The sequence below is a fragment of the Panicum virgatum genome, chromosome 3K (assembly GCF_016808335.1).
Source record: "Panicum virgatum strain AP13 chromosome 3K, P.virgatum_v5, whole genome shotgun sequence".
NCBI classification, from domain to species: domain Eukaryota; kingdom Viridiplantae; phylum Streptophyta; class Magnoliopsida; order Poales; family Poaceae; genus Panicum; species Panicum virgatum.
This window is the reverse complement of record NC_053138.1, coordinates 56,236,517-56,506,541: the sequence shown is the minus strand read 5'-3', so window position 1 is coordinate 56,506,541 and position 270,025 is coordinate 56,236,517. Positions and strand designations below refer to the sequence as shown.

Sequence of the window (270,025 nt, the reverse complement as noted above, 5' to 3'; positions counted from 1 at the left end):
TCGTTCTCCTGCGCCGCCGGGACTGCAGCTCGATCGGCGGAGCTCACACCATGGAGCTCCCGCGTTCGGGAGGTCGTGCAAGGAAAACCTCAAGAATGAAAGTATTATTGAACACCGTACCGTACCGATCGGCATGCAGACGAAGAACAAGAGAAGGTGCAGGAGGCAGGACCGGAGGAGGGTGATACGTAAAGCAAGGTGCATGTGAGGCAGGGGCCACTGCACTCACCGGAGGCGGCGGCGCATACCGACGAAATGACTGCAGTTGAAGGGGACGAGTAGCCGCCGCAAGCGCAGCGGCAGCTGCATACCCACACGAGCAACAGCAGCAGCAGCGGGTGCCTGAAGGCCCTGGCCTGGCCGCCTGGGAGGCTGTGATGAGATTGAGAGAGGAGAATGGTAGGTGCAGCATAGTATATAGCAAAGTCTAGTAGGTTGTGTTTAGTTCTTTCAAATTTTCCAAACTTTCCATCACATCGAAATCAAATCGAAATATTAAATATAGCAAATGACGCATGCATGTAACACTAAATGTGGGTAAACAAAACAACTTATTGCACAGTTTGGATGTACATTGCGAAATGAATCTTTTGAGCATAGTTAGCTCATGATAGGACAAATATTTACCACATACAAATAAAAAATACTACAATACTTTTCAGCTTCACTTTTCGCAAACTTTTCACATCTAAACACAACCGTAGTATATGAAAAAATTGCAATATTAGGATTGCAAACACTGACCACTCGTGAATTTGCCACTCCCAGTGAATGACACGGTGGGACCATCTGTGCCTATGAAATGTGGGGTCAATGGCAAAACTGCAAAGGACAATGTTTGCAGTCCCATTTTTGCAAATTTCTCGTAGTGTATAGAAAAAATTGCAATATTAGGACTGCAAACACTGACCACTCGTGAATTTGCCACTCCCAGTGAATGACACGGTGAGACCATCTGTGCCTATGAAATATGGGGTCAATGGCAAAACTGCAAAGGCCAATGTATATATAGCTGAAAGTCGGGTCGGCTGAAACCAATTTCAGCAGTCAGTTCAGTGAACACCTTGTCCGCCTGCGTACGTGCACCAACGGCGGACACAGTCAGATCCTCCATTGACTTTCCAGCCGCGCGCCGCCAGTCACAGTCAGGCAGTTTTTTTTTTGAAAATGCACAGTCAGGCAGTGAACAAATGGATATCATACGCAAGCGGAAACTAGCTAGCTAGACAAATCCAGATCGGGACGCCTCCACGTGGGGCCAAGGAGCACGTCGGACCCACTGCCAGTGGCATGCCCAGGCATGAGCAGGAAATTGGACAGCCTACGATCATACGGGTGCAAATAAATAATACTTAAGTACATCTGCAACCCCATTTAATTTAAAATATTGTGCTACTTCTTCGAAATGAAAAGTAGAGCAATATTTTAAACTAAAAAGCGTTGGAGATGCCCCTTACAATCACCCATTGTCACCCTATGCGTCAATTTTGGCGCCCCGTCGTTTCCATTCTTTCTTCGCCCGCCTGCGTGCACAAACGGCGGACCACCTTGTCCGCGATTTGCTCTGCGAGTCTGCGACGTCTGGTCCACTGGTCCACGGGACCATACAAACGGCCGGCGCTCAACAGGTCGGTCGCTCAAGGTGAATACGCGCTTTTGCACAGTTTTCATTTCTGTTTGCCTTGCTTCGCTCGGTGTCTGTCGTCGTTGTTTTTGTGTGACTGTTAATGCTAATTGCTATAGATCATTACTACCCTGATTCATCTTACGCGTGTTTTTATCATACCTAATCATAGGTCTTTCCGTGTGCCTAATTTTCGGTCGCAACTCGCAAGTTGCTGTTTCGCTAATTTCAGTAATTTGCAACCCGTCACTTTGCATCAACTCTGAATCTCAAGTAAACAAACAAACCGATCCTGTGTTTAATTTCTAGGGTAGGAAGGGAAAATAAAACACGGCCGGTGTTTAACACTACAATTGTTCTTTAGAGCTAAGTATAATATCAATATATAGGGTCCATTGCATGGCTAGACAAAGAAATATTTACTGGTTTTAGTACTACAATATACCAATTTTGATGTGAGCCTGTAGCAATGTACGAGTATTATTAATCTAGTAATATATATAGTAATGGTCAATTTCTGGCCACGGTCGGATCTAACCATTCAACCGCTTTTACTAGTAAACAATGGTGTTTATCTCACTACCGAAAACCCTATTGTTGCCGAGTGCCGACCGCTTTGCCGAGTGCCAAAAGTCGAGCACTCGGCAACCGTGGAATATACCGAGTGTTATCCAGAAAACACTCAGGCAACAATTTGACACTCGGCAAATTTGCCTTTTGCCGAGTGCTGGATCGCAAACACACGGTAAAATTGGCTTTTTGCCGAGTGCCGTGTTTGTAGCACTCGGCAAAGACTGCACGTGCCCGCCATGTGATCCAACGCCGTTACGGAAGTAGTGTTTGCCGAGTGCCTTAACTCAGGCACTCGGCAAATGTACTCCTTTGCCGAGTGTCAGGTTCAAGGCACTCGGCAAACTAAAAAAAAACTTTAGCTCCTACCTTCCAAACTTTTTGTTCTGTTATTATACTAGTCGAGGTACAACATATCGAAATTTGGTATATTTCTGTATAAGTTTCATATATGTTATTAATTTGTTTCATTAAAATGCTATTTTTGGAAAATTCAAATTGGAGCTACAAGTGATTCGAATAATATAGTATAATGAATGAAAAAAATTATATTCATGTTATTTAGTCCAATTTGAGACATTGTCAATCAATTGAAAGGAAAATTTGAACATCTTGATCATGAAATGGGACAGAATGAGATAATGACGAATAGTTTTTAAATTTTACAAAAATCAAAATTAGCCAAAAATCCATAAAATTTGTTATGATATCATGATAACATACAGGGAGTCTATAGAAAAAAATTGAGAAGGTTTTGCAAAAGTTGTCACGTATATCTCTTACGAAATGAAGTATCTCCGAAGAAGTTTCATAGAACTGAGAAGTATTCTTTGAGATTATGATTCAGAGTGACGTTCGAATTGGGGTTTCACTTCATAAACTTTTTTATAGCTAATAGACATGATGGATTGTGTAATGTTAAATTTTGGTAATTTTCTGAATCCATTTGATAATTTCGAGAATTTTTTTCCATCTATAGTATTTTATAGTGATGTAACTTGAATTTAAACTAATAGTGCATGAAATAATGTAATTTTCTTCGTTGAAGCATGTGAATTTTTTTGTATAGGCAATAGACATCATGAACTGGTTCGTGTTAAATTTTGGTTATTTTTCTGATTTGGTAAATATTTTTTCAAATTTTTTGGCAAATGTAGAGAATTAGTTCCTATAATTTGACATTTAGTTATTAGTGATTGAAATAATGGAATATTTTTTATGGACACATGAAATAAGATTTGTTGAGTGCATTTGGTAATTAAATTTCGAATTATATTTAAAGAAATTCATGATTTCAAATTTTGAATCGAAAGTACTTGAATTTAAATTGGAAAACAAAAAATGTTTGCCGAGTGCCACATCTGTGACACTCGGCAAACCCTGAGTATGCCGAGTGTCGCATCACTGGCACTCGGCAAACCCCGCATATGCCGAGTGCCAGATCTGGCACTCGGCATACGCCGCCCCCCCCCCACTTAGGCGCACAACGCACACACGGACACACAACACACACACATAATGCTGACAGTCACTCCACCTCCTCGCCGCCGCGTCGCAGCCCCGCCCCGCCAGCTCCACGCCACCACGCCGCCCCGCCAGTGCGGCGTCGGCCCGCTGCTGCGCCGCCCCATCCCGCCACCGCGGCGTCGCCCCGCCGCCTCCACGCCGGCCCCGCCCGCGCCACGTCCCGCCGCCGGCACGCCATTTCCAGGCCGGATCGACGCCGCCTCGACGCCGACCCCGCCCGCGCCACCTCCACGTACGCCAGCCCGCCCGCGCCACCTCCACGCCGCTCCGACGTCGCGCCACCGCGGGCCCGGCACCTCCACGCCGGAGCGACGCCGCCTCGTGAGCTCGGCTCTGCCCTGCCCGCCCGGCGCCTCCACGCCGCGGCACCTCGACGCCTCCCCCACACGCCCGACGCCTCCACGGTTGCCCTGCCCGCCCGGTGCCTCCACGCCGCGGCACCTCGACGCCGGCCCCGCCCGCCGCGTGAGCTCGGCAAACCCAGCCCGCCATGGCAGCTGCGTGAGCTCGGCTCTGTAGCGTCGCGACGACACACTCCGCTGCCACTGCCGGACACTCCACCGCCGGCTCCCTCCGCCGCCGCTGCCGCTGAGGAACAAGGTAAGTAGAATGAGATAATGCTAGGATTTTGTGGATTTTGCATTAGTGTTGTCAACTTAGAGATCTTCAAATATATATGCTATGTTTATTTTAGTGAGATAATGTACTGCAATGTGATGTAGAAACCGTGGCACTGGTCCTTTCTCTTCGCAGCATGTGATGTAGAAACCTTTTGTTTCACTTGACTAGCTGCTTTGCTCTTGCATGACCTGCTTCTGAACACTCCCCACAGATAGGATTTCCCTTGGAAGGCTACAACACAACAGGATTTCTTAAGTGAACAGCAAAATATTAGCAGTAGATGTCTAGACTATAAATCGCAAGAACTTAACTGCAAGAAAATAAATAACTTTTCAAGTGTAGTAGTTGACAGTAGAAACAATTGCAATGCAACCAAATGCAAATGCAAAATAGGTGCAGTGCCATATTGTATCCATGACATTAGTAAATTACATTGAGATATCAACAATATGGTACTTACTTTGACATTGCTCTGGTAGGAGAACAGAAGGGAAGATCAGCAGCTTGTCAAAGCCAAAAACATATTTCAGAATTATGCTATGATCAGTGACATACTGCACTAGTCGAATGCTTTGTTACTTTCATTACAGGTGGTAATGATCTTGATAATTCCTGCACCTTCTTGCATGCTTGATTTGAGAGATGTGCAGCCAGTGAAATGTACTCTTGGCCGATCTTCATGATTCCACTATTAGTATAAAAAGTGGAAATATTAGTCAAATTAGTATGTATAGTGTGCTTAAGAGAGTATTTACACTTGAGCATGTCCTGCTATTTGACCAATATATGTTATGCTCGTTTACAGTTGTATCGCCGGCCTCCAGCCCTTCGGCGGCCACGAGGCACAGTACCACGAGCCATAGCTTGATCTCGACGAACCGCGAGTCCACACCACGCCCGCCACGCCTACACTGGTGACTCACGGTAAGCACCGCCTCATGTTCGTAGTTCACGTAACCCGGTTAGGCGTCTCCCGTTCGAAAAAGATATGGTTGCAAATATGCAGATATTTGCATATTGATGGCCGTATCTGTTTCGAATTGTCCATATTTTTGGACAGCCCGAGGATGCGTAGATGGGGTTAGTTTATATGGTCCACTCCGATCCGAGGCAGAGTTTTGGCATCATCTCCCTGTTGTTCTTCGGATACACAATCTCTCTTTCAGGACGTGTATCTAGAGAACAGCGGGGAGGTGCTGCCGAAGATTACAACAATGATAGAGAGTTTTTTCAAGAAGAGGGGCTACAAGGGAGTTTCGAGATAGACTTATCCGACGAGATTGGAATGGAAGTCGACAATGAAAGGGAAGTTGACGAGGAAGGTGGAGATGAGGTTCAAAATATTCAGGACTTACAATTACTAGAGCGACTACGTTTAGGCAGAGACAGTGAAGACGACATTCCTCCTTCGGATTCTGCTGGTTATGTTGACATAGCTGATAGTGATGATGAGGACTACGATCCAGCTAATCCCGATTATGATGACTACTTCTAAAATATGTAGGACTCGCAATATTTAATATATATTATGTTAATTTGTAGTTATATTTTCTTTATTTACATTTATTTGCAAGTATTGTTTATCTTGAATAATTCGTCCACTCCTTTTGATTTCATGTAACTAAACAAAGATGCCAGGCGGTCACAAGATGACTTGGCTGAGCTCCTTGTACAGGGGCAGTGGTGGAGGAGGCGGTAGTGGGTCCGACGCACCCAAGGGGTCCGAGAGCCGTAGTGTTCGCAAAGGTGGTGGAGGAGGGGGAGGGAAAGGGAGACGGAGAGGGAGGGGTGGAGGAGGAGGTAGTGGGAGTGGTGGAGGAGGTAAGGTGAGGAGGGGGAGGAAGGAGAGTACCCCTTCTCCTGTAGAGGAGGAGGAGGAGGAGGAGGAGAGGGTGGAGGACCAGGGGAGCGAGGAGGAGGAGGAGCACATGGAGGGGGACGAGGAGGAGGACGAGGAGGGGGCCGAGGAGGGGGCAGCAGGAGATGAGCGGGTGGTGTGGTTGCGTGGACCGTCGCAACTCCCGCGACGTCCGATACCTCTAGCGAGACGCCCGATGATTCGGCCACTAGAGCCTAAGTAAGTATGTTAGTACTTATTTATTATGCATTACATATATTTAAAATTGCAATACTAACTAAAATTTTACCTTAAACACTCTTGCAGGGGGTGGTTTTTTGTGCAGCCTGGTGAGCACAAACGGAAGCCCAATGGTATCTTGGGTCTTTTGTGCCGGCTGCACTTCCCCGGGCTCATGATGCATGCCGGGGTGCTGGAGCCGGCATACACATGGGACCACTACATGGCCAGCCCAGACGCTACTGATCGCGAAGGAAGGAACTTCACCACCAAAGCTAGGCGGGTGGTCGGGGAGTTGTGGGTAAGTCATCCTCACACTAAAATGGTTGAAATATCACATTCTGTTTCAATTTTTGGAATAGTGATTGCAATTATCTTGTGGGTATATATGCAGGATTTCTACAGGTACGAGGAAGGCTATGAGGCCCGGGCGAACGAGCTGGCTCACCAGGCATGCTACAAGCTGGTAAAGGACATGCACTACGAGGCGCGTGTCCAGGCCGTCGTTGTGTACTGCGCCGAGTTCGAGAAGAGGAGTGTCAAGAAACCAGCCGCAAGGGACATCTTTCTCACGCGAAACTAGTACTTAAGGGTAAATAAATACCATCTCTACTCATTTATCTTGTATTTGATATTACAATATGTCATGCACTTCATTACGTTTAGGTGCCTCCGAACTGGTGCGCAAATAAGACCGAGTGCTGGTCTATGATGGTGGACAAGTGGATCAGCGAGGATTGGGCCCGCCAGCATGCCTTATGCCGGGAGCGCCTCTTGATGATGCCGGGTCCGGCACATCATCAAGGGAGCCTTAGCCTCGGCGAGTACAAGAATACTTGGGTAAGTTCACTAATTTCTTCATTCTTTCTAAAGCTATATTTTTAATTCTTACTAATCATCTTGTTGACTTCTTGGCAGTCGGAGTCTCATCCAGACCAGTCTTGCAACGACTTCACGGCGTACGCCATGTATCACATGGGCAGGGCGACGTCGGACGTGGCCTACAACTCGGCGGCTCCACCACAGGCCTACACAAACCCAAGTATCCACGCGCGCATCAATGCGTACATGGAGGTGGGAAGGGCGCTCCACGGGGAGACTTGGGATCCGACCACTGCGCCACTCTCCGGAGAAGCCATCATGAGGGCGGGACAAGGGAGAAGCACGGGCGGTACTTGATCGCCAACAGCTTGGTCGACACGGCGAGTACGCCCAGTCTCTCGCAGCTTAGGGCAAGTACCACCGACTCGACCCCGCCCATACGCCCACGGCCTGAGACTTCAGTGGCCAGCGTGCACCAGAGACAGGTTAGTTTAGATTTAGTTGCCATTGTATGATTAAAATGAAACTTTGCTTCGTATTGTAACATGGAGGTTTAAATCTTCTAGGCCGAGATGGAGGCAAAGTTTGAGGAGGAGAGGAGGTGCCGAATGGAGATCGAGGCCAAGCTGGAGCAGGAGCGGAAGCTGAGGGAGGAGCAGTCAGTTATGTTGCAGAGCATGGTCACCTGGATGCAAGGACTTGGCGCGTCGATGAACAATGCGGTGCCGCCTCCTCCCTTCGCCTTACCAGCTCAGCCTTACTTTCCTGCATGATCTTCTGACACTCCCGTGAGTATGATTTGTTTGTAGATATTAATTATTATATCTTTATTATTTTTACTCAATTTATGTGTTTCTATTTGCAGAACCAGTCGTGGAACGCATCGAACGACCCTCCGGACCAGAACTCGCCGGCGGCCCCGTGGCAAACTTGGCCACCCCCCCCCCCCTCCACCTGACCGTGAGTGATTTGTAGTACCCTACTGGACTTGTGATGTGATGGACATGTAGTACCCTTGTGGACTTGTGATGTGATGTGATGGACTTGTATTCGGACTCTATCTATGTGATGGACTTTCAGACTCGTTTTATGTGATGTGATGGACATTATCTTATGTTATTTGTATCGATGCTATTGTCGCAATTGTCAATTATATATTTGTCATTTATAACTGCCTGTAATGACCCCTGCATTTATATATATATTTGTTGTATTTGTATCGAACAACAGAGAAAAAAGAAACAAAAAAAAAGAAAAATAGGCCACTTTGCCAAGTGCTTAAGCCAATACACTCGGCAAAGTGGCCTTCCGCAGGACAGCACAATAGGACTTCGCCGAGTGCTAAAACCCTGGCACTCGGCAAAGTTTCAAACGTTTGCCGAGTGCCGGGGTGCAGCACTCGGCAAAGTGGTCACGTGGCGCCACCCTGGGCCGGCACTTTGCCGAGTGCCAGACGTCGACACTTGGCAAACGTTTGAAACTTTGCCGAGTGTTCGCCATTAGGCACTCGGCAAAGTGCCGGCCCAGGGTGGCGCCACGTGGCTGCTTTGCCGAGTGCCAAGGCTCTCGGCAAAGTCTTTGCCGAGTGCTCGAAATCCGACACTCGGCAAAGATCCCTTTGCCGTGGGAGACTTTGCCGAGTGGCGTTTGCCGAGTGCAAACTGGCCTTTGCCGAGTGTAACCGGCACTCGACAAAGCCAGTGAATCCGGTAGTGTCTCTACTACTATAAGGATATACAAAACTTTTCGAAACACATTTCACCTAAAAAAATTATGCTGCTACTACTAGAAAACAAGCCAAAGGTTCACCCCAAGTATAGGTACCGATTCATCTACATACTGGTACTTTTGGGATAGATGGAATCTATGGATGAGCCTTAGACAACTGGTACCTAATAAGGTTCTCCATAGGTACCGGGTGGTAACTTTTACATTAGTGCGGATGGTACCACCAACCGATGCCTATGGATGAGCTTTAGGTACCGGTTGGTGTTATCAACCAGTACCTTAGGAGCCTTATGGTACCTTTAGGCTCATCCATGAATTACTTCAAAAGAAAAATATCTCTCTTTCCATTAGAAGTGATATGTAGGTGAGATGGTAAGAAAGATACACGCGAGGCAAGAGATCCTGAGTTTGAATCCCGACCAACCATTTTTGACAAAAAAATACTATCAAAGAGAGCCTTAGGCACCGGTTTTTTTTACCCGGTATCGATGACCATGGCCAAAGATCCCAGTTTCGGGGTACCCCGTACCTTAAACCCTCTTCAACCGGTGCCTAAAGTCCTAAAGTCCTTTTTCTAGTAGTGTGCTATTTTCTGACATGAACCACTTGGACAGGTCAAGTGGGCATGGACGTTTTGTGACTAGGAAAAAGAAGACAACACTTTCTAAAATGTTTCTCATATTTATTTTAGCTCTCCTTTTCTCTCACCTTGGAACTTTGTTTACCAGCTCGCGTACGTGCCGACTCAAACTGCACTGGTAATGTAAGAAAAAAAAAGAAGAAAAACTGCACTGCCGAGGATCAACTGTGATTGCCCTCGTCGTCCCTTTTCCAGCTAATGACGTGCCACGGCCGAGGATCTGGCTGTACCAAAGGACATCATATCGAGGACGAATGATATATGAGAGGGGCATCCGGAAGCAGGCGAGCTCAGTCGTGATGAGCGGGATACATAAACCAGCTCTCGTTCATGGGCACGGCAAGGGGCCATCGGCGAAAATATAGATTGAGAACAATGGAACGTCGATGTAGCCGGCACATGATGGCCTTTGATGATGGTGGCAAAGGCGGCGTCCGCGTCGGCTCTGGAGTCAGCAGCTATAGAAGCACTTCCTCCTTTCCAAATCATAAGTCATTTGACTTTTTAGTCATTAAGTTTGACCAATCATCTTATTCAAAAAATTTGTGCAAACATAATCAAATTTAAATCATTTTTTAAGAACTTATATTGATAAAGTAAGTCACAATAAAGAAGTGATATTCTGCGCAAATTTTTGAATTAGACAACTGGTCAAACTTGAGATGAAAAACGTCAAACGACGTATAATTTGGAACGGAGGGAGTGGAAAAATAGTATTGTAAAGTTTATTATAATCCGAACACAGCAGAGCAAGCACAGAAGTAGTCATTTGTAAATTATTATAGATCGTTTGAGATTTCCAAAGTATGTAGTTTTCTCTATAATCTAGATACACGCTATATCTATATGCGTAGAAAATATATATATATATAGACAAACTAAAATAATCTAGAATTTGAAATGAAGGGAGCAGTAATTTAAAGTTCATCGGAATCTACGGATGTTGCACCAATTAGACATTTTTCCAAGGGTTGACCTTTTCGAGAGGCACTAAGTAGGCCCTTTTCGAAGGCCGTTGAGTGGGCTTTTCAGCGGATTTTTTATTTTTTTTATTTTCGTTTTTTTACAAAAATGTATTTTCGTTTTCAAAATTTTCAGGGACTTCAACGTAAATTTTTCGTGCAAATTTTTGTAAAAAAATCCATGCCACCCTGCAGCGGGGTGACCAGGTCCCGGCCGCCCGGCAGCAGGGCGGCCGGGGTATATTCTTGTAAATTTTGAAAACGAAAATATATTTTTGTAAAAAATGAAAATAAAAAATAAAAAAACCGCAGGCTTTTCAGGTGTCGCTAGGTGGGCCTTTTTCCGAAGGCCATCCTCGCTGCCAAGAAATTGGTGCAGCCCGCAGACGCTGACGCTCTTCCTCCTGCAAAGCGAGGGCGTTGGGCGTGGGCGGCGGGACGCACGGGGCGCGGTTACATGTCACGGAACGCCATAGGATATTCCACAATCGCGTGAAGAGGAGTTCCACGCATGGTGGGTCACTTTTCACGCAAATGCTCGGGGTCGCGCGCGGGTGCGTGCTGACCCGTCGCACGCGGCCCACGGCGCCCCCTTTTGGTCCGCGCAGCCCAATGTGGTTTGCGGGCGCCAGCGGCCCATCTTGTTTTTTTCTTTTTCTTTTTGGAAATTCCAATAATTATTTTTTATTTTTGTTGTAACGGAACATTTTGTTTTAGTGGAACATTTTAACATTTTTAACTGAACAAATCATTTTATTCCAACAGAACTTTTTCTTTTACTAACTAAATATTTTTGTTTTGGCAGAATAATTTTGTTGGAACAATTTGTTCCAGCGGAACAATTTCTTCTGGTCATGGAGGGACAGCCCAGCTCCCCGCGCCTTCCTCAGCCCAACTTCCCTCGTGCTCCCCCCGCCCAGCTCTTGTGCTCCAACGGCCCACCCCTGCCCTTCTGCGACGAGCCGGCTCGGGGTCACGCGGGTGACCCCGAGTAGCCCCCACTTTTCATCCCATTAAATCGAACTGTCTAATTGTTTATAAGGCGTAGAGAAAAGAATATGTGCATACATGCAGAAAAGACAAAATAATGACATTATCTACATGCAAACAGGTTTGAAGAAAAAATCAATAAATTTCAAAGTGAATATCCAAATTAAATTTCGATTGTACCATTGTATTTGTCACGCCAAGATCTTTAAAACAAGACTGCCCTTGACTATATTTAGATAATTTTATTTTTTTAAATATTTTTCTCCAAAAGACGCATCCTACGGGTGATGATTTTGCTTTTTACAGCGCGCGCGATACATAGCGCCGGCGGCGCACGACGTCGACGGGTCCGGCGGCCTGGACTTTCTTTGACGTCATCAGCCTAGTCGCCGGTTACCCGGCACGATGCTCATCGTCCCCGCAGGCGCCGCCGTGCTCGCAGCTGAACCCCACCACCATCCCCTGGGCGGCTGTCTTTTTTTTTAAAAAAAATAATATTCCTTGGACGGCTGTCACGTACACAACTAGACAACTATGCTATCGTAGCGTTCAATATCAGACTCAAGCAGCCAATTGTCTGAGATCCGGATTAAATTCACACCGAACTATTTTTGTTAAATACATTGCCACAAACCAATCAAACCACATCACAGTATGTGAAAATAAAACCACGCCACCCCATCAAAGATAAAGAGGAAAGTGAAGACTCGGAAGTAGTGCAAAAGTATGCTGGTGGTGGTATTTTTAATTACTACACGCTACTGATGACTAAATCGATAAGCACGACTAATCAAACAAGCAGTAGGACGTGCATAGCAGCTGCTCCATGCTATTAGTATTTTAAACCAAACTAAACCATTTCTCCAGTGAAACAAAACCAAAACAGATTGATTGCTAGAAAAAATATTTTTAACCAAATTGAAATAGTACCAATGCAAAATCCAAACTGTTGCAACCAGTTTCCACCCAAACTATTAGCAACTTGATATCAGACGCAAGAAAGCACTTCGTAGCAAAATGTAGGCATGAGCTGCTCATCATGTTGTAGCAAATTTATGAGAGTAACCCTGTACTACGATGTAGCCAAACCAAATTGAGGGATAGCACCATTATTTCGTAATAAAGTTTTTTTTAGGGAGAAGAGAAAGAGAACATAATGAAGGAATAAGTTTTTTGAGAAATGTACAAAGATAAATTCCGTATATATGTTTATAGGAATAAGTGTATGTGCGTTGTGAGTGTTTGAGTTGTATTGTAATTTAAAAACATATCATTTCGGCCGTGGTCCAAGCTGGGCAGTCACATGAGTGAGGCTGGCTGGCAGCCCATGATCTATGGTACCGATGGGCTTGCTTAAAAATTTTAGGCCGGGTATTTGTGGTGGTGGATGATGAGGTGGGTCAGAATCTCAGTCCATGGGATTGATAGGAATTCTTAGATTTCGCCAATCTTATATATTTTTTGAAAGATTTTTTCCTTTCACATATTTCAATGTTTGAAATTCGTGCAATCAATTTCATCCATTGGATCTTCATCCCTTCCACTCAACCCTACCGCCGCCGCCTCCTTCTCCCATGCGCCGCCGCCGCCGCCGCCGCCGACCTTGCGTTGTTAGAGGAAACCATTCAGATATATTGATTTGCGTATAAATATATATATACACACACTATATGTATTTTGTAATAATACAGTACGATCGAGGATTTCAAACTTTTTTCTATTTTACTCGTAGAGCGCTAATTCTAAATGGTTTCAAACCCTTAATTTATTATATGGTCAGCCGAATTTCAATTGACGGACCAAGAAATCATTGCTTCCTTTAGTAATAGTAGAGATAGAGATAGAGACAGAGATAAAAAATGAAAATTTTTGAATTTCTGTATCTGAATTGGGTCCAACGTGATCCACTGTATCTCTCACATTGTACCCGGAAAAAATAAAAAGTTAGAGAATATTTCTACCAAAAAAGCAAATATTTTTCTCACTGGAGGGTCCTCTTATCCGCCCACGCATACCCGGTTGTCGAGTCCCAGCTATCATGCGCGTCTTCTGTTTCTTCTCTTCCCGATCCATAATTCATTGATCCATCTACGACGCCCCTTGCAGCGACCCCAGCCCTCCCCAGCTCACTTCCCCTCCACCAAAGCAGACACCCCGCTCACCCCCTCAAGCCGCTGCCGTTGTTTAATTCTCCCTCCCCTCCGCAGATGCTCGACTCCGATGCTGCAGATTGCAATCGCATACGCGATGAATAGAAATTCTATGCGGACCACCCTCACAAGGCTCGGCTCGACGTTCGTCATGATTGGGCAGGGGCTGTCCAGGTGCCCCATCCTATGCTAGCAAGAGTACCTCTAGGAACTTGCCGAGTTGCATTGCGCAATCGTGTGTATTTGGTGTACTAGCCTATCAACCTGTACTTCCGCCTGGGCTAATTAGAATTAATACAAAAATAAGATTTGTAGTTAATAATTATAATTATCTATCTTGCACTCTCTTTCATCAAATAAATATTCCAACACATACTCTAAAATACATATTTATCATTACCTGGTAGAGTCCAAAGCTCCTGCTCAAAGAGTTCAGGAAGACTTGTTACTGTGCACTTCACCGGAACATGGTCTATGTCATCCAAGACTTGTTTCCAGCAAGCGAGTTACATAAGAAACCGAATCTCTAAGTTCCTATGACTTTCGACTTCTTGAACCAGGTTCGTATTCATATTAATTTGGAGTTTGCTTGCTCCCCTTGAGACATATTTTCACTACAAATAACCGGATTCGCTCACAGAAGAGTTGAAAGAAGAAGCTAAGATTGTAGGAATCTGTATAAATAGACTGTTTGGCTTAGTGTTCTTATAAGACTAAAAAAAGGGGTGGGTTTCTTGCATAAAAAGGAACAGTTCTTCCCAGTGCAGCCACCATAACATAATATTGGAATAGATTTTATTTTGCATAACACCTTCATGTGTGTTTGATATATATTTAATTGAACTATTTGTTTATAAATTGGTATTCTTATCTCTACCATCATACACGAATATATAGTGACCCATACCGTGGGTAGTATATTTATATGAAAAATAATATAAATAATATATTAATAATGATAGAAACAGTAAATTAGAATTTCATATTGGTGCACTTTAATATTTTATTGTAATTATATAATTTTGATTTGGATTTATAGGTTAATTCAAGTTTGATAATTATATAATTGAATAATTTATATGCAAATTAATTGAGTTATTTGCATTATTTTTATAATAGCATATGTTGGTAATTTACGTGAAGATTGGAGGTTACTCTAGATTTTTTTATAATAACATAGGTGGATAATTTAGATATATGTTTAGTGCGAAATTTAGGGTGGCCAAGAGTGAGAGAGGTGAGTGGGACGAATTGCAAGACAGGCATGCTTGCTGCGTATCTTTGTGTGGTTGACCTCTGCTATTGGTTTTCTGGATCCCGTCCGTTGTTTGCTTGCTGCCTTCTCTATGGCCCTGTTTAGTTTCAAAAATATTTTCTATAGTACCTGTCACATCGAATCTTTAGACACATACATACAACATTAAATGCAGTTAAAAAAATAACTAATTATATAGTCTAACTGATTACCACGAGATGAATCTTTTAAGTCTAATTAGTTCATAATTTGACATTATTTGTCAAATAACAACAAAATATGCTACAGTAAAAAATACAAACTTTTTCACCAACTAAACACACCTTATGTTTCCTATGCTCCCGTAGTCACACCTTATGTTTCCTATGCTCCCGTAGTCACATTGATCGGCCTCCTCACTCTCTACTTCCCCAGTTCCCCGTATCCCCGCCAGGGTTTTAATATCCGACCGGTGTTCGGTAACCGCCGGCCTCCGGTACCGGTATACCGGTCCGGTTTGGCCGGTTACCGATCGGAACCGGTGGAATTTAAATTTGAATTCAAATGGCGCAGTTCAACCGGTTCGTACCGGTATACCGGCCGGTTTGACTGGTAACCGGTCGGTTTGACTGGTAACTGGTCAAATTCAATTTTTTTTCTTTTTTGTTTAAAGTCAAATGCCCGCAAAGTATACTAAATAAATGTTTGTATAACATATTTTAGTCTAAATGAACCCTCCAACCCTCTTTTGTACTATTTTTACATTGTATTTGTATACTTTTGTATGCACGTTTTTTTGTTTAACTTCAAATCCCCGCAAACTATACTAAATAAACGAATTTTTGAGAAAATTTGACGCCATTAGATTCGTCGCACCTTGAAGTATTTTTAGGAATTTTTTAAGAATTTTTTATTTTTTGAATTTAAATTTAAATTTTGAATTTGGGTCGGTTTGGTACCGGTCCAAATCGGAACCGGACCGGACCGGTCCGAACCGGTTTAGGTGAACCCTGCTGCGGTGCTAATGGGCGGCGGCTGCTGCTGCTGCCGCTGCTATTTCCTTCGCCTGCAGTGTCCTCTCCACGTGTATAACCGCATCCTATTCTTTTTCTTACTCTATGTTTCAAATTTGCAATATATTTAGAGATACCAAAACGATCTGTAATTTGAAATGGAAGGACACTGAATCCTATAAATATTATAATTTGCATATAAATTATAGAGGCAACAGCGAGAGACGCAACGTGTGGCCGAATTTGGCGGCCCAAAACAATGGGGAATCTAGTGGCGGCCCACCTCATTCCGAGACCGAAACGGGCCTGCCGTCTCTCCCCTCTTTATATCGCTACTACGGGTGGTGCGGTGGGGTCGAGAAATCGAACGCGAGGGAGGTCGAGAGCCAAATCGAGCGCAAGGCGGCGGCGATGGCGAGGGTGCTTCGCGGGGGGACGCTGATCCCAGCCATCTTCCGCCGCATGGCGCAGGAGGGCGTCGCCCAGGGATCGTCTCCGGCCGCCCCCGCTGCGGGCGTGGGTCGTCTGATGCACACGGTTATTCATCCCCTTTCTCTCCTTGACTGGGTGATATGTTGTCTCCATATTCTACATCGGTTAGGATTAGACAAGATTGATTCTGAGAGGGGTAAGGCTGATGGTGTCCGATCCTGAACTGGAGAGACTTCTTGCTATGTTCCCTTCATTTTCGGCTCAGATTAGGGTTACAAGCATGCTAATTGTGGGGAGGGGAGGGGAACACTCTGCCAAATTATACCTGATAAACTACAATGGGAAATCGGGTAGAGAAAGGAAGAAAACTTGCTAGTCATTAACTAGCTAGTGTTGGTGTGGTGCGAGTGCCTTGTTTGCAGATGTCCATATACTTGGATTCTTCTGTTACTCGACCATCCTTGCTAAAATTGAATGATTTGCAGGGCCAGTGGCGTAACCCAGTGACTGCGAGCGCCAAGTTGCCCTTCGGGAGGCAAGTTCTCTCTCAGCAACAGAAGATCGTGAGGATGGAGCAGTGAGTACCTCATGCACAGTGCACTACAATACTTTGTATTTATGTGTATATATGCTAGTATGAGTGGAAATTCATCAGCAAGTTCTTACCTTTTTATTTCTGACTTATACTAGATGCCATCAGCATGTCCAGTTATAATGTTCTGAACAATGTACACTGGTCTAACAAATGTTTTCTCATTTTTGTGTAGGTTCCGCAGCAAGAGGTCGTACACGGATGATGCTGGACCTGAACGGTTGCCGTGGAGTATTTTGGCCGTTCTATGCGCCATAGCAGTGGGTGCTACAATCCCAAATAACAATATCTTGAAGCGTATCAAGGAGAGTAGGCGTGTTGATGGTTAATTTGGATGTGTGTATCTGCAGAAGTCGCTTGGCTTTTCAAGTTAAGCACCGGCTGTTTTTACTTATTTATTTTGTACGTGGCACCCTGGAAAGTTACAGTATTCCAGTAGTGTTCACTATGCTGCCTAATGCTCTAAGGCTGTTCTCTTGCCTTGTCAAGATAAGCGCTGGCCCTTTTTTACTTATTTTGTTCTGAGTGTTCCCAGCAGTGTCACATTGAGATCATGTCTCTTTTTTTTTTATCCTACCATTGGCCATGCAGTATCTCCCTCTAATTTTTGGCTGGTGAGCTTGTTGTCCACTCCTGCCTCGCTCGCTCGCCTCTGGCCGAGTCTGGCAGCAGGCATACCCTTGTCCATGCCCAACAATCACCTCCACTGCAGAGCATCCTTCTTGAATTCATGTGTCATTTGGAATAGCAGTAAAATATCTGATATCTGACCCTTTTTTTTTTTGGTCCAATGTGCAATTCTTTTTTTTTAGGCGTAGCGATGGAACAAAAACCATCAGGTTATTGTAATACCGAAATTTGCTCGTTAGCATTGGAGTGAGAGGTACCTGGCCACATCAGGTTATTGTAATACCGAAATTTTCTCGGTATGAGCAATTTGGATGATATAAAATAACTCAAGGTTTGGATGATAACTTGCTACAGCTAGAACTATGTTTTGAAGTGCACCTTGCAATTTTCAGAAGAGTTTTTTTTTTCCTGTCATGGCGCGACCCTCATCTATTTAAACTTCAAGTCATAAACTTGAGAGTGATATGACTGAATGCTTGAATGTTCTATCAATCATTTAACCATCTCTTTTTTTCTTACATGTGGCAATCTCAGAAACACGGATACGGCAGGGAAGGGGCGTATCTCGTGTCGGATACGTATCCGACACGGATACGCCTGGGATACGGCCGGGATACGTATCCACGGCGTGTCTGCGTATCCCTAAACAGTGATGCTAGAAACTCACGAACGGATACATATCCAACGGCAACGTATCCAACGGCGGGTCCGTCCCTGCTCGCCGGCCGCCAACGACGCGGATCCAGGCTCCAGCCACGCGGATCCAAGCTCCAGCGATCTCGCCGATAGCCGCAGCCCCACAAGCCGCCGACCGCCACGCCCACTGCCTGCGCGCCGCCGCGGCCCTCCGAGCCGGCTGCCCGTGCACCCGACGCTGCTCCCGTCAGCCGCGCCTGCCTTGCGCGCCGGCCGCCGCTGCGCCCGCACCGGCCACGCGCGCCCGCTGCCTGCGCGCCGCCGCGGCCCTGCGAGCCGGCTGCCCGTGCGCCCGCCGCCGCTCCCTTCCTCCGCGCTCTTGCCCGCCCCACGCTGCAGCCTGCAGCAGAGGGGGAAGAGGGTGGAGGGGCCGGTGGTGGAAGATGGGAAGGGATGGGGCGGAGGGGGAAATAGGAAGGGGAGAGTTCGGTGGGGAAGAGAAGTAGAGGAAGAGAGTAGAGGAATGAGAGTGTGAGAGAAGGATAGGACGGATATTTGAGAGCTGCTGCTATGTTTTGAATTTATGGTAACTCTGGACTTGGAGAAAGAGAGCTCGAGAATGGACAATTGGACATCACAATTGGAACCGGTCTTTGCTTTGGTTGGTAATTGCTATTGCAAGGTAATTTACTGCTTTTACAAACTTAATATGTGCTATTATTTATTTATTTAAAAAATAGTAAAACATATCCGTGTATCGTGTTTTTTAGGAAATTGCCGTATCCGCGTATCCGTATCCTTCCGATACCGATACGCGTATCCGTATCCGTGCTACATAGGTGGCAATTACAGCAACACTGTAGTTGTAATCAAGTACCCACGATTAGCTATAACAACAAACATGTAGCTGCTAATCTTAGCAGTGAGTTCTCTGTAAGTTATGGTTGCAATGCTTGTTTAATATTAACAGTATTGGTAAAAATGCAGCCACAGAATTAGAGGGACATAATAATCATGTTATTTGGAATCTTCTTAAGGATTTTTGCAAGCAATAGCATGTTATTTCACAACTAAGCAGAGACTTCATTATCGCATCATCACATGTTCTTTAGTGAGTTATGCATCTGACATGTGATACACTTGGAACAGCTTGACAATATAGCTTAATTGCTTTCATTCTCTTTTCAAATTTCATGAATTAGAATTCAATTGACATTTTGCTATGATGGACAAACTGAGGAGAGAGATAAGCCAAAGGCAGGTCAACGGCCAGCCTACTTCTAGGATTTGGTCTCGGTTCAACCGTCATTCAGAGTCCATAGTTGTTGAAGTTTGGTTCGGTTCTCCTTTCCTAATCTAGGAAATTTTGATTTAATCTAACGTTTTAATGTTTTGCTTTGCTTGCTTGCAGTTGCCCGAGTGCTCCTACCAAAGGTAACTCCTCTTTCTCTCTCTCAACACAGACGCACTCATGGTTTTAGGGCAGATCTGCATTGTTTATCGTAGATCCGTTTCTGGCTGGCCTTGTACTGTTTCGTATCATGACGTCCTATCATGATGTCCTTCTAATCTTGGTGTTAGGGCATTCATTTATACCAGGGATGAAGTGTAGGAGCAATTGACACATAGTTGGAGACTGCACTCTATGAAATTCCTTCCTAGGCTTGTTTATATCTTCAAGTATGAAATAAACAAAAGTACGTTAACTGAACTTAATTAATCTTTAACTGGAGGGGGGGGGGGTTGATATTCTGATTTTTAGCTGCTAACCAATACATGGGCTTCTGCAGAGTACAATGGCTCAATCCAGTATTGGCCAGTACTACTTTATACATGCGATTAAGGTAACATAATTGTGTTGTTGCTTAGTATCTGGTCAGATTAATATAATTATGGTTATTTGATAGCAAGCTACAATATCGGCCTTCTCCTATGGGCGTGGACATGTTATACTTGTTCCAGCCAAGATATTTGCAACAGAAATATGCATGATAACAACCTTTGCAGAAGTTGGAAACAATAGTGTAGGATCTTCAGTAGAAGCAAACGGCATTAAAAATGGTTGCAAAGGAGGGGTCATAGTGTCTACTTTGTTACTGACAGACAGCAGTAAAATAGCTTGAAAAGAGAAAGCATAACCACATTTTTTTTTAGATAAGCAAGGTACTGAAAGCTAAAATAAGAAACCAAGCTGCTCCTATATATCTGGACAATCATCAAGCAGGGAACAATATGGTAGGCTCATGCATATGATTAATTCATATGATACACAGCTCTCCTGAATAGTCTTGAAAAAAGAATAATTCATAGGATTTGCACTTCAAGCTTAATTTTCAATAAATGATTGGTTAGCATGAGGATCAAAAACTTCTATGTTGTTAATTCAGAGTGAATACTACCTTTGGCTTCAGACTCTGACAATGTATGTGGTAGCTTGATGAGGATTAGGAGGCCATCTGATAGGATCGTGGATCCTACCGCGCCTGTGAAGGGCGTAGGAGTAGGAGACTGGTGGCTGGGGCTTGAACCCCCGGCAGCGAGGAGGTGCCGTGGCGCAGCGAGCAGGGGAAGGCGGCAGCGGAAGGGAGAAGTCGCGAAGGAGAAAGAGGCGTGCATGAGGGAAGGCCCCGTGAGGCCAGACAAAGAATTTGCCTTGCTTGGTTAATTCCGAAACTGTTTAGAGGTACTTATCCCTCTCCTAACAAACCTGATCCTATCCTTAAGGAAACAAACCAAAGTATTTAGGGATAATAATCTGGGCAGCAGCCCCATGACCGACGGCTGCGCCTAGCCCCTATCACGACTCCACCTCCGCCGTTGGTATGAGATGCCGGTCATAACACCATCTCCGAATCATAGCTTGGCAATCCTGTTCTTCAAAAACCTAATAGCATTGACCATGCTCATTTTTGCAGTGAGATCTCTGCTGAGAGTTTTATTTCAAGGTGTAGTTTAAGCTTTTATTCTGAATGCAATAAGCATTGTTGTGCAACCCAATGCCAGCAGATAATTCACCAGATAAATATTGGAGTCCAACCTGAAGTATTAGTAAAACCCAGATGTTCAAGCTCTACAAAAATATAAGATAATAAGTTTTATTTAATTTTATTAGCTATGGTTCAATACGATTTCTTCACTCCTGCTATTTCCTCTCTTTTTTCCTTTTGGCCTTGCAAGTTTTCTATGCATGATTCTAACATGCATTGTGTATGTCTTCCTGTTTGAATCTTGCTGCTAACTGTGAACTTTGGAAACGTATGGAGGGAACTTCATAGTGCTCAAAATTCAACTTGTTGGAAATGTGCAAAAAGTAAAACCTGCATCTATTAGCAGTTCTTGGGCATATCTGCCACTACATTTTTCTTTCTGTGATATTTTTCAATTCCTTAACAGTGTCCTCCTGCATTTTTTAGTTTAGTTCAGATGGGTCAGCATTAATGGCGTCATTGAAGAATGGAACAAAGTCATTGCTCGAGTTATGCATGTTGGTATGTGCACCCTGTTTCTGATGATGGTGAAGCCCAGCTGAGATTGTGCGTGTGCTTGGTAGGGTGATGTTTCCTACCATGAAATTCATTCCCTGTCACTATACAATATCTGCGTGTGTTTAGTCTGTTATGATGGTCAATGTTGGCCTCCTATTAGGTGGGTGCACTGTGGCCTGTGGGAGACGTAAGATGAAGATTTTTGGATTATCTGATGGAAATACAGTATCTAGAAAAATGTTCTCATGTTTCAAATTTGCAATATTGGCCTGGTACTGTTTTGGTGAATTTCATTAAAATTTGCACATTGACAATTCCATCAAAATTTTGCATATATGACCCTCCATCTGGGACAGCAAATATGCCACTTGCCACTCTTTTGTGAAAAATTTGATCAAATTTTGTTGCGATAGTAGACAAAATGTTCGCTATCTCAGATGGAAGATCAAAATTTGCACATTGTGAATTTCTGTCACATATATGACGAAATAGTCTACGTTTCACAGCTGTTTTGTCATCATTCGGGAATAATTTGGATAATCAATATAGCGATTCATTTCTTTTTTACGAGATAAGTGGGGGTGAAAAAAAAACAAATTTATATGCTGCTTCTTAATTCGCACCTTGCACCACGATCTTTTCCTCGCCAGGGTTACTGCTGGGACCCTCGTAGTCAATCCCAAAACAAGAACCACCGAGTGCACCCAACTGAGCGAGTGACACATGGGTCCGGATCACGCGAGCCCACGTCTCAGTGAGAAATTTTCTAGGGAGAGAAGTATCAGCGAAAAGTGGCAAGGTTAAAGCCTACTTCTCGCCGCCCCCTACAGGCTACGACTAAACCCTCTCCCAGCACCGAATCGAGGGAGAAATCGAGGCCCACTGAAAGAGAAGGAATCAAGGGAGAAATCAAGAGAGCGAAATCAAGGGAAGACCCGAACAGCGGCGATGGCGAAGGTGCTCCGCGGGGGGCGTTGCGCCTCCTCCAAGCTCCAGCAGATCACGCCGGCGATCTACCGCCGCAGGACGCAGGAGGGCGTCGCCCCACTTCTTGGATCGTCTTCGGCCGCTCCTGCTGCTGGCATGGGTCGTCTGATCCACACGACGGTTCCTACCAAAATTGCATGGGACTAGGGTTAGGTCGTTTCTTGATCAGGATGTAATTATTTGCAATTCATAGCCCAGGTCTTGATCCTCCCCTAAATTAGGGAATTTTACCAGAGTTTTTGCTTTTGCTTCTCGGGGAGGGCTGTTCTGGTTAGTTGATGCTGTCGGTAGAGGTCTGTATGTTCTGAAGTTTTGTAGTATAACTGTCAAAAAATTGCGAAAGTAGTGCGGAATCCACCTTAATATATTACATTTGAAAGTTTGTGAGCAGGAAACAACGGTCTGTCAAAAAATAGTGGTGAAAGTATGGACTAAAGGGCCTCTCTCTCCTACATGTACTCTACAGTATTCATGCTCTAAGGGGATTTCTTGTTTGGGTTGAAGTATCATCATAGCCTGCTGCGTTGCACACTACTGATTCCAAACCTCTACAACTAGTGATTCCAAACCTCTACAATATAACCTGCCATTTGCATTAGAACATACGAACAACATTTTACATGTCCAGTTCCTTTAGTTTTCCCCCTCTAGTTTGATATTTCAGAAATCATGCTGACCAAACAATCCAAACCAGATGACTGATGGTCAACTGTAATTTCAATTTGACTAAAAACACAAATCCAAAAGATTAAACTGCAGTGAGGTTGACTGCATATTTTTCCCTGCAATCTAGAGTTAGCATTGCATAAAGATCGCAATATTTGTATGTGGTAAACATGATGCCCATGGGGAACAAGCACATGTTTCTCAGGTCAGTTTGCTGCATTATTATGCACGTCTTAAATGCCTCCACACCACCTAAAACACCGTATTAGCAAAGGCATACTAGCAGGTCCGCAAGTTTTGTACTACATATAAGCGGAGTGCAACCTTCCTAAAGGATTTCCCGTACTCTGTTGGGACTTGTGCTTCACAGCTTCAGTCCCGTGAAACAAATAAGGGGTTGTTTGGTTCCAGAGACTTTTTTTTAAGTCCCTGGAACTTTTTAGTATTTAAAAGTATTAAATAAATATTAATTATAAAACTAATTGCAGAACCCTGGGGCTAAACTGCGAGACGAATCTAATGAGGTATCTTAATCTATGATTAGTGAATGGTTACTGTAGCATCACTGTAGCAGATTATGAATTAATTAGGCTCATTAGATTCGTCTCGTGAAAAAGCACTCAGCTGTCAAAAAACATTTATAAACAGATTTTATTTAATACTATAAAATAGTAAGATTCTTTTTGATGTGATAGGGACTTTTGAAAAAAGTCCTGCAGCCAAACAACACCTAAGACGGTGCCCAACGCGACATGTCCTGTTTGAAACGATCTGCATGCTTATCGTCTAGTCAACTTGAGGTTGGGCACATGCTGCCTTCGTTGATCAAGTACGTTTGCTAACAAGTGGTATTATTAGTACTGATAAAGCGAACTTTACCATGATCATGAATTTCAACATCCACGTGTTGTATGTCTGGACGGGTGCGCATATGTCACCGGGTTCACCGAATGTTTTTTGTTGGTAGGATATGATGTATCCAGACATGCTCTAGGGGGGAACCTGCAATTCCCCTATTTTAGCATTTCATTCTCTATTTGGCTGTAATTTAGCATTTCATTCTCTATTTGGCTGTAATTTAGCATTTGGTTTTGCAAATAGTCTAGTTAATTTTTTTATTTGTTGACTTGAACTATTTACTTAACTGTACAACTTGCAGAGGGCCATGTGCAATCAAAAGAGGAGTCTTCCTGATTTGGAAAAGTTAAAATCAGACTATGTTCACACTAGAGGAAAGTTCCAGGTACAGTTTTCTTGCTCTTTCCTCAGTTTTCAGATAGCTCAACTGTAACTTTCTGTTTTCTTAACTTGTTAGGCTAAGGTTACCAAATTTTCAATACTGCACCTTTCGGAAAAGCTGGACACTGTACAGAACAGGATGCTTCTGTATCGTCACTATTGGCACTGGCCTGCTTGGCTTGTATTTATAGTAGTTTCTGTAGGGTAGGGGAACAGATCAAATCAAATCGAATCAATTACGACTGCATTAAAATTAAAATGGGTGATTTGCACAGCCAGCCCTCTCCTCTTTTTTTTTAACCGTAAAGGATCCAAATAGAGCTATTTGAGGTTAAAGTGAATTAGCTTCTTTTTAAAAATTAGCCCCTCTAATAGGTGCTTATAGAGATTATTTCTACGTAGACTCCACTAAAAAATTATTTTTCTTCTCACCTCTATGCATGGAAAGTAGAGCCGATAATTGGAATATATGTTTTAATCTTCAAATTAGCTCATAAATACACTGGACTAAATTTTAGAGAGCTAATTTAAAAACTAAACTTTAGTCTTTAAAAACTATAAACTTTAGTGCTTTGGATTAGCCCTCGTCCTGACCGCCTGCATCCCACGGGGTCGGTCCACCGGCTCACGCTCCTCTCTCTGACCGCCACATCATCACACTAATCCAAAGCACAATCCAAATGAAGTACTACTCAAACCAAAGCTCTAAAGCTCATATTATGACTGTGACCAAGGGGATTTGGCGGTGGGAGGTGATCAACCCCGCCTCTTCTACGAGCAGTTCGCTTTGACTTCTTCAAGCTTACCGTTTACTGGCCGACCCGACCATTCGGTTGACTGTTGACTACCGCTTCTTATAGGCTACTGTACATCTTTATTTCAGGCCTAGATTCTTCTTTTCTTGTCCAATTCGGTTGACTGTTGACCCAACAAATTCTCTTTGGTCACAGGACTCACGTTTCCTCTGTCCCCCGGGAGCCGCTGCCCCGCGCCCGGTGCCCTGCGTACGGCCACCAGCAGGGCGCGTCACCGCAGCCGAGGCGCAAGGACGTGAGGTGCAGGGGCGGATCCAAAGGGGGGCTAGGGGATCCTCCCCAACATCAATGGATACCCCCCTAAGCCCCTTTCATTTTTAGAAAGAAATTATGAAGAAGAAGGGAAGAAGAAGAAGAAAAGAAGGGGAGGAACAAAATGAGAAGGGAGATGAGCCCCCTCTAGATGTGTTTGCTAGATCCGTCACTGGGTGCAGGTGCTCGCTCCGACGAACAGCTAGAGGAAGCTCGCGAGCCTAGCCAGCTCCGGCGGGCCCGTGGCCTCGCCGCTGCAGAAGTCGAGCTTGCACGACGCGATCCTGCCGCCACCGCGCAGGGTGAGGATCGAGGGCGCGGGGACGATACCGCGGTACTCGAACGCCTGGAGGCTGGAGCTCCGACGAGTTGGCGGCTAGGGCGGCCAGGCCGCGGCAGCACCGCAGGGCCAGCCTGCGGAGGCACGCACCGGGGGCGTCGAGCTCGGCCAGGTGCTCGCAGGCCTCATGCGTCAGGTCGGCGAGGCGCGGGCAGGCGGAGTCCAGCCGCTGTACGGCGCCGCTCCGGCCGGTGACCCAGGTCAGGTCAGGGGACTCGGTTTCAGCGTGCCGAGGCAGGGGAAAAAGCGTCCCACCAGCTTATGACCCTGTTTGCTTTCCACAAGTCACTTGAATTATATATCAGATGCTTTAAACCTAGTCTGTTTGGTTGCAGGTGACTTATAAATCTCCTCTCCTAGAGCCCCTCCCTCCATCAGCCCCATCCGCCCGCCCCCTCCCCTTCTCTCCCATGGCGGCCTCCTCGAGCTCTGCCCGCACGCATGGCCGGACTCCTCAAGCTCCGACAAGCATGCACGGCCTGTGGCATGGCCGGATATCGGCGGCGCCCCCCTGCGCGTCCTCGCCGCGCCCTCTCGCTGGCGGCGCCTCCCTCCTTGTAGGGTCGAGATGGCGGACTAGAGGGGGGTGAATAGTCCTTTCTAAAACTAATTGCGTCGGCTAACCGAAACTTATGCGGGATTAAAACTATTCGCTTAGCCAAGACTTCACCCCTCTAACTATGACTCTAAGGCACCTCCAAAAAGATCCTACACAAAGCAAATGGAGTGCCAAGCTAGTAAGAGCTCTCCTAACAATTCTAATGCCAAGTCACACAAGCCTAAGCACTAGTACTTCACAAACCGGGGGAGCTCCTACACAATTCTAATGAGCAAAAGCACAAAGCCAAACCTAAGCTCACTAGATGCTCAAGGATAAGGATACACAATCCAAATCCAAGAGCTCAACTTGCTTAGTTACACAATCTAAGCAAGAGCAACTAATTAAGCTACACAAGCTAACTAGTTACACTAGGATCTCTACTTCTAGCTACACAAGCAAGAAGATGATTAGCAAGCTACACAAGCTAACTAATTACTAGAGAGCAACTACACAAGCACAAGATATATATGAAAATAAATACAACGCTTGTGATTTGGAGAAAGCAAACCACCGAGAAGAGTAGACAAGATTGACACGGTGATTTTTATCCCGAGGTTCACTTGGTTGCCACCAAGCTAATCCCCGTTGAGACAAGCTCCAAGGTTGCCGCCGATCCTCTTGCTAGTGGTGACTCTCAAGTCACACTCTCCCACGTGGAGTGCTCACACCGAGCTCTAGCACATGATCCGGCCAGACCACTTGTTGCTCTTCACGTCTCGCTCAACTAGAGTTACTCTTCGCGGCTCCCGCGGGGTGAGCACAATACCCCTCACAATCTCTTCTCCGGAGCACCGCACAATCTTCTTGCGGGCTTCAACGGAGCCTCTTGCCACCAAGCCGTCTAGGAGGTGGCAACCTCCAAGAGTAACAAGCACACCGGCTTGCAACACGATCACCTAGTGCCACTCGATGCAATCTCTCAAAGCAATCGCACTAGAATCGCTCTCTCACTCGATCGGATGATTACTATCAAGTTAGAGTGAGTAGAGGGCTCTCAAGCACTCTCACACATGGACACCAAGTCCCCAAGGTGCTCAGCCACCTCAAATGGCCGGCCACACCCTCTATTTATAGAGGGAGGCCCCAAACTAGCCGTTACACTCAAAACCCGTGAAAACAGAGTTTTCGCGGACTGTCCGCCTCACAAAAACCGGACTGTCCGCCATTCAAACCCAACGGCTAGAACTGCAATGATTATGTGTCAGAGTCGACCGTTAGAGCCCCGGGCGGACTGTCCGCGCCCCTGGGGCGGACTGTCCGCGGTTCAAAACTTCGAACCAACCGATTTGCAAACGTCTCTGACTAAATCTGGAAGTGACCGGCGGACTGTCCGCTCCCCAGGGGCGGACTGTCCGCAGTTCAAAAGGTCAGCACACACAGAAACCGCAGTGTTTCTGTCCCAGAATTTTCAGTAGGAGGCGGACCGTCCGCCCCCAAGGACCGGACGGTCCGCAGTTCATTTTGGACACCCAAGACAGAACTACCAAGTTTCTGCGCTCGTTTCAGCTTTTAAAGGCGGACCGTCCGCCCCCATGGAACGGACGGTCCGCAGTTCATTTTGGACCACCAACAGAGCCAAAAACGGCTCTGTTAGAGCTCATCCGAGATAACGGCGGACCGTCCGCCCCCCTTGAGCAGACCGTCCGCAGGTATATTTCCAGCAGAAATGTACCTCGGTAAAACGGCCATAACTCTTAGCTCCGATGTCCAAATTAGGTGATCTTGGACTCTATGGAAAGCTAATTCAGAGGGCTACATAACCCAACTGAATACTTGATCTAAAACACAATGGATCAAAGCAGTATTCCACTCCAAGAGACCACCTAATTTCCGGAGAAAACCGAAAAACCTTTCTTGCTTCCCAAAGTTGATCAACATCAACTCCAACTCTTTCTCCTTTGCAAATGTGTGTTAGCATTTCACAATCATTTTCAAAGGATTTTTGCTTGATCTCACCACGCCACTCGATCCTAGCAACATCGCAATGTTAGATCGCTCAAGTGGCACTAGATGACCGATATGCAAACAAGTTTGCCCCTCTTGATAGTACGGCCATCTATCCTAAATCCGGTCATGCACTTCTCTACACAACCTTTGACCGGTGAAATGAAATGCCCTACAAGTCATACCTTTGCCTTGCGCATTCCATTTCATCTTCCCAAATGTTGATGCCACACAAGCACCAAACTCCATCAAGCCTTTTGATCATCTTCATGAGTCAACACTTGGCTTGATCTTCCTTGAATGATATGATCCACTCCATATCATTACATGACCTCTTTGGTCCATCGATCTTGACCTTGCTCGCTCTTCACCGTTGACTTGGTCCATCGGCGCCAAATCTTGCCCAAGCTTCACCGCCTCGCGGTCCCTCGCTTCAAAGCCTTGACTTGCCCTTCTCCATTGCAACCGGTCCATCAAGCCAAGCCTTGTCTTGATCTTCTCCACTTTGGTCACATAACTCCATGTCATGTCTCATATGCAATGAGCTCCTCGATCACACTATATGAGCATAGCATCAACCTTTAGCCATTTCTCCTCCATGGCACACGTTGCTCATACTAGTGTCTTTGTGTGGACTAATCTCCTGTGTATCTCAACATAAACACTTATTAGTCCACCTAAGTTGTCACTCAATTACCAAAACCAAACAAGGGCCTTTCACTCCTCCGTGTGGGCCATGGCAGCAGAGGGCGAGGCGGAGTAGGTGCCCCGCCCATGGCAGCGCGGCTCGCCGCAAAACGGGGGCCCTCCTCCTTGCTCCCTCCCTCGGTGGCCATGGCGGCGGGGCGGCAGCGGAGCTCCCCCAACATCCTCTGTTACCGTCCCTCGCCGGATCCGCGCAGCGGCGGTGGCCAGGGCGCACAGGACACCTCGAGCACTCCTCCCTGCGAGGTGGCCATGGCAGCGGCAGCGTGGGCGGCGCGCGGGCGGAGAACGGCGGCGGGCGTGGGAGGCGCGCATCGTGGGCATCACGCGGGCGGAGCGCGGCCGCGGGCGTGGGCGGGGCGCGGCATGGGCGAAGCCCTTTTTGTGCAAATCCATGGGCAGGACGGATCCGACGAGATCTGGGACGGCGGCGGCCGCGAGGGGTGGCGGCCCTCCTCCCTCCCTCCGCCGCCCCGTGCCCCGCCTTCGACCCCTTCCTCCGCCGGCGAGGTGCGGGTGCGAGGCGGCGGCGGCGGCCGGAGCTGCTGCGGGCGCGGCGGCGGCGGGGGATTCGGCACAGAGACAAGGCGCGGGGTGGGAGGAGATAGGGTTGGGCGTAGGCCCCACACGAAAAAGGTGTGGGCCCCACAAGAAAAGGGGGGACTTATAAGTTTTAGGTTGGAGTGGAGCTGCTTAAAACTTATAAGTTGGGGTGGCTTATAAGTTGGTAGTGTTTGGCAAAATAAGTCACTTTTTCACTTTTTGACTTATAAGTAGGTGATTTATTTGGAACCAAACAGGGCCTAAATAGGCTCTAAAAATTGAGCTGCAGAATTTGTCAAGTGGTCAAAAATCGAAAAATGACGAAATAGTGTATATGACAACGACTCGTAAGACATTTTACAGTGAAATTTACAATTTCGATGATATTCCAGCGAAACACAGGCCTTGTTTGGTTGGGTTGGGGCAAAAATTTCCTGCGGAAGAAAATCATGTGTTTAGTTGCTACAGTGCTAAAACTGGACCTAAGAGATGGAGCCATATACAACCAAACATATGAAAAAGTTATGTGCATATAGCAATTATTAACTTTGCAATCATATAGAAAAGTTTGCAACCAAACATGTGGAAAAGTTTGCATGAAATTTTTTTCACCTCCAAACCAAACAAGGCCCCACTTGTCATGAGGGTAAAATTCTAATTTTCTCGGTGGCAGGAGGTGCAGGGCAGAATTGTTTTTTTTTTCACCGGCCGCGGCGTCCGAAATCACCGCTCCGCTCACCGACCGCCGCGGCACCGAGCCCATTCTCCCTCTCCCGCAACCCCGGCCCCGTACTCCCTGCGCCAATGGCTGCAGTGCCCTCGCCCAATCGGCCCACTCCCGCTCGCCTGCCCATCGCACTGCTCGCCGCTCAACTTCACACGCCCCCATCCGCTGCGTACTGCACGGGAACGCGCCACCAGATGTCCCTGCTGCGTGTTCCCCCGAAGCTGCCGGGCCTCCTTGGCGGTGTGCTGACGGCTGGTTCCGTCGAGTGCGGCAGCGGCAGGAAGCCCGCAGAGGGGCTGTTGACGCAAACCTCGGTCAACACACGAACGCACTAGATTGTGCGGTGCGAGAAAGAGCTCGATGCAGTTCTCCTTGCGTGGAGCGGTCAGACCGGTCTAAAGGACCGGTCAAATCGGTCGCCGGTGAGAATCGGCGACGGCCGACGAACGCGAACCCGGGAGGGACCCCATCAGGGTAGGCGCACGTAGGGTTGTTCTAGGATCGTCAGGCCACCCAGAACGCCTTCAAATGTCGCGGAGACGAAGGAAGAACAGCAGATGGGTTGGAAAAGCTAGGGTTTGGAGAAGAGGATAAAAATTAGAATTTGTATTGATTTTGTTCGATTGTGTTCTCTAATCGGCCGTGACCCTTTATATTTATAGGGTGAGGTGGAATTATCCCGCAAGAAATTCTGTTTACAGATCTAAATCTATAAAAATCTCTAGTTGTACTCGGACTCTACCTAGACCGGTCGGCCCATGCCGGACAGGCCATAGTGCCTCGACCGGTCAGATCACTCGGCCAGACCGGTCAGACCGGTTAGTGCCAATTTTGGCTGTCAACATATGCCCCCCTGTTTTTTGGTAAAGCTTGCTTGCCAAAAAACATTTTTCTGAGCCAAAATTGTCTAAGGGCGATGATTAACACTACATCGGCCATGTTTTGCTCAAGTCAATGTTAAAACAACTTGTTTGGACCGCCACACCTTCTTCATTGTCGCTGACGTCTTTGGCACGGCCTCCACTTGTTGTTCCATTGCCTCCTTCTTGCGCATACGTTGCAGCCTTCGCTTCTGAGTATGAGACAAGCCTGAGGGACACCATCTCGGCTGTAAATACTTTGAATCTTGCTCCTTGCTCTTCCCATTCTCTTTGCTGCAATCAACATCTTGCTTGACCGGATTATTGCTAGCAACAATCGGTCTTTGTAATAATGCATGATTTGGATACATAGGAGGATATTGAATATAATATGATTGCATATGTATCCTACTATAATCCATATGTGTATAAAAGTAAGGATACCAGCAATACCATGGAACAATCGGTCCACTAGATGAAGTATAATTACTTTGACTCGATTGCTCTTGATGTCTTGACGACGATCCCGTATCCTAGACTTCGCTTGGTGGCCCCTTCTGTCTCTGAGCACTCCCTTCCTTCTCATATTTGGCTAAGAGTTCCTTAAAACTTGCCCTTGTCTTGACTTCGGAGGAGTTCCCAGATTTACTGGGCGCACCGGTCAGATCGGTCCCACGACCGGTCAGACCGGTCGAACCGGTCAGACCGCTGCTGTGGCCGGTCAAACCGGTCGATTTGTTGTCGGCCTTCTTCTTCTTGTCTTGCCCCCCGAGTATTTTTGCGCCTTGAGGGATCTTCTGTGTCAGTTTCTTTTCAGATCTTTCATCACCAATAACTACATTCTTCCCCTTGGTTGATTCGGCTTGACTCGGCCAAACTAGCACCTTAGGATTACTCAATTCTAACATATGGACCGGGAAAGGAGTCTGATCAATTTTCATATTAGAAATAACAAATCGTCCTTCATTAATGGCCGATTGAATTTGTCTACGCAATACATTGCAATCATTAGTAGCATGTGAGAAAGTATTATGAAATTTGCAATATGCTCGCCGCTTCAATTCTTCAAGCGACGGTAAAGTATGTGACATCTTGACGTATCCAATCCTATATAACTCATCAAATATCCTTTCGCACTTGGATACTTCAAAAGTAAATTTTTCATCTTGCCGATTTTTCTGAATCGGCTTAAGAGCAGAACAAGTAAATGGTTTAGCTTGAGATGGCCAAGCAAACTCAGCAGCATACACATCATTAGATTCATCGTCCGAACAATTTGAATTGCATTCTAAAGTATGCACACTAGAACGATGATGTCTTTGAGACTCTTAAGGCTCTTTGCTTCGGCTTTCTATAGCCAAAGCTCTTTGATGCACCTGAGTAACGGTAAAGAAATCATAGCCCTCTAATCTTTCTTTAATATGAGAGCGCAAGCCATTAAAAGCCAAATCAGCTAAATCCTTTTCTGCAATATTCACACTAAAGCATCGGTTTTTTTATCGTGGAATCGACTTATATAATCATTGACAGATTCATCACGCGATTGTCTAACCAATGTTAAGTGAGACAATTTAAGCTCATCATGCCCACATAAAAAGTGCTCATGAAATTTCTGCTCTAATTGTTCCCATGAGACAATAGAATTAGGTGCCAAAGATGAAAACCATGAGAAAGCGGTTCCAGTTAGAGATAAAGAAAATAAACGCACTTTCAACTCGTTGATCGAACCAGCTTCTTCTAATTGGACAAGATACTGACTAATATGCTCAAAAGTACTCCTAGTATCTTCCCCACTGAATTTAACAAACCCAGGCAGCCTAAAACTAGCAGGGTATGCAACCGAATCAAACGAAGTAGGATACGGCTTTTGGTATGTGCGGGTTTTACTTCTAACATCCACTCCAAAACTTTCTCTAAACAGATTAGCCAAATTATTCTTATAATCAGTAAGCATTTTATCGAAATTACTCGAAGAATTTGGCTGTGTGGATGTAGATACCTCTCGTTGGTTTGGAACAAACTGACCGGTTGGACCGGTCTGACCGGTTGGTACGACCGGTCGGACCGGTTGGGGGGAACCGGTCTGACCGGGCTGATATACCGGTCTGACCGGTCTCTGCCGATTTTGCCAACACTGCACATATCGGTCGAACATCTCGTCGGAGATAGGACCGGGGTGTGGCACTGAATTCCTGGAGATTTCTGGTGTTGTGTACTGAACAATCTCGTTCGTTCGGCTAATGTTGGCCGAACCAGGAATACTCATAATAGGATCAGTGTATGTGGGTGTAACAGTTTGACCACTGAAATAATTTATCGGCACCCATATTGAGGTTGACTCGTAGGAGATGCTGCCGATGGTTGAGGAAAATAAAATTCAGAAATAGAAACAGATGGAGGTTCATCGGCTGATTCTGGCTTCTTACCAGCCGATTCCCTTTCCTTAGAGCTAAGCCAATTAACCCAATAAACATCACGCTCAGCTAACAATTTCTGAATTTGCTCCATAGTAACACCAGAAGGTGGAGCAGTTGCAGCAGGTGTTACCTCAGTAGATGCATTCGAGGAGGTAGAAGCGAAGTCGATCTCTTTGATCTTGGTGACCTTGCCGCATCGACCGACCTTGATGCTCGCAAGCGCCGTTTGTAGATCTTCTTCATCACGCTTCTTCTTGCGCTCCTCCAGCAGCAAACAAACGTCCTCCGGAAGATGCTCATATGAAGGGATGATGTTCTCCTTGTCGATTTCTGTGTTGGAGCCCATCATCTTTTTTGGAGTAGATTAGATCGGTTCTATTAACCAAGATCTTTCATCCCCAGCGGAATCGCCAAAAAGTATGTTGACGCAAACCTCGGTCAACACATGAACGCACTAGATCGTGCGGCGCGAGAAAGAGCTCGATGCAGCTCTCCCTGTGTGGAGCGGTCAAACCGGTCTAAAGGACCGGTCAGACCGGTCGCCGGTGAGAATCGGCGACGGCCGACGAACGCGAACCCTGGAGGGACCCCGTCAGGGTAGGCGCACGTAGGGTTGTTCTAGGATCGGCAGGCCACCCAGAACGCCTTCAAACGTCGCGGAGACGAAGGAAGAACAGCAGATGGGTTGGAAAAGCTAGGGTTTGGAGAAAAGGATAAAAAGTAGAATTTGTATTGATTTTGTTCGATTGTGTTCTCTAATCGGCCGTGACCCTTTATATTTATAGGGTGGGGTGGACTTATCCCGCAAAAAATCCTGTTTACAGATCTAAATCTATAAAAATCTCTAATTGTACTCGGACTCTACCTAGACCGGTCTGACCGGTCGGACCTACCGGTCGGACCGGTCGGCCCATGCCGGACAGGCCACAGTGCCTCGACCGGTCAGACCGCTCGGCCAGACCAGTCAGACCAGTTAGTGCCAATTTTGGCTGTCAACGGGGGCACGCCGTAATGCGGATGCTGCCCAGGCCATTGTCCAGGCCGGCCCCATCCCGCGGCCATCACGGATGGAGGGGAAGGAAAGGACAAGCATCCGTGTTGCCTTGGGCAGCGGCGGCGGTGACCCATGGCACCAAGAGCAGATGAGAGATCGAGGTAGCTGCTTGGATGCGAGATGGATTGACGGAGACCATGTCCTGCTGGTGGGTCTGTTGCTCTCGGCGTGAGTGTCCACCAGCCGTAATCCGGTAACGATCAATATTGTCTTGCATACTGAATTTCTGACTGTGTCTCCATCTGCATGGTGTGTTTTTTTTAAGAATGCCTTTTTTTAGCAATTTTAAGAATGATTGAGGAAATATGCCAGACAAGCTTTCACGCTTTCAGTATTGCTTCTAACATTGAGCACCTGGTGGTGTTACTGACCAATATTATCAAATTAGGCACTGAACAACTACCCACCATTGAATAAAATCATACTTTGAAACATGATACAGCAAACATGTTAATTTATGCCACTTAATTCTTCTAATTCATGTCCTTTATGCTTCTTGGCTACCTTACACCATCGAAGCAACTCAGGTTCCATGTGCTTTTTGGGCAGTATCAGCATTTCATCAAGGCGCATGCAGTGTATTCAGCACTGGTTGACAACTTCTACTGTTGGGCAAATTTCAGGTATGATATTGAGAATGCCCGCCTTACCCTTTTATCTTTCCAATGATTATTTCCTGATTCCCAATCCATAGGTTATTACCACTAGAGCTTATCTTATCCTTTTATCTTTCAGGCATGAAATGATTATTGAGAAATCATTTCAGGTCTGGTTGTAATGATTTCTTTCAAGTACATGAGTATGCTTCACGTTTAATTTATTACCACTAGAGCTTCAAACTGTTTTGAGATAAGTTACTGAGTTTTATTCAGCACTACATGTACCCGCGCATAGGTTTAGTTTTGATCTTGATCTTGACCCTTTTTTCTAAGAAAGAGAATGGAGATGAGATCATTTCTTTTTCTATATTTGGAAAATTTGATTCAGTGGGGAAAAATAATGAATATAATTTATTCTAAATTATCTGTTGTATTCTGTTTCAGTAACATTAGATTCGTGTCGACCTAACCTATGAGAGAGCAATGACCTTTATCACGATACATGTTTTTAGAATTTATTTTGAATAATAATTTAATGAATACTTAAGTAAATATAATTTTGAATTATAATCTAATTAGGTTTCTTAAATCACGTGCGTGTCGCTCGTGCGTCTATGATAGTTATTAATAACAAATATTTTTATATACAATTAAAAAAAGAAATATTTTGTATATCTTTCTCTTTCTTAAAAAAAAACTCGACGAGCCCGGAGTCCTCCTTCCCCCTCGTTTCTGACCAACTCGTTTCGCGCTTCTCAGTTCTGAACAAGTCGATTTGCCGTCCTGGGCCGGGCGATGTTTCCCTCGCGGACCTCATCGGTGACCTCAGGGGTCTTGCGTTGGAGAACCCTCGTGCTCTTCTTGTTTGTTCAAGTATGCGGCTGCTCACCTCCCGATTCATCTGTTTTGCATCAATGCTCTTGCGGCTGATTTTGTTCTCAATGCTCCATCAGTATGCCCATTGCAACAAGGGCGCCAATAAGTCGCCAGCTGAAGATCAAGTATATTGTACATTGCAAGTTTCTTACCTACAATGTACATGGCAAACTAAATTTAGATCCTTGCCATGTTTGCTTCTGAATCTGGTAGTTCAGGATGGTAATATGGCATTATTTAGAAATGACTACAATGCATTAACATTAAAGCAAGTATGAACACACTTTACTATTATTTCTAGAAATTTATTTTTTTTCTCGAATATGCGGGAGAACTGCGTATCATTGTATTAATAGAAGAGAAAGTCTTACATAGACCCAAAACACACACCCACACCCCCTTTAACCTTCAAGACCTTAATCGCCTATTGCTGTCGAGAAAGACCTGACCACACACCAACTAAGCTACGACAGCACTAGCTGCGTGCAAGGACAGTCCCTTGGCACCAGCTGAACTCCAAAAATGGGCTTCCACCCTAGCATGGGCAAGAGCCTTAGTTATGCTAGGGGTAGCACCATTGAACAGACAATCATTTCGAAGTTTCCAGATGGTCCAAGCACCAAGGATTATGAGGGAGTTTAGCTGGTGCCAAGGGACTGTCCTTGCACGCAGCTAGAAAGGGTCTAGCACTGCTTGGAAGGGACTGGGTATGTTTTATCAGTTACTGTGGTACAATTGTGTCACTGGTCTAGGTGTGTTGGGTGATCTGTCCCATTCAGGTGAGATCTTGTACTCGGTCCATTCTTCTACAAACATATGCTGCTCTCCTGTGTGCCCAAGGAAAAAAAATTCTATCCTAGTGCCTTCTATTATGTTCTTGCATAATTGCTGCAACCCTTCAGTATATTTGGTCCTTACCCAATAGTTTCATCTCTCTAGTCTATTTTTATGGAATGTAATTAGGTCATGTTTCCTTTTGTATATTTGCGTTCACGAACTTAATGATACCCTGATCCTACATCCCAGTCTTTCTGCAGAAAGCTTATCAGACAATGGCAGAGGTCCAGACTGATGCGGCTTCAGTGCCTCTTCTAGTGATGAATCTGTCTGTGCACTTCAGTCTTCCATATGCTTCCCAATGTCATTTGGCAGAAACATTTGTTGTGCATCTGGGTTATTGTCTTCTGTTTCAGTTGTCTTATGTTTCCTTCGTTCTCTTAAGACACAGCTTGCATCGTGTGTATTAATTATTAGGGTTCTTCCATCCTTCAGGTTGTAGAATGCTAAAGACATTAGATGAAGAGATTACAAAAAAAGAGCCTGAAACATTGAACGTATCAACACATGTGCTTCACACAACGAAAATGTGAATCCTTTCCAAACATTAGAACGTATAGTGTGGTGCTACTGTCACATGTATCGGTGTATGAAAAACAGTTAGAAACTCTTCTATCACAGAGCATCTAGTAACTTTACCCCTCTTTGGATTATTTGTCCCCACCAATTTAATCCAAAGTCGCTAGATGTTCTACAGTTTACAATTTACTTACAAATATTTAGCTGCTTCATTTTCAGGAACTATGTTGAATAGTAGTTCGTTGAATTTCCCTTCGCATTCAAAAGGTTGCCTATCACATTGATCTGTTTATACCTTAATTTGCAGAAACAGGGAAACTGGTATACTTCAATCTTTCTTACTATTGCGTGATCAGGAACTGCATCAACAGATAGCATAAATGAAGGTAGTCTGCTATCTCCATGTGAGTCCTTGGTAAGCAATTTGTGATGAAATTTTCCGTATCCATCACACTGCTCGTGTAGTCTGAAACCATGTTTCTCACTACATTGCAGGTTGCCCCTATCGTGGGGCCGATGACTGGGTGGAGTGCGAGTTGGAAAATGAATCCACTGCTGCTTCTTTCCCGCTTCAGTCGATGCTTGTACGTTCCCAATCATATTCCGGGAGCTCCAAAAGCTGTCGAAACATTTTCAAAGACCAAAGTGGATGCTGGAGGCGTAGCCTGACTGTGGCTGAAGTTCTAATTTGCTGGTGTGGCGCTGTACCGCAATACTGGCATATGGACATATGGTGATACCTGTAAGTTATCGTTGTCATGGAAGAGGTCCTTTCTCATGTATTAACTGTGCATTGTGATAGGCTCTGTTTGGATCCTTCAGCTAGGTTAGCTAGCTAAATTTAGCTATTATAGATCGAAACAGGTCAGCCAATAGACTAGCTAATGATATTCCAGCTAATTGAAATAGTATTATCTCATTAGCTGGTTGAACCCAGCTAACCCTAGCTGAAAACGTCGAAGACCGTGTTACCCCCAACCCAAATGTTCAATTTCCCAACACAGGGGTAGCATAGTCTATTAATGTTAATAATTAACAATTAATTTCCGAACACAGGGATAGATGAAGTGAGTGCATTATTTCAGAGGCATACTAGAATTGGTTTGTTCAAGCAAATTAAGATACAACTGTATCAAGCACATGAAATCAGAACTAGCCACAACCTGTCGCAGGGCTCCAAACTCCAATGCCAATCCCGCTCCCAGGGGCGGAGCTCTCGGTATGGCAAGGTGTGGCCATTGCCATACCTTGTTTTACTAGGAGTGTCTCTACTTCTTATACATGCTTATTTTTTTTAGTAATTTTCTCTACATTGTCACCTTGAATGGAGGCTTGGAGCTCTATCTAGCTTAGCTGCGCCACACCTCAACTTCAATCCTCCGCCGCTGCCCACTCCCTTGCAGATCTAGCAAAAACATGAGTGATTGCAAAAATGATCTTTAACTGCAGCCTATAATCTACATATGTGTGGGGGTATCACAGTGTTCTAATTTGACACAAGGCAGGCATGTCCTTGATTAAGAAACTGATTGATCATTGCTGGCCAGTGGCTGCATTCTGTATTGCCTTAGGCTAAAGGAAGTGAAATTTCAAAATCTGTGAAGGGCAAACGTGTAATTACATTGCTGATTTTTAGTAAATTCACATTTCTCACATACGAGTTATGTAACCATCAAACTAGGATTGCTCAATTACTCTTTTAAAACTAGGGAAAACATCTCTTAGCACTAACTGGAGGCACTGTAGCACCATGGCCCTAGCGGCACCATTTTTATTGGATCCCATTATTATAATCTTAATTTCTCGAGTCTTGACTATCCATGGCTGAGGTGGTTATTATAATCTGAAATTCTTGATTATACATGGCAGAGGTAGATTTACGGGCATTCACATCTAGTTAAGGAATGGTAAAAGGATGGACGTTAAAGTTTGGCTGGCTGCTTTCTTATTCAGTCAGGCAAATAGGTTAAGTTTGCCACTTTTTATGTGCTTATATTTTTGTAAATTGTTTGTGGGTCAAACTTGGTATCATTCTTTTTTTGTTTGAGTACAAATGGAATTGAAGCTCAACTTTTATGTGTGTCTTTTTTCTTCAACAGAAGTAGTGTCAACTCTCATATATGTGTCGATTACTTCAACAGTAGTTGCTAACTAAATGATGGGGCTTAATTTTGAAATCTTGTGTCTGTCAAATAAAAGCACTGTTTACTAATGATGTGTTTATTTCTGCACAGTTGGAATGGCTTAGTGGCGACCCAAGATCTACTGCCCAAGCATGCCTCTCTAGGAGCACTGTTCAGGGCTGGTCATGGCCCAAGTTCAGGGATGCCAGCAAGGAGGACGCCTAGATCATGCTTACCTTGGTCTCCACTTGCTCAAGCGTTTCGCACGCTTTAAGTGATAATGAGAGAAAGGATGCGTTTTTTCAGCTTTGTATAGCATAATAGCATGTAAATTTAGCTGTGCTAGCAAGACTCGTGTGAAAAGTTATTACGAAATGGCGAGAAAGCAAAATTAAGCAAATAAAGCATAATCCGACTTGGTTGAGGGTTGGGTCTGGCTGGCTGAGGTACAAATCTAGATTTGGTGTCTATTGTCAGAAAAGAGAAGAGCTTGAATGTGCAAGTCTTACTACAGTAGAAGCATATAACCAGTCAGTTCAAGTTTGCACATTTACATCCGTAGAAAAAATTCAACTTCGAAGCCCTGTACAACGCCTAGCTGCGCGGCCATCAGTATCATTGGTTCTGAAAGCATGTTTTGTTCAAGCAAAACCACCAAGAAACTCGGTTCTAGCAGACCAGCATAGTTCTATCCTGCTTCGCTGTAATCAGCAATTGGTACGATCGACTGATGAGCACGAGTAACGGTTGTATAGGTTATAGGAACAAATGCAGGCTCTTAATTTTTATCAACATATTAAACACCTGTAAAAAAAAGTTGCTCCCATTATAGGTTGATGGATAGTGCAGCACATTTTCAACTGCCGCCCATTGCACATGCACAAATGTGCTATTATCAGTGCATAGGGGGGCATATCAAACATCACACTACCATAGCAGTTCCGGATGACCATACATATATACCAATTGCCAACATGCATGCATGACCAAATGCCAGACAAACACAGGAGGTTGAGAAAACAGGCATAGAAGATGTAGAAACGGAGGTCGGGAGAATATGCAAACAATAAGACATAACAGTTAAACAGATCAGTCGCAGCTCACGAACTAATACATAGACGTCTTAAATATCCAGTGTGCCGCATACGAAATAAGTAAAATTGCCTATGCTTGACAAGGCAACCGACCACTGCGATTAACATATTTATCATAGATAAGATGGCCACAGCTACTTCTTGCTCCTGAACCCCAAAGCCAGTCCAATGAGACCCCCAAAGGCAATAGGACCCCACGGTACGTCTCCAGGCTGAGAACCGCTCATAAACGTCCGCCTGCTGCTGAACCTATACAAAATGAGAAAACAGTATACATTTCAGGTGTGCAACAATCCCACAAGCACTAGTATGCTTGTACATCCGTGTACATCGATCTTAGTGTACATTTCAGTTGTACGTACGCAGAGAAGCTAGCTGTATATTTGATTGAGGAACTCACCGCTCCATCCTCGTCATGGTCTCCTGTCCTTGACAAAGAACTCCACGTCTCCCGAAAGGTAGAGCCTTCCGCTGTGGCAACTTGGTACTCCCTCCAAAGCCCTGCAAGTCGTTTAAAGGCCTGTTTAGTTGCATCCAAAATTCCAAAACTTTACAAGATTTCTCGTCACATCGAATTTTTCAACGCATGCATGAAGTATTAAATCTACACGAAATAAAAAACTAATTGCATAGTTTGTTTATAAATCACGAGACGAATCTAATGAGCCTAATTAATCTATGACGGGACAATAATTATCAAATACAAACGAAAGTACTACAATGTTTTACACTCTAAAATTTTTGCAACTAAACACGGCCTAAGTTAAGAATAAATAGCTAGCCGAGAAGAAACAAAAAGTTGGATGCTTTTTCAACTGTGGCAACTGCACTTGCAAAATGTTGCTGCTTTTTTATTCGAGTAAGCTAATTCCTCTCATCTGGTTCTGGTTCAACATATCTGGATCATTTCAGTTTCTTTTTTCTTTTTAGTTTGTGAGCAGTCAGCTTGATGGCAATGAATTATATTGGCAGAGTGTTGTGTTCCCCCTCCCCCTAAACGGTAGACTAAGTGGTGTAGTTTGCAATCAGATCCGGTTTCCCAGCACTCTCATCCCCCCTCCCCGTCGTCAGTCACCGTCAACCAAACAAGACACCAAGCCGCAACAAGTCTAGGGGAAAATTAAAGGGCACGAACCGTGTGCATCAGACGACCCGCGGCGGCCGGAGACGATCCCAGACGCGGAAAAAGCGCGGCGACCCCCTCCACCGCCCTGCGGCGGAAGATGGCCGGGATCAGCGGCCCTCCGGAACGCCCCCCGCGAAGCACCCTCGTCATCGTCGCCGCCATCGCTCGCCTTCTTCGGATGTTCCCTGCGCTCGATTTGGCTCGCGACCTCGCGCTCGATTTCCTTTTTTTTTTGATGGGTCGATTTCCTCTCTTGGAGACGAAGAGGTCCGAAGCGAAGAAACCCGGCCGTAGCATATAGAGGGTCTGTTTCATTTTGCAAAAAAAAATTACAAAGGAATCTTGGTCATTTGAAGTACTAAATGAAGTCTATTTTCAAAACTTTTTGTATAGATAGGTTGTAAATCGCGAGATCAATATAATGATGCTAATTAATCCATGTTTAATCAATAATTAGCGGATGGTTATTGTAGCATCACTGTTGCAAATCATGGATTAAGTAGGCTCATTAGATTCGTCTCGCGATTTACAGCCCATCCATGAAGTCTATTTGCAAAACTTTTTGTATAGATGGGTTGTAAATCGCGAGACGAATCTAATGATGCTAATTAATCCATGTTTAATCAATAATTAGCGGATAGTTACTGTAGCATCACTGTTGCAAATCATGGATTAAGTAGGCTCATTAGATTCGTCTTGCGATTTACAGCTCATCCATGCAAAAAGTTTTGTAAATAGACTTCATTTAGTATTTCAAATTAGCAAAATTCTGTTGTAAAATAATGTGTTTACAGCGTTTTTGCGTTTACATATAAACTAAACAGGGCAGAGACGAAGAGGAGGGGCCGTTTCCGTCACGGAATCAAACGGGCCGGAAATAGCCGGCACATCACAGCCCAGCAAAAAGATTTTATTTTACTTTTTGAAATCATTTTTTTAGTAAAATAATACTCCTTCTGTTCCAAATTACAAGACATCTCAAAAAATTTGGAGAGTCAAAACAATCTCAAATTTTACTAAAATTATAGAGAGAAATATAAAAATTTATGATATCAAATTGATTACTATAAAAATATAACTAATAAAAAATCTAATGATACTTAATTTATATAATAAATATTATTATTCTATTATATAAATTTGGTCAAACATAAAAATTTTTAACTCTCCAAAATTATTAAAATATTTTATAATTTGGAACGGAGGGAGTACTCAACGCCGGAATTTAAATAGCACCAATTCAAATGGTGACGTTTAATTATCGCCATGGCGAGATATTCCATTTTCGTGCATCACATCTCAAACAGGGCGCGAGTACAATGTAAGCGGCACATAAATCACCAGCCGATGCGCTGCTTATGAGAACAGAACCACATGAAGATTCAGAGAATGCAGGCACTAAGCAAGCCCAGTGCTAAAAGTCTGAGAACAGCAAAATATTCCAGACACAATGCAAAGGCCGAAAATCGACCGACGGCGCCAACCAAAAAATGCTGATTTTACAACTTCTATTCCAGTTCACGCATGATCACAATCGACCACATGTATGCACTACACCACTGTTGTCAGCACAATCTACACGTCATGTCCTTGCCACAAATTCAGATAACCACGCATCTCCACCAATCAGGACCCAAGGCACCAACCTGCCCGAGCTCCATCACTACCCTAATCTTGCTGTCAGGACTCAGGAATTTCAGTCACAATCACCCTGGGGGTGAACTCAACAAAACCGAAGGTACCTCATCTGTACAAGTTCCCAGCCTTAGCTATTCCAGGGAGCAAAACCATACAGGAGGTCTCAAACCCTTCTCGAGATCTGACATGCCTCTGTGGCACTGTCGGCCAAAATACCATCTCGCCTAATCACTTACTCGCTTTAGCAAGTGACCCTGGGAGTTGCAATCTTCACTCCTCGATGCTGTTCTTTGCATTCCGCTGCTGGATGGCGTAATGTCTTTGCAGCTCTCGGAGCCTCTCCAGAAGTTCTTGAAATGATGGGCGCTGCTGTGGGTCGCTGCTCACGGAAAGGGAAAATGTAATCAGGAATATACAGATATTACAAAATACAAAACTATAAATTTCTTCTAGAGTAATAAACTTCAAAAATTTGCAAGTACAGGCTGCAGAAAACTACTCAGAATGCAGAGAACTGACTGGGGCCTGAGGTTTCACCTTTCCTAAAGGCACTAAAGAAAGGAAGGAAAAGCAGTAAATACCTTTCCCAACAGCTTAGGATAATTGATGTCCATTGTGGATCCACATCACTCGGAATATCCAACCTTTGGTTCATGAAACCAACTGCACCAATGACCTATATAAGAAACAAGCCCCTGAGAGTTAGTATACAGGACTTGTCAAAAAATATGAAGAAAAATAAACGGCTGCAAAATATCAACATGGTAGAGGTCTACTATGCAAAATATAGTGTCAGTAAAAGTGCTGTCAGGCCACATGAGGTCTATTGCAGGAATACCCCCACAAAAAAACTTTTGGCGAGCTCAGTAGTTCTAATTCCATGCAACCAATTAAACTAGCGGTCAAAAGTTTACTATTAATTGATATATTATTTAAAGCTGCTACAAGAAATAATATCTTGAGTCAATCACAATTTGCCACTACATATATGGTCAAAATCAGACAAATTTAACAAAAACAAAATCTAACAAGAATATACCTGCATCGAGTTCAAATTTTCCCATGGTATCTTCTGCGTAACAAGTTCCCACAGGATCACCCCATAGCTATACACATCAGACCTACATTAGCACCATGAAAAAGTTATTAGTGTACTCATATCAAGAGCTGATCAGAGAAACTTCTGTTGGTAAGATCTCCACAACTTACTTCTCATCTGAAGGTTCATTCCGCAACACCTCTGGTGCCATCCATTGCGGCTGGATAGGAAAGCCACATCAGTATGTTAAAGAGAAAATAATACAAGGGAAAGCTTTAAACCAATCATGTTAACTGATATATCAAGTATTCAAATTAAGATTGCTGGAACTTACTGTTCCTTTCCCAGTTTTTGTTGTCAGAAAAGTTTCGCGCTTGAGACGTGAAAGGCCAAAGTCTGCCACCTGATTTGAGTCTGATGAATTGAGAGGAGGCAAGCAGGAGAATAAAAAAAATGTGGAAAACAAATAAAGTGGATTGTACCTTCACAGTCCAGTTCTTATCAACCAGAAGATTAGATGATTTCAAATCTCGATGTATGATAGGTGGGCTGGAATGGTGAAGATAATTCATGCCCCTTGCCTGTATAAACACAAAATACAGATGACTAGGGGATCGAAGTATAGATATAAAAAAAAAGTGTAGAACTTGCCTGTATAAACACAAAATACAGATGACTAGGGGATCGAAGTATAGATATAAAAAAAAAGTGTAGAACTTGGAACACATAAATTTTGTTTGCTAGGGGATTGACAAGCTCCTTGCTCAAATATGAAAGCACGAACTAGATGGCCATAATCATTCACTGAATCAGGTGAATAATGGGCTCGTATAAAGAAAATGCACTTACAATATCTAAAGCCATGTGAATGCGCCGTCTCACATCCAACTTAGTACCGCTCCTTTGAAGTAAGCGAAACAAACTTCCCCTGCATTTAAGAAGAATGAAAATAGGAAAAGGAACCAAGAAAAAATCTGCAGGTAATCATCATAAGTTTGGGTAGTTGACACTATGTGTTTTGAACATGCAACCAAACCAATGCATATTTTATTTTTAGAATAGTTTTCCATTGACAGAGAAACATCTTACTATATGATCCCACTTAAATGTATATTTTACTGGATACACCACTTACAACAAAAGGTATGCGCATCAATGACTTCTCAGCTTAAACCATGCCAAGAACTTCTGACTTTCAGTTTCCTATATGTCTTACACAACTATTGTTGTAGCAGTCAAACCATTCCACCAGATGTAAACAAACTTCTGAGCTCAATTTCATGAACATGAGCAAGGGAGTAACAGTGAGCAAACTGTAAGACTTAATCTGCAGCTGTCCCTTTTGTGATTTTGGTCAAGGAAGTCTGCAGTTTGCTAGCAGCCTTTGTTGACTTGCAGCCTTTGTTGACTTATGGCTCTAGGCCACTAATGTTCAGATAGTGATAGAAGTTATTAGCCATAACTGGTAGCACCTTAGAGTAGGTAGCAATGGTGTATAAATATGAATGCAATGCAATGAGAAAAGGCAGTTCATTCTTGCCACATTCTAGTGTTCAGCTCTCAGCCAGCGCAGAGAGCAGACAGCAGAGTGTATGTGTGTGCAGAAGAGCTCAGCTCTTCTTCTACCTTGGAGCCAAAGAGAGGGAGAGGAAGGTGACCAGGTTGCTTACCTGGCCCTTGATTGCAGGGACCAACAAGTGGCATCAGAGCCGTACGGTGTCGTTCTAGCCCAGCGGCTGAACGATGGCTGGCGAAGACTCCCCGGCGTCCAGTGCAGGCGACAAGGGGAAGGATGTCTCGGAGGTTGTGATCAGGACGGTGCGGGAGACGAGCTCGCGGGACTGGCCGCAGCTCACTCGCACCAACTATGGCGAGTGGGTGGTGCTGATGAAGTGGCGGCTCAAGGCGCGCAAGCTCTGGACGGCCGTGGAAGTCGGCACCAAAGAAGAGGATGAAGACGTCCAGGCCATGGACGCACTGCTGTCATCCACGCCACCAGAGTTCCACGAGACCATCGGCAACAAGAAGACGGCGAAGGAGGCGTGGAACATGCTGGCTTCATTCCGAGTTGGCTCGGATCGAGCCAAGAGGGCCAAGGCGCAGCAGCTGCGCAGGGACTTCGACGACCTGAAGTTCCGCCACGGCAAGGCTGTGGAGGACTTTGCGCTCCGACTCCAGTCGTTGGCAAGCCAGTTGGCAACGCTGGGGAAGAAGTTGGAGGAGGAGGACGTCGTCTGCAAGCTGCTCCGCGCGTGCCCGGCCAAGTACAGCCAGATGGCGGTTACAATCGAGGCCACCTTGGACCTGGATCAGGTCTCGCTCGAGGACGTCGTCGGTCGACTTCGCCTAGCCGAAGGGCGTTCTGATGCGCCGCTGGAGCGGAGGCAGGAGAGCGGCAAGTTGCTGCTCACCGAGGAGTGGAACGCGCGCATGAAGCGGCGGACCGGGGAGAACTCCTCAAGCCGCGGCGGGTATGCCGGCGGCAACAAGGCGCGCGGGAATCCGCACGAGAGGGGGAAAAAGAAGAACTTCGACCCCGATGCCTGCCGCAAGTGCGGCAAGCTCGGGCACTGGGCTAAGGAGTGCCCGGAGCGGAAAGAGAAGAAGGAGGCCCACCTAGCTCAAGAAGAGAGCGACGACGACCACGCGCTGTTGATGGCGCAGTACTGCGCGCTGAAGGATGGCGAAGCAGAGGAGGCGGACACGGAGCAGAGGACTGCGCCGCAGCCCGTCAACCTTGACGAGCCAGAGGCGCGGGTGTTGCTGGGCGCGGTCGGCGACGAGCTGGAGCAAAGGTGGTACCTGGACTCTGGGGCCAGCAACCACATGACGGGGAGCAGGGCCGCCTTCTCTGACCTCGACGAAAGCAAGACCGGGACGGTCAAGTTCGGCGATGGCTCGCGGGTCATCATCCGCGGGCAGGGCACGGTCCTCTTCAGGTGCCGCAACGGCGAGCACCGTGCACTCCAGGAAGTGTATTACATTCCCCAGCTGCGCTCAAACATTGTGAGCTTGGGGCAGCTGGATGAGCACGGGTCGGAGGTGCTCGTCAAGGCCGCAGTACTAAGCATCAGGGACCGGGAACGGCGTCTTCTCGCCAAGGTAACACGTTCCCGTAACCGGCTTTATCTCCTGGATTTGAAGGTGGAGCAGCCGGTGTGTCTCGCGGCGGCGTGCACGGAGGAACCATGGCTGTGGCATGGGAGGTTCGGCCACTTGAGCTTTGAGGCGCTTGGACGCCTGGGCAAGATGGTGACCGGGCTGCCGCAGATCAAGCACGTCGACGAGCTCTGCGACAGCTGCTTGGCCGGGAAGCAGAGGCGTCTGCCGTTCCCAAAGCCGGCCAAGTACCGGGCGCAGGAGGTGCTCCAGCTGGTCCACGGGGACCTGCGCGGGCCCATCACGCCGACGACGCATGGTGGTCGGAGATACTTCCTCCTGCTCGTGGACGACTGCAGTCGGTATATGTGGCTGCAGCTCCTGACGAGCAAAGATGAGGCGGCGGAGGCCATCAGGCGCTTCAAGGCGCGGGCAGAGGCGGACTCCGGGAAGAGGCTGCGCGTCGTCAGAACCGACCGTGGCGGCGAGTTCACAGCGGTGGAATTCGCCAACTACTGCGCAGGAGAGGGAGTGGCGCGTCAACTGACGGCACCATATTCGCCACAGCAAAATGGCGTAGTCGAGCGGCGAAATCAAACCATCGTTGGGATGGCACGCTCGATGATGAAGGCGAAGGCAATGCCGGCGGAATTCTAGGGCGAGGCGGTGAGCACGGCGGTGTTCATCTTGAACCGCTCACCGACCAAGGCCCTGAAGGGGATGACGCCGTATCAGGCGTGGTATGGGCGTAAGCCAAACGTCTCGTACCTACGCACGTTCGGCTGCATCGGGCACGTGAAGACCGTCAAGCCAGGCCTTGGGAAGCTTGAAGATCGGAGCACCAAGATGGTGTTCCTGGGCTATGAAGATGGGACGAAGGCCTATCGGCTCTACGACCCAGCCCGGGGGAAGGTGGTGGTGTCCCGGGATGTCATTTTCGACAAGGTGGTGGCATGGAGTTGGAGCACGCCCGCGGCAGGGGAAGCAGAGGGGTCCGGCGGCGGCTTGACGGGCGAATTCGTCGTCGAGCAGCTGGTGATCGAGCGCCGGAGTGGCGCAGAGGAGGCAGCGCAGGAGCCAGAAGCGGAGGCGGTGGAGCCTCCAAGTCCTGGCACGGCGGAGGTTCCGCCAAGTCCTGGCGCGGCGAGTTCAGCGTCCCCAGCCTCCCCTGTTTTTCCAGAACAGGGGACCCCGACAGCGGCGGCGGATCCTGAGTTCGCATCCCCCCGTCCTCCTACTCGGAGTTCGTGGATGCCTACCACGACGGAGAGGAGCTCCGATTCAGGTGAGTGGACGACATCATCGGTGATGCAGAGCTACCGGGGCTGGCCTCGCGTCTCACCGATCCAGAGCTCATGCTCATGAGCGCGGAGGAGCCGGCCACGTTCGCGGTTGCGGAGCGTGACGCGGACTGGCGGAAGGCCATGATGGAGGAGATGCGGTCAATCGAGGACAACCGCACCTGGGAGCTGGTCGATCCGCCGGCGGGATGCCGGCCGATTGGCCTGAAATGGGTCTACAAGGTAAAGCGGGACAAGCGCGGCGCCATTGTCAAGCACAAGGCTCGGCTCGTTGCCCGTGGTTTTGTGCAGCGTGAAGGGATTGATTTCGAGGAGGTGTTCGCACCGGTGGCTCGGATGGAGTCGGTGCGGCTGCTGCTAGCTCTTGCGGCGGCAAAGGACTGGCAGGTCCATCACCTCGACGTCAAATCGGCGTTCTTGAACGGCGACCTGGAGGAGAAGGTCTACGTCAAGCAGGCGCCGGGCTTCGCGGTGCCGGGGGCAGAGCACAAGGTGCTCCGGCTGCGGAAGGCTCTGTATGGGCTGCGCCAAGCTCCAAGGGCGTGGAACGCCAAGCTCGACACCACCATGGGTGAGCTTGGGTTCGCACGCTGCGCCACCGAGCATGCGCTGTACACACGACGACGGGGGAAGGAAGAGCTCATCGTCGGCGTGTACGTGGACGACCTGATCGTCACCGGAGCTCGGGCGCAGGACATTGAAGCGTTCAAATGCGAGATGGCGGCTCGTTTCAAAATGAGCAATCTCGGCGCACTCTCCTACTACCTCGGCATCGAGGTAAAGCAGGGGAGGGACTCCATCGCGCTGGGCCAGCGCGCCTATGCGCTCAAGCTGCTGGAGCAGGCCGGGATGACGGGCTGCAAGCCCATGGCGACGCCGATGGAGGAGCGGATCAAGCTGTCGAAGAACAGCACGGCGGCGAGGGTGGACGCAACGCGTTACCGAAGCATCGTCGGCGGGCTGCGGTGGCTGACGCATACGCGGCCGGACATCACGTTCGCAGTCGGGTATGTGAGCCGTTTCCTCGAAGACCCGCGGGAGGACCACTGGACAGCGGTCAAGCGGGTGCTGCGCTACGTCCAGGGCTCTCTGGACATGGGCGTCGTCTTCCCCAGGCACGGCGGGCTTCAGCTGACGGCATTCAGTGATGCGGACATGGCTGGAGATGTGGATGGACGGAAGAGCACCACATGTGTGCTCGTCTCCCTTGGAACCGCACCGGTGGCTTGGCAGTCACTGAAGCAGAAGGTGGTGGCGCTGTCAACCTGTGAATCGGAGTACATTGCAGCGGCCACCGCGGCGTGCCAAGTCGTTTGGCTGCGCCGGCTGTTGGGTGAGCTCACTGGCGTTGAAGCTCGCCCGCCAGCACTCAAGGTGGACAACCAGCCGGCCATTGTGCTGGCAAAGAACCCCGTCTTTCACGACCGAAGCAAGCATATCGATGTGAAGTTCCATTTTTTTCGGGACTGCGTCGATGGGGGGCACCTTGTCATCGAGTTCGTCGACACCAGACGGCAACTCGCTGACATCCTCACCAAGTCGCTCGGGCGTCTTCGGTTCTCGGAATTGAGGAAGATGATCGGCATGGATGAGGTCCAGGGCTAGCAGCAGGATTAGGGGAAGTAATGTAAGACTTAATCTGCAGCTGTCCCTTTTGTGATTTTGGTCAAGGAAGTCTGCAGTTTGCTAGCAGCCTTTGTTGACTTGCAGCCTTTGTTAACTTATGGCTCTAGGCCACTAATGTTCAGATAGTGATAGAAGTTATTAGCCATAACTGGTAGCACCTTAGAGTAGGTAGCAATGGTGTATAAATATGAATGCAATGCAATGAGAAAAGGCAGTTCATTCTTGCCACATTCTAGTGTTCAGCTCTCAGCCAGCGCAGAGAGTAGACAGCAGAGTGTATGTGTGTGCAGAAGAGCTCAGCTCTTCTTCTACCTTGGAGCCAAAGAGAGGGAGAGGAAGGTGACCAGGTTGCTTACCTGGCCCTTGATTGCAGGGACCAACACAAACACCACAAAATAAGAACTTGAAAACGTTAGGGGGCATACCGAGGGAGAAACTCTGTTACAATACATAGGCGTTGTGGAGATGTAACCGCACCCATGAAGAGTAGAATGTTAGGATGGCGCAGTTTCTTCATAAGGGATACCTTAACATATGAATGAATGGTATCAGTACAACTAAGAATCCAAACTTTCAAATGGAAGTCACAAGATCTGAAGCTAACAAAAGGCTTCACTACCACTTCCAGAATCAACTCTAAACAAAACATATATCATTTTTCAGCATGCTATTTTTATTTTTGTCTATATCAATGTATTTGATGACAATCAAATTGGTAGGTTTTGCAGGAATCCTGAAACTGAAAAATCCAAATTGTATTTTTTTATTTTATTTCAAGTGTGTATAAGTCATCACAAACTATGACAAAAGAACTGTAATTATGACACTAATCAGGGTCACAACATATTAACTACTATGCAGCTAGGGGATGAGCTGCATGTCCTCTTGTCATAAACTGTATGGTAGTTGAGCTGAGGATGGATATCTACCTCTTGCCGAAAGGCCTGTATCACATCTTCTGAATATTCTTGCTTGGAGAAAACTTTAACAGCCACATCCTGCCAGAACATGCCACATAAGATGATAAACTAAAAAAGAAGTAAATAGAGATTAGTAATTCATGCAACAGCCAAGCAACAGAACATACCGAACCATACCACAAAGCATGATACACTGTCCCACAAGAACCTGCACATACACAAGTTAAAAGTACAATTATTAAAAGGTATATAATACAATAGAATGCAATGCAAAGTACACTTAAGTTACTTTTAGTAAGATGTCAGCATGTAAAGCTATTTTATTTAATAAAAACATCAAGTGGAGACTATTCCTATAACAAGAAAGACCATGCCAAGGCTTATTTGGCAAATCTAGATCCTCAAGTGTATAGAAAGTTTCAAGAGCACCCATGTTGGTGATCAGAGTTCTCAAGAGATTTCAGATCCTAAGAGCAAACACATGTTCTTGGAGCAGGACAAACTTAGAAAATAGTAGCAAGATGACACTCTGAAATTTCAGTCCCAGATTCCAATGCAGACAGAAACTAAGGCTCTAGCACTGGGTTCTCATCACAAGCACATGGTTCACACTTCTGATAAAATTAGAACCAAAACTCAGCCAAACAGGGGCTAAAATGGGGTATACTCGCATCTCCAACTGTAGCACCTATCCAGACATGAAAAGAGAAGGGCATACCTAGTGCTGAAAGCCCACATACAAGGGGTCCGGCCGTCTTGGGAAGGTAATTTCTAGACATCCTTACCCTTGCTTAGTTTTGCAAGGAGAATGGTTCAAACTTCAAAGCTAGGTTACAAGTGTTGAGACCTACCACTGTGCAAGGCCTGCCCTTTCTATCTAGCCATAATATCATTTTTAAGAAGAAATAAAGAATATACAAACAAATATAGAGGAAACGAAGTTACTCCGAAAGTACAGACATGCACACAATAGAACAAACAACACTGACAAAGAAACCTGAATAAATTACAGAAAGAAAATGTAACTTTTTTTTAAAGACAAAGAAATATCAATCATGCACAAACACATCCATATGATCAAGAAACCATTCGAAAAGGAGAAGTAACTACCTTGACCTATTTGTTCTCCAATGACAAGGTCTTCCCACAGGATCTCATAATCCAGACAATCCGCTTCATGATCTACTTTGTAGAGAGCACTGCTGTTAGTGCTTCCAGTGCTGCTTGCACTGCTTGTGCTGTTATTGTTGAAAGAGGACCAGGAACCTGACGCCTCATTTTTGCTAGGCTGGTTGTGTTCAGCACCTTGGGCATCTGGAGCTATGCTAGAATCAGAAACCTTCCGATGATTCGGGCCATTCTCTTGGTCACCATGCAACCATGGCAATATCACATGATTTCTTTCATCAGGTCCCTCATTCTCCCGCCCTTTCCAAGGCCATGATATCCCTTTCTTGTTCAGCAGTGCCTCTGCCTTTGAACTCAAAATCCTGTGTAACCCTACTTTTCCTTCACCTGATTCATCACTGTTTGGGTTGGTTGATTTCCCAGGCGAGTGCTCCATAGCAAAGGGGCCACGAGGCGCATCCCCTCTTGGAGTAGTTGTTCCGCTAGACGTTGGTTCTTCCTTGGCACCACGATCAGAGCACTGACTCTCACCACTGCCACCTTCCCGTTCTATGCCATTCTCATCTGTCCTGACCCGAGAACGAACTTTATTTGTGACCTTGGTAGCCTGTGTTGTGATTCTAAAAATCAAAAAGGAATATGCTAGCAACGAACAAAGAATATATACTTAAACAGATCATATTGATTGCTACACAAGTTCCTCTGCAGATATCATTCTACAATTTGGCAATTTGCAAAACAGCCAAAGCACATCTACAGATGATATTATAGCCCCATTCAAAGTCCGCATTGAGTGATTTATTGTTACTGAGATTGTGTTAAATTCTAGGATGTCTCGTAATTGACCTTTGGAGTAGAAATGGACCGTTGAAAGAAAACATATAAATTTGCAAAATGACATGTGTTAACAACATATTATTTAAGCTAGAATGCTATGTATTTGGAAAATATCTACAATTTTTTGTTAATACAAAAACAGAGCTTAATGGCATGTTTTTAACAGCATATTATATAAGCTACAGTGCTATGTATTTGGAAAATATCGAGAACATTTTGTTAATAGAAAAATAGAGCTTACCAAATTTGTTATCTTAGACGCTAAAGTGCTTTGCAGGGGTTGATGAGGATCAAAAGTACTTCTGTTCAACAAGTTGGTTATGCGACTGCTGTTGCTGCAACTACCATCACAAGATGTCCTAGACGATTCTGGTTGTGGCCTTGCAGGAGTTGGAGGCCTACAAAATATCTGCTCCAATTGGCGGGAATCACTTGAAACACAAATGATACCCACCAAACTGCCATCCTCATCATAGAAAGGCGTGTTGGTGGCAATAGCTGAAAACCTATCTCCACCCCTGTTTTTAACTGGAAACTTCCCAGTCCAACTTTCACCCATAGAAATACGTCGAAAGATGTCATGTACCACATTGTGGTCACGGGAATCAACCAGAAGCATGAGGGCATCCTGACCAAGGGCTTCAGATGCAGGATAGCCAAACAGATTCTCTGCAGACTGATTCCTATAGTAGTAAATGACAAAATTTAGTGAAAAAGGAAGCACTAACAAGAACAAAATGGGATTAAGAGCACTTTTGCAGAACCTATTGTGCTTTGAAGTGAAGTTAAGAAGCATGCACACTTATCAAACTAAGTTGTTTATCTGATTAAAAGCAAAGAAGCAGTGTTTCTAACTTTACAAATGATAAATAGTCTGCCAGGAAGCAAATTGCATATTCTGTCAAAGTGTCAATACTTAAATAACTAAATAAGAAATGCAACTCGAAAAATCAATTACCGACAAAGTGCATTTTGTGACTCAATGCTGCCCCTCAAGGAACTAGCAGTAACAAGATGTTTAGTGAAGGCAGAGCTTCATGGTACAAGCTCATCCCCAGAACCAGCTAAAGTCTAGGCATCCCATCCAGCATTTCATTACTGTGCCTTAACACAGCTGATAAGTAACCTAACATCATTACAGAATTAGGATCCTACATGAACCAACAGTGTAACAGAGTGTCACCCACATTATCCCACTGTAACACTATCCTCAAACCCGTACCACATGCTATGCTAGATCAAAATGACACACAGAGATCGCAAGTGCCCGAGCAGATTTCGTATTGGTACCAATTTGGATATGCAGACACTCACTTCGTTTCAGGCACTAGAATCAAAATATCTGACCAGAAGGACAATTGGATATCATCAAACGTTGTCAAGCTCATAGGTTGCAGGCAAGCAAATCAAGATACGGTGAAGAACCAGAAATCTAACCAGTATATGATCCTCCCGTCGAGGTCCAGAATGTGGACGGACTGCCCCAGCGACTGCAGAACCCTGGAGTACTGCCTCTCAGGCAGCCTAGCGCTGGTGCTAGCGTCTCCAGAGCCCGTGGCGCGGCCCTCCTTCTGCAGCGGGGACGAGTGCGGGAACGAAGCCGACCCCCGGGCCCACGCCCGTGGGCCGCCCTCGACCCCCCCGGACGGGCGCCTCCCCGGCGGCGTCCCCTTCGAAGGCGGCGGTGGCGGCGGCACCGGCACGCCGCGGCGCGGCGAGACCGGCTGCGAGCGCCGCCGCTCCCCGACGCCGGGTATTAGCTTAGACATCTCCTGCTTGAGCTGCGCCTGCCCAACCTCCAGCTCCCGGATCTTCTTCAGTAGCTCCTCGCTGGGCTCCATCCCCGCCGGCGCCGCCGCCGGCGTCCTCAAAACCACAGAGGCGGACTCTTCCTCAAACCGAGCCAGCTGCCGGCATCACCGTCCTCCTCGAGCGCCCTAGAGCTGCCGCCGCCGCCGCCGCCGCCGCGTCCCCTCTCACCTTCTCCAGACGGCCCCCCCGGAGCTCGAAAGGCCGCTCCTTTCTCCGCTCCCGAGGCAGATACGACGCCAAATGGAGCAAAAACTGCGAGCTCTCCGATTCTCCGAGATCTCCAGCAGCGATTTTCCGGACAGAAACCGGCTGAATCGAGGGAAAAATACGATCTTTTTCGGGGGAGCAGTTCTTGGACTGTGCTTGGGAGAGGAGCAAATTGCTGCGGAACCTTATATCTCTCTCACAAGTCACACACACGCATCCAGATGGAGATTGAATAAAATAATATCAATAATAATGGGGAGAATAAATGGTAGAGAGAGAAAATATATATAGGATATGGAGGGAAATGGTGACTTGGTGAGTTGTTCTTGAGAATTCTCCTCTTGTGATTGGTCAGCTTGTTAATAAGAAACTGCAGGGGGCTGCTTGCTTGGCTTCCTAATGCCATTTTGTGTATCTGGTCTTAGTTTTTGTATGGATTTTGGAGTCTTCCCTAAATATTTTCTACCTATTTTTCGGATTCTGCAGTTTTAAATTTTTTCTGTATTTCCTTGGGTGTTGTGTTGATCCACAGGGCCTGTCTCTGTCCCTATCCATCTACCTTGCTGCCAGTGCCAACCTGTGTTGTCATCCTGCTGAGAGAAAAAAATGGCAATTGGGAAATTGGTTGGTGTACTACACATCACAACTTTCACAAGGGGCTTTCTATTCTCACCTGCGGGGGCGTTCAGTTCCCTAAGCGAAAATTTTTTGGGTGTCACATCAATATTTGACCAGATATCGGGAGAGTTTTTCGAACACTAATTAAAAAATTAATTTTAGAACTCACTTAAAAACCGCGAGACGAATCTTTTAAGGCTTTTGACCGCATCATTAGCGCATGTGGGTTACTATAGCACTTATGGCTAATCATGCACTAATTAGGCTCAAAAGATTCGTCTCGTCGTGTACATCCAAACTGTATAATTAGTTTTGTTATTTAATTACATTTAGTGTTTCATATATGTGTTCAAAGGGGAGGTGAAAATTTTTGGGCGAAAATTTTTTGTAACTAAACGGACTCGAGTGCTGACCTGCTCGCCTGGTGTTGTGTTGCTAAACAATTTTGGGCTAGGGTTAGGGTTAGTGCTCGACTTTTTTACAGTAACTGTCTAGATGTGCGACTGTATTTTTGCCAGTTTTTGTTTTGGTGCTCATTTATGTGATTTCTTTTTGCTGCCTTCTGGAGGGCCCTTTTTGTGGATGTCCATTGATTAGCACTTAACTGCCTGGAACTGCAACCTTGCCTGCCACAATTAGGGTCACCCTTTTTCTCACTCTTGACCAAAAAGATTTGGCCATGCCCATGTCTACCTCTAGAAATAAAAAGGGAGTACCCACTGTCATAGGCTTCCCGCACTGTGCGGGGTCTGGGGAAGGGTTGTTTTTAAACCCCAAACATTACCCACACAAATGTGCAGAGGCTGGGGCTCGAATCCGGGACCTTCCGGTTACAGACGGTAGGCTCTACCGCTACACCAGGCCCGCCCTTCCGTCTACCTCTAGAAATACCCAAGCAAAATGTGTATACCAGGAAAAAGAGGTGTATGGATATTAGTTCAACTATCACGGGATGGGACAAAGTTCTGATTAGGGAGCTCTTTAATATACCATGTGGTCTGACTTGAATTCTAGATTTATAAATCAGATGGACTACATAGCAAAAGTTTGAGATGTATCTTAAAAAAAAGAAACTATAAAATACTATTGTACTCCCTCCTGTTAGAACTGGCTGGCACTGTCTCCAAAATACAGCTTTAACTATTAACTTTTATTAAAACATTGTACAATATTTTGAGAAAAAATATACTTATACCAATTTCAAATATCAAACTCGACACATGGAAAGTAATTTGTAGTTATTTGATTTTTGGACACTATAGGGAGTACTAACCAATCTTGTGCATTTTTGCCAAGTAAATTATCTGCAGTGTTCCCCCTAGAAATGTGATAAAGCCCTTTATATCTGTAACACTGCGAGGATCTCTCCTCTTTTTTTCTTCTTAATATATTGATTTGCAGTTCTAGTGCGTGTTTGAGAAAAAAATAATTTATAGTTTAATTTCAGATAAGTGAAGCTAGGTTCAGGCCCTGTTTAGTTCTTTACACGTAAACGCAAAAACGCCGTAAACGCATTATTTTACAACAGAATCTTGCTAATTTGAAGCAACTAAATGAAGTCTATTTACAAAACTTTTTGCATGGATGGGCTGTAAATCGCGAGACGGATCTAATGAGCCTACTTAATCCATGATTTTGCAACAGTGATGCTACAGTAACCATTCGCTAATTATTGATTAAATATGGATTAATTAACATCATTAGATTCGTCTCGCGATTTACAACCTATCTATGTAAAAAGTTTTGCAAATAGACTTCATTTAGTACTTCAAATGACCAAGATTCCTTTACAATTTTTTTTTACAAAATGAACTAAACATACCCTCAGTCTACAGACTTATCTAGAAATGTCAACTGATTATCTAACTTTGTTTTTGCTAGTTTGATCATGGAGCAATACTTTAGTCTTGCAGACAACTTCTAGCCAATCGAATGCATTTTTATATCGTAGGCTTGCACCGCCATAATAACCTGAAACTTCCTAGATGGGTAGTAACGTCATGAGTCGTAGTCACTCGAAATATATGTAGTAAAAAACATTTTTTTGTTGACAAAATTGTGGCTACGTTGCCCTAGCTGAAATAGTCAAGCATCACGTGCAGGTACATTGAACTGTTCCCACAGGCCACAGCCCCCCTTTCTCAATCCAGACAACCAGCCAGCAGCAAAGTTAGAGCCAAAAAGAACAGCATTTATTCGGAAATAGTCGACCCGTCGACCAATCTCTTTCAGTTGTCAAGTTTGTCTAGGTTTACCAAGATTGTCCTCTTTTCGCACAAGGGCATATTCTTCCTTCCAAAAACATTGGATCACAAGGAATCATTAGCTTTGCATCCGTATGAAGCAACCGCTTTTCTTGCAAGTGTTCTGATCCCGGACACAAATTCTTTCTTGTGCAAGAGCATTCATGAAACTGTTGCAGTTCAATTGGATCTGGAAATGGCGTCCAACGCGCTTCAACTTTATCTTCCCATAAACTTATCCTGAGTTCAAAAATAAAAGATGACTTCCAAGTAATTTTCACTGCTGGTGCACTATTTGGAACTTGATTAACATCACCTTTTTTAAAGTCGTTGGTCAAATAAAATCAAAATATTTTTTCTACACTTTCCAACAAAGGCATTTTCGGAGTATTGTATACTTATAACTATTTGTATACATATACACACAAAGTAAATACTCAAATATTGAATAATGAAATAAGTAATGACACTTATTTGTAGACAAAACTAGCACATAGATAGGCTATGATCGCTCATTCAGAAAGAAAAAACAAACCAAATTTGACACCTGCTGGACCACGGATTTCCCTTTTCTTTTTGCTCTGGCTTTAAGTGTCACATACAGCGAATGATTTTTTTTTTTTGTTTCTTTTGACCACTCCTCGTGCAAGATGTCATTTCAATGACTGAAAAAAATATCCAAATCGGTGAATGAAAAACACAAATTCCAGAAATTCCAGCTTCCGTTTTGACCTATTTGCATGGCTGACAAATCTCCATGTAAACGTATCCATCTCGAGGTCCAATTATGCAGGATGAAGCATCAGATATTGGCCACAGCTGCAAATCTGAATCAGCAGAAAACACATTGCGCTGCTCCTCACCACTCTTTTCCAGCTCCAACCTTTACAGCCTCCCCAGCCAGCCACTTGAGCTGCTCCCACACAAAGCAGCTACAGCCACAGGCTGTTCATGAATGGGAAGATGCTCTATGCATCTTCAGCAAAGCTGGCATCTTTCAAAGCAGTAAAGGCATCACGAGCCAAGGGGGGAAAGCAACGGGGGTGTCACCATTCAGGGGCAACAGGGCAAGTGTAGCTTTCATCAAACAAACCAAAAGAGGAACACAAGGCCTTAAGGGCATCATTGACTACCGATGAATAACGACAAATTACCATCCTAGGAACTGTCTTTTCTTTGCCATTAAGGAAAGTGAGGCACAGGTCCGAGGTCAGGACTCAAGGCAGGGGAGCACCAATTGTGAAGAAGTTTGATTTTATCCTGATGAAAAAGGAGTTGTAAGGCTGGCTGCCAATTTTACAACATTACATTTCTGGCTAAAGAAAAGCCTAAAACACTGGGATTTGATAGAGTGAGCTATTTGCCTATTTCCCTGAAACTATGATACACTACAATCTTCTGAATGAAGATGAACAAAAACTAAAGGGAAGCTTGTACCAGGCCTGAAGCCTGATGCTAACCGGGATGGATGAGATGAGATCTAGGGAGCTACAACTGCAACGCCTGTAACCTCGGTACCAGATCGGGCAGGTTTGCATGCTGTACTCGCTCGTTGCGGAGGAGTAGAATGTTAATGGTGCCAGATTCTCTCAACCAAGCAGCCACCACAGCACTAGGTGACACAAACCTTCCGATATTAAAGCGCTCGACCTGAAATGGTGCTCCAATTGAAAGAAGCAATGCTTCAATAACACGTCGGAGAGTGCTTGAACCAGCTATCTTGCTATGCTTTCCCCATCCTGTCAGAATGCTGTCGAGACATAAACCTGGTATTAGTTCAGGTAAACCCAAGGGATTCTATACTTTGCACAAATGTATAATGAAATGGAAGCTAGATATCAAGGACCAAGTACCTTAAAAATTCAGGCATAGCTCGTCCTTCGAAAACAATAGAGCGCACATTCAGGAGCCATGCATGAACCATTGCTTGAGCTGCACCACATGACATAAGGTGCAGGTCCAGGCAGAACTCGCTCCACGTGTTCTCCCAAACACGACGGTTTACCCCTTCGAGCACAACTTGCTGAGCTCCTTGTCTCTGAAAATGATCAGGAACAAAAATGTCACAAAACAACTAAGCTATATAATGAGATGTGTATGTATATGGAAAGAGTTTACACAACTCATTCGATGAAAAGTTAGGATGGATGGTTGGGGGACGACAAACAATTGAAGTTGCCAAACAACAACAACAACAACATAGCATTTTTTCCCAAGCAAGTTGGGGTAGGCTAGAGATGAAACCCGAAAGAAAAAGTTCAAGGTTCAGGCACATTGATAACTAGTCTCCAAGCGCTCCTATCCAAAGCTATCTCTTTAGAGATATTCCAATCCTTAAGGTCTCTCTTAACCAACTCATCCCACGTCAGTTTAGGTCTACCTCTACCCCTCTTTACATTATCGACCCGCTCAAGAACCCCATTACGCACAGGCGCCTCAGGAGGCCTTCGTTGGACATGTCCAAACCATCTCAGCCGATGCTGAGTAAGTTTCTCCTCAATTGGTGCCACCCCGACCCTATCCCGAATAACTTCGTTCCGGACTCTATCCCTCCTTGTGTGCCCGCAAAACCACCGCAACATCCGCATCTCTGCTACACTCAGTTGCTGCACATGTCGACTTTTCGTAGGCCAACATTCAGCACCGTATAACATCGCCGGACGAATTGCTGTCCTATAGAATTTGACTTTTAGCTTTTGTGGCACCCTCTTGTCACAAAGAATGCCAGAAGCTTGCCGCCATTTCAACCAGCCAGCTGAAATTCTATGCCTAACATCTTCATCAATGTCGCCATCCTTTTGTAGCACCGATCCTAAATACCGAAAAGTATCCTTCTGGACCACCACTTGCCCATCTAGACTAACGTCTCCCCCCTCATGCCTAGTCGCGCTGAAATCGCACATCATGTACTCGGTCTTGGTCCTACTAAGTCTGAACCCTTTCGACTCTAACGTGCGTCTCCACAGCTCTAACTTCCTATTAACCCCTGCCCTACTCTCGTCAACTAGCACCACATCATCAGCAAAGAGCATACACCAAGGATCTCACCTTGTATATCCCTTGTGACCTCATCCATCACTAAAACAAATAAATAAGGGCTCAATGCTGACCCCTGGTGTAGGCCTATGTTGATAGGAAAGTCAGTGGTGTTGCCATCACATGTCCGGACAAACGTCGTCGCATCCTTGTACATATCCTTAATGAGGGTAATGTACTTAGATGGGACTTTGTGCTTCTCCAAAGCCCACCACATGACATTTCTCGGTACTTTGTCATATGCCTTCTCAATGTCAATGAAGACCATGTGCAAGTCCTTCTTCTGCTCCCTATATCTCTCCATCAATTGTCGTATTAAGAAAATCGCCTCCATGGTTGACCTTCCAGGCATGAACCCAAATTGGTTTTGGGTCACACTTGTCACTCTTCTTAGGCGATGCTCGATAACTCTCTCCCAAAGCTTCATCGTATGGCTCATCAGCTTAATCCCACGGTAATTAGTACAACTTTGAACATCGCCCTTGTTTTTGAAGATAGGTACTAATATACTTCTCCTCCATTCTTCCGGCATCTTATTTGACCGAAAAATGAGATTAAAAAGCTTAGTTAACCATACTATTACTCTATCTCCTAGGCATCTCCACACATCAATGGGAATACCATCAGGGCCCAGTGCTTTACCTCTCTTCATTCTCTTCAAAGTCTCCCCGATCTCTACCTCCTGAATTCTCCTCACAAAACGTCTGTTGGTATCGTCAAAAGAGTCATCTAACTCAAGTGTAGGGCTCTCACTCTCCCCATTAAACAACTTGTCGAAGTACTCTCTCCATCTATCCATGATCTCCTCATCCTTCACTAGCAGTCGATCTGTCCCATCCTTAATGCATTTGATTTGGTTGATGTCCCTTGTCTTCCGCTCGCGGATCCTAGCCATCCTATAAATGTCATTCTCCCCTTCTTTTGTGCCTAGCCGCTGATACATGTCATCATACGCCTTACCCTTTGCTACACTCACAGCTCGCTTTGCAACCCTCTTCGCTAAATTATAGCCCTCGATGTTGGCTGCACTCTTGTCAAGGTGGAGGCGCTTGAAACACTCCTTCTTCTCCTTAATAGCCCTCTGCACCTCGTCGTTCCACCACCAGGTGTCTTTCCCCTCCTGTTTGCCTCCCCTACTCACGCCAAACACCTCTGAGGCCACCTTCCGAACACATGTTGCCATCTTTAGCCACATGTCATCTGCGTCTTCTCCTTCTTCCCAAGGCCCCTCACCTAGCATCCTTTCCTTAAACGCTTGTGCCGCTTCCCCTCTAAGCTTCCACCACTTTGTTCTCGCAATCTTGGCACATTTTTCCCGGTGGACACGTACCCGAAGACGAAAGTCCGCCACCACAAGCTTGTGTTGAGGGACAACACACTCCCCAGGTATCACCTTACAATCTAAGCAATCACGTCTATCCTCCCTCCTAGTAAGGATAAAGTCGATCTGGCTCGAGTGTTGTCCACTACGAAACGTCACAAGATGTGAAGTTGCCAAAAGTGAAATAAAATAAAAAATTTAGTACAATGTTCCGTGTCAATAGGGTCAAGGAACGAGATCGAGGAATGCAGTATGCTACTTGTGAAAGGTTTTACAAGGTGGGGCCAAGATTGTTCTCACGTCCCAGAACAAGGATGATGTTCCTGGATCGAGGAACACCAGCATCGGCTCTGTTCTTGCAACTATTATAAAGGTAGTTCTTTTCATATAACAAGTGAAAATAATATTACTAGAGAATGCCTGTGATCTCCTAATGCTAATAGACTAAATGAACCCAAGGAGTAAACTGTAAACCTACCTGGCCAAAATGCCACAGCACATCAGTAAGTGCATTGTAAAAGGCAGAAGATGTTGGAGAATCCATGTGTCCCAACTGATTAAAGAGGGACCGTGCTTGAGACCAAACTTCTTGATGGCCCATAAGAAGCCCATATGCAACCCCGTATACAAAGTTATCAAACAACCGAAGCTGTTCCAGCAAAACGGCCGCATCTTCAAAATTATTACAGCGACTGCAAGAACAAGATTGAAGCATTAATACTTAGAAACCACAGAACTTAAGAGGCGCACTAATATAAACGTAATTTTTTAGATGAATTAGCAGGATTATATTTTGCTTATGTGCTACTCCCTCCGTCCCAAATTATTAGTCGTTTTGGCTTTTCTATTTCTCGATACATAGTTTTTGCTATGCATCTCGATATATATCATGTCTAGGTGCATAGCAAAATCGATATATCTAGAAAAGCCAAAACGACTAATAATTTGGAATGGAGGGAGTATTTGTTTTGAAATAACACAAGAGCATACCTTTTTTCTAGTATCAAAGAAACCAATAGGTTATAGAATATAGAGTAACTTTGTGTATTCATGAAATACAGGAAGCCTTAAGTTTAACCAGTGTAAAAATAAATACACATTGAAGTTATCTAGTTTAATCTTTCAAAAAAAGTTATCTAGTTTAAGCTGAAAAAAACAGTATAATATCCAGGGTATCGCAGCACCAATTGTTGAATTTTCAACTGATACAATGCACAAGAGTGTATTTTTATGGCCAGAAAAAAAAATAGCATTAGAAAGGCTCTAAGGAAATGATGAAGATGTACCTGCAAGCATTCAGGATCGCAGAAAACGTTACAACATTTGGTCGTACACCCTGGTGGACCATCTTCTGAAACAATTCCAGAATGAAAAATAATTCCTGGGACCTCCTCATCCGAACATCAATTGCAGAACGGCCTCCTCTGGTAGCTGGATTACCGGACCTTACAATCTGACCACCATAAACCCCAACAATTGCCATGTCTCCAATCTCAGGATCCTCCTCATTAAGAATCTTAGATTTACCAAACGCATCAATAATTGTGTTGTAGGTTACAACATTTGGCTTGATACCCATCTTCATCATCTCATCAAGCAAAGCCAAAGCACACTCTACCAAGCCATTCTTGGCCAACGTATCAATAAAAGAGCTGAACAGAACAACATCCGCCTTTAGACCAGACTCCTTAAAATCCAAGTAGACATTAAATGCATCTCCATGCATTCCTGCCTTTGAATAGATATCTATCAAAGTTGAGTATGTCAGCACACTAGGAGCTACACCCTGCGCCCGCATATCTTGAACAAGGAAAGCAACCATATCCAAGCGTCCTTGCTTTCCATATCCATTAATCAAGGAATTGTAAGTGACAGTGTCCTTCTCAATGCCCAAACTGTCCATCTCTTCACACACAATAGCAATTTCATCATACTTCCCTGTCTTCACATATATGGCCAGCAAGGTGTTGTAGCAAACTCGGTCCAGTTGAATTCCCAGAGACTTCATCTTTCCACGCAACTTGAGTGCCTCATCATATTTCTCCAGTTTGGAGAAGCCATCCATAAGCGTACTATATGTAACAACATTTGGCTTGACATTGTTAGCTTCCATATCCAAGACAACCTGCATAGCCAGCTCCATGTTGCCACACTTGCAAATTGCATCGACAAATGTGTTGTAAGTGTAAATGTCACGCCCGCTCCCAAGATGGATCATTTCATCAAAGACAGCACGAGCATCTTCCAAATGGCCAGCCCGGCTACATGCCGCAAGAAGTGAATTAAACGTCTTGCGGTCTGGACAGAGCCCATCATGCAGCATCTGACGGAAATACCCAAGTGTGAACGTAAGGTCGACACCCCCTTTTCCGCATGCATCAATAACAGCATTGTATGACACTGTAGTAGGCCGCAAGCCTGCACCCTTCATCAACTCGAGCACCCCCATGGCCTCAGTTGCGAGTCCACTCCTCGCATAAGCTGAGATGAGGGCAGAGTGCGCAAACACCGTGTTTCCATATCCCCCAGCAATGCCAGTATCAAAAGCCCGCCTTGCCAAGTCTGGTCGGCCCATCTTGCCAAGCGCACCGATGGCGGCAGTCAGAAGTTTGCCTTTCTCGACAGCACCACCGCCAACAAGAGGCAAGGCGGCATAAAACACCTCAAATGCACGGTACGCCGATTTATCCCTGTCGCCGAGCTCCCGGAGGACCTGGCAGTAGTCCTCAGGAGCGACTAGCTCACCCCGGAAGGACGAAAGAGCCGCACCAAGCGCTCGCCGGTCTTCAGGACCCACGTGGAGCAGCTTGTTGACGCAGCGCTCCGCGGCAGCCGAGGACACGCGGCCGCGGTCCTGGGCTCCCGCGCCGCCACCGCCCCCGCGGGAGCGCTTGGAGATGGTCCGGGTGGTGCGCGCGCGCCGGAACTCCGGGCCGAGCGCCACGGACGCCGCGGCGGCGCGCTGGGGCTGCGGCACCCACGGCGCGCGGGGGCCGACGAAGATGGGGTTGTGGGCGGGCGGGCACGCCGCGGAGGAGGAGGAGGAGGAGGCCGGGGACGCCGCCGTGACGAGGTGCGGCGGGGGGCACAGCGTCGCCGCCGCGGCCGACGCCGAGGCCGGCGGCGCGGACGCGTGCAGGCGCGCGGTGGCCGCGGCCGCGGCCGACGCCGAGTGGTGGTGCGCCGCTTTGTGCGACGCCGCGTGCGCCTGCGACGGCGTGAAGTGCGTCGCCATCCCGGCGGCGGCGGCAGCAGCAGCCTCCACGCAACCACGCAAGAACAGCCTCCTCCCAGACGCACTCCACGCCGATCAAATTCCGCCCAAGAAATCCCACCAAGCTCAAAGCCCTCCCGCAAAACCGCCCCCCGCCCGTACCCCAATCCAGCCGGGAAAGGCAGGGCCACGCCGGAATCGAACCCGCGCTGGAGGCACGCGGCACGAGCCCAAAGAAAGGCTCCAGCAAGGCGGGGCTTTGACGGCTAAACCAGGGCCGTTCCTCTGCGGTGCGGCGGCGGGGGCAATGATGAGGGGGTCATCATGCCGGTGGGCGGTCGATTTGGCGATAAGGTGGGGGCGATTTGGCGCTGGATTACGCGAGGCGGGGATTGGGTGGCTGCGAAGAACACACGCGTGGCGTGGGTGGGGAAGGAAAGCAAGAAGAGGAGGAAGGGAGGGAGGGAGGGAGGAAAGAGATAAGACGCCAAAAAAAAAGCGAGCGGATTTTTGGACTGATGCGTGGGCCCCACCCACACGCACCTCGGATGATTTCCCACGCAAGCTACAGGCGTTTCGTACGGATTGTTTCCGCGGGTTCGGTTAATGACAAGTGGGTCCCGCCGTTTCGTATGGCCCAGCTGCAGTCTCTGCGGTGAGGCGTGGAGTGGTGCTGGCGTGCCGTGTGGGTCGAGGCGGCCGAACGCTTCGGGTACTCCGGGGAGGATGACATGTGGGGCCGAGGCGGCTGCTGAGCTGGCAAAGTGCAACGGCCACTCGTTGAGGGCCTGCGCGCTCAGGGCCGTTGGGCTTTGTTTCGGCCAAATTCCGCGGAAATGTGTACAAACTCCATTTGATTTCCTCGGGATTTCGTAGTCCTAGCCAGAGTTATTGCGAATGGTGTGTGGTTTGGATTTCGCATCTCCAAAGGTTGACGTCAAATTTATTGCTCGGAGGAGAGGAGCAAAGAGTTATCGAACGTGAAGAATGCAAACAGTTAGGTGTGAATTTTCACCATTCGTGCTTCTTTGATACTATTGATAAGGATGAGACTAGGAGAAAGGAAAGTCGAATTGTAGAGATACAGGAATATGTGTGCGGTCTTATTGTGAGATGTTTTGCGACTGTGGTCGTTGAGACCGCACAGCATGTTATAGCGTACTTATGATATACTCTTTCTACGTTGACTCCTGTTGGAGAAGTTCTTGTAACGTGTCATTGAACAATAATGCTAGATCGTTTCGTTTTTAGATCGCAATAGGATTGCAAATATCAAATTTTATGAACTTTGGTCATCAAGCCATCAAAGTATAACATGATTGTCATATTTCAAAGAAAGAGTCCATTTCTAAAAACTACGACTATCCATATCTAACTATCAATAAACTACAATTTGTTTTAACCCAAAACTGTGGGAGAGATCCCCCACAGCATTTCCATTAAAATAAAAAAGCATGTATTTACAATGGTTGACAAATACTTACAAGAAAAAATTTCAAGGAGGGGGGTGGGGGGAGGCAGAGTTACAAGATACAACTAAGCCATTGCAAAAATCTTGGCCTAAGATCCTCTATAACCCCTATGCAACTGGAGGAGGATTTGCTCTTTGAACCTCATGGTCCAAAGCTAAAAACTCACTGGATGTCCCTCAAAGATTCTGCCATTTCGGAGATTCCAAATTTCCCAAGCTGCAATGATGAAGATTTCCATGAAGTAAGGAAAAATTCATGTTGAGACGACCATGCTCAAGACGAATGTGAATATCATCAGACATCAGTGTTGTTCTGAACGAATTCCAACTTTTGCCAACAAGCCATGGCAAAAGGGCAATCAAAGAAAAGGTGATTTAAGTCCTCCACCACTTGGTTATTGCACATGGCAAAAGTGATTATTAGGCTGCACGTTGAAATTCCTTGGTTGCGGCATTTCTCTAGTATATTCAGTCTAGGATTAGCCAAGCAAAAACCTTAAGCCTTGGGGTACATTTTGACTTTCAAACCCAAGAGAAAGTTTTAGGCATGGCAAGGTGTTTCAAAGCCAACTTGTAGAACCCTCTAGAAGTATATTTACTGCCTCACCTCTCGTACATCTACTTGTTCCCTTAGTCTCACAAACCCACAATATTTTTGCATGAAGCCCCATGGCAGCCATACAATGCCATATATGTCATGATCAACTCGTGTTGCTAACATGTGTATCTAGAAAAAAAAATGAAAAATTGTTGTAAGTTTGTGAAATAGATGGCATAATGTAACTGTAGTTATGTCAAATTGATCATGACATGTGTATGAATAGTTGATGTTTGTCTTCAGAAAAGAATTGTGACCGACTTCATTTACCTCGGACACCACCTTGAAACCATCCATTGGAGAGGCCTCATGTCCAAGATCGAGCCAGAGGGCAGCAAAAAGTGTATGGACCATGCCATCAGTTCCGGATCATGAAGACATTTAGAAACTTCCACACTTGATTCTTCAAGAGTTCCGTAGGTTCTAAACTTGTGCCAATGGATCTAGATGACAGTGACCATGTGTTTAGAACTTGGAAGTGACTCCATACGGCATCAAAAGACAAAGAGTCATAAACCACTCGCCTCTTGCCTTTTCCATGCAGGTGACAGGTTCCAGAAAGGCACACGTTTCAGGGCCCTGCACCTGAGAAAACTCCACTTGGTGACATCCATGCTCGTATCCCACAAAAAAAAACAATGGAGATTGCAGGAGGAGAAAAAAATTGTGGCGCCCGGTGAGTGTTTTTTCTTTTTGCGGCTGGCGTTGCAACCGAAGTCCATGGATAGAAGGCCGGGGCGACGTCGCTAGCACAGCCTAGCATACCCAGGGTTTTAATATCCGACCGGTGTCCGGTAACCGCCGGCCTCCGGTACCGGTATACCGGTCCGGTTTGGCCGGTTACCGGTCGGAACCAGTGGAATTCAAATTTGAATTCAAATGGCGTAGTTCAACCGGTTCGTACCGGTATATCGGCCGGTTTGACTGGTAACCGGTCAAATTCAAAAAAAAATTCTTTTTTGTTTTAAATTCAAATGCCCGCAAAGTATACTAAATAAATGTTTGTATAACATATTTTAGTCTAAATGAACCCTCCAACCCTCTTTTGTACTACTTTTACATTGTATTTGTATACTTTTGTATGCACGTTTTTTGTTTAACTTCAAATCCCCGCAAACTATACTAAATGAACGAATTTTTGAGAAAATTTGACAACATTAGATTCGTCGCACCTTGAAGTATTTTTAGAATTTTTTATTTTTTAAATTTAAATTTAAATTTTGAATTTGGGCCGGTTTTGTACCGGCCCAAACCGGAACCGGACCGGTTCCCACCGCTTAGACGAACCCTGAGCATACCACGGAAGAAAGAGAAACCGCGAAAAGCAGGTGGCTGGTGATTCTGCCGCCGCTAGTGTGTATTTGGAAATTGGAATAAGCGACGTTGTGGCTCGTGCCGCGCGAACGGTAAATGGAAAAAATAGTGTACTATGGACCCATAAAAACTTTAATATCTCATCCGTTCTAAACTATAGTGCGTTTAACTTTTTAAACTCTGAGTTTGATCGCTCTCGTCTTATTTTAAAAATATATGCAAACGTAGTCAGAATTAAATTATATTTGAAGAACTTATATTGGTAAAGCAAGCCACAACAAAAGAATTGATTGTGCCGCTGCTAGTGTGTATTTGGAATAAGCGACGTCGTGGCTCGAATGGAAAAATAGTGTCCTATGGATCTATAAAAATTTAGAAAAAGTCCGATTTACACTCTTAAATTATCACAAAAGTCCGATTTTCAACCTTCAACTACGAAATGGGATAACAAAGCCAATCCAACTGTTAAAACCGGACAAATTTGACCCCTTAGATATGATGGTTTTGAAGGTGGTTTTTTCATTTTGTGAGAATTAAAAATATTCAAATTTAAACTAAAAAATTTATAAGTTATTCATTTTAAATAAATAAAATACAATATGGGTATAAATTTTTTTCTAAAAATGTAAGTTATCTATTACATGATACTTTTCAGTTATTCAGATCCAAATTTTTTATTTTTATAATATTTAGTTGCTTGTAGTTATATCAATTATTTTTAAATAATCAAGATTCAAATATAGCAATAGTAGATAGATTACAGTTTTAGAAAAAAAATTGTACTAGTTTCAAATTTTTCTGATTTAAAATGAATTAGTTTTGATTTTTTATCTAAGTAAAATTTCTTTATTTTTTAAAAAATACAAAACCACCTTGGAAACCACCCTATAGCTAAATTTGCTCGGTTTTGATAGCTGGATTGCCTATGTTATCTGGTTTTATAGTTGAAGATTGAAAATCGGACTTCTGCAATAGACATTTCCCTAAAAACTTTAATACTTTATCAGTTCTAAATTATAGTTAGTTTAACTTTTTAAGCTCTAAGTTTGATCGCTTGTCTTATTCAAAAAATTTATGCAAATATAGTCAAATTTAAGTTATTTTTGAAGTACTTGTATTGGTAAAGCAAGCCGCAACAAAAAAATGATATTTTGCTCAATTTTTTAAATAAGATGAGTAGTCAAAAAAATCAAACCAACTATAATTTGAAACGGAGGAAGTATATCAATAGTTGTTTTATACTATATTTAGTTGTCTTTAGAGCTAGCAACCATCTGCAACTGTTGGGGACAGCCAAAGGGGAAAAGATTCTAATGGGCCGCCACATGCATGCATCCGAAAAATTAAAATTGGAATCCTATCTCTATCGATGCGAGCACGGTTTTTTTATAAAAAAAATGTGAGCAGCATTAGTCCGGAGAGGCAAGTAGCCAAATATTTGGCGGCAAAGGAAAGGTGCAAATTCTCTATAACCATCTTTTGAGTTCTTTTTAATTAGTGATTTTGAAGCTCGCTTTTTCTTGAGGAAGAAAAATAGCCCGTGCTATATCATTTGATTGAATTTCGTCTCCTTAAATTATCACTTAAGTGATACACCAGTTTTTGTTGCTTCTGTCGTTAGATTGGATATATTTAGAATCATCACAAGTAATCAGATTGTTGTCCCATAAAAAGTACCATACCATCTCATCATGTAATTAAAGGGAATATTTGACATACTGTTTCATGCTCCACTGGAAGGAAAATTAAGCGGGTTTTTTAGATTAAAAATAAGCGGTTTTTGACCATATATGATTCTCTATGTAATTTTAAGATGTCTACGAATGTGTCTATTTTTACACCCAGAAAACCATATCCTCGATAATAAGGCAGCTTTGCTAGTCGTCTAGAAAAATAGTAAGAATATGGGCTAAAGAAAAGAAAAATAGTAAGAATATGAGCTTCTTTGTGGTGCTGGATGAGCAAAGTCAGCACTAGAACAACCACTAAAATAGTTGCAGCTAAAAAATAAATTTTTGTCTCTTTTCTTGAGAAACCCAACATGTAAAAAAGAACATGTGTTCACTGTGTCCTATAAATTCCCTGGAGATTCCCGTGTTTCGGCAGTAGCTGCATTTTTCTTGCTCTAATTATTCTTGGTTTTCCTCTCCTTCACAAAACACTAGAAAATCCCTCATCCGTCTGATCTCCATCGGACGGCCGGTAGGGCCCCTCCTATCTCCTCTCCATCTTCCCCTCGCTCTCTTCTCCACTCCCTCGCTCAGGTGGAGAGTGGGCAACTTGGCGCCCCCGTCCCTCCTCGCCTCTGGTTCCCTCTCCTCCCGCCCCGCGCCTCCGCCTCATCAAGATAAGCCATGGGGATGCTCGCCGCCGCAGCAGCCTCCACTCTCCTCGCCTCGCCACAGGCGCCCGCCGGCCGCCGGCGCGTCTCCGGAGCGTGGACGCTGCGCCTGAGGCCCGCCGCCTCCCCCGGCGCCGGCACGCTCAGGTGAATGTCCGTCTGTCTACTTTCTGCTGGTTCGCGCTGACACCGCGCGGAACGCGTTGGCTCCTTTATTTGGGTGCCTCTGGTGCGCGAGGAAATGGTAAAGGTTCCTTCTTTGGAATCTTGGAGCTCCGGGGAGACGAGGGGTGGTTTGCTAGAAATTAGAATAGGGGATTTGAGATGGGGATGGTTCATGTTCAAGATTGGTAGTTAGGATTAGGGCAGGTTGCTTAACCTTGGTAGGTTAGTCTTGGATGCTTGTGTGGGAATTTTGAGGTGGAATGTTGACGGTTGCACTGAGATGTAGGATATGGTTTGAAGCAGTGATCATATAAGCGTGTTCCTGATGGTTTCCTTTTTGTTGTGGATGCTAGGCTTCTGGCTCCTCTATAGATTTTGCTGCCTTTGCCTCTTTGTCACCAGGCTATCCAGTTGGTTATGGAAGGAAAGCTAATTTTAGTTGTCTTGTGTATATCTATATGTTTTCTTGTTGGCATAAATGTGTTGAACAGCGAATAAGATTGAGTCACAATTGAGGTTGATTGAATTAGAAACACTGTGTAACCAGGTGTCCAGCTGACTGAGCTCTTGATGTTGCTGTTTACATTTCTTGTATTAGAATTTGTTCCTGAAATTTCGATTGAGTTAAGAGTTTGTAGATCATTAATATGTTGCATAATTTTTTTTGCCAGGCTACACAATTTTGTCCCAAAGTGTTACATTACAAATATTGAGGTTGATGTTAGTACTGTAAGTAAAGAAGAGGATTTTGATGATCCACCATCACTGCCGCCAGGATGCTCCATTCCGGTTGTTAATCTTTGTGGAGATGTTCTAGATTCTAGTCCTTTTTCACTGCATGATAGGGCCTCCTGTCCTTCTGATTTTGAAGAGCTGCCGGTATGAACCTTCGCCCCTTTCTGATGTTCTTTGTTGAATCCTTTGCCCTCTTGTAATCATCTGTTTATAATGAAGGTCTTGTCTGAAGGAGAGCAACATACTTTGGCCTCCACTCCAGCTCATCCTGCTGGACTATACGGTAAGTGAGTTTTTTTTTTCAGGATCATCTCATTTTTAGTATCTGTATTACTGTTTACACTGTATAAGTTATGCAAATATGCTGCTAATTTCTTGGGAGGCAGAAGATCCATGTATAGTTAGTTGATTAATATTTTCATGGTCTCATAAAAGGAGCAGCAGCTCTGTCATACCCCTAAGAGTCCTTTTTTTTTACTTTAAGATCATTTCTGTCATGGAACTTAAGTAGCATGTAAAGTTTAAACACATACAACATTGATGCAGCTCTATATGCTAGTTACTTATTTGGTAACTTGGTGGAACAACTGTGGAATTTTGCTTGGCCTGCTGCACTGGCAATTCTTCATCCAAGCCTATTGCCTGTTGCTATTGTTGGTTTCTTCACAAAGGTACGTGCCACTGTACTGAATTTAAGAGAAATATTCTGTATCAATAGTCTAATTAAATATATGATATCCAGCTTTCAGTGTTTATTGGGGCACCAATAGTTGGCAAGCTTATGGACCATTTCCCTCGAATACCCATGTACACAGCATTGAATGCTGTGCAGGTGCTTGTCCTTTATCTTCTCTAGTTTCTTATGTTGAGCAATAAAAATGTTTCATATAGTCCATATGCGATACACAAAAACGTACTTCAATTGATGCCAGTTCTTTGTGCAACCCGGTCTTGCAGGTAGCCACTCAGTTGATATCAGCTGCAACGGTCATCTATGCTCTAAAAAATCTGAAACATGCTTCTACAACAGCTGTGGTTCTGAGACCTTGGTTTATTGCACTAGTGGCAGCTGGAGCTATTGAAAGGCTTGCAGGATTGGTGCTAGGAGTTGCCATGGAGCGGGATTGGGTTGTCTTGGTAGGGTTGCTGATCCGCATACCACTTTTGTAGAGTGCTACTTTGTTAGTTTGACTGTAAATATTTGATATTCCCTCTGCAACAAAAATTTCGTGAGATGGAACTAAGAAGTCTATAATAGTTTAAATAGAAAAGTTTTGTTATCTTAAATAACTTTGAGATTTCAAAATAATTTGCTTCTTGTTTTGATTAACTTCTTCCCTTACAGTTCTTTCCCGTGTGAAGTTAGCAGGAACAAACAGGCCCGTTGCACTAGCTCAAGCAAATGCTGTGCTTAATCGACTTGATCTAATTTGTGAGGTGTGATTCCTCACTCTCATACTTGCATATCACCATCATCTTATTTGATTGATTGAGACTTCAGTGCACAACAAGGCTGATCGTTGATTGTGATTGATTTGGTTTCTTATTTATTGGTTGCAAATAGCTGAACATGACATCCTGTTTTGGGTGGACAAATTATATCTAATAACTTTTTTGGGGAATGATTGCAGACAGTCGGTGCTTCAGTTTTTGGCCTACTGCTATCGAAATACCATCCTGTGACCTGTTTGAAGATTGCTTGTGGTCTAATGATATGCAGTTTCCCTGTTCTGGTAAACCAAATTTATTTTCGCTCCTAAAACTTGAATATCCAGATGTAGCATACTCACAGGGCGCTATGTGGACTTCTCAATTTCAGGTTATGTTGGGTCAACTAATTAACAGAGTCTCATGCCATGCACTTGATTCCTCTAGAACTGCCACTGATGAATCTATTTGTATTGATCTGTTAGATGTACGCAAGTTAGGTGAGGAACTTTGACATGGTTAACTATTTAATTTTACTTCGGTAGATAGTCTAACAGTCTCTTTAATCTTCAGTTCAAAATAGTTTGAGTGCTATCAAGCATGGCTGGAATGAGTATAAGCAGCAAACAGTTCTACCTGCAAGTGCAGCTACTGTGTTTCTAAATTTCAATGTTGCACTTGCCCCGGGTGCCATAATGACTGCATTATTAATGCATCGTGGTAGGTTTCAGTGTTTCACTTCTCCTGTTCAAATCTATGACTCCCTTAAAAGCCTCTGTATAAGACTATATGTATCAATTTTGAACAGGTATTAGTCCGTCCATTGTTGGTGCTTTCAGTGGACTGTGTTCTGTCATGGGCCTTGTTGCAACATTCATCTCCTCAAGCTTGATTAAAAGAGTTGGAATTCTAAAGGTTTGACATCTACCTTGTTTGCTTTGTTGCCATAGTTTCTTTCACAGTTGATGCAAATGGTTGATGTTATAACAGGCGGGAGCTGCTGGATTGATATTTCAAGCTTCACTCCTGTCCGTTGCGCTCACAGTGTATTGGGTCGGTTCAATTTCGCAAAGGACACCTCTACTTATATTCCTAGCATCCATTGTAAGACTGTAATCTTAACTTCATATCCCCTTTTCAGTCTAATTTAGTTGAACATTATAGAGTAATCCTTGCATCTATTCTGTGTTAATCTGCAGGCACTGTCTCGGTTGGGCCACATGTCTTATGATGTTGTCGGGACCCAGATCGTCCAAACTGGTGTTCCTGCTTCAAAAGCAAATCTAATTGGAGGAATGGAGGTTTCAATTGCAAGCCTTGCAGAGTTAGTCATGCTTGCTATGGCTATTGTTGCGAATGATGTCTCCCATTTCGGCTTCTTGGCAATCCTGTCTGTGTCGTCAGTTGCTGGGGCAGCGTGGATGTTCTGTCGGTGGTTAACAAATCCAACAGATGAGCAGAGGGAACTCTTCATGTTTGATCCCCTTTACCAAGTTCAAGCAATGTAAGTGATTGTGCTATCTTCATTCTTAATACTGAACTTTGTGCTAGTGTTATTTGACAAGTGATGAATGTATGTTTCTGAGTCTCATTTTCAAGCAAGATACTTAAATCACTGTTTTTTCACTTAACTATTACCGAAAACTGAAACAACTGATATCATGGTCCAAACAAAGTGTATTAATCAGTCCTTAAATATCATTGTGCAAGCAATTATGCATGATTCAACCTTCAGACCTCGTATGATCTAAAACTGACTCATAACACTCATCTTATCTTGCAGACAGTAGATGATGCAGGATACTCCCAACACAGCTAGGAAAACTGCAGGCGCCTACTTGGCTGATGGTGTTTGTTGGATCTGCAATACTCTTACGATTGATGTGAATATATGCTGTGACATTTAGGTTCGATACAGCATACACTTAGGACAAAAGCATTTGCTCCTCTTAGTCTCAGCCACGTGCAGGATTCAATTTGTATACACTCTACTTAATTCATCTCCCCACCTGTACAGTACATATACGATCTGTTTAAACATTGCTTGTTGTAGCTGATGTAGAACATTAACAGTCAACTGTAGTACTGAATAGCATCTAACCACCTCTTCTTTCCTCACTGTCCCCCTCTGATGCTGCAAATGTGTAACAGTGTAACTAGATCTTATTAAGTGAATGCACTGTCTTCTTTATTCTGTCCATCATGTTTCCTTGTTACTGGAGTGATTACTGTGTGATGGTTTCTCTAAGTAACTGAATTAATTACTGTCATAATGGTGCTGTGGTGTAGTCGGTTATCACGTTAGTCTTACACACTAAAGGTCCCCAGTTCGAGCCTGGGCAGCACCATTTGGTTCTGATTATTTTTTCCCCTCACGGTCTCACCTGACCACTCCTCAAACGCATGCCGACTGTAACTTGTTTATTTCTGATGAGGAGTGACCGTGTGAACCTATTACCATTTCAATCTTTCCACTTGTTCTCTCTTTGCATCGAAAAAACACATGCTGTATGAAGTTGGTTTCTGTATTCTGATGAAAAAGGCCAAACAGAAGCGAACTAGAAACTATTGTGCTGGAAATAGGCCAAACTTTTTGGTTGGAACGTCATTTGAAAAAGAACAGAGGGAGTATGTTGTTTCGAGAAAGAACAAAGTTTAGCAAAGGAAATCCTACCAAAGGAATCAGCAATCTGCACTGCCTGAACATGTCTTGTAGTATCAGAAGAGTGGATTACACCAACAATGTCTGTCTGACCAATACTTGGTCAGTTTTTGCAAAACCATGTGGAGCTAAGGGTGGTAATGGGCCATGGCTCTAGTGACCTCTTCACAGCCCAACAAGACTCTTAAATTTTTTAGCTCAAAATTGTATAAGATTAGAGCCCGGCCCTTAGATTTTCTAGTTCAAAATTTTAGACCCTTTACCACCCCTATGTGGAGCTATCGAAGCCACAAAACTGGGAGGCACAAAGGATTCCAAGCTTGCCTCTACACTCCTTCAGCAAAACTTGGAATAAAAGCTTTTGCACAATTTTCAAATGGAAAAAGATAAATTATTTTTAGGAAATAAAACATGGCGTGGCTTCCTTGCAGTGTATATAAAAGCTTGCATTGAAATCTTCAAAGCTTAACGAGCTAGACTTTCCCTCTATGCATGTGCCAAACCATTTTATTATTTCCTTTACTAGTCAGAGCATCTCCAGCAGTCCCCCATTTTTCAATAAACTTCTACTATTAGGAAAAGAGTGTGCTCCGGCAGTTCCCCAATACATCTCTATTTTTCCAATAACTATTGGATTGTTCTAATATTGCACCCCAACTCCCCTCAAATAAAAGGAGGATTCGTGCTCTCCCAATATGCTAGTTGTATTAGGACTATTGGGAGACTGCAAAAGCAACTCCCCCAATAATTCTAAAACTGATATTGATATCCCAATACCAGTTATTGGAAAAGGATTATTTGGTAACTGGTGGAGATGCTCTCATCATAAAAGAACTCCAAACCAATACGCCATCTTACCAAGAGATTAGTCACCACTAACCTTAGACTCAGCTCATTTCATTTTCCTCTCCTTTGCAATCCTCTCATATTTCAACGGATTTTAAACTCCAAGATAATAAAAAGGATAAAATTTAACAATACTTCATCACCATTTACAATTTGCTATTTTTCACCGGCTCCACAACCCCTGGCTACCGTTGCCCCCACTTTTCCCGGGAAAACTCCCCTCCTTTCCCTCACATTTTTCAAATAAAGGATGGTAGTTATTATTAGACAAACAATTATTATTTGTCCACTTCTCCTCCTATTTAATTATTACTCTGACCCTGATCAACTCTAACCTCCATCCCCACCTCTCGCCATGCGCGCCATGCCGCCGCCGCCGCCGCCGCCGCCGCCGCTCCTCGCCTGTCTCCTCACCCTCCTCCTCGCCACCGCGGCGGTGCCACCGGCCGGCGCCTTCTGCGTTTCGAAGAAGGCAGGGGCGCACAGCAAGCCCAAGGCGCCGGCCAAGCCGAAGCCCACGCCGGCGCCGCCGAAGCCGATCCCTCTCGTCCCCGGCGGCGACATCGTGCGGAGCCTGTGCCTGAAGACGGACTACCCGGACCTGTGCACATCGTCCATCTCGAAGCAGCCGCATCCGCAGCTCCCCGGCGAGAAGCGGCTCGACGCCGCGGGGGTGCTCCGGCTGGCGATGGCCGCCGTGCGCGCCAAGGCCGCCGAGGCCACGGCGGCGGCGACGGCGCTGCTGAACGACCCCAAGACGCAGCGGGGGGCACTGGGCCCGCTGCACGACTGCATCGACTCGTTCGACGACCTGGCCTATAACCTGGAGCAGGCCGACAAGGCCCTCGCCGCCGGCGACCGGGCGACCACGGGCACCATGCTCGACGCCGTGCGCACCGACGTGGACACCTGCGACCAGGGCTTCGAGGAGTGCGAGGACCTCAAGAAGGTCATGGGCAAGTGGGACGCCGAGCTCGCCAAGCTCGCCAGCAACTGCCTCGCCATCGCCACCGCCGCCGGCCTCCGCTAGCTAGACCGCGGCCGGGCCATAGGTCGTTAGCTCATCCATAGGTGTGCTAGGGTTTCCTCTATCGGCCGAAATTCACCAAAATTTTCCTTCTATATCCGTAGGGTCAAATTCAAGCTATTAACGAGTGATGTTTAATAGCTTAGAAATAGTTTCAAGTCAATTTTTACGATTTTTTTAAAACAATTTTAATTTTTTTAAAAAAAATTGGTAAAAATATTTCCGATATATTTTGTTCATCGTGTTTATCTACCTCCGATAGATTTTTATTTTCAATAATAATGAAAACACGCCTAGAAATCAACAGGCAGGAACACCCACCACCACTACCGTGTACGATTAACTCTCATCATCGCATCGAAGAAGCTTGTGTATCCATGGATCCAGGAAGAACATGCAGCAGTCTTGACTTAGATAAATTCCAATGTCATGTAGATTAATCCTCCACCTAACAATCTGTGAGACAATCATCAAGCCCTGCGATTAATCCTTGCTAACATTTTTTCTCTCTTTGAGAGAGCAGTCATCAGTGCTCATCATTTCGTTTTCTCTACTTTTGCCATTTTCTGAAGAGCCATTCCTTCACATATTTGAAACCGTTTCACGCATGATGTCTGCATCGTACATGTGAGCTGATACCTCTGTTTCTGCCGTTGTGGTCGTCTGCACTCATGCTTAACGTGTGACCACACGCAGCTTGTGCGTGTGACGGTTACATGAAGACTGAAAAATTAGGAATAATCTCCCAATGCAAAATGGTATTTATTAAGATCTTGATTTAGGCCACGATAAGAAAATCACAATCTATTCGGCTGGCTGTGGCTGGTGGCTGGTACTGATTTGGAAAAGCATTGTTGCTGTTTACTAACAAAACAGAGCGAATGCAGTAGTTGATATGTACAATTTTATGCGAAATTCATGGACACCCGAGTAATATAGAATCACTAAGCATAGCCTTCATCTCACAATCTTTCAGAAGCATGTCGTCTCCATTAACAACTGTTAAAAAAGAAAGGGAAAGACCTTCAACTTCACATGTTTCATCAGCATAAACATTTTTGTTTTTGAAGCAGCAACTATAATAAACATATATGTACTCCATCTAGTTCAAACACAATATCATTAGATGACACGTAATTCCACTAAACGATTAAAGTAAAAAAGTTTGAACTGAAGAAAATCCTAAAATGACACGTAATTTGAATAGGAGGAATTAGCTATACATTTATACATATAAAAACATATATATTAGAAGAAAGAATATTCCAAAAATTAAGAAAGTATATAATGTGTTTTTCTATGATTCTGATAAGTACAGGTACTCAAGTGCAAATGCGCTGAAAATTACACTCTACCCCTTCGTCGCCTTCTTTGCCGCCGTAAGAATCCAGACGAACCCTTTGCTCGGACCTTCCACCGGCGGCAGAGGTCGCCACGCGCCGCCCTCGTTCGAGCGTCGCAGTCGCAGACCCTTCCGCGAGCCGAATCGTCTCGGGTTCGTCTCTCTCCAACTATTTCTCCCTCCAATTCTGGGCTCCTGATCTACGCGCCGATTCTGTTCGCGGATTTGGGCGACAAGTCACGGTTTCTCCCCCTCGCCCCTAGAGCTACTCTGCCGGATGGAAGGCGGCGGCGGATTCGACGGCGCAACCATGAAGAGGCGGCGGAGCAGCGCGGCGAGGAGGCCGAGGCCGGAGGGCGGCCCTGCCGCGGACCAGCGGGACAACACCGCCTCCTCCCCTCCGTCGCCATCGGCGTCGTCCAGAAGCGGGCCGAGGAGGCTGCTGGTGACTTCGGACGAGAACGCCGCCGGCCCCGACGGGGGCCACCGGAGGCGGGAGTTCCTCCTCAACGCTCCGTCGCCGGAGCGCGCCACCAGGGGGAGCCTCCGGCTGCGTTCCGAGGCCGCGGGCGGTGGAGCCAGGATGGCCGAGGGTAGCAGCCATGTTGCTCAGCCTGAGGGGAACCGTGTTTCGACCCCGGCCGGTGGCAAGCCGGGGAAGGTGAAGGTGAAGATCCGGAACATGTTGCCGAAGCCGAACCCTGATGCGGTGGATTCCAGGTCTTTGCCGGCGAAGCCTCCTCAGCCGGTAGATTCACGGCACCAGCAAAAGGTTGGTAATCTAGCAAGTGCCTTGAACCATTGTGTTTATTTGGTATAGTGTGCTTGCATTCGCAACGAATTACTCCCTACATAATTTGTTTCGAGAAAAGAATAGCCGTCTTTCTGAAATCAAATGGAAAACTAGCCAATTTTGCTAAATTAAAAAAGACACAATTGGCGACTGATTCAAAAGGATGATCTGCTTGTAGACTGAAGGCGCAAAAGATTCTGACAAGTCATCCTCTTCAAGAGACAAGAAATCCAGAAAGGAGAGGTTAGTTGAAGAAGCAATGGCTCAGGAGCAATCAGCCAAAGTTCAGAGAGAACCATCTTCAGATCCTGTCCGGAAGAGTAGGAGGCTTGCTAAGAAATCTGTATTGGACAATGAAACAGATGAGGACTATGATACAAGTAATATTGGAACTCCTGAAGATTGGGATGGTAGTGCTCCTGAGCTTAAGAACAAAGGAGGCAGTAGCTCCAAGAAGAATGCCTCAAAGAAAATTAAAATTAAGAGTAAGGCGTATGAGGTTGACAATGAGTTTGTTAATTCCCGATCAAGTAGAGATGGCAAGAAAAGATCTAGGGAATCAGCTGATGATGATAATACAGAAGAGGAACCGACCTCAGATAGTGAACCTGATGCTGAAGATGAGCAAAAAACAGCCACTGAATCTCCTGTCAATGTTAGAAGTGAGCCTCTCACGACACGTCGTCGTGCCCTTCAATCATGGATGGATGGGAGCAATAGTAGTACTGTTGAGTTCCCTGATGGTCTACCTCTGGCTCCTTCAAGAAGTACGTACTATCCTTTGCTGTCTTGTTGTCCATGGTAATTCAGTTAAAAACATCCACCTTCGTTCGTCCACTAAATGCATTTGAGAGATCGTTTTGTTGAACCAGGCAAGAAAGACAAGCTTTCTGAAGAGGAGATGCTTGCCAAAAAGGCTGAAGCTGCTCAGCGGCGCAAGATGCAAGTGGAAAAGGCTACTAAAGAAAGCGAGGTTGGTGTAAAAATTGCTCAGCCTCTCAATCTTTGAAATGTTTCAATTTTCAGGAGCCGTCAGCTACGTGTAATCTTTGTAGGCTGAAGCTATAAGGAAAATATTGGGCCTGGACTCTGAGAAGAAGAAGGAAGAGAGGAAGCAAAAGGAGCGGGAAGAGAAGGTTCGTTGCATAATTTGATCTTGCTCTCCGTACATTCAGGAGCTTTCTATTGCTAGCAGTAACAGCTTGCTGAAGTCCTGAACAAACCATGCTCTTCCACGCAGGAGCGGGCAATCAGAGCACAAAACATCGCTGCAAGCTCAATCCGCTGGGTCATTGGGGCCACTGGAACAGTTGTGTCATTCCCACATGCAGTAGGCCTCCCCAGCATCTTTGACTCCAAGCCTCACAGGTTATCCGCACAACCTTTGCATCTTGTCTCAAAAAGCTTGCTAAATAAATGACCTCACAGTATTTGTCTGCAACTATCCTTTTGACCAAGCAGCTACCCTCCTCCAAGGGAGAAATGCGCTGGGCCGGAGTGCACGAACGCGTACAAGTACAGGCACTCCAAGCTGAACCTCCCCCTTTGCAGCCTCAAGTGCTACAAGGCTGTGCAAGGAAACGCTTGACAGGACTCTGGAAGCATCATGGCAAAGAGTGCGTGTGTGCGTGCGCGCGCTTGTGTGTTTTCACCGTTGCCCATGTACGTTGGAAACGATGCAATAAGCATCTGCGTGCACACAAGTAATATAAAATTGTATAATCTACATGTAGCATTGTGGGTAGAGCTGTAGAAGATTTTGTACTGAGCTTATGATTAGATCAGTACTGGATGTCATCTCATCACAATGTCTGTGCTGTTTTCCCCCCTCTGAGAAAGAAGATGCTATGTTGTAGATAAATTTCGTGTAATAAAACTGTCGAATAAGTTTGTTGTAACTTGTACTTGTTTCTTCAGCCGTCCAGAGTTCATAATCTGCAAGGTTGGAAAGGAACCTGTTATTTGTTGTAGCATGAATCGATGATGAACTGCCTGTTGAAGCTGCATGATGAGGAAATAAAAAAAAACGAAGATACAAGTGCCTGTTGAAGCTACTCTGCACGAGGAAATTTACAAGAAACAAAAATATTTAAAAACTGGGGCATTCCGAGAATTGAACTCGGGACCTCTCGCACCCTAAGCGAGAATCATACCACTAGACCAAATGCCCTTGCCTGGCTGCTACCTTTTGTTTTTACCTAACAATCTAACATGTGCACTTGCCACCACAGTACCACCAAGCACCAACACCAAACCGTGTAAGCGAGCGGCGAATGCGTAAACTTTGCCAGCGAAGACGTAAAGCCTGTGGTGGAGAGGTGGAGAGCCACGAGCCAGTCAGCGCCAGGCCACCAGCCACTCGTGCTCGCGAATACGCGGGCTTTAAAGGGCTTCTCCGCAAAAACGCCACCCCTTCACGGATCCAAAGGAAGGCTCGGCTCCTCTCTCGCGGCGGCGGCGCACCCCTCTTCTCCATCTCCGGCAAGGTGAGCTCTCCTCTCGCCCTCCTCCTTGTGGTTGTGGTACCGATTCTTCCTTCCCCGGCGCCCGATCCAACCCCGCCACGCGCCTGCTCGCGGTTGAGGGAAAGTTCCCCTCTAGAATTCATTGACCGGATCTGGCGCCTCCACGTTGCCGTCGCGCTGGGTTCGCGCGGCGGATCCGTGCCGGCGGAGGGTCCGAGGGCGTGTAAGGCCAGGGGGGTCGGGTCGTTCGTGTGGATTATAGCGAGGCGCGGGTGCGCGGATAGGGCGCGCGTTCTCCGGTTTGGTTGTTGGCATGGAGCATGAAAGGATCGTCAGCGATGGCGTAGTGACGGTGCTTCCATCCTTCTAGTCATCCATCCCGTGGAGGCAGTTCGGGTGATTTGATTGGTACTAGGGTGTGAATGGTGAAAATGCCAATTTTTGGCACCGGGAAATGCTGCATAGTCTGTATGCAAAGCGATTTCTCCTTCGCGGGTTGTAACCTTGTCTGTTCTGTATTTTCTTTTGCCCTATGTTCTGGATGCGGTATGGCTGGGATACTACACGCGTAGGAGTATAGCCTGTTACATGATAGCTTAGGGCACATATTATCTTCTCGGGCTGTAGTTAGTGGTCAAAGACTTGGTAAGTTGGACCAGGGCTTGGATGCATTCACCATTGCCTCTCGATGGGGTATAAACATAGCCTCCCGTGACGTTATGGGTACATCATGTTTTCAGTTGAAAAAGGTCTGCATCATTGATTTTCATTGTTTTCTTGTCCTAGACAGTACCCAGTGTTTGATGCAGTTCCGCTTCTCCAGCTGGGGCCTAGGGCCATTGGATAGCCCGACTACTAGCATTTGTGCCCGAACAGCCTTTTGACGTGTGTGGCCTCAGATGTATGGTGTTTGACTCATGACATGTTCACGAGTACATCACATAATCTGAATGCAGCAGTAGGAAAAATGTAAAAGGCAGTTGTAATGTGTCCTTCACTTACTCAGTATTTCATTGTTCATCCAGAATCTGAATGAACCAGGTCATGTTTATATTGTCTTAGCTTCATAGAGGCACCTTTATCAATAAATTAACAAATTGGGTTAGGAAGCTGGCTGTGTTTATTATTGCATCCTGATGATCAATGATGCATGCTCATATCCCAGTTGTGCTGTGGTGTGGATGTTGCTTTAGGGTACCCCTTCATTTTATTCTTACATTTAAATTCATCTAGCATCTCTTTGGTTGCACTATATATATATGCATTTGTACCTCCATGTGTTATCCTGAACTATCAAAAGTGAGATTATATTCTATTGAGGTGCTAATAACTTATTATTGGAAATTGCCTGTGGACGCTGACCTGTAAACCCTTGGTTAAGTTCCTCGGTGTTTTTCTTGTCATCGTAATACATTTTAACTTGAGCTTCTGCCTGTAGATTAATTGAATCTACTTTTAATATAAATGTTTGATGCATCCCATGCAGTCCTTTCAAATCCTGTAGCATAAACTGTTCTTCGTGCAAGCTCACTGAAGTCTCTAGTATGTCTCATCTTTTGAAACTTTTGGGTTTGGCATAATAGCCAATTACATCCCTCAATTTTGCTCCGAGGATCACTTTGATCCCTGAAGTATCAAATAGACCATTTAAGTCCCTCAAGTTTCTCTGTTGGATCAAATCGCTCCCTATGCTGATTTGGCATGCCACGTACACTTGCCATGTCAGCGGTCGGAAACCTTGTGGACGAGTCGGCATGGTAGAATTGTCTTTTTTTACCATGCTTCACCACATCCATATCTATTACAATGATTGTGTACAAGGCTGCTACGGCAAGGCGACAAAAATCATTGCACAATCTTTTGTCCTATGTACATGCATCTAGCTATAGTTTACGCCATATAATGACCAGATCAATTAAAAGAATGACTTGCCCTGGCCCCCTAAAAAATGTTTTATGCATTGATTATTACCATGGTTTGTTTGTTTTTTTTTTGGGGGGGGGGTGATAATGGATCCGTGGTACAACTTATTATGCTGTCTCTATATTTTTCTTATGCTGTTTAAGGAGGCCTATGATATGACAAACTCTTGCATTGTAATCTGTCAAGTCCACGTCATGTATGATTTATAATTGGACAAGGGGTAAATGAGGCAATTCTAATATGTTGACTCAGGCATGGCAACTAAAGCTGACATGGAATGCCACATGTAGCATGCCACATCTGCCTTAGGATTATGATTTAACATGAAAACTTGAAGGACCTATACGGCCTATTTAATACTTCAGGGACCAAAGTTGAGGGACATATTTGGCTATTCTGCCTCTGGGTTTTGCTCAGTTAGCAGTCTGTTATTGTTTTCTGTTTCACAAAATAAGGCAATATGATGTCTACTAAGCAATCAGCTTATTGCTCTTTTCTAGGATCTTTTTATGATTTATTGAATTTGAATACCCATGCCCTTTGGTAAATATTAGATCTTGCCTGCAGCTATTTTGATCAAAGTGTACCTGTCGTTCTGTTTGGAGTTTCTTTTCAATTTCGAGTCAAACTGAGTTTTTTTGCTGGTCTAGGTTTAGAGTGTGTGTAACAACTAAGATCTGCATCGAAGCAAATTGAAGAAATAGGCCAACTGAAAATCAGCCCATATTTGTTGTTTAGTAGATGGAGAGTGAATGACGAAGCATGGCGCAACTTTGATAGTGATGTCTGCCTGGTTTGATATGCACCTGTTAGGTAGTGGATAGTTTGAGCTCTTGCAATTGCAGATGCTAGGATGTTGATATTGTTACCTTGATTTGACAATGGATGATAAGGAAATCCCTCCCAACTAATTTGCTTTGTGGCCTTGTTTACCATCATGATTGTTTTTGTGTGTGGGTGCCAGGTTAGGTGAAGGTCCTGGTGTACTCTTCTTCTTCTTTTTTTTTTTGGGGGGGGGGGGGGGGTGAGCGGTTAGAAACTTAGAATGAGCAATGATTGATACCATAGCTGGGAGTGTTTCTTTTTTTTTTAGCAACGCTGGAAGTGTTTCTTGTGTCACATTTTATGCTGTCCCAATCACTTAAGGAGCTTTTGTGGTGGAATAGTGTAATTTAGGAGGTGAATGCAAGAATATAGGGAGTTTGACTCTGGTGTGCAGTAAAACCTCCAGCATTTCTGATTACTCTGTTCACTTTGCATAAGTTTGTATAGCACCTTGCATATTCAAGTGCTATTTGAATCTCTTCCATTTTTACCTCTTTACGGTACCATTTCAGGTCCGTTTTTTTTTGAAAAAAATCAGGTCCGCTTTTGCTATGTACAAATCAAATGAACCCCCTTTTTGGTGTGACTAAACAAATAATCTAAATGCGCCGTTGCTGTATGCACATGGCTGCATTTAGTAAGAGTATCTTTTTACCTTGGTGAAGATATGCTGTCTGCCTGTTGCTCCCACGTAAACTTACAGAATCTTCTCCATTTCTTTCAGGCATTTGGCATCTGACCTCAACAGCAAGCAAATGGCAGGTGGCAGGGTTGCACATGCCACCCTCAAGGGCCCGAGCGTGGTGAAGGAGATCTTCATTGGAGTCACCCTCGGGCTGATTGCCGGTGGCATGTGGAAGATGCACCACTGGAACGAGCAGAGGAAGACTAGATCCTTCTACGACATGCTGGACAAGGGCCAGATCAGCGTTGTTGTCGAGGAGTAGCTTTCACGCGCCAAGTCTGAAGTTATTTTCTCACAGTTGTTTCTGAAACTCTGGAGAGCATGATGAAGTGAATGCTGTGGAGATTTGTCTTGAAAAATAAGCATAACCATTTGAGGACACCAGATTTTGTTGAATTTCCTTCCGTTTCATGAATATTAGAACATGTCCAGGTCATACCGATCAACTGAATATCTGATCTAGTTTTACATAAGTTAATGTGATTGTGAAATTTGCAAGTAATTGTGATCGAGTTTGCCCTTTTATGTGAATCGATTGGTGGGTTACCTAACAGGTGATTACTCAATCTGTGTTTGACATAATTTTGAGTGGATGAAGCACTAAAAATCTTGACCTGATTGCACGCTCAGCCGGTGCTCTTTCGTTTGGCAACGTCACAGGTTCGGTCAAGATAAGTTTTTAAGGTTTTCTTGTGCCTTTCACTGTCGTTTTCGCCTTCGTCACGGATGTAGTGACTCCATTGTTTGACGCGAGTTCCATTTTGCTTTGCTCACATAGAAGATTAGCATGTGTTTAACGATTGCTTGCTTACTGTGGGGTGATGGAGAAAAGAGATGCATGTATGAGGATGCAATAATGCATCTTGTTATGTGATTTGTTTTGTTCCGATAAAAGAAACAAATCGAAGTATTGTTCGTTGCTGCTTCGATGCCAAGGAGATGGATCAAGCAACATGCTAGGAGAGGGAGCTGTCAGCAGACAGAATCCAGCGAGGAGCTTTGGAACAGAAGATTTCCCCCTTTGATCCAATTGCTTTATTAGATGTGTAACTTTGCACTCAAGTTGTTTTGATGCCTTTCTCCTTGCTTTGAGGTTTGATTAGAACTCGTATCTTTTGTGATGTGAAGTTCCATCATGCAGTCTTTTTTTCCTTTCATGATGTGAAGCTAGCATATCTCACCGAGATATCTACAATTAATGACAAGCTGAGAACTGGAACAAAACTCAGACACACCATCAGATCTAACTGAAACTATATAGAGGGGATAGGAAATCATAACACTTATTCATAACATTACAAGACACAGTACAGAAACCAAACACGAAATTACACCTTACATAAGATGAACATCATCATCACTTACACACAGACAAACAACAGCAACAATTATTGAAGAACCAGAATACAGATTATAACACAGCAGCAGCAGATACAGCCCTCCTATGTAGTCCTCAATGCAGCCAATTCTTTCTTGCCAACCTCCAGCTGCCTTCATGGCAGGTGGAGAGGCATCCTCATCAGTCATCAGTACTGGAGCATGTGCGCGCCGCCGATGGGCATGGCGGCGGCGGGGTAGGGCAGCTGCCACGGCCGGAGCAGCGGGTCGTCGGCGGGGATCTCCTCCTGGATGTCCATGGCGACGCCGCTGAACTCCTCGACGACGCGGAGCACCTCGTTGACCGAGCGCAGCCGGTCGCCGAGCTCGGCGGCGCGCGCCCGGAGCACGGTGTTCTCCTGCTCCACGCGCGCGTACTGCGACGCGATGTCGGCGGCGCGAGCCGCCACGCGCGCGTTCTCGGCCTGCAGCCGCGCCACCTCCTGCACGAGCTCGTCCAGGTGCTGCTGCTTCCGCAGCCGCGACCGCCGCGCCGACTCGCGGTTCGACAGCCGCCGCTTCTCGCGCCGGTGCGTGTCGGCCGCCGAGTCGCCGTCCGACCCGGACATCCTCCCCGTCCCCGCCGGTGACAGCGACGACGACGACATCAAGGCAGGATCTTTAGCTCACCACCAAACAATTCTCTACCGCTGCTGCTGCTGCTAGTACTAGTGCTATTATTCGGCGATTCTTCAGGAAAGCAAGAAGGAAGGGAGGAGGAAGAGGGGACGGGGAGAGCACGGGGAATGGCGGATCCGGGTGAGGGCAAGTTATGAGATCACATAAAACCAGTACAGGAAGACGACCGAGAAGGAGTGGAGGAAGCAGGAGCGGCGCAGGTGGCTGGCGATCTTCATAAAGCTCAGAGATTGCGCATCAAGATGCTGCTTCCCAGCCAAACCATGGCCAGCGAGAACGAAACCTCCCTCCAGCGCAGGAAAACCCGGAGAAACCCCAACACAAGAGTTCGGATCTTCCGCCAAAGATCTTCCACCAACAACAGCGGCAGCTCTTGGGAATCTGGTTGGGGGAAGAGGAAGGTGAGCCACTCAATCGGAGAGGGCGGAGGAGAGGGAAGGGGGAGAGGATCAGGAGGGGGGAGGCTTATTTAATGCCGGGCCGAGGGCATTTCCGTAATCCTCCACCCAGGGGGCGTTTCGGTAATCTTGCGCCACGGGAGGTTGCGGAATGGCTCCAGATGAATGAATGCCGGGAGAAAGGCGAAGGGAATCTTTACTAGTCTGGTCTTGGGTGGCTGTCAATGGCTCTGTGGGGGGTGCATGGGTTGTTTTCGTTCGTGCATCATGGGGGTGATGCGCTAGGGGCACCACGAGGGGTGTACCAGGGTGCGGCGTGCCGTGGCGCAACGCGTGTCGTCGGGCTGGCGTCGGCGGTTCGGGCGGCGTGGCTGATTGATTTGGACCCGCCGTAAAGAGTATCTTATGTTTGCCGCGGTGTGACATGTTATATATTGTATTGTGTTCGAGATGTTTATGTTTTCCTTTAAAATTGGACATTAGAGCTATATTGAAGCTGATGATCATACTTTTTACGGAAGCATCTCTGTGGCTGTTCAGCTCGATGAGCCTCGAAAATAATACAAAATGATTACATTGTTTTTAAGTAGTCATCTTTGTTGGGTTAGTACTAGTTTATTTAGATAACTATACTTATTTTAGGTCCGAACTTTGTGTCTACTAGCCTAAAACTCAAGCAATGCCTGCCCTTGCCACGCTCCATCCTCTGAGTGTGTGCACAATAATAAAATAACTAAGGCTTACTAAACTATATTTATTCAGCAGATCTCATGTCGGCGCACGGAAGTGAAGCTATAACCCACTTTATTCTCTTGCGATTCGTGTTATTGCTTACTTAGTGTGTATTCTTCCTTCAATCAAAATGTACGATTGATTACAAAATCACAGTTTAGATACTTACAACTCACGCATGCTCACCTCTATAAATTTTTTATATTTCAAGAAGAATAAAATTAAAGGTAGATCAAACCCCATTAAACTGGATATCAATTTTAGCGAGAACAATTCTGCACCACTCAACAATCTTTTGTGAAAAAATTGCAGAGCCAACATAATAAGAATCAGTTCCCCTCTGATTGTTTACATTAATCACAAGAGATCACTTTTAATACTCGTTCGGTTTACGCGGACCACATGTGTCTACTGTAGACTAATCACTAATGTGAGCCGAGTTCAAGGTGCTTTTTCCAGTACTGCCCCTGTAAAGAATCTTTGCACTTTTCTGAAAGCGCTGTTGGAGCCAACTAACCCGGGGTCAGGCAAAGGATATTTTTCGTTTCTCTTTGAGACGAAGTCATCTCCGTGAATCATCACGTTATTGATTTTGGGAAGCCGCATGATGAAAATAAGTAAATTTTTAATTTTAAAAAACTAAGTATACTTTCTGAAGGGAAAAATTAAGAAATCATATTCAACTATTTTCACATGTTTTCGAAATTCACTTAGCTAATAACCTAGGTGTTGAAAGATGCAATTAACTTTGAACGAAAGATTTCCGGACAGCAAGAAATTTGTACGACATGAGTTTATCTCTGAAAACTGAGTAAAAACAAACGAAAGGGCTGGAAAATGGACGGTTGCTTAATATGAGGTCCCAAGATCTTATCTTGAATCACAACAACTTGCCATGATCGATCTCTCTAGGCATTCTACAGCATGGCATTAGTTAGCGGAAATCTAAAAGAGCATTATAGCAGACATCTTTACAGGTTCATTGTATCTTGTAGCTACTTGACTATATATAGTACCTCCTATTTGATTAAAGAGATCCAGTGCGACAACTTCTAGGAACACACTTAATTAGTGCTGAAGCTTTGTACGATAAGTACCAAACCCTGCCCAAAGTGCCTATACATTTTTTTAAAAAAACGAATATATATGGAGTTGGAGGAAAGAAAATGAATTCATCTCTTCTTTTGGAAATGAATTCATTTTTAAGTAATCATGTTTCCCTATGCATGATGGTACATGGAAGCACATGAGGTTGATGGATTGGAATATTTCAGCAACAGTGGTCGCACCAAAAGATAATTACAAAAATCAGATATGCAGTGCTGGCTATTATGTAGTGTAAGTGAAGCATATATCATCGCTGTTTTTTTTTTCAATTGATGAGCTTTTGATGTGATGCCATAGTATAGTAATCACTCTCTCCAACCAACATTGAAGAAATTTTGTACCAAAGCCCGCATAAGAAGAAACAAAACATCACACTCAGCCTATCCCAGCTTTGTTTATTCATATCAATGAGCTCAAGAAAAGAATACCCATTGAATCCATGATCATTTGGAAAATTATATGTAGGAGGATGAGGCCAGACTAGAGCACAAACAAATAAATGAGCTGGAATTTTCTCCTTATATTTGTTTTTTTCTTGGAGATAAAATGGACTAGGAAAAGGGAGACAAACATGGCCACCTCAATTATTATTGTCCAGGTTCTTATTGTTTGGGCCTAACATCGTGGGCTCCACCTCACTTGGATGTGATACCTCCATGATTGCCCTATGACTGAACATTTTGTGCACTTCTTGTGTAGGATAGGCTTCCGTTCCATGCTGTGATTTTTTTATAGCATTACTTCAAAAAAAAATTATAGCAGCGTGGAATTTCTTGAGAAAGAAGAAAAATCAACCACAAGACCTCCTCTAGCTGTTTATGCGTTTCATATGCACCTTTAATCAAGTTGTATCTTAAAACAAAAATGTTTAATTCTAAAGATATTGACATGGTAAAACAATGAGTAGCTAACATATATAAATCAAAGTTTTTTATTCCTGGAGGATTAAAGGTTGACAACCTAGTTTTAATTTATAAAAACATATGTAGGTGAGAGTTTCACAAAAAGTTCCAACAAAATGAAAATAACACAGCTTAATATGGACCGTACCGTATAGCCTTGCACTGCCTAGTTAAAGTAGTTATATACTACATTAATAATAATTAATACGTTTGCATGGTCGGTGGGCATCTGCATGCATGTGCATACAGCCGTCCACATGATGCCTGTTAAAATAAAAGATTATCAGGTATATTCCGCAAATACCATTTATTTTCTGGGCTTGTCTAGAAAGTGTACCTCCTCATGCTTTGGCAAATTGATTGATCCGCACCAGAACAGAGTATTAGAGCAAGTATTATGATGGACTGTAAGCAGGCTCATATCTACGTGGAGGAGAGAGAAGACGGTGGACGTCTGGTGAGTCGCCCGCCCAAGCTGGCTGGGAGAGACTGCGCATGCTCCTATGGGTGAGAAGCTAGCGTGATAATAAATAGTGCCGGGGCCTGCCACTATCTTGCGCCCGCTGCAGCCTGGAGTCGCCGAAATTATAAGCCATGCTCTTACAACCCTAAAAAAGAGATTTTTTATGTTAACTTATATTTTCTCCTTTCGGGATCAGATCTTTCAATAGATTTTGTAGCATAGTAATTATTAAACATTTTAGGTGGGTGGTAAAAATATGCTGATGCGCATTGTGACTTGGAAGATGATAATTAAAAACTTTAACCAGTGACTTTGCTTATTCATGCCACAAAGTAAAACAAGAGCTCAAGAATTAAATAGGCGTAGCAGTTGAAGGAGTAAGAACCCACTACACAGATAGTTATTTTAGGTGTTGCTCATCTTTTACTCGATCCAAATATGCGGCATTGTCGCGAAAGATGATGCTAGTGGCTAACTCCAGGTAACAGCTTGAAATAACAGCTGTGACAGGATCGGCTACCTTTGTTTTCTTTATTTTTAATATATATATATATAGACACACACACACACAGTAGGGGCCTTGCCCCTCCTGTTTCTTAAAAAAACAGCTTGAAATAACACTGGCCGAGTCTTTCAGATAGTGACTTCCAAATTATTTAGTGGATGGCATGTGTACATATTTCACCACCTCAATGAAACACCAAATGCACTCTATTGTTATTACCCTCAAATCCAAATGTAAACCGTGCATTTTTTTCTTTTGCTACTGTCAATACTCATGAATGTCCATTTCTGTATATAAATAATCACATCATGGGAACTAGACGTGCAGATAAACTGATTTCTATGGCGCAAGATCGTTAGTAATTCTGAAATATATTAGCCACTTTAATTTTGAACCATTGTATAGTGATCATATCAGTCAACCTAACTGGCTAGGTTTTTTTAAGCAAAAAAGTTTTCCAACTAAAAACAATTTCATATAGGAAAGGATATCTTATATATATATATATATATATATATATATATATATATATATATATATATATAGAACACTTAAAGATAAAGAAAAACTCATAAGTAATTACACATGAAAACTTGAGGTTGAGGAGCATTCTTGTTGACTTCCAGATTTCTCGCTAACTCACAAAAGCTCATAACAATCAGCTGCTATTCTTACTCTCTTCTTCAAACTAAAATACGAGAGTACATTGTCTAAGCCTGCTTTATAATTTACCCTTTCCATTTCCCTGTCGGTTTTTTTAATTCCCTGTGGGTATGTGCACCTTAGGGAAATTCCGGTTTCCAGTAGTGTATTTGTGTACACCCTTCAGCTGACGATGCTTATCTAACATCAAACGCTGGATTTTGATGTTTGCTTTGCAATAATTAAAACATATGATGATAATGTACACTCTGAAGAATTGGGCGACAACAAACAAAAAATTCACTATATTGATCAGCAGCTATTTTCAGGTTATTTCGCTTGCGACAATAAATGAAGCAAGGTTTTAGTGCTGTGTTGGAGGATTTGGAACCCACTATATTGATCAGTAGCTATTTTCAAGGTTATTTAGCGTTTTTTTTTGCTCTATAGGAATATGCCATATTGTCGCTATATGGATGATATGCTGGATGCTACCTTTAGCAGCTTGAGAAAAATTCAGTAAAAGTGCATTTCAATGCCTATCAGAAAGTGACCCCTACCAAGTAGTCTAGCGGATTGCATGTGCTTCACCATGCTCAACACGTAGCACGAAATGTAATCTATTGTACAGTTACTTTCAGTGTGCGTTTTACTTAAAATTAGACTCTTTCCAAAATGCTTTTAATGCATGATAATTGGTGTACCTAATCCAAAGTCATGCATATATTTAGGCTCTTCAATTCAAAATGCAATATGTACATTTTTTTAATTGTTGGTGTAAATACTTATTTGAACATGCATTTTTCCAGGAAACAACAGAAAATATTAAATTCAATTTCAATATGAATTAGACAGCATATGAAGTCAATTTCTCAGCGTGTTCTTTACGATAACTTAGGACAAATCCCAATTGGAAGTTACATTGCTGTTTTCCAAAAGTGCCATGACCGGGTCCAATGCCTAGCATCATTATATTGTTTCATAGGCTCGCAATAGTATTTAACGCACAATGCACAAGATTGGGAATTGTCAGATGAAATGAAACTTTCGTCCCTAATGATATATATATATATATATATATATATATATATATATATATATATATATATATTTAAAAAAATAATGAGCGAGTTCTCTTATTGATAGAGGTGCAAATTGGTGACCTTAGGTGTACCGCCAACCATCAGATCGTCAAAATTACAAAATTGGTGACCCTTAGGTGTACCACCTGAAGCTACAGAAAGTCGATCACACGTGCTTCGACTCACTGGTACTCCTCACCTCATGGACGATCTGGCTTGAGCGCAATAGAAGAACGTTCGATCACCGATCTAGGTCTGTGTTGGAGGTCACCTCGGGCCTTGAGGATGAGGCTTTCACTTCGGGCCTAGCTGGTCATAGCTCGGTTACTTCTTTTGTTGTCGCCCCGTAGATCATTTGGTCGCTTTTAAGTTATTATGTAACTTTTTCAGTTGTTTTCGAGCTTTGGGCTCCTGTTCCAAAGCTAGTGTTTGTACCAGTGACTTCCTTTTTTCTCTATTAATGAAAAATGTGCTCAGACACGGTTGTGAAAAAAAGGAATTACACGGGTAGGCGCATCGAGTCAATCTGTTGGCTGCAGACTCTTCAGGATCGCTTATGCGTTCTTCATTTAAAATCCATTTGCCACTTCAATTCTGAATGCTTTGTATGGCGGCTTATTAGTCAACCGATCCAATACTGTATTAGAAAGGATAAGAACAAGGAGGAAGAGAATGTCTAACACAAATTAAAGGTAAAGCAAAAAACCAAAAATATATAACATATGGATATGGGTAGTAGTACCCAAGTTGACTACCATATTCTCTTGGAATCGAAAGTTCGTACAATCAGCTGCCGTTCTTCTCTCACCCTCGATTAAAAAACGGCGGGAGTACGTTGTTTATTAATCCTGCTTTAGCACACACCTTTTCTACTGTATTTCTGTATGCATGGCAGCATGGGCCCACAATTGTTTTTGTGACTGGGCCCATAAAAAGCTTATACTAACACGTCGATTCAAGATGTTTTCCAATACCGATTAAGCTGCCAAAACTATTTTAGAGCATGTTGTGCAATGGGAAATTTCTGGGCAAGCAGTGAGTACATGATTTTTGACTTCATTTTCTTATCGTACATGCAGCACTCTAAAGTAAAAAAAGAAAAAACGGCTCTCTCTTTCCATGGTGCAAAAGGAGCTTTGTTAAGCAGCCACTTAGTCACCAAGGCGCCCCCCACAACCTTCCTTTCAAAGTGGGTTTCTTCTGGTCACCAGACAAGAGGGGAAAACCTAACACAGGGTTTTAAAATGACAAGGGAGCATCAACGCAATTCATGTCATCACGATCTCCATGAACCAAACGCAGGAAGCACATGTGTGGTGGTAACAATAACAAGATCGCGAGTCAAGCTTTTTTTAGTCCTATTAAACAAGCTAACCTTCTTGTTTATTATGCTACCAAGAAACTTGTGGCAACCTAGTAGTAGATCAACTGATGAAAGAATAATGTCCTACTCAAAAGGCATGACTGGTTCAGCGTGGTTCTCTCCTAGTTAGAGAGGACAGAGAATAGGACTAACAGGAGAAGATCAAAGCAGCTACAATCAAAAGAAGCTTAAGAAAAGCCAAGCGGGCCATGGCCTGTCCCTCAAAAGAGCACCATAAACGTGCTTGAATCCAGTGGCCACTTTGGCATGTTGCTCTGCACTGATTCGCTCCATCTTTCCCTCCTTTCCGACCACCACGTTTTAAGGTTAGGTCCGACTCAAGAAAAGGTCCCAATTTTGGAAGCACTAACGAAGGTTCCAAATTGCAAATCATCACGAAAATCTCAAGCCATCCCGGTACCGGTTCCGTGCCAGTGACAAGCACAACATGTTTGTTCTTGCCATGGTTTGATGTGCTCAGTTTCTTTTTTATTTGAAAATTTTGATGTGCTGAGTTTGAACAACTAGTTTATATTCGGACGATTGCCGATCGGGTACCAACCGGGGTAACCTATTTCAACCTTGAATTATTGTTGCTAATCAAACCATATTTCTCCCTCGTTAATTAAGCACTGATACGGTGGCGGTAAATAACCCATTGCCATCGAGATTTGAAAACCATGTGCCCTGGGGTGGAAAAAAAGTCGAGGTAAGTGTAGCTAGCAGTGTGCCACCGGCTCTTGCAGAGGTGGGCACACGGTTTGGGAAGATCTGGGTGTCCAGCGGTGTTTGATTGCGATAGTGTCCTTCAAAGTCCCATTGGCAAACCCTAGTTTCATGCTTCATTTTCTCTCTCTCTTTATTTTTTTGGTGTTGACAATAATACCCACCAACCAAACTCCATGGTTTTATTCGGTTCTCCCGGATGGATAACCCAAGAAACGAAGTTGACAAAGGCAGGGCTGTCAAAAAAAAGAGAGGATATTTTTAACCTTTTTTGGGAGGGGAAAGTTGTGGAAAATGTACATGGACTCTACAGGAGTAATGGATCATCTATCTTCGCAAGATGCAGCCGCCGGCTGCAGATAGGTTTGAACTTTTTTTTTTGAACGCAACAGATAGGTTTGAACCTTGAAACGACTATATATATTCTCTGCCGTCAAGTCCCATTGGCAAAGACACTTGCCGACTGTCCCGTCTTTGACAATCCAATCGAAGTCTGAATGATTGCAGTTAACAAATTTGCAGCTAATTATTCACAGGAAGCTGAATTTCTACATTTGATATTCATCCCTTCTCTCAAAATATCTACTCATCGGGGAAAAAATATGAAATATCCCTACTTTGAATCATGTTAAATAGACTAAGGAACTGGGCGTTCATCGTTCTTTCCCATTATTGTAGAACAGTTTAATGCTTCTTAAAAATACATGAGTGTTATTAGTCATGGAAAATTATTATAAAACACAAGTTATTTCAAACATAGTAATATATCTCTTGTAGATTTCTTATACTTCTAAAATGTAAAAAAAAAACTTTGATGTGCCCATAAAATAGGTGGGGCTATCTTTTTTTTTGGGGCGGTGGCGCATATAGATTTATGAACACTGACTGCAAGTAAGATGATTGTGATAATAAATTGCACAATTCGAACTTTTTTAATCTGGGCAATTTTTTCCTACAGTAAAGAGATTGTTATTCGGACAGACAAATGGAAAATCGACACAGGGAAAAAGAAGCCAGAAGAGAGCTACCCAGAAGCAGCAGCACCTGCTGGGCTTGTCAGGCACACGTTGTAGGCCCACAGACCACAGCCCACAGCATCTCAGCCCACTTGAGGTTCTGGGCCCACTTGCGTTCCCGCCAAGGCTGCCTCCTCCCTTCCCGCCAAAACGCCGCCTCTTATCCCCCTCTTCCCGCCACTCTCCCAAACCCTGCGCCGCCTCCGTCCCCCGTCCCGCCCTTCTCTGCCTCCTCCCTCCTCGGCTCCTCCTCCTCCTAGCTGCCGCCGTCGCCCCCATCACCGCCTCCGGGATGAAGAACCCCGACTTCGCCGCCGACAAAGGTACGTGCTGCTGTGGCAACGGCCTCCTGATCCCCCCTCGAGCTTTCCCGCCCTTCTTCATTTGCTCCTGGAAGGTTCTAGAACATCCTCTGACGGCCCGTTGGTTCTTGGTGTTTGATTCGTGTCCCCAGCGCTCGCCAAGGACTTCCTGTCCAACTTCGCTGACCCGCGCGGCGAGCCCAAGTACCTCAACATCCTGGTAACCGTGAACTCTGCCCCGTGCTGCAGGGCTGCCTTTTCAAGATCCGGTTTTGTTTCGTAATTTCACTCTGATTTCTCTCTCCTGTTCCAGCAAGATGTCGCCAATCGGAAGATCCGGGCAATCCAGATTGAGCTGGACGACCTGTTCCATGTACTAATTCCTTCTCTTAGCAACACCCGATTCCTTTTTTTCTTCCTTTTACGAAATTTGTGGATGCAAGATGTCATTTCGGGCGCGAAATGTTTTTTGTTGTTGTTGCTTGCAGTATAAGGATGTGGATGAGGAGTTCTTGCAGCGGGTCACCGAGAACACGCGGCGCTACATCGGCATCTTCGCAGAGGCCATGGATGAGCTCATGCCCGAGCCCACGGAGGCGTATACCGTGGATGAGGACCGGGACATCCTGATGACGCAGCGTGTGGATGAAGGGGCAGACGGTGGCGCCGACGGCACTGACCCACTCCAGAGGATGCCACCGGAGATCAAACGGTTCTTGTAAGTAGACTGGTCCTTAATTTGTCTTGGTGCTCCGGACTTCGATAAATTAGTGAACAAAATGAGCCTGTGGTTTATGGTTAATGTAGAATGGAGAGCAAATTTCATGTTATGAAGAAGACACAAAATTACTGATTATACTGCATAATTTGAACTAATCTTTTCCCTCCGAATTCTGCTGTGAATTTAAGCATTTGATCTGGTTTGATAGAACATGTGTGCACCATTAGCCTCTGAGTGGTTCAGATCTTAGAAGCATGTCTTGCAAGCGTGTGCTTTCGTGGATGCTGTGGATGTAATATGTCAGTTAGATATGAATATTTGCATCTTATACTTGCTCAAATTTTCTTATTGCTGTTATATATATGCTTGGAGCCACCTAATTCTGTGCATCTCACTCGAACTGCACTCCAATAAGTTGTCCTGTCGATCCAATTATCAGTCTTTGTTGATGTTTATTTAAAAATGATTATGTTTTGGCATTGTAGTGAGGTTTACATCAAGGCATTCTCAAAGGTGACTCCACTCACCATAAGGCAAGTGAAGGCATCCACCATCGGGCAGCTTGTGAAAATATCTGGAATTGTGACTCGCTGCTCGGATGTGAAGCCCTTGATGCAGGTTGCTGTTTATACATGTGAAGAATGTGGTTTCGAGATATACCAGGTACTTGATCTCTTTTCAGGCTTTCCTTTTGATTATAGCCCTGAAATGTTGAACTTCTATAATAATTAATATTCTAGAGCAGTTAGGGATAAATCCTGAGAGACTGGTAGAATATACTATTTTCTGTACTGAGGTTGCATACATTAACATTTTGACTCTGTTTCTAAGTTCTATTTGGAATGATTGAATGAGTGTTAAAAAACAATTGTTTTGAACTTTGCAGGAAGTGACTGCTAGAGTCTTTATGCCTCTCTTTGAATGCCCATCTCAAAGATGCAAGCTGAATAAAGCAAAGGGGAATCTAATCCTTCAACTGCGAGCATCAAAGTTTTTGAAATTTCAGGAGGTACTAACCCTTCTTCAAATCTGGCTAAACATGGCTATCTTTGTTCAGTGAAAAAAACCAGCCTAAGTTTTGGCATGTTTACACTCCACTTCCATAAAACTGCAACATTGCCTTGCAGGTGAAGCTTCAAGAGTTAGCAGAGCATGTACCAAAGGGCCACATCCCTCGTTCTCTGACTGTTCATCTAAGAGGAGAGCTGACTAGAAAGGTAAAGCAAACTGTAACTTTTTGTTTCACTTTCCTTTGCATTATTTTGTTCTCTGACTGTTCATCTAAGAGTTACCTTTAGAAGGAAGTTGCTTTTAGATTTCTGCTTTTCGTTTACTAAATTCAGTAACTAAATGCTCTCTTAAGCATTAAGGGTTCACTAGAGATATGTTATCATGATCAGGTTGCACCTGGAGATGTGATTGAGATGTCAGGCATTTTTCTTCCCATGCCATACTATGGATTCAGGGCAATGCGTGCAGGATTAGTTGCTGATACTTACTTGGAAGCAATGACTGTCACCCATTTCAAGAAAAAATATGAAGAGTAAGTCATCTAAGGCTCATGCCATTCATTCCATTTGTCTTCAGCAGCTGTCTGATTAGTCACTGTAAACTGTTGCAGATATGAACTTAAAGGTGATGAACAAGAGCAAATTGATAGATTGGCTGAGGATGGTGATATCTACAGTAAGTTGGCAAGGTCCCTGGCACCTGAAATATTTGGCCATGAAGACGTAAAGAAAGCGCTGCTGTTGCTGCTTGTTGGCGCACCCCATCGGAAGCTCGGAGATGGCATGAAGGTATGCATGCTGCTATGAATTAGGATGGCATGCATTTCCCTCGCAATTGTTCCTCTCTCCAACTGCTCACATCTTTATATTGATTGCATAATGTAAATGTACAGATCAGAGGAGACCTGCACATATGCTTGATGGGAGATCCTGGTGTTGCAAAGAGTCAACTTCTGAAGCATATCATAAATGTTGCTCCAAGAGGAGTGTATACCACTGGACGCGGAAGCAGTGGTGTTGGTCTTACTGCTGCTGTCCAGAAAGATCCAATTACAAGTGAGTTTGTCCTTGAGGGCGGAGCACTGGTAAGACTGAGACCTTATGATGACATCTTTAACTCCTTTTCTCTTCTACTGAACTACAGGCCTACTTGTTTGTGCTTTCACAAATGAATATATGAACTTTGATCTCCAGCCTTGGCTACAGCTGTTGAGACTGTAGATCTTTCTTTTTAAAAAAAAATCAAACCAGCAGTTGAGATTTCATAACTGTCTTGGTGGTAAACACTCCATTTCATTCTTTTGTAGAATTATCACCATAGCACAATAAAAACAGTTATTTGGTGTAAAGCGTAGGCATTCAATCCCACTAATGATTAATCTCGTAGTGCAAACTCTTGGGGTTTCAGGTGCTAGCAGATATGGGTATTTGTGCAATAGATGAGTTTGACAAGATGGAAGAGTCAGACAGGACAGCGATTCACGAGGTGATGGAGCAGCAGACAGTTAGCATTGCCAAGGCTGGCATCACCACCTCTCTCAATGCAAGAACTGCAATCCTGTCTGCTGCAAATCCAGCATGGTAAAATTTGTTCTGAACATTTCCCTTTTCCAAATGATATAGAGGAAAATAACAATGATTGTGATAATTGCAATTGTTTTTTATTATTCAGGGGAAGGTACGACATGAGGAGGACTCCAGCTGAAAACATAAATCTACCTCCAGCACTGCTGTCTCGTTTTGACCTCCTTTGGTTGATCCTGGATCGAGCGGACATGGAAAGTGATCTTGAAATGGCAAGACACATTGTTCATGTGCACCAAAATCTTGAATCGCCAGCACTGGGTTTCACACCACTTGAACCATCCGTTCTTAGGCAAGTATAGTATTCCTAAAGTTGCACTACATGTATTGTCCGAATTTTGTTGTTGCATTTCCTCAGAAAGATTACATAGTTGCATTACCAACACTTAAGCAATGCAGTAAAATTCAGAAAATTATAGACTGACACTGAGATAAAATTAGGCTTACTATCTTTGCTCATAGTTTACAATTTAACAATCTTGATCTGATCAGAGCCTACATATCTGCTGCGAGAAGAGTCATCCCTTCTGTTCCTCGAGAGCTTGAGGAATACATCGCAACTGCATATTCCAGCATCCGCCAAGAGGAAGCGAAGTCAAATGCACCAACCTCCTACACAACTATCAGAACACTCCTCAGCATACTCCGCATTTCAATTGTAAGTAAAAATCTCAAACTGTGTTATCCTTTCCTTTTCCAATAATACTAACATGTAAGATATCTCATCTGAACATGATGTTGCTTGTTTATTGCAGGCCTTAGCAAGGCTTAGATTTTCAGAAACTGTGGCTCAGAGCGATGTCGACGAAGCACTGCGACTGATGCAGATGTCGAAGTACTCGTTATACTCAGATGACCGCCAGCGGTCTGGCCTAGATGCGATTTCTGACATATATTCCATCCTGAGAGATGAAGCAGCAAGGACAAGCAGCATGGATGTGAGATATGCTCACGCTCTAAACTTAATCTCCAGAAAGGTACCGTTTCCACATACACATACTGGTACCAGTGCCACATCTCAATGGCTTGATCGCTGACAAAAATTGGCCTGTGCTCAAATGTTTGTGAACTGCAGGGATATAGTGAGGCTCAATTGAAGGAGTGTTTGGAGGAATATGCATCCCTGAATGTGTGGCAGATCCACCCAAACACCTTTGACATCCACTTCATTGATGCCTGATGAGAAGTTGAACCCAACCACCTAACATTTCATCATGAGCGAAAGGATGTAATATCAAGAGTTGGTGCTTCATGATTTGTGACCAGAGTGATAGGCCTTAACAAAGATGGAATAGTTCTAGTAATAGTGATGAACAACAAACCATTTCATGATATCAATGATGTAATGCTCGGCAGAAGCCTGTGAGAATTGTACCAGTAGAGCCATTGTTCCTGTCCGCTTAATGATTAGCCTAGTGCTTTTTTCCTTCTCGCAATCTCCTCGTTTCACGCTGAAGTGTATGTACCCTGCTGCGATTCCTTATTGCTGCACATAGTGCATTTCTGCCAAAGCGATCACAGATGAAACCTTCCTATTCCTAAAACCAAAAACTATTATGAGTAACCATCACAATCTCACTCCTGACTCATCAGACCAAAGGCACCATACGATAATTGCTGATGACAAGCCTCTCAAGAACGAAGTATTTAACAACATGAAAGTCAAATAATTTTAACATCAACATGCCACAATGCTTTCATGAGGAATTAGTCAACTAATTTGTTCTATATCAGAAGACACAGGAACATCCACTTTCTCAAAACCGAAACATCCTATAACAGTTGCTTACAGAGCTTACTGATATGAACAGGAAGTACAACTTACCAATATAACATACAGCCCTATATTGTAAACTACATCAATACCCAGGATCCCATTTCAGCTTCTTACCATTCTAGCACAAAGCTACTTCAGCCTCTAAGAACTAAAGTTACAGCAAAGGCCAGCATCACATCTTGTGATCACTATCCTCCGAGTCATCATGCAGGTCTGTAGCACTGCCATTTGGTACAGCTCCTGCTCCTTTTCGGTTGATTTCGCTGAAGGGTCTCTTCTTTGATGATGATGGTTGGAAGGAATCCATCTCCTTGCTCTTCTCACCCTCATCAACAGCCATGTCATCTTTCTCTTGATGAGCACCAGCTGCTGAAGGTGGAGGTGGCATCATGTCAACTCCACTGAGTCGGAAGAAGACTTTCTCAACTGTTTCAGTTATCTCTTTCCCTAATCCACCACTGTCAAGTATCAGATCCCAAACCGCCTTGGAAGCTTTCTCAAGGACTGGAGTCCTGCATTGCATAAAACAGTTAACACTGCATGTTTTGATGAAATATTCCTTCTGCTTAAGATGAAAAGAAGCTGGTAATGGGGCTGCAAACTGTGAAATGCGGAACATGTAGATTTGGATTTCCCACAATAAAAGCAATGCATCAGAACAATGGAAGAACAAAGTACAATCTGGAAACTAGATCATTACTACTTTTCGAGCAAGCAGTGATGAGCAGATGATATGGTAGGAAGATAACTTATCATGGAGTCAAGCCTATACGTTTTTTTTTCCTTCTGGGAGGTAAAAAAAATTGCTGCTGAGCATCAAAACAATTGATAACCTACATATAAGCAATTTGCGGGCTAAGCCAAGTAAAAACCAAGCTGTACTGTTCCTGAGCACAATCTGTTGGTTCAATGTGATTAAATATTAATGGAGTTCTACAGAAAAGATAAGAGCTTACTCCAGTTCTTGTCGAAGTGCATCAAACAACTCCCTCTTGGTCTTTTTCTCAGCTCCAGGGGTATTCAGTACCTTGCTTTGCTCCACCATCATCATAGTGTTTTTCTTCATATCTTCCTGCAATCAAATTTAGAAAGTTCAATGCCAAGTTTCCACTTCCCACTGCTCCACTAGTCAGGTGATTCTGACATCAAGCGATGCCAAGAGGGTGAAGAAGGGTACGTATTACATAAGACACTGCAGAAATGTCTCTATCCAACATTGATAATAAAGACCCTGCTGTACTATGACCAAGGAGCAGCAAAGGCACGGTGTATTGCAATTAATCGCTGCACTGCTGTAAATGAGTTGGCGTCCGTTTCACTTCCCGATTAACCGCGCGCTCACGTCCGCTAAAAACGCTGTTAGCCCGCCCGGCCACCCGGAGGGCAGCGTCGCTTTCATTACGCAGCGCATACGAGGCATTGTCCGTGTGGATTACCGAGAGAAAAACAGGAGGACCACTTGAGACGATTCCGATTTCTGGAAATCTGAATTTTGCTCACGCGACGCCGATTTATGGACGGAGGGAGTATATCTATACACATGCACAATTGAAACTGTACGCATAAGGAAAGAAAAGGAACAGTTTCCTGAAATGTAATGTTGATGAGAGCGAAAAAACAGAATGAAACCGACAAGGAAACACCACATGCAAAGTGACGCCAAAAGACAACTAAATACCTAAATTCTCATGCAAACCAATCCTGAAACGTCATGTTGATAGGAGCGGAAAACAGAATGAAACAAACGAGGAAACAACACGCGCCAAGTGACACCAAACGACAATTAAATAGTCAAATCCTCATGCAACCCAATCCTCAAAGCATCATGTTCATTGGAGGAGGAAAACAGAACGAAACCGAAAAGGAAATGACACGTGCCAAGCGAAACCAACAGGCAATTAGATATTTAAATTCTCATGCAACCAATTCCTGAAATGTCATGTTGATAGGAGGGAAGAACAGATGAAACCGACACGGAAACAACCTGTACCAATGGCACCAAAGGACAAATAAACACCAAATTCTCATGCACACCAATCCCCTGATTAAATGTCTCTCGGGGCATGCAAGTCCACCTAACATGAACCGGAACGGTAGTCAAATAAACAACTAAAACTCTAATATAACCTAATGCCAACAATTTAGTCACACAAGAAAACCTTCAAACAATTCCACCAGTTACAGAAATCACAGTCACCCGGGATAGCAAAGCATGAATTCAGACCATCCCACGAGGCACAGCACAACAGAGCCACACACAACCAGCATATCTGGGTCTCACCAGTCACTACCTTAAGATGGAAGTGATTACCGAACCGCATAGCGCATCCTCATCATACAACAGACAATCCCTAGCACACTAGCTAAACAGGAGCAAGAGAAATAGGTGGTATCAGAAGGAACAGCAGGGGATCGGGGGAGGGAGGAGGAGGAGGCGTGCACGCACGTTGGCCTTGAGCTGGGCGATGACCTTCATGCGGAGCGCGTCGATGCTGCCGTCGTTCTTCAGCGACTCCAGCACGTCCTCCGGCCGCACCACCTTCGACGACGACCCCATCCCCCTCCCTCCTCCTGCTCCACCCCCGAATCACCCGCCCCCGCCGCCCCGCCCGCGGAAACCCCTAATTGAGCCTCGGCCTCGAGGGATCGCGGGGCCCTCCCTCGCCGGAGATCCGGGAGCCTGAGTCTCCCGGCGGAGACGGGGGGCTAGGGTTTGATTTGATTTGATTTCTCCTCACTCTCCGTAGGTTCGAAGAGAAGAAGAGAAGAGATGAACACGAGATAGTCACGTGCCTCGTGCTCTTGAAGTTGGAGGTATCAAATGACGAGACTACCCCTACCCCCCTGCTCCACCTGACCACAGCCTCACCACGCCGGCGCCGCTTGCTCCGGCACGGGCAGCGGCAATGTCGAGTCGACGGCGCCGGCGCCGGCGGCCGAGGCAACCCATCCTCTGCCATGCCCTCCTCTCTTCTCTTCCCTGCTTCGCTCCGCCGCCTCAGGCTCTGAAAATGTCGCGTGTCAACAGCGCTGCCTGCGGAAAGCCCTGTCACCGCAACCCCCATTAAAAAATATTTTCATGTTTTCACGATGATTCTTGAGAACAAACCTATAAAAAAAACTATTTCTCCATCGGGCTAATTAACACCAACACCAATAGGAATTCTTTTCTACCGGTTAACCGGCGTGCAATTTATCAGTATTTTTATTCTATCTGCTGACACCGGCGAAAACAATTTCCCCCAGTAGTATTTCGCTTCTCCCTATCGCTTTTCAGTGATATTCTGTTTCCAATAGGGCGTAGGTGAATACTCCTACTTTACAATTTTTTTCACGGTAACCTGTATAGTGTTGTATACTCTAGCTATTAATGGTATACTATCAATTAGTCTAATTGGCGGAGCTCTGGCTTATTATAAATTTTTTTATTATGGGAATGTATTAGGTGCAAATCAACCCCTCCGTGCAAACTATAGAAACTTCAATATGGATCATCGGATCAACATCCAAGGGGCATGGGGGATTGAGTAATTTTATAATCTAAACCCGCCCTTGGATTGGATAATCACACTTTTGCAAAACCAACCTCCCACTCCCTGCGCGCCCTTCCCTTGAATGTTGATCCAATAGTCTAGATTGAAGTTTCCATAGTTTGCACGAAGAGGTTGGTTTGCACATGATATGTTCCCTTATATTATAAAGGAAAATTGCAAGGATGCCCTTATTTTAAAGTCCAACAACACGTTTGTCTCTGTTTTTTTAACTTTGCATGTTTGTTCCTGTTTTTAGTCTTTCAATTGTATGGTTGCTCCTGTTTTATTGCAAAACTATCCCTGTTTTGCATGTTTTCAGGGGCATCCATGCAATTGGAAGACAAAAAGAGAAGCAACCATGCAGAGTTAATAAAAAATAGGGGCAAACGTGCAGTTGAACCTCAAAACAAGGGTAATTTTTGCAAATGGCCCTATTATAAAATACTCCCTCCATACTCGAAAAGAATGTCGTTTTGGACAGCGATACGGTCTCCAAAGCTTAACTTTGACCTTTTATTTTTATAAAAATATTTATCACAAAATTGTATATTTATACTTTAATGAAACTTTTTTTCAAGAGAAATCTATTCATATGGTTTTTGTATTTTGAAACTCAACAATTTGAAAGTTATTTATGATTTATATTCCCAATATTTGACTCAAATTTTATCCAAAATGATATTCTTTTCAAGTACAAGTACGGAGGGAGTAGTTCCGGCTTTGACTTCAATGATGAAGTCACTTTTTATAGAGATGAAGTTATTTGGAAAAAGTATTTGGCAAAACGATTTTGAATAGTAATATGGGTAATTTTAGGAGCACGCCATGCTTGGAGAGGGGAGAGAAGGTAGTGAATCCATTTTTTTCTCTCCTTCTATTTGGTGTAAATCGTTTGACTCTTCTTCCCCATTCGGTGGGGAGACGTTTTAAAGTTGCCCTTTTGATAGAGCTTCATCAAAAGTAAACAGAGAAGTCGCTAGAGTGTCCCCACTAATTGAGACCTAAGTTGTCCTCAAGAAATGCTTATGTTTAAGAACGGAGTGATGATTGTTCTAGAGAATATGCTCACATGAACCGTGGGCACCAGATTTTGGCCTCGAGCTGAATCTTAATCCCTTTGTCCCCCCAAATTGTGGCGGGTGTGGTATACGCGGGTCTTGTTGGATTGCAACCTAATTAAGATTGCCACGTCTGGTCTTAGGCATCCATATATTTCGTAGATAGTATTTGGTTGATAGTCGATACTGATTGCTGCCACAACTTAGGATACCCTCAAGGCCTCAACAATGGAGACGTAGATGGGTGAGGTGGAGTTAAGAGGAGGCTGTAAATTTTATTTTACACCTTCCCCCTGGTAAAAGAACCACTAGTCCCCTCTCATTCTCATGATTCAGGTAAAATAGCTCGCTGATTTGCTTATCGCTGGTGACTATTCTCTCTTCTGATTCCTTCCTCTGCGTTAGAATAGAGTTGAGTCAGTTGGTAGTATGTCTAACTTTTCCATTCGGGGGGGGGGGGGGGGGGGGGGGTTTCAGGAAATGGCATTGGTAAAAAGCACTCAAATTTTATATATTCATCAAACGACACCGATTTTTCTAAGTGGATTCGTAAAACAGCACTCCACATACATTTTTCATTCTTTTATTTATCTTTTGTTATTTTTCATATGCAAATAGACCAAATTGCCCATGCTAACACAAGGGTCTCCTTTTCAAGTCCGTTGGCAACCATATGTTGTCGTAGTAGCCTGCACTATCCGTGACCCTCCAAGAGCTCAACATTCATGTAATTATGAGGAATTTTCAGTTTTAGCAAAGCGGTTATCAAATTTGCTCGAAAATTGAAAACAATCAAAATCTGTTACGTTAAACCGATTTAGCTTATACTTTCTCCGTTCCAAAATGTAGGTCATTTTGACTTTTTCTAGATTCATATATTTTGCTATGTATCTAGACATATTTTTATATCTAGATGCATAACAAACACTATGAATATAGAAAAGCCAAAACTATCTATATTTTAGAACGGAGAGAGTATCTATAGAAGAATGCATCAACAAAAAAAGTAAAATAAAAAACAATTGGCAATGCTTCTACTAAATAGTCTCATACATGTACGTCATATAAGAGATATAAATTTAGTCTCATACCATACGAGCAAATATATCTGGGTTAATTTGACTAAACCGGTTAACACCATAAAAATTGAATAAATCACTAATAAATATATTATATTTTTTGTGTCTCATACCACATTAGCACATATACATTGGCAAATTCCATTCCAGTTTGGGAGGAGGGAGGAAAAAGGAGTTATTGCACTGGGAAATCAATCAACATGAACAAAGGGCAAATCTGTCTTTTTGCATTTGGTAAAATTTTGGGGAAAAAATTAAAACCAAGGGAAAATGAGAACTTGTGCTGTTTCATAAATAGCATGAACATTTATAGTGCTATGTTATGGATATGCGTGTTAGAGGTGCTATTTTCTAAACACTACTTGAAACAAGTTCTATTTTCTGAGTTCTCCCGCATGGTGGGCAGAGCGGAGGGCGCCGACAGTGGAGGCCGTCTATTTATTGCTTTAAGTGATTTCTACCGATTAATCATAAAATAATTTGTCCACGTTTATCCTCTTCCTCCATCTTCCACCTGGCCATCCTTCGTCCCGGCCGGCGGCTCTCTCCATCGGGCCGCCCGTCCACCACCCACCGCCGCCTTCTCCTCACCCCTCCACCGGCCAACGGCCACTGCCCACCAGCCACCGCCCACCGCCGAGCTGTCTTGCCTCCGCCGCAACTGAACCACCGCTGCCTCTGACCTTCTCCTCTAGAGTTAGTGGCAATAGAAGCCTTGAAAATCCGAAATCCTAAGTTCCGCCGTCTCGACCACCACCCGGCCACCCCCACCTCGCACCCCTCGTCACTGTGCTCGTTTCCACAAGGAAGATAAACAATAATAGCATGGACATGCAGGAGCCCCTCGGGCTCTCGTGGGCAGGGTTAACCATTTCGTTTTCCGGTGAAATCCCGGTGATCGGCGGAAACGAAATTCCGTTCCGGAATTCCGGTGAATTTTGGCCGAATTTTTTTGAATTTTGAATTTTCAAAACAAAATTTTCCGAAAATACCGAAATATTTTTTTCCGGTACCGAGCGGAAACGAAAAATTTCGCCGAAATTCGGCGAAATTTCGCCGAAATTTCAAACCCTGCTCGTGGGACACCCTCGCGCTGCGCGAGGAATACAATTCCCGGCGGCAGTGACGATTGGGCAGCTCCTACTGTATTGACTTACGGCAGCACAGAAGAGTGGAGGGGATTGGTCGGTCGGATTGCGAGTCCCTATAAAATAATAAAACTCGCTGTCTCTCTCGTGTCCCCACAGACAGGCAAACAGCGGCACTAGAGGAGCAGCAGCAGAAATACACAAGAATTTGTTCTCCACTCTGTTCACTCCATTTTTTAAATGGCCAGTGGCCCTTTGGTATTGGCTCACCTCCTCTGACCAACAAATCTCCAATCCGAGCAGCACCCATTCCAAGCATCATCCCTTCTTTCCTCCTGCAAAGAGGAATACGATTCAGCTCACCCCATCTCCACCAAGAACAAGATCTGAAGCAGCCAGGCCGGAGCACGAGTCAACTCTGCAGCAGTCAAGCAAGGCTCTCCCGCTCGCACGCAGCCAGCGGTCAAGCCGGTCAGCAGCAGCTATGAGTACCATGAAGTTTTGCCGGGAATGGTAAGCCGCTGACTGACCACGACGGCGCCTGCGCTCTTCTTTGCCTTCTTCAGCTTGGGGTTCGGTAGCAGTGACCATGTCTTTTCTTGGCAGCAACAACATCCTGTACCCCAAGGAGGACAGGGAGCAGAAGGTGCTCCTCTACGCCTGCCGGAACTGCGACCACCAGGTTCTTCCTTCTCTCTTTTTCTCCTCTCCTCTCCTCTCCAGCCATCCGGACCGTCATCCGCTTGAGCTTCTTCTTCCATTCGTTCATTCGGATCTCAGACTCTCTATGGAATCTGGAGCAAGATTCAAAAATCTGAATCCTCTCGTGTGCTGCCAATCTGGCTGAGCTCCGCTGAAACCGCTGCTGCAGGAGGTTGCGGACAACAACTGCGTGTACCGGAACGTGGTGCACCACAGCGCTGGCGAGTTCACCCAGGTGCTCCAGGACGTCGCCGGCGACCCCACGCTGCCCCGCACCAAGGACGTGCGCTGCGCCGTCTGCGGCCACGGCGAGGCCGTCTTCTTCCAGGTCGGTCATCTTCTCATCATCTTCTTCGGAGACCATGGCAGCTGAACATACTTACGACACTACCGAACATACTTCAGAGCTACTAGCATCATCTTCTTTAGAGGTCAACCTCACCATGGCTCTGGTTCATCTTGTTCTGCAGGCCACTGCGAGGGGTGAGGAGGGGATGACGCTCTTCTTCGTCTGCTGCAACCCCAGCTGCGGCCACCGCTGGAGGGAGTGAGGAGTGAGGAGCTGATAAACAGAGCAAAAGGATCCCTCTGCTGCAGTAGCCAGAGGGGCATGATTTTTGAAATTTCCACCCAAGAAACCTGCCCATGTTACCATGAACTGATTGTATCTTTCAAGCACATTAATAACTTAAGGAGGGAAATAATCAAGTGAGCCACTGGGATAAATTTCCCTGTGGTTCTGTTGCATCAAAGAAATGATGGAATGAGGGCAATTTGGATTTTGGTCGCTGTTTTTGATTTATTCTGCTGTTTTGTGGTAGTTTCAGTAGTAAGCAAAAATGTTCTCAAGTTTCCTCCGCTCGAGCAAATTAATCATGGACTGCAGACATTGGTTACAAAGTTGATTTGCAAGGGCTGTTTTATTGAACAGCCCTAGTATAAGTTATTGTTTTTCGCTAACATGGCCATCCAAATTTCAAACCAAGAGCTAGCTCAAAATGCCGGACTGCACCTGCATTTGAGCTACTGGAACATTCCATTCTGGTATGCCTTTGAAGAGTAAATATCTGGATGTTTTTTTGTGACAAATATTCAGTGTATCTTGTTGAACAGAGTATCCCATGGTACAACATGAGTGTTGTACATACATTGTTGAAACAATATAATAAGCATCTCAATATCTCTCTGGTACAAATCTTACTATTGCAGTAAGAAGTCAAAATTGTGGTACAACAATCATCTCAGTATTTCTAATATCCAAATCACGATGTACAGATTTGAACATCCACCAGTCCTGCTGTGAAATGCGCTAATCAATCATCAATGCTGCCCCCAGAAAGGATCTCCAACAGATGCTTTGACAGTTTAGAGTGGTCTACTAAGAAAATTTCTGTACATTTTACTGAACAACCGAATAACCCATGCTACAACATGCGTGCATACATTACAATTTAACATACTCGCAACAAGAGGCATATTTTAACAAATGACTCAATAACTCCGCAGAACAAATGCTACGATTAAATTCTGAAGTCAAAACTGTGCAGCAACAATCATCTCAGTATTTGTGACAGTATATTCATAAAGTAAGGATTTTTTATAAAGATCCCCCCAAGAAATGTTAGTGACCATTGCTACTCCCAGAGCTTCAAGGGGCCGCATAACACTTTTGGCAGTTCAAAGTTACTACCTTTGGTGGATATCTCAGGGTCAACTGGAGCATTGAGTATCACAATAGGCAGATAAGATCAAGGGAACTTTATTCCATTGTTGAGATAAAAATCTTTAGCCCATGAAGGGGTAGGTGACTGGAATGTGACGGGCAATCCAGTGACAGGGTGTACAAATGACAAGCTCTCTGCATGCAGTGCATGGCCATCGAACTCTAAGCCATTCCACTCAATGACCCCGCCATACTTAACATCACCTCTGATCGGGAACCCAAGATACTGGCAATGTAGACGAATCTGATGTGTCCGTCCACTTTGAGGATAGGCTCTAACCAAAATTACACTGTCTTTGACATCATCATTACTAGTCTGGTCATCAGCCTTTTCTTGTACAGTAATTGACTCAATATCATCGGTGTAAAAGTTGTAGGGTTCTCTAAACTGCCCTTTACCATTGACCCCTAAAACTTCAAACTGTGTGCTCATGTCCCTTACAACAGAGCCCCCTGGTAATGACCTGCCAACATCAGGCATAGCATACACACGCCAAGCACCATGTTTCGACCGCCCATGACCGGAACATATCTTAATCTTCTCCCACGTTGGTGGGCAACCTACGCAGAGTGCAAGATAAGTTTTCTTGACTTTATGATCCGTGAATGCCTTTACTAGTTTCCCTGCAACTTTGTTGCATTTGGTAATAATCATGAGCCCACTGGTATCACGATCCAGTCTGTTGGCAAGGTGAAGGTTAGGTTTTGTGGCCGAGTCCCCTGCAAGTCACAAAAACATTTGCCTATGGTTAGATATAGAGTGGCAAAAAAATAATAATGCAAATAAATAATTCATTTGTGGTCTGATAATTTAGATCATAAGTATAGAAAAGCAATATTACGGCGTTATTATGCATCGATCAACTTAAATGTTGATCAGCAAAATTGATTCCTCACCTCAGCATAGCATCAGTTGCATAAAAAATAAAGTACCAGCTATGCTCCTTAAAGATGGGTACTAACTAACTACTAACCCAGTACAGTTTTCAAGACTAGATGAGAAACAAATTCCATAAAATAACTATTATAGTAGTATTCAATCCAAAACCTCCTGAGTAAATGAAGAGCTGCACACACAAATTCTAAACGATAAAACTATATAGCCCCAAATGTTCCATTATTACAACCTACATTAAGTAGAATTCCATAGCCATTAGTTTGTATTGATATTGCTTATAGACAATAAGAAACTAAAGCAAAGTAGGGGGACGTTTGGAAGGGCTTCTCCTAAAACGGCTTCACAAGCCGGTGAAGCAAAAAAAAAAAAAAGCTTCACTCGGCTTCTAGTTCATTTTAGCCAGGGCTTACAAAACAGCTTCATACTACAATGCCTCATTTTGCGGAAAATAGGTGAAGCTGAAGCCACAATAAGCCCTCCCAAATACTCCCTAGATTAACAAAGGGTTCTAAACAATGATATATCAGCGCAAACTATACCCTTCTGTTATGCATCTATCTACTGAACATAACTCTAGTTCCAGAATAAGTATTCTACAAGGGAAACTGGTTCTAAAGCTTTTTCCTTCTCAAGCAGGTGGCTCAAGTCTACACTTGTACATAGCATGTTATACTTTCAGTACGGACACTCGCTATTACTAGTAGGAATTATGACACTACCGTATTTCAGATCACACTGTATGAGTTTGGATCTTTTGACAATCAATGCTTAAATTCAGCTTGTTTCATACCAGTGACAAAAAACAAAACTGACATTTTGTCAAATGTATTCTTCACTGTAATTCTCCCTAATTAGTAATCTCCAAAGTTTACAAGCGAGACCTTCTCAGAGCTCAGAAGGGATAACTTTTTCCTTCTCACCTGAAGCAGCGGAGCGAGGGAGGGCGGTGAGGACGGCGTCGCAGTAGACTCCGGCGGGCTTGTTGACGACCGCGAGCCACTCGTCCTCGAACACGACGTCCGCGGAGGCGAGCACGGCGGAGCGGGCGGAGGCGGTCATGGCGCGCCGGAGCTCCACGTCCTTGGAGGCGGCCGGGTAGGGCGGGGACACCGGCGACGGGTACTCCCCGCTCACCGGCGCCGTTTTTGCTTCCGCCGACATCGCCGCGAGGCGGCGCGCGGGTGGCAGGAAAGATCGGAGCTGGGTGGCGGCGCCGCCGGCAGGAGGCTGGAGGAGGAGGGGCAGGGGCAGTTTCGTCATAGAGGTAAAATACGGTAGCACGTGACAATCTCGTGTTTCTCTTCTCTTCTCCTAAAAAGAAGAAAAAAAAACCCCTCGCCATCGCCGTGGGCGCCGGCGACACTCCCGGATCTCCGGTGAGAACCCCGGCGGATAGAGCGACTCCGGTGAGCCCGAAGCCTCTGGGGTTCGGGGCTCGCGAGGGCCACGGTGGGTGGCGGCAACGGTTGGTGATTTGGAGGGCGAATGCGGAGGATGCGGCCGTCGTCGATGGTGGCGCCGCCGGACGGGGTGCCGGAGTCGCTGAACAGCGACGGAACCATCGACTCCAACGTGGGTATTCGTCTCCCTTCCTCTTCCGATCCCCTCCCGATGTTCTCGCCATCCTTCTTCTGGGAAATCGTAATGCGGTTTACATCAATTGCTGCTGTATGAAACGGTGAATTGTGAATTTGTGATAATTCATTGATGCTAGTATGCCGTATGCGATTTGCCGCTCATCGGGGCGGGACAGTCGGATTCATGGTTTACCGGTTCTGCATTTTGTATAAAACAAATGGAATTGTGTACCCTGTGACCAAGTTGCTGCAAGCCTGCAAGTTCAATTTTAGTTTCTCATATTATTATCATCCAGTTGTGAGCTAACCATGCGTTCCCCATGATAACTTGAGTAGTTGGATGCCAACTTGTCATTTGGGTATCGATATTCGATAGAGGGCTTGAATGAGTAACCACATGATTTTTACCTTTTATTTATAATGAGCATATCAGTTTTGATGCTTGCTTTAGTGTCAGTGCTTCTAGATATAAGTAGGAAAGGGTCGTTCTTAACAACGTGCGATGGGGTATAAGTTTTTCCTTACCTTATTTACTTGAATTTTTGAGAGCATTAAACTTTTGAAATTTGATTTTAGGAGGACATGACACAACACACCATGATGATGGTGGAGCTAAGCGAAGTTCTGAAAACTCCTGATGCAGAGATGAATAGGGGTTTCTTTGATGCACCTCAACAGGAACTGGAGTAAGAACATGTCTTTCCTGAACAGCTCACAAGCATTATACCGCGGTTTGCCTTTGTCATTAGCAGTATAGAGCTTATCTTTATATTATCGATGGTTCTGATGCTACGTGGCATTATTAATTTTGACATTGTCTTTACATCAAAGTGTCCAAGGCAGCTTATTGTCCTAGTATAACTTTTGCTGGTTGCTGCTTGTCTGAAAAGTAGTGATGATCTAGCTCCCATGGTATTGCTAGTACAATGGAGGGGGTTGCTGTTTGTAGTCTGATGTACCATTTGTATTGTGCGAGCAATGGAATTTTCATCTTATATATTTCATTTGCGCACAGTTTGAAGTCCCATATCTCAGAAGATGGGTGCATTTTGCATTGGTCACTAGAATGAATAGTGACAGTGTTCCCACTTCAAAGTTTTGTTTCCAACTTGAGCTTAGCCTATAGCAATGAATATTTCATATTGGCATGCAGGAAGAAGGCATACTCACAGGAAGGATGTGTTCATGTGAAGGAGTTGCAGAGAGCAGGTAATTATGCAAAGAAGTCGCACACAGCAGGTGCTGATGCAAAGAAGTTGCATCCATCAGCTGCTAATGCTAAGGAATCCCATGCAGAAGATAGCCATAGTCCTTGTGTGCCACCTCAGGGAAATTCGGATTGTGATTTGATGGATGAAGAGGATATTTTCGTGGATGATGAGGTGGTCTCTGTGGATATTGGACAGAGGGATGAAGCCGACCCTCAAGAAGCAGCCTGGAAAAATCAAAGTGAGGAACTCAAGGTGGAGCCTATTTTGTATGCTGACACTGCTGCTGCACAAACTCCAGTTGACGGTAACACAGATTTTAAACTCAACATTGTGTATGACAAGGAAAATCCAAGAATCAAGGTAAATGAATATTTCCCTACCATGGAGGACTTCAGGATGGCACTGAGACTGTATGGAATAAACAAGGGGTTTCAGGTGCACAAAGTGAAGACTGATAAGACTAGGTATAGAGCTGAGTGCAAGGCAACAGGCTGTCCCTGGAGAATTGTGGCTCGCAAATTGCGGGGCCTACCAGCTGTTGTGGTACTACTCTAACTTGCCTAACTCGTTAACTTGCTTAGCTTGTGTAATTTATTTAATTTGTTTTGTGTTTGCTATTTTGCAGATTACCATGATGCCTGCAGAGCATAATTGTATGTCTTCTAGTAACCTTGTTACCTCAATGGCATCTCAAAAATGGGTTGCACAGAGGGTTGTTGGTTGGTTGAGGGAGAATCCAGATCTTGGAGCAAAAGAGTTGCAAGGCAAACTGCAGGAGGTCTATAATATTGAGGTTGGCTATGCCACAGTATGGGCTGGAAGGCAGAAAGCGCTGAACAAGGTTTTTCAGTCTTGGGAAGACAATTTTCAGATATTGTACAATTTCAGGGCTGCACTTCTTTCCAGGTCTCCAGGTTCAGTAGTGGATATTTCCACCAAGACGTGTGGAGCTGATGTGCACTTCGACAAACTTTTCTTTGCTTTGCAGCCATGCATAGATGGCTTCAAAAATGGCTGTAGACCTGAAATTGCTCTTGAATTCACGGACTTGGATGGTATGTACTCGGGGAAATTAGCATGTGCTTGTGCCCTTGATGGTCACAATTGGATGTACCCTGTTGCATGGGCCATTTTCGACTCCGATTCAAATGCTAACTTGACTTGGTTTATGGAACAATTGAAGAAGGCTATTGGCCATCTACCAGGATTAGCTATTTCCACAGATGAAGGCATGGGCTTTCATGATAAGAATCTAGCTGAAAGTTACGATGAATGGACTATGAACATAAAGGACATGCCTTTGGTTGACATTGTTGATAGGTTGAGGCAGATGACAATGGAGGTGTGGTACACGAGAAGTCATGGGAGCAAGCTCTCTGGCAATATTCTCCCTGCAGTTATTCAACAACTTAATGCAGAAACAGCAAGTTTGAGAAACATCAAGGTCTGTAGGTGTGGGTTGCAGACTGGTGAAGTTTCAGGCAACTCTCAGGACATGATGCCGTGGAGGCACGTGGTGGACTTGAACGAGCACACCTGCAGCTGTGGAGAGTGGCAACTAACCTGGAAGCCCTGCCTTCATGCTCTGGCTTGGATTACTACAGAGACAGATGCAGACATCGAATCCTTTGTCCATGACTACTATTCTGTAGAGAGATTTAGGGCCGCATATAGTGGTATGGTTCCACCCATGCCAGACAAGTCACAGTGGCCTCAAGTGGACCCTGGTTTCAAGCTGTTGGCACCGTTGTCGAAACAAGGAGCCGGGAAGAGGAAATACACGAAGGCAAACCAGGAACCAGGTGCTAGTGAGCAGCATCAGTTGGAGCAATATGGAGAAGTTGAACATTGCGAGAAGGGCTGCACACTGCATTGCCCAAAGAAGAGGTTGATGCGCTAACTGTATGTTCCTTTTTTTCTGTACATGCTTTATGTGAGAAGTATAACTGGCATATTTTTTTTTGCAGAAAGAGATGTCAAGCTGAAGAGAGCTGGAAGGCTGAGGATGTTGTGGGCGCCGGGGTTGCGTAGGTTGTAGCTTGTGGCTGGTGGGCGGGCATGGGCGTAGTTCTCGCCGCAGGCGAGATCTCGACACCGTCCTGGCGTTCGGCGTCGAAACAGAGAGCGAGGGGCGAGAGGCCCAAAGAGCGAGAGAGATAACTCTTATCCTTTTACTTCTCAAGAGTTGTAGTTTTATACAAGAATCCAAACTAGTTTGAATTTCAAATCCTAACAACCCGAACTGGATAACTAGAAGATCCTATCTTCCCGGCAACACGTGCTGCGGTGCTGTGGCCGTGACGCACCGTGTCGCGCTGTGATGTGCCGCTGGCTCGTGGGCGCGTCCACCACCCGATCGCTAGCCACTGGAACGGCGTCTCTGTTGGCACACGCGACCAACCATAACATCTCTCCCCCCGTCGACGAACAACTCGTCCTCGAGCTGAAACGTAGGGTGAGCTTCACGGAACGCATCGATTGGCTCCCAAGTGGCCTCGGCCGTGGGCAGCCCTGCCCAGCGCACCAAGACGTGCCACACGCCGCGGCGCAGCTGGGCTTTAAGCACCTCCTCTGGCGTCTGGAGTGGTCGGCCGTGCTGTAGTGGACGAAGAGGCGGTGTTGCTGCCAGGGGTGGAGCCAGGAAGTTAATTTTTTCATTGTTAGGGGGGGCCAACCATATAAATTTATATAAAAATTTAATCAAAATTTAAATTTCTAATGTAGATTTGGGGACCAGGGGGCAGGCCCCTGTCCGCCCCCTGTCTCCGCCCCTGGTTGCTGCAGGTGGTGTTCCTCGGAACGGCTTCAGGACGCCGACGTGGAAGACATCGTGGATGCGAGCACCTTCAGGTAGACAAAGCCGATACGCCACATCGCCAACGCGGTCCAGTATCTGGTACGGTCCAGCGTAGCGTGGGCTGAGCTTGCCACGCCGCCCTGGGACGAGAGATTGCGCTGGTCGGTGAAGTAGGCGGAGCCACACCCAGTCGCCGACGTTGAAGACGAGGTCGCGGTGGTGGCCGTCGTAGTGTATCTTGGTGTAAGCTTGAGCTTGCAGTAGTCGTTCCCGAACGTCGGCGGTGAACGCGTCGCGCTCCTGGAGCAACGTGTCCACCGTCGCCGTCTGCGCAGTGTGGACGTTGTACTGGAGGATCGCCGGTGGAGGCCTGCCATATACAACCTGAAACGAAGTCGTGCGTAACGCCGAGTGGTAAGCAGTGTTATAACAATACTCTGCCCACGGAAGCCAGTCAAGCCAAGCGCGCGGTCGGTCGCCAGTGATGCATCGCAAGTACATAGCGATGGTCTTGTTGACTGCCTCCGATTGGCCATCCGTTTGTGGATGAAAGGCCGTGCTCATTCGAAGCTGGACGCCGGCGCAGATCACGCCAGACGTGCCCAGTGAACACGGGATCACGGTCGCTGACGATTGAAGCCGGGAAGCCATGGAGGCGCACCACTTCAGAGAAGAAGGCACGTGCCACTGAAGCTGTTGTGTATAGGTGACCCAATGGAATGAAGTGAGCGTACTTTGATAGGCGGTCGACGACGGTGAGGATGACGCTCTTCCCGTGCACCTTGGGCAGGCCCTCCACAAAGTCCATGGAGATGTCCGTCCAAACTTGAGCTGGAACCTCCAAAGGTTGCAGCAGTCCTGCGGGATGCAAGGATTCAGTCTTGTTCCAATGGCAGATGGAGCAGGCCCTGACATGATCACGGACGAGGGCATGATCGCCGTCGATCACGAAATCCGCTCTCAGGCGCTGGAGTGTCTTTTGGATGCCTTCATGGGCAATAGTGTGTGTGAGTTGAAGGACAGTAGCAAGCGCGGACGAAGTTGCTGGGATGAACACCCGGTTGCTACGAAGGATCAGACCATCCTGCACTCGCCACGGCGCGCCGCGTACTTCAGTGATGCTGTCGCGTAGTTGGCGTAGAGTCGCGTCCTCCTGTAACTCTTTCCGGAGGTCGTCGAAGAAGGCGAATGTAGGGCCCGACATGACTGCCACTTGTGCTGGAGCTGGTTCCCTCCTTGATAGTGCATCCGCGACTGTGTTAAGTTTCCCAGGTCGATACTCCACTGAAAAATCAAACCCAAAGAGTTTACTGATCCAATGGTGCTGCGGCATTGTGGACAGCCTTTGGTCTAGCATGAACTTTAGGGAGTAATGGTCTGTACGCACGACGAATCACCTGCCCCAAAGATAAGGTCTCCAATGTCGAACTGCTTGTACCAAGCCAATGAGCTCTCGTTCATAAGCGGCAATTTTCAGGTGCCGTGCAGCAAAGGGTTTGCTGAAGAACGCCAACGGTCCTGCTCCTTGATGAAGCACTGCGCCGAAGCCTGACCCCGAAGCATCACAATCTACCTGAAATGGCTTGGAGAAGTCTGGGAGATGTAGCACTGGTGCAGTGGACAGTGCCTCCTTTAGGGCATGAAAGGCTGTCGTCGCGGCATCTGTCCAGATAAAGGCCTCTTTCTTCAACAATTGTGTGAGGGGTGCCGCCAAATTGCCAAAATCCTTGATGAAGCGCCAGTAGTATCCGACCAATCCTAAGAACCCTAGGAGACTGTGAACTGACTGTGGTCGTGGCCATGTAGCCACGGTCTTCACCTTGTCCCCATCCATGGCCACTCCAGCAGATGATATAACATGGCCAAGATAAGCAACGGACTCTGTAGCAAAGGCACACTTCGAGCGCTTGATTCTCAGTTGATGCAGGCGCAGGGTGTCAAAGACAGTCCGGAGATGTTGCAAGTGTTCACTCCATGACCGGCTGTAGATCAAGATGTCGTCGAAGAACACCAAGACAAACTTGCGAAGGAACGGCTGGAGCACGGCGTTCATGAGGCGTTGGAACGTTGCTGGCGCATTTGAAAGACCGAAGGGCATAACCAGGAATTCAAAGTGTCCTTGGTGTGTGCGGAAAGCGGTTTTCTCAATGTCTGCTGGATGGACGCGAACTTGATGATAGCCAGCACGCAGATCCAGTTTAGTGAAGAAACGTGCACCCTGAAGTTCATCAATGAGTTCTTCCACGACGGGAATAGGAAATTTATCCTTGACTGTCCGGTCATTGAGTGCACGGTAATCAACACAGAAGCACCAGGAACTATCTTGTTTCTTCACGAGCAGCACCGGAGCAGAAAACGGCGAGGCACTTGGCCGAATGATGCCTTGTTTCAACATTGTAATGCACTGTTTCTCAAGTTCATCCTTCTGCAATCGGGGATAGCGGTAGGGCCTGACCGCGACCGGGGATGTGCCCGGTTCCAGGTGGATGCGGTGAAAAACAATGCCGGGGAGGAGGAAGGCCCGATGGCTCCACGAACAGATCGCTGTAGATGTCCAGTAGGCGTTCCAGAAGATCAGGTTCCGATGGACGCACTGCATGTAGGCGACCTGTGGGTGGAATGTCAGTGCCCTTCCACAGGATGCGGCGGCCATGGTGTCGGAAGGACATGACCAGATCGTCGAAGTCCCACAGGATCGGTCCCAGAGTGCGCAGCCAGCGGATGCCCAGCACCATGTCGTAACAATCCAGAGGTATGGTGTAGCAGTCGATGGTGAAGCGTTCACCGGCGATCTGAATCTCCAGGTCACGGGCGAGGCCGGCACAAGCAACTCGGTCATCGTTTGCCACTATCACTTGTGCGCCGTTGCTGTCATGGAACTGAACTCGTGCACGCGCTGCAGCTGCTCGGCTGATGACGTTGCAGGTGGATCCGGAGTCCAGAAGCGTGGTGAACTCATAGTTGCCCATAGACACTCGCATCTGCATTGTGTCCGCAGTGCGTATGCCGGAGATGGCGTGCATCGATATGAGAGGCTCCTCGTCCACTGCTGCATCCAAGAGGTCCTCCGGCGTTGCTTCCTCATCGAAGTCTGAAACTTCAAGATAGAATAGGCGCTGGCACTTGTGGCCACGCACATACTGCTCATCGCAGTTGTAACAGAGACCCTGGCGCCGACGATCTGCCATCTCTGCCGGTGTCAGGCGACGAAACTGTCGGGAGGGCGGTGTTGGATTGGTAGTTGGGGCAGGTGAAAGTGCCGGAGACGCCGCAGCCACGGACACCATCTGCTGTGGGTTGGCGCGTGCTGGAACGCGAGGTGGCCGGGGAGCTGCTGCAATCGCCATAGAAGCTGCTCGACGTTCATACTCTCGGGCAAGGCACATGGCGCGCTGGAGATCTTGCGGGTGTTGAAGTTCCACATCCACTCGGATCTGATTCGGCAGGCCCCCCGTGAACAACTGCACTTGTTGGGACGGAATGAGGTGGCCCGCGTGGAAGAGGCGCTGCTGGAACGCCTCGATGTAGGAGTCGACGGTGCCCTGGAACGGAAGACGCGCCAAGTCGGAGAGGTGGTTCGTGCCGAGCGCTGGACCAAAACGTTGCTGGCACAGCTCCTTGAACACCAGCCACTGGATGTTGTGGATGCCGCCGGCATCCCGTTCCAACATATCGTACCACTGTTGGGCGACGTCCGTCATGTGGAAGGAGGCGAGCCAAACTTTCGTGTTCTCCCGGGTCTGCTGACCACGAAAGAAGTGCTCACACTTGTTGAGCCAGCCAAGCGGATCGGATCTGCTGTCGAAAGTTGGGAACGTGAGTTTATGGAACCGGGGAACTTCCAAATCATCGGCAGCATCTTCATCCTGGTGCAGGTGTGGAGCACCACCCGGTGGCGGGGGAGGAGGTGGTGCGCCGCCCATGGTAGGGATGGGCGACGACGAGTGGGGGAAAGGAATCTGGTGTATGGGCAGGGGATGAGAGGCAGGCGCTGTGTGTACAATGGTGGAAGACAGTGACGATGATCCATAGCCGGGCATGCCGAACGGCAGGGACCGCGGAACAAAGGAGGATCCAGCGGCGGATGGCGTTCCACGGCCTTCAATGGTGGCTAGGCGTGTGGCGAACGTACTCATCTGGCGCTGAAGCCCGTAGATCGCCGTCGTCAGACTGTCGAGAGATCCCACCCCGACCGCCATAGTTGGGGCGACGGTCGACGCAGCGGCCGGAACGGAGGCGGCGATGGAAGCAGCGACGGAAGCGGCAGCTGAAGCAGCGGCGGAGGCGGCGGCGGAAGCGGCCGTGGAGACAGCAGTGGAAGCGGTGGTGGAGGCGCCGGAGATCGCACCCGACATATCTGATACCAGATTGTTGTGGGCGCCGGGGTTGCGTAGGTTGTAGCTGTGGCTGGTGGGCGGGCGTGGGCGTGGTTTTCGCCGCAGGCAAGATCTCGACGCCGTCCTGGCATTCGGCGTCGAAACAGAGAGCGAGGGGCGAGAGGCCCAAAGAGCGAGAGAGATAACTCTTATCTCTGGCTATCCTTTTACTTCTCAAGAGTTGTAGTTTTATACAAGAATCCAAACTACTTTGAATTTCAAATCCTAACAACCCGAATTGGATAACTAGAAGATCCTATCTTCCCGGAAACACGTGCTGCGATGCCGTGGCCGTGACGCACCGTGTCGCGCCGTGACGTGCCGCTGGCTCGTGGGCGCGTCCACCACCCGATCGCTAGCTACTGGAACGGCGTCTCCGTTGGTACACGCGACCAACCATGACGCTAGCTGGGATGGTGCTAGCTGAAACAATACCTCCAAGCGCCATCCATTGCCAAGGGATGGTAGATTGACGGGAGGTGAAGATGCTGGGGTACCTCAGCTACCACAGCACCTATTTCGTACTGTTCAGTGAAGGAGATTTTAGGATTTAGTTGCCAACTTGCCATGTCATCATCGAGCTCAGTTACCGTTGGAAGAACTTCCTCTGTAGCTGGCTGTGTATGTATGCATGGTTGACTAGAATGAAGCTTGGATGAAACTAAGCAGAGGTCCGAAATGTCTGATGTTAAAGAATCAGCAAAGTAGGTTTTAGGATTTAGTCGTCATCGAGCTTACTGTCGAGCTGAACTTCATCTGTAGTTGGCTGTGTGGGTACGCATGGTTGAACTAAGTTTCTTTGAAAGAAACTACGGCAAACCCTGGGGTTGCCTGAACTTTATTAATACCGAGACAGATAATTACAAAGATTACAAGTAGATTCAGAGAAAGTTGATGCTATCATCCAGCATGGTCGACTGAGGTATGAGAACCGAAGCATGGATGTCTAATGCCGTGCAGCCAATCCCTTTTGGTGTTGTTTAAATTTCATGCCAGAATTTCACACATTCTAAACAGATATCTGCATGCAAGACAAATCAAAATAATACGACCGTGTAGTTTTTGACACCTCCATGTTTGCAGAGCACGGAAGAAGCCGGCCTCCATTTGATTTCAAGCTTGTCGTAGTCAAACAGTAGTAGTGTCTCACTTTAGTCTTTTAGACGCCCAATCGTCTGCACCAGCAATTATAAACCAATAATCTAGCCAACATTTTTCAAAAAGGAACAGTCAGCTGTTTGATCAGTAACCCTTTGGCGATTGCTTCAATTAGGCTAAAAGGGTCCTGGCTATTGAGAAAGAATTATAAACAAGGCCAAATTACTGTCGGTAACATGTAAACTGAACTGCAAACAACACTAGGAGAATATAATCATAATTATTGCCGGCAGTTAGTGAATGAGAAAAAGGATACAGAGGTAATTTTGATGTTAGCACAAGTAGATGTATAACTGCAAAACGTATTGGTGCTGCTAATAGGTACGGGAATTGTTTTTTCCGATAAGGTACGGGAATTATTGATTAGTATTTATGACCATTTTAAATTTGTTATTTTTTTGTTCTTGAAGACGGTATAATGGCCTGATGAGATTGGAGCCGCCGATGGCATTATGAATATGTAGTGGTTTTGTCAATGCAGTACCATCAGTAATAATGCGGTGATGCAAGGATAGTAAAAGTAGTTAGAAAGATGGCGACAGATTTGTAAGGCCTTTTTTTAGTTCCCTTTAAAATTCCAAAATTTTACAAGATTTCCCATCACATCAAATTTTTTAACGTATGTATGAAGTATTAAATGTAGCTAAACAAAATAACTAATTAAACAGTTTGTCTATAATTTACGAGACGAATTTTTTGAGCCTAATTAATCCATGGCGGGATAATAATTACCAAATACAAGCAAAAATACTACAGTGCTTTACACCCAAAACTTTATGCATCTAACCAAGACCTAATTTTTTTTTTGCCGTAAAAAAAGCTGCCCTTGCCGATCAACTTTTCAACCTCGTGGTTGACAATCGTTGATATCTTTAAGGCCTCCTTAGTGGCCGCGCCCACATCCTAGGTGGCAACGGGCAACGACTGGAGCATTGGAGCAAGCACACCTTCCGAGGAGAGAGAGAAACATCGAAGCCTATTTTGAGTTCGATTCCTCGCGATTAAAAAAATTGTCCGTGAGACAAAAAGAAATCGCGATGTGAGAGACAAGAGAGAAGAAAGTTGCGGTCAAGCCTAACACCATTAGAGGAGGATGAGCGATTAAAAAAAAAGATCTTTCTTCTTTTCTCTGCATGCACCGCACCCACCACTGGGCACTGGAGAAGACCTAAGAAGCACCGCCTTGTAAAATTTTATATTTCCTCTAACGGAAATAATACATACAATATCGAATTTGAGGAATAAGTTCAATTCCAACCATTATTTTTACCCATTAAAAATAAACTTGTACCTACCATAGTTTTCCGTGCCATAATGCAAAACATGTTTTCCGCCGTGAGCAAAAGTAGCTCTGATCTCATTTTCTTTTAAACAAGCATTTATTTTGTAACCACTCTCACCTGTTCTGCTCCAGCACCAGCACCACTCCAGCAGCAGCCTCCAGCCACTAATCAGCCAGCAGTGTTTTTCTCTTACACCACTCCAGCAGCAGCCTCCAGTACCAGCACAGCGAACAGGGTGTCTGTTCTGCCGGCAATCAGCAACAGTGTTTTTCTCTAACATCAAATCAGCACCAGCCACCAGCTAGCCAGTAGTACTTTTCTAAATCAACACCAGCCACAGCCAGTCGAATAGAACGATAACAGATGTTAAAAAAATTCAAATATGTACAGTTGCTGCAACTGAAAACCGTACCTTTACACATGTACGTATACGTACAAATACAGTCAGGCACACAAATCCGCGTGCGCCCCCGCGGTATCATTTCCAAACCAACCAACCACCAGTCCACCACCTGCCCCCTCTGTCAACCGGGTCCCACCATGCGCCCGACCCCATCTGTCATCCTCTCGGACCTCCTCGCATATGATCCCCGCGCAGCGGCGGGGTGGGGCGCCACGTCACCATTCGCCGCCCTCCGCCGCGGGTACTCCTCGCCAAGATCCGTTAGAAGTTCCTCCCTCCTCGTTGCCGCCGCCGCCGCCGCCTCATCCTCCGGCGAGGGAGAGTGCTCCGGCGTCGTCCGGCGATCGAGTGGGCGGGAGGAGATGTTCCTGGTGGACTGGTTCTACGGGGTGCTGGCGTCGCTGGGGCTGTGGCAGAAGGAGGCCAAGATCCTCTTCCTCGGCCTCGACAACGCCGGCAAGACCACGCTCCTGCACATGCTCAAGGACGAGGTCGAGACAAAATCACTTCCTTTTTTTTTCCTGTCCCTTTCCAAACTACTGGTGTGTGTTAGTTCTTCCGGGGATGGTTGGATGGGGGAAAAAAGATGTTTACTTTGAGCTCAAAGGTCGCTGCTTTGTGGGAATTTAGGGTGCTGTTTCGATTTGAAACGACCTTAATTTTGACTTCGGCGAGGTTTGGGGGAATTCTGATGATCTGGTGGATCCGGATGTGTTACTTAAGTCCGTGCAGTTCCAGGGGGAATAGTGTTTATATTGTTTCTGGAGTAAAATTTGCAGAGCCTTAAGCGTGAATATATGTCTATGCACGCGCGTTTATGTAGGGTCAAGGCTATTGTTTCCACTCGAATTTTAGTTTTGTGCCAATAGATGTTCATTTGAAGGGTTGAGTGTTCTGGGTGTTTTTTTATGCCACAATTGGAGGTGCGGCCCTTGTGTAATTCAATAGAATATTCAAGTGCATGGCGTAGTGTGCCCTTTGTCTAAGTTTAGGAATGATGACAATTCTATCATATCCCAGTTCCCCCCAACTTTTTCTGGATTCGGTCTAATAGCACTCTGGATAGACAACGGCTAAAAACAGTAGCCTCATTGGTGAGGATTTGGAACAAGTAATTTGTTTACTTTACCTGGGTTGCCTTCTTCCATATGGCCTAAGCCTTTCTCTGAGCACTGGATACCAGGTTGATTGCTAGACCTGCAAAGGTTCCATGTGCTATTGAGGAATGCTCTGCTTCTTTCAGTTATTTGGGCATAAGGTTCCATGTCGATTTTCAGGAATACTAGGCTGCAAATTATGGGGAAAGGTTGTTTGTTTCAGTTTGATCTGGTTGACATGCTTATCTGGAGAATCTACAATTTGTCAGAAATTGAACTTTAGGTTGCTCAAAAATAAAAAAAAGGACTTTTTTGAGGTGTAAATAAAAAAGGACTTCAACTTTAGAACTATTACTCTGTGTTTGTTCTTGTCATTAAAATTGGTTCGGTCTTGCTGAAGAACTGTATGTCCTGAAGTTAAGCAGATAGCAAAGGAGAATTCTATGCAGTTTATAGTTTAACACTTCTATGTTGAAGAAGTTCGTATTTGGGATCTGCATTCCTTCTGGCAGAGATTGGTTCAGCATCAGCCTACACAATATCCAACTTCTGAAGAGCTGAGTATCGGAAAGATCAAGTTCAAGGCATTTGATTTGGGAGGACATCAGATCGCTCGCCGTGTGTGGAAGGATTACTATGCCAAGGTCCTACCTTTTTCTTCATCCTTTTGTTTTGTTTTTCTTCATGATTACTGCATAACACGTTCTTCTCCTGTGGGTGTGATGTTTGGAGATCTCAGCATTTTTCCATTTTGTACTTCTTTAGCTTGTTTCTGAAATTGACAAGTACAGGTAGCTGTGTGTCTTCTCTAGCCATAAATTTTTTAGTTGATGTCATTATCAGAGGACATTAGAATATGTTGGATGTTACTTTTGGTCCCACTTGCAACACCTGTTGTGTATTACCAAATTTTCATCAAGTTGGTCAGTGGAGCTTAGTGCATAAGGGCAGGGCTGCAAGTAGCTGATTGCCCACCACTATATGCTATGCTACCTTGGTGCAGCCATCTAATATATTGATACATATATATAGATATGAACTTTTGGAGATGGGAAATCTGCGATGGTCTTTAGACACTATGATCTTTGAAATTGTGTTAGTCTGGACTTCTGATTTTTTTCTCTGTTTTTCTTTGTCCAAGCATATACCTTCTTGCAACTAACATCCTTCTCTTCTCATCTGTATGCCTTTTTTAGTTTTCTATTGTTCTATGAGGTGGTGGAGTTGGCTTAGTGGATTAGTGGATATTCTTCTGTAATATTATAAATGCTTTATAAAGTGACTGTATGCCAATATAGAGAAACATTTGAACTAGTGTCTGGAGTTCCCTGGAACTTGGTAGGAAATATGGAATTTTTTCTTGCTCTAGGTAAAGAGGAAGAGGATTAAAAAGGTTTCATGGTGGAAGGAGGTATAGATAGGGATCCAATCCAAGGATGGATGAGGTCCATAGAAAGTCCAAATAAGAAACTGCAAATTAGGTCCCTAGAAAGTCCAAATAATAAACTGCAAATTAACTAAAAGCCTGCAAATAAAAAATTAAGTGTGAATTCCTGACAGAAGATGACAGATTTAGGTATGCGAGGCAACTAGGAGTGCCTGACAGAAATGCATTAAATACATCTTCCCTTGTGAGCATCTTCATAGGGAGAGGACTTCCCGGTTACACCATTACTAAATTCTTTATGTTACAAGGTACAATTGCTAGATTTTCTTGTGAGAAAACAAATTTCTTCCCTCCACTTCAGATATGTCAGGCTCTGAATGTCAAAATTCAACCTTAGAAGGTTCAGGGTATTAACATGGTGTTTGGATTTGGGAAATGGTTTCATAAATAGAGCTTTATTAGGTTCTAACTTTATATGTGGCAGTAATTCTTTGGTTTGAAGCATGCAATGGTTTGACAACTGGTTTTCTAGATAGGAATGTTGTCATCTTCCCAAATCATGCAATGATCCTGTGACTGATGAAACATATCCTAGGATGAGGTTTATTCCTTAGGGGGTCTGGTTTGTTGGTTTATGCTTATTACTCCTGCTGCATATTTTGCATAGCTACTTCTATATTGCTCATGGTCAAATCCAGACTTCCTAATTCACCTGATTACCGTGAACACCTGGTGGACCAGGATGTGTGTGCTTTCAAGTTTCAACATCTGTTTGCTGAACCGTCCCCTTTTCAATCTGAACAGGTGGATGCAGTGGTGTACCTTGTGGATGCCTACGACAAGGAGCGGTTTGCTGAATCAAAGAAGGAGCTCGACGCCCTCCTCTCGGACGACTCTCTGGCCACCGTACCCTTCCTGATCCTGGGGAACAAGATCGACATCCCTTATGCTGCGTCGGAGGAGGAGCTCCGGTACCACATGGGGCTGAGTAACTTCACCACTGGCAAGGGCAATGTTAACCTGGGCGAGTCCAATGTCCGTACCCTGGAGGTGTTCATGTGCAGCATCGTCCGCAAGATGGGGTACGGGGAGGGGTTCAAGTGGGTGTCACAGTACATCAAGTAGGGTTAGAACCTTAGCTTACCACAAAAGAGGTAGGGAGCTAGCTTACCTTGGTCATGGACTCGTGGTGGTTCATGGAGCCAGTACATATGTGGTCATTATGGAAGTAGCAGTACGAAAGTCTGGGATCTTGTGCTTGATCTGCCTTGGATTACAATGTGATCTTTGAAGGAAGCTTACTTTAAACTTCAATGCTGGAGCTCTTCATTTCTTACTGGAGTACTTTTTTTTTCTTTGATGGGGCGATTCAGCAGTGACTAGCTATTGGGTGCATGCATCATGTCTTACCCTGTCTATTTCATCAGAACTCCGATAAGCAATGCCGCTTGGTAAGAATCTAGCACAAATGGAGAGGAAGATGAGTATTGAACATCAGAACTAAAAAACACTTAATTAGTTGTTTCATGGCTTTACTGATGCATTGAACTGTCACTACGGGAAACCGGTAATTCGCCGTGTGTCTAAGAGTTCGCCGTGTGCAAATCATCGGGCACACAGTGAAGAGAGCCCACAGTGAAGAGAGCCTTTGCCGTGGGCCAAATACAGAACACACGGCGAAAGGAGGTTTCGCTGTGCCCTAACCTCAGCACATGGCAAACCGATTTCTTTGCCGTGTGCCACAGACCGGCACACGGCAAAGATAGCGCCACGTGGCCCGACGTTCACGGCCGGTCAACGCCGTCATATTTTGCAGTGTGCCTCCGTTAGGCACACGGCGAATCGACCTCTTTGCCATGTGCCTCGACACACGGCAAACATTAAAGTTTGCCGTGTGCCACTACCTTGGCACAAGGCAAAATAAACAAAATACTACGAACTTACTAACAATCGAACTTGTGGCTTAGAGTTTAATAAATTTCATAAAATCGAAACGTAGTCTGAAAATTATGAAATTTGTCAAGCGGTCATAATATCATGCAAGGAGGCTATGGTAAAATTTTGATTGCATTTCTCATTTTTTGACAAATGCTGCTTAACAAACTTAAGTTTCTCCGAAAAGATCTATATAGTTTCTAAGATTGTAGTTACGTCTGTACGCGAAATGATGTTCAAATTATAATTTGTGTTCCAAATTTTTTCTATAGACAATAAACCACATGAAGTAGTTCATGTTCAATTATGGCAATTTTTTGGACTTGTTTGCCATTTTTTGAATTTTTTAGTAATATTAGAATTTAGGTGAAAATAATGAAATTGAGCTATATATGCATAAAATAATGAAAATTTTTCAAAGAAGCATTTCATATGCAATGTTTAGAGAGTTTGGTAATATTTTTCAATATACATTTCATTAAATTTAGTGAAACATGTTTTAAAAATAAATTAGTTGACTACATGAAATAACAGAAATTCATTTTCTAGTCTTTGCCGTGGGTCCAGGTTTAGGCACACGGCGAAGTTTATATGTTTGCCGTGTGCCAAGATCTGTGGCACACGACAAAGATGAATTTGAAAACAAAAAAAAAGAAAACAAAATCTTTGCCGTGTGTCCTAAATTGGACACACGGCGAACTCTCGCGCACTTATTAGCTCTCTGTCTCACTCTCGCTCTCTCTCTCAGCTCTCGCTCACTCGCTCCCCACCGCCGCGCCAGACGCCCCGCCCCGCCGCCGCCCCTGCGCCGCGCCGCCACCGCGGCCCTGCCCCGGCCCCGCCTCGCCTGCGCGGCCCCACCCCGCCGCCGCCCCTGCGCACCGGCCCCGCCCCGCCCCGCCGCCGCCCCTGCGCACCGACCCGGCCCCCGCCCCGCCGCCGCTGCGTGGCGCACAGTGACGTCCCGCAGCCGCCCCGCCCCGCCGCCGCTGCGTGGCGCACAGTGCCGTCCCGCATCCGCCCCGCCCCTCCGCCCCGGCGCCGCCCCGCCGCCGCTGCGTGGCGCACAGTGCGGCCCTGCCCCGGCCCCGCCTCGCCGGCGCGGCCCCGCTCGGGCCCCGCCCCGCCCCGCCCCGGCTCTCCCTCCCCGTCCCCGCCCCACCGCGCCCGCCGTCGACCTGCAGGAGCCGCCCCTGCTGGAGGTCCTGCGCCGCCCGCCGTCGCTGCTGGAGCCCGCGCGAGGAGGTCCCGCGTCGCCAGCCGTCCCTGCTGGAGAGCCGCCCGCCGCCGTCTCCTGCGCCTGACCTCCGGCGCCATCCCCAGCCCCTCCTGCCACGCCATCCCGCGAGGAGGTTCAGCGCCGCCAGGCCCAGGCTCTCGTACTGCCGCGCCACCGCCCACGAGGAGGTACGCATCAATCTCTCTCCCCATTGTTTTCTGAACTAAATTTGTTTTATGAATGCAATTACTGAATAATTGAACCTGGATATTCTAATTTCCATTGATTAATCTAAATGAAATTTCCTCATTATCTGTGAGACTAATTTAATCCACTACTACATTTTGCTATGCGTTATGATTATTTCCACTGATGGCTGTGCTCGGTATTGCCACTATCAGAATCACACTCTAAAACTTGCAGTAAATAGTCCCGTGGCATGGCTTGCCTTTTTTAGGCTGGAATCGATAGGTCCAAAGTCTTATTTAGGCATTCATTCTAGCGCTCTGTATGTGTTTTTTTTCCTGGATTTGCTAGGATAAAATTTACCTTGTGCTGGTTAAGCAGAAGGCGAAACGCTGAAACTCTGAGTCATAAGCTCCAGTAGGAAAATGGATTTTGAATTGAGAACATATTTCAGAGAGAACTATTTGTCCTATCATGTTTCGTTGTGCTTAGCAAGTATTTAAGTATTTAAGTACAAACTACAAAGACAGTTATCTATCGCCACTTTGCTTAGTAATAAGGCAAATACAATTAAAGATGATCAATATAGTGGATGTGATTGAAATATAATTCAAGGATAGTGACTTACAATTTAGGTTTATATCTAAGTTCAATATCAAATTCTTTACTCCTGGGACCATTTGTGAGGCCAGCAAGCTCACGCTACCATTGTCTTTGGATGCTAAATCTAAATGGATTTCATACTGCTTGAGTAAGCGTCGGGTGTTAATTTTTTTTGAGTCATGACATTGAAAATTTGACCTATACTTATGTTGTAATTGATGGAATTAGATTGTAACGAGGAGGAGAGAGGAGGACAAGGAAAAGGAGGCCACGCCGCGCACATCGTCAAGCCCATAGGTGAGCGGCATAAGCAACCTCTCTTTCCGTGTTATGCATAAGCCCATAGGTGAGCGGCATAAGCCCATAGATCACGTAACTTAGTCGTCTCCCGTTCGAAAGAGATATGGTTTGAAATATGTAGCTCTTTGCATGTATGGAACCGTATGTGTTTCGAATTGTCCACGTCAATTGGACAGCCCAAGGGTGCGTAGATATGGTTAGTTTTCATGGTCAACTCCGATCCGTGCCAGAGTTTCGGCATCACCTCCCTGTTGTTCTCCGGATACACAATCTCCTTGACAGGACGTGTATTTGGAGAGCAGCGGGGAGGTGCTGCCAAAATTCTGTCTCGGCTAGGAGTGGATCATGAAAACCAACCATATCTACGAATCCTTGGGTGCAATTAGGACCTATCTTCACCTATTAGAGTTTGTTAGATATCGTGTATATGAAATCGATTTTTAAATTTCTCGCTCGCATGTTAAAGGATGGATGACCGTGAGTGGATGTACAAGGGCTGGCAGAGCGAACAAGAGTATATTGAGTTTGCTCTAAAGGTCAATGACTTTTTGGAAAAGGCATTTGATAGAGGACAGAGTAGAATGCCGTGTCCATGCACCAAGTGTCAAAATAGGATACATCAATCACAACTCACTATGGGTAAACATATTATCACAAATGGGTTTGTGGAAAACTATACCCGGTGGATCTGCTATGCTGACTTTCATGAAGCACACTTCGAAGAAGGACCTAGAGAGGAACCACCAGAGCCTACGGCAAAGCAGTATTACGACATGTTGTCTGCGGCACAGAAACCACTTCACCAGCATACCAATGTTTCTCAGTTCGATGCTATTGCACGCGTACTGGCCCTAAAGTCTGAGTGTGGCATTAGTCAAGATGGCTTTGACAAAATGTTGACGATTTTTAGTAGTCTGCTTCCGGAAGGACACATTCTTCCAAATAGCATGTACGAGGCACAAAAACTTCTTCGTAGTCTTAAGATGCCATATGAGAAGATACATGCTTGTCCGAAGGGATGCATGTTGTTTAGAAAAGAACATGCAGACGCAAATTACTTTACAAAATGTAAATCATCTCGGTGGCTGGAGGTAGATTCTTGTGATGGTCAAAAGAAACATCTCAAAATCCCCGTGAAAATCGTACGGTACCTTCCATTCATACCGAGAATCCAACATCTGTTCATGACCGAGGATTCAGCACAACAGATGAGATGGCACACAAACGGCAAACGCTACCGTCCTGAGAAGATGATACATCCATCCGATGGTGAAGCATGGAAACATTTTGACAGACGTCACACAATGAAAGCTCTGGAGGCTCGAAATGTACGTGTTGCATTGGCAACAGATGGATTCAATCCTTATGGAATGACGGCTGCCCCGTACAGTTGATGGCCCATGTTTGTTATCCCCCTCAACCTCCCCCCTGGAGTTATCTTTCAACGGCAGAACATATTCTTGTCGTTGATAATTCCTAGATATACGGGGGATAATATGAGTGTGTATATGGAGCCTCTTATTGATGATTTGCTCCATGCTTGGGAGGAAGGTGTATGGACATATGACCGAGCTACAAAGACAAACTTCAAAATGCGAGTGTGGTACATGTACTCCCTGCATGACTTGCCAGCGTATGCGATATTCCGCGGCTGGTGTGTGCACGGGAAGTTCCCTTGACCAGTATGCAAGGCAGCTATGAGGTTCATCTGGTTGGCGAAGGGTGGCAAGTATTCTTCGTTCAACAAGCACCGACAATTCCTCCCTATTGACCATCCATTCCGACGTGACATCAAGAACTTTACGAAAGGTGTCGTGGTTGATGAACCTCCACCGCAGATGATGTTAGGTGTCGCGGTCCGTGAGTGGTTACAGTCACTGAGGGTTAAAGAAGGTGGTGGTTTTGTGGGTTATGGTGAAGAACATGCTTGGACTCAGAAATCGGTCCTGTGGAGGCTCCCCTATATGGATGATCTTCTTCTTTCTCATAACATTGATATGATGCACTCGGAAAAAAATATTGCTGAGGCACTCTGGGGTACAATCATGGACATTCTTGATAAAACAAAGGATAATGTTAAGGCCCGAGTGGATCAAGCTAGTTTATGCGATAGACCAAAATTGAATATTCCGCCACCCAAAGATGGTAAGAAATGGAAAAAGCCTGCAGCTGAATTCGTCCTGAAGAAGCACCAAAGGAAAGAAGTACTAGAATGGTTCCAAACTTTAATGTTCCCCGATGGGTATGCAGCGAATCTAAGGAGAGGGGTGAACTTATCTACTATGCGAATCAATGGGCTGAAGAGTCATGACTACCACATATGGATTGAGCGGCTTCTTCCGGTGATGGTTCGAGGCTATCTCCCTGACCATGTCTGGCAAGTGGTGGCAGAGTTAAGCAATTTCTTCCGCCAGCTATGTGCTAAGGAGTTGTCTCGGGCTGTGATTGAACAAATGGAAAAATTGGCCCCTGTGTTGCTTTGTAAGTTGGAGAAAATCTTTCCATCCGGCTTCTTCAATCCGATGCAACATATGATTTTGTACCTCCCATATGAGGCACGGATGGGGGGGCCTGTTCAGGGACGTTGGTGCTACTCGATTGAGAGATAACAAAAGATCCTTCGTACCAAATGCAAAAATAAATGCAAAATAGAAACTTCCATTGCAGAAGCATACATTCTGGATGAGGTCTCCAACTACACAACAAAATACTATGGTGAAACCCTTCCAAGCGTGCACAATCCACCCACTCGTTACAATGAAGCTGAAAATGAAACAAACCTCAGCCTCTTCAAAGGGCAACTTGGAAGTGCAAGTGGTGCAACTCCTAAGGCCTTGCTCAATGAAGAGTTGCGCACTATCATGATGTATGTGTTGACCAACCTAGTGGAAGTCGAGCCGTACATACAGTAAGTTCTCAACAAATTATTTCCTCGAGTATTAACTATTCTGCATCCAACCCCCTTTACCTCTCGTTTATATAGGGAATTTACTCAACAATTCTAGCGTCGCCGAAGAGTTCCAACCCCACACGAAGTTGACACCCTTCTTAAGTCCGGTGCGGGACAAAGAGCCCCCGATTTCATTTCTTGGTTCAAGCACAAGGTATAACAAATCCTCATACTTGTTAGACATTTGAAGTTTCTTGTCCGTGCAAATAGTATAACAAACCATCATGCTTCTACTTGCAGGTCCAAAATGATGCGTCTATGTGTCCCGAGTTGAGACAAGTTGCCAATGGTTGTGCCTATAGGGTCTTGTCAATCTCCGGTTATGATGTCAATGGATATCGCTTTCACACAAAAAACCACGAGCAGAGTCGGCCCAATCGAAGAACCACAAATTTCGGAGTTTGTACGACAGCCTTGATGGGGTCGAGTATTATGGCATAATTGAAGAAATATATGAACTCACATTTCATGGTTGCAAACCTCTTAAGCCTGTCATATTCAAATATTCAAATGACATTGGTTTGATCCTAACGAAGTGTGACGGACCCCTCATCTCAGCCTAGTCGAAATTCGCCAGTCATCAGTGTATCCAGGAGATGATGTCTATATTGTGGCTCAACAAGCCACGCAAGTTTATTATCTCTCATATCCGTGCAAAACCGATGATCGCCTTACGGGTTGGGACGTGGTGTATAAGGTATCACCACACGGTAAAGTACCTATTCCAAATAATGAGGATTACAACATAGACCCAAACACATATGACGGGGAGTTCTTTCAAGAAGATGGGCTTGAAGGGCATTTTGAGATAGACTTAACCGGAGTGATCGAAATGGAAGTACACGATGATGAAATGGTTGATGACGAGGACGCTGATGAGGAGGTTCGTAATGCGAAGGACCTAGAATTACTTGAGAGATTACAATTAGGCGATGACAATGAGGATGAAATTCCACCTTTAGAGCACGGGCTTGAACTTCTCGACTTGCGTGATAGTGATGATGAGACATATGATCTAGCTAATCCCGATGAAGATGATTATTTCTAATACATGTATGATCCATACTAATTGATTTATTAATGTTACTTTTTAATTATGTCGTATTTTTTTTCTTTCTCTTTATAAGATCGTTTTGTATATATGTGCTGATTGGTTTACTATTTTTAATTGCAGGTGATTGAAGAAAGATGCCGGGCGGCGGACTTCAATGATCTGTCGCCTCACTGTACAGAAGAATGATGCCACAGTCGGATGCTGGTGAGGGCTCTGATAGGAGTTCCGGGTTGGGGCGAGGCAAGGGTCGAGGGAAGGGTGGAGGCAGGAGGCGTCGGGAGCCTTCGCCTGTACCGCCGTCTGAGGAGGAGGAGGAGGAGGAGGAGGAGGAGCCTGCCCAGGAGCAGGAGCATGAGTGGGAGGAGGAGGAGTGGCAGGCGGACGCGCAGGAGGAGGAGGGGGGGGGGGGAGTCGTCTAGTGCTGAGGAGGAGGACACGGCCGAGGATACCTCTACGCCGACTATCTGGTTGCGAGGTTCCTCGCAACTCCCAGATAGGCCGATACCTGTTGCCTTGCGCCCGCTGATTCGACTGTGCGGGGATATGTAAGTAATTTGACATGTTATTATTACCTTTTTCATTTCCTAACTCGAAAATTACAGTACAAACTAATATTTTCTCTTAATCAATGGTTGCTGGAGTTGGGCTGTCCTTAGTGGCGGTGCTCACAAACGCAAGGTCAACAACATCCTGGGTCTTTTGTGCAGGGAGCACTTCCTAGGCCTAGTCCACTATCTAGGATGATACGAGCCGGCCTGGACGTGGGACCACTACATCACCGCCAACAACGATCAGATGGATTGGAGCGGCAGAGCCTTTGAGAACAAGGCGGAGGGGGTAAAGGGCGAGCTCTAGGTAAGTTTTTTCCGCCAAAAAAATGGTGAATACGTCACATTCATTCAATATTTTTTCAATGATGACATGATCCATCGTCTTTATATGTAGAATTTTAATAGGTGTGATGAGGGATACGAGGAGCGGGCGGCGATTGTGGCTGACAATCGATGCGTTAAACTCGTCAAGGACATGCATTACGAGGCGCAAGTCCAGTGCGTCATCAACTTTTGTGCATTTTTCCTAAAGCAGAAGATCGAGAAGCCTGAGGCGAGAGAGTTGAAGCTGACCCGAGAGGAATACTTACAGGTAAGTTTAAATTTATTATAAGATTAAAACATCGTTAAATGTCTCTCTTCTTACTTGTCATGCATTTGATCACGTGTAGGTTCCTGCATGGTGGTGTCGTAATGATACCATGTGCTGGGAGCGCATAGTGGACAAGTGGTTCGACCCGGAGTGGCAGGAGAAGCACGATGGTGGCCGTCAGCGGCGATTGCTGATGCCAGGTCAAGCGCACCATCAAGGCAGCCTCAACAATGACGAGTACAGGACTAGATGGGTACACACTACACAGACTCATTTCTCTAATCTAACGTTCAATTCAGCATAATTTGTAATCAACTTCTTCCTTTTTCGCAGTCGTCCTCACATCAAGGCCAGGAGTGCACCCCGTTCGTGGGATGGGCTCTGGCCCGCAAGGGCAAGGCGACATCCAACATCACCTACAACCCTGACAACCCGCACTCAGCGTACAGCAACCCGTCCGTCCACAGTCGTATCCAGGCGTACACAGAGATGGGAAGACAGGTCCATGGGCCAGACTGGGATCCGAGGACCCAGCCCCTTGATGGAGAAGTCATTATGATGGCGGGAGGAGGCAAGAAACATGGGCGCTACTATATTGGCGACGGCCTTGTAGACACAGCCAGCACTCCCACCCTCTCCCAGATTCGAGCGAGGAGCACGGCCAATAGCTCGGCCATACGCCCACGGCTGTCCGCGTCGCAGCTCCAAGTGCAGGAAATTCAGGTTATTTCTTATTTATTCATAGTTCGTTCGTTTTGTACATATATTTGATTTGCATTGTAACATTGTCATGAAATATTGTAGAACCAAATGCTAGCGCAAAAAGCGGCATACGAGGTGGCGTTGGCCGAAGAGAGGAGATTACGACAAGAGAACGATCAGAAGCAGGCGGCCGAAATGGCCCAGATGTACAACTACATTCGAAGTCTTTTTGTCCAAATGGGTAATCCCATCCCAGCCTTCCCTCTGGTTACTGCTCCTACTACTCCTCCGGTGAGTATCTTGAAAACCCTTTAGTTTTTTTTGAAGCATTAGATACTTAGAGAACTTTAGACTTAGAGATTGTGACTTACATTACTCACTTAATGATTTAGGGGACCTACATATTTAGACTTGCTTAGATTATAACTTGAGAACTTGGTTTTTGTCTCACCTGCAATTTATTGTCTTACATTTTTTGCAGAATCTATCGGTGGCATCGAATACGCCAGACTTGTCGCCGGGCATCTCACCGACGCTCTCACAGCAGTTGTTCCCACCTCAGTTCGGCGGCCCACCACCGTTCGACGACCCACCACAGCCATAAACTTGTTTATTTCAATATTTATGGACTTGTGAGCTTCTGGATATGTATTTGTGAACTTCTGGATATGTTGTGAACTTGCAGGACTTTGCATTGGACTTCTGGATGTGTTTGAAGTTATTTGTGGCTAGTTGTGATATATATATTGTGATATATAGTGCCTGTGACGTTTGTTGTGATATATATGTGATATGTAATGACTGTGATATATATGTTGTGATATGGTGTCCTTTATACGTGAAAAACAAAAAAAAATAGAATTTGTTTGGTCACTTTGCCATGTGCCAGGGACTAGACACACGGCAAAGTGATCATTTGACTAGCCCTGGACACCAAGTTCGCCGTGTGCCTAGGCCGTGCACACGGCGAACTGAATATAGTTCGCCGTGTGCCAAGAACAAGGCACACGGCGAATCTTACTACTTTGCCGTGCGCCGAAACCAAGGGCACACGGTGAAGCTGGGAGCGTTGCTGTGTGCCTGTCGTCTGGGCACACGACGAAGGCTAGATGTTCACCGTGTGTCCACGGTGCAGGCACACGGCGAACAGCCGCCGACGCCGTCAGCTGGCCGTGACGACGTCTGCTTGCTTTATTTCGCCGTGCGCCTATATATACACACTGCGAATAGGTTTACCGTGTGCCCGACTTTTGGCACACGGCAAACAAGGTCTTTGCCGTCCCCATGGCTGCCGTCGGCCACCGTCGGCGAAGTCTTCGCCGTGTGCCTACGGGTCTTTGCCGTGTGCCTCGGGCACACGGCGAACTCGTGGTCTCCGGTAGTGTGTGGTAAACAAACGGCACCCCGACTGCTCCAGAGCTTCCCTTATGGATGAAATTTTGCTCATTGACTCCCCGTCGATGTAGCACACGCCCTGGGACTGGCTGGTACCAGCTTCCCGGCCGGATCGAGCAAGGTGAACTTGTCCTCGCTCTCCTCGCTAGAACAAAATCTGCATTTTTCTTTCTTTGCTTCTTGCTGCGAGCCTCCGGTTCTATGCAAATCGATCTCTTTTCCCTCACGAATGTGTAAGCTATCTTTTAATTTTGCCTCTGGTCAGCTCGAGGATGGAATTACCATGCCTCAAGAAAGTTCTGATATTGATTTAGCCGCAGGCGACAGTGGTACCCCACTGGCAAACCTGACGAGGAGGACAAACCTCAGGAATGTGTTGAGCATGCATGCCTGTGGTCAGCTTGAAGACGAAATCATCATTCCTCAAAAAAGGTTCAGATTTTGAGTTAGCAGCAGGCGACAGTGAGTGACGCGCGCTCCACCAATGAACCAGCGGGACAAATCTCATAAAGGTGTTGAGCTTGAGCATGCCTATGTTTAGAGCGAATATAAGCCTAACATGCTTCAAGAAAGTTCAGGCCTTGGTGTAGTAGGATGCAGATGCAGAGGGAATGGTCCTGTTGGGTGTCAACAAAAGGACATCATGGCTGACTGCTCTGCTAATCTGATCATGGAGTCTTGTGGTGCTGGTTTTGATTACTTTGCCAAACCGGCCTCTAACACTTGTGGTGGTATGCTGCTGGCTTGGAGGCTAGGCACATGGTCGGTCACTAACCAATTCATATGGTCGTATAGTTTAACAGCAAGGGTAACTCTGTTACAGAGTGATGTCTCTTGGTGGTTAACCTGTGTGTACAGTCCAGGCAGACTGTGAGAAGATCGTGTTCCTTGATGAGCTCAGGGATGTTCGCACCTCTTGTGACGGGATGTGGGTACTCTGCGGTGATTTTAATCTCATTTATCAAGCGGAGGGTAAGAATAATCAGCGGCTCAATAGAAATATGATGAACCGTTTCCGACGATTCATCAATGATACCGAGTTGCAGGAACTGAACCTTAAAGGGCGCCTATACACCTGGACAAACGAGCGTGAAAGGCCAATGCTTGAGCGACTTGATCGTGTCTTCTCCTCGGAGGATTGGGTACACGACTTTCCCAATCATGAGCTGTCGGCACTTGGGACGGAATGCTCTGATCATGCCCACTTGATGCTGAGAACTGATTGCTCCCTTCCTCACTTCAAGAGATTTCGTTTCCAGAACTTCTGGCCCAAATGTGAAGGGTACCTGCAGGTCGTTGAGGAGGCGTGGCGTGCTCCCTTGCCGTGGGCGAGTACTGAGGTCGATGCGTTCAGATGTTTGGATTTCAAACTACGTAATACGGCTAAGGCATTGAAAAGCTGGAGCGCCAAGCACATCGGCTCGGTTCGTCTGCAATTGGCCATTGCTAAGGAAATTGTCTTGCAGTTGGACCACGCTCAGGATTTCAGAAACCTGGCGCCTCATGAACTGGCACTGATGAGAAGGAAAGCTAAACTTTGCTCTTTGGGATTGGCCTCGCTACAGAGGACTTTGATCTGGCAGCGGGCGCGCATATCATACTTGGCGGAGGGTGATGCTAACACACGGTTTTTCCACTTGCAAGCTTGTCACCGCAGCCGCAAGAATCACATTACTAAGCTGCGTGCTGATGATGCCATTTTGTTCAGAGATGGCCGAGGCAGCTTTTAACCATTTTGATGCTATTTTGGGCTCTGCAGGGCAGCAACTTAATAACTTAAACATGGACGAATTGAACCTTCCTTCTATTCATGCTGAATCTCTTGATCACTGCTTTTCAGTTGAGGAAGTGTGGCAAGCCATTGCTGACATGCCCACCGATAAAGCCCTGGGACCGGACGGGTTTACCGGTCTATTCTATCGAATAGCCTGGCCGATTATCAAAGACGATGTCATGAGAGCTTTCAATGCCATTTGGTCATTGGATGGTCGCAGTTTTTACTTGGTAAACCAGGCATATATGGTGCTCCTTCGTAAGAGACAAGATGCGTCCCTCATAAGCGATTTTAGACCCATCAGTTTGATACACAGTTTTGCTAAGCTGTTCAGAAAGGTGTTGGCAAGGCATCTCACTCCTCTCATGCACAATCTGGTCAAGCACAACCAGAGCGCCTTTATTCGTTCACGGATTATCCATGAGAATTACAGAGCTGTACAATTAACACCAAAATTGCTGCATCGTTCAAAAATTCCAAGTGTGCTACTTAAGTTGGATATAGCCAAGGCCTTCGACACTGTCAACTGGCGCTTTCTATTGATCATTATTCAGCACTGTGGCTTCACCAGGAGGTGGCGGGACTAGATTTCTCTTATGCTTTCGTCGGCAAGCACCAAAATCATTTTGAATGGGTCGCCGGGGAGAAGAATTTGTCACGCTAGGAGCTTACGCCAGGGCGACCCGCTATCGCCCGTCCTCTTTGTGATCGTCATGGAGGTCCTATAAGCTCTTCTAAGATTAGCTGTTGAGAAAGGTCTTCTACGGGCACTTCATCCCAAGGTCAAAGAGGGAACTTTCCTATATGCCGATGATGTGGTCGTCTTCCTGTCGCCTATCGAACAGGATCTAGTGCTCACTAGACTAATCCTCAAATTTTTTGCGGGGGCGTTGGGCCTTAAGATAAATCTGTCCAAATGCCAGGTTTCACCTATCCAATGTGATTTGGAAGCTTCGGTGACACTTCTCACTCACTTCCCAGGGAAGTTTGACCCGTTCCCGATACGTTACTTGGGTATTCCACTTGGACTGAAGAAGCTACGCAAGAGTGATTTGCAGCCCTTGGTTGATAAGGTGGCGTGCAGACTCCCACTTGGAAGGCTGGCCTCCTGAACTGCGCTGGGCGGATTGTTCTGATCAAGAGTACTTTGTCAGCCAATCCGATACATACGGCGATGGCTGTGAAGATCTCTCCATGGGTGATCAAATTCATCGACAGCTACCGCAAGGGTTTCCTATGGAGTGGGGCCGAATCAGCTAAAGGCGGCCATTGTCTGTCGGCATTGTGGACCTACAATGTTTTGGGTACGCCTTACGCATGAGATGGTTATGGCTAAAGCGTACTGATGATTCTCGTACATGGTGTGACCTCCCCGCGGAGACAGAGAGTGTGGTTGAGGCGATGTTTCAGGCGTCGATCTATGTCGAGGTGGGAAATGGCCACAAGGCACTGTTCTGGACAGATCGATGGTTGCAACGACAGTCTGTATCTGATCTTGCTCCATGCCTAAGCAATGCAGTTGGTCCTCGGATTAAGAAACAAAGAACCGTCGCGCAAGCGCTGAATGGGGACACCTGGGTTCGGGACATAACCAGAGCCTTAATTGTCCAGGTAATTCTGGAATACCTCCTCATATGGGATCGGACGAGAGACATACAGCTTGATGACAACTTGATGGACACAATCTGTTGGAAATGGATGCCGGACAGGGTGTTCACTACCGCTTCTGCGTACCAGTCCTTCTTCATCGGTCAGCACCCGGTTGAGGGAGCTAAGCTCCTCCGCAAGATACGTGCGCCAGCAAAATGCAAAATTTTCATTTGGCTTGTGCTCCATGATCGTTACTGGACAGCCGCTCGAAGGAAGAAGCATGGGTTACAAGATGACGACACTTGTGTGCTGTTAACTACCTATCTGTTTACGAGAGAAGTTTGGTTTCGCATGCTGCGTAGACTTGGTTGGGACATGTTGGCGCCGGACACCGAGTCCACTTTCTTTGTTACCTGGTGGCCAGCGAGGAAACAAATTTCAAAGGAGAGAAATGATAGGACTTTCAATCAACGAGTGCGTACGGTTGATGATGTACTCATTTGGGTGTACGATGAGATTGTTGCTTGGTTTCAAGCAGGGTTTAGGTGCCTTGAGCCGGCAGTGTGTAAACTAGGTAGGCTTCCGGGTCGCGCAATGGGTGTCGTGTAATCGAGTATGTCGGTTTGTCTTGAGTCGGTTCTTGCTCTGTAACTGACTCTTTTGTAACACTTCTCTTCACTTCTTAATGAAAAACGTACCCAAGCACGGTCGCGAAAAAAAGGACATCATGGCAGAACCAATAGGAAATAAATGTTTTAGGGATGAAAATAAAACCAATGAAAGTATCGTTATAAGCTGTGGTGACAATCTTTACTTTTTTTGCTAGCTCCATTAATTGTAATGCTGAATTGTCAGAGAAAAAGAGATGTGTGACTGAGCAAGTAAAATTGAACAGTGTCCCCTTGCCATATGATTTGGAAGATCATCCACATGGTTTGGGGGAAATCCCTCAAGGAGACCTTGACATCTGGTGTGCATAATCTTGGAATCAGCAACAATGAATCTGATATCCCATCTGGTGTTGAGTCCATGGAAAGAGAAAAAGTCTTGAGACAAAAAAGTGAAGACAGATCGCGAGAGGTGACGAGGAACCATATGGATATAGCTGGACGGGCTTGTGAAAGCAGCAACAATAGAACAGATGATCCACATTGTGTTGAGTCCATGAAAGAAGACTCAAGAGGCCAGCTCCCAATAGCTGTAGTAGTGTTTAATCCGCAATACTTGCAAACTGCTTTAAGACATCATCTTCCTCGAGCAATTCTAGCTCATTATACTCGCTCCCAAACTGGTGACCTCCTCCTATTTGGCAAATTAATAAATTAAAGGTGACTGTGAGGAACTGTTTCATCACCACGACGTCTGACACGGTCTCGGCCTAGTTACCCAAGTCCACGACACGCGATGAAACTCCATTGAGGGGGCTTCGTTTCATCGCCGGATCCGGTGTGCTCCGCGCCCGCCGCCGCCCGCACCCTTCTTCGCGCGCTCCGCTCCCGCGCTCGCCTGTTCTGTTTCCCGCTTGCCAGCGCCGCCTCCCCCAACCCCCACCCTCTTCGTCTTCCAAAACCCCGCGCGCGCCCCACATCTCCAGTTCTCTCTCTCTCTCTCTCTCTCTCTCTAAACTCACAGACGCGGAGCACCACCCTTCGACGAGAGACCGTTCTGAATTCTGATGGACGCCTGCACTCGCAAAATTCTATTGCTGATCGCTATATGGAGCTCCTGCTGCGTGGTCCGTGTCTCATCCGGCGGCACACCCCCGTCCGCCGACTCCATGAGTAAGCACGCAGCTCAACTCAATCTCCTCGTTCCTCTCTGCTAGCCACCTCCGTCCTTCACGCTAGCAGGCAGCCACCCGCAGCTTCCGGCTGTAGCCAGCAGCCCCGCTCCTCCTGCGCCCTCGAGCTGGCGCGCCGCCTCCCCGCGCGGCGCTAGCACCGTCCGGCCGGTGGCCGCCCGCAGCTACAGGCTGCAGCCGCGGCTGCTCCGCTCCCTCACCTGTGCGCCGCCGCGCGCAGCCCGCGCGGCCGGCTACCGCCGCCCAGCCCAACGACGCCCCTCGCGCACGTGCAGGTGCAGTCGCGCTCCTTCCGGCCGCCGTAGCCCGCAGCCCTCATGGCGGCCGCCGCCACCTATTGTGCGTACGTGAAAGCTAGGGTTTATCGGTGGGTGCTGGGCCGTACGTGGGCCGTCCTACTAGATCGTTTAGCATTATTTTTGCTTGTTTTTGCAATATGAATATAAATTTCTATATTCAATTGAACACCCTTAATTAATGTGGGCCCACCCCTGTTAGAGAGAGAGAGAGAGAGAGAGAGAGAGAGAGAGAGAGAGATATTAAAATTAGGGTTATTGTACGTTGTAATCCCCTGCTGCTGTTGCCTTATCTCCACTCAACCCGAAGCAATGTAGTATAATCCCCGCATAAGGCTCAGCACTACAATCACCAATCCATTAATTACATACACCAATTTAATTCTATTCTCTTACATTTCGTTCGCGATATACAGGGCCCCCGCGCCGGGTGAAGCTGGAGAAGGCAACGGCGGCGAGCTTCTGCCACATGATCATGGGAAGAAGCTGCTGCAGCTCCGACGAGGAAGCGGCGCTGCGGGAGGACTTCGACTCGCGGAGCACCTCCGACGTGGTCCAGGACACCATACTCAAGAACATGCTGTGCCAGGTATCCGCCCAGTTTTCGTCTTCATAGTAATAATAATAATAATATCTGCCTAAGCGCACCCGATCCTTTTGGCGAAGATATCCCCGTGTCTGTGTTCTTCCTTACTAGCCAAATGCCAAGAACATGCTTGTTTTGCGCTTCCTTTCGTTCGTCACATCCAGCTGCTCCGCTCATCAAGGCGACCCATTTCGCAGCACCGTGCAGCCGCCGGCGACGGCGCGAGAACGTCCATAACCCAAACCCTAGATTGAAATTTTCATTGCATCGACGTGGGCCGTTAGATTAATTTAGATCTAACTGTTCCAGATATAATATATGTCTAGATACATAGCAAAATATATGAATTTAGAAAAATCAAAACGACCTACATTTTGAAACAGAGTCAGTACGTAATTTCGTGAAGTCTATAGTTTTGGACAATTTAAGCAATCTATGATCTATATCTTAGGAGCGGCCTAATGTGTTCAACTGCTCATTGCCGGCTTGCCCATTTAATGTTAGCCAGATCACGCACTATGTGATTGCACGTTACGGGCTTGAAAAAATAATTTTTTAATTTAACGTTTAGAAGGAGATGATCGATCTATTGTTTTGTTTCTAATAAGTACCAACTATATATACTCGCATAATTAACATTAGCTACTTTCTACTGAAGTTTAACTTATATTTACATTCTTACAGAAGTGCTTCCCCTCTCCATTGCGGACCACGTGCACCTCTCCCTCACCGTCGACCTCTATCGGCCATCTCACAGGCAGCATGGCTGGGATAGTAAAGGGCTTATTGCTAGGGGTATCACCGGATTAGTGACGACGGCCATTATTGCGATCTTGAAAAAGTGCTTCCAAGGAGGTGGCGCTGCTGGAGGAGAGACACCCGCGTCCTAGCCCCAGCAGGTGGTCGACATCAACAGCAGTTAATTTCGTTTCAGGCTGAAATGGAAAACATTAACGGCATGGCCGCGGCGAACCAAGCTTAGCCTATTTTTGTATTGTTTGTATCATTGTATGGTGGTGGACTACGCTGTAGTAGCGCACAGTGAACTGTACTCATTTAATTTATTGCAAACTCCAAATTTTGGTGTCTCAACAATTTTGTTGTTACTGTATAATTTGTGGGCATTAATTGATCTACTTTTTTCTTGTGAAGAAATGAAACCTCTGGATGATTGGATCGGAGACACCGATATATCCCACAAATCACCTCATATCTCTAGGCCCATGCAAGTCTCGCTCTCCCGATCACCACTCGAAAGAAAAAAAAAATAAAAATTCTCCCACGTCCCACGCACCTCCAATTAACGAGCTAGGTCTACGCGCAATCTCTCCAAATTAATTCGAACGCATCTTTAATTTAATACCCTGGGCAAAAGTAGAACGATTGAAGCGGAATGAACTGTTCAAAACTGTTAGAGGCGACCAAAAGTTTGGCAAATCGCGGTCGATGCACGCTGCCAGAAAACGGAGCATGCGTAGAGATGAACGGTACGTACGTGGACATCAGATCGACCTCGACGAGTGTTTGTTCGAGTTGGAGGCAGTAATATAATTGAATCCGGCCGGTCCGGCCAGAAGTGTCGAGCTGCAAAAGCGACGAACCTGCCTTGCGCCCGGCCGGATCTCTGACCCAATTAAATAGCGAAGGCGAGGGGCAAAGGTCACTTACACGATTGATCGAGGCCGTCGCTCCAAGCAGCTGGCGCTCGAGATCTGGCGTGGCGGCCGCGGTATTGTCGATGATCACCATAACACAAGGCCTTCTAGCAGGTGCTCTTGTCGATCTTGTGGCACAACTAGCTAGTTCATATGCATGCCCAAAGGCCACAAGTGCAGGGAGATCAGCTACAAACGAGAATACGGTAGCTGCGGCGGCATCGCCTCAAGCGGAGACTTGAGAGGCTTCTAAGTAGTTGCTCGACTTCCTTTAGTTCCAACCAAATAATTTGTTGGCTGGATGACACCATAGCACCTAATATCCTATGTAGCTTCTTCGATATCTATTGGTGAGGGAAAAATAATATCGATGCATTTTTAGTTAATTAGTTTGAAGTTGTTGCTACCTACCTTTGCTAGAGTGTTGACGGAGTAACGGTGGACCGGATTGGCCTACATCTTTATTCGCATTGTCGATGGATGCATGCATTAGATTAGTCAGACTGTATTAGACGACTGTATCAAATAAATGGTTAGATGTAAGTGTGTGTGCGCGCGCGCGCAATTAATGTCCTTCGTCAACCACCGTCACATGTTCACAGCTAGGTTGCAGAACAGCTGGGGCAATATGTAACCGTACCCTTATCATCACTTCATCTACTCCTGAATAACAATAATCTCCATTTGCAATTCTTTATTTGCAGAAACTAATATGCTTGTGGACCAGACTTCCTAATGTTAGATTTAATTAACCATAGACATGATCTTAACTTAGCCTAATCATGATCACTAATTAAAGTTAATGCGGAAATCTTAGATAAACTGACCAGAACCTTTCGATCACATTATTGCCTCCGCAGACGTAGCAGTAGGGTTGATGTAGAGGTAGATCGAGAGACACCGTGCTTCCAAACCTTCCAGCACCTTAGAGATCGGTTAGGTTAGGGATACGCTAACCTCGACGGCTTAATTCGCGAGTAATCGCGCTTAGGGAAAACCAGGGGTCTTCCCTTGGTTATATAGTGCTGTAGGCTTGGGGCCGGGCCCTTAAATGGGCTGAGTTTGCCTCCCGATCAATGACAACTAATATGGATTAATATTGGATTAGGATTGGGCCTTTCGGCCCAATTAGATCTTGACCGAGGTCAACAATTCCAACATTCTCCCCCTTGACCGAATGTCAACAACTTATTCTTTATAATGTTCAAAACATTGATCACGTGAAGGTGGATACACATGGATCAATAATCTCCCACTTAATCGAACAATCTTAATCTTAAACTTAATCTTTTGTCCACCTTATGTTCACACTTAATACCATAGCAAAACCCAGTAAATGAGTCATTGGCAAACATTACAGAAAAACCAAGACACCATTAACCAAAGTCCACTACAGTACCTCGATACCTCGATAGAACACTTAACTTATTTTGGGAGTTTATTTATTCGGCCTCATCCAGAATCACATTTCATGTTTATCATCAAATCCATACTAACTTTCGCGAAAATAGGATAAGAGATAAAACCCTCAATTAGTCATGTTGCTAGCAATTTTACTTAATGTATTAAAATGACTTGATCCTGGGACCCTTTATTCACAACATAATAGTTTAAATATCAATGGCTTGACACCATCAATCAAAAGTTGCTACTTTAAGGGAATACTGTTATTAAACAGCGATATTGATTCAAAACCAATGTTAATACATTAATATTACCAGAATATATTGCACATGCCTGCCTAAAACATGTTATACAAAATTGGCCTTAATTATGCCAATATTGTTTTAGAGCTTTCTGCAGAATTGCTCATATATGTAAGAGTGAAAGACATAAAACTAGTTGTGCACATTTATATCCATACACTCTTACAAAATGTTATCTAAATAGTACCTTAATTAAATAAGTATGTTATTTTGGTGTTTCTATCTTTTAACACCTCTTCCAGTGGACCTCCCCTGGACTGAAACTAATAAAGTTTTGTCAAGCATTCTGGCTTGTCATGCTAAGTCAATTACTTATAGGGCTTAGCATAGAGCTTCAAAACTGAAATCTTAGGAACGTCTTCCTATTTATCTTATTCTTAACTTCATTCTTATAACCAAAATTTGCTATATCACGCAAACAGAACAGGTATGGCTGTGTATGCATTCACATGTTGTCACTTTAGAGTCTTTCTTAACATACGCCCTTTAGTGACAAATCTCAACACTCACTATGGTCCCATCTTAGTATTATGCTCCCCAAAAAACTAGGAACACATTCTTACTTTAGTCAGCTTATGGAGAAAATATTCACCTTAGAGTATCAGGATAATTATTAATCCACCTTTACTTTATAAAATGAATCATAGTTAACCATGAACTTAGCATCTTAGTTTCTTTTGGAATCACATTTCAAAACTTGTAGACCCATTACAGCCTATTGCTTTGACTCCATCAGAAAATTGCCATGATATGAATTGTTCAAAATTCACATCCATTAATCTTAAAATAACTGAGGCTATTACTTTTGTGCCTAAAACTTAAATTATCATTAAACATTACATATCTCTATCATGGTTAAACAACTAATGTAAATCCTCGACAGAGTTTGGATGAAAATTGGAGAAATGCTTATGGCACGATATATATATATATATATATATATATATATATATATATATATATATATATATATATATATATATATATAAATAACTTATCCTATATCTCATTAAGATTTTCTTCTCTATTTCCTTCCTTCTTTATGAGCTTCCATTGAATTCTGAATAATCAAAATATTAGAAGTGTCGGCCCTTAAACTTATCTGAAATAATTCACAACGGTAGCTATTTTACTATTTATCTTGGCACGACAAAAAAAACTATACCACTGATCAGTTTTCTTTGCTAACCTAGCCCACCCCAGCGGTGGCTAGTTAATGAACTAGAGTAGCAAAGCTATGATTAAATGTTCATAAAACAGCGGTGGCTAGAATCATGAACACAACCATACTTCAATCATCTCTGATCCAAATTGAACTAATCCACAACAGCGGTGGCCAGAAAATGGATAGAACAACAGGACCTGTGAAAATTATCCCGTACCCAGCGGTGGCCAGAATAAAGAACAAAATCACACTTATTTGGGACAATTGGCATTCCCATCACAATGGTATTTGAATAATCATGTCTTAGCATGATAAAGTTGCTCTTAAACTAACTTAGTAATCATATACAATGAAATGCAAATAAGCGCATGATAATAACCCTAAGTTGGTCTGATTATAATCACGCAATAAGTAACAACTTGCATCACCGGTGGGGAAAACAAGCAAAACTTAGCTGAAACTCATAATCAAAACAAGGGTGGTCAGATTTAATTACATGTTTACTCTAAATAAATTTTCCCATTGGTTCCATTTATTTAGAGGCATCTCATAGTATATTGGTATATAAGCACCCGCTAGTATTTTATACTTAAAACTTTATACTTAATTTTGCCCATGAGCTTATGAACAATGAAATATTACGGAGAGATTTATAATAAATGTATCTTACAAGAGTAATTGTTTACTAGCTTTATTAATTGGAGCATCTTATGAATTGATGAGACACTCCACTCTCCCCTTCGAATTTGTGGTCCAAATGTGAGTGTGCCACATATTTGACAAGGTCTAATCACTTAACTTATCTCATCTAATTCTCACGTGTTAAAAAATATTCATGATAATATTATGAAAATTTCTCTTGTAGAGAAACAATAATAATAACTTAAAACTTGATGATATAAAAGATAATCACTTAACTTAGAGAAATATACTCATTAATATTGAAACGAAGGTTTCATCATAAGTACATTGATATCGTCAAACTTAATGTTGAATCTACTAACTAATTCTAAAAGAAGCTCTCTACTATATGAACTTCAACTTATTTCTATCAACTAATTCTAAGAAAAAACTCCCCCGACCTTATGGATCTCTTATAGATTGATTAATATAATGCTCCACACATGAGTCGGAGAGATTAATTCCAAAAAAAATCTTAATCTTATAAGCTATGTCCAACATATAATGTATGTGCTTTGCTAATCCACCATGCCCATTATAACGTGCAGTGGTTAATCTATTGATGAGGTAACTTACACAGACTTGCCTATGACTCATCTCAATTAAATAGAGAAAGCTACAATCAGTCTTGTCCTCCTCATCATCGAAAATTCCCCTTATGCCATCGGAGATTGAACACTTAATGATTCCTTTGGCAAGCTTATTATCCTTCTCCCATTGCTCTAACTTGAAGTGATACTCATACATATTCTGATCATAGTCCTCAATGCCAGAAGTAGGAGGAAATGGCTTGACTGTATAGAGCACATAATCAAGCTCCAGAAACTCGAGAATGCCTTCTATCATCTTCTTCCATAAAGAAAAGTCAATGCCATTAAATTGCTTAATAGCCTTCATGTAGCTTGCATATGAAATGATAAAGCCAAATAATAATATTTAGTCAATATCATAATCTTATGACTTAGAATCAGCACGAGTGGAAAAAAATTCCAAATGTCTTAATGTGCTGATAGTGCAAGTACTTATGGGAATAATAATGCAAGTGATGCATTATTTAATCTTAGAGCACAAAAATAACTGATCCATTTCTTATTAATCTAAGACATAGCTTATGGTGATAGAAATCACTTAAGCTTGAAAACTGGAATTTTAAACTCAAACTTAAACAGTGAATTAACACATAAATCATGAAGAGATCAAATTTCACTGTAAATATAAGCCTCATTTTCTTAAACATTATTAAACTTAATTTGCACTGAAATTTAAATTTTACTGCGCTAAAAGAAATAAGGCTCATTAATCTTTAGATTATTTTTCTTATTTAACAAGCACATCAAACTTTATGAAATTAATTGTGCTTGAAATAGCAAGACTGATTAATAGCTCAAAATTGAACTCATTATTTGAGATAATTTCCCACAATTATTCTTAAATTAATATTATAACATCAAAATTTTGAAAATATCACTATTCATAATTGAGAAATTTCTATCATTGATAAAATTAAGCAATAACCTTATTTGCGAAATTATAAACAATAGACATCTAAAAAAATGAAATAAATACTTATGGGCATTAAATAAACATAAGGCTGATAAATATAAGTGCAATAGTAATTAATTAAAGCCTTTAATCTTAAACAGTGAGGGAAAAAAACTTAAAACAGTAAATACAAAAGGCTTTAACATCAAAACTGGGCTAAAAGACTCATGAAAAACAGGCCCAAAACATCCCTATGCTTGCGGCCCGTTAAGCAGCTGCGCGGCCCAATAAGCGCCCACTGACCCAGTTCGGCCCAACTACCACAAAACCTAATGTGAAGCGATCTGGACCATCTGTGCGATCTGATGGCTGTGAGCTGTCGTCACCTCATATAAAGCGGAGAAGAGCTGTCTGAAAAACCTAATCCCTTCACTCCGTCTTTCCTTCCTCCCAGCACAAGCCGCCGCTCTCACGCAGGCTTCCTCCTGCTCATGCGCCTGGGCACCGCCGCCGGCCTGCAGGCTGCCCTGCCATGCATGCGCGGGTCCCTTGGCCACTGATGCCGCAGGCCCGGCCGCTACGTGTGTGCGGCGAGCGCCGGTGGCTGCGGAGGCACAGCTCTGCGGGAGCAGCGCCCGCCTGCAGATGCGCGGGCCGCTATGGCCCCGCCGCCGGCCTGATGGCCACGCACGGGTGCTGCGCGTGCTGCACGCGCCGCCTTGGGGCGCACCCGTGGCTGCCAGCGCCAGGCCATGCGCCGCCGCCTGATGTGGCTCGGCGCCGTGGGTGCCGCATGCTGCCGAGCGTGCTCGCTTCATGAGCGGGCCCGGGGCCATGAGCGCTGCCGCCGGTCGCAACCGCACTGGCCCCAGCGCCACCTGAGTCACGAGTGCAGGCCTTGGTCGCTCTCCCTCATGCACGGGCCACAGTAGGTATCCTGATGCACGGCCGGCCACCAAGGTGCCCCTGCGGGCCCTCTTGCCGGTGTGCGCGTGCGTCCGAGACGCGCGGCATGCCGTCGAGGGGCTCCACTGGGGTACCGTGCCTTCTTGCCGAACCAACTTATGGTCGCCGCCAAGGTAAGATTCCTCACCTTGGATTAGGTTAGGGTTCTTACTGAAATTTGGCGATTTTCTTATGCGATCTGAAATTGCTTTTCTCCTCCTTCTCATTGCTTACTGATGCAAGAAAACTCATGGATCTGACTTCAATTTGCAGAAATAATAGTGAACAGAGGCTTAATTTGGTGAAGAAATTAAGAGCCGAAACCCTAATTGCTTAATTACTCAACTTAATCATGAAATAGCAGTAATGTATCTCGGTCTAAACATGAATTAGCATTAAGCAAAAGGATTTGCATTTAATCCGAGATATTTATCCTAATCAGATTAAGATTTGCATTAACCAGGAACTAATCTGAGTAGGATAAGGCTAATTGCTTCTTAAACATGTACCACATCCATACTGTATATGCTAATTACATGTAGTTAGGCACATGTCATGCACACGTTACATATAAACATAAGCTTTGATCCACAGATCCAATCTGGAACTGTGGCCACGTGAAAACCAATCTGGTACAAAAGATCTAATCTGCAGATTACTAATTCAGCACAAATAAGTAACCATTTCACGGATTGCATTCATGAACATAAAACATATCTAATCTGCACACTCAAGCAGAGGCTTAAAACTTGATAGCTCTAGATTAGGATCATGACAGAAACTAAGAAGGCTCTGATACCAATTGTTAGATTTAATTAACCATAGACAAGATCTTAGCTTAGCCTAATCATGATCACTAATTAAAGTTAATGCGGAAATCTTAGATAAACTGACTAGAACCTTTCGATCCCATTATTGCCTCCGTAGACGTAGCAGTAGGGTTGATGTAGAGGTAGATCGAGGGACACCGTGCTTCCAAACCTTCCAGCACCTTAGAGATCGGTTAGGTTAGGGATACGCTAACCTCGATGGCTTAATTTGCAAGTAATCGCGCTTAGGGAAAACCAGGGGTCTTCCCTGGGTTATATAGTGCTGTAGGCTTGGGGCCGGGCCCTTAAATGGGCTGAGTTTGCCTCCCGATCAAAGGCAACTAACAGAGATTAATATTGGATTAGGATTGGGCCTTTCGGCCCAATTAGATCTTGACTGAGGTCAACAATTCCAACACCTAATTCACCTGATTACCGTGTACGCTGGTGGACTAGAATATGTGCGCTTTTAAGATTCAACGTCTATTTGCGCTGAGCCTTCCCCTTTTCAATCTGAACAGGTGCAGTGGATGTAGTGGTGTACCTTGTGGATGCCTACGACAAGGAGCGGTTTGCTGAATCAAAGAAGGAGCTCGGCGCTCTCCTCTCGGATGACTCTGACCACTGTCCCCTTCCTGATCCTGGGGAACAAGATTGACACCCCTTATGGGCCTGTTTGTGAGCACTCCACTCCCAAAACAGTCACTTCACTCCACTAACTCCACTTCACTCCACCACTTGTAGTCCATTCTGTTTGGAAGAGCCTCACTCCACAAATTTTAGAGGCCTAGTTCCCTCTGCCCCACCGGACCAATGAGCAAATAGCGGCACAGCAGCTCAGCCCATCTGAACTCCTCTCACTTCGACGCAGGCCCCGCTTCTAAGTTATCTTCTACCTCCGGACCTCCCTCTCTACAACACCCCCGCTGTGCTGTTCCAGATCATGTGCAGGCGGCGACCCACGGCGGCGGTGGCGAGCCCCAGAGGCGGCGGCGGCAACCATGAGCCACAACAGTGCAAGCCTCAGAGGCGGCTGCGAGCCCTACGGTGGCGGGCTGTGAGTCGCGACGGCGGTGGTGACCTCAAGCCACGGCGGTGGCCTTGAGCCCCAGAGGCGGCGGCGGCGGGGCTGCTAGCCCTGGCGATGCCAGCCGCGAGCCGGCGTGGATGCTGCGAGCCCCAGCGCCGGCGCGAGCCTTGGCAGCGGCGGCCATGACCTCCGACAATGGTGCGAGCCCGCGTAGGCGGCGGCGGCGGCGAGGTCCACGACCTCCAGCAGCGAGGGTCGCGAGCTCCGGCGGTGGCGCGAGCCCTCCACGGCGGCGGCAAGGGCCGCGAGCTACTACGGCGGCGCGAGCCCACGGCGGCGGCGGCGGTGAAGGCCATGAGCTCTGACGACAGGGCTTCGTGCGGCGGCGAGGCCATGGGCAGCGGAGTGCGGAGGGCTCGGCCGCCGGGCCATCGGCAGGGGCGGCGGACCATGTCAGACCCGGGGCAGCGGGACTGCTCATAGGCGTGGAATATTCTTGAGTAGGGAGTAGCACATGGATATGCCCTACCTCTATTGTATCTACCCGAATGGGAGTAGAACTAGTCGGTGTACATGGAAACTAGCCGAACTCCTCGGACTAGGATCCTAACAGAACTCGACCAGGACTTTCCATGTAATCCTATTCCCCCAGATTATATAAGGGCGGACAGGGACCCCTTTGAAGAGGACGATACACATCGAACAACACCTAAGGCAATACAAACCACCACACAGGACGTAGGGTATTACGCTCCGGCGGTCTGAACCTGTCTAAATCTTTGTGTTCCTTGCACCATCGCGTTCTAATCTCGGCGAGTCCCTGCCTACAACCACTCTCCTCAGGATACCCCTCGGAGAACTCGACGGTAAAACACTGACAGCTGGCGCCCACCGTGGGGCCTCCCGCCAACCATCGTCAGAAGAACTCGATGGCTCATCTCGACGACAACTCGGTGCTTGAAAAAGGCACCTCCTTCTGTGTGGGCTCCTGAATCTTTGTTGCTGATGGATTGGGCGGTTTCAACAGTCGGCCAATCGATCGAAGTCCTTCAGAAGTTTCAGAAGCCACAAGATGCCAAGAAATCGACGACTTCATCGATCAACTCGAAGAAGTTGGGCTTTCAGCTTCCAACAGCGGAACCCGAATTCAACCTAAATTCGACGTAATTAGACTCAAAACACTCTCCGAACTGGAAGAGGATTTGGACAAATTGCTAGAAGATACCAAGCAAGAAACTACCATTGATGGAAATATCCTATCTTTCGGATGTCAACAGGACGTCACTCAAGAATAACTACCCGTCAATTCAGTTTCAACAGCAACAATCGAGAACTACCTAAAGGACCTGATGGAAATCCGATGCCCTCGAATAGACAATTCTGAATTACTCAATGGGACCGGTCAGATCTCCAATAGCATCGAAGGATGCATCAATCTTGCAGAATCAGCTCTCCGAAAGAAAAAAAATCAAAGGATAGCTTCAAGAAAACCACTCGCAAGAGGAAGCCTTCTGAAGACATCTTATCAAGCATCGATAATATCGATAAAAATATCGCAGACTGCCTCCAGCTAGCGGAAGATACATTCAATAAGAAGAAGTCATACGATCACAAAGAGTTCATCAACCCTTGGGCAACCAGCCCTGCAAAGCTAGAACAGGATCAAGCATTCATCAGATACCTTGAAGAACTTGACAAACCAATCTCTGAAGATGAACTAGCCGAATGGTCAAACAATATTGACTTGTTTATGGATGGACTGTCAAATCCTGATAAATTAGAGGCATTATGGGAACAATCCAAAACGAAGAAGCTGTGGGACGAATCACAAAGCAAGTCACCAGCCCAATTGGATCAGTACCTGTCAGAAACTCATCCTGCAGAAGACTCTGTCCTAATCGAAGATTACATGGACAGGTGGTGCAACATCATCCAAACTCCAAACTCTCCTACTCCACAAGAAAATTACCACATGCCACAGTTATTTTCTCCGGGAGAACGAGACAATTTGGACAGATATAACAAATTCATAAACGAATTCTCAGTCCGACTTGAAGCAGGATGGCTCCCACCAAACATCCTCCCATATAACGAAGACCTTCTATGACTTACACTCAGATTATCTTCACTAGCCAAATCGAATGAAGAATTCTACCCAGACTCGGATCAAGTCCATGACAGAAAATGATTCACGAAAAAGTCCGCCTCGGACAAGGCAACAGAATCCGACAAGGAGTCAATTTTCGCCAACACTTCAAAAGTAGAGCTCCAATCCACGAATCGGGAGAACGAGAGACAGTTCTCAGATTACGAAGCATTACCATTCCAGCAAGGCCTTCCGCTAAAGGAAGATAGCAAGCCAAAGATTTCCAATCACAATCGTGAGATTTTCATGACCGTACTCTCGGAACCTACAAACCGAAAGGTCAATCCTACAACGCTAGAGGACCTTGATTATGACAATTTCCTTTCTGATGCGGGTGAAAGCGAAACGATAGCAATCAGCTACGAAATCCCTCCACCACCACCAGGAATCACGGTCACCGTTCACCTGGTGTCGGTGTTTTACCGTCGAGTTTTCCGAGGGGTACCCTGAGGAGAGTGGTTATGAGTAGGGACTCGTCGAGATCAGAACGCGATGGTGCAAGGAACACAAAGATTTAGACAGGTTCAGGCCGCCGGAGCGTAATACCCTATGTCCTGTGTGGTGGTTTGTATTCCCTCTGGTATTATTCGATCTTTGGAGGGGTCCGTGCTCGCCCTTATATGACCCGGGGGAGCAGGGTTACACGGAAATCTTAGTCGAGTTCTGTTAGGATTCTAGTCCGAGAGGTTCAGCTAGTTCCCGAGATAGTCGACTAGTTCTACTCCTATTCGGGTAGATACAAAAAAGAGGTAGGGCATAGCCATGTACTACTCCCTACTCTAGAATATTCCATGCCCGTGAGCAGTCCTGCTGCCCTGGGTCCGACACCTGGACAACAAGCTAAAGAAGACTCAACATCAAAAGAGAAACATCAATCTCACGACAGAGCACCATCAACAGCTTGGCGACTCGTTCGACTATTCGAACAGTGACTTACACAATGTCATCAACATTGGTCACAATGCGAAAACGGTCATCATCAACAAAGGAGAAGATCATGAAGAAGTCGAAGCCTACAGCCCGGCATCCAACTATCGACTACCTGACAACTACGAGCACAACTCGCGAAAAAGACGCAACGCCAACACAGTACCTCCTCCTCAACCAACAAAGCAGTCAAAGATCGATTCCACTCACCAAAAAATTCATTCAAGATGTTTCTTGCATCCCAGAGCGAAACACTCGAGTTTCCATTGCATCATCCTTCGCAAAGCACTCGGAGCACCTCCACCTCCTGCCGACAAGGACACCAAAGAAAAGAATCTACATCAGCAAAGCTTCTTCTGACAATCAACCACAAAGAAGATGGAGTTAGTCGGATGGGTTAAATCTCCTCAGTGCCAACCCCCAGTCATCCCCCCAATAAAGGCTAGGATGGGTCCACCCGAGTTTAGATTCTACCCCCGAACTACTCGAAATTAAGGCAAAAGAAGGAGCACCCTATGCAAAGTAGTCGGTTGGGTCCAACCACCTCAGGGCCAACCCCCGGTCTTCCCCCCAATAAAGGCTAGGATGGGTCCGCCCGAGGGAGGTTCCACCCCCGAACTACCAGAGAAGACAAAAATTGAGTACTCCCATTGATAAAAGAAGCTATACGCTTGGATCACCTTAGGGCCAACCCCCGGTCTTCTACCCAATAAAGGCTAGGATGGGTCAAGCCCAAGTTTTGATCATCAAACTACTCGTGTCGGCAGAAGACAAATACTCAAATTGAATCCCCTCAGGGCCAACCCCCCGTCTTCCACCCAATAAAGGTTAGGATGGGTCCGCCCGAGCAAGATTCAAATATGAAGAAGGAATCGAGTGCTTCAGAATCTGACGAAGAAGAGTACAAAGAAATTACGTCATCAACGATCTACTCGATTGCATTGCAAAAACACCATACTCCCTGGAGTCCAAGTGAAATCAAGCAAGCTATTGTATTCGGGGAGGCTCCAGAGACAAGATCTCTCTCCTTCTCAGGAGTTGTTACTCCATCAGCTACTTCGACTACCAACCTTTTTTTGTTAAGTTAAAGTAAAAGGCATGGCGTATCAAGTAATTGGGGCTAAGAGACATAATCTCTGCGGCCCTAGAGATAAGTTCTCTACCGACTTCAGGAGTCGTTACTCCATCAGCTACTTCGACTACCAACCTTTCTTTGTTAAGTTAAAGTAAAAGGCACGGCCTATCGAGTAGCTGGGGCTAAGAGACATGAGCTCCGCGGCCCTAAGGGACAAGTTCCCTATCTCCTAAAAGGAGTTATTCATCCATGAGAAGACAAGTCATCGACTACTACGGCACTTGACTAATGATGAGACAAGATCTCTATCTCCTAAAAAGAGTCATTACTCGTCCATGAGACGACAAAATTTCGACTACTACGGTACTCGACCTATCATGAGGCAACATCTCTATTTCCTAAAAGGAATTACTCATCCATGAGATGACAACCAATCGACTACTATGGTACTCGAACAAATCCAAAGTGACAGCCAACGACAAGCTTCGTAAAATGGCAAGCTCTCGATAAGTCATCAACTCAAGATGAAAGTACTGTACATTCAAATGTTAAAAGTACTCCAGAGGACACACATCCACACAAAGACAAAAGAATATTACAACAAATGTTCAAGCCTCTCCCTCAGGCGCCGGCTCCAAACTACTAATAACCTTATCAGTAATGGGCTTCATCTCCTCGACATATTCAGAGAATTTCTCCCCTGAATAGCCGACAACCACACCATCACCAATAAGAGCCAAGTTCGCAGAAGGAAGAAAGGATTTTACTAATCCTAAAGCATGGGCCAAGTACTCCCTAGACATGTTAGAGAAGAAGCTACTAAGACGATGGGGAGCCTCACGAAGACGCTCCAACAAACTCCTGCAGCCAGCACCTTCTTCCTCGACCATCCCGACAACTACTTGTGTCGCAGCCCCAAGATCAGCCAACTTCTGGGCCTTCTGATCACGATCAGCCGCCAAGTCCCTGATCTGCTTCATATTCTCGACCATCTGCTTGTCAGAGTCAACCTGGATCTTGGACAGCTTCTCCACAGCATCTGTTTGCCGATACATAACATTGGTCAAGTCAGTTACCAATTCATCCTTTTTCAACAACAAGCTTTTAAGCTCTGTCAAAGCAAGACGAACATGAGCACAAAAGACAAAAACTACTCGAAAGCTACAAGCAACAAAGGAGGAAAGAAATACCTTTCTTCTCCTTGGTAAGGGCCTTTGCCTTCTTTTGCAGCTTGGAGGCCTTCTCTTTAAGAGCAGGATAATCCTGCTCCAAAGTCTCGACCGGGCCTCCGGAAGATTGATCTTCTCCAACCACTCCTAAGAAGATTTCTCAAGAGCAGCCATCTTCTGCAACTGCTGTGCTTGATCAGCAGAAGTTGGAGGCCCTCTCCAGTCTGCCGAAGTTACTCGGCCTGCTCAGCGATTTGTTTAGCCAGCTCCTGTCAACAAAACACAGTCAAGACAAGTACTCGACAACACAATACAAAGTACTCGAGCACTTACAGTAAGCCCGGACTGACAGCCCAAGATCCCACGGGCCATGGCAGCCGACCCCTCAGCCGACTCAGCTACCTCCTGCCGCGGCATTTCCTGCAGAATGTGATCGACATTGGAAGCAGCCGCAGGACTCTTTGGCCGATCCTCGGTCTGCTTATCTGAAAAATACAAAGATATCAGCAAAATCCATCAGAAGAACCAGTTGATGGTCCCTCATAGATCACTCACCAGTATCAGTAACAGGAGACTTCTTGCTCGCCGCCTCCTCAATCGCAGGACTCTCTGCTGGCCGAATAGCAGAAGCGTCCGGACGATTGGAATCCTTCGATGGACTGGGAGGCAACTGGGTAATGCTATTAAGGGAGTCGAAGATAGGATCCTTCTCCGTATCATCGACTCCAAAGGCATCAGGATTGCTACAAAAAATACTCGACACATCAGTACAAAAGCAAAGAAAGCAAATGCAAGTGATCTATCAACATCTACACTTACTGAGAAGATTTCTTCAGCACATATTTTTTGTGTTTAATAAACTTCGGGACACCACTCAGTCTCGAAACACTCTGTCCCCTGGCAGAACCACTCCCCCTGGACTCGCCGAGCACGAGAGGCGTAGAGGCGGCCGGGCTCACAACAGAACTCGCTGCCCGCCTCTTAGAAGGGGAGGGGCCTAGAAAGAAGAGGAACCATCAAAACAAACTCAAAACGTCAGAACAAAAAATGACATATTTCAATTACCTGTCACTACTTCCAGTGGATGTTGCCCTCCGCTTCCGGGTCCTTGTCGACTCAATAGCCGATTCATCTGCCGCCCCGTCACGGCCGTCCAATGCCATCTGACTACCCGACGGACCTGCAAACAAAGCAATTGTGATCAGTCGAAGATTCAACAGCTCAATCAAGCAGAAGAACAAAGTAGTCAGATGCACACTTGAGTCAGTATGTGCCTTTGGAACGACCTCAGAGAGCGGAGGCCTACTCTGATAATTAGCGGGATTAATCTGCACGAAAGTCACCAAATCAACTCGACCACTCGACAAAAGTACTCGATTCAAACTACAATCGACTACTCGAAGAAGTACCTCCCGAGGACGCCTGCCAGCACTGAAAGTCCCAGCGATATTGGCCGTCCCGACCACATTCTTCAGCAACCTCTGAAGACATTCATCGAGTGCTTTTGAGAGCTTCTGGACTCGACAACGAAGAGCTTGGGGGCTTGTCAGACCCGGGGCAGCGAAACTGCTCACAGGCGTGGAATATTCTAGAGTAGGGAGTAGCACATGGATATGCCCTGCCTCTATTGTACCTACCCGAATAGGAGTAGAACTAGTAGGTGTACACGGAAACTAGCCAAACTCCTTGGACTGCGATCCTAACAAAACTCGACTAGGACTTTCCATGTAATCTTGTTCTCCCAGATTATATAAGGGTGGACAGGGACCCCTCCGAAGGGGACTATACACATCGAACAACACGGCAATACAAACGACCACATAGGACGTAGGGTATTACGCTCCGGCAGCCTGAACCTGTCTAAATCTTTGTGTTCCTTGCACCATTGTGTTCTGATCCCGGCGAGTCCCTGCCTACAACCACTCTCCTCAGGATACCCCTCGGAGAAACCGCCGGTAAAACACAGACAGACCGAGGAGGGAGGAGCGGTTGTTGACTTTGTCTTTTTTTTCCCTGAAGGGGTATGGGAATACATAACCAGTGGCATTGGTGGGTAATTTTCAGCAACTCCACGAGCTCCAAGAATTGGTGGAGCACCTCTTGAGGAGCTCCACAAACACTACAAAAAATCTGTTGATCCATGACGATTAAATTTCGTCACAGATCACTAAAAAACTATCATAAAATAGTATCTATGACGATCTCAAATAACGTCATGTATTGAGCGTCATAGATCACACCTCGTGACGTTCCTTAAATTTTCGTCATAGATTGCTTGATCCATGACGTTTTAAAACCGTCATGGAATGTCCCCGGCCCCCGAAGCCCAACCCAAGCCCGTTTTCTATGATGAAAATTAACGTCATGAACAGTATAATTTTCGACACAAATTCAATTGCCATGTCACACAATGATGACATGGAAGATGATGTGGCTGCTGACATGGCGATGATGTGTAAATTTACGTGGTCGATGACATGGCTGCTGACATGGAATGGCTGCCACATGAATGATGATATAGCAGCAAGCTAGTTGGTCTGTTTGCATTGGGCCCATTTGCTTATAGCCAGCCCATTAAAATACAGCCCATTTTCTAATTAATCAATTATCATTTCACCACAAATCATGATATAAACCAGCTAATATATATAGATAAATTCTGATCCAACATCTCATCACATACATACAACATCAAAGTTTTTTGATCCAGCAAAAAATAAGTTTTAGTTAATCTAGCACAAAATCTGACAACACTGCCAAAAAGTAGCTTCAAGCGAACCCATGTTTCAAGCACGAGCTCAAATTTTGCATCCTTCTCAGCTTTTAATTGCATAACTGCACATGATATAGCACACATGGTGAGTACAACTGATGCATTACTTTTCTAAACCAAGAACCAATCTTAATTAATAGAAAAGCATTACGGTAATATTGACATAAACACTAGGAAGTAGGCACTAAACGAAAAAGATTATACAAGAACCAAAATCACTCATAGCAGTTTCAATTTCTCAATGCAAATCCTTCAGGAGCTTGGATGACCTATTATTTGTTATCAAACACAATAAAAATATCATAGAATAGCATAATGTAATCAATATGACATTAGTAGCTCATTCTGCATATAGCAATATAGGCCAGCAGGTGAACAGTAGTACTACAACTTGCATATTTAAGATTTCACTCTATTAACATAGTATCGTTCTTAAACAGTAACAATCATGTAAGAGAATTGAGATGGACTTGACCTGACCCTGGGTCTAAACCACCAAATGCCCCTGCCACACCTGAAAATTAATTTGAAGAAGATAGATTAGACAATGGCCCTGCCACACATCAGCAGACACCAGGAGCCAAACAGTAATCAAATATTCAGATGAGATTTCAAGTTTACATCAAGGTCGTATAACTGCTTAGTTACAGGTTCAGAAAACTTATGCATAAAAGTTTCAATTGTCATTCTTAATTAGAGCGTCATGGTTCAGACTAGCATTATTATAAGTTCAAACTTCGGAGCATCATTCCAAGGAAACAAATCACTATACAGAACAATTTTCAAGTTTAGCTTTTCAAGGACTAAGAGCATTACGAGTTCAGATATTGCATTACAAGTTCAGATTAAAGACTTTCAGAGCATCATTACACGGCACCAGCGGTCTAGCAAACAAGGGTGAAGCAATACCTTTCTAGCATTCGGTCGAACATGTTGCTTGCATCATGAATATACTCTTTGCTCCTGGAGCCTGGGTCTGCAATGGCCGCCAATGTTGTATCTTCAATGGGAGCCAGACTTGGTGCTACCTGAAAGAAGAGAGGCACTTATTCACTCACAGGTCAGAAATCACATTAGGGCAGCACTGCTGCTGCTCTGAATTGCCGACGACGGAATCACAAATTAATAAAACAGCAGAGAACCGAGAGCTGAGGCAGCGAACAAAGAAAGAATGAAGGATGAGCTGAGCATAGAAAGCACAAAACACCAGCTGCAGAGGCAGGCACACAAGAAGAAATTAGATCACAATAAGGCAGGAAGCTAAGGTGTCACCTGCCTCATCTTTCATTTTACTCGCACAAACAAGCCATATGAATGTTCAGATTATAATGATAGGCTGTGCTAATACACTGATGTCAAAGTTCAAAACAAAACTATGGTGCATTCTCAGACATAAGATTAACAAAATTGATGATGTAAACCGAACCATATTGATTAAAAAGAAGTACCAGCGATCTGAAAAAATGAATCAAGGAAATTATAGACTTGTCTAAGGGGAGAAAGGTCAGGTTGCAAACGCTGCTTGCCTCTTGTGGCCGGATGTGAACGAGCAGCTCTAATCCAAAATCAGTCCATACCTAACACTACGAATCTCTCTAGATCCAGAATGAGAGAAGGAGGAAGAGGCAAAGGGGAGGAGAGTTGCACCTGGGCGAGCTGCCGCTGTTTGACTCGAGACCGGCATGGGAGTAGCTGCCGACGCCTCTGACGCAAACCCTAGCAAGAACAAGGGGATGAGAAGGGGGAGAGCGGAGCGCCCGGCGCTAGAGTTAGGGTTTGGACGGGGGATGCAGCAGATTATATAGCCTGGTATCACGATCACAACCATCAGATCAACAATGGGCGGTTGGAGATGAATGGGCCATTTGGGCCCAAACATTTCTTCATTCCTTTTCTGCTTATTAATATTTCTCTTTTTCTTTTTTATTTTATTGCCCATTATGAAGTAACATATAAAACTAATTATCTAATATGAACTAATATATTTGTACATGTAATAGACAACATCTAAGTTGTCATGCTGGAGTTTCAAGAATTTTCGAACAGATTTGTTATTTTCTACCATTTAAATGAATTTCTGCATGCTTGTTAAAAGTAATTACTATTTGAACTACAAGTATCTTGAATAATATTTAAAAAATTTAAAAAATATAATTAAGCAAACATATACAATTGTAGCCCATATCCTGAAAAATAGATGAATTATTCAAATGTTTGTTAGGGATAATTCAAGCTTCTATGCACAAATTTAATGAAAATAAAAATAATAATATCAAAATTCTGTCAGAAAATTCTACAAATTAATATGACACTACATTTTAGACCTATAAGCTTGTCAAAAAACTTTCATATGATTCTAATAAAGTGAAACTATACATTGTTCATAAATTAATATATCTCTCATATAGTTTCCTATAACTCAACTCAAACTTTGAAGTTTCATTCAACTTAAACTATATATTTCTCATATACACCTCAAATTTGGACACAACCTTAATTTTATGTTCTTTTTAATATTTGTAGATTTATATGGCCACTTTTTGTAAAAAAAGTTGTTTTTTCTATTTTTTAACTAACTAATTAATACACCCTTGTGAAGTAACTTGTAAAATAATTAATTTATATACACCTAATTATATTTTTACATGTAATAGACAACATCTAAGTTTCCATGTAGAAGTTTCAAGAATTTTTGAACAGATTTAGTATTTGTTACCATTTAAATGAATTTCTGCATGCTTATTGAAAGTAATTACTATTTGAACTACAAGTATATCAAATAATACCAAAAAAATCCTCAAAAATATATTTTAAGTGTACCCATTCTATTATGTCTCATATCCCAAAAAATGGATGAAAGTTTTAAATATTTGTTAGAGATAATTTAAACTTCTACTTGCAACCATAATATAAAATAATGATAATAATATATACAATGTCTCCAAAAATTCTAGAAACTGTCATAGAATCGTTATATGGATGTTTAAGCTTGAAATAAAAGTTTCAATAGATTTTGCAAAATTTAGGGTATACATTCTTCACAAAATGGATGGATCTCTCACATTATTTCATATTACTCAACTCAAATTTTGAAGTTCACAAAATAGTTTCTTATAACTCAAGTAAAGCTTTGAGATTTGAACATCTCTTAATGTTTCTAAACTTATATGCATCCTAATTTTGGACAAAATCTTATACCTACTATAATGTTAGAAAATATAAAGTTTCATCACTAATTGTTATGCAAAAGTATATTTTTATTTTCTCTACTTGGATGGAAGAAAACAAATCATCTGAACAAGTTCCAAGAAATATAAATTAACATACAAACAAATAGCACTAAATTAAAGCTCATGATTTTAGAAGAAAATAGAAAAAAGAAGCATGAAATTTGGCGTTCATAATTTCATCACAAATCGACGTTTGATGCAGTGGTAGGCCTCGTCCTTCCCCAGCGTGAGGTTTGCGGTCGAACCCCTCCTGGTGCGCTAATTTTGCTGAAAAATAATACAATTATATAGTACAAAATTATAAATATATCGGAAACTACCACATGCCCGCTCGCAGCCCAGTGGTTCAGCTTCCTCCTCTCTAACGCGGGGGCGCGGGTTCGACTACCCCATTCGTTGCATTTTTTAATTTAATTCAACCATCAATAGCAGCTGGTGACAAAAAGTTTATCTAAAATAAAATTCAACAACTGTTGCAAATGGTTAAATGGTCTGGTGGTAGAGCATTCTCGTGTTCAGCGAAATTCTCGTGTTCAGCGATGCGACCTGGGTTCGAAGCCCCTTCTGCTCCCCATTTTTTTTATCTAATTCAACCATTCTGGAGAATAGGTTTATCTAAAATAAAATGCTACACTTTGATACAAACCAACTGATGGTATGTTGGTGAAAGCAGACTCCCGTGCAGCGCTGCGGTCCTAGTTTGAATCCCCCGCAACTTTTTTTGTTACAAATTTCGCGTACAGATGTGGTAGCAGTTTTTATCTAATATAAAATGCTTAACTTGATGCAAACAAAGTGATGTCGCGGTGGTAGAGCAGGCCGAAGTTCAGCCCTGTCACCAGGGTTCGAATGCCCTTGGTGGCCTAATTTTTTACCCTTTTTTCTTTCTATTTTTTAAAAAGCATTTGTGTCCTACATGACAGGTGGGTCCATGTTGACGCCATGCAAACAAAATGATTTTCTGCATGTTTATAGAAAATAATTACAATTTGAACTACTTCTATTTCAAATACTATTTAGAAAATTCCTAAAAATAAATTATAAGTATGGTTGTTCAATTATAGCTCATATCATAAAAATAGATGAAAATTTCAAATGTTTTGTTAGGGATAGTTCAAATTTTTTTCAACCACTTTTTTTATTCAATCACATATGCATGTACCACGGGAGGATAGGGAGCAGAATAGGACTTAGTAGAATGTTGAAATTTGGTTTAAGGCTTTTAGTTTCTTTTTCGTGTGCGCTGACTAAGCTGCCACATAAGCATCAAATAAGAGAAGCAAAAACTTGAATTGAAAATGAAAAATGTCAAAACATATAGTTAAAATAGCTATGACGATTTTTATGACATTTATGTTAAAACGTCATGTTTTGTGGGCTCAGTTATGACGAATTCAATAAAACGTCATAAAGTTCTGGGCCTAGGGTCCATACCTTCAAATTCATCATAGATTGTGTGCAATTGTGACGCTCCATTAAATGTCATAAAATTTTCGTCATAGATCACCACATTTCTTGTAGTGAAAAAAGATAGAGTGGAGCTAGTTTTTGGTGGAGTGGAGTGGAGTTGGAAGAGGTGTTTGGGTATTTTTTCATGGAGTGGAGCCAAATTTGATGGAGTGGAGTGCTCCCAAACACCCCCTATATATGCTGCGTCAGAGGAGGAGCTCCGCTACCACATGGGGCTGAGTAACTTCACCACTGGCAAGGGCAACATTAACCTGGGCGAGTCCAACGTCCGATCCGCCCCTGGAGGTGTTCATGTGCAGCATCGTCCGCAAGATGGGGTATGGCGAGGGGTTCAAGTGGGTGTCACAGTACATCAAGTAGTGTAGCTAGCTAGAATGATACTCCTGTTTCTACCTTAGCTTACCACAAAAAGAGATAAGGAGCTAGCTTACATTGGTCATGGACACGTGATGGTTCATGGTGCCAGTACATATGTGGTCATATGGAAGTAGTGCAAAGTCTGGGATCTTGGGCTAGATTTTCCTTCAATTACAGAGTGATCTTGAAGAGGAGCTTACTTTAAACTTCAAGAATGCTGGAGCTCTTCTTTTCTTACTGTCTACATTTTTCTTTCTTTTTTTTTTTGGTGGGGCGATTCAGCAGTGACCAGCTATTGGGTGCGATGCATCATGCCGTACCCCTTCCATTTCAGAAACTTGATCTCTGCAACTCTGATAAGCAATGTCTAGGATTGATGATTATCGAGCACACATGGAGATGATTATCGAGCATCAGAAATAAAAACAATTGAGTTAGAGTTGTTTGATGGTTTTACTGATGCATTGAACTGTGATAAACGACTATGTTCATCCTCATGTGTGAAGGCTAGGATAATCTTGTCTACAACATAAGGCAGCAATTTCCTTCCATGAAGCTGGCTTGAAGTAATTAGTTCATGCGAAAGAAACCTAATAATCTTGTCAGCGTTACCTTGGAAACTCACGATATGTCGATCCATAACACTAAACAAGTGGCATGCTTCATGCGAAAGAACAAAGGGAACAGATGACAAGAAGTAACCATGCACAATAGATAAAGCAAATAAAAATCATTTACTGAGGCCAAATACTTGGAAGGTCACCATAGACGATTAATATCCCTAATAAACCCTAAAACTCTCTCTAGCTAGAGGCTAGAGCTACCACAAGCTTGATGCCTGGAGATAACTAATACTCCCTCCATTTCAAATTGTAAGTCATCCCAATTTTCTTGGAGAGGTCATCCCAACTATCTTGGAGAGTCAATCTATTTTTATGTTTGACCAAAATTATAGAAAAGATTACAAAAAATTTATAGAACAATGAACCAATAGGACAAATCTCATGAAGATGCAGATGCAGAGGAGGGAATGGTCTCTCTCTGTGTGTATGTGGGTGGGGGTGTCAACAAAACGACATCATGGCAGAACCAAGAGGAAAGAAACGTTTTAGGGAGGAAAATAAAACCAAAGAAAGTATCATTATAAGCTGTGGCGATAATCTTTCCTTTCTTGCTACCTCCACTTGTAATGCTGAATTGTCTGAGAAAAAAAACTGTGTGACCGAGCAAGCAAAATTGAACAGTGTTCCCTTTGCCATATGATTTGGAAGATCATTCACATGGGCCCTGTTTGGATCCATGAGTTAGAGTTAGATTGGATTAGATTGGAGTTATCTAACCCAAAAGAATCCAAACAGGGTGGGTTAGATTGGGTTAGATGCATCTAATTCACCCAAAAACTATCCGCTCCAAGGGGTGTTTATTTGGGTTAGAGTGGTGGGCCCCATGATTTTTTTCTCTCCGTGGATCCCGCTGTGGCTGTGGCCGGTTCGTCCTCCCCCATCCACGAGGAGTATGCGAGCAGGGACCAGCGCCTCAGCGCTGCCGCCTCGCCGCCCCTCCCTGCCACACCCTCTACACGCCACCCCTCCCCGCCTGACACCCGGACCTCGCCGCCCCGCGCCGACCTCGCCGCCCCGCTCGGCCCCGCGCCGCCCAGATCTCGCCGCGTCGCGCCATCTGGTCGTCGCCGTGCCGCTCGAAGAAATTGACCAAGATCTGAGGCGGCCTTGGCCTCGCCGTCCATCCTCGCCGCGCCGGTCGTCTGCCCTCGTCGTGCGCCCACCCTCTCCCCACGATCGGAGCTGCGCCCCCCTCCTTGCCGGCCCCAAGATCTGCGCCCCCTCGGAGCGGCACCACACCGAGCGCCGGCTGTCCGAGCGCCGCCCCTCACCACGGCTCTCCGTGGCGCTCGGCCATCTCCGTCCACGCGGCCCCAGATCCCTCCGATTTGTGCCCCACCATGGACGGAGATGGCTATGACGGCAACGACTGGGCCTCGCAGGACTCCGGCGCCAACGCGTGGAGCAGCCCCGCCCATGCTCCCGCTGCCCGCGACGTCCTCGACCTCAACTCGCAAGCGGCCGCAGTGGAGGAGTTTCCGGGACTAGAACAGTACGGAGCCTACCTCCAGGGCGACGCCGTCGAGCTCCTCCCTAGCCGCGGCAGGGGCTCCGAACTCCCTCCCTATCGCGCACCGCGTGCCGGAGTAGGAGATGGATCGAGGCCACACAAGAGATGGCCACAAGAGATCCAGCTCGAAAGAGCATTTAAAGGAGCAAATGATTGAAAAAGTACCTTTAAGCCAACTCTAACCCTTGCATCCAAACACCATTTTGGTTAGAGTTAGTTCAGGATTAGTCTAGAGCTAGAAACTAACTCTAACTTCTAACCAAGTTAGATGGTTTGGGTTGGGGGGGGGGGGGGGCGGGGTTAGACCTCAACATCTGGTGGGCACAATGTTAGAAGCTAGGTTTGGCCATGACCGAAACTTTGTAGCTGAGCACATGGTCGACCTCCAGGAAGCAGTATCCACCTCTGCCACTGCAAGTTTGAGGAGAGCCCTTCTCACTACCAGGAAAGAAAAATCTTGCACGCACGAAAAAAGAAAAAAAACAATCATCCGTGTCATGTCATCCATTTCTGAGAATGAGTAAAAACATAATTTGATCAATGAGTAAAACATCTCTCCCTATCGAACAGAACAGCTGCCGTAGATGGACTGATGGCTCAACTGTCCAACCAACACTGCTACCATTCCTACGAGTACTTTGCGCGTGCCTTGGCGCGCCCATCCTTTCCACGTTAGTTGAAGAAAAGGTATGCCCATCCTTTCCACCACAGCGAAAAGTTATATTAAAAATTACATTTAGATGAAAATGGGGTGTATATATATATTATGAGTATAACACATCGTTTTCACTTTAGGTGTGTGTGTGTGTGTGTGTGTGTGTGTATATATATATATATACGTAAACATACATAGCACACACATATGGATATTTGCATATGAGTAGTTGTACATGATGAAAAGATATGGAGGTACATTGACATATACTGAAACCATAAAAAATTTGTAGACCTACTTGGAGACCTGCTTGTTCATAATTAGAAACTTTATCTGACAAAAACAGCTGCCAAAAAAATTGTTGATGCCTCTCTTCTATACCTACTCAATGTGCTTCGTGATTAGAGCTCTATCACACTCTGAGAACCCGAAATAGTAGGAAGGCTGGGATATAGACTCCCCTTCTGAGTTCTTCCGGAAAAATGGAGCCCAGGTTAAACAGACCCCCTTGCCCACTGCTTATTGATGTGGGGATTTCCTTCGACCTGTCAACCTAATTGGTAAATCTACGTGTCTGGGCTACGTGCTCGTCCTTTTCGAGATTCCCATGTCTTTGGAACCTCAGTGCCAGGGCGATGAACATATTACTAGGTTGTTCTTGTCCATCAATGTTTATCTGCCCCATTTCATTCATGAAGACTTTTTCCTTCAGACAGTTCACCAGCATCCAACAATCTGTCAACTGAGGTTGATACTGGTAGTTCAGCATCAGCTTTCCTCAATGGTTCGTCCAAAAATTATACACATTTGTCCTGCAGATGCAAACACAACTACAATGAATCCCTAAGGCTCCATTTGGATGTCGATATTGGAGGCTTTGGTATTGAATTGAGTTGAATACCAAATCTGACTGGCAATGGAAATGGACTGAAATACCAAAACTGTTGTTTGGGTGGTCATAGAATTGCTCGGGCTTCGCAGACAGAGGAGAGGAGCCGCGCCGGCCGGGCGTCGCCGGCGAGGAGAGGAACGGCACGGCTAGGATTCGTAGGCGGAGGAGAGGAGAGGCGCTGGCTGGAGCCACGCCGGTGGAGGAGATGAGTCGGGCCACGCCCGCGGGGGAGATGAACGGCACTCACAGAAGCCCGCGCCCGAGCCGCTGCTCTGGTTCCCGTCCGTGCCGACCACGGGAGTCAAGTCGTCCCGTGGAAGACGCTGCCGCTCGGTGCAGATCTGGGATGCCGGAGTGGGAGGCGGCCGTGTTGCGGGGGTGGCACCGGCGGCCTGCCGGGGAGGGCGCCGGCGGCCGCGTCCTCGTTGGACTCTGGCCCCACACGACGCCGACGAGGAGGCGTGACCGCATGAACTGGCGGGGGCGGCACCCACAGCATGCCGGGGAGGCCGGCCCAACGCCGGCGAGGAGGCGAGGGCATCCACCCATGGGAGTCGCGCAGTCCGCCTACTGGTATCCGTCCGCTGCCGCCCTGGCTCGGGTCTGCGCCGCGCCTCCGGAGTGGAGCCGCCGCTGCCCTGGGGTCCCGCGCTTGGAGGTCCGCTGCCGCCCTGGAACAGGAGCTCAGGGGAGAGGAGCGGCGCGGAGGGAGCAAGGAGGCCGGGTCGTCAATGTAGCGCAATACGGAGTCCAAGAGGTCCGAATTGAGGGAGGTGGTGGAGCAGTACCCAGAATACCGCTTGGCATTGGCTCTAGTTTCCAATTCCAATTCCCAAATCATCCAAACAGCTGGCATTGAGTGTATCCAATGCCAATTCCGAATTCCAGGCTTCAATGCATACATCCAAACGGGGCCTAAGTGACTTTTTACAGATCAGATTTGAACATGCCATACACTCCCTTCGTTCCAAAATAAATATAATTCTAGAGTTCAAATTTTGTCCCACAAAGAATGCAAATTTTGACCCACCCACCACAAAAGACAAGATAATTTCCGGAAGATTCTCACAAAAGACAACTAACATCTCATTCACTCCTCACAAAGGACAAGGGGTATTTTAGTAATTTTACATATAGCATTGGTTTGCGTGTTCGGTTCTAGAATTACATATTTTGGGACGGAGGGAGTATTGTCTAGTCCATCAAATTATTTTTACAAGATAATTTCATAGAATAGTACAAATTAGAATCACCAACCACTTTGGTTCAACCCTCTAACCTCATCAAGGGCCACTAAAATGATGTTAAAATTTTTTGGCAAAAATGAAAGGAGAGAGGATGTTGCAACTGACCTCAGATACATCTTTAAATGTCACTGCCAAGTGAATCCTTCCTTTCTTGATATTATTTAATGATATGCACTTGCTATGTCGTTATCCACCTCTCAGCTCATGTAAATCAATGGTACATTCTCTATAAAAAAACAGAATGTGTCATATTTTTTATATCTCATTTCTGGAAATTTCCAAATATATCATAGCATTACAGAACAAAAGTGATGGATTGTCATCTTCAGCACAAGCCAATTGAATCAAGACACCAGGTTAATAAGACAGTAGAAGCATTATCCTATATATTTACTGGTGCCAAAGGGTGCTTAGCCTAGCGGTTAAGACACTCGAGCGGCACTCCATAGGTCCTGAGTTCGAATCCCCGTGGGAGCGAATTTCAGGCTGTGGTTAAAAAAATCCCCTCGCCGGTCCCGTGTGCCAAAGCACTGGTTAAGAGATGGCCGAGGTCATCCTGAGAACCGTGTATGTCCCAGGCAATTCCCAGGGGTTACGGTTCCTAGTGTCAGGGCGGGGCTGGGGTTCGGGGATTTTCTCGGTCGGGGAAGCCGGGGCTTCTTCTTAGCTTAATACCGGTGGGGCGGTCTTTCCCCACCCGGCCGAGTTTTTTTTTCTATATATTTTCTGGTTAATGCATCATTAGCAACATGAGCTCAGAAAATAGAACACACCCAAGCAAGATATCCAACATGGGGTCCTTATCATGAACTTCCATGAAAAGTTCATTTGATGCCTCTCACGATGTGATTGGTATATTTAACTCTTCAAACCGCTTACGGGATAGTGTTTTCCTCTATATCTGTGTTTGAAATTTGAACAGACCAATACAACTTTTCACATAAGAGTCCTCTAGTCCTGTGCAAAAGAACATGAGATGTGTTAAACTAATGAAGAGTAATACAAAAGTTGGCATAGGTTAAGCAGATGATTCCATGTCGGTTCCTTCTAAAATCCCAAGGTCCATATACACAATAGGAGGCCTCTCCTCAATATTGAACCAGCTATTTTCTGTAGAATGCAATGACATTGGTACAATATTGAAGATAACAGAAAGGAATTGAAAGTTAACCATCACAGTAAAGGGAACTATTAATTTATTGTTCCTCTTGATGTTGTTGGTCAGAATCGAGTTTTGAAGCAGAATAGCCCATAGGTTAAAGAACAACATTTGTTTATTTTAGGTACATAAATTTGAGTGGCATACCAAATTCTAGCATTAACTGTCTATAGCTAACATTACATGTAGCCCTGAAGGAGGATTGCAGAAACTATAGGGAACTGGGAGGGCTGATAGGATAATTTCTGAAACACTAGCAGGAATGAAGTTGCTTCTTATCTAGTAGTTGCAAAATTTTTGACATCGATAACAATCATATTGGGTTGGCAGAAGAAAATATACCTCACTAAGGGGAAAAATACACAGCGGACAACCTTCAAAGAATTGCACTGAGAATGCTTTTGAAAGTAGTAAAAATAAATTTGAAAAGGTAGTTGTAAAAATATGACCTCAACTAATGTCTTCCAAATGCAGTATCCATCAACTTATTCATGTAAAACAAATCGAAGAGATTGAGTGATCAGTAAGAAACAAAATCCTAACTGTGTTGAAAAATTACAACACAGGACAATAGTAACAGTCATCATGAACTTCGTGGGAACTCAATGGCATCAAGCCCATAATTAATGAGTAGTTTCAGTCATCTGAAAATAAGGTGGCTGCACAAAGCAAAGTCTTACATGGCCAAGAAATGGCCAGCTCTGAACAAACTTCTCATGGAGGTAAACATTGGTGGATTCCTACCCATGTAAAGCTTCTGTACACTTGCTTTGCTCTGTAAAATAACCAGATCAAGTGAGCTATCTGGTATTGATGGATGGTAATGCCTAGTTGCAGAACTAAAATGGTAACTGACTTAAAATAAGCATTGTTAAAGTGGCAGTACCTAGTAAAATATCACAAAATGGAGCATATGAATTAGAAAATCAAGATACAAAAAGGAAATTATACAACCGTCCAAGGTTTGAACTTATCCAAGTACCACAGTACGATGGGTTGTAGAAGTTGTAAAATGATCTTCTCTATACAGATAGGCCACATCTTGTCGACTGCATGGTTTACCCACCGTACTGACTCTGCATAAGGAAGGAGGTGATAGATAAAAATAATATGAGCTAAACGTGAGTAAGCGGGAACAGTCATCTAAATGGAAACAAAAAGGAGAAAATGAAATTGACAGCCTAGTCAACCAGGATTATCCCTGCATCATTTAACAAGCGAAAATCTTGGATTGGATCACAGAAAAAAGGTGAATACTCTTTGTTGGTAGGCAGATTTCATCTCCTTATGTTGCATCCTCTTTCACAGTTTCATCGCATACCCAGCATTTATTTACAACAAGAAGGAACAGTTTCATCGCATACCGATTGTAGAAAATGTATTTTCTCCTTGTCCAATTCATAGCCAAATTCATAGGGCATACGATTGATATAGCCTCATAGCCACGGGAAACCAAGAGTGCACAGCAATTTGCTATGAATTGGACACTTGCTGACTTGCAGTTAACACCATGGAAAGAAACCCAATAGGAAGTAATATAAGGAGGCAGGGAGAGTAACATTAGTATTTTACCAGTAATGTAAAGATCGATCTAGAGAGCCGAGTGATGTGAATGTGGTCCTCGCTGGAACAGGAAATCTCTAATTAACTTGCAAATTAAATGGAGGAACTGAGATAGCACAACGGAAGATGGTGAGACTGCTAAGAAAACATCACACGATTGGTAGTACAGTAGCATCATGTTGCCAGGTAATACCCAAAGTAAAGAAGAAATATATAAATTTCCCATGCACCATGCTAAGAAACATACCTGCTTACGTCAGTTGGCAACGTGCGGCGTTATGTGGGCAGATCTGTGAGGGAGCACAGCAGCTACGGCAAACTGCACAATAGAAGTGTGTGGTTACAAGAGCTGGTGTACCACGTAGCCCAGGAAAACTATAGAAATAAATCGGTTTGAGTAGGATAGCAAATGTTACATCATAAAAGTTGGGACATAATCAGAAGCTAGAGAAAAAGAAAACATGATTAACATTCTTAGCAGCAGAAGTCGATAGTCACATTTGCGCAGTCTGTAAACATTATTAGATCTAAATAATTGGACAATAAGCTTAGCACGGACTAAAGAAAGCACCAGTAAAGATTATTTCGTAATGATTCCATGATTGAACAGAGCACCAGACACGGATGGCCATCATTGAGGCAACATTGAAAGATCTAGAACTGAATGAGAGCAATAGGATTTGAGTCGGATCTAATGGATGGAAGAAGAAGCACAGATAGGTACAGGTGGATCTAACCATAAGCGGGAAAAGAAGGGCAGTGGCACGCGCCGAAGCAGTCGTGCCAGGAGGCGGCGAGCCCCTTCACCGGATTTCGCCTCCAACCACGGCAGCTCCGGCCAAGGACCCAATTGCGAGACCCCAATTCTTTCTAGGGTTAACAGTGCAAGAACTCAGGGACCCCATTATAAACAATAACTTTGACTCTCAAACTCATATAGCTAGTCTGTTGGATAGTATAGACATATAGAGAGTGAATGTTTGCTAAATGGATAGCTAAATGGTAATATGAAGACTGAAATTTAACTAGTCTTTTAGAGATGCTCTAACAGCAGTATTTTATAGTTGAAGAAGTAGATGTCATGAGTTCAGCAGCTCCATTCCTTTCCTCCCCCAAATCCACCCTCGCCGCGCATCCCCATGGCCGCCTTCTCCAAGGCAGACGCAGCGGTGGCGCTCCTCTCGCTGGTCATCGCCGTGGCGGCGCCGCTGATAGACTCCCAGGTCGTCCTCCCGCGGCACCTCTACCAGGCGCCGCTGGTGCGCGCCTTCCAAGGCTTTGTCGACGAGTTCGATCACTACCTCTTCGCCGCCCCGCCGCCGTTCCTGCACGGCTTCATCTGGCTCGCCCTCGCCTTCCTCTAGCCAGTCGGCATCGCCAACCTCTACGGCATCCTCGCGCGCCGCCGCTGGGTCGCCGCCGCCACCACCCTTATGGTCGGCGTCACCATGCTTACATACTTGGTAACCATATAGACCTCTCTCCTGTATTCTTCAATTCTTCTTCCCAGCATACTGATTCTTCTTGGACAATTTCTTCAGCTTTCTGATGTTTACCGTGTTGATTTCAGTCTGCCATATTTGGGGAGATGTTGGGGTCCGGGAGAGCAACACCAAAGCTGGTTAAGTTTTACTCTCCAGTGGCTGCGATTGCTGTCGCTTTAGTTCTGCGTGGCCTCTGCTTGTGCGCAGACTTGGAGGTGCCGGCTACTGCAGTTGAATCCTCTGTTCAGAAGAAGAGGGTCTAGTAGCTAGATTAGCAGTAACTCAAGGATATCTAGCTCTTTTCTTCAGAATAATCTGTTCAAGTATCGTCACCAGATGCGAGCTCTTTTCTCCAGGTTGGCAAAGAAAGTCGTTTCAGACACGGTCTCAAAAAATAACTTTAAAAATTTATGAAATATAGACAATATATATTTTCACGAAATTACATTTCAAGATGAATATACTTACATCATTTTCATATTTTCAAACTCAAAACACAAAATTATTTATTTATAGTCAAAATTTAAAATATTCGACATAAGACAAACTCAAGACGACTTTCTTTTCATATATGGTGGGATTATTATGATTACTCTTTTCAATATTGTAAAATATGTTTCTTCCGCTATGAACCTTTTTTGATCCAGAAAGAGCTTTAGTCATTAGTCAAGAGTTGCTAATTAAAACTTGCTAAAAGTGAGCAAAGTCCAAAATACCCTCGCAATAACTCCACGCGCCACCCTTGGGAAACAAAGCACAAGTATGGGATTTGTGCAGATAATTAAATGAAGGGCAGCATGGTCATCACCTACTGAAGTTTAGCAACCTAGGTTTAGGGTAGTCCCAACCGAGACTCTACTATTAGAGTCTAAGCATCAAAGACTCCATCATGAGAAATTATACTTCCCAATGCAAAGTGTGTTATTTTGGTTTATATGGCTCACTTGTCTCTCTCACATTCATTCTTGATTTGCGTGAAGACTTGGAGTCTAAATAAGACTTGGAGTCTTGATTTCTCTCCCTTTCTCTTCCATAAATATACTGCCACATCAGCAAAACACAATAAATAGGAGGCTTAGACTTCATAGTAGAGTCTGGGTTGGGACTGCCCTTAGTACGCATATATAGTTTAGCTTGGTTTGTTTAAAAAAGTTCTAATTGGTCCGTTTGGATCACAAGCCTCAAGCATAGTTAATTTAATAAAACTAATTTAAGGGTGAAACTAATTTCAAAGTTACAGAGGTTCCACTTGTGACAAACTGAAGTGTCTTACATTTTAGATCAAAGTGCTCATGGCGTGCAAATTATAAAGGCTTCTTTATTATTTACTTATGCCTCTATTAGTATCAATTGTCTACCGCTGTAGATGGACTGATTGTTCAATTGCTCAACACTACGGTTACCCATAACGCAGCAACAGAAGGGCATGGACCAACGCTTCGTACGGCAAGACGTGTGGCCACCCGAAGATGCAGGAGATCAATCATGCAAACTGAGGATGGACTGAAGTTTAAAGGTCGAAATGGACAAGTCCTGTGTTGCCCATAGTTTCTTGGGTGTTTCTTCTCCTCCATGAGAGGTGCCGACAACCGCCGCCGTTTCCAAACCGTGACGGCTCCCAAGCATGGGGTAGCATTGCATTCGCACTTGCGGTTGCCAAGCACACAAGGCGCTCGAGATGGAGTCCCACGCGCCACGAGCGCATGCAGAGGCCAAGCCAGCCCAACTGATCGTTGGGGTCCTCTTCACAACAATGCTTTTTTTTTAAATGAACCAGCAGGAGAGCTGCCAATTATATTAAAAAGAAGGGCATCACAGAAGGGAGAACTGTACAAACTCAAGAAGAAAAAAGGAAAACACACAACCGCGCAGCACGGGACAAATTACGTCCGGCCGGCAAGAGTGGCGAGATCTTTAGCCCCCGCCAGAACCCAGCTACCAAAATCATCTGACTTTAAAGAAGACGTTGTCGCTTGTGGCTTCTTGTCGATCAAAAATCCTCGCGTTTCTTTCCTTCCAAATTTCCCAGGAAATTAACATGATTAAGGAGCACACGCCATTACCAGGGGCGGGCCCCATTGAATTCAATGGTATTCAGTTGAATACCAATTATTTTTGAAAAAAAATTTATACATATAGTGTATTCTAAGTATATGATTCAAAAAAATCAAAATCATACTACAAATTGGACTACTAAGAGCTCAATCTTCATTTTGGCCAAAAACAACTAAACAGCCCACCCACCGCAGGCCCAATTCCCTCACACGGCCCAAAAATGAGTCAATTCCCCCCAACCCTGCCCCGTTGGCCCGTTCCCCTGATCCCCTCCCTGCCCTCCCGTCGCCTGCCGCCCAGTCCTCCCTACCGCGCCCGCGCCGCCGCCTCGCCTGGCCATTGCCGGTCGCCGCCGCCGGCTGCACCGCTGCAGGCCGCCGCCCTTCGCGCTCGTCAGCCCCGGATCCATTCGTTCCAGTTGTCCTGGGGGCAGGGCGGCCCTGCAGTGCCGCGCGCCTAGGCGCGCCCCCGTCGCGGCTCGGTGCCACGCCAGCGGGCAGGGGCAGGCCGGCGCGCTTGGCGCACCGCGCACAGCGGCCAGGCCCGCAGGCCGCCAGCGCCAGGGGCGGGCACAGCAGGCCTGAGGCCGCAAGGGCCGCCGGCAGCAGGGAGCCACTGAGTTCAGTTCGTGAAGAAGACGGCCAGAGACAGTGAACTAAGGTGATTTGAAATTTATGTATAATTTGTGATTACTTATAGTTATGGATTTGTGAAAAAAGTAGCAGTAATGTATACATGTAGTCATAATTTTCTAAATCTTGAATCCTTCTAATTTGTAGGTTTAAACTATGAAAAGGAAGAGGGGTGGTAGTGCCGCCATTGATTTGAAATCTTTCTTGCAAAGAGCTGCAGCAAAGAAAAAACCTCTTGAGTGAGAGGTTGTTGCTCCACCTATTAATGAAAATCAAAGGCAGATAGTGGTATTTCAAGGGCAGAGTAGCAGTGGGACAAACACCATACCTCTTGAAGCAAAGAGAGATGAGCAGTAGCAGCAGCCACCAGCTAATCCCTCAATAATTGAAGATGATAAATCCATGCCTATAGATGAATCTGACTCCGGCGATGAAGATGATAGTAATTATAATATAGAGCATGATCCGGGATTGAGGCCTCCTATCTCAAGCTATCCCGTCAATGACAAAGATTCGGTTAGAAGGTCATACATTGCATTGGGACCATGTCAACCAAGAATGGAGAGAGAATTATTTCCCCAACATGAATGTGGAGGTATGCGCCGATTCCAACCTAAATGGTTTGATGAATTCAAGTGGCTAGAGTATAGTATGCATACAGGTGCTGCATATTGCTTTGTTTGCTACTTGTTCAAGGATAGTAGCAAATATCCTGGTGGAGATGCTTTTGTTAATGAAGGTTTTCAAAATTGGAATATGAAGTGCAGAATTCGTAGGCATGTTGGTGCTATCAATAGTGCTCACAATGAAGCTGAGGAGAAATATAATTTGTTCATGAAACCTAGGACTTCAATTCGTGAGTCTATAGGCTCAAACAGTGCAGATTTCAAGGCTAAGTATCTAGCTCGTTTAACATGGTCACTAAAGTGCATAAGGTATCTTTTGCGTCAAGGGTTAGCTTTTCGTGGTCATAATGAGGGAAAGGATTCAAACAATCAAGGGAACTTCAAGGAACTTTTGGCTTGGCTGGCAGGGAATTTTGAAGAAGTTAACATGGTGGTTCTTGAAAATGCTCCACACAATTGCCAGATGATTGACCACAAGATTCATAAACAACTTATTGCTGCTTGTGCTCATGAAACAACCAAATTTATTATAGAGGAACTTGGTGATGAATGCTTTGCCATTCTTGCTGATGAGTCTAGTGATGCCTACCAACAGGAACAATTGGCCCTTTGCTTGCGTTATGTCAATAAAAATGGAGAACCTGTTGAGCGGTTTCTTGGTCTTGTGCATGTTGAAGATACTACTTCATTGACTCTTAAACAAGCAATTCAGTCCTTACTTATCAAATATCAATTGCCTTTATCCAAGATACGTGGTCAAGGGTATGATGGAGCTAGTAATATGAAAGGTCATGTCAATGGTTTGAAGAAATTAATTATGGAAGAGTCCCCTTCTACATATTATGTTCATTGCTTCGCCCATCAACTTCAGCTAACCCTTGTAGCTGTAGCTAAAGAGAATATTGATTGTCAATGGTTTTTTGGGCAACTTGCATATTTGTTGAATCATGTCTTGCAAGAAAATCCGCATGCTTTGCATAGCTCAAGCTGAATACATGATTGAAGCACTGAAATTGGGTGAAATTGAAACTGGCCAAGGATTGAATCAAGAGATGGGCTTAGCAAGACCAGGTGATACACATTGGGATCTCATTATAGAACTGTTATGCATATGATTCATTTGTATCCTTCAATCAAGAAAGTGCTTTTTAGAGTTGGGAAAGAAGGTAAAGGGGTTGAGGCATTAGGAGCTCAAACTATGCTCAGAGTATTTACCTCATTTGAGTTTGTTTTTCTGCTCCACATGATGAATGAAATATTTGGATACACAAATGACTTATGCTATGCTTTGCAATAGAGGGAGCAAGATATTGTAAATGCAATGGATCTTCTTGAGCTCACAAAGGTGGAATTGGATGTTTTGAGAAGAGATGCTGGATGGGAAGAATTTCTTAAGAATGTCACTTCTTTCTGTGAGAAGCACAAAGTTAAAGTTGTTGATATGGATGGAAAGTATATTCCTATTCAAAGATCAGCTAAGTTCTATAGAGGTGCCACAAATTACCACAGGTTTCATGCTGATATGTTTTTGGGTGTCATTGATAGGCAACTTCAGGAGCTGAATAGCAGGTTTGATGAGGTAAACACAGAGCTACTTAGATGTATGGCAGCATTCAATCCAGCTAATTCTTTTTTTGCCTTTGATAATGAGAAGTTGGTTAAGCTTGCTGGGTTCTATCCTCATCACTTTGATTTTCAAGAGGGGAATCAACTTCGTTTTCAACTACGCAACTATATTAATGATGTGAGGAATGATGAGAACTTCAAAAATTTGAGAAGTCTAGCAGACTTGTCTATGATGCTAGTTAAAAGAGATATGGTTTCTCGGTATGACATTGTGTACAAACTTCTCAAATTGGTTCTAGTTCTTCCTGTTGCAACTGCTGGTGTTGAGAGGATTTTTTCTGCAATGAACACTATCAAAAACAAGTTAAGAAGCAAGATGGGACAGGATTTTCTGAATAATTGTTTGACCACATTCATTGAAAGGGAATTCTTCTTGCAAGCGAAGGATGAGGACATCATCAATTATTTTCAAGCTATGAAGGACCGAAAAGTTATCTTGTAATTTGTAAGCATCCTTATCAATGATATTTATTGTTTTAGTACCTCTATTTTCTATATGTTGAACAATTTCAGAATTCAGATTATGAACAATTTATGTTGTTAGTACTAAATCATGTGCTACTAATATGTATGTTGGGCTGTTAAATTATTTTTTTTCACTGCTTACAATTTTGAATACCAAGGTCCCTAATCTTGGGCCCCGCCCCTGGCCTTTACGCGAATTGCAAGCTGCTCTTGCCATTGCCGTCCACCACTCATGAAGGTCACCGTCTTGCTGTGTCCACTCCCTCGGATGCACTGTTGGGATTGCTAACCATTTCGATATGGATGACCAAATTTTCCTAGTGAATCTGCAGCCAGCAAGGAGATGCATCGCCGTTTCAGGCTGGCATCTGCAGAGGGGGCATGCTGATTGGTTCGGCCAGCCCCTTGCTTGTAGTCTGTCCGCTGTCCACAGCCTGTTTTGAACTGCCAACCCCGAGAAAATCTTGCAGCTTGCAGGCGCCCATGACTGCCAAATCAGTGTGTCGAAATTTGTGATCGTGGATCCAATGAACTAGGCATTGTAAGCCGACCTGGCCGAGTAATTCCCATCCACCATGAATTTCCATGTGATTTCGTCTTGCGTCTCTGAGTTTAGGGAGATGGTTTGTGTTGCCTTCCATAGGTTGACAAACTCTCGTAGGTGATGCAGTGAAAAACCCGGGTGATGAAAATTGAGGTCTTTGATCCAGTTATTGTTCCTTAGTGCGTCTCCTAGCATTCTACTTTTCTTCCTGGAGATCATGAACAGATTTGGCGCGAAGTCAATCGGCCTTTGACCACGAAACCACCCGCTGTGCCAGAAGGACGTTCTACTACCATTTCCAACCGTTATTGTTGTTGCTGCCGCGAAAAGTTTCTTGTCCGTTTCGTTGCATGGGATCTCCGATCCTATCCATGGCTTGTCAAATTCTTTCCATTCTTGCCATAACCACCGCAGCCTGAGGCTTCTAGCAAAGCGCTTGAGATTGAGGATACCCAGGCCACCCAACTGAGTTGGCCGAGCAGAACGGACCCAGTTTACTTTACATTTCCCTCCCGTAATTGCCGCCGTGCCGGCCCAAAAAAATCTTTTCCTTATGATGTCAATTTCTTCCAGAATAGCTTTAGGAGCATCCAAAGCTGTTAGCAGGTAGACCGACTGGGAAGTGAGCACTGCTTTGACTAGAGTGAGGCGGCCCGCCGGCGCTATGTTCCTTGCATTCCAAGCAGTTAGCTTGCCGATGGCTTTGTCTATAATAGGTTGGAAATGGATGCGCTTAAGTCTCCCCGTGGTCAGAGGGAGGCCTAGGTACTTTGTCGGAAAATTTGTCTTGATGATTGGCAGCCCACGTAGGACATAATCAAGGTCGATGCCCTCGCACCGGATTGGCACCACACTCGATTTCTTGAAGTTTGTCTTTAGGCCGGAAGCTTCCCCCGAACTTATTTAGAAGCTCTGTGAGGGCGCCAATGTCCTCTTTTATTGGATTTACGAAGATTGCCGTGTCATCCGCGTACATGGAGACTCTGATGTTTAAGCTTCTTCCTCTCAGTTTGCTAATTAGGCCTTTCTCCGTTGCCAAATGCAGCAGCGCTCTAAGGGGTTCAATGGCGATGACAAACAGTAGTGGGGAGAGTGGGTCTCCTTGGCGGAGGCCTCTTCCGTGAGATATCGGCCTGTTTGGTATTCCGTTTAACATGATCCGTGATGAGGAGGTGAAGAGAAGAGCAGCTATCCAATCTCTCCATCTAGTTGGGAAGCCCATTTTCTCAAGTAAAATTAACAGGTAATCCCATCTCACCGAGTCGAAAGCTTTCGCGATGTCAAGCTTTAGGAAGAGCGCCGGGATTTTGTTACGATGGAAGTGTCTGGCCATGTTGCGGACTGATAGAAAGTTGTCGTGTATACTCCTTTTTTTGATGAAAGTGCTCTGAGTTGGGGAGATTATTGTACCGATGTGTGGGACAAGCCTTAGGGCTAGAGTTTTGGTGATGATCTTGATGAAGAAGTGGATGAGGCTGATTGGTCTGAAGTCCTCCACTGACTCGGCTCCGTCTTTTTTTGGTAGTAGAACAATGTTGGCCGTGTTGACCAGAGATAGACTCCCTGTGCGGAGGTTGTGGAATGCATTTGCCGCCTCTATGACGTCGTCCTTTATGATTTCCCATGAGCCCTTGAAGAAAGCCCCTGTGAATCCATCCGGTCCAGGGGCCTTGTCGCTCGGCATTTCGAAAATGGCCCTCTTGAGCTCAGCCTCAGTGAAAGGCTCATCCAGATTTTGAATGTTTATTGTTGGTAGCTGCAGTTGACCCCAGTCAATATCCACCTCTCGTCGATCTGGCCGACCCATCATTTTTTCATAGTGATCCTGCACCACCTGCGCCTTTTCTTCATGTTTGATTGCCCACCCGGCTCCATTCTTTAGCCTCTGAACATGATTTTTGCGTCGCCGGCCGTTTATCTTGCGGTGGAAATATTTCGTGTTTGCGTCTCCTAGCTTTAGGTTTGTGATGCGTGACGCTTGTCTTTTCCGAGCACGCTCAATGACTGCAAGACCAAGGACTCTGCGTTTGAGTTTTTTTGCGTAGTGTTGTCTCGCTGTCGGTTAGTGGTCGGAGCTCTTGTGCCTTGTCTAACTGGAGGATGACGTCTGCGGCCATCAGGAGTTGCATTCTGGCGCCAGGAAAAAAAATTTTGTTCCATTCGCAGAGTTCTTTAGCTACGGCACCAAGTTTATGATAAAGACGGTGGAAGGGCTCATGATGCTCGGATGGAGCATTCCAGGCTTTCTGGACAACTTCAGTGAACCGCGGCAACTTGAGCCAATGATTTTCAAACTTGAAAGTTCGAGGTCGTCGCGGGCCGCTTTGATTTGTTAGTAGTGAAGGACAATGATCCGAGTGCGACGTAGATAGAGCGTGGAGAGCATGAGTATGGAATAGAGCATCCCATTCTGCATTGCAGAAGATTCTGTCTAGCTTGACAAGGGTCGGGTTCTGTTGCTCGTTGCTCTAGGTGAATTTTCGGTTTTGTAGGTGTAGTTCTTTGAGCTCACACTCGCTTAGCGCATCCCAAAAGAGCGACATAAGTCGGCGATTTAGGTTTGAGTTATTTTTGTCAGTCGCTTTGTAGATCAGATTGAAATCTCCCATGATGACCCATTTTGTTCCCTGAGCCGGCACTGTCGATCTCATCTCGTCGAGGAAGGCGACTTTGTGGTTGTGTCGTGATGGGCCGTAGACGTTTGAGAGGCGAAAAAGAGTGCCACATACCCGCAGCTATATCGTTGCCGATATGTGATAGTTTCCAATGACAATTTCTGAGACATCAACCTGGTCATCGTTCGAAAGGAGTAGTAGTCCTGCTCTGGTTCCTGACGGCCCGTCAGAAGGCTTGCAAATATACTTCGTGAGCTTGAATCCTCCCAGGTAACATGCAGTTTGAGCATCAACCGATTGGAGCTTAGTTTCCTGGAGGGCAGCTATGTGACAGGGTGTGGTTGAAATTATCTGATGAACAACGTCCTTGCGAGCCTGTTGATTTAGCACTCGGACGTTCCAACACAACATGTCAATGTCAGGGCCTATCATAATTTGGAGGGAGCCGACTCTGATGACAAACTGACCACGTCCAACCACGAAACAGATTGCAGTGACGACAAGTGTTGATGTAGATAATACAGCCAACTCGAAGCTTACAGCCCAATCGAAAGGCATTTGAAGGAGCAAAGCAGCGCCGTCGCCACCAAAAGCAGCCCTGTGGCATCCCGGCGCAGGACAGAGGATACAAACACGTCTTGATGTCGTGATACATGATGAAAAGGTAGAAGCCGCATGGGGTTGGCAGCAGCAGCAGCATCTCTATGCTGCGGCCAGGACAGCAGCAGCGTTCTCCACGTCGCCGATGCCGTCGACCACCAAGGCTGCCAGGTCAAAGTCCATCTGCTCCACCTCTTCATCATCAAGATTGAACGCGGCTGTGAGCGCAGCAATGATCTCCGACGGCAGCGGCCCGCTGAACATCGCCAGGTACTCCTGCAGAACATTCTCAATCGGTTCAAGCTCATCCTGAAGCATCCCTAGCTTTCGGCAGAGATTGCGTTGCGCGCGGCGAACAGCACCCATCCGCGGTGCATTGGCCAGGCGGGCACTGCGACGAACGGTGGACATGTCGAAGGTGCGTTTCTGGCGGCGTCGCGGCGGGGGCTGATTGTCTCTTGCCTTGCATGATGATGGTGGTGGCGGCGGCTGGCGCAGCGCCGGCTGTGGAGGCGTGACGAAAAGGTTGGCGATGTTGGGGAAGTCATTCTCCTCGGCCGTCCTCTGGGGTGTGGCTGGCAGCCCGGACTGCCCAGTCACGACCCTGATTGGCGATTCCGGTAGGGGCCATAGAAAGTCACGGCCTTGGATTTCCATCTGCTGCAGGGCTGCCTCAACATCGTCGCAGGATGGGCCTGGAACAAGTTGCAAAGCCGTCTTGATACGAGCGAAGATGCCGCACACCGGCACCTCCGGTGGGGCGGACACCACTCGGCTAGCAAGGCGAGCCACCAGCGCAGCCAGTCCGCCGTCAGCCGGCGCCACAGGAGATCCCCTTGCCTCCGGCGTGAGCGGGGGCCAGGCAGCGTTCCTAGCCACGCCACACAGCATGGTGTTGCCAAAGCCAAGCTGCGCAGCCAGTGCCACCGCCTTGAGATAGTAGTCCTCGAGCAGGTGCGCAGCAGCGCGTGTGCCACCCCCCGTCCCGTTGCCGTAAGCCGCCAGGAGGGTGCGCGTGGTGTCCTGGAGCGCCGAAGCTTGCCGCGCGAAGATGTCCTGCAGCTCCACAATGCCTCGAGAGCGAACGACATGTTCATCAGGAACCGGAGGCAGCTGGGAGCCGATTACCTCCGTGTGCCCTCGTCCCCCACCGTGCTTGCCGCTGCTGCTCCCGTCACGCCTACGTGGTGAACGTTCCCGTTCACGGTTGACGTCGGTGTGCCCCCCCCTTGTGTGGCGGAGGAGGAGAAGGGGTCTCGGAGAGGCGCCTGGGCACTTTGGCGCCATCAGCCACCCCCAGTTGCCACGGTGGCAGCCGGCGCTTCGCCGATGTTATGGCGCCAATGTGGTCGACCGTCGCACGGGTGTAGTCGTGAATCTCGTCGAGGTGCACATAGACGCAGTACTTGCGCCCGTGCTGCCAGTGCGCCGGCGGCGTCTCTGTCACACGAACAGAGGACGCTGCTTGTCGCGTGCTCTGCTGTTGAAGGTGAGCCAGACCCTCTTGGAAATGGCGCTCGGGTCCGCGGTCCATGCCCACAGATCAATCGTCTTCGTCTCTGCCGGAAGCATGATGTTGGTCTCCACCTGTTCAAGTTCGCAACGCCTACTGATGATCTTCTCGACGATGTCCTCCGTCCACGCGTGCCCCGAGACGCCGTCCAGGCACAGGCGGACCCTGTACATGAGCAGCGCGCCCCCGGCGTGGCGCAGGCTGCTCAACCCCCTGGCGGTTTGCGTGGCCCTTCTTGGCCGCCTCAGCACAGTGCCTGCCATGCTTGAACCTGATGAGGAAAGCTTCCGGGTGGTGGTTGGTGACGGTGACTTCGTCGTGGTGCAGCCGGAACTCCTCGCGCAAGACCGCGGCGACGTCGGCGGCCCCGGTGCCCTGCGGCGCGCGCATGGCCCAGGACACCAGGACGGTGTTCTCCCACGCGTGAAGGTCGACGTCGATGCAGTCCTCCTCAGGGCGAATCGCGGCGTCGCCCACCTGCAGCATGGTGGTCCCTTCAACGCACGTAGGCGGTGGCGGGAGCACTTCTTCTTCCTTGCGCTGGGGCGTCGCTGTGGGGACCCAGACCTTGTCGACCGGGACGCGGCGCCCATAAGGTGTGCTTCTTGCGGTGGCCCTGCAGTCGCGCTCCTTGTGGCCGGAGCTTCTTGCGGTAGCCCTGCAGTCACGCTCCTTGTGACCGAAGCACCGGCAGCGGAAGCAGCGGATTGGGTCACGGCAGACGGCGGCACGGTGGCTCGTGCTGAGGCAGACGAAGCACCTGCCCAGCGTCTTCTGGCGGAAAGCTTGTAGACCCGGCGAGATGGATTCGTCCCCGGTTGAAGTGGGGCGTCGCCCGTGCCATGGAAGTGTCGTACTCCGTCGTACCTCCGGTTGGCGGCGGGTCGAGCGGCGGCGACTTTGAACGCGGCAACAGCCAGGCTCCAGCTCCTCAGCAGGCTGAGGCGGAGGGTGACGCCACGGCCGTAGGCCTGCCGCGGAGGAGACGGACGGCGTTGGGTGAAGTAATTGCTCCTGGGTGGGATGGTAATGGCGGATTGGAGCTGCTGCCGTGCCGGCCGTTGGGGACGCACTGGAGGAGACGCAAAACGCACCCTGGCCACCTCCGCGTAGGTGCGTTGAACTTCCTCCGGCGTGTCGGGCACCATGGATGCCGCGCGGAATCGCGGCCGGCCGCAATCCGGCCGGGGCGGCGGGGTCTCAGTGAAGTGCCTGCTCAGATCCAGATCTGAGAGAGGGAGGGGCGTTCGTGGGCTGCTGCACGGGATGCTGCGCGGACTGCTGGAGGAAGTCCACGAGGCTACCGTGACGCTGCAAGGCGAGGACGGGCGGCGAAGGATCTTGAGCTTGGGCGGCGTCGGCTGGGGTGCCGGCGCAGGCGGTGGGTGGGGGAGCGGCGCATGCGGGGGCGGGTGAGGGCGAGCCATTTGGGGGAGCAGGACCGGCGGGAGAGGTGGCCGCCGGGGCCGGAGTGGCCGCCGGCGGTGGGCGTTTGTGGCCGCCGGGACCGGAGTGGTCACCGGCGGTGCGGAGCTCACTCAGCTACACACCCCTCGTCAGTCGCTTCTTGTCCATATCAAAAACGAGACGGGAAGAGGCCAATTGCTTTGCTACTTAGTTTCCACATAGGCATTGTCCCTTCATTAATGTGAGGAGATGGATGTTAAGAGGAGTAGCAGCAGCAGCAATACGGCAGCGGAAGGGAGGAGAAGCAGCGCGAGTGACAGCAGCGGCCGCGGCGGCGCATCTGCGGCGGGGGTGGAGAGGAAGGAGATCGAGAGGAAGAGGCGGCAGCACATGAAGAGCCTCTGCGTCAAGCTCGCCTCCCTCATCCCCCCTTCACAACAATGCTGAGGTCTAAGGGAGCTTCTGTCACTCTCTGCGATTGGAATTCATCCAATCGCAGAGCAGTGCCCTCAGTCTCCCATAGCTCCGCCGGCACCTCCGCTGCTCTCCTCCTCCACTGTCGTCGCCGCTAACCACTCTCGCCACCGTGACACTTGCCCACCGCTGTCGCCTTCTTCTCACCCCGCCACCAGCCACTGCCCAATGGGGGTCCTACCATGCCTGGCGGCCGGCGGCGCTCCCACGCCGCCTCACCCTTCGCCAACCGAACCGAACCGTCGCCGTCGCCCTAACCCCCTTCTTTTCTATATCCCGAGGCCATTGAAGTCCCCAGACCCGGGTAACCCCAGACCCTAAAGCTCTGCGGCCTTGTCCACCACCCGGCCGCCCGCAACCTCACCACCGGCCGCACCCCCAACTCCCACTCATCCCCGTCGGCCGCTCCACCCCCTCCCCCCTCTCGGGAAGAAGATGAACAACGACCCCTCTGCGATGCAATCTCATACAGTAGCACATGCTATAAATATATTTTGTAGGGCTGTTTGGTTCTGCCTAAACTTTAGTCCTATCACATCAAAAAAATCTTGCTATTAAAAATATTAAATAAAATCTAATTATAAAATTAGTTACAAAACCCTTGGCACGCATTTAATTTTCTTTTCATCAAGCAACGATATCATTTATTTTTATTTAAAAAATAATATACATCTTTCTTGTCCTTCCATAAATAATAATGTCAATTGTTATCCTTCCAATAATGATGAATTATAGGTGAATGCATGTGTAAAGAAAAATAAAGTGTGTGTCAAAAAAAAAGTAATGCGCGGGTACAAGAGGTGCGTATAGGAAATTATTTGTGTACAAAGTATTAGAATTTTGATGAAAAATATTGATGAAACCAATCATCTTCTTTTTTTCGTCAAACCTTTTGTCTCGACAAATGGGGCCTCTGTGAGGGGTACGGTGGGCCTAATCTTGGTGAGAAAAGATTTCAATTGTTTCAACTTTTATTATTATTATTATTATTATTATTATTATTATTATTATTATTATTATTATAGATAGATTTGAATGGAAACAATCTCTACACCAAAGTTGTAGCTCTTGACAAGATCTACATCATTTTAGCTATTTTTTAATTTATAATTTTTTAGACGTTTAAATAGGTGCACACGGTCCGCGCGCTGCTTGTTGCACATGGTCTTTGCCGGCCGCCCACCTCCTAGTCGACGATGTTCCTTCTAATAATGGTGGCGGCCGTATTGCTCGCCGGCGGCGGCATTGCATTCGCCCCCGCGGGGCTCTTCGGCGGCTCGCCTCCTACGTCGACGACGACGGTCGTGAAGCTGGCCTACCTTCTCTGCTTCGCGACGTCGTGGGGCGCCACCGTCTGGGCCATCTTCATCGGCGGCTTCATCATGTTCTTGTAAGAACGCCAGCTGCTGCCTGCTGGTCGATCGGTTACCGATCTCTGTCGTCTCTTTTTAGCCCTCGATCTGTGCTGATTGGGTAAACTGCGAACTGAAAGGAATCTGCCGAGGCACATGATGGACAGCCTGCGCGGGAAGGTGTTCCCGGCGTGCTTGGCGCTGACGGCGGCCTCCGCGGCGGCGTTCGCGTGGCTCCACCTCCCGTGGCGGGCAGCAGCCTCGCCCGCCGAGCGGCGCCAGCTCGTGGTCCTCGTCGCCGCCGCCGGGCTCGACCTGGCCAACCTGCTCGTCTTCACCCCCAGGACCCTCGAGGTAGTATAAGGCCCCGTTTGGGAGGGCTTCTGGAGCGGCTTCACCAGCGGCTCCAGGTGAAGCCCTCCCAAACAATTGTTTTGTAACCGGCTTCACGTGTGAAGCCGGTTTTGAAGCCAGCGGTGGCTTACACAGGCAAAGTGAAGCCATGAAATCGTGGCTTCACGCGGCTTACACATCAATCTAACAAGTGAAGCTGTTTTGCCAAACATTTTCTAAAACGGCTTCAACTCCACCAGAGAAGCCGCTCCATCTGATGAGCCAGAACCGGAGCTGTTTTTGGAAGAGTCGGAGCCCTGCCAAACGGGGCCTAAATCTGATCTATCCGATGCCTCGAGGGTGTTGAATGAGCTCATTTCGTGCCAATAACAATCAAGAACCAGAACAATTGAGATTAATATAATTAGTGGCTCATGTCGATCACCTAGCTAACATACATTAATATTTTTACTAATCTAGTAGCTCAGGATAAGATTCTAATATAGCATGGGGATTGGGGAGTTCAATTCCTACGTGGCATCCATCGAGGATTCAAATTCGGATGGGCAGATTCCATCACATGAAACCTTACGTCCTTACCAATTGAGCTATGTTTTGTTTGCTGATATCTTATATATGTTCGTACTCTTATATATAAATTTGATCAAAGTTAATACAGTTTGGTTTATTGGGATAGAACTATCTGTGATCTAAGTTTAAATACTCTTATATAAAAAATTTAGAGCTTATTTATACACACATTCTATGAGCGAAAAGACTCTAAAACACCCTATTTTTAGTGTGAACTGCATCGCGAGTACTACGTACTGTAGCTGATCATCGGTTCGATCGATCAGGACTGGACTGTGGATCGGCCATTGAGGGGATGGAAAAAAAATGCAACAGGGCTGTAGAATTAATTAATAATCCTGTATGCATGCATGTCGCACATCGCATTACCCGTGCCACAGAAAATTTCTCTTTTTCGTTGGCATGCGTGACAAAGGGAAATTTAATTGTATGCCCTTATTGCTTTCAAAACTCCCGCCGGTTTTTTTACATATCATATTTGCTTTGTCCTAACTCAAATTTATTGAACTTTAATCAAATTTATAGAAAAATATAACACCATCTATACTACTTTTGATATGCATTATCAAAATATTCAAGGGTAGATTCACTGAAATAAATTTGATATTGTAGAAGTTGTTGTATTTTTCTATAAATTAGACCAAAGTTGAACAAACTTAACTTAGATTAAATCAAATATGACATGTAAATAAATATGAAGTAATAAGTATAAAAACAGGGGGGGTCTCCTTTAAAAAATATATATTATTATGCATGTGCGTGCAGGCCGTGCGGGAGAGGCCCAAGGTGGAGAGGGGCCTCGGCCTCGGCGGCATCGGCTCCATCCCCGGCATACGGAGCAACGCGAGGGCGGCGGAGACCTGCGCCACCCTCGCCATGGCCAACGGGAGGTTCTGGACAGCCCATGCCCTCTCGGCGCTGGCAACCTCCGCGACAGCAGCCGGGCTCGCCGCGCACTCCTGCTACCTCGCCGGCAAGCTGGCGCTGTGACATCAAGACACTAAATAATATATATAATACTCCCAGTGGATTATTTGCAAAATATTATTTTTGCATATGGTGCAATAATTGTACATGCCATCCATCTATCGTTGTAGTATTCCTCCATTTTAAATTATAAAAAATATTTTAACTTTTATTACATTTATGTGCATAATAATTATATATCTAAAAATAAGATGATTTATAATTTGTAATAAAAGAAATAATAAAAGTTAGATGACAATTTGCCTCAGCTCGCTGCTAGCAACTTTACCAGAAAAAAAAACACACAGAAGAAAGTATGGATACGAGTCAGAAGTATGGGGCGCGTATACAACCTCATGCTTCAAGGAATTGCGCGGGCGTTGGTCGAGCCACCACATATTATTCAATTTCCAATAAAATAAGATTTGCATAAACCATATATATATATATATGATTATCATCAATATACAGAAATGGTGATTCAAAAAATGAGAAACTCTTTTTTTAAGGATTAGTTAGGAACTCTTGTGTCATGCAAAAACACTTCAACGAGCAAGTACCTTTGGTAACAAACTAGAAAGTCCATATATGGAAATCAGGCATTGAGTTCAATGGTTACTCCTAGGATCTTTTAAGGTATGGACAGGATCTTTTAGGTAAGGATGTATATGGAAATCAGAAAATCTGAATGATCTATGTGTTAAAATGTTAATATGTCAATATATGGATATTCGTATTCATATCTGAATCTAAATTCATATTTGAAAAAATATTGTGTATCCAATACTATCTCTACTGGTGATCCATTAAAATTTTATAAAAGTTATTTATATGGTTAGTGACTAATGATATTCATTTCAACATCACTAATGTAACATAGAGAGTAAGTTAATTACTTTAAATTGGTTAGTCTTATTAATTTCCAAATAATTTAGTGATTTATTTATCAATGAAATTATTTTTAATATTAATCTATTTTATTGTAATTGTTTATGTTGAAATATTTATTTTAAATTTTAAACTTTAAAATTTATATTAATTAATAAATTATTTATTGACAAATAAACAAAAAATGAAAGATACATGTGCAATCTTGGAAATTGATAAACTGATAAGTGAAACAAAAATAATAAAGAGTTATATTCACTGGCGGATGTATACAAATTTTTAGGCATATGTATGGGATTACGGATACCTGAGTTATAAAAATATAGAGTTGTAATAGCTAGCTAGTCAGGCTCATGCCATGCCTGTTTAACTCCTGCAAGCCTACGCATGCATGACCACATAAGTCTCGTTGCATGGGCACAACAAGGGCAACAATCTACTCAATCTACATTTCTACTGCTGCGAGAGGTTGGAATGTTTTTTTAACTAAAATATATTTCTACTACTGTACTCTTTGCTTTTCTGCATCAACATTCGAGCTCATAGATACAGTTTGCTATATCTCTCTCCATTTTTGTCAATGCGATTCTACACATATCGGGTTGATTAAAAGATACTGCCCTTCCGAGCTCTCTCCGGGCTTCACGGAACGCGTGGAGCTCCAGCGAGAGCTCCGTGGCTCCCAGCAGTGCAATAGGAAAAGCTGCACGCCTACAACCAATAGGCAATATAAGCTGCATGTTTTTATATAAAGAAATAGAAACGGCACGAACACACATGCAGAGACTACATGATGCTAGATACAGAGGGGTGCACACTACTATCCCACGCACCGAAATAGTCTGCTGCGTGAAACTGGTGTAATTTTTTTTTCAAAATAACATTCCTTATAAAAAAAAGGAACATACATGCAAGGATTGCATGCTGCTAGATATAGTGGACTAGGCATACATACTACAATCACACACACCGAAATGGTCTGCTGCTGCATGGAGCTGGTGTATAATTTTTTTTTCTAAAATAACACAAATGTTTATACACACACACAAAATCACGTAAATGCTATGCTCATGTAGATGGGTAAAATGGTCTTTCCAAAATAACACAAATATTTATATACACTTCCATCATAGCAGCAATATTTGATCATGGAAATGCAAATAGGGGTAAAATGGTCTTTTTCACGTGGCTGTTAATACCATTAACACTTAAAATTAACAGAAGGGCTAGATTAAGGTGAAAATGAAGTTAAGGGGTCATATAGAGGGAAGTTTTGAAAAAAAAATGCCAAAAAAGAAAGAGCTAAGGTCATATAGGAAATTTTCTCTACTAGTGCAACAAGTGTATTTTTTTCAAAATGACACAAATATTTATACACACGCGTACACTCACTCATATAGATATACGTGTGCAATTCTATCTCTATGAGCACCTACGAAAGACTGAGTTGGCATATCCTCAAAATTGATAAACTCATCGCGCCAGTTAAATTCTAGAATAATCCAAAAAAATATGAGCACCTATGTTAAATTTTAAAATTTAAATTTGAACTGACAGGTTCCACCACAAGAAACTTTATCAACTGAACTGCGTTCAGTCTGTGGTGCACTCGTGACACCCCCCCCCCCCATCTTGTTCAAGTTAGCTACTACTTGATAATGGGCGTTCGCTATTCTTAAAAGGAAATCGTACATACTTATGCTTATGTCCAACAGGTTAGATAACATATATTTGAGCATTGTACAGAATGTTGAGTTACCAATTTTTTCTTATACGCAATAAGAAGTAAAACATATGTAATATGTTATTAGACTTGTCCTTGATGTATTTAGTCGACTTGAAAAAAAAACAAACACCTGCAGCTAATTAATTTGTACATGGTGCAGTAGTCAACTTGGAAAAAACAAACACCTGCAGCTAAACACTTGCTATATTCTCAGAATATGCTATTATTTTGCTATAGATATTTTTTATATCTAATATTAGGATCATGATATAGGGCGCGCAAAGCGCGCTGAATGTTCTAGTTGACTGAATGACTGCCACTTCCTATATATAACGTGTGCCGTGTGCGCGTTGTTAGCCTCCACTCGTCCGCCACTTAACAGCTGCCATATGTACAGGTGTTGTGGAAACTGGCCCCTCCTTGGGTTGATTTCTGGCTCCGGTCATATTCACGTGGTCATGGCATTAAGCAAGTCGCGTAGCAACCGAGCAAGGCACAATTTGCAGACCACGTGCAGTGGAGCCGTGGCATTAAGAAGTGAATTGGAAGCCGCATGTGTCAAATAATAATAGTAAGGCATAATTTCAAAAAACAAATAATAGTAAGGCATGGGAGCGGACCAATGTTTATATGAATTCGATCATTTCAAATGACCATGCAGTTAAGAGAAATTGTAGATCAGCATACTGTGTGAAATTCATTGACACTTTATCTATATATCCTATATAGATAGCACACACTAATTAATTCTCTTTTCATGCAAGGTGTCCACATCATTCTCCATTAAGTGTCCCACTAACTTTCAACTACCTTATTAATTACAAAAAATATTCATGTCATCTCTACAATATGCAATACTTTTAATCTTTAATTAACTAAAGTAAAATCATATATATACGCTAATTTTTATCACCTATTCTTCTATAATGTGATCGAATATTCTATTGGTGTTTCTTCATTTTGCTGATCGATTTTTACAAGATTCAATAAACAAGAAAATGTTCATATGATCTCTATTATGTGCAATACTTTTAATTTTTAATCTATTAACGTAAAGTCATATACATACTCTATTTTTGCAATACTTTTAATCTTTAATCTATTAACGTAAAGACTCATATACATACTCTATTTCTTTGAGCACCTATTCTTTTATAATATGATTAAAGAATATTTTATTGGTGTTTCTTCTTTTTGCTTATTGATTTTTACGAGATTCAATAAACAAGAAAATGTCCATATGATCTCTACTATGTGCAATACTTTTAATCTTTAATCTATTAACGTAAAGTCATATACATACTCTATTTTTGCAATACTTTTAATCTTTAATTTATTAATGTAAAGACTCATATACATACTCTATTTGTTTGAGCACCTATTCTTTTATAATGTGATTAAATATTCTATTGATGTTAGTTTATCGATTTCTACCAGATCTTGATAAAAAATAGCATGCAAGTGAAATTCATATCAACTATATAGCCTATATAGATGACATCTACTAAAGTCGTTAACTCTATTTTTCTTAACATGCAAGTTATCCGCATCATATAGGAACCTATTATATCAAATACCACATCAATGTCCACTAGAGCCATCTATTTATGTTTTCCATCGAATTTTTTGTGAATGTTGCCATGCAATCATCTTAATTTTTCTACTTTCAAATTTCATGTTAAATTTAAGAAATCCTGTAGCAACGCGCAGGGTATCACCTAGTTATTATAGATGTTAAGCCAGTAATGGCAATATATATATTTATCTCCACTTCTCGAGCATGCGCAACTTGGATGATTATCTTACTAGTTGTTTTTAACACATTAGTATAAATTCTCTTTTTTATAAAGGTTAAGAAATTGTGTATAACCCTTTTGTGCACATGCCACTCGTGAGGTATGATTTACCACGTCAAGGCTACACATCTGGGCTGCCAACAAGCGTTCATTTTTTTTTCTGTAAAGCGAACTTGGGTGGTGAAAAAAAAAAGGATCATGAGCTGGGCTATAGACTACCGATGGACATTCCTTTATACAAATTATTATTTTTGAAGTATCTCTAAGATAGAAACACTTTGACGCTTTGATCATATCCGGTAAGTCTTTGAAACATTAACCATCCATAGCTTTCGAGAAATACTTGATTTTAAAATATACAAAATGCTTATTGAGAAAGAATTTTGCAATCCCATAATATATTTTCAGGTATTATTTTAGTTAAATAAATATGGTCAAAATTGTATCGAAAAGACTGTAAAAACCAACAACCTCTGTACAGGTGCGAGTAGCATTGAGTCCATCTACCACCATACCAAGCCCTTCCTCTCCCAATCCCAACTACGATAAATTTTTCTTCAATCTCCTCTGCTGCGCAATTCCCCAACTACCCGCTCCCAAATCCTCCCTCCCCTCCCTACAGCGGCGACCGGCGTCGAGGCGATGGGGTGGGCGACGCGGTTCCTGGCGGCGGTGTGCTTCTTCGCCGCGGGTGTCCTTTTCGTCCCCGTGGCCATCCTCGGCTCCCCCTCCGGCGCCGGGGCCCTTACCGCCGCCAAGCTAGCCCACCTCCTCTCCTTCGCCACCTCCTGGGGCGCCGCCCTCTGGGCCACCTTCATCGGCGGCATCATCATGTTCAAGTAAGCTTCCCGTCCGTAAGAGGATAAAAATCCCACCTTTCTTCCTCCTTCCTCTTCTTGCCCCCAATTTTAGGAACTGGTAATCGTGAGGGGGAAGATGTTCAAGAATCGATCGATTGATTGAACTGGAGCGGTGTTGTGTGTTGTGGTGGTGTTGAATCTTTGGTCTTTGTAGGAACCTGCCGAGGCACATCTTCGGTAACCTGCAGAGCAAGATGTTCCCGGCATACTTCACGCTCATCTCCGCCTGCGCCGCCATCTCCGTCGCCGCCTTCGCGTACCTCCACCCGTGGAAGACGGCGTCCACAGTGGAGCGCTACCAGCTTGGATTCCTCCTTTCCGCGCTCGGCTGCAACCTCTCCAACTTGCTCGTGTTCACCCCAATGACCATCGAGGTGAGCGCTTTCCTCCTCCTCCTTTTTTTTTTAAGAGGACGAATTAAAAAGGCACTTATTTCTGAATGCTATGAGAATCTAGGATTTGTGATGGTGATAGTGGAAGTATGGTTTGTAGAGTTCATATGACCGAAGAAGTTTGCATTTTACTTGTGAATATGTTGCTCATCAGTAGCAGTTAAGTCATACTATCGGGTTGTCAGCTGACTTGTGCTGTGCTACTAGAAAGCTATTTCGATGGGCTGACATGTTACGTGATGCCTAAAGCCTAATGAAAAGAGCAGCCTTTATGTTATTGCATTTATTTGAGCATAACCTCTTCAGTAAAATAGGAGCTGTAATCTAGTGCTCGTTAGTGCATCCCAAAGCTATTTTTTTCACTCAAATGTATCTTGTCTAATCATATGGCATCATGTGCAGTCTAAAAAACTAATTCTTTTGACAAATATGCCTTGTATAATATGGTAATTGTTAGTTGTTGCTAGGATTCGTATAGGTAGCTGGAACGTAGGGTCCCTAACGGGTAAGTTGCGAGAGCTAGTTGATGTAGCAATTAGGAGGCGTGTAAATATTCTATGCGTTCAGGAGACTAAATGGAAGGGCCAGAAGGCGAAGGAGGTTGAGGATACTGGCTTCAAGCTTTGGTACACGGGAGCAACTCCGGGTAGGAATGGTGTAGGCATCTTGATTGATAGGAGCCTTAAGGATAGAGTCGTAGAGGTTAGAAGGCAAGGCGACAGGATTATCCTAATCCGGTTGGTAGTTGGAGATTCGGTTTTGAATGTGATCAGTGCCTATGCCCCTCAGGTAGGCCTTAGTGAGAGCACCAAGATGCAGTTCTGGGAAGATCTAGATAGCATGGTTAGTACCGTGCCTACTAGCGAGAAACTCTTCATAGGAGATCTCAACGGCAATGTGGGTGCGACTAATATAGGGTTCGAGCGAGTGCATGGGGGTTTTGGGTATGGTAGCAGGAGTCAAGAGGGGGAGGATGTGTTGAACTTCGCGTTAGCCTACGACTTGTTGATAGCGAATACCGTGTTTAAGAAGAGGGAATCCCATCTTGTGACGTTTCGTAGTGGACAACACTCGAGCCAGATCGACTTTATCCTTACTAGGAGGGAGGATAGACGTGATTGCTTAGATTGTAAGGTGATACCTGGGGAGTGTGTTGTCCCTCAACACAAGCTTGTGGTGGCGGATTTTCGTCTTCGGGTACGTGTCCACCGGGACAAATGTGCCAAGATTGCGAGAACAAAGTGGTGGAAGCTTAGAGGGGAAGCGGCACAAGCGTTTAAGGAAAGGATGCTAGGTGAGGGGCCTTGGGAAGAAGTAGAAGACGCAGATGACATGTGGCTAAAGATGGCAACATGTGTTCGGAAGGTGGCCTCAGAGGTGTTTGGCGTGAGTAGGGGAGGCAAACAGGAGGGGAAAGACACCTGGTGGTGGAACGACGAGGTGCAAAGGGCTATTAAGGAGAAGAAGGAGTGTTTCAAGCGCCTCCATCTTGACAAGAGTGCAGCCAACATCGAGGGCTATAAATTAGCGAAGAGAGTTGCAAAGCGAGCTGTGAGTGTAGCAAAGGGTAAGGCGTATGATGACCTGTATCAGCGGTTAGGCACGAAAGAAGGGGAGAAGGACATTTATAGGATGGCTAGGATCCGCGAGCGGAAGACAAGGGACATCAACCAAATCAAATGCATTAAGGATGGGACAGATCGACTGCTAGTGAAGGATGAGGAGATCATGGATAGATGGAGAGAGTACTTCGACAAGTTGTTTAATGGAGAGAGTGAGAGCCCTACCCTTGAGTTAGATGACTCTTTTGACGATACCAACAGACGTTTTGTGAGGAGAATTCAGGAGGCAGAGATCGGGGAGGCTTTGAAGAGGATGAAGAGAGGTAAAGCGATGGGCCCTGATGGTATTCCCATTGAGGTGTGGAGATGCCTAGGAGATAGAGCAATAGTATGGTTAACTAAGCTTTTTAATCTCATTTTTCGGTCAAACAAGATGCCTGAAGAATGGAGGAGAAGTATATTAGTACCTATCTTCAAAAACAAGGGCGATGTTCAAAGTTGTACTAACTACCGTGGAATTAAGCTGATGAGCCATACGATGAAGATTTGGGAGAGGGTTATCGAGCATCGCCTAAGAAGAGTGACAAGTGTGACCCAAAATCAATTTGGGTTCATGCCTGGAAGGTCAACCATGGAGGCGATTTTCTTAATACGACAATTGATGGAGAGATATAGGGAGCAGAAGAAGGATTTGCACATGGTCTTCATTGACCTTGAGAAGGCATATGACAAGGTACCGAGAAATGTCATGTGGTGGGCTTTGGAGAAGCACAAAGTCCCAACTAAGTACATTACCCTCATTAAGGATATGTACAAGGATGCGACGACGTTTGTCCGAACATGTGATGGCAACACCACTGACTTTCCTATTAACATAGGCCTACACCAGGGGTCAGCATTGAGTCCTTATTTATTTGCTTTAGTGATGGATGAGGTCACAAGGGATATACAAGGTGAGATCCCTTGGTGTATGCTCTTTGCTGATGATGTGGTGTTAGTTGACGAGAGTAGGGCAGGGGTTAATAGGAAGTTAGAGCTGTGGAGACGCACGTTAGAGTCGAAAGGATTCAGACTTAGTAGGACCAAGACCGAGTACATGATGTGCGATTTCAGCGCGACTAGGCATGAGGGGGGAGACGTTAGTCTAGATGGGCAAGTGGTGGTCCAGAAGGATACTTTTCGGTATTTAGGATCGGTGCTACAAAAGGATGGCGACATTGATGAAGATGTTAGGCATAGAATTTCAGCTGGCTGGTTGAAATGGCGGCAAGCTTCTGGCATCCTTTGTGACAAGAGGGTGCCACAAAAGCTAAAAGGCAAATTCTATAGGACAGCAATTCGTCCGGCGATGTTATACGGTGCTGAATGTTGGCCTACAAAAAGGCGACATGTGCAGCAACTGAGTGTAGCAGAGATGCGGATGTTGCGGTGGTTTTGCGGGCACACAAGGAGAGATAGAGTCCGGAACGAAGTTATTCGGGATAGGGTCGGGGTGGCACCAATTGAGGAGAAACTTACTCAGCATCGGCTGAGATGGTTTGGACATGTCCAGCGAAGGCCTCATGAGGCGCCGGTGCGTAATGGGGTTCTTGAGCGGGTCGATAATGTAAAGAGGGGTAGAGGTAGACCTAAACTGACGTGGGAGGAGTTGGTTAAAAGTGACCTTAAGGATTGGAATATCTCTAAAGAGATAGCTTTGGATAGAAGCGCTTGGAGACTAGCTATCAATGTGCCTGAACCTTGAACTTATTTCTTTCGGGTTTCATCTCTAGCCTACCCCAACTTGCTTGGGAAAAAAGGCTATGTTGTTGTTGTTGTTGTTGTTGTTAGTTGTTGCTACGATACACAGTTGTTAAAGTGCTTTCTCAATTGTTGTGGTTCAATAGTTTTCATCATTAAATGCCAAGTGTGCAGTGCTGGTTCTACACTATGCAGTTATAAGTCCATATATGGCATGACATTAATATTTTTTCACTATTCTGAGAAGCCTAGGCTATGGGTGTCGAAATAGGAGAAACATGTTTTAAGTCTAATTGTTTATTATGGTATTATGATGAAGATTACCAATTTACCATTATAGGTTCTTCATGTAACTAATAAGTTTAGTTCATGATTTATTCTAGAGTCCAAGCCAAACATTAAATGACAGAACTCGACATCACAACATCTCACACGACACACTGAGTGGATGCTGTTTACTTGGTATAAGTTAGCATGCTACAAAGAGAACAGATGCTACAAGAATTTAGGATTTGTGATTGCTGGGTTTTCCCAATTGCAGGAGTGTACACAAATTAATAATAAGTTATTCATCACTATTAACTAATCTTAACTCAAAGGAAATTGAGTAGTACTTTATCTGTTATACAGTTTATTAGATAGTAAAAATAATTGGTGCTGTTTTATAATTGAAAATTGAGTGCAAAATCTATATTGTCAATGAACTAATAATAATTTTGTGTAGTTCTCATACTCACGTTAGTCTGATAGCTTTCATTTAAGCTAATACTAGCAAACTAGTTGCTGGAAGGTAAAAAAAAACTCGACCGGGCGGGGTAAAGACCGCCCCCGTGGCATTATATTAAGAAGAGGCCAAGTTGACCCCGGCCGAGAAACCCCCCGAACCCCGGCTCTTGATCTTGGGTCTGGTGCCACGTTCCTGGGACCGTTACCCAACGGGCCGGGACCAAGCTGACCACTCAAGCCACTGGGTCTGGCGCCACGTTCTTGGGACCGTTACCCACCGGGCCGGGTCCAGGCTGACTACACAGCCCAAGCCATCAAGAGCACAGCGAGGGGTTTTTTTTTCCGCAGGGGGGGGGGGATCCGCCCCGGTGGGGGTTCGAACCCCCCACCTGCGGGTGCCGCCGGTTGCGCCCAGACCGACTGAGCTAACAACCTTAGGCAGTTGCTGGAAGGTAGTAATACCAGGCATTGGGTTCTCTTTGTTTCTGGACTTCACGAGTCTTAAAAGATTAATGTTTCATGTTACTCTACTATAAAGCCAAGTTTCAGAATCTTGGTTTGGTTTGCAGCCATATGGTGTAACGTCCAATGAGCAAATTGAACTTCAGATTATTGATTTCGCTGTTTTTCTTAGTTTTTTAAACTAAACAGGAGTTATAGGCAAAAAAAAAAAATTCATGCAAAATACATGGAATCATTTTGTGTTGGTTGGTGCTCTAAAGCATATTTTCTTTGATGCAAATATGACTTTGTGGACATGGTGGTTGTTGCTATGGTAAACCACTGTTCTCAAATGATTGTGCCCATAATGTTGTTGAATAGCTTTAATGGTATGCTAAAGCAATGGTTGTGGTTCTGTATTGTCAACTTATGATTGCACAGATGGTTCCATGTCAAGTTTCATCACCACTATTCAAAGCATTAATTAAGGTGTTAAGCAGTTGGTACTCTGTAATGCTGCGATGACAAAAAATTCTGTTTACTGAATACTTCGTTATTGAAGCTGGAATTCAAGCTAGTGTTCTATGACTGAGATTGACACTGGAATGTCTTACTCATCATTTCTTGCAATTGATTGGGGTGTTCGAATCCTTTTTTGCGAATGTGTAGTTTGCAGGCACAGGGTACCAGGGAAGCTTCTTTTATTGTGTTCTTTAGGTTCAACAGCCCAGGCTCACATGGCATATTATGGACAGTGTGAGTATGTCATGTGGAGCATGGTGCTCAAAGTGTAGTTTTATTAAAATTTGTTGCAAAGAAGTGTAGTTCTGCAAAATTAATACAACAAAACCTAACCCAAAAGAAGTGTGGCTTTGTGAAAGATAATAAAATGTGTGCTTTTATGACATTTTGCTCAGAATAATTATAGTTTTGTGATATTTATGCGCTTTCTTACAATCAATGTTTGGCTAATCTTGCTCATATTTCTTTCCTCATCAGCAGTATAGTTTGTGCCTTATGGAAAGTTTCCCTGTGGCTAATCCAATATTTCCTATTGAGGGAGCATACGATTAATTCATTTTCAGTTCATTCAACAATGTCTATTTTTCTGATGCATATGATTGGTCCTACTGAGGGAGCATATGATTAATCTTTCTAGATGGGTTTGGCATTGGATTTTATCACTACTCTCTAAAGCTTAAGTTAAGGTGCCAATGTATCAAAAACATTCTATACAAGTCTGTAGTCCTTACTATTGTGATGGAAGAAGCAGTTAAATTTTCATTGATCATTTTGCGGTTCAAACTAGAATTCAGAATAGTGTTAGATGACAAAATGACAATGCATTGTGTCACACGATCAATAGAGTGAATGTTAGTTGGCATAAGATAAAATAATAATAATGCAGTTACTTCACCTATCATTTTTTTGGATCATAATTCTATAGGACAGCAATTCGTCCGGCGATGTTATACGGTGCTGAATGTTGGCCTACAAAAAGGCGACATGTGCAGCAACTGAGTGTAGCAGAGATGCGGATGTTGCGGTGGTTTTGCGGGCACACAAGGAGGGATAGAGTCCGGAACGAAGTTATTCGGGATAGGGTCGGGGTGGCACCAATTGAGGAGAAACTTGCTCAGCATCAGCTGAGATGGTTTGGACATGTCCAACGAAGGCCTCCTGAGGCGCCGGTGCGTAATGGGGTTCTTGAGCGGGTCAATAATGTAAAGAGGGGTAGAGGTAGACCTAAACTGACGTGGGATGAGTTGGTTAAAAGAGACCTTAAGGATTGGAATATCTCTAAAGAGATAGCTTTGGATAGGAGCGCTTGGAGATTAGCTATCAATGTGCCTGAACCTTGAATTTATTTCTTTCGGGTTTCATCTCTAGCCTACCCCAACTTGCTTGGGAAAAAAGTCTATGTTGTTGTTGTTGTTGTTGTTGTTGTTGTAATTGGTTATTTATCTGTGTAGTGTACAAGCAGAGGGTGCCCTGTACCAGACGAATTTCTTCTTATCCTATGTTTTATGTGGCCAAACCCCATGTTTCTTTTGTCGATTGTATTATGGTAATGTCTTTATGGAAAGGTTTCCCCAAATATTCATCCCATGTTGGGATGATGGTTATTTTAGGGATGTTGTGTGAACCCTGTGTAAGGCAAATGCATTTAGCAAGCTCTGGGTGCCCTGTACCAGACATTTTTTTAATTCCATGTTTTTTAATAATCAATTTGTGCCAAAATCCATTCACGTTCCAACATATCCTAAAGGCTTTTTTTAATGCAATGTCTGTCTGTTTATAGGGGATGTTGATTGAACAATGCTTCTAGTTTTGCACTATCGAACTAAAATGAGAGAAAATCAGGAACAAGTTTCAGACTAATTATGACATACCCTTTTCTGCACCTACATCCTCTGTTGTGGGCCTACTTGACATTGTTGATTGCTCATTGCAGATGATGAAGAAGAGGCACAAGATCGAGCGGGACCTGAGCATCGGCGAGGAGGTCGGGTGGTCCAAGAACCAGCAGGTGGTTAAATCCAACCCTACCCTCGCCGCGATGAACAAGAAGTTTGGTATGATCCACGGGCTCTCGTCGCTGGCCAACATCATGTCCTTCGGCAGCCTGGCCATGCACTCCTGGTACCTGGCCAGCAAGATTGAGCTTTGAAGACACCCTTCTTCGCCAAATTGGTTGTGCACGTCATGCTGTGGGATCGCAAGTAGATTAAGTTGTACTATACTATTGACTTCACAGGAGATAAGTTGTAGCTGAAAGAAATCCTATGAAACACATGCTGCTCGCAGACCAGCAATTGAAATTCGAAATAATTCAGCAATCGAAAGAAATCCTATGAAACACATCCCGCCGGGAAGGGGTTCCTCTTGGGCGCCGGCGGCAGAGGGGCGCGCCCCCTCCTATTTCCCTAAAGAAAAAAATATGAAGGTGCTGAGCTTCACTCCTAAGTCCTAACTCAAAACTAATATCACGCTCCCTTCATTCTAATACAAGTACTTCTAAGTTTATCCTAAGTGAATGTACGCTAAATTTAATCAAATTTATTGAGAAGATCGTCGAGGATGTCGGTCTCTATTATTTTTTAAGGGGGAGGCCACCGGGATCGAAAAGAAGAAGATAACATATTTGGAGGGCTCTTTTGCATATATTCAAAGGGTATGGATCTAAGTGACACAACTTAACAAGTTTATGGTGCCAAATTTTAATTTTGTGAGTTCGTGGACTTAAGTGGTACCTCGAGACAAATTGGATGGCTGGTGGTGCATTTAAGTCTTAAGGAATATATGGCTGGGGAATCTTTTTATACTGCATAGCCAAATGGAGAGTTATGGAGGGTGAACTTTGGAGTGTATGCTGGAGGTCACTTAAAATTATATGACTAGTGTTATGCTTTATATTTTGACGTTGTTCATTGTTTTTGAAATATCATTAGATACGTTTTGATTTATGTTTTTGGATAAATAGATTTGTTTATGATATTATCAAAAATATTGGCGTCATAGTCATTTCCGATAATATCATATCATTTTTTATTAGAAAAAACTATAAAAATAAAACTAATGGTGTCTTCTGCCGAACATTTTCATCCCTAAGTCTTTCAAAACAATTTCCATTGAGATTGTTATACCAAACTGGATTACATCAAGGTTGTTTCTTCCAACGAAGACATTGTCAGATATCGTCGGTCATGTCTCCTAGTCGAGTGCCGACACGGTTGCCTGTCGCTGTAAGTGGTCCCGTGGCGTTGCGCCCAAATTGACGAAGTCTTCTTCTTCTGGGAGAAAAAATAAAATAAAAATCCACTTGTACAATAATTCAGGGTGGACCTCAAATGAAGTCTTCGCCAGCAAAGCCTATACAAATAGCCGCGCTTGGCCGTGCCTGTATACTCGCCAGAAGCAAGCAAGACTAATAATATAATCAAGCAAAACCAGCGTGGCACTTGGGAGAGCTACGAACCTACCAGGCCCGTGCCCAGGGGGCGTGCGGCCCGTGCGCCCATTTTTTTTGGGGCCCCAGAATTTGTAGCAGCCCATTAACTCCCAGCATCCTTCCTACTTGGCCGGCTCTAATGCAAATGGTGAAACGGACGCATGCCACGCCCTGCCCTGCACAAAACAAAAAGGCCCGCAACACTGAGGAGTCCTGACGCCCGCCGCCCGCCAGTTTAGTCGCCGTGCCGTCTTCCTCTAATCCTGTGTCGATTCATCTTCAGTTCTTGTTTTTCACGAGTCACGACACCAAGGGCCGAGCTGTCGAGGCAGATGCCAGACGGCAGGGCAGGCAACACCGTGTCACCGCCGAGGCCATGATCGCGAGTTCGCGACGGCGACGCGGTGCAGCAGCCGGCCGGCGGCCTCAGGGCAGGCGGAGAATTCAGCAACGACAGGTTGGCAATTTCAACTCTTCACGCAATTGACTGGCTTAAGGAGAAGGTAAATATATATTTCTTTTAATTCCCTAACTGTATTGATATACATATATACTTGTATCCTTTGAGTCTTTAATGGATTAGTTATAATTTTGTTCTTTCATCTTTTATGTTAGAAAACGATCGATTGAAGCCATATTTTTTGCAAATCGATCTAGAAAATATGATTCTGGCAGCCAAAAACATAAGAATGGTTAGTCTAGTAGACATCACTTCAGAATTTCGCACAGGGCCCCGATTTATGCCGGCACGGCCCTGGAACCTACCTCCGCTCTCTTTTCCAGTTTGCGTTCTGACAAGGTCCTGGTAAGTGACTGATTTATTGTAACTGCTGCTTCCGTTTCTTAAGTATATAGCACCATCGATTTTTTTCTTCTTTTTTTTTGCGAAAGGGAAGATATATTAGATTGGAACACAGTACATCCCCTTTTACAACCAAGACCCCAGCAAAGAAGATTTTTTTTCTTCATTTGACTATCTATCATTTCTACAAATGTTCATACAAATAGATAAATCTATAAGTTAAATCTAAAGTAATTTTGATGAAGAAAGATTAAGTGTCGTATATTTAAGAAAGCAAAAAAAAGGCATTTTGGTTGCTTAACTTTGCCTGAGGATTAAGTTCATCTCTTAATTTTCAAATCAGTCAATATAGTGCATCAACTTTTATTTCTAGATCAAACTTGTCCTTATGCTGATCTGGCACTCCATAATGATATATACAACATGTGCCTCCATATAGAATGTTGCAGAAACTTGAGCGAACGGTAACACAAAAAAGTGGAAATTGAGGAGAGGAAGGAGACATATAGAAGAAGCCAAGGGAAAAAAAAAGACTTTTCACATTTATTACATGTTATTATGAATTATAAATATCTGCGCTAGAATTAATTTGATCAAAAAATAAAAGTTGAGGGACTACATTGCTCGATTTGAAAGTTGAGGGGTGAATTTGACCCTCAGATAAAGTTGAGGGATCAAAATATCTATTTTACCCTGCCCAATATGCATGTCTACTAGTCCATGTAATAATTGCACAATATTAACATATGTGCGTGCAATTAGATGCCGGTGGAGTGGATCCCGTTGGTGGGGATCCTGCTTAACGTGGCCTCTCGAGTGGTGGAAAACACGGGTGAAGCTCTGCGCTACAGGAAGAAGTGCCAACTCCTTCGGACTCGCGTGCAAATAATCACGACCCACCTGCGCGCTCTGAACGAAGCACAATGGACGCCGGACCCGCTGGCGACCAAGGACACACTGGAATGCCTTCGCCAAGTCCTCGGCCGCGCCGAGGCCCTCGTGGCGTCCTGCCTTCGCAGGAAGAAGGCCTTCGACTTCCTCAAGGCTTTCAGGAACAAGGGCGAGTTCGCCTTCGTGGATGAGCAGATCAGCCACATCATGGAGGCCTTCCACCTGGCCAATTATACCCTGCTTCTTCTCCTTTCCAACGACCGCGACGACCGCATCTTCATGGTGGTGCTTGACACGCTAATCGAAGATGGTGCCTGCAGGCGCCTACCGCAGGTTCGATCACCTCCGTTCTAAACTATCAGTCGTTTGACAAATCTAGATACATATTTTTGTTATGCACCAAGATAAAAGCCAGATCTAGATATGTATCTGGATTTGTTAAAACGACCTGCAATCTGTAATGAAGGTAATAGAATCTTGTCACACTTGTATGAGCTATTGACAAATGGATCCAATTTACTACGATGTGATCTTCCCGCAACTGCAGCTAGAACACGTCTAATAAGCTGGTGAAATCTTACTAATATTAGATGTGACAATTTGTACAATACTATGTCCGTCCCAAATTATTAATAGTTTTGATTTTTCTAGATACATATATAGTTTCCATTATGCATCTAGATGTATGTTATGTGTAGGTGCATAGCAAAATTGGATATCTAGAAAAATCAAAACAACCGATAATTTAGGTTCGTCGGAGGAGTAAAAAGCTATGGCTCCGAACCAAACAGCCGTAGATGCTCTCGGAACTTGTTGATTTTAGGGTCGTGGGATTTGGAATGGTGGAGTGATTTTTCTTTTTTACGTTTCAGAACAAAAAGGATGAAGTGTTCAAACATATGAGCGGATTGCCACAAAGTGACAATATGCCACCGGAGAAGAGGAAGCGGCTGGATTTGATAACAAGGGACCTAAGAGCGGGATCATACCTGCGACAATGGTAATCTGCTCCACACCCCTCACCCCTTCCCGGATCATTTAAACAAGAGAACTTTTATAATGATTGAAAAAATAGGAGTCGTCCATCTGATAAAATTCTACGATAGTGAAGATAGGAAGTACCTTGAAGTACTAGAATAAAGTACCTAGTACTTCCAAAATGTAGGACCAAATACCAAAAAATGGAACCAAATACTAATTTAATTTAATTTTTATAAATATTTTCCATAGATCAACGGCTAGAAAAAATTCAAGATAAAAGTACCTAAAAGTATCCATTGGTACTTTACAATTATTGTAAAAGAGCTCTTTAAACAAACTTGCAAAATTAATTATAAGAGCAGGCAAATGTTAATTCGTTTATATATGTTGGATCAGCGGGTTCGCAGGGAGCACGTCGTCAGGAAACAGGGGCCAGAACCACAACGACGACCCTGTGCTGAAAAAAGTTGCCGACTTGGCGGAGGCACTCGTGGAGGAGGCGAAGGCTGTGAGGAGCCACAACAAGGAGGAGGTTCAGCGGGTGGCCCAACTCGCGCAGAAGGTGATCTACCTCCTGCCCCATCTGCAGCCGCCCCTGCCGACGCGGAATCAAGAGACGATCACCGAGCTCCAGGACGACCTCAATGGCGCGCTCCAAAACATCGCGCAGCACAGGCCCCTTCAGTGCGGCCCTTCGGCCCTGACCCTGAGGGCCGGCAGCTTCCGGAGGCAGGAAGCCAAACGAATCGCCGAGCTTGGAAACAGCATCGAGAAGGGCTATCAAACCCTCACGCTCAAGGTCGTGCAGCACATCACCACCGGCAACGCGTAATAACCTGCACGCAGCGCCCATATTCAGTGTGCTATGTGGATGGTAAAGTGCAGCGAGAAGAAAGTGTGGTTTTTTTTTTGTTTCTTTCTTTTCTGTGATGTGATTCGCAAAAGGAGATTTGTTCTGCTGGCATTGCTAAAATTTAACATGGAAAAATCCTTTATTGTGTCAATAATATGTGATACCATATGACTAATTTTTGTTCTATGCTTCCGTCAGGCAAGAAATAATATTGCCGTAATATATATGTGGTTCCCTGCTTCATCCATGACAGAGCAACGTGTGCGTGTGCCCTGCATAGCTTATGTTTCAGAGACAGCTCTTTTGCATTGTGTTGTACACATTTTTGGCTGGAATCCATGTGTTCTACATATTTTTCCTTGCTCCCCGGGCCCTATAACATGGGGCACGTCTGCACGTCTCCCAGCGCATCGCCGTTTCAACTGTCTTCAAGGACCTCATGTTCTACGACATAGCAGCTTCAGGATGGGGAGTAATCTAGGCCTGCTAATGGGTTGGGTTGAAATGAGTTTTATGGGGTGGGTTTTGAAATGGAGTGTGTTTGGATGAATTAAAATGGGTTGTATTAGTTAATGGGGTGGGTCGGGGCGGGTTCTATATAAATGCGGGTTGAGGTGGGTAGGGGTGGTTTGAAATGAATACTTTTTACAAAATAGTATAACTATATATAAATGTGGGTCCCACGTGAGAGCTGGACTCTGAAATTAAAATCACGTGTTTATATCAGAAAATTTTATCGAAATTGATTGAATTTTGTTGGAGATGACTCAGTACGACTGGCAGTTATTTTGTGCAAAGCAGTGTGGCTAGAACTACCTGTGGGCCCCACATGAAGAGCTGGATCCTGGAATTAAAACCTCGCGTTCACACTATAAAATTTTATCGAATTTGACTGAAATTTATTGGAGATGACTCAGTACGACTGGCAGCTATTCTGTGCAAAACAGCGTGGCTAGAACTACACGTGGGCTCAACATCAAGAGCCGAACCATAGAATTAAAATCTCGCGTTCACACTATAAAATTTTATCGAAATTGACTGAAATTTTTAGAGATGAATCAATATGACTGACAGATACTCTGTGCAAAGTAGTGTGGCTAGACATATATGTGGTTCCCACATTAAGTGTAGAACCACTAAATTCCTCTGTATAGTAGAACCCATGAGTTTTTATGGGTTACCCGTTTATAATGAGGCGGGTTGGTTAGAGTTGAGAAATTAACTAATTGGGTTGGGTGAGGTTGGGTATCTAAATATGTTAATTTTGGATGGGGTTGGGTATGGTGCGGGTTCCAACCCATTAGCAGGGCTAGAGTAATCCTCTTTCGGACTTATCAGACCTTGCAGTTCGAAAACAAGGTCAAAGGCCTTGTCTTCTCTTCGCACTACTGCAAAAAGCCTTTTCGGAGCTGGGCAACAAACCTCCTCGGTTAATGCTTGATTAACAATCAAATTAAAAAATATATATATAAAAAGAAAAACCCATGACGAGCACGCCGAGCCCATCACAGGCCCGCCGGGCCCATCTGAACGGGGCAGCTCGCCGCCGCGGTGTTCGGGAGCGCCGCCGCTGCCACACTGCTCGCCTGCGCCACTCGGGGCCCGCCGCCGCCCGGGCCCCAATCGCCCGCCACTGCCGAGGAGGCCCCGCCCCGCCGGATCCGGCCGCGTCCACGGCGGATCCGGCAGCGGCCGGATCCGTCTGCGGATCCGGCAGCGTCTCGCTGCGGGAGGGGAGGGAAGCCGGCGGCGCTCGGGGAGAGGGATGGTGCCGCCGGGTCCGGATCCCACCGAGCCCGCCATGCCTGCTGCCGCCGGGTCCGGATCCCGCCGTTGTAGGGTCCTGCGCGCCGCCGCCGGCGGATCTCGCCGATCCCGCCGCCGCAGCTGGAGGGGGGGGGGGGCGCCCCACGCTGTGGCGAGCGCGGCCCAGGGGGCGGAGCCCGCGCCGCCGCCGCCATGGCGAGCGCGACCCCTCCTCGCGATTCCTGGCGTGGGAGCTTTGGCCGTGGCCGTGGCCGCCGCTCCTCCTCGCGCCCCACGCCGTGGCCATGGCTGCCGCCACCCGCGAGCACAGCCCCCGACATGGGCGCCCTGGGAGGAAGGCAAGAGAGAGAGAGGGGAGAGAAGAAGGCTGCGGGGGGGGGGGGGTGAGGGAGAGATTGGAGTGAGTTAGGGTTTGATGTTGTTTTTATATATTAGAGGTATTAGTGGGATCACGTGGGCTGGACTTCTAGGCCTGGTTTTTGGTGGCCGACGAGTTATACACGTCCGCCTCTGTTATAGTCTTAACCGTCTCGGTTAATCCATTTTGCGAGATGATTTTAACAAACCGTCTCGGTTAATAAAAAATAATCGTCTCCGAGGCAATTTTGCCTGCCTCCGAGACAATTTTGAAGTGCCTCGCAAAATAGAATCCGAGACAATTTTGAAGCGCCTCGCAAAATAGAATTTTGTAGTAGTATCGGGACACTTGCACATGTTTTTTTTGTCTCAAGATCACTAAACAACTTCATTCATAATTCACCTAGGCCCTTTTTGGATCTTTAGGGGCTAATTTGAGGACAGGATATTATTCCCTTCATCCCTTGTGCTTGACACGGGTGAGATGAAATTATTCCCCGTATCTGAACTCCCTCCCAACGACGACGGTTCAGAGCATGCTATTGTGGAGGCAGGGGAAGGCAAAGCGCAGGACGTTAACTTCAGTACTGCTGACCCATAACTGTGGTTCGATAGTCCATCCATGATAGAAGTACATTTTCTCTGCCTAGTCCCTGTTTTAGAGATGAGCTCTTTGGCCTCACATACGACCTCATCAGCAATCTCATCCAACCGATCTCTAGGCTCTGACCTTGTATTATGTATCGTCCAGCAAAAGGATATCAAGGCCTTCTTCAGTTTGATGTTCTCACGCAGCTCCAAGCAGTCTTGCTGATCATGAGGAGAAGAATCACGCCCATTCTCCAGGTCAACGGCTGCTGGTCGCCTAGGAGGCCGCCTCATTATCTCTCTGAGCACCTGCAGCACAGACGCATGTGTTGACGTAGAACTAGGCCAACACACCAAAATGCTAGAACGCGCAGCGAGCGACGGCACGACACAGCGCCGATGCTCAGACCGGTTGTCGCCGAGCAGACCGGCGACGAAACCAATAAACGTTGCCCGGGAAGGACCCGTCGGGGCAGGCACACGCAGGGTTGTTGTAGGGTAGGCAGGCCACCTAGAACGCCTTCAATCGACGTAGAGACGAAGGAGGAACAACATGTAGTAGATGAAAAAAAGTTAGGGCAAAGAGAAAAGATAAAAGATAAAAGTTGTATTATTTGATCGATTGGATACACTCAATTGGCCGTGACCCTTTATATTTATAGGGTGGGGTGGACTTATCCCGCAAGAAATTCTTTTTATAGATGAAAACCTATGAAACAATCTAATTATATTCGGACTCCTCATAGACCGGTCAGACCGGCCAAGCCTACCGGTCAGACCGGTCGGCTTCTGCCATACCGGCTACAGGGCTCAAACCGGTCTGACCGCTCGACAGAACCGATCTGATCGCTCTAGCCCAGTCTGATCGGCTTAGTGTCAATTTTGGTCGTCAATAGCATAGTTAAGTTAATTTGGCATTGCAATGCTTTATGATGTTTGTAAGAACCTAAAAAGAAACCAATCTAAAACGTTGGCCCAGGTAGGTTACCTTTGGCTTCACATCGAGCACGGCTTGTTGCTTCACTTGTTCCAGATGCTCACTCCCCAGAGGTGCCCTACTAGGATGTCTGCTGCATTATATTTACCATGCATGTATGCGTCATTCTCTGCAATTGCTCTACTCAGGTCGCTGATAAGTGATAACGCCACCAACCGGCTGCTGATCGGCGGCCTGCACCTTCTCTCCGGCCAATCTCCAGATGCATCTCCTCTTCTTCACCCAACCAACGGGATTGGAAGAGATCGTCGTGTCAAAGAACTCATCTGGCTAAACAAAAAACCTGCTCGACCCGTGTTTCTGTCATTTTTTTAGGGGTGTTTCGGTCGTTTAATTTGTTCATCAACCCATTTTTGCTGTTGGGCCCAAGCCCGAACCTACTTTGGCCCGCGACCGGGACTCGGGCGCCGCCGCCTACAAAGGGCAGCAGCAGCGCCATGTTTGCCCTGCGACCCCTTCTCCACCATCCCCGGCGCCGCCTGATGCTCCCCGCGACGTTGCCCCGAGAGCGCCCTCGGCTAGCTGCTCGGTTCCGCGCGTCCCGTGCTGGAGCCGCGTGATGCCCAGCGCCGCCGCGTCCAGTAGCACGCCAAGGTACGGAGCGCCGCCGTCGTCATCTTCTCCGGCCAAACTTGGCCGCCATGGTGAGCTCTCCGCGCCGGTAAGCCATCAAGTCGAACACCGACCCTACCACTCCTCTTTCGTTTTCCCCTCTCCGCGCGCTCTCCCGTGCGGCCGATCGCCATGGGAGGGCTGTTCTCGGGTTCTTACAATCTAGCCCCAGGAAGCATCTGTAATTTTTGTAGATTTGTTAGTGTCTTGAGGTTCCTGCAGACACTACTAGAGAAAGCATCATCAACACTGGTTGAAAATGAGCATAGGTACCGGTTTTGCAACCGGTACTAAGTAACCGAGACCAATGTGACTACCTAGAACACCGGGTAAATAACCCGGTGCCTAAGACTTCCATTGGTACCGGCTGGTAATAACAACCGGCTCAGAATCGCTACGGCCGTTCTCTAGCATCTTCTCTAGAATCGTTCACAGGATTCATGCTCCAAAGAATGTTCAGATATTAAATCCATCGATACAAAATAATCATATGTCTCACAAATCATCCAAAGAATAGTTCACAAGATACATCCAATCAATACAATCCCATATACATATCTGTTTCTGAAAAATAAGAAAAAAAAAGAAAAAATCACCCACGCGGCCGGCTCCCGTCCTGCTCCGGCGGCGGCGTCAGCTCGCTCACTCCCCCGACGGCAGCCGGCTCCTGCAGCTGTGGCGGCCCGCGCGCCCCACGGCGGCGGTGGCGGCCCGAGCGCCCCATGCCAGCTCCCGCGGCCGGCTCCTGCGGCGGCGGCGGTCGGCTCCCACGCGCATGCCAGAGAGTGCGTGAGCTTCTGAATCGAAATGTGGAGCAGCAGATCAGCAAGAAAGGCTCGCATATAGCTTACCTCGAAGGGGAACTGCATGGTGCTCGGCGGGTGCAGGCACGGGAACGGCCATGGCTTGCTCTGGCCGTGCGGCCCATCCGTCCAGTGCGGCCAGTGGCTCCCCGCCGTACGGCTGCTTGCCGCCACCTCCTTGGCGTCCAAGCGACTAAGCGTGATGCCTCCTCGCCGGATCTAGCCGCTTCATGCCTGGATCCGCAAGAGGGAGCCGCCGCCGATCCATCCACGAACAGGGACCGAGCATACGCCAAGTGCATCCTGCATCCCGCAAGCTTGCCGTCGGGCAGGGTGAGCACCACGCCACCTGTTCATCTCCTCAACAACAAACGAATCAAAGGTCCAATTCCCATCAAGCAAGCAAGACAAAGCAACGGAAGAAAACTATACAGATGCAACCATCGGTCTTGATTCTTGTATGTGCAAGCATGGGAGAGAGAAAAAGAGCGCCAATCTCGTGCGGCCAAATCTAGTAGCACATCTAGTAGCACCGTCCCGAGCTTGAGCTCAGCCCCGCCGGCCGCTATAGCTTACCTCGAGCGACAGGAGCTGAGGATGGTGACCATGGCCATGGCGATGCAGACGATGAAGCTGCTCATGACCCAGACCACCTTGGCAGTGAGCTTCCGGCACATGGGCTCGATCCACCAGCCTGACCTCCATGGCGTGGGAGAGAGGAGAGATGGGGAGAAGATAGAAGAGATGGGTGCTGAGCGGTGGAGAGGATAAGAGAGTGGGGGTCTGTGCAGTGGAGAGAAGAGATGGGTGGTCAGGACTTAAAATATCGAGGGAGATCGGGCCGGTCATCGGAACCGGGTACTCATTTCAACCGGTGACTATGTCCAGGATCAACACAGGCACCGGGTCATGGCATGACCTGGTGCTAATGCCTGCTCCATAAGCACCGGGTCGTGCCACCACCCGGTGCTATTGATGCATGGCCAATTTAGTACCGGCTGATGGAGTTAACCGGTGCTTTTATCAGTGCATTGGTACCGGTTTGTGCCATGGCGCGCCTTGCTAGCGCTCATCGCATGCCAAAAGTACCGGCTATTGATGCAGCCGGTGCTGATGTCTCACATTAGTACCGGTTCAAGCAACAAGTGGTTCCTTTGGCCTGGATCTTTGGTCTGTTTTCTAGTAGTGAGAAATCCCCCTAGATGTTTTAGATCTTTTCAGTCCAGCCCTAATTCTGACTTTTTCAGATCTAACCCCAACCTTTGACTCATTCCCTTCTGTCTCTTGCAAAAATCAGCAGGCGTCTATAGTTAAATCCCGAGTAGGTCCTTGATTGAACCATCGCTGTTTTAGACCCGTTTTGATCTGTTCCTTTTTGCGTTAGTCTTTTAAAACCCTAAGATAAGATACAGTTTAGAAGTGTTGTTGTATCATTGTCGTGTTTTTAAAATTAAATATAGATTTAATTGTATTAATGTTCTCTTATCAAGTTTTTCTTATTAAAATCTAATTAAGTCTTTACTTTAGTTTCTCCTAACTAATTATAATATGACTAATACCAATTTAAGTATGTTTTAATCATAATTTGATAGTTCAATTCAACACAAATCATACTTAATTAATTAATTAGTAATTTGTACATGAGCTTTTAATCATAATCGATATGTGTTTAGATGCTCTCACATGTCTCTTCCAAAATAATTATTTAATTAATTAGTAATTTGTACATGAGCTTTTATAAATAAAATTGGACTAAGTTCTAATTCATCTTTGTAAATATAATTACAATATGAGTTAATCATAATCGGGGTATCTATACTATAAAGATTGAAAACAACTGAAAATGTTTTTCACCTAAATTAGGCCTATCGTACCCCAGGAATGCCTATCAGGGTCGAGGGAGATGGGAGGGAGGATAGACCCATAGAAATGACGAGTTAGAGAATGTCTTAATCGGAATAGGGGCAAATGCTTCATTCGTTTCCAAAAAGCAGGGACAAAATCGCAAAGTTTAAAAAATAGGGGCAAAATCACCGTACAATTTCACTATAAAACAGGGGCAAGAAATGCCAAAGCCCCTAGAAGGAATTGTTACGTGAAGGTTGTTAGGTGGTAGTTCCTATTTGACCAACTGCTCTCAATTTTGAATGAGTTTCTTCCTAGCTGCTCAGCTAGCTGCTGTCAATTTAACAGCATCGGATTCTATGTTACTGTTAAAGTTTTTCGACAGTGCTGTTTACTGCCTTTAAATACAAAATATATAGGTAGCTGATTTTGTGAATAAGAGAGCACTTTTGTTTGTTATCTCGCAGAAGAGTAGCGCAGGAGCTTGGTGTTCCAATTGGGGATGAAGTTGGTTATGCATTTCAATTTGAGGACAGAACTTCGGAGAGAACATGCATAAGGTAAGCCTTAGAAACATGCAGAAATATTGCACTTCAAGCTCAATAACCGCAGAAGGTGTTTCATGTAATAAACTTTTTGGTTCATAGAGTGTTGGAGCAACAAGTGTTAGAAGGGAAAAATAACGAAAAACATCCGCAGCCACCAAATAGGATATTAATTTTAACGGAATACCAAGTATGCTATAAGATTTTTATAAAATTAATGTTTACTAGATATCTTTGAAAACACATACTTGCCACGTGTTTGCTCTATTTATCCTATTTCAAAAGCAAGCATGGTAGTTTCATCAGCTTGAAGTGAACTTAGGCATCGACTTGAAACTTTGGTTCAATAATATAATAAAATAAATATAGAATTTGTGTTCAATAGTATATTACATGCGTGTCGCACGTACATCTTGCTAGTTTCTTTTAAATGTCCTTCACATTTGTTTCCCAAATAAAATAGAGGAAGGTTATAGTTCTTTTGTTTGCTCTAGCATGACCATAACAACGAACACTATCCTTTAGTATGCTCCTTTTAAGCTTTCATTTTGTTTGGTGTATCTATTCTTAGTTTCTCACTGTGTTGTTTGTTTGCTGTTGTGCTTGGGCTCGACGCTCGTGTGACGGTAGAAGGAGAGCAACCAAGAGCGTTGAAGATCAAAAGAGGAAGAGTTGAAGACTCTGAGCGGTTATTCTTTGGAAGAAAGACAAGTGTTCCTTGATCATACTTTTGTCCTAATAACCGCAATAAATACACTTTTTTATGCATGCATATGAATTTTGAGGGATCCTAATTAAGGATACAACTAGTCTTTATGATCATTACTTTCCAACATGGGTTTTATATTCTTTTCATGTAGCTATGGTTGTCGGGTACCACAATTAGGGACACCCTAATTGTGTACTAAGACCGCTTTTAAAAAACACAAGCACCTGACAAGACGGCTAAGCCCACGAAGGCCCACGGTCTGCTTCTCATTCAGAGGAAAGGGAAGGACTCAAAAGAAGCCCAGCATGCGGCCCATTCGCATCCCCCTCGAACCCGCGGAACGATCTCCGCCTCGCTCGAGGGTCCCTCAGGCCCGCTGGGCAATCTCCGCCTCGCTCGAGGGTAGCGGATCTACCCTCGAGCAGGTGGGCGATCTCCGCCTCGCTCGAGGGTAGCGGATCTACCCTCGAGCAGGTGAGCAATCTCCGCCTCGCTCGAGGGTAGCGGATCTACCCTCGAGCAGGTGGGCGATCTCCGCCTCGCTCGAGGGTAGCGGATCTACCCTCGAGCAGGTGGGCGATCTCTGCCTCGCTCGAGGGTAGCGGATCTACCCTCGAGCAGGTGACTCATATCCGCCTCGCTCGAGGCCACCTCTCGGCACAAGGGACAAACAGCCCCGCCGCCCAACCGCTTGCCGTACGAAGGCATTAAAAGCCAGCCACTCCACCACGGCTCAAAGGACGGGCGATGTCAGGCCGCCGCTCCCACAGTAGATGTGACCGGGGTCCCATCCGCTGACTCTGGTCACCTTTCCGCCATCCCGGACGCTGTAGCAGCGCCTCGGGACCTGTGACGCGGGACAAGGCAGGCTCGGTACTGCTCCCGCCGACCATCCGGACCCGTCTCCCACTGGGGGAAGGGTCCGGCGACGTCACGTGCCCGACCAGGAGGGGCACTCAGATCACACGGACGGAGTCCCAGACCTCCCTCCTTTAGGAGTCCGGGTCCTCCACGTGTCCTCCGGACCTTCTAGTGTGCACGCCCGCACCCCGACCAGGGGGTCCGGGGCCGACCCGCGCCATTACTACCACCGGGACACTGCAGGACTGCCGGCGCCATCTCCGCGGGACCAAAGACGAAGTCCAGGACGACGGCGACGCGCGCCGCCTTCCCACAGTACACTTCCTACAGTGTCCGACCACTGTACCCCGTGATTTAAGGGAAAACGACGACTTCCGTGCTCCCACTCATGTACACCGCCCCTCCTTACAACTATAAAAGGAGGAGGTGGGCTTCCTTTGGCCGGGCCCGGCTAGTCTCTCTGGGCTGGCTGATCTCTCTGATCTAGGACCGGTCGCTCGCTCTCTGGCTTCTCTCCTCCAAGAGGACGTTCAGGGATTACTGAGCACTCACCCCAACCGACTCCACTTCTAGCAGAGACTTGGGAGCTTTCCTCCCTCTCTCACCTGGCTTGTAACCCCTACTACAAGCCCTCCGGGTGCAAGATAATATAGTGCCCTCGCACACCCCCTTTGCTGGACGTACGGCCCCGCGGCCGGAACCAGGATAAACCGTGTGTTACTGTGTTGCCTCTTGCATCATCATCTGGGATGAGGAAACACGCAGCATTCACTAGTTGGGATCCGGGCCCCCGGGTCGGGACACCGACAGTTGGAGCGCCAGGTAGGGGATCGCTGCGTGACATTTTCTCTTTTTCCCCATTTGATCTCCGAGGATGGCGGGCAAATCCAACCCATACCCCATGGGCGTTTCGGATCCACTTCCAGCAGGACGCGTGATCTCGTTCGGGAGTCTCGAGTTCAGAGCAACCGGCAACGGTTACCTCATGCAGCTCCTCTCGCCCGGACGCAACCCCGTCATCCCGACTTCACCAGCCCGGCGCAACGGGCGCTCGGGCCAACGTTCGCGACAGGCACGGGCGGAGCGGCGTCGCGCGGCATGCCACAACTCCCACACGTGGGTCGAGGCTGGCATGTCGCAACTCAGCATCACGGCCAACGGGGCCACCGCTTCGTCGTCACGTACCTCGGCATCCTCTATGCCGGCATCGTCACCTGCTGCGGCACTAGTGCCTCCCAGGGGGGTTCCACTTCGGCGTCGCCCTTCCTCTTCGGGATGCGCAACACTGCCGCCCACGCCTTGTCAACCGGCGCTAACTTCATCGAGCATGAGGATCTGTCGGGTCATCATCTTCTGTCGATCCGCAGCCTCATTGCGTCGTCTCCTGACGAATCCTACCCCGAGACGGCGAGCTCGATCGCCGACGACGTCAACTTCTTCATGAACAACTTCACGGCCGAGGAGGCCAAAGACTACTCCGGGGTTCACGACCTCGACGCTCTTCGCTCATTCCAGCTGGCGACGGCTTACTGCCTCACCTGCTCCGAAGACTCCAGTGATGGGGACTTCGATCCCTCCCGGGAGTGCTTCATGACGGACCTTGCGGACGAGCAGAACGACAACGCCCCAAGCAATGACGGGGATGGCGGGGCGGACGCGCGGGCAAAGCAACCGGTGGACCCGCCTGCAGCCCCTTCCTCATCAAGCTCGGCGACGCGACAAGCTCAGCTGGCGCAGCTCAACGAGCTTCAAGTCAAGCTCGACGAGCAGCGTCGACAAACCCAGGAGCTGCGCGCCACACTCGAGCAGCATCGTACCGCGCGCGGTGCACACGCCCGGGCGGCGGGACGTGTTGCCCGGGAGCGCATCCTGGCCGACGACAACGTCGACAAATCTCCGGAACTGCAGACAGCCGGCGAGAAACTCATCGCTGCGGCCTATCTACTTCAAGCCATGCCTGAGCCATCGACGCCTTCGGGTCGCAACCTGCGACGCGAGGCACAGGAGCTCATCGAGCAAGCTGCCGTGCAGCAGGCCGAGAGTTCTGCGTCTCGCATGCGCTCGAGGGCCTCGGAGCAGCCTGGAGGGACTGCGCACCGGGACCACGAGGTTTCTGTGCGCACACCACCAGCAGCGAAGGGCAAAGCAGCCGTAGTACCCGGTGCGAGGGCACCCTCGGTGCACGAGTACATCGGGAGAATTCCCGTAAGGGAGCGAATTCGTGACAATCGCGGGTACGCCGGCGACGGCGACGCCCGCAACGTCATCGACGGCAGGAGGTACGCCCCTCGGCGGGGCGGGCGCTTCGACCCCGAGCACGACAGGGGTGAGTCACCGGAGCCTCCGGGCACCCGGGTGTTCAGCCGGGAGATTCGAACCGTGCCTTTTCCCCCGCGCTTCCGACAACCCAACACCCTCGTCAAATACTCGGGCGAGACTGATCCTGCAGTCTGGCTCAACGACTACCGCCTAGCGTGCCAGCAAGGCGGCGCAATGGAGGACGCGGTCATCATCCGCAACCTTCCTCTTCATCTTGCTGACGCCACACGAATGTGGCTCGAGCACCTGCCTGCGGGCCAGATCCACGACTGGGCCGACTTGGTCCACATCTTCGTGGGCAATTTCCAGGGCACGTACGTGCGCCCTGGGAACTCCTGGGACCTCAAAGGGTGTCGTCAGAAGCCCCGCGAGTCCCTGCGTGACTACGTGCGACGCTTCTCCAAGCAGTGCACCGAGCTCCCCAGCGTCACCCACGTCGAGGTCATTAACGCTTTCCTCGAGGGTACGACGTGCAGGAATCTGGTGCATGAGCTCGCGAGAAGCCGACCCGTTAACACCAACGAGTTGTTCGACGCTGCCACCAACTTTGCCGCCAGCGAGGAGGCTGTTGGTGCCATCTTCGACGACAAATCGAGCAAGCGCAAGGACGATGCGCCCGCGGAGGGCAGCAACGTCAGGCCCAACGCCCCCGCCAAGAAACAGAAGTGGGGGAGGAAGGGAAAGAAGCCGGTCCCACCGAACCAGCGCGGGTCGGGGCAGGCAGAGGACTCCGAGGAGGCCTTCGCAGCCGCCCCAGACCGCAAGGGACCTCGAGGCCCCCCTCGAGGCGGTGGTGGCCAGTTCGACGACATGCTTAAGAAGCCGTGCCCTTACCACAAGGGCCCGGTCAATCATACCCTCGAGCAGTGCGAGATGCTCAAGAAGTACTACAACCGCGTCGTGAATCGCGACGAAGACAAGAAGAAGGATGCGGGCGACAAAGGTGGAGATGACGAGTTCCCCCCAGTGGAGAACGCCTTCTTCATCTTTGGAGGAGCAACGACAAATATGACTTCTCGGCAGCGTAAGCGTGAGCGCCGCGAAGGCTTTTCCGTCACCAAGGCCACGCCATCCTACCTCGACTGGTCGAAGGATACCATCACCTTTGGCCGCGAGGACCACCCCGACTGCGTCCCACATCCGGGACAGTATCCGCTCGTTGTCGACCCCATCATTGGCAACACCCGCTTCTCCAAGGTGCTCATGGACGGAGGCAGCAGCCTCAACATCATGTACGCCCACACCCTGGAGCTCATGGGAATCGGGCTGGACAAGCTTCGCCCCAATAAGTCGCCATTCCATGGCGTTGCGCCGGGGAAGCGAGTTCAACCCCTCGGCCAGATCGATCTGCCTGTCTGCTTCGGCACGGCAGCTAACTTCCGCAAGGAGGTACTCACTTTTGAGGTGGTGGGGTTTCGAGGGTCCTACCATGCCATCCTTGGTCGGCCTTGCTACGCCAAGTTCATGGCCGTCCCCAACTACACCTACCTCAACCTCAAGATGCCGGGTCCGAAAGGCGTCATCACCATCGGCTCTTCGTTCGAGCACGCCTACGAGTGCGACGTCGAGTGCGTTGAGCGCGCAGAAGCTCAAGCGGAGGACGAGGCCCTCGCAGCCACCCTCAACAAAATGGCAAGCGAGGCCTTGGACTCCACGCACCGACACGCCGGGAGCTTCGAACCCACCGAGGGTATTAAGAAGGTGCCCCTCGATCCGAGCCACACCGACAACAAGGCGTTGCAGATCATCGCTGCCCTCTACGACAAATAGGAAGTGGTGCTCGTCGATTTCCTCCGCGTCAATGCAGATATCTTTGCGTGGAGCCCCTCAGACATGCCTGGCATACCGAGGGAAGTCACCGAGCACTCCCTTGATGTCCGACCCAACTCCAAGCCGGTGAAGCAACGCCTGCGACGCTTCGACGAGCTCAAGCGCCGGGCGATCGGCGAGGAGTTGCAGAAACTTCTGGCGGCTGGATTCATCAAAGAGGTATTCCATCCCGAATGGCTAGCTAATCCAGTATTAGTGAAGAAAAAGAGTGGAAACTGGAGGATGTGTGTAGATTACACTAGTTTAAATAAGACATGTCCGAAGGTTCCCTTTCCTTTGCCACGAATTGATCAGATTGTAGATTCTACTGCGGGGTGTGAGCTTTTATCCTTTCTTGATGCTTACTCTGTTTACCACCAAATCAAAATGAAAGAGTCCGACCAGCTCGCGACTTCTTTTATCACACCTTTTGGCATGTACTGCTACGTTACGATGCCCTTTGGCCTCAGGAACGCCGGAGCTACATACCAGCGATGTATGCTCCACGTTTTCGGAGACCATCTCGGGCGGAGCGTAGAGGCATATGTCGATGATATCGTTGTAAAATCCAGAAAGGCGGACGACCTGGTTGCTGATCTCAGGATCGCATTCGATTGCCTACGGGCCAAAGGGGTGAAACTCAACCCCGAGAAGTGCGTGTTCGGGGTGCCTCGAGGCATGCTCTTGGGCTTCATTGTCTCCCAGCGGGGCATCGAACCCAACCCTGAAAAAGTCTCGGCCATCACTCGGATGGGACCGATCTGAGACCTAAAGGGGGTACAGAGGACCATGGGATGCCTAGCATCCCTTAGACGGTTCATCTCGCGTCTCGGCGAGAAAGGCTTGCCCCTGTATCGACTCTTGAGGAAAACCGAATGCTTCACATGGACCCCTGAAGCCCAAGAAGCCCTCGAAAGGCTGAAGGCGTCGCTCACTCGTGCTCCCATTCTCACGCCACCTACGAACGGCGAACCCCTCTATCTATACGTAGCTGCGACGACCCAAGTGGTCAGCGCGGTGATCGTGGTCGAAAGACAAGAGGAAGGCCATGCTCTGCCCGTCCAACGGCCGGTGTACTACATCAGCGAGGTGCTGTCTGAAACTAAGACACGCTATCCACAAATTCAGAAGTTGCTTTACGCAGTGGTTTTGGCTCGGTGCAAGCTGCGCCACTACTTCGAGGCCTACCCCATCACCGTGGTCTCGTCTTTCCCCTTGGGAGAGATAGCCCGCAACCGGGAAGCCGAGGGTAGAATTGCCAAATGGTCTGTGGAGCTGATGGGAGAGACACTCACCTACGCCCCCCGCAAGGCAATCAAGTCCCAAATCTTGGCTGACTTCATGGCGGAGTGGATGGACACTCATCTACCCCCATCGCAAATCCAGGGCGAATGCTGGACTATGTACTTCGACGGGTCGGTGATGAAAACCGGCGCCGGTGCCAGCCTGCTCTTCATCTCACCCCTCGGAGAACACATGCGGTACGTGATCCGCTTGCATTTCCCTGCTTCGAACAACATGGCGGAGTATGAGGCCCTCCTCGGTGGCCTCCGCGTCGCCGTCGAACTTGGCGTCAGGCGCCTCGACATACGCGGGGACTCTCAACTCGTCGTCGATCAAGTCATGAAGGAGTCTAGCTGTCATGACCCGAAGATGGAGGCATACTGCAATGCAGTGCACCGCCTCGAGGACAAATTCGACGGCATCGAGCTCAATCATGTCCCGCGCAAGTACAACGAGGACGCCGACGAACTAGCCAAGATAGCCTCGTGGCGGACCACCGTCCCCCCGAACATCTTCGCCCGCGACATCTCCAAGCCCTCCGTCAAGTTCAAGCAACCGACGGAGCCAGGCCCCTCGGCGGACGGGGTCGAGCCCATGGACGCTGACTTCGGGACAACCTCCGCGGACGAGGCCGAAGCGATTGAAGTCGACGAGGCCCCCACCTCGCGAGACTGGCGCGTCCAGTACCTTGATTGGATGATTCGAGGGATCTTACCCTCGAACCGTGCTCAGGCGTGGCGCCTCGCCAGGAGGGCCAAGTCCTTCGTTCTAATCGACGACACACTATATAAGCGTAGTCCCTCGGGCATCATGCAGCGATGCATCCCCATCCCCGAGGGCAAGGGGCAGATCCGCGACATCCATGCTGGTATCTGCGGCCATCACGCCGCGCCACGCACCCTCGTGGGTAACGCGTTCCGGCAAGGCTTTTACTGGCCCACCGTGGTCGCCGACACCACCGACATTGTGCGGACCTACGAGGGTTGCCAGTTCTATGCTCGAAAAATATACCTCCCGGCCCATGCTTTGCAGACCATCCCCATCACGTGGCCGTTTGCCGTGTGGGGACTAGACCTCGTTGGTCCGCTAAAGAAGGCGCCCGGGGGCTACACCCACTTGCTGGTGGCGGTCAACAAATTCTCCAAGTGGATCGAGGCTCGGCCCATCGGCAAGATCAAATCCGAGCAAGCAGTCCAATTCTTCACCGACATCGTCTTCAGGTTCGGGGTCCCGAACTCAATCATCACCGACAACGGCACCCAGTTCACAGGCAAGAAATTCTTGGCGTTCTACAACAGCTTCCACATACGTGTGGACTGGTCGGCTGTGGCACACCCACAGACGAACGGGCAAGTGAAGCGTGCCAATGGCATGATCCTCCAAGGACTAAAGCCGAGGATCTTCAACAAGCTGAACAAATTCGGTCGGAGGTGGCTCACAGAGCTACCCTCGGTCATCTGGAGCCTAAGGACGACCCCAAGCAGAGCCATGGGCTTTTCTCCGTTCTTCCTCATCTACGGTGCCGAGGCTATCCTCCCCACTGACTTGGAGTACGGATCGCCGAGGCTTAAGGCATATCAAGAGCAACGAAACCAGTAAGCTCGCGAAGACTCGCTGGACCAAGTGGACGAGGCTCGAGACATGGCGCTCCTCCACTCTGCGCGCTACCAGCAGTCCTTACGAAGGTATCAAGCGCAGAGGGTCCGGCGCCGAGACCTCAACGAAGGGGACTTGGTGCTGAGGCTTCGACAGGACAACAAGGGCCGCCACAAGCTCTCACCTCCATGGGAAGGACCGTACATAATCGCTGAGGTGCTCAAACCCGGCACGTACAAGCTGGCGAAAGAAAATGGCGAAGTCCTCACCAATGCTTGGAATATACAACAGCTACGTCGCTTCTATCCTTAGCATTTCAAGCTATTTGTGTATTGTTCGTACTCGCATTTTTAGTTTCCCAAAATAATAAGGAAGTACGCTTTACTTATTGATTTTTGGGAACCTTCCGGACCCTCGAGGGCTCGGATGCACACGAACACTGAGGTACGCTTGGCTTTGCCCTCGGCAAAGCCAAGCCTCCCTCGGGGGCTACTACGGGGGGAACCCCCGAACGTCCCCAAAAAGTCGCCAATGTTTTTTGAAATATTTCCGTCTCGATCCTAAGCTTCTCGTATCCTTGGAAAAACGGGCGCGAGGCGTAATCAGCTACGGTATGGGGCCGGCCGAGTCGTGGGGCCGCCTACGCCTCCGAGATATGGCACCCCCCTCACCACCCTACGCCTACGTTGCTTATGAACGCGAACCCCCTCGCAGACGTTCGTCCAAGTCGCATACAAGAACACGGAAATAAAGTAAAGAAACACAGGCTCGAACACACAAGGCCTCGACGGGCCACACATTCAAATTACGAAATAAAATCTCTTATATTCATAGGACGCGATTACAAAGCGCGACTATGATATAAACACTAATCTATTTACATGGGCTTCGAGGCCCAGTTTTCCTACAGGCTACCATCCCCCCCCTTACAGGCCCTCAGGGGCGTCGAACTCGGTGATGGGAGGGATGTCCGCTTCGAGCTCCTCGGCAAGGACGCTGGCGAACTCCTCCGCGGCTGTGTCGACTTCATCCATGATGGCCGATGCGGCGTCCGCGTCAGCATCATCAGGAACGACGTACCCCGACGACACCCTCTGGAGATCCATGAGGTAATGCGTCGAGGCTACGGCGAGAGCCCGCAGGACACCGAGACGGAAGGTGCTCTTGGCGTGCTCGGCAACCCGTCCGCCTAGCGCGCGCAGGCGGCTGATCACCGAGCTGCCCGAGACGGCACCCTCCCCCTCGAGTTCTTGACACACGCTCACGGCGGTCTGCTCCAGCTCAGCAAACTCCATCTGTGCCGCCGTGAGCACGGTATGGACCGCTTCCTTCGCCGTGGTCTCGTCTGCCACCTTCTGCCTCAGCTCTGAGCAAAGGAAATCAACATCAGCTACAAAAAGAAACAAATCAACGAAAAATCGAAGGTACTCACCCGTGATGCTCTTCTGCGCTTCCTCCCTCTGGGTCCGGGCGGCCTCTTCGAGCGAGGACAGGGAGGCTTCCTTCTCTCTAAGGGCGGCCCCCATGCTCTAAAGGGCCACCTCCTTCCCCTCGAGGGCCTCGCCCTTTTCCCGGAGGGTCCCGGTGAGCGCAACCACGGCCACCTCTTTATGGAGGAGCTCGGCCTTCTGCTGCTCGAGCGTCGTGCTGAGGCGCTGCAGATCAGTGCTCTGCACCTCCGCCTCGCGAGCTCTCTCCTTGAGCGCCGTCCGAAGGTGCTGCAGCTCGGCAGCTTGCGCCTCGGTCTCCCGGGCCTTCTGCTCCGCTGCCGCCCTCTGGACGTCCCGCTCACCAGCAACCCGCGCTAGCTCCTCTTCCAGCGCATGCTGACGCGCCCCCAGGTCGGCCATTTTTGTGTTGGCGTCGATATTTTTGAGCACCAGCTCGGCGTTGTGTTGCCCGAGCTGGCTCATCTGGTAGTATAGCCGGTTCATCTCGGCGCTCTTTTCGTGCGAGATTTCCCTTAGCTGCTGCAAAGGGGGAGGACGTGGGTGAAGACGCGTAAAAACTAAAACCGAATCTGAGCAATTTCCGGGGGGGGGCAGTACTTACCTGGCTGACCTGGTAATCCGCATTTTGGTGGAGCTGGAAGGCGCGGTCGAGGGCTTGGAAAATCTCCCGACCCACGCCCATCTGTTTATTCCAGGCCTCCTCTTCCTCCTGCTCCTTACGGAGGAACTCCGAGGGGACCCCGGATGGAACGATTGCCCCGAGGTGGCTCCCCTCGGACGTCCCCGCCTCGAGCATGCCCACGCCGGCCAACGCGAACTCGGCGATGTGCGCGGCGGCACTTGCCACAGCAGCAGGGTCGATGTCCATCGAGTCCCCGTACTCCTCGCTGCTGTCCGGCAGCTCCACCACCGCCGTCGCACCCTCCTGCGCCGTCGGCACGGGCACCACCGCGACAGTACCCTCGTCCTGGGCCTCGGTGGGCTCCGAGACGGGGGCTCCTTCCACCCCTGGCGCTCCTTGCGCCGTCTCTTCCTCTACGACACCCTCGCCCTCGGCCCTCGGGGGCTCGTGGATGAGGGTATCCTCTCCTGCTTGACCGGCAGGGCGCTCCTGCGCGCCCCCGCCAGCTTCTCCTTCCATATCCGGTCGGGCGGCGCTAGCCGCGTGGCCCTGACCGGCCTCAACTTCAATAGCCGCCTGGGCGGCGTCACCGGCCCCGCCTCGGCCGATCTCCTCGGCGTCGTCAGCCCGAGCGGCCGCTTCGGCACCGCTCTGGCCGACGTCGCCCTCCTCCTGTGCCCGAGCCTGCTACGCCGCCCGGGCCCCCCGAGCCAGGGCCTCCCGTAGCCTCGCAGCCGCCGCCTCGAGATCCATAGCAGGCTGGGGCTGCGGCGCCGTGTGCAGCGTGCTGCGTGCCCCGGTCTTGAGAGCCTTGGCCGGGGCAAGCTGCACCACATCTTTGGGAACGGCCCCGGGGTTGGAAATCAAGAGACGCGAGTTGAGGACAACATGATTGAGAAACCCACCAAACACGTGGCAAAAATGAAACCCAAATTACTTACCCAGATCGAGCACTCATGCTCCGCTTCCTCGAGGCGCTTCTTCGAGCCTGAGCCACCGTGCCGCCCCTCGAAGACTGCCCCGAGGGCGCCCCCCTCGTGTCGGCCTGGATGCTCGAAGCTGCCAGCACGGACGACTCCTCGCCCGCCGTAGCCTCGTCGCCGCGAATCAGCACCTGGGGCGCGGGCGTCTCCTCGCCGGCCGCAGGCGGGGATGACTCCCGCTCCGCCCCCTCGAGGGTTGGGCATGCCGAAGCCGCGGCCCTTGTCTCTTCCGCCACCGCCGGCTCCCCCTCGTCCTCGTCCCACAGGTAGAACGGTGGGGGGCTCGCGCGCGCACCTTCCCGGTCGCCCCTCAGAGCGTGGTCCTCGGCATCCGAGGCCTCCTCCTCGTCCTCTTCCGAGGACTTAGGTGTGGCGGGCTGCGGCTTCCCCTCCGCACGAGCAAGCTTGCGCGCTTTGTCGTGCTCCGTCTTCCTCTTCCTCTTCCTCTCGGCCTTGGCCTCCGCCGCGTCCTTCCGCCTTTTCATCTTCTCCGTGTGAAGGCGATTGATTAGGCGTTGTTCCGTGGCCGGGGGCCTGGAGATGCCGCTTCTCAACCCCTGCAAAGCACGTCCGAGAGGGAGTCAAGAGAAGATAACTACACAACGCACGCCGAATTTGCGGTCAAAACTTACCAGAGAAATGTACCCCGGCTCAGGGCGCATCTTGATCCTCCAGAGATCCTTGGAATTTTGAGGGAACTCCGCCACCGCACACCTCGCCCTCCGAGCGGCGGCGGTGCGGGAGATCAACTTGTTCGACGTCCTCGAGCCCTCCACCTGGCTCCCGGGGGTGAGCTGGTAAATTGGCAGGGCCCTCTCCACGAGAGGGATCACCCTCTGCCGGTGGAAGTTCGCGATGATGGCCGCCGCTGTCAACCCCTTCCTCGCCAAACGCGCCAGCGCGTCGGTGAGGCCCTCGAGCTTGGCTTGCTGCACCGGGAGCGACACCCCCCAGTCCCACTTCGCCGGACGCTACCGAAGAACTTTGTTAGTAAACGCCGGGAGCGCGCCACTGAAGTTTCGAAGGTAGAACCACCCTCGACTCCACCGGGCATTGTTCGTCGTCATCTTGCTTGAGATGTAAAGGTTCTTCCGGGTCGGGCGGACATGGAGCGTCAGGCCACCGGCGCGCGCGAACCGCCTCGGCTAGTTCCGCGCGTTCTCGACGAAGAGCTCGCCGCGGAACAGGTGGATCCAGAGATCCCAGTGGACGTCGATGCCGAGGTACCCCTCGCAGACGGCGACGAAGACCGCCGCCTGCGAGATGGAGTTGGGGCTGAAATTGTGCAGCTCCACTCCGTAGTACTCGCACAGGGCCCTCATGAACTTGCTGACGGGGACGCCAAAGCCTCGTTCGTGGAGGCGCACGAAGCTTACGACGTAGCCCTGCGGGGGCTTCGGATCGGTCTCGTCCGGGTGCGGAGAAATCCACGCCGGCGCCCCCGCATCGGAGTTCCGCGGCAGCAGCCGTTCGGCGACCAGCTGCTCCAGAACCGCGATGGTGGCGGAAGACTTCCCCCACGGCAAGGGCTCCTGGATGTCCGACATCTCTGCGGGTCGAGGGGGGATGCGGGAATGGAGGCTCCGAAATGGCTAAGTCTCTCTCTCTCTCTCTCTCTCTCTCTCTCTCTCTCTCTTTCTCTCTTTCTCCTTCCTCCTCCTCCTCCTCGCTCTTGGCTACGGGCTCAGGACGCAACGGAGGCGGAGAAGGCGAAGCAGGATGGAGGCAAATGGCCAGGTAAACCCAAAACATCCCCTTTCTCTCCGTCTTTATTTACCACGGGGGGCGCACCCGCAGCCACTGCCCAAATCTACCGCATTTAATGTGGTAGATTTTGCTATCGCTGACGGGTGGGCCCCACGACCGCGGAGTTTCCCACGCGCGCACGCGGCAATAAATACGGCACGGTAACCGGCGGGCGCGACGCGACTGTTGTGTTATCCCATCCGTCACCCGCCGCCCACGCCGCTTCGTCTGCCCGAGGCCGACGCCTGAAAAGTCGCGCCCACACCACACCGCACGAATTGGGCCACGTCGCCCACCACCAGCGGAAGACCCGCGCGCATGACTCGCGACTCTGCATCGTTTCAAACCAAGACGGAATATTCCTTCAGGGGTCCCTTTACCCTCAAAGGAATCGGATTCCGAGGCCTTACTGATCAGGGGTTCGAAGCCTGGCCCTTCGGGGGGTTCGACAGGCGCCTCAAATCACCAGAGTCAGGAACTGCAGGGATGTGCCGTACAAGCTACCCTCGAACGCGAAGTTCGAGACATCCTATGCAGTGTTCAAGGCCGGTCGAGGGTGCCTAGAAGGGGGATCCCATCGAGGGAGAGCATCGAGCCCTCGAACCCTACCGAATGGGTTCGAGCCCCGCCTAGCGAATCCTCGCGAGCGCTTTATGAGACGTGTCTATGGACCACGAGCCGACCCCTATCGAACGGGGCACGGATGTCCGCTTGAACAATCCGCTACTAGCTCACTGAAGCAGCCATAGCTCGCGGCCCGGGCATGGGTAGCATGGTGCGCTTCTCCCCTCCTCCCTGCGGAAGGGCGACGAGGGTCGTAATCGGAGTCGGGGGTTCCCCTGAACGCCTTCATACGGGCCTGGGCTCGGGGGACTCCTCGCACACCACGATTCAAACCGCACCCTCGAATAAGACGACAACCATCAATTGTGAAGCTCCACGTGTCTAACCAAACCCTCCGCAACTAATGAGCGCTCTCCTGATGGTTATGCGAAACGCCGGGCCACTGAACCAGCACTAAAAATGCCGAGGCCAGGTGAAAGAGTGCCGATGCCGGCTGAAAAAGGTGCTGGGCAGCCGCCCCAGCGAAGCTACCCAGTGGAACAACGTTCATAGCCCTTGGACGAGCACAAATTCTCCTCCAAGGCCTCGGGGGCTACACCCGCGGGTGCGCTGACGCGCCCCCACGGAGGAGACTTCACACGTATTGGGTTTGTTGCTGCAGTTGTTGATATTTTTGAAGATGAATACCTGAGATTTCCCAATGAAGCAGACACAACATGCTTACTGGCAATGGATGAGCGAAGAGGTTTTCCTGGAATGTTAGGGTCCATCAATTGTATGCATTGGGCGTGGAAGAACTGTCTTTATGAAAAACAAGGTCAGTACAAAGGCCATGTGGACAAGCCCACTATCATTTTGGAGGCTGTTGCTTCGCACAATCTTTGGATATGGCATACCTTCTTTGGAATGCCAGGGTCACATAATGACATTAATGTTCTTCACCGGTCTCCCTTATTTGCAAACCTGGCAGAAGGAAGAGCTGCAGAGGTGAACTATACCATTAATGGCCATGATTATATGATGGGTTAATCTAGCAGATGGTATATATTGGGCTACTTTAGTGAAGTCCATCACTCTTTCTATGGGGAACAAGAGACAATACTTTGCGAGAGCACAAGAATCAGCTAGGAAGGATGTCGAGAGAGCTTTTCGGGTTTTACAATCTCAGTTTGCCATTGTTCGAGGACCAGCTCGCATTTGGGACACAGAGACACTTTGATTGATCATGAGGGCTTGTGTGATCATGCACAACATGATTGTGGAAGATGAAGGATTCGTGGATCCTAACGAGTGTTTCGATTACGGCGGTCAAAATGTGGAACCTTCTCATGACAACACTCGTACACTTGATGAATTTATTAATGCACACAAAAGGATCAGAGACCAGGGAACACATGTGCAGTTGAAAGAATACCTCATCCAGCACTTATGGAACCATCATCCAGATTTATATTAGCTACATAGTATTTTCATTTAAATGTCAGGATCAGTTTATGTTGTCGATCAAGTGTTATGAACAATTTTGATATATACTATTTTGTCCTGTCAGCGTAATCATTGAATCACTATTCTGTCAGCGCTCATTTCAGCAGGTGATTGCCGGCCACAATCACCAGCAAACGTATAGCAAATAACATTACTACCCAATTCACTTAATGAAAATAATGAACAGGACACTGTAAATAGTTCTCTCAATGACAATGAAATAGTTCTCTCAATGTAAATGAAATAGTTCTCTCAACGACAACGCAAAGATAGGTTTACTCAATACTAAAACAAATAATTGGGTTTGCAGAAACGAAATCTCTTGAACTAAAACTAATTTTCCATGCGTCGAGCAAGGATCTTCTTCTACATCATCTCTATGTACTGCAGCTGCAGCGGGTCAAGAGACCTCTTGTCCACTGACATTATTTCTTTTTGCTCCTTGAGCAATTCGGCTTCAACTTTTTTTTCTTCATTTGACACACGCTTCTTCTATCGGTCTAGTGCAGCCTTCTCTACCTCAAGCGAAGCCATAAACCTCTCCTCTTTTGCCTTCTCTTTTTCCTTGTCGAAGGCCTCCTTCGCCCACATCTTGTCCAATGCCTCCATGCAAGCTTCACCACCTCCTCTCCTAAGACCTTTTGCTTCCTTTATCCCCTCTGGTCTTTTCCTTGTTTCGGTTTCCTGAGCAACATCATCTGTGACTGCTTCATTATTGGTTGCTTCTATATCCCTTGGCCTGGACATCTTGGTGGACTTTTTTTTCTTTATTGCTTGCTTCTCCAGCTCGGCAAGTTCTATCATCTTGGCTTTCCACTTGTCTTCCTCTTTCAATATGTTCCAACAAGGTATAAGAGTAAATGACTTTTTGTCCTTGTCTAATTCCATGTTCATCTTGGATGCTTCTGCAATCTGTACAGGAAATTTGTCAATGTATATATATTTTTCATTTGAACCAAATTTAAGTAATAGCTTAAACACATATGACATACTTTGTCTTGGATAGTTGTTCCACTTTGATTCCTACACTCAATCGCGTCATAGCATGAACAAAACTTGTTTACTTGAGCTTGAATTGTTAGCCACCTATGCATAATGGAACTCTCTGTCCTCACAGCTGTAGTTTTCTTCTCATTCTCAAAGAAATCATGAACTCTACTCCAAAACCTGGAACGAGTTTGATTGGCCCCGTTAATGGGATCTTTGCTAATGTTCAACCATCCCGAGCATATAACTTCGTCTTCCTTCCAATGAAATTTTTTTGTCCTCTTGGATCCCTTTGTACTGCGACTTGGTTCAACAACATGAGTACTCTGAGTATCTTCTGTGTTCGGAACGGTGAGTTCTTCCAAACTAGCAACATAACCATCATCTGAATTGAGCAAAATGTCCGTCAAGAATCCATCTTCTTCCATCTTAACGAGTCTAAAAAAATACACTACCATCAAGATTACATCTAGCACCGAAAAAAAAGCAGAAACCAATGGAGATAAAGATCAGGCGGCAGTGGGCAATGAAAAAAAAACTGAAAGCAATGAAACTGGTTCTGAAATTCAGCATCTGGGACGTAAATCCTAGCACTAGTGGCCCCGAATGCCTGGCACAGACACAACTTAGCCACAGATCCAAATCAAAGTCCTTAGCCTAGAGCCCAAGAACAATCACACGAGCAGCAGCAGTACCAATCCGATAAGCTAGACAGGAACAAGTTTCAGTCCAAACATGTTGATTGCAAAACTTCAGTACGGAATTCAAATGCAATCATGGTATGGTAAATATATCGCCCAAATCTCGTCCAATCCTGGTCCCTGAACCCTAGCAAGATTGATCAAAGGACATGACTCAAATCTCGTCCAAATCTCGTGCAATCTGTCCAATCTGTGATGATCCCTAAACCCTAGCAGAGAACACGGTTCGGGAAAAAGAAGATGGATCATACCTGAACTCTAGCAGAGTGCACGGCGGCGTCGAGGATGATTCGTCGCGGCGCCCAGAAGAAACTTCATCGCGAGCACGGGTGAAGGAGCCCGACGGCTCGCGCGCGCCGAGAGTAGCGGAGACGGCGATGCCAAAGCGTTTTCGCGCGCGCATATATGCGCGTCGAAGGGGTAGAATTTGCCAAGTTCCTAAAAATGCAAGTTGGTTGCCAAACTGTTGGAGGCTGTTTTTTCTTCATTTGCCAAAAAAAGAAGTATGCCAAGCTGGGATGCCAAACTCTTGGAGATGCTCTAAACTAACTCTTATAAGACAAACCTAAACTCTTAAGCCTAACAACTAGAGGTAGCGGGCACGCCCGATAGCCGAGCTCTCCGTAGCGGACGCGCTTGTGTGTGGGTGAACTTGCCCAGTAGTCCTCCTCCTCATCATCATCCCATGGGGACGGCTCCTATTCTCCCTACAGACGAGCCTCCAAGATCTCCTTCTCACGACGCAGCTTCCTTAATCGAGCTCCACTCCTGTGGCGTCCAGATCAGTGCTAAGGGCGGCGACCAACTCATGTGTTGCGTCCATGGTGGGGTTCCTCTCCTCAGGGCGTGGACGGAGTTGGGGAGTTGGGCGGCGTCGCCGGCGTGTACTCCGGTGAAGAAGATCCGTCATCACCACAAGGATAGGACGACCGGCCATGTGTAGGGTCGAGATGGCGGACTAGAGGGGGGGTGAATAGTCCTTTCTAAAACTAATTGTGCCGGCTAACCGAAACTTATGCGGAATTAAAACTATTCACTTAGCCAAGACTTCACCCCTCTAACTAGAACTCTAAGGCACCTCCAAAAAGATCCTACACAAAGCAAATGGAGTGCCAAGCTAGTAAGAGCTCTCCTAACAATTCTAATGCCAAGTCATACAAGCCTAAGCACTAGTACTTCACAAACCGGGGGAGCTCCTACACAATTCTAATGAGCAAAAGCACAAAGCCAAACCTAAGCTCACTAGATGCTCAAGGACAAGGATACACAATCCAAATCCAAGAGCTCCACTTGCTTAGCTACACAATCTAAGCAAGAGCAACTAATTAAGCTACACAAGCTAACTAGTTACACTAGGATCTCTACTTCTAACTACACAAGCACAAGATATAGATGAATGTAAATACAAGGCTTGTGATTTGGAGAATGCAAACCACCGAGAAGAGTAGACAAGATTGACACAGTGATTTTTATCCTCTTGCTAGTGGTGACTCTCAAGTCACACTCTTGCTAGTGGTGACTCTCAAGTCACACTCTCAAGTCACACTCTCCAACGTGGAGTGCTCACACCGAGCTCTAGCACATGATCCGGCCGGACCACTTGTTGCTCTTCACGTCTCGCTCAACTAGAGTTGCTCTTCGCGGCTCCCGCGGGGTGAGCACAATACCCCTCACAATCTCTTCTCCGGAGCACCGCACAATCTTCTTGCGGGCTTCAACGGAGCCTCTTGCCACCAAGCCGTCTAGGAGGTGGCAACCTCCAAGAGTAATAAGCACACCGGCTTGCAACACGATCACCTAGTGCCACTCGATGCAATCTCTCAAAGCAATCACACTAGAATCGCTCTCTCACTCGATCGGATGATTACTATCAAGTTAGAGTGAGTAGAGGGCTCTCAAGCACTCTCACACATGGACACCAAGTCCCCAAGGTGCTCAGCACCTCAAATGGCTGGCCACACCCTCTATTTATAGAGGGAGGCCCCAAACTAGCCGTTACACTCAAATCCCGTGAAAACAGAGTTTTCGCGGACTGTCCGCCTCACAGAGACCGGACCGTCCGCCATTCAAAACCAACGGCTAGAACTGCAATGATTATGTGTCAGAGTCGACCGTTAGAGCCCCGGGCGGACTGTCCGCGCCCCTGGGGCGGACTGTCCGCGGTTCAAAACTTCGAACCAACCGATTTGCAAACGTCTCTGACTAAATTTGGAAGTTACCGGCGGACTGTCCGCTCCCCAGGGGCGGACCGTCCGCAGTTCAAAGAGTGAGCACACACAGAAACCGCAGTGTTTCTATCCCAGAATTTTCAGTAGGAGGCGGACCGTCCGCCCCCAAGGACCGGACGGTCCGCAGTTTATTTTGGACACCCAAGACAGAACTACCAAGTTTCTGCTCCCGTTTCAGCTTTTAAAGGCGAACCGTCGGCCCCCATGGACCGGACGGTCCGCAGTTCATTTTGGACCACCAATAGAGCCAAAAACAGTTCTGTTCGAGCTCATCCAAGATAATGGCGGACCGTCCGCCCCCCTTGAGCGGACCGTCCGCAGGTATATTTCCAGTAGAAATGTACCTCGGTAAAACAGCCATAACTCTTAGCTCCGATGTCCAAATTAGGTGATCTTGGACTCTATGGAAAGCTAATTCAGAGGGCTACACAACCCAACTGAATACTTGATCCAAAACACAATGGATCAAAGCAGTATTCCACTCCAAGAGACCACCTAATTTCCGGAGAAAACCGAAAAACCTTTCTTGCTTCCCAAAGTTGATCAACATCAACTCCAACTCTTTCTCCTTTGCAAATGTGCCAACACCACCACATGAACAACACCATGTGCATGTGTGTTAGCATTTCACAATCATTTTCAAAGGATTTTCACTTGATCTCACCACGCCACTCGATCCTAGCAACATTGTAATGTTAGATCGCTCAAGTGGCACTAGATGACCGATATGCAAACAAGTTTGCCCCTCTTGATAGTACGGCCATCTATCCTAAATCCGGTCATGCACTTCTCTACACAACCTTTGACCGGTGAAATGAAATGCCCTACAAGTCATACCTTTGCCTTGCGCATTCCATTTCATCTTCCCAAATATTGATGCCACACAATCACCATACTCCATCAAGCCTTTTGATCATCTTCATGAGTCAACACTTGGCTTGATCTTCCTTGAATGATATGATCCACTCCATATCATCACATGACCTCTTTGGTCCATCGATTTTGACCTTGCTCGCTCTTCACCGTTGCCTCGGTCCATCGGCACCAAATCTTGCCCAAGCTTCACCGCCTCGCGGTCCCTCGCTTCAAAGCCTTGACTTGCCCTTCTCCATTGCAACCGGTCCATCAAGCCAAGCCTTGTCTTGATCTTCTCCACTTTGGTCACATAACTCTATGTCATGTCTCATATGCAATGAGTTCCTCTATCACACTATATGAGCATAGCATCAACCCTTAGCCATTTCTCCTCCATGGCACATATCGCTCATACTAGTGTCTTTGTGTGGACTAATCTCCTGTGTATCTCGACATAAACACTTATTAGTCCACCTAAGTTGTCACTCAATTACCAAAACCAAACAAGGGCCTTTCACCATGGCGTGGACAGTATGCTGTCACCATGATGGGTCCTTCATGTGGATGCCCGTGGGGCATCCCCGAAACGCTGCGATGATTGGCATCAGTGCTGGATTTGCTGCTGTTGGCAGCTCTCCAGGCAGCAACGCATCTTCCTCCCCGATTGAAGAAGCCCCTACCTCATCAAGGGTGATGCACTGGAGGAGTGCGTCCAACAAGCGACGAAGGAATTGTGCACGGAGATTTCTAGGGAGAGAGGAACCAGCCTCAAAGGAAGATGATCGATCTAGGAGCCATTCTTACCCTTGGAAGAAGCTGCTGATAACGTGTTAGAAAAAAATTGGTGGAGACAATGTAATGGTGAATTGTCATAGCCATTTTCATTGATCTCATGGTTACATTATATAGGGAGATTTCTTGGTCACTAGTGACTCTTTGTAACAGCAGCAATAAGGTAGGATTATAGTCTTTAACCATGGCATTAACTCCTTGAACGTTACAATGTTGCCCTAACTCCATGGCTGCTGCATTTGTCGGGGCAAATACAGATGTTTTGTAACAGAATTGAATGGAACTGTAAGGGCCATCGCCAAAGCCTTCTAAGCTGTCACCACTAGCAGTGAAGAAGCCTCCGATCAGGGTGACAAAGACGTCTAAACTTACACGTAGGGTGCGGACCTGGTTGGAGAAACCCGCCCCAGGCCTAGATCTACATGCAAACGCCAAGAAGAGGAGCCAAAAGTGGAGAGAAGGCGCTTATGCTGATGACACAGCTGGCATACGCCAAGGGTGGCTATGAGAGCCCCTGAGAAGCCATGAAAGGTTTTGCTATAGAGACGCCCTTCTTTATCGCGCAAAGTGCAGCAGTTGCACACTTCATCAGCTTGAGTCGACATCATACTGGCTAGCCCAAATCCATCTGGCCATGTTTCTTAGGAAACACTTTGTTTCTATGGCATTCTTTGTTTCCGAAGCATCAGCTACTGGGGCACCATCAGTGGCAAACACTTTGGGGTTAGTGTCTACCGGAGTGGAGCACGGCTTGCACTCTGCCATGCCTGCTCGGTCAAGAATCTCTAGCATGTACTGCTCCTGAGATAGAAAAAGGCCATCACCACAATGCTGAACATGCATACCAAGGAAATGATGCAATTCACCGAGGTCTTTCATGGCGAACTCCTGCTGCAAGGCTGAGGTGATCCGCTGGCGAAGACCGGTCGAGGAGGCAGTGAAGATGATGTCATCGACATAGAGAAGCAGGTAGGCCGTGTCGGAGCCACGCTGATAGATGAACAGTGAAGTATCCGACTTGGCCTCAACAAACCCAAGAGAGAGCAGGTATGTGGCAAAGCGACTGTACCAGGCGCGAGGAGCCTGCTTGAGCCCATACAAGGACTTGTTGAGCCGGCAGACATAGTCAGGATGAGCAGAATCCTCAAAACCACTGGGCTGCTGGCTGTAAACAGTCTCTGTCAGGGTGCCATGGAGAAATGCATTCTTCACATCAAGCTGGTGAACAGGCCATTGCCATGAGAGAGCCAGAGAGAGCACAGTACGAACTGTCGCCGGTTTGACAACCGGGATGAAAGTCTCCACGAATTCGACACCGGGGCATTGTGTGAATCCCCGAAGAACCCAGCGCGCCTTGTACCGTTCCAAAGTGCCGTCGGCGGAGACCTTGTGCTTGAAGATCCACTTCCCAGTGACAACATTGGCCTGGGGGGGACGTGGCACCAAGTCCCAAGTGTGATTCTTCAATAGAGCATCATATTCTTCCACCATGGCGGACCGCCAGGCAGGATCAGCAAGGCCCCCGCGGTACGTCTTCGGAACCGGAGACAGGTGCGTGGCGGTGAAGAGAGCGGGAACACGGAACCCGCGCTTGGCCCGAGTCGCCATGGAGTGCTGGTTCACGACGGGAGGCACGGCGACGGCACCCTTAGGCAGCGGTGCCGGCGCAGGTGCAGGAGCTGGCGCCGGTGTAGATGCTGGCACAAGGCGAGGCCGGTGCGAGAAGACCTGCGTGACGACACGCTCCAGCGGCGGAAAACTAGGTGGCGGGCCGCGAGGGCCAGGCGACGAGGTGCACTGGCCGGCACGGAGTGCGGGCGGGATGTAGCGCTCGGTGGAGGATGGTAAGGATGAGGCCGCGTGTGGCGCAGGCGAAGGGGACGCAGGAGACGGCGTGGCCGCGCGTGGCGCGGGTGACGAGGGCGACGGGGCCGCGCGTGGCGCAGGCGAAGAGGCCGTCGTGGAGGGGCGTAGAGCCGGGGCAAGAATCGCGTCCGGCTCACAGGTGCTAGGAGCACTGGGAGGGGCGCGAGGGGCACCAACAGCAGGTGTGGAGGCGCCAGAAGATGTTCCTGCAGGCAAAAACTTGTGCGGCGATCCAATAGGAGTGAGCACAGCATCAGATTCATCCAAAAACTCAAGGGTCGCAGGTGTGGAGGGGCCATCACGCTCAGCGAAAGGAAAGGCAGTCTCATCAAAGATGACATGCCGTGAGATGATTATCCGGTTGGAAGACATGTCAAGGCAGCGGTATCCTTTGTGGTGAGCAGAGTAACCGAGGAAGACACACAAGGTAGACCGAGGAGTGAGTTTGTGAGTGGCTGTGGCAGACAGGTTCGGATAGCATTTGCAACCGAAGACTCGAAGGTGCGCATAAGCCGGCGGTGTGCCAAGGAGGGCAAGATGCGGCATGGAGAAGCCAAGAGTCTTGGTAGGCAAAATGTTAATCAACGAAGTGGCTGTGGAGAGGGCCTCAACCCAGTAGGAGGGAGGCATGGAGGCCTGAAACAGCAGGGAGCAAACGACATTATTGATTGACCGAATGATGCGTTCAGCTTTACCATTTTGAGGCGAAGTGTAGGGGCAGGACATGCGAAGATGGATGCCCCGAGAGAGGAAGAACGTGCGGGTGCTGGAGTTGTCAAACTCGCGCCCGTTGTCACACTGGACGGCCTTCACAGGTGCAGCAAACTATGTGGAGGCGTAGGCGATGAACCCGGCAAGTGTACTGAAAGTGTCAGATTTGAGACGCAAAGGAAAAGTCCACAGGTAATGAGTGCAGTCATCAAGAATAACCAAATAATATTTATAACCTGGGACACTGACAACTGGTGATGTCCACAGATCACAATGTATAAGATCAAACTTATTAGACGCACGGGACGATGAAACTGGAAAAGGTAGGCGAACATGTCGACCTAGCTGACAAGCATGACACAAATCTGAACAATCCTCTATGGAACAAGAGACACTAGACGCAAGCTTGGACAAAGCTTCATGGCCGGGGTGACCGAGTCGCCGATGCCATAGTGGAGAGGAGCCCTTAGCAACTAGGGAGTGTGCTGGATCGAGACGCAGGGGATATAGCGGCCCCGAGCTATTGCACCTGACGATCACGTTCCTAGAGTTGAGATCCTTCACAGAACAACCAGCAGGGTCAAACTCAACAGAACAATTATTATCGGTAGTGAATTGGCGAACAGAGATGAGATTCTTAATAATTTGAGGAGAAACCAAAATATTATTAAGACGCAAGGAATGAGGTTACTCTGTAGTGCCAGTGGCGGTGACAGGAATCATGAAGCCATTACCGACAATAATGGATGAAGGAGCAGGATACCGCTGAGAAAAAGTTTGTGAAAGGAAGTGAGGGGTGGATGTCATGTGAGAGGAGGCACCTGAGTCGAAATACCACTCGCTTGACGAAAGCGGGTTCAGCGTTGCTGTGCTGAACGCGGAGGCAAGCGACTGTGCGTCCCAGGAAGGGAGGCCGGCCATGGGGTTGTAGGAGCCGGCCGGACCCCATTGGCCGGCCTCAGAGGCGCCAGGTGGAGCAGCAGGGAGCTGGTACGGCTGCAGCTGTGGCTAGAACAGCTGCTGCGGCTGGTGCAACTGCTGTTGTTGGGCGACGAACGCTTGCTGCTGCTGCGGCGGTCGAGGTATGGGCGCTAGAGGAGGATGGCGGGCACCAGATCACAGCTGGATGGTGCCCGTCCAAGGGTTGTAGACGGTGGGCCAGCCCCCTGAAGGGAGGCTGACGGTCTTGGCGCCCCCGGCCTGCTGCTGCGGCTGCTGCTGGACACCGGGCTGCTGCTGCTGGGCGCTACACTGCTGCTGTGTGGGGCCGCCGCCGCCGCCGCTACCACCGCCGCGCTTGCTGCGGCGGTTGGGTTTGGAGCCGGCGCCGTTCCCAGCGCCCCCGGAGCCCGAGCTGGGTGCAGACTTGGTGGTGGCGGCTAGTGCAGCAGCCAGCGATGGCTGGCGGCTTCCCAAGGTGAGTTCCTCCAAGGACAGATCGTCCTTCGCCTCTAGGAAGGTGGGGAAGGGGCGGGCGTGCCTCAGCAGGGCACCGATGTGCGTAAAGCGCTCGTTGAGGCCACGAATCATGTTGAGGACGAGGGTGCGGTCGGTGACGACCTCTCCCAAGGCGGTGAGATCGCCGGCCATCTTCTTCAGATGGCAGCAGTACTCGGTGATGGAGAGATCGCCTTGCATGAAGTTGCGAAACTTCGTCTCGAGCTGGATCGCCTGTGTCTTCCGATTGCCCAAGAACTGGGATTCGACGGCGAGCCAGGCGTCCCGGGCAGTGGCGCCCTGGGAGGAGACGATCTCGGCGAGGTCGTCGGTGAGGGAGCCGAGGATCCAGGACTGGACAACGCAGTCCATCCGATCCCAGTCCGGCGAGGGGACCGGGGCGTCGAGGAGGACGTGCGCTTGGAGGGAGAATTTGCCGAGGACCAGCAGGAACTGATCGCGCCAACGGTTGAAGTTGCTGGAATCGACGTCGAGAACGATGTGGACGAGGCTCCGGATGTTGTTGACGGCGACGGCCTGGGCATGAAGGTTCAGGAGGGCGGCGGTCTCCTGGAGCAGCAGCGCAGAGTGGAGGTCCGCCGGGCCTCCTGCAGGGGAGGCCGACCCGCCCGCAGAGGATTCCTCCTGAGTTGAGGGTTGCAGGGCGGCGGCGGCGAGCGCCCGCTCCCTGTCCGCGCGGGCGATATGGCGGCATCGCGGGCCTTGGAGGCGTTGGCGGCCTCCTCTTCAGCCTGGACGAGGCGAGCGAGGGCCGCATCGTAGGCCTCCTGCCGTTCCTTGGCAGCAGTGCTGGCCTTCTCCTTGGCCAGGCGCGCGGCGATCTCCTGCTGCTGGAGGTCGGTGAGGACGGCAGAGGCGGATGGGTCGGAGGGCAGTTTGCCGCCACCGCCGGCGGCGGCGGCAGCCGCGTCCCGATCGGCGGCCTCGGTGTCGGAGGCGCCGGTAGGAGGGGGGCCGGTCATGGCGCAGCACGGCAGGAAGCCGGCGCGCACGCGCAGCGCGGCAAGGGGCCGGCGCGCAGGGGTTCGGAAGCGAAAATCCGAGGTCAAGCTCGGACTCTTGATACCATGAAAGTGGATGAGAATTGGGAGAAACAATAGATTGATTAATGGGGAGCAAAGGCTCGAGTACATATAGGCAAGGGTGTCCACGGGAATAGGAGAACAATCCTATCAGGGGAGATCCTTGCCTAATATAACCAACCAAACCAAGGAGTGGGCGCACAAGGCAACATGCATGTGCTGCCGCACCTCCCTAAACCCAAAAGGGCTTGCCAAAGACAGCAAGAACCCTGCCTAATATAGACCATGCTAACACATATTGTGTGTTATGTGTATTACCCTTTCGATTTGTGTTCTGCAATCTGCACATTTGCCCCCATCCTCACGCCTATGGCTGACTCCTCAAACCACACCACACATGGGCAACACCTTTTTTATTGTTGGAATATTTAGTATGCTTTCTTGAAAAATACCCACCAATCTTCAATGCATTTTTCGTAAGGGGCAAAAATGGTGTCTGCTGTCTAGTAGTCTTTTCTTCAAAAACAATAACCCCAACAATCTCACCTATAAAAGAATGGCACCATATCTGCATCTGTAACTACATAATGGGAACAAACTGCACATGCATACAACCCACAGACTAATTTGACATTTCATAAATTCAGATGTTTTTTATAAGGAAATCCAGATGTTAGTTTCCCACTGCTTGATACTATGGTGGAAACATCATCTTCTGCATCTGCGGCTACTGAACTATATACAATCTCCGCTTTCCTTTGTACGAATGACTTAATGCTAGATATATATATGTTGCGTAATATTTTTGTGTTTGTTTAACCATGTGAATTAAAAGTTTCAGTCACCTACATGTATTATTTAGATGTTTTTCCTACAGCTAGAAAGGCATGCTAAATATATAAAAGTGTATTTTGTGTGTACTTTAGTATGACATCCAAAGTTTTCAATTATCTGCATGAATGAATTATTTAGATGACAAGTATAAAGGTGTGCTAAAATTATTTTGATAGAATATGGGCATGCACATGCTTGTTTGTGATGATTACTGAACATTCCTGCATGAATGTCCTACTAAATGGCCCATTACGACATATAAAAATAGACTGATGATCCCTTCCTACGCGGTCGTCAAACTCAATTATGGCTTTAAGATACTCTTGTATGCAAGCACATTTGGTTTGCCTCAATTTCTGACTCTTCTTTTGTACATTTGGAGTACACAGAAATCAGTATGGTTAACATTTAAGATCATAACTGTCTCGTTTCTTTTGTAAATTTTTCAAACCATCTCACAAACACATGGGCGGTTTGATTTATTTTTCTAACAATCATCTCTTCTAGAACAGTAGTATCTTTCTTTAGAACATCAGAAACTATTTCCTGCTAAACAATTGCGTACATCTAAACACTCTGCAAATGGATCAAGAATCTGAGATAGAAAAAAGTTGAAGTGACCAAGTATCTGGGCGAACCCAGTTAAGCTTACTATCAGACGCTCCTCATCGTCATGATAGAAAGCATGCAATTGGATGACAGGCAGCTTCTTAATTTCCCAGTCAAAAAGAGGGCACCGGTCTTCAGGTAAAACACACCAAGACAGGCATCATCAACTGGCCATTGGATGGACTAATCATCTAGGCACCATCATTTTGTTGGCCATCTTGCATCTGACCATTCTGATCCCTGTGATTATGAAGGTGCAAAACGGGAATGTTCTTTGTTCATTGAGACAATGTTCAGTGCCCGTAAGTTACGAATTCCTTCCTGATGTGACATTTTGAATGACAAGCAATGAGACATCTGGCGTGGGTGGTGCAGGGTTAACCATTTCGTTTTCGTTGCAAATCCCGGTGTTTAACGGAAACGAAATTTCGTTCCGAAATTTCGGTAAATTTCGGCGAATTTCGGTGAATTTTGGCCGAATTTTTTTGAATTTTGAATTTTCAAACGAAATTTTCCGAAAAATACCGAAATTTTTTTTCCCGGTAACTAGCGAAAACGAAATTTTTCGCCGAAATTTCAAACCCTGGGGTGGTGTGGGACTTGGGAATTTCTACATCCATTTAAGAAATTTCTTGGACGCCACTTTAAAAAAAGATTTGTATCTTTAGACTGTTCGAATTTTTTTTATTGCTTCAATGAAGTGGCACCACTGTAGCAAGTACTCACATGCAGCATTGCCACACAGTTCACGCTTCTTGCAGCGTTGCCACACGGTTCATCTGATCCGGCATCCGCATCCTCTCATCCTCTGCATTGTTGTTTTAGTCAGGACATGGAGTTAGCATGCCTTGCCTGACTGCCCCCACAAGGCACAAGAATCCGACAGGAATATTAGAAAAGATTTAGATGTAAATTACTGTAGCACTTTTGTTTATATTCAGTAATTATTGTTCTGCAATGGGTTAACTAGGCTCAAAAGATTCGTTTCGTAAATTATAGACAAACTGTATAATTAGTTATTTTATTTACTCAAAAGATTCATCTCGCAAATTATAAACAAACTGTATAATTAGTTATTTTATTTAGCTATATTTAATACTTCATAAATATGTTAAAAGATTCGATGTGATGGAGAATTTTATAAAATTTTAAAATTTTGAAGGAAACTAAACAAGACCTGGTAATAAAAAACATATCCACACCCCGAACATTTCGTGTTCAGAGTAAGTTGCAGAACAGTTGTTCCTCTTGTCACTCCACAGTAGTCAGCTCTCATGCAAAGTGCAGGAGCCTTGTTCTATGATTTTTTTAATAATAATTTTCCATGCTGACGAAACTGGAGCGAAATCACATGGAGGAAAAGAAAGATCTACCAGTACCACATTCTGCAGTGCACAAGTCTGCGTGCTGCACAGAATCACTCTTTGGCTCTTTCTATCAGTGACCATTCATCACTTTCACCAACTTTCTCCATGCCCTTGCCCAGCTACATTACTCCAAAAAGCTCTTGCAGGCTTTTACCAGATTCTTCATTAGTGGTTTCTGAAGATCCAACAATTCAACTACACAAGCCACACAGTGATCCAGCCCCAGCTGCAACAACTGCAAAACAACCTTCACCAACCAGAGCTGAAGTGAGGAGATCAGGAGAAGGAGCTCGTCATTACTTTCTCCGAAATAGTTACTCCAAACAACAAAGAACTGTTTCTGTAGAGTAAACAAAAACGAGAACATTGCAACTGTCTTGATGTTCTCCCATGGTGCTATGATTGTCTTGGAAGTTACCGAACCCAAGGAGCAGCAGGATCAAAAGAACTGTCGTGTCAGCTGGCCCTGTCCTCCCAATGCAGGAGTACTTAGCGGCAAGCCGGCAACATTAGTGCACTGGTTGTCATTAGGCTGGAACCTGCTGGAAGATGTTAGTTTTCGGAGAGGCTCAGCTCATCTACCAACAGATGTGGCTCATTCCTCACCCCAGGTCCTCAGCAGCAGCAATGCAATGAACAGAAGAATGCAATGACAGGAGGAAACAGAGTATCTTAACACCTGATTCTTGTTGGTTCCTTACTGTTGATCTCTCCTTCAACTGCTCACATCGAAAAGGAAAAAGAACACAATTTTCATTTCCATGCTCTTGCCATGTCACCACAAGGACCACTCAACCAAACAACTCCAACAGGCAACAAGAACAAGAATCACCATCAAAAGACCAACTTTTCCAGCAGTCAACACTTAAATTACATCACCATAAGATACTACAAACAGAGATCACACAGCCCACTGATCCCTTTTCTGTACAACAAAAAAGTCAACCCCTTTTTCCCAGCTACTCACTTGCTCGTAATTAACATTGCAATACTTAACACTAAGCTAAGGCGCTAAGCCATGAACAGTTGAGCTCCAAGAACAGCAGCTCGAGGTGGAAGAGAAGGAGAGGCTTTCGTGGAGGTGGAAGTGGTGACGGCGGGCGTCACGGTCTTGACTTGCCGGCCGCTGCCGCGGCGGCGAGGCCGTGCATGGCGCCGTAGCCCGGGGAACCGAGCCCCAGGCAGCCGAGGAGGAGGCCCTGCCGGTACGGCAGGAACGTGCGCCGCCGCATCTCCTCCGCCTCCGCGCGCCGGGCCTCGTACAGGCGCGCGTGCGCCGACGTCCTCGCCCTCCCGCGGCCTCGCGACGCCGCCGGGGAGGGATTCCTCTTGGGCGCCGGCGGCGGATTAGAGGGTAAAGGTGGGTGCTTGCCGCTGTCGGACTTGCTCCGGTGGAGGAGGTCCTTCAAGAACCCCCACCTGCGGCAGCTTCTTGAAGAGGAGGACGCGGAGGACGCCGTCGAGGAGGACGACGACGACCGGGAGGCCGACGGGGCCACCTCCCCAGCCGCTGGTTCGCCGGAGCTCGCCGCCGGAGCAGGCGACGACGACGGCGAGAGCCAGTGGGTGCGGAACGGGGAGAGGGAGCGGGAACGGCGGTGAACTGACCGGCTCCGGAAACGGCTGCGCTCGTCCGCCGGCGCCGCTTTCACCTCCGCTTCCGGCGGCGGGGGCGGCGCCGGACGGCCTTCGGAGACGTCTCCGTTGAGCGGCGGCAGCGCCTGCGGGCGGAGGAGGAAGGACGCGAGCTGCATTGGCCGGATCTGGCCGTTGTGGAAGAGCTCGTCGGCGGAGGACATCGCGGCCGCCGCCGGCGACGGGCAGCGCGAGGAGAAGTCGAAATTGAAGTCGAGCCCCAGCTCGAAGCCATACTCATCGCCGGTGCCGGGTCCGCCGCGCGCGGGGCTCGCCGGCGCGCTGTAGAAGCAGCCGGCGGCGGAGAACGACGGGTCGCGGGCGGGGCTGGACGGCGCGCTGACGAAGGGGGTGGAGCACGCGCTGTCATCACCACCCCCACCGCCGCTTCCGCTGGCACAGGTGTCGCCGGAGCTGGCGGCCATTGGGCCGGCGAGGTGGTGGTGGTGGCCGGTGGGGATGGCGAAGACGCGGAAGTAAAGAGGATTTAAAGCGCTCGCAAGGAGTTGGTTGGATGCGTGCCGTTTTCCGATCTGGCCCCCTGGAAAACCAGAATTCTTTGACGTCCTGAACATCAATCCCTTCTCCAAACTTTAAGCAAATTTCAAAACCGAACTACTATTTTTCACATATACTACCTTCTTATGCATGTTGAAGAAATATATAAATATTTTCACATATTTCTCACAATACTTGGGACCGAGAACATGACACGACCTGTTACATACTATAGAGATTGTGTGTGGGTCCACGCTGGCAATATTTTTTTAAAACAGTTGCAGGTTTGTTCAATAGACATCACAATTGTAGTTTTTTGCAACACATGTCAAATAGTTGTAGGTTTTTGGAAATTACTCTCGAAGTAATCTTATGAAAATTAAAGCAAATCTGGATAGAACGAATAGTGAACATTCAAATATATTTCTTTTAACTCACTCTGGTTTTATTCTGCACTAGAAAGGTAAAATGGTACTAAAGGGAAATAATTGGTATTTAGAAGACAATTTTCATCTTTTTCTTCAAACACATACATTTTAATATTGACAAAGTCACCGTAGATGTCTCAGTGTCAAACTATTTTTTGTAAGCCACAATATTCATGTGCTTTCTTATGTTGCCTAAATTATGCCCTACAACTAATGCTGGTGCCCCGGGAATTCAACTCCCAGATTAGAGCATCGTCAGCATCAGAGTAAGAAATGCTGCCAGCTATGGCCACAACAAGCACCTCCCAAAGAGTCATGAGCTGTACAGAAATATTTCTTCTGAAAGTCATCTTCAGGTTAGTACCATCCCAAGCTTCAGCAATAGAAACACCTTTTTCATTAACCAAGGCATAGATCTTCTAGCCAAACTGATTCGGAGATGGGTTTCCTTCCGACTTGCCGTCGCAAAGGCAGAGGTGTGTTTTTTTTAAAAAAAAAAGGCAAAGGCGTGTATGTCATGCGCGCGCGGTAGGTTCTGGCCGGTTCGGAACGTATGGCCGTACGTTTTATTTTAGGTATAAGTCGTCACTGAATTCCAATACGCACGGTCTTATCTCTTTACATGCATGTTAAGCCTGGCATATCATGCATGATCGGGTACATTATTACATGGATGCAGCATGGACATTGCCTGCTTGGAACAGTTGAGAACATAGCGCGCCCGGGGCATTTTTCATGCACTCTCATCAGAGAGAGAGAGATATATATATATATATATATATATATATATATATATATATATATATATATATATATATATATATATTCATGCTGCAAATAAATACTAGGAATTTGGATCATGGTCATCAACATATATAGCGCGGACCAGACTCAAGATTTAGGGGCAGCCCCGCGTGGCTATACATCGCGCGCGTTGCAATAGAGCGATGATGTATCCCCTAAAGCCTCGTCGGTGGTCTCTTTCGGCCTTCCGTGGTCTACTACAGCTCGCTTATGATTTCTTTCCTCGTCCACCCGCCGCTTCTCCTCCTACTTTGTCGCCACCGCCGACTTGCTTCTCCAGGGTTCGAGTTGCCGAGGGCGGAGCTTCTCCGACAGTTGGGTATAGCCATATGGGGGGGGGGTCTTGGAGAAATAGCTGCTGTAAGGATCGATGGACCAAGAGGGGGGGTGAATTGGGCCTTTTTCAAAATTCTAAAGCAATAAAACAACCTTAACCTATGCAAGGCTAGTAAGGCTCAATTCACCAACCGGCTAAACAAAGCAAACTACACAAGCTAACAAAGATATGAAACTAAGCAAGGTAGAGCTAAGCTATGATCTCTAAGGTCAAGCACATGAAAGAAAGCATGAAAGTAAGTGCTTGAAATGAAAGAGAGTGCAAGAGACAACCGGATTTTTCCCGTGGTGTCGATGTGTTGGCACACACCCCTAATCCACGTTGTGACACTCACTAAGAGTCTTGTCACCTCCCATGTCACCGAGACTTGGGCGCTCACTAAGAGTCTCCGTTCACCATCCCGGCGTGGTGGAGCTCAAGCCACGTACAATCTTCTTCTCCGGGCTCCCACAATCCTTGGCAAGCTCCGCGAGAAACACTTCGATCACCAAGATCGTCTAGGTGCTGCCAAACACCAAGAGTAACAAGTTCCTAAGCCTTCACTTGACCTACACTCAGTTGGCCCTAGCTCAAGCACACTTGCTACACTTGCAATGGATGAGTTCTTCAAGGTTGAAGCACAAACTAAGCACTAGATCTTCTCTCTTTTGCTCAAAGCTCTATCTCTTCTTCTCAAGGGTGGCCTCAGGTTTTCAAGGTGTCAAAGGCAACTGAAATGAACCAGGGAGTACCCTTATATAGAGTGGAGGAGGTCACATAGCCGTTGGAAGTTTTCTGCAGAGAAACCGTGACCACCGGAAGAACCGACGGTATAGAAAATATAGGCATCGGTTCAACCGGTCTCTCTGTGTCAAAGAAGTAGCCGTTGAAGTTCTGACACAGTATCCACGCTTGCGTCATTGCACCGGTGCATGCTCCGTAGGGGCATCGGTTCAACCGGTGCTGAAGAGGTTCGCTGATCAACTCAAACAAGCGTTCTGGAACAAAGTACATCCAATGCACCGGTGCTTTGATTCTTAACCGTCGGTTCAACCGGTGCTGAAGACATGTTGAAGTCCACCAAAACATGCTCTCTGGAACAAAGGACTTTCATTACACCGGTGCTTTGATTCTGATCCATCGGTTCAACCGGTGCTGAAGAGAGGTTGAAATCCATCAAAACATGCTCTCTGGAACAAAGGGCTTTCATTGCACCGGTGCTTATCTTCTTGACCATCGGTTCAACCGGTGCTTTACTTGATATCTGCCTTCATCCAGAGAAGATAGACCGACAGGGCGTCGGTCCTTCCGCCATGCATCGGATGCTCCGATGCTGGTGCACCGGTTCAACCGGTGCTACTGATTTTCTTTGTTTTCAGCTGTTTTGACTTGGATTCGAATGTGACTTTGATTGTTTCTTCTTCCAAGAGTTGTGTTGACTTCTATTGACCATCTTTTGCTGTTTTTGAGTGAGTGTGTAAAATTTCTAGGGCCAACTCAAGTTTGATCAAGCTACTAACTCATGAACCCCTCTTAATAGTGCGATCGCTACAAAACTATAAAACCTATACTAACCAAAGTGTCCTTCTCAACCTTGTGACACTTAGGACTAGAAAGATCCTTAGCCTTGACAAATATAAGTTAAAAGCCGAGATCGCCTTTTTGAATGACCGAAATTGAGGGGCCTCTTTTGACATATGACCAAATGAGCGATAATGATTTATTAAGCTGCACAAACTCATTAGTCACAATAATGGTTGTCATTAATCACCGAAACATACCTTGAGGGCCTAGATGCTTACAATCTCCCCCTTTTTGGTGATTGATGACAACACAACCATAAATAACGAGAGAGCGAGAATGATAAAGCAAGATAAACACATAAACACAAGCGAACTCGAAAAGAAGGACCAAAGAGCTCAACGGCTCAAACGAAATTCATAGATATGTCTCAAGGCACGGCATACTCAAGCGACAAATGTACATATCCATGAATTAACACCAAATGTGATACAAAGAATCAAAGTCCTGATAACTACGAGCTCTCTCTAGCTCTACCCTCCCCCTAACTCTCTACCCTCCCCCTAACACCTCTCCCCCTTTGGCAACAAAACACCAAAAAGGAAGGCGATCTAATCCTGAGCTGGAGAAGGCGGGGTCTTCCGGCTGGGTCCGGTGGAGAACTGAGCGGCGGAGTCGTCGGCGTCGTCATCTGTCCAGTCGTCGTCGACCGAAGAAGACTTCTGCTCGACCGGAGTCGTCGGAGCAGCAGAAGTAGCTGGAGCAGCGGTAGGAGCTGGCGCGGCGACGATCGTGGAGTCCGTCGGAGGAGCAGACGTGACGGGAGTCAGGTCTGGCTGAGTGGGGCGCACGACGGACGGACGGAGCACCTCGGGCTGAGAAGGAGAGTCGAACGTGAGTGACTGAGCCGAGGGGTGCTGGAGCTGGTGTAGGATCTGCTGCTGTCTATGAAACTCTGCACGCTGCTCGGCTGTCCAGACACTAGGCTGTGGAGCAGGAGCCGGGGCAGCAGTAGGAACAGGACTGGCAAACAACCCGGTCGGTAGAAGTGGTGACACCGGGAAAGATGACAAGGGTGTCTGCATGAATCCGCCAGCAGGTGGAGGAGGAGCAGTGGGGTCGAACTGGAGCTGCTGGGGTGTAGGGAGCTGAGGCTCTGGCAGTCCAGTGTGTCGGTACAGCTGACCGAAGCATCCCGAGAAGAAGGTAAACATCTGCTGCTGGATCTGGGACTGCTGCTGAAGCTGTAACCTCATGGCCTCCTGCTGCTGCCGAATCCCCTCAAGTACTAGAGTCTGGGCCTCCTGCTGGCGAGCCTGCTCGGCCTGCATGTTCAGCTGAGCTGCTGCAAATCTGTCCTGCTGATCTGAGAGCCGAGTAAGAATAGCAGCGAGTGCATCTGGCTGAGTGACCTGAGCGGTGAAGACTGGAGGAGCGGGGGCTCGAGCTGCACCAGAAGATCCTGCCTCATCATCATGAGCTCCTCGAGGGACGGTAACAGTGGGAATGAAGTCCTCGTCATCCTCCGAGTCCTCTGAGTCAGTGATCAGGTAGTGTGGGAGCTGGGCTTCTGCAGCTGCTAGTGAAGCGTCCTCGGCTGCTGTCGGATCATCTGCAACTCTGCCCTCAGCCAAGAAACGCTCATCCAGAACCCGCTGTGCTCGGCGCTGGCCTCTCGAGCCACGACGACCGTCTCGAGGAGTAGCTGGTGAGTAAAAACTGAACTGTGTCCTCGAGTGCTCCAGCTCATCCATATGCTCATTCTGACTTAGCTGAGCCAGAATCCAACAGATCCAATGAGCAAACGGATGCCGACGGTGAACTGTCATGCCATCCAGAATCACATCCTCTAGCTCGCAGATAAAGAAGTCGACTAGGTCAAAGTCACGACCTGTCATGATATAAAGTAGAAGCCACTGCTGCAGAGCTGTGATCCCCTCGTTGTATCCAATCCGAAACAACAAGCTCTTCCTCAAGGCTAGATGGATAGTGTGTGCCATGGGAGTCAGCCTGTCCGGAGTCCTCGGTGTGCCAGGCAGGAAAGGCTGCTGAAACAGAACACTGATCTCCTCATCAGATGGAACGTGAGACTCGTGAGGACGTCGAGGAGGTACCGTGCTGCCATAAGCCTGATAGTGTATGAAGTGTGGCTCCTCGGCAATCTGAACTCCAAGATAGGTAGCCAGTCGTGCTCGGGTCAGACGATAGTGCCTTTCCTGGAACATGAAGTCTATAAACTGTCGGTCCTCCTCAATAAACAGAGTGGCGTAGAAGACTCGAACCCACTCTCGAATATACCTGGACCTCTCACTGAGTAGAGCAGGCAATCCAACATATCTCTCAAAGAGAGGAAGCACTGGAGTCCCACCTGCTGCTACACGCATAGCTACCCAGTGGAGCATCTTGTGCTCACTAATCTTGATGTCCAACTGGCAGTAGGTGTGGTAAAAAGACTCCTGAAGCAGAGTGTAAAAACGACGATCAACTCCGACATCCCTCTGCTCGGGAAACCACTGCTCTGGGGTCACATAACGCAATCTCTTGACCCTAGGTCCTGGAATACCCCTGAGATCGAACAACTCAACCTCGGGCAGCTCCTCACCACTGTCCTGACCACCTGTCTGAGTCTGACTGTCGGTGTGCTGCTGCGGTGCATGACCTGCTCCCCTCTGAGTGCCACCACCTCGAGTCCGTGGACGTGAGCGGGACTCTGGTGTGGCCTGAGCTGTCTGAGTACGTCCTGAGCGACGTAACTGCTGCTGTGGCTCCCCCTGAGCCTGAGGCTCTCTGATCCTGAGTGAGCCCTGCCTGTCAGCTGCATCTGCCACTGCCTCGGCCTGCTCTCGCTTGCGGTCCTCACGGGTGCGCTTCTTCTTTTTCTGCACAACCATCTTGCTCTTGCCTTTCTTGTCTCCTGCCATCTGTCATAGAAGTAGTATGATGGGATATGAGCCTAAAACAAGAATTCTAGTGGATATCCTCGGAAAGAACACACTAAAAGATCTTGAAGTGTTTGAGCAAGAGTGTGATTTGTGCAAGATAAGTAATATATGTGAGCATGTGTGTAACTGAAGTGAAACAGAGACACAACACATGACGAGGAGGTTAAGATCATACCCTGATAGATCAAATGAGGAAAAACCGACAAAAACAACACAAGTTGTCTTAGAGACAAACTGTCGAACACCTTGAGTGCAGATGAGCACAAGGTGGGAGGGGCACGGGAGCTCGGTTCCCTGCGCGTGAGGAGATTCAGAGGAGGATGCTCGGCGCGCGGAGAAGGCGTGCTGGCTTTACAGGCGGCGGCGCTGGGTCAGCGGCGCACAGGCGGCGCAGGTGCGGAGCAGGACGGCGCGAGCGTGGCTCGGGCGCGCGTGAGAGGCGGTGAACGGGCGCGAGGTTTGTGGCGCGGCGGCGAAGCGGTGCAGGTGCGGCGCGCGTGCGGCAGCAGAGGGGCGGCGCAGGAGTGGCGGCGGCGGAGCGGCGTACGGGCGTGTGTGAGGGCGGCGGTTTCGCGTGAAGGAAGAAGAACAGTGAGTGAGACTGACACGTGGGCCCGCAGAAAGAGTTAAGAGAAAACAGAACGAGCGGGCCCGCCAACCCTAAGCACCGGAAGGTCCGATGGTATGGAGAAAAGAACGTCGGTGTAATCACCGGTGTAAGTTTGACCAGATTTGAACGAGATTGAAACGTGGTCAGAAGGGCACCGGAAGATCCGCCACTGAGGCACCGGAACATCCGATGGGCGTCGGTGTATCTGCAGGAGTAAGGTCCAGAGGCTGTGCAAGGCCCATTTACTCCACGCAGAAGCACCGGTTGAACCGATGCTGAAGCGTCGGTTCATCCGCCATACATCGGAAGCACCGGTGATCCATCGGAGTAACGGCCGGAGGTTGTTCCAGAGGCGTTGCAGAAACCTAGCCACGAAGACTTAAGCACCGGTTGAACCGATGAGATGAAAAGCAAGGCATCGGTTTAACCGGTGGTTAAAGAAATTTTCTGCTGAACTACAAACTCTACTTCTGATCCAAAAACTTAAAGCCAAAGCCATAAACACTCAGTTTTGGATCATTTTCGAGAGACAACCTCACCCCTCAAACACTCAAACTAAATGCTCGCAAGCTTTTATATTAACTTAGGCAAATTAAGATCCAAGCGAGGTTTAAACACAAAAACCAAATGTATGAGCCACTTTGCCTATGAACTTAGAGATAGAAATTTTAAGTTCGATAGAACGTGACTCAATAGGCATGAAAGCACAACATTGATCTTATCACCCTTGTAGAGATGATATATCATATTTAGCATGAATATCTTTCTCGAAGTGTGATTTGCTCCCTTGTGATGCTACTAACGTGATGCAATGCCAATGCAAAGCGTGAAATTAAACATGGATGCATTCTATATGACAAGCACATGCATTGCAAAATTTAAATCTATCTTGTCAAGTTTGAACCCTCGTCAAGCTTCTTCATGATGAACCTTTCTTCATGCCATGAGCAAAACCAAGACCACCGGCTCATGCAAGACCCATGTTCATCACTATCTTGACAAGGTTAGACAAGCCCCTAGCTCATGTACATATGAAATGCATCTATATGACAAGGCAATTATATGACGTTAGAAGCATCTAGAACGTTAAGCTCACTCCTTAGCCTAACAAAAGTACTCTCGTCTAAAGGTTTTGTGAATATATCCGCCAATTGCTCCTCGGATCTCACACCTTGTAGAGATATATCTCCTTTGGCTTCGTGATCACGCAAGAAGTGATGGCGAATATCAATGTGCTTTGTGCGAGAGTGTTGAACCGGATTTTTGGCAATTTTTACGGCACTTTCATTATCACAAAGGAGCGGAATCCTATCTAGTTTCACACCGAAGTCCAAAAGGGTTTGCTTCATATATAGGATTTGGGCACAACATGCACCGGCCGCTATATATTCCGCTTCCGCGGTGGACAAAGCCACGGAATTCTGCTTCTTACTCGACCAAGAAACTAGAGAACGCCCAAGCAAGTGGCAACCCCCGGAGGTACTCTTGCGATCCACACGGCTTCCGGCAAAATCCGAATCCGAGTATCCCAAGAGATCTAAACTAGCGCCTTTGGGGTACCACAAGCCTATGCTAGGGGTGTGCTTGAGATACCGAAGGATCCTATTCACAGCCGAAAGGTGTGACTCCTTTGGGTTAGCTTGAAAGCGGGCACACAAGCACACACTAAACATTATATCGGGCCTAGATGCGGTAAGGTAAAGCAAAGACCCTATCATAGAACGATAGAGGGATTGATCGACCGGTTTACCGTCCACATCCAAGTCGAGATGCCCATTGGTTGCCATGGGTGTCTTGATTGGCTTGCACTCATCCATCTTGAACTTCTTCAAGATATCTTTAGTATATTTTTCTTGATGGATGAATGTCCCTTCCTTCATTTGTTTGACTTGAAAACCAAGGAAGAAGGTCAATTCGCCAATCATGGACATCTCGAATTCCCTAGACATCATGGTAGCAAACTCATGGCTTAGTAAATCATTAGTTGAGCCAAAGATAATATCGTCAACATAAATTTGACAAATGAAAAGATCCCCGTTGACGTCTTTTGTGAACAACGTGGTGTCCACCCTCCCGATCTTGAAGCCTTGCATGATTAGGAAGTCACGAAGCCTCTCATACCAAGCCCTTGGAGCTTGTTTGAGCCCATAGAGTGCCTTGTGCAACCTATAAACATGGTTAGGATTCCTCGGATCTTCAAACCCGGGAGGTTGCTCAACATAAACAAGTTCGTTAATAACACCATTTAAGAATGCACTTTTCACATCCATTTGATACAACTTAATGTTATGATGTGAAGAGTAAGCAAGAAGGATACGGATAGCTTCAAGTCTTGCGACCGGAGCAAAGGTTTCACCAAAATCCAAACCTTCGACTTGAGAAAACCCTTTTGCCACAAGTCTTGCTTTGTTGCGTATCACCACCCCATGTTCATCTTGCTTGTTTCGAAAGACACACTTGGTGCCGATGATGTTCTTGTCTTTTGGAGGAGCTTCGAGGACCCAAACTTCATTGCGGGTGAAGTTGTTCAATTCTTCTTGCATGGCCATCACCCAATCCGAGTCCTCAAGCGCTTCCTCTATGCTAGTGGGTTCAATACAAGAAACAAACGAGTGATGTTCACAAAATGAAGCATGCTTAGAGCGAGTTCTTACTCCCTTGGAAGGACTACCAATGATTTGACCAATTGGATGATCCTTGGAGATGCGACCATGCCTCACTAGCGGTATTTGCGTGGATGGTTGTTGGGGGTGGATCTTGTGTGACTTGTACTTGTTGTGGAACATTTTGCTCTTCTTGTTCTTGGACTTGGGGTGTTGGTGTTGGCACATCTTCTTGAGGTAGTGGATCATCTTTTTCTTGATCTTTATCCACTTGGGGTGCCTTGGAGGTGCTTGGTGTAGATGAGGAAGGTCCTCCCCCTTGATCATTGCCTTTATGCACCTCTTCCGGCTTGATATCCCCAATGGACATATTCTTCAAAGCTTCATCAATCTCTTCATCACCTACATTTTCATAGCCAACAACCTCCTCTTGGGAGCCATTAGATTCATCAAACTCCACATCACATGTTTCTTCAACTAACCCGGAGGTTTGATTGAATACTCTATATGCTTTGGAGTTTGATGCATAACCAAGAAAGAAACCTTCATCACATCTACTTTCAAACTTACCGAGCCTTTTCTTCTTGTAGATGAAGCATTTGCAACCAAAGACTCGAAAGTATGATATATTTGGTTTCTTCCCGGTGATGAGCTCATATGGAGTTTTCTTGAGGAGTCGGTGGGGATACACTCGGTTGGATGCATGACACGCCGTGTTGATTGCTTCCGCCCAAAACTTCTCGGACGTGCCATAATCATCCAACATTGCTCTTGCTAGGGTGATGAGTGTCTTGTTCTTTCTTTCCACCACTCCATTTTGTTGAGGCGTGTAGGTGGCGGAAAACTCATGCTTGATGCCCTCTTCATCGCACCATTCTTCAATCTTCATGTTCTTGAACTCGGTGCCGTTGTCACTACGGATCTTCACAATTGGGGAGTTGTACTCCCTTTGAGCTCTTCTTGCAAAAGTCTTGAAGATTTCCGGAGTTTCACCCTTATCGCCTAGAAACATAACCCAAGTGTAACGTGAAAAATCATCAACGATTACTAGACAATAGAGGTTACCACCAATGCTCTTGTATGTAGTTGGACCAAAGAGATCCATGTGAAGTAGCTCGAGCGGCTTGGAGGTAGACAACATCGTCTTGATGGGATGATGTGTTGCAACTTGCTTCCCGGCTTGACATGCTTTACATAGCTTGTTCTTGTCAAAGGTGACGTCCTTCAAGCCGGTGATCATCCCTCTCTTGTGGGCTTTCTTGAGGTTGCTCATGCCAATATGAGCAATTCTTCTATGCCAAAGCCACCCAAGAGAAGACTTGGTGAAGAGGCATGTCATGGTGCTTGTTTGCTTTGAAGAGAAATCCACCAAGTAAATGTTGCCATGCCTAAACCCCGTGAATACCAATGACTTGTCTTTTTCATGAGTTACTACAACACCATTCTTGTCAAAGGCACACGTTAGTCCAAGATCACACAATTGAGCAATTGAAATAAGATTAAAACTAAGTGCTTCTACAAACAAAACATTAGAAATAGATAAATCTTTAGAAATTGCTATTCTACCCAAACCTAAAACTTTTCCCCTTGAGTTATCACCATAGGTGACGTGTTCATGATCGCCGGGGTCTTCAAGGGAGGTGAACATGCTATCATTGCCGGTCATGTGTTGAGAGCAACCGCTATCTAGTACCCAATGTTTTCCACCGGCTTTGTAGTTCACCTACACACATGAGAATTCACTTTTGAGTTTTAGGAACCCAAACAAGCTTTGGGCCTTGCACATGTGTGACAAGAGCTTTTGGGACCCAAAGTTGCTTGGGGAGCTTCTTCTTTGACTCCTTAGTGAGTTTGCCAATGAATTTGGCCTTCACCTTGCCCTTCACTTTACTCAAGAGAAAATGGTTATTTTCAAACGTTGAAGAGTAATTCTTGGGTAATTTAGGAAGAGGACGTGATGGTAAAGTGCACTCCCTAGTGTGGTGCCCGGTGACTTGGCAATGTTGGCAATATGATCCAACCTCCTTGATGAAGCTAATCTTGATCTCCGGAGAAGGAGTAGTAGCTATGTTTGGCTCCGGAAATGAACCAAGACCTCTCTTGCCATAGTCACGGGCATTGTTGAAGAGAATCTCCTTGTGGATGTATTCTCCTCTTGAGAGCTTCTCCACACTACTCTTGAGGCTTGCAACTTGATCCATCAATTCCTTTTCCCTAGAAGGTGCAAGCTTGGGCAAAGAATTAGTAGCATTTGCATTAATGAGTAGGTCATCACATGAAGTAGAAGCATTGACCTTCTCAATAGTTTCATGAGCAAAGTTCTCAAGACTTGGGTCAATTGCTTCATAGGCAAATTCAAGTTCTTGATATTTGTGAGCCAACTCCCTATGTTCTTGTTTAAGCTTTTTGTGGCTCTCTTCAACTTGCTTAGCAAGTACAAGTGACTCATTGTGCTTTTTGAGCAAGTCATTGTACTTGCCAAGCAAGTCGGAGTGGGCAAGCTCTAACTTGGCATGAGTGCTCTCAAGAATCTTGACTTTGCCCTTTTCCCTCTTGATGACGGATGTATACTCATTAATGAGGTTAGCAAACTCATTAGGGTCAAGCTCATCATCACTATCATTTTCACTCTCACATACCTTAGAGTTACCTTTGGCCATGAGGCACATTGGAGGTGGAGGTAGTGATGGTTCTTCATTTGTGAGGGCGATGGTGACTATGTCTTCTTCATCACTTGATTCTTCGCTTGATGAGACATCGGTCACCCACTCTTGCTTTTCCACCAAGAAGCTTCTCTTGGTGTGCCCTTTCTTCTTTGGGAAGAGCTTGGTCTTCTTGTCATGGCTCTTCTTCTTCCCAAGCTTCTTGTTCTTGTTCTTCTTCTCATCTTCTTCATCATCACTTGAATCATGGCGATGTTTGACTTTGTTGTCCTTCTTCCTTTTGTCCGGCTTGGGGCAATCGGGAGAGATGTGGCCTTTTTCTCCACAATTATAGCAAGTTTTGTTCTTGACATTTCCCCATGGCCGGAACATTCTTCTTTTGGGGTCAAAGTTGAAACCCTTCTTGTTGATCTTGTCATTCAAGCGTGTGAACTTTCTCATCATGAGAGCAAGTTCTCCATCATCTTCTTCATCGGATGAGCTCTCATGATTATCCTCTTCTTCATTGCTTGAGCTTGATTCTTGCTTGACCATCTTGAGCTTGCGGGATTTGTTAGCCTTGGTTTTGAGAGCAATTGACTTGCTTGTTGTTGGCTCTTCGGTCATACCAAGGATACTCATTTCATGAGCGCGAATTTCGCCCACAAGCTCTCCCACTTCCATTGTATCAAGATTCTCCTTTTGAAGCATAGCATTGATAATGTTGTACTTGGGCTTCGGAAGGAGCATGAGAATCTTGCGGTTGATGGAGCCACTGTCAATTTTGGAAACTTCAAGAGCATTAATGTCCTTGACAATGACATTCAAGCGGGAATACATATCATTGCAATTTTCATGAGCAAGCATTTTAAAAGAATCATATTTTGCTCTAAACAAGTGATATTTTTGTTCACGGACTTTTGTGGAGCCTTCATGAATTTCAATTAGCTCTTTCCATATATCACTTGCTAAGTCCATGCCATTTACTCTAGCAAAGACTTCCTCACTAATGGCTTCGAAAATTGCATTTCTAGCCTTTGCATTCCATTTTAATTGCTCCGTGGTGGGAGTTCCGGTGAACCCGGTCTTTGTTGCCAACCACACTTCGGGGGCAATCGCATCAAGGTATGCGGCCATACGAACTTTCCAATAGGCAAAGTTCTTGCCCTCGAAGTGAGGCGGCGAACCTCCCATCTTGGCCATAGCTCTAGGCGGTGAAGCCTAATGATCCAAATGAGCAACGAGGCTCTGATACCAATTGTAAGGATCGATGGACCAAGAGGGGGGGGTGAATTGGGCCTTTTTCAAAATTCTAAAGCAATAAAACAACCTTAACCTATGCAAGGCTAGTAAGGCTCAATTCACCAACCGGCTAAACAAAGCAAACTACACAAGCTAACAAAGATATGAAACTAAGCAAGGTAGAGCTAAGCTATGATCTCTAAGGTCAAGCACATGAAAGAAAGCATGAAAGTAAGTGCTTGAAATGAAAGAGAGTGCAAGAGACAACCGGATTTTTCCCGTAGTGTCGATGTGTTGGCACACACCCCTAATCCACGTTGTGACACTCACTAAGAGTCTTGTCACCTCCCATGTCACCGAGACTTGGGCGCTCACTAAGAGTCTCCGTTCACCATCCCGGCGTGGTGGAGCTCAAGCCACGTACAATCTTCTTCTCCGGGCTCCCACAATCCTTGGCAAGCTCCGCGAGAAACACTTCGATCACCAAGATCGTCTAGGTGCTGCCAAACACCAAGAGTAACAAGTTCCTAAGCCTTCACTTGACCTACACTCAGTTGGCCCTAGCTCAAGCACACTTGCTACACTTGCAATGGATGAGTTCTTCAAGGTTGAAGCACAAACTAAGCACTAGATCTTCTCTCTTTTGCTCAAAGCTCTATCTCTTCTTCTCAAGGGTGGCCTCAGGTTTTCAAGGTGTCAAAGGCAACTGAAATGAACCAGGGAGTACCCTTATATAGAGTGGAGGAGGTCACATAGCCGTTGGAAGTTTTCTGCAGAGAAACCGTGACCACCGGAAGAACCGACGGTATAGAAAATATAGGCATCGGTTCAACCGGTCTCTCTGTGTCAAAGAAGTAGCCGTTGAAGTTCTGACACAGTATCCACGCTTGCGTCATTGCACCGGTGCATGCTCCGTAGGGGCATCGGTTCAACCGGTGCTGAAGAGGTTCGCTGATCAACTCAAACAAGCGTTCTGGAACAAAGTACATCCAATGCACCGGTGCTTTGATTCTTAACCGTCGGTTCAGCCGGTGCTGAAGACATGTTGAAGTCCACCAAAACATGCTCTCTGGAACAAAGGACTTTCATTACACCGGTGCTTTGATTCTGATCCATCGGTTCAACCGGTGCTGAAGAGAGGTTGAAATCCATCAAAACATGCTCTCTGGAACAAAGGGCTTTCATTGCACCGGTGCTTATCTTCTTGACCATCGGTTCAACCGGTGCTTTACTTGATATCTGCCTTCATCCAGAGAAGATAGACCGACAGGGCGTCGGTCCTTCCGCCATGCATCGGATGCTCCGATGCTGGTGCACCGGTTCAACCGGTGCTACTGATTTTCTTTGTTTTCAGCTGTTTTGACTTGGATTCGAATGTGACTTTGATTGTTTCTTCTTCCAAGAGTTGTGTTGACTTCTATTGACCATCTTTTGCTGTTTTTGAGTGAGTGTGTAAAATTTCTAGGGCCAACTCAAGTTTGATCAAGCTACTAACTCATGAACCCCTCTTAATAGTGCGATCGCTACAAAACTATAAAACCTATACTAACCAAAGTGTCCTTCTCAACCTTGTGACACTTAGGACTAGAAAGATCCTTAGCCTTGACAAATATAAGTTAAAAGCCGAGATCGCCTTTTTGAATGACCGAAATTGAGGGGCCTCTTTTGACATATGACCAAATGAGCGATAATGATTTATTAAGCTGCACAAACTCATTAGTCACAATAATGGTTGTCATTAATCACCGAAACATACCTTGAGGGCCTAGATGCTTACAGCTGCCGATGGTGGTGATGGCCGGGTTGCGGACGGAGCGGCGAGGCGGTGAGGCGCCGTTGGGCGCGGGTGTGGTGGAGGACATCTGGTGGGTGGTCGAGGCGGCGGGGAGTCACGGCGGGCGGTGATGGTGGGGGCGGAGGTACAATGAGAAGGAGCACGGGGGCGGGCGCGAAGGCGCAGATGGGAGCGAGAAGAGCCTTGAGGAAGAAGATGCGCTCGTGGGCCAAGTTGTTGCGGTCAGGCGGTGGGTGATTCATCCATCACCTGAAGTGGCATAGTCTTCCCTGGGGCAACCCCTAGACATGAGGCCAATCTCAATGGGAATATCATAGAAGTGTCACGAACATTAAATTTACTGACAGGGCATAGTCATTATGAAGAGAGGAAGGAGAGTTTCATAGGATATGAGAGGAATGTTATTATCACGATACCCCTCCAGCTGGATTATTACCTAGTTTATAGTTTTGGTAACTATGCAATGACACTCTCTACTGAAAACGACCTTCGTGGTCGGCTTTCTATAACGACAAATAAAGGTACCCCAAAGGATCATTAGGTGTCATTATTTTAGGTCACAGGAAGTCAATCAATCATTCAAAGCTCAGATTACTAATTACTCCATCCATTTTAAATTAGAATTGATTAGCTTTATCTAAATACATCATTTTTCTAAATACCTAAGTATACACTATATTTCGATACGTGTAAGAATTATATATTTAGAAAACGACCTATAGATTGGAACGAAGGAAGTACTTGATCAATTTCTAAGTGTTGTATAAAACGATTGTGATTTTATCATGGGCCTATACTTTTTAGCATGTTTCAGTAATTGTATTATAATAAGCTTTTACTTGCAAAAAAATATTATAATCTATATATCCTAATATAGATGGCACCCACTGAAGTCATAAATCTATTTTTCTCAACATGCAAGATATTCACGTCATATAGGAACTCATTATATATATCAGACGCGCACGTCACCACCCACAGAAACTATCTATTTAAATCTTCCAACAATTTTCTATGAATGTTGTTATGCAATATCTTTAGTGTTTATATTTTCAAATTTCACCTTAAAATTTTATTCAAAAAATTCCGCAGGAATACACAGCTATCATCTACTCCCTCCGTTCCAAATTATAAGTCATTCCAAAAATATTAGAGAGTCAAAGTTTTTTAAATTTGACCAAATTTATATGACAAGATAATAACATTTATGATACCAGTTAAATATCATTAGATTTTTTGTTAGCTATATTTTCATAGTGCACTTATTCGATGTCATAAATCTTTATATTTCTCTCTATAATTTTGGTCAAACTTTGAGATAGTTTGACTCACCAAAATTCTTGAAATGACTTATAATTTGAAATAGAGGGAGTAGTTAATAAATTTTCCCCAACCATGCGTCATGTTGTGGACACCAGCACGTCCTCAAAAAGATAATTGTGGATACTAATTTACGTCATAATTTTTTGTATAATAACACATATAGCTGAAAAGGTGTACCGGGACTAGCACGGCCAGCGGGGAGAGGGCGACAGCCGTCCGTGCGCGATCGTACGGCCGATCCGCGGCGCCGTCCGTTCCGTGGGTCGACGTCACGGCTGCTCCCTCGCGCGCGTACGGACGGGACGGGCTCAACCGAGCAGGCGCCTTCGATTGGGATTGATGATTTGGCGTGGCCCCACGTGGCTCGATTTTAATCACCTGTGGGCCCTCCCTGCCGTCTCCGTCTCAGGTAGGCGGATTTTTCACATGAGACATGACCGACGTTTTCAGCTCGGCGTCACGAAAATCTCCCTCTACGCGAGTCCAACTGGAAATCCCGGCCGTAGAATTTCGTAGTACGGCTTGCCACGCGTCCCCGTCATGGAAATCAAGCATTTTCCCTCTCCACAAATCTAGCCAAAAAATATGCTCGTGAGCAAACTTTGTAAAAATCATGTTTACTCTCTCCGTTTTTGTTTTAAGTGCACTTCTGTGCTTTAAAATTTATCCCAAAATAATCAATACACACAAGCCTGAACGGTTGTAGAGGCAGTGCGGCACGGCGGGGCAGAGACAGAGAGAGCAATCCACCACTAATAATTTGTTTATTTAGTTTTCTCTTTTAACGGATGAGTCCAACGATGATATATTAAAATAAACCAACGAGGTTCTCCGTTGCTCTTGTCCACTCGTTCAACCTATCTCGGAGGCTATCATCCACTTACTGTGGATGACACGTCTTTTTAATAGAAGTAGTATGGTAAATTTACAATTATGTTAATTTACTCTCTCCTATTCCGGACATGCAGTTAAATTGGGATGGAGAGAAAAGCATCTTCACATGTACATCGTCCACATGACTTATCCCAATCATCCATTCATCTTACATGATATCCATCCAACCGTTGAATTTTCCACCTACCTATGATTTTCTCACCTATTCATAATTCATCTCACTGTTGATTCCAAGATGAACGACCGGGATAGATTATGTGGTCACAACTCACAAGTATATGTCAAAAATCCATGTTCGATGGAGGGAGTGGTTTTTAAGGAAGATTTTCTATTTTTTTTTGAGATAGAGGAAGATTTTCTTTCTTGGTTCGAGTATTTCGAACGGCAGCACTAGCTCAGCCCTGATCCAGGCCCAAGAGGCCCACAACCCAGATCCAGGCCCAAAACCTAGGCCCGGACAAATCCGGGCCGCTCCCAAACAGAAAAGCTTGGCAGTTGGCACACGGGGCGAGCGTGCGCTCGCTGCTACAGTATTCCTTTTCCCCACGGAAACGCAGCTCCCCCTCCTCCTCCGGCCTCATGTCCACGCCGCCGGGCGAGCAGCCGCGGGCCGCGGCCACCAAGTACGTGCTGATCACGGGCGGCGTCGTCAGCGGGCTCGGCAAGGGCGTCACCGCCAGCAGCGTCGGCGTCGTCCTCAAGGCCTGCGGCCTCCGCGTCACCTGCATCAAGATCGGTGCGCCCGCCGCCCTGCTCTTCCCCCCTCACCCTCCCTTCTCCTGGAACACCCCCCACCCCCCTCCCCTCCGCGCCGTTCTTTGCTGGTGGCGCGCCCCCCACTTAAACCCTAGGGAATCTTGCGGGTCCTTGGGCGGGGAAAGCTTGGGGCGTGCAGTGCTACTATTCTTGGAGTGAATGCGACTCGCTTCCGTGATGCTACTAGGATTTAACCTTTTCTTGATTGGGTAATCGGGTGTGGAAAGCGGTAGTTTGTTGGTTTCTGCGTGGACTCTCGGTGGCCGGTGGCAATTCTTTACTGCTTCTTGGTGGAAATTTGGGGCGGCAGTCAAAGATTACCTCTTTGGGGTTCCAGTTACTTCGTCCACCTTCTCTCTGGTGAAATTTAACGGTCCCTCATGAATTCATGAGCCCGTCTGCGATCGATGTCAGGTTTTGAGGGCTTGTCCCTGTCTCACTAGTACAGTTTGTTGCTGCTGCTGCTTTTAGTTGCTTTTGGAGGTGGAACCTGTGGCGTGTTTTAGGTAAGCTTTTGGTTCCATTGTGAAGTTTGGTGTTGAGCCTTTTAGGGATAAACATGTGTCCTTTGATTTTCGTCTTATTGGTAGCTGGTACACTGTGTTCTAGCTTTTCGGCCTCTGATTGGCCTTTTGTGATTGGCTTTCACATGACTTCTGTATAAAAGATGGGCTCCTTTTAGGATGTGATTTGTGAACAGGTTACATTAGCAGGTTCTTTTTTCATGTAATTTCTGAACAGGTTATATCGGCAAGTTCTTTTCTTCATGTGATTTCAAGAAATCCACATGTTCTCCTTGTGTGTAGAGTTAACTAGCATGGATTTTCTCAGCTTTGGTCTCTCACTTGTCTTAACTATTGTTCATCTCCTGGTTTTGTAGATCCATACTTGAACACAGATGCTGGTACTATGTCCCCCTTCGAGCATGGTGAGGTGTTTGTCCTTGATGATGGTGGAGAGGTACAGTCCCACTTCATGCTTTCATCAAATAAATGATGCTTAATCTTGCAATCTAGGTTCTGATTTATGAATAACATGTTGCATTTGTAGGTTGATTTGGACTTAGGAAACTATGAGCGTTTCATAGATGTTACTCTGACTAGGGACAACAATATTACCACTGGAAAGATATATCAGGTGAGTTTATGCCCAACAGAAGTGCTTGTATTTTCTCACTTTAAATTGTAAACAGATTGTTTCTGTTCTTTCAGTCTGTCATTGAGAAGGAGAGAAAGGGCGATTATCTTGGAAAGACAGTCCAGGTAATTCCCATGTGGCATGTGTTGCTTGAGTTGCATAGTATGGTATACCTATATGGCAGAATATGAAATGCTTATAGTTTAAATATCCAGGTTGTCCCTCATGTAACCGATGAAATAAAACAGTGGATACAGTCAGTGTCCTCTGTTCCTGTGGATGGGCAGACTCGTCCAGCTGATGTTTGTGTTATTGAGTTGGGAGGCACTGTAGGTAGGGTTTTGTGATATCTCATGATCTGACATTCTGTAATTATTAATGTAGCAGATAAATTGATTTTGCTCTTGTTTCAGGTGATATTGAGTCAATGCCATTCATTGAAGCTTTGCGCCAATTGTCCTTCTCTCTTGGTATAGCTGGTGTTTACATAATCATTTTAGTTTCCACATTTATGGTGTTAAAACCTTGTATAACTCTTCTAAGACTTGTGTGCCAATCATATACCTTACATTTTTTTTGGAAGCAAAAACGTCTTTCTTTTTTAGTGGCTATCATGAATGTGACCCATACACTTTTATATATTTTCTAGGCAAGGAGAATTTCTGCCTCATACATGTTAGCCTTGTTCCGGTATTGGGTGTAGTTGGTGAGCAGGTAAATAATTCTTCCTTTAACGGCAATGATGAATTCTGCTTATTGCATCTTCTATTCGTACATAAGGGGAAAACACATTGCACTTTTCAAGTCTTCTATCGTGACAAATAGTTGTTACTGGGAATCTGAAATTATTCTTTTTCCCTTCTTGTAGAAAACTAAGCCAACACAACACAGTGTACGGGAATTGAGGGCCTTGGGTCTGACTCCTGATCTTCTAGCATGCCGGTCAGCGCAGGTAATGCAAAAAAGGAAAAAATATGAATAATTAATAGTAAGTGCTTTTAAAATGCCATATTTTAAGTCATTATAGATATTTCTGATCTTTTTCCCCATGCATTGAATACTTGTGATGGCTCATTTTCCGTTCAGTTTGTATCTTGTTTTCTGGTAATGAATTTTGTTCAAGCAGCCATTAGGTCATCCTAATCTTCCTTTGCTTAGTACATATACCTTTCGTGTTCATGTCTTTAGCGCTGTAATTCTTCTATTGCCCAATTAGATTTAAGTGTTCCTTTCCAATCTGAGCTATATTTTATTTGCTTTTTCAGCCACTAATAGGATCTGTTAAAGAGAAGCTTTCCCAATTCTGCCATGTCCCGGTATGTTTCATAATTAAGTATGAAAATGCCATTTATCCACATTGTTTTCTGATTTACATTCT

General features: G+C 46.3%; 22 protein-coding genes, 6 long non-coding RNA genes, 2 other non-coding genes and 3 pseudogenes across 37 annotated transcripts in view; 22 read left to right on the top strand and 11 right to left on the bottom strand.

Moving 5' to 3' along the window:
• The first annotated feature begins 16,319 nt into the window (after window positions 1–16,319).
• On the top strand, window positions 16,320–17,586 carry LOC120699791. Of its 2 annotated transcripts, none has more exons than XM_039983869.1 (3): window positions 16,320–16,495; window positions 16,882–16,967; window positions 17,158–17,586. In XM_039983869.1, exons 1-3 carry the CDS (start codon window positions 16,370–16,372, stop codon window positions 17,309–17,311), a joined length of 366 nt encoding a protein of 121 aa, XP_039839803.1. In that variant the 5' UTR covers window positions 16,320–16,369; the 3' UTR covers window positions 17,312–17,586. The 2 variants fall into 2 exon arrangements, with proteins under 2 accessions (XP_039839803.1, XP_039839802.1); XM_039983868.1 differs by having other exon boundaries at window positions 16,876–16,967.
• A 4,756-nt stretch (window positions 17,587–22,342) lies between these two features.
• On the top strand, window positions 22,343–24,833 carry LOC120701081. The gene is made up of 3 exons (XM_039985246.1): window positions 22,343–22,840; window positions 24,546–24,629; window positions 24,702–24,833. The coding sequence occupies exons 1-3, from the start codon at window positions 22,682–22,684 to the stop codon at window positions 24,831–24,833; spliced, it is 375 nt and encodes a 124-aa protein (XP_039841180.1). The 5' UTR covers window positions 22,343–22,681.
• A 9,999-nt stretch (window positions 24,834–34,832) lies between these two features.
• Window positions 34,833–40,261, top strand: LOC120699790. Of its 2 annotated transcripts, XR_005685590.1 has the most exons (6): window positions 34,833–35,076; window positions 35,433–35,506; window positions 36,242–36,355; window positions 38,022–38,129; window positions 38,210–38,456; window positions 39,949–40,261. It is a non-coding gene; the product is annotated as an uncharacterized LOC120699790 (long non-coding RNA). The 2 variants fall into 2 exon arrangements; XR_005685591.1 differs by lacking the exon at window positions 36,242–36,355.
• Window positions 40,262–40,848: 587 nt separating this feature from the next.
• On the bottom strand, window positions 40,849–42,347 carry LOC120699789. Its single transcript, XM_039983867.1, has 3 exons — window positions 42,067–42,347; window positions 41,332–41,432; window positions 40,849–41,180 (listed from the first exon to the last, which is right to left on the bottom strand). The coding sequence occupies exons 1-3, from the start codon at window positions 42,217–42,219 to the stop codon at window positions 41,066–41,068; spliced, it is 369 nt and encodes a 122-aa protein (XP_039839801.1). The 5' UTR covers window positions 42,220–42,347; the 3' UTR covers window positions 40,849–41,065.
• Window positions 42,348–43,421: 1,074 nt separating this feature from the next.
• LOC120699788 (dual specificity protein kinase shkD-like) lies at window positions 43,422–56,066 on the bottom strand. The gene is made up of 13 exons (XM_039983866.1): window positions 55,083–56,066; window positions 53,887–54,328; window positions 52,791–53,415; window positions 51,848–51,888; window positions 51,690–51,758; window positions 51,186–51,286; window positions 45,584–45,662; window positions 45,217–45,315; window positions 45,069–45,137; window positions 44,905–44,954; window positions 44,735–44,816; window positions 44,277–44,371; window positions 43,422–44,074 (listed from the first exon to the last, which is right to left on the bottom strand). Exons 1-13 carry the CDS (start codon window positions 55,484–55,486, stop codon window positions 43,966–43,968), a joined length of 2,265 nt encoding a protein of 754 aa, XP_039839800.1. The 5' UTR covers window positions 55,487–56,066; the 3' UTR covers window positions 43,422–43,965.
• A 3,609-nt stretch (window positions 56,067–59,675) lies between these two features.
• On the bottom strand, window positions 59,676–66,539 carry LOC120699787 (pentatricopeptide repeat-containing protein At2g31400, chloroplastic-like). The gene is made up of 4 exons (XM_039983865.1): window positions 64,169–66,539; window positions 63,361–63,574; window positions 60,379–60,563; window positions 59,676–60,275 (listed from the first exon to the last, which is right to left on the bottom strand). The coding sequence occupies exons 1-4, from the start codon at window positions 66,115–66,117 to the stop codon at window positions 60,014–60,016; spliced, it is 2,610 nt and encodes an 869-aa protein (XP_039839799.1). The 5' UTR covers window positions 66,118–66,539; the 3' UTR covers window positions 59,676–60,013.
• Window positions 66,540–71,713: 5,174 nt separating this feature from the next.
• LOC120699786 (solute carrier family 40 member 2, chloroplastic-like) lies at window positions 71,714–76,348 on the top strand. The gene is made up of 14 exons (XM_039983864.1): window positions 71,714–71,967; window positions 72,657–72,864; window positions 72,940–73,003; window positions 73,267–73,391; window positions 73,463–73,552; window positions 73,678–73,857; window positions 74,083–74,157; window positions 74,352–74,453; window positions 74,540–74,648; window positions 74,722–74,868; window positions 74,957–75,063; window positions 75,139–75,252; window positions 75,348–75,652; window positions 75,932–76,348. The coding sequence occupies exons 1-14, from the start codon at window positions 71,834–71,836 to the stop codon at window positions 75,936–75,938; spliced, it is 1,767 nt and encodes a 588-aa protein (XP_039839798.1). The 5' UTR covers window positions 71,714–71,833; the 3' UTR covers window positions 75,939–76,348.
• Window positions 76,349–76,422: 74 nt separating this feature from the next.
• Window positions 76,423–76,496, top strand: TRNAV-UAC. Its single transcript has one exon. It is a non-coding gene; the product is annotated as a tRNA-Val (tRNA).
• Window positions 76,497–77,957: 1,461 nt separating this feature from the next.
• On the top strand, window positions 77,958–78,778 carry LOC120701556 (pectinesterase inhibitor 10-like). The gene has a single exon (XM_039985557.1). The coding sequence runs from the start codon at window positions 78,012–78,014 to the stop codon at window positions 78,684–78,686; it is 675 nt and encodes a 224-aa protein (XP_039841491.1). The 5' UTR covers window positions 77,958–78,011; the 3' UTR covers window positions 78,687–78,778.
• A 1,245-nt stretch (window positions 78,779–80,023) lies between these two features.
• Window positions 80,024–82,734, top strand: LOC120699785 (DNA ligase 1-like). The gene is made up of 7 exons (XM_039983862.1): window positions 80,024–80,178; window positions 80,289–80,797; window positions 80,997–81,585; window positions 81,691–81,791; window positions 81,874–81,954; window positions 82,059–82,186; window positions 82,280–82,734. The coding sequence occupies exons 2-7, from the start codon at window positions 80,303–80,305 to the stop codon at window positions 82,404–82,406; spliced, it is 1,521 nt and encodes a 506-aa protein (XP_039839796.1). The 5' UTR covers window positions 80,024–80,178; window positions 80,289–80,302; the 3' UTR covers window positions 82,407–82,734.
• Window positions 82,735–82,916: 182 nt separating this feature from the next.
• TRNAP-AGG lies at window positions 82,917–82,988 on the bottom strand. Its single transcript has one exon. It is a non-coding gene; the product is annotated as a tRNA-Pro (tRNA).
• Window positions 82,989–83,141: 153 nt separating this feature from the next.
• On the top strand, window positions 83,142–87,218 carry LOC120699784 (cytochrome c oxidase subunit 5C-like). 2 transcript variants are annotated; one of them, XM_039983861.1, is made up of 3 exons: window positions 83,209–83,304; window positions 84,770–84,825; window positions 86,756–87,218. In XM_039983861.1, the coding sequence occupies exon 3, from the start codon at window positions 86,787–86,789 to the stop codon at window positions 86,976–86,978; it is 192 nt and encodes a 63-aa protein (XP_039839795.1). In that variant the 5' UTR covers window positions 83,209–83,304; window positions 84,770–84,825; window positions 86,756–86,786; the 3' UTR covers window positions 86,979–87,218. The 2 variants fall into 2 exon arrangements, with proteins under 2 accessions (XP_039839794.1, XP_039839795.1); XM_039983860.1 differs by lacking the exon at window positions 84,770–84,825 and having other exon boundaries at window positions 83,142–83,304.
• A 737-nt stretch (window positions 87,219–87,955) lies between these two features.
• On the bottom strand, window positions 87,956–89,196 carry LOC120699783 (ocs element-binding factor 1-like). Its single transcript, XM_039983859.1, has one exon. It carries the CDS (start codon window positions 88,699–88,701, stop codon window positions 88,243–88,245), a length of 459 nt encoding a protein of 152 aa, XP_039839793.1. The 5' UTR covers window positions 88,702–89,196; the 3' UTR covers window positions 87,956–88,242.
• An 8,645-nt stretch (window positions 89,197–97,841) lies between these two features.
• On the top strand, window positions 97,842–102,721 carry LOC120699781 (DNA replication licensing factor MCM7). Its single transcript, XM_039983857.1, has 15 exons — window positions 97,842–97,991; window positions 98,123–98,190; window positions 98,284–98,343; window positions 98,459–98,688; window positions 99,177–99,354; window positions 99,578–99,700; window positions 99,819–99,908; window positions 100,092–100,234; window positions 100,313–100,490; window positions 100,595–100,786; window positions 101,110–101,282; window positions 101,374–101,577; window positions 101,778–101,943; window positions 102,041–102,262; window positions 102,361–102,721. Exons 1-15 carry the CDS (start codon window positions 97,961–97,963, stop codon window positions 102,463–102,465), a joined length of 2,163 nt encoding a protein of 720 aa, XP_039839791.1. The 5' UTR covers window positions 97,842–97,960; the 3' UTR covers window positions 102,466–102,721.
• Window positions 102,722–102,943: 222 nt separating this feature from the next.
• LOC120699782 lies at window positions 102,944–105,838 on the bottom strand. Its single transcript, XM_039983858.1, has 3 exons — window positions 105,509–105,838; window positions 104,019–104,134; window positions 102,944–103,574 (listed from the first exon to the last, which is right to left on the bottom strand). The coding sequence occupies exons 1-3, from the start codon at window positions 105,617–105,619 to the stop codon at window positions 103,235–103,237; spliced, it is 567 nt and encodes a 188-aa protein (XP_039839792.1). The 5' UTR covers window positions 105,620–105,838; the 3' UTR covers window positions 102,944–103,234.
• A 4,147-nt stretch (window positions 105,839–109,985) lies between these two features.
• LOC120699780 (DNA-directed RNA polymerases II, IV and V subunit 9B) lies at window positions 109,986–111,418 on the top strand. Its single transcript, XM_039983856.1, has 4 exons — window positions 109,986–110,333; window positions 110,427–110,502; window positions 110,692–110,850; window positions 110,993–111,418. The coding sequence occupies exons 1-4, from the start codon at window positions 110,305–110,307 to the stop codon at window positions 111,071–111,073; spliced, it is 345 nt and encodes a 114-aa protein (XP_039839790.1). The 5' UTR covers window positions 109,986–110,304; the 3' UTR covers window positions 111,074–111,418.
• A 242-nt stretch (window positions 111,419–111,660) lies between these two features.
• On the bottom strand, window positions 111,661–114,436 carry LOC120699778 (RNA pseudouridine synthase 1). The gene is made up of 2 exons (XM_039983853.1): window positions 114,064–114,436; window positions 111,661–112,965 (listed from the first exon to the last, which is right to left on the bottom strand). Exons 1-2 carry the CDS (start codon window positions 114,401–114,403, stop codon window positions 112,271–112,273), a joined length of 1,035 nt encoding a protein of 344 aa, XP_039839787.1. The 5' UTR covers window positions 114,404–114,436; the 3' UTR covers window positions 111,661–112,270.
• LOC120699777 lies at window positions 114,387–123,971 on the top strand. 4 transcript variants are annotated; one of them, XM_039983852.1, is made up of 7 exons: window positions 114,387–114,715; window positions 115,297–115,406; window positions 115,874–115,929; window positions 116,020–116,474; window positions 116,557–117,818; window positions 117,899–117,938; window positions 123,505–123,971. In XM_039983852.1, the coding sequence occupies exons 1-7, from the start codon at window positions 114,629–114,631 to the stop codon at window positions 123,529–123,531; spliced, it is 2,037 nt and encodes a 678-aa protein (XP_039839786.1). In that variant the 5' UTR covers window positions 114,387–114,628; the 3' UTR covers window positions 123,532–123,971. The 4 variants fall into 4 exon arrangements, with proteins under 4 accessions (XP_039839786.1, XP_039839785.1, XP_039839783.1 ...); XM_039983851.1 differs by having other exon boundaries at window positions 116,017–116,474; XM_039983849.1 differs by having other exon boundaries at window positions 115,874–116,474.
• Window positions 123,972–126,070: 2,099 nt separating this feature from the next.
• LOC120699779 (GTP-binding protein SAR1A-like) lies at window positions 126,071–129,746 on the top strand. Its single transcript, XM_039983854.1, has 3 exons — window positions 126,071–126,439; window positions 127,558–127,689; window positions 129,237–129,746. The coding sequence occupies exons 1-3, from the start codon at window positions 126,086–126,088 to the stop codon at window positions 129,555–129,557; spliced, it is 807 nt and encodes a 268-aa protein (XP_039839788.1). The 5' UTR covers window positions 126,071–126,085; the 3' UTR covers window positions 129,558–129,746.
• An 8,519-nt stretch (window positions 129,747–138,265) lies between these two features.
• LOC120701554 lies at window positions 138,266–139,308 on the top strand. The gene is made up of 2 exons (XR_005686154.1): window positions 138,266–138,815; window positions 139,006–139,308. It is a non-coding gene; the product is annotated as an uncharacterized LOC120701554 (long non-coding RNA).
• A 14,359-nt stretch (window positions 139,309–153,667) lies between these two features.
• On the top strand, window positions 153,668–168,703 carry LOC120701080 (annotated as a pseudogene).
• Window positions 168,704–171,559: 2,856 nt separating this feature from the next.
• On the bottom strand, window positions 171,560–174,832 carry LOC120701079 (annotated as a pseudogene).
• A 362-nt stretch (window positions 174,833–175,194) lies between these two features.
• LOC120699776 lies at window positions 175,195–177,032 on the bottom strand. The gene is made up of 2 exons (XR_005685589.1): window positions 176,483–177,032; window positions 175,195–176,341 (listed from the first exon to the last, which is right to left on the bottom strand). It is a non-coding gene; the product is annotated as an uncharacterized LOC120699776 (long non-coding RNA).
• Window positions 177,033–177,371: 339 nt separating this feature from the next.
• LOC120699775 lies at window positions 177,372–178,058 on the top strand (annotated as a pseudogene).
• Window positions 178,059–180,989: 2,931 nt separating this feature from the next.
• LOC120701078 lies at window positions 180,990–183,100 on the top strand. Its single transcript, XM_039985244.1, has 5 exons — window positions 180,990–181,001; window positions 181,103–181,262; window positions 181,359–181,735; window positions 182,330–182,611; window positions 182,687–183,100. The coding sequence occupies exons 1-5, from the start codon at window positions 180,990–180,992 to the stop codon at window positions 183,098–183,100; spliced, it is 1,245 nt and encodes a 414-aa protein (XP_039841178.1).
• Window positions 183,101–191,472: 8,372 nt separating this feature from the next.
• On the top strand, window positions 191,473–193,542 carry LOC120701077 (transmembrane protein 205-like). Its single transcript, XM_039985243.1, has 3 exons — window positions 191,473–191,666; window positions 191,769–191,982; window positions 193,318–193,542. The coding sequence occupies exons 1-3, from the start codon at window positions 191,473–191,475 to the stop codon at window positions 193,540–193,542; spliced, it is 633 nt and encodes a 210-aa protein (XP_039841177.1).
• Window positions 193,543–198,409: 4,867 nt separating this feature from the next.
• Window positions 198,410–206,511, top strand: LOC120699773 (transmembrane protein 205-like). The gene is made up of 3 exons (XM_039983847.1): window positions 198,410–198,767; window positions 198,943–199,162; window positions 206,105–206,511. The coding sequence occupies exons 1-3, from the start codon at window positions 198,571–198,573 to the stop codon at window positions 206,318–206,320; spliced, it is 633 nt and encodes a 210-aa protein (XP_039839781.1). The 5' UTR covers window positions 198,410–198,570; the 3' UTR covers window positions 206,321–206,511.
• Window positions 202,573–204,556, top strand: LOC120699774. Its single transcript, XR_005685588.1, has 2 exons — window positions 202,573–203,272; window positions 203,661–204,556. It is a non-coding gene; the product is annotated as an uncharacterized LOC120699774 (long non-coding RNA).
• Window positions 206,512–207,540: 1,029 nt separating the features above from the next.
• Window positions 207,541–211,303, top strand: LOC120699772. Its single transcript, XM_039983846.1, has 5 exons — window positions 207,541–207,624; window positions 208,359–208,406; window positions 209,166–209,627; window positions 210,167–210,294; window positions 210,672–211,303. Exons 3-5 carry the CDS (start codon window positions 209,166–209,168, stop codon window positions 211,105–211,107), a joined length of 1,026 nt encoding a protein of 341 aa, XP_039839780.1. The 5' UTR covers window positions 207,541–207,624; window positions 208,359–208,406; the 3' UTR covers window positions 211,108–211,303.
• A 4,000-nt stretch (window positions 211,304–215,303) lies between these two features.
• LOC120699771 lies at window positions 215,304–219,470 on the top strand. Its single transcript, XR_005685587.1, has 3 exons — window positions 215,304–215,498; window positions 218,565–218,657; window positions 219,273–219,470. It is a non-coding gene; the product is annotated as an uncharacterized LOC120699771 (long non-coding RNA).
• LOC120699770 lies at window positions 215,891–217,068 on the bottom strand. Its single transcript, XR_005685586.1, has 2 exons — window positions 216,829–217,068; window positions 215,891–216,601 (listed from the first exon to the last, which is right to left on the bottom strand). It is a non-coding gene; the product is annotated as an uncharacterized LOC120699770 (long non-coding RNA).
• A 28,854-nt stretch (window positions 219,471–248,324) lies between the features above and the next one.
• On the bottom strand, window positions 248,325–249,635 carry LOC120699769 (splicing factor, arginine/serine-rich 19-like). The gene has a single exon (XM_039983845.1). The coding sequence runs from the start codon at window positions 249,559–249,561 to the stop codon at window positions 248,605–248,607; it is 957 nt and encodes a 318-aa protein (XP_039839779.1). The 5' UTR covers window positions 249,562–249,635; the 3' UTR covers window positions 248,325–248,604.
• Window positions 249,636–267,269: 17,634 nt separating this feature from the next.
• LOC120699768 (CTP synthase) overlaps window positions 267,270–270,025 on the top strand; it is a 6,455-nt gene continuing 3,699 nt past the window's right edge. Inside the window, exons 1-9 of one of the 2 annotated variants that reach the window (XM_039983844.1) lie at window positions 267,270–267,490; window positions 268,391–268,470; window positions 268,561–268,647; window positions 268,722–268,772; window positions 268,863–268,980; window positions 269,061–269,117; window positions 269,297–269,361; window positions 269,516–269,599; window positions 269,913–269,963. In XM_039983844.1, the coding sequence (XP_039839778.1) occupies window positions 267,334–267,490; window positions 268,391–268,470; window positions 268,561–268,647; window positions 268,722–268,772; window positions 268,863–268,980; window positions 269,061–269,117; window positions 269,297–269,361; window positions 269,516–269,599; window positions 269,913–269,963 (750 nt within the window). In that variant the 5' untranslated portion in view covers window positions 267,270–267,333. The remainder of the gene's footprint in view (window positions 267,491–268,390; window positions 268,471–268,560; window positions 268,648–268,721; window positions 268,773–268,862; window positions 268,981–269,060; window positions 269,118–269,296; window positions 269,362–269,515; window positions 269,600–269,912; window positions 269,964–270,025) is intronic. The other variant, XR_005685585.1, reaches the window with a different exon arrangement.

Bases quoted from the DNA above. Each gene is read 5' to 3' on its own strand.
- LOC120699780 (XM_039983856.1), top strand. From the start codon at position 110,305: ATGAGTACCATGAAGTTTTGCCGGGAATG. The intron at 110,334-110,426 runs GTAAGCCGCTGA...TTTTCTTGGCAG, and splicing joins ATGAAGTTTTGCCGGGAATG to CAACAACATCCTGTACCCCA. The intron at 110,851-110,992 runs GTCGGTCATCTT...CTTGTTCTGCAG, and splicing joins GCGAGGCCGTCTTCTTCCAG to GCCACTGCGAGGGGTGAGGA.
- LOC120699781 (XM_039983857.1), top strand. From the start codon at position 97,961: ATGAAGAACCCCGACTTCGCCGCCGACAAAG. The intron at 97,992-98,122 runs GTACGTGCTGCT...TCGTGTCCCCAG, and splicing joins CGACTTCGCCGCCGACAAAG to CGCTCGCCAAGGACTTCCTG. The intron at 101,944-102,040 runs GTAAGTAAAAAT...TGTTTATTGCAG, and splicing joins GCATACTCCGCATTTCAATT to GCCTTAGCAAGGCTTAGATT.
- LOC120701081 (XM_039985246.1), top strand. From the start codon at position 22,682: ATGGCGAAGGTGCTCCGCGGGGGGCGTTGCGCCTCCTCCAAGCTCCAG. The intron at 22,841-24,545 runs GTTCCTACCAAA...TACAACTTGCAG, and splicing joins GTCGTCTGATCCACACGACG to AGGGCCATGTGCAATCAAAA. The intron at 24,630-24,701 runs GTACAGTTTTCT...TTAACTTGTTAG, and splicing joins ACACTAGAGGAAAGTTCCAG to GCTAAGGTTACCAAATTTTC.
- LOC120699785 (XM_039983862.1), top strand. From the start codon at position 80,303: ATGGAAGGCGGCGGCGGATTCGACGGCGCAACCATGAAGAGGCGGCGG. The intron at 81,955-82,058 runs GTTCGTTGCATA...TCTTCCACGCAG, and splicing joins AAAAGGAGCGGGAAGAGAAG to GAGCGGGCAATCAGAGCACA. The intron at 82,187-82,279 runs GTTATCCGCACA...TTGACCAAGCAG, and splicing joins TTTGACTCCAAGCCTCACAG to CTACCCTCCTCCAAGGGAGA.
- LOC120699791 (XM_039983868.1), top strand. From the start codon at position 16,370: ATGGCGAGGGTGCTTCGCGGGGGGACGCTGATCCCAGCCATCTTCCGC. The intron at 16,496-16,875 runs GTTATTCATCCC...AATGATTTGCAG, and splicing joins TGGGTCGTCTGATGCACACG to GGCCAGTGGCGTAACCCAGT. The intron at 16,968-17,157 runs GTGAGTACCTCA...ATTTTTGTGTAG, and splicing joins AAGATCGTGAGGATGGAGCA to GTTCCGCAGCAAGAGGTCGT.
- LOC120701077 (XM_039985243.1), top strand. From the start codon at position 191,473: ATGTTCCTTCTAATAATGGTGGCGGCCGTATTGCTCGCCGGCGGCGGC. The intron at 191,667-191,768 runs GTAAGAACGCCA...GCGAACTGAAAG, and splicing joins GGCGGCTTCATCATGTTCTT to GAATCTGCCGAGGCACATGA. The intron at 191,983-193,317 runs GTAGTATAAGGC...ATGTGCGTGCAG, and splicing joins TCACCCCCAGGACCCTCGAG to GCCGTGCGGGAGAGGCCCAA.
- LOC120699787 (XM_039983865.1), bottom strand. From the start codon at position 66,117: ATGGCGACGCACTTCACGCCGTCGCAGGCGCACGCGGCGTCGCACAAA. The intron at 60,564-63,360 runs GTAGGTTTACAG...GATCATTTTCAG, and splicing joins TGCTGTGGCATTTTGGCCAG to AGACAAGGAGCTCAGCAAGT. The intron at 60,276-60,378 runs GTACTTGGTCCT...ATGTCTCGACAG, and splicing joins GCTATGCCTGAATTTTTAAG to CATTCTGACAGGATGGGGAA.
- LOC120699772 (XM_039983846.1), top strand. From the start codon at position 209,166: ATGCCGGTGGAGTGGATCCCGTTGGTGGGGATCCTGCTTAACGTGGCC. The intron at 209,628-210,166 runs GTTCGATCACCT...TTTACGTTTCAG, and splicing joins CCTGCAGGCGCCTACCGCAG to AACAAAAAGGATGAAGTGTT. The intron at 210,295-210,671 runs GTAATCTGCTCC...ATGTTGGATCAG, and splicing joins GGATCATACCTGCGACAATG to CGGGTTCGCAGGGAGCACGT.
- LOC120699782 (XM_039983858.1), bottom strand. From the start codon at position 105,619: ATGGGGTCGTCGTCGAAGGTGGTGCGGCCGGAGGACGTGCTGGAGTCG. The intron at 104,135-105,508 runs GTGCGTGCACGC...ATTTGATTGCAG, and splicing joins TCGCCCAGCTCAAGGCCAAC to GAAGATATGAAGAAAAACAC. The intron at 103,575-104,018 runs GTAAGCTCTTAT...TATGCAATGCAG, and splicing joins GCACTTCGACAAGAACTGGA to GACTCCAGTCCTTGAGAAAG.
- LOC120699777 (XM_039983849.1), top strand. From the start codon at position 114,629: ATGCGGAGGATGCGGCCGTCGTCGATGGTGGCGCCGCCGGACGGGGTG. The intron at 115,407-115,873 runs GTAAGAACATGT...ATTGGCATGCAG, and splicing joins GCACCTCAACAGGAACTGGA to GAAGAAGGCATACTCACAGG. The intron at 117,819-117,898 runs GTTGATGCGCTA...TTTTTTTTGCAG, and splicing joins CTGCATTGCCCAAAGAAGAG to AAAGAGATGTCAAGCTGAAG.
- LOC120699789 (XM_039983867.1), bottom strand. From the start codon at position 42,219: ATGGCGGCGACGATGACGAGGGTGCTTCGCGGGGGGCGTTCCGGAGGG. The intron at 41,433-42,066 runs GTTCGTGCCCTT...AACGACTTGCAG, and splicing joins CGGGTCGTCTGATGCACACG to GGCTTTGGAGGGAGTACCAA. The intron at 41,181-41,331 runs GTGAGTTCCTCA...CATTTTGTATAG, and splicing joins ACCATGACGAGGATGGAGCG to GTTCAGCAGCAGGCGGACGT.
- LOC120699784 (XM_039983860.1), top strand. From the start codon at position 86,787: ATGGCAGGTGGCAGGGTTGCACATGCCACCCTCAAGGGCCCGAGCGTG.
- LOC120699778 (XM_039983853.1), bottom strand. From the start codon at position 114,403: ATGACGAAACTGCCCCTGCCCCTCCTCCTCCAGCCTCCTGCCGGCGGC. The intron at 112,966-114,063 runs GTGAGAAGGAAA...TGTGACTTGCAG, and splicing joins CCCTCGCTCCGCTGCTTCAG to GGGACTCGGCCACAAAACCT.
- LOC120699788 (XM_039983866.1), bottom strand. From the start codon at position 55,486: ATGGAGCCCAGCGAGGAGCTACTGAAGAAGATCCGGGAGCTGGAGGTT. The intron at 45,663-51,185 runs GTATGCCCCCTA...TCTTAAATGCAG, and splicing joins GTAACAGAGTTTCTCCCTCG to GGGAAGTTTGTTTCGCTTAC. The intron at 45,316-45,583 runs GTAAGTGCATTT...GTGTTTATACAG, and splicing joins TTCACATGGCTTTAGATATT to GCAAGGGGCATGAATTATCT.
- LOC120701078 (XM_039985244.1), top strand. The intron at 181,263-181,358 runs GTGAGTCTATAG...TTTTGCGTCAAG, and splicing joins GAAACCTAGGACTTCAATTC to GGTTAGCTTTTCGTGGTCAT. The intron at 182,612-182,686 runs GTAAACACAGAG...GATAATGAGAAG, and splicing joins TGAATAGCAGGTTTGATGAG to TTGGTTAAGCTTGCTGGGTT.
- LOC120699786 (XM_039983864.1), top strand. From the start codon at position 71,834: ATGGGGATGCTCGCCGCCGCAGCAGCCTCCACTCTCCTCGCCTCGCCA. The intron at 74,158-74,351 runs GTGTGATTCCTC...GAATGATTGCAG, and splicing joins GACTTGATCTAATTTGTGAG to ACAGTCGGTGCTTCAGTTTT. The intron at 74,649-74,721 runs GTGAGGAACTTT...TTTAATCTTCAG, and splicing joins GTTAGATGTACGCAAGTTAG to TTCAAAATAGTTTGAGTGCT.
- LOC120701556 (XM_039985557.1), top strand. From the start codon at position 78,012: ATGCGCGCCATGCCGCCGCCGCCGCCGCCGCCGCCGCCGCTCCTCGCC.
- LOC120699783 (XM_039983859.1), bottom strand. From the start codon at position 88,701: ATGTCGTCGTCGTCGCTGTCACCGGCGGGGACGGGGAGGATGTCCGGG.
- LOC120699773 (XM_039983847.1), top strand. From the start codon at position 198,571: ATGGGGTGGGCGACGCGGTTCCTGGCGGCGGTGTGCTTCTTCGCCGCG. The intron at 198,768-198,942 runs GTAAGCTTCCCG...TGGTCTTTGTAG, and splicing joins GGCGGCATCATCATGTTCAA to GAACCTGCCGAGGCACATCT. The intron at 199,163-206,104 runs GTGAGCGCTTTC...TGCTCATTGCAG, and splicing joins TCACCCCAATGACCATCGAG to ATGATGAAGAAGAGGCACAA.
- LOC120699769 (XM_039983845.1), bottom strand. From the start codon at position 249,561: ATGGCCGCCAGCTCCGGCGACACCTGTGCCAGCGGAAGCGGCGGTGGG.
- LOC120699779 (XM_039983854.1), top strand. From the start codon at position 126,086: ATGCGCCCGACCCCATCTGTCATCCTCTCGGACCTCCTCGCATATGAT. The intron at 126,440-127,557 runs GTCGAGACAAAA...TCCTTCTGGCAG, and splicing joins TGCACATGCTCAAGGACGAG to AGATTGGTTCAGCATCAGCC. The intron at 127,690-129,236 runs GTCCTACCTTTT...CAATCTGAACAG, and splicing joins GGAAGGATTACTATGCCAAG to GTGGATGCAGTGGTGTACCT.